Source organism: Convolutriloba macropyga, chromosome 15 (assembly GCF_964194025.1).
Source record: "Convolutriloba macropyga chromosome 15, txConMacr16.3, whole genome shotgun sequence".
Taxonomy (NCBI): Eukaryota; Metazoa; Xenacoelomorpha; order Acoela; family Convolutidae; genus Convolutriloba; species Convolutriloba macropyga.
Genome location: NC_134482.1, coordinates 23,622,295 through 23,846,263, shown reverse-complemented (window position 1 = coordinate 23,846,263; position 223,969 = coordinate 23,622,295). Strand labels below are relative to the sequence as shown.

General features: G+C 35.6%; 4 protein-coding genes across 9 annotated transcripts; 1 reads left to right on the top strand and 3 right to left on the bottom strand.

The window, feature by feature from the left end:
- The first annotated feature begins 11,791 nt into the window (after positions 1-11,791).
- On the top strand, positions 11,792-25,723 carry LOC142354522 (neurocalcin homolog). The gene is made up of 3 exons (XM_075406845.1): positions 11,792-12,086; positions 23,028-23,248; positions 23,599-25,723. Exons 1-3 carry the CDS (start codon positions 11,930-11,932, stop codon positions 23,794-23,796), a joined length of 576 nt encoding a protein of 191 aa, XP_075262960.1. The 5' UTR covers positions 11,792-11,929; the 3' UTR covers positions 23,797-25,723.
- A 4,456-nt stretch (positions 25,724-30,179) lies between these two features.
- Positions 30,180-50,976, bottom strand: LOC142354755 (uncharacterized). Its single transcript, XM_075407139.1, has 8 exons — positions 50,579-50,976; positions 44,687-44,759; positions 44,536-44,621; positions 44,399-44,456; positions 40,928-41,041; positions 40,023-40,124; positions 38,535-38,826; positions 30,180-31,081 (listed from the first exon to the last, which is right to left on the bottom strand). The coding sequence occupies exons 1-8, from the start codon at positions 50,680-50,682 to the stop codon at positions 30,462-30,464; spliced, it is 1,449 nt and encodes a 482-aa protein (XP_075263254.1). The 5' UTR covers positions 50,683-50,976; the 3' UTR covers positions 30,180-30,461.
- Positions 50,977-51,932: 956 nt separating this feature from the next.
- On the bottom strand, positions 51,933-66,560 carry LOC142354600 (uncharacterized). Of its 2 annotated transcripts, XM_075406927.1 has the most exons (5): positions 65,836-66,386; positions 59,447-59,737; positions 58,322-58,538; positions 55,649-55,834; positions 51,938-52,502 (listed from the first exon to the last, which is right to left on the bottom strand). In XM_075406927.1, exons 1-5 carry the CDS (start codon positions 66,356-66,358, stop codon positions 52,115-52,117), a joined length of 1,605 nt encoding a protein of 534 aa, XP_075263042.1. In that variant the 5' UTR covers positions 66,359-66,386; the 3' UTR covers positions 51,938-52,114. The 2 variants fall into 2 exon arrangements, with proteins under 2 accessions (XP_075263043.1, XP_075263042.1); XM_075406928.1 differs by lacking the exon at positions 59,447-59,737 and having other exon boundaries at positions 51,933-52,502; positions 65,836-66,560.
- A 16,396-nt stretch (positions 66,561-82,956) lies between these two features.
- Positions 82,957-195,684, bottom strand: LOC142354248 (putative phospholipid-transporting ATPase IA). Of its 5 annotated transcripts, XM_075406504.1 has the most exons (22): positions 195,141-195,684; positions 190,249-190,265; positions 189,444-189,701; positions 183,510-183,684; positions 179,664-179,807; positions 179,152-179,330; positions 175,087-175,412; positions 174,489-174,545; positions 171,582-171,839; positions 169,646-169,817; positions 169,507-169,524; positions 166,618-167,180; positions 163,338-163,497; positions 162,628-162,840; positions 158,624-158,832; positions 158,108-158,296; positions 157,488-157,685; positions 114,746-114,950; positions 110,485-110,665; positions 109,964-110,140; positions 84,977-85,240; positions 83,777-83,914 (listed from the first exon to the last, which is right to left on the bottom strand). In XM_075406504.1, exons 3-21 carry the CDS (start codon positions 189,667-189,669, stop codon positions 85,084-85,086), a joined length of 3,807 nt encoding a protein of 1,268 aa, XP_075262619.1. In that variant the 5' UTR covers positions 189,670-189,701; positions 190,249-190,265; positions 195,141-195,684; the 3' UTR covers positions 83,777-83,914; positions 84,977-85,083. The 5 variants fall into 5 exon arrangements, with proteins under 5 accessions (XP_075262617.1, XP_075262619.1, XP_075262616.1 ...); XM_075406501.1 differs by lacking the exon at positions 190,249-190,265; XM_075406505.1 differs by lacking the exons at positions 84,977-85,240; positions 190,249-190,265 and adding an exon at positions 91,705-91,729 and having other exon boundaries at positions 83,789-83,914; positions 195,141-195,683.
- Between the last annotated feature and the right edge of the window lie 28,285 nt (positions 195,685-223,969).

The following is a 223,969-nucleotide window of genomic DNA, read 5'->3' as shown; positions in this document are numbered from 1 at the left end:
CCTCAAACGGGACAGACAGGTGAAGTCAGGAGGGCTTTTAAATGGCTGGGAGCCTTACTAGTCTCACTAAGCATCTGCGATTCACCGAAACTGTTTTGTAGACATAAATTCATCGTGTAAAGGAAAGTTCTTACGAGACTGAACCCCCATCCACTTCACCCCCTCCGCACATTAGCCGTCACCCTTGCTCATAGTTCCATTCATAACCAAGGGCTATTGACCCCCTCTCCGCCGCACGCGTCTTCAACTAAGCTAAAGCTAGCCGCACTAAACCCTAACTAGCTATTGACGAAACCAACCGCTCGCCAGTCGATTTAGGGCAATCGGCAGACGTTAGTCGGTTATGTTTTGTTTATGGTCAATTTGGCTAATTTTTTGTTGGGTTGTTCTAGCAAAAATGTAACCCAAAGGAGTTGATGTTGAGGCATTTTTTGCTCTCGAACGAAGTTTCAAGCAATTATTAATAGCCGCCCTCATCTTCTCAGCCGGCTATTATAGCGCTCCTAATTTTTTTTACTTCGTCGAACTTACGCTTTACCATTTTGCCGCTTTTTCGAAATTTTGCGTGAATTTGAACATCAGTTGCTCAGCAAAGCAATTCAAAATGAACACAGTCAGTATAAAAAATTGAAGTCAGAAATAGAAACAGGATAAACCATAAAGCCCAATTTTAGATGCCCGCTATTTGAATGTCGTCCCTATAAGTCTTAGTTACCATCTCTTATGCTTATTGGTATTGATAGTAGCCCCTGTAGCCTCTCTCTAAGTAACAGAAGTATGTTCAACTACGAAACGCCATCAAAATAAATCGGACTAAAAAAATGTTTTTGTACAAAAATCTGTTTTAATATCTTCTATTCTTTCAATCCCAATCATGCTTATCGGAATCAACGACGGCTATTTTCCGGCAATCTGCCGGGTATGTTTGTAAACGTGTCTATTTTTTTATGCAAAAAATTTTGCTTGACCTTGGAACATTTGTTCGATTTCACTTCTCGATTGACTTTTTCTGATCCAGCTCTGATTTACTTTTTTGAGATCCAGTTCTGATTTTTGCGTGATCTAAATTGCTTTTCAGAAATCAAGTTGGTTGCTAAAACAAAAGAGATTGTGAACTATGATATCAAAATTGCATGATAGCTGAGTGATCACTCCTATGTTTTTAATTGCTCTCAAACGAAGTTTGTAGAAATTATATTAGTCCTGTCGGTCTTTTTTTAATGCGATTTTTCGCTTGACCGATTTTTCGTCTGACGCTTTTTTGAATTTTTGTCCTTAAAAGCGGGATAAACAGGTAGCGCCGAGCGGGCATTAAGTGCTCTTAGAGCCTTTCAGCTCTGTTTCAGCTCAAACTGTTTTGGAGACTTGTACTTAAGGTGTGAAGGTTCGTTCTTAGAGGTTGAACCCCCACTATTGCCCCCCACCGCGCTGTTGCCCCCACCGCACTGTTGCCCGCATCCCTCCGCGTCAACCTCCCCCCCCCCCGCCCGCTGGTCAGTAGCCCGCATCAGCCACCCCCCCGCACCACTGGTGCAAATCCCCCCAGTGGCTACAGACGAGCAACCGATCGCAAAAAATCCGCAATTTTACGAATCTTTATTTTTCAAGCTTTTTGAAATTTTTGAGTTCATTCAGCCCTAGGTGTCCAGAAACCTCCTCTAGGGATTTACTATAGATTACTGCATAGTTTCTATGGTAATGGAAAGGTACATTTTAACATCACGAATTTTAGCTTTTTTTACAAAACGCAAAATTTGTTCTGTTTTTGTTATTTAGTTTTCATTAATCTTTTTGACTTCTCCAGGCTAGTTTCTCTCTTCTCTCATTCTCCTTAAAGTGAATTTGAACATCAGTTGCTCAGCAAAGCAATTCAAAATGAACAGAGTCAGTAAAAACATTGAAGTCAGAAATAGAAACAGGATAAACCCATAAAGCCCAATTTTATATGCCCGCTATTTGAACGTCGTCCCTATAAGTCTTAGTTACCATCTCTTATGCTTATTGGTATTGATAGTAGCCCCTGTAGCCTCTCTCTAGGAAACAGAAGTTTGTTCAACTACGAAACGCTATCAAAATAAATCGGACTTAAAAAATGTTTTCGTACAAAAATCTTTTTTAATATATTCTATTCTTTCAATCCCAATCATGCTTATCGGAATCAACGGCGGCTGTTTTCCGGTAATCTGCCGGGTATGTTTGTAAACGTGTCTATCTTTTTTATGCAAAAAATTTTGCTTGACTTTGGAACATTTGTTCGATTTCACTTCTCGATTGACTTTTTCTGATCCAGCTCTGATTTACTTTTTTGAGATCCAGTTCTGATTTTTGCGTGATCTAAATTGCTTTTCAGAAATCAAGTTGGTTGCTAAAACAAAAGAGATTGTGAACTATGATATCAAAATTGCATGATAGCTGAGTGATCACTCCTATGTTTTTAATTGCTCTCAAACGAAGTTTGCAGAAATTATATTAGTCCTGTCGGTCTTTTTTTAATGCGATTTTTCGTTTGACCGATTTTTCGTCTGACGCTTTTGAATTTTTGTCCTTAAAAGCGGGATAAACAGGTAGCGCCGAGCGGGCATTAAGTGCTTTTAGAGCCTTTCAGCTCTGTTTCAGCTCGAACTGTTTTGGAGACTTATACTTATGGTGTGAAGGTTGGTTCTTAGAGGTTGAACCCCCCACTGTTGACCCCTCCCCCCCCCCTCTACTATTGCCCCCCCCACCGCGCTGTTGCCCCCCCCCCTGTTGCCCGCATCCCTCCGCGTCAACCTCCCCCCCAGCCCGCTGGTCAGTAGCCCGCATCCCTCCGCATCAACCCCCCCCCCCCCGCCGCACCACTGGTGCAAATCCCCCCAGTGGCTACTGACGAACAACCGATCGGGAAAAATCAGCAATTTTACGAATTTTTATTTTTCAAGCTTTTTGAAATTTTTGAGTCCATTCAGCCCTAGGTGTCAAAAAACCTCCTCTAGGGATTTATTATAGATTACTGCATAGTTTCTATGGTAGTGGAAAGGTACATTTTAACATCACGAATTTTAGCTTTTTTACAAAACGCAAATTTTTTCAGTATTTTTGTTATTTATTCTTCATTAATCTTTTTGACTTCTCCAGGCTAGTTTCTTCTCTCATTCTCCTTAAAGTGAATTTGAACATCAGTTGCTCAGCAAAGCAATTCAAAATGATCAGAGTCAGTAAAAACATTGAAGTCAGAAATAGAAACAGGATAAACCCATAAAGCCCAATTTTATACGCCCGCTATTTGAACGTCGTCCCTATAAGTCTTAGTTACCATCTCTTATGCTTATTGGTATTGATAGTAGCCCCTGTAGCCTCTCTCTAAGAAACAGAAGTTTGTTCAACTACGAAACGCTATCAAAATAAATCGGACTTAAAAAATGTTTTCGTACAAAAATCTTTTTTAATATATTCTATTTTTGCAATCCCAATCATGCTTATCGGAATCAACGGCGGCTATTTTCCGGTAATCTGCCGGGTATGTTTGTAAACGTGTCTATTTTTTTATGCAAAAAATTTTGCTTGACCTTGGAACATTTGTTCGATTTCACTTCTCGATTGACTTTTTCTGATCCAGCTCTGATTTACTTTTTTGAGATCCAGTTCTGATTTTTGCGTGATCTAAATTGCTTTTCAGAAATCAAGTTGGTTGCTAAAACAAAAGAGATTGTGACTATGATATCAAAATTGCATGATAGCTGAGTGATCACTCCTATGTTTTTAATTGCTCTCAAACGAAGTTTGTAGCAATTATATTAGTCCTGTCGGTCTTTTATTTTAATGCGATTTTTCGCTTGACAGATTTTTCGTCTGACGCTTTTGAATTTTTGTCCTTAAAAGCGGGATAAACAGGTAGCGCCGAGCGGGCATTAAGTGCTTTTAGAGCCTTTCAGCTCTGTTTCAGCTCGAACTGTTTTGGAGACTTATACTTATGGTGTGAAGGTTGGTTCTTAGAGGTTGAACCCCCACTGTTGACCCCCCCTAATATTGCCCCCCCCCACCGCGCTGTTGCCCCCACCCCTGTTGCCCGCATCCCTCCGCGTCAACCTCCCCCCCCCCCCCAGCCCGCTGGTCAGTAGCCGGCATCAACCCCCCCCCCCGCACCACTGGTGCAAATCCCCCCAGTGGCTACTGACGAACAACCGATCGGGAAAAATCCGCAATTTTACGAATTTTTATTTTTCAAGCTTTTTGAAATTTTTGAGTCCATTCAGCCCTAGGTGTCAAAAAACCTCCTCTAGGGATTTATTATAGATTACTGCATAGTTTCTATGGTAGTGGAAAGGTACATTTTAACATCACGAATTTTAGCTTTTTTACAAAACGCAAATTTTTTCAGTATTTTTGTTATTTATTCTTCATTAATCTTTTTGACTTCTCCAGGCTAGTTTCTTCTCTCATTCTCCTTAAAGTGAATTTGAACATCAGTTGCTCAGCAAAGCAATTCAAAATGATCAGAGTCAGTAAAAACATTGAAGTCAGAAATAGAAACAGGATAAACCCATAAAGCCCAATTTTATACGCCCGCTATTTGAACGTCGTCCCTATAAGTCTTAGTTACCATCTCTTATGCTTATTGGTATTGATAGTAGCCCCTGTAGCCTCTCTCTAAGAAACAGAAGTTTGTTCAACTACGAAACGCTATCAAAATAAATCGGACATAAAAAATGTTTTCGTACAAAAATCTTTTTTAATATATTCTATTTTTGCAATCCCAATCATGCTTATCGGAATCAACGGCGGCTATTTTCCGGTAATCTGCCGGGTATGTTTGTAAACGTGTCTATTTTTTTATGCAAAAAATTTTGCTTGACCTTGGAACATTTGTTCGATTTCACTTCTCGATTGACTTTTTCTGATCCAGCTCTGATTTACTTTTTTGAGATCCAGTTCTGATTTTTGCGTGATCTAAATTGCTTTTCAGAAATCAAGTTGGTTGCTAAAACAAAAGAGATTGTGAACTATGATATCAAAATTGCATGATAGCTGAGTGATCACTCCTATGTTTTTAATTGCTCTCAAACGAAGTTTGCAGAAATTATATTAGTCCTGTCGGTCTTTTTTAATGCGATTTTTCGTTTGACCGATTTTTCGTCTGACGCTTTTGAATTTTTGTCCTTAAAAGCGGGATAAACAGGTAGCGCCGAGCGGGCATTAAGTGCTTTTAGAGCCTTTCAGCTCTGTTTCAGCTCGAACTGTTTTGGAGACTTATACTTATGGTGTGAAGGTTGGTTCTTAGAGGTTGAACCCCCCACTGTTGACCCCTCCCCCTCTACTATTGCCCCCCCCACCGCGCTGTTGCCCCCCCCTGTTGCCCGCATCCCTCCGCGTCAACCTCCCCCCCAGCCCGCTGGTCAGTAGCCCGCATCCCTCCGCATCAACCCCCCCCCCCCCCCGCCGCACCACTGGTGCAAATCCCCCCAGTGGCTACTGACGAACAACCGATCGGGAAAAATCCGCAATTTTACGAATTTTTATTTTTCAAGCTTTTTGAAATTTTTGAGTCCATTCAGCCCTAGGTGTCAAAAAACCTCCTCTAGGGATTTATTATAGATTACTGCATAGTTTCTATGGTAGTGGAAAGGTACATTTTAACATCACGAATTTTAGCTTTTTTACAAAACGCAAATTTTTTCAGTATTTTTGTTATTTATTCTTCATTAATCTTTTTGACTTCTCCAGGCTAGTTTCTTCTCTCATTCTCCTTAAAGTGAATTTGAACATCAGTTGCTCAGCAAAGCAATTCAAAATGATCAGAGTCAGTAAAAACATTGAAGTCAGAAATAGAAACAGGATAAACCCATAAAGCCCAATTTTATACGCCCGCTATTTGAACGTCGTCCCTATAAGTCTTAGTTACCATCTCTTATGCTTATTGGTATTGATAGTAGCCCCTGTAGCCTCTCTCTAAGAAACAGAAGTTTGTTCAACTACGAAACGCTATCAAAATAAATCGGACTTAAAAAATGTTTTCGTACAAAAATCTTTTTTAATATATTCTATTTTTGCAATCCCAATCATGCTTATCGGAATCAACGGCGGCTATTTTCCGGTAATCTGCCGGGTATGTTTGTAAACGTGTCTATTTTTTTATGCAAAAAATTTTGCTTGACCTTGGAACATTTGTTCGATTTCACTTCTCGATTGACTTTTTCTGATCCAGCTCTGATTTACTTTTTTGAGATCCAGTTCTGATTTTTGCGTGATCTAAATTGCTTTTCAGAAATCAAGTTGGTTGCTAAAACAAAAGAGATTGTGACTATGATATCAAAATTGCATGATAGCTGAGTGATCACTCCTATGTTTTTAATTGCTCTCAAACGAAGTTTGTAGCAATTATATTAGTCCTGTCGGTCTTTTATTTTAATGCGATTTTTCGCTTGACAGATTTTTCGTCTGACGCTTTTGAATTTTTGTCCTTAAAAGCGGGATAAACAGGTAGCGCCGAGCGGGCATTAAGTGCTTTTAGAGCCTTTCAGCTCTGTTTCAGCTCGAACTGTTTTGGAGACTTATACTTATGGTGTGAAGGTTGGTTCTTAGAGGTTGAACCCCCCACTGTTGACCCCTCCCCCCCCCCTCTACTATTGCCCCCCCCACCGCGCTGTTGCCCCCCCCCCTGTTGCCCGCATCCCTCCGCGTCAACCTCCCCCCCAGCCCGCTGGTCAGTAGCCCGCATCCCTCCGCATCAACCCCCCCCCCCCGCCGCACCACTGGTGCAAATCCCCCCAGTGGCTACTGACGAACAACCGATCGGGAAAAATCAGCAATTTTACGAATTTTTATTTTTCAAGCTTTTTGAAATTTTTGAGTCCATTCAGCCCTAGGTGTCCAGAAACCTCCTCTAGGGATTTATTATAGATTACTGCATAGTTTCTATGGTAGTGGAAAGGTACATTTTAACATCACGAATTTTAGCTTTTTTACAAAACGCAAATTTTTTCAGTATTTTTGTTATTTATTCTTCATTAATCTTTTTGACTTCTCCAGGCTAGTTTCTTCTCTCATTCTCCTTAAAGTGAATTTGAACATCAGTTGCTCAGCAAAGCAATTCAAAATGATCAGAGTCAGTAAAAACATTGAAGTCAGAAATAGAAACAGGATAAACCCATAAAGCCCAATTTTATACGCCCGCTATTTGAACGTCGTCCCTATAAGTCTTAGTTACCATCTCTTATGCTTATTGGTATTGATAGTAGCCCCTGTAGCCTCTCTCTAAGAAACAGAAGTTTGTTCAACTACGAAACGCTATCAAAATAAATCGGACATAAAAAATGTTTTCGTACAAAAATCTTTTTTAATATATTCTATTTTTGCAATCCCAATCATGCTTATCGGAATCAACGGCGGCTATTTTCCGGTAATCTGCCGGGTATGTTTGTAAACGTGTCTATTTTTTTATGCAAAAAATTTTGCTTGACCTTGGAACATTTGTTCGATTTCACTTCTCGATTGACTTTTTCTGATCCAGCTCTGATTTACTTTTTTGAGATCCAGTTCTGATTTTTGCGTGATCTAAATTGCTTTTCAGAAATCAAGTTGGTTGCTAAAACAAAAGAGATTGTGAACTATGATATCAAAATTGCATGATAGCTGAGTGATCGCTCTTATGTTTTTAATTGCTCTCAAACGAAGTTTGTCGCAATTATATTAGTCCTATCGGTCTTTTATTTTAATGCGATTTTTCGCTTGACAGATTTTTCATCTGACGCTTTTGACTTTTTGTCCTCAAAAGCGGGATAAACAGGTAGCACCGAGCGGGAATTAAGTGCTCTTAGAGCCTTTCAGCTCTGTTTCAGCTCAAACTGTTTTGGAGACATACTTATGGTGTGAAGGGCGGTTCTTAGAGGTTGAACCCCCACTGTTGACCCCCCCACTATTGCCCCCCACCGCGCTGTTGCCCCCACCCCACTGTTGCCCGCATCCCTCCGCATCAGCCTCCCCCCACCCCGGTTGCTATATGTAATGGAATGTTTTTCTTGATTTCAACACCACGAACTTTAGCATTTTTTTTTTACAAAAACTTGCAATTTTTTTTTCCAATTTTTTGACATTTTTTGTCATTATTCAGGTTTTTCAGCCGAACAGAAAATCTCCGTTAGGGTTGGACAATAAGATTTTGGAATTTTTTTTGGCCATGGATTAGTTTTAAACCTTGATTATAACAAATTTTATCAGTTTTTTATGCAACCTGCATTTTCAGGTTTTTCTATTTTTTTGTCAGTTTTTAGGTTTCTCTAGCCTCAAGAGCCACATAATCTCCTCTAACTTTGGAGTATAGGTTACTGCATAGCTTCTAGATTTAATGGAATGTGTTTCAATATTTTAATATCAGCAATTTTAAAAATGTTTGCAATTTTTTTAAGTTTTTTTGAGTCTTTTGATTTTTTTCTGGCACCAGGGTCCTAGGGACCTCCTCCAAGATTTAATGATAAGCCGTCGCATAGTTTTTAGAGTTAAGGGAATGGTTATTAATATTTTAATGACTCCAGCTTTGGCAATTTTTTGATGAAATTTAATTTAATTCTTAAGATATTAATATCTTGAATTTTAGCAAGTTTTTGTTACAATTTGCGATTGTTTCCAAAATTTCTGAATTTTTTTGTCCTTTTCTGAGTTTAACGATCATTACTGGCCAGTGAAACTTTTTCCAGATTGGTTACTTGACATAACCCCAGAGACAAAAAATAGCTTAAAACATTTTTTTCACTGCGAAATCTGGAATTTTTCCCTTCAAACTTTGCAATGTTTTGCAAATTTTTAATGTATCAGCTTTTTTGATTTATTTACTAACAAGGCTAGAAAACTCAAAATTGCAGAGTCTAGTCAAGCTAAGGCTAGCCTCACCAAACCGTGGTTAGCTACTGGCGAAGTCAACCGCTCGCCGATTGAGAGCAATTCGCCCGACGTTAGGTGGTTGTGTTTTAACGACCAAACCATTCTTAGATTGTTTTAACCGATGTGAGATCTTAGATTCTGTGAGTCCTTCTTCATCTCCTTGGCAATTTGCCTGTGATTTTTTACGCATTGAATTTCTCTTTGTAAAATGAGGTTTTTTGTTTTATAGAATTGTACACATGCTTGCTCGCTTTTAGCAGTTTTTTGTCTGATTTTTCTGTTTCTTGAATTTTGGATTTATTTACTGTAAAAAGGTTTTTCGTGCACGGACAAGGAGTTTAATTTTCTGCTACTAATAATTGAATGATAGGGAACTAGTCTTCTCCAGGTTTTTCTTTGTTCTCCGCAATCTAGCATGTATCAGTCTCTCATTTTCCTGAGACCTTTAGTTCTAATTAGCTCTGCTTTTATCTGTTGTTAAATGATTTCAACCTTTTCCATGGATTTTTATTTTGTCTGCAATTGATTTCAGTTGACATAGTGCGGCAGTGAGAATTTGCTTGAAATGCCGTTTTAACATTTTGACTGATAATTACTTTCTATGAATAGTATTGGGGTCGTAATTGTGGTTTTAAACAATTTTTGCTTTTGAAGTATATTTTGTTTCTTTTGCCTTTTGGTGAAAACTTTGAAGAGTTTGGTGATTAATTTGAAGTTGCCTTTTGATGCAGTTTTCACAAAAAAATGAGAAATTGTACAATTTTTTCTCATTTTCTTCATAAAAAAGATCATTATGATCTCATTAAGAGTTCGTTGAGAATCTTTGGTCAGGTAACTTGTTTTCATTACATGAAACAACGGTTTTTGTTCGTATTTGTAGTTGTCCTAATTGGAAAATAAATTGAATTTTTCTAAGATTTCATGTCAATTTTTTCTGCAAATTTTGTTCTTCGACATAAGACTGTTGTTTTCTCCTCATTGCTGAGTTCTGCAAGGATATTTTAGCGATTTGAAAAGCCAGTTCTTTTGGAGGATATGATTTCGAGTCGTTTCCGGAATTCTTCCATATGAGGTCACAACCACTTCAAATCTACTTTTTTTTAAATCGTTCATGCAATTTCAACTGATTTTCGTGTGTGACGTCATTTCTCACTCTTAGTGGAGCGATTTTTTTGTTCATTTGCGTGATTTTCTTACCTCGCTCGCAAAAATTTGACTGAAATTGACTTTTCTTTACTTGATTCAAAGAGATAAGGTAAAGTTAATGTGTGTCACCTTAAATGAAGGTGATCTGAGGACAGCTGATAGAGGCAGCAATAACTTAAACAGATTCTTAATCAAAATATAGCATCTCATCCTTTAATGAAAAGAGTAATTTTTTTGGCCTGTCTTTTTCTTACTAGTTTTTGAAATGCAGATCTACGAAGCTTTTACGGCTATTTTCTGGCAATCTGCCAGCTATGTTTTTTATTAGTAGTTTGAGGCTAACAAATCTATCGCCTCTATTCCTTGGCAATCTGGCAGCTGTTTTTTCATCATAGTAAAGGATAGCGGTGCCGCTGAGCTCAGTTATGAAAAGATTTTTTTTTTGAGAAAATTAAGCTTAAGCGAGAAAAGTGCAATAAAGTTAAGAATCTGTACTCTTTTTTTAACTGTCATTTGACAGACGTTATTAACGACGTGCCGCAATTTGGTAACAGAAGATTTCGTTTCAAAATAGGTGTCAGAATAGGCATCGTTAGATAGTCGACTTCTATTTAATTCGGATCAATTAAAGGATATCCTGACTCCAATGATGGTTTTGGTCTTCGTGGCCTGTGGGTTTTGTCTGAGCATAAATTGAAGATCTGTGAAGTTCATATAGTTGATGCCTTGATATTGAGTTGGGATCAATGATAGGAGAATGCTAAGATCTTGGTCCAAATAAAAAGTTTGTCTTGGTTAGTTTTATAATTTAGTAATGTTCGGTCGCTCTTGAAAGTTTGCTACGCAGAGAAGGGAGGCTTTGTGAAATTTCCCCTTTACATTAATTGTCCGAAAATACAAATGTTGTCAAGTAAATACTCGGTATGTGATCTTCGATTTGAAAAAGACCTCATTAAGCAAATTCAAAAGATTTTTTCGTCGTGTATAAAAAGGGACACGTAAAAAATTGAATTCTCTGCATGCAACAAACGCTTGTGTGGACTGCTCTTAAAACCGGGATCTTTATGCTCAAGTCGCTCTGTTTTCTCGTGCCAGATTCAAGATAAACTAATTGGCGGAAGTTGGAAGAGGTGAGTGGAATTGATCTAATGATTAATTGCTCTCAAACGAAGTTCGTAGCAATTATATTAGTTCTATGGTCTTTTTTAATGCGATTTTTCGTCAACCCATTTCACTTTCGGTCCCCAAAAACGGGATAAACAGGTCGCGCTACAAGTGGCCAAGCCACGGGATAAACAGGTAGCGCCCGGGATAAACAGGTAACAGGAGGTAGATTTGGACCCCCCTCTCATCCAGCTCTCCCACAATCCTACCCCCATCTCTTGACTCCGCTCACATCCATCTGATGCATCCCTAAATTCTAAATTAATATAACGCAAGTTATTGGATTTAACTCTACTGAATTCGGGGCTTAGGTAATATTAGGTACTCAAATTAGTTTTACGAACACTGGGCTTCATTGTGAAACTACTTTTTGGATTATTCATTTCATCTTCGAAGATTTTCGACTGGTCCTTTTGATTGTGTCGAATAAGGAACTGGAGCAAAGAAGCTCCAAATTATTGTTGAAGTGGTGTGAGGAAATGGCATTTGAACAAAATTTTAGCAGCATTCGAGAGCGAGTTCTTACTTGTGAAAATTTGATTTCTATTCTCAAATTTTTCACGTTTTAGAAACTTGTCGGGATTTCTGGCACAAGGTGTAATTAAGTGGCAGTATTGTTAATAATACTTCATTGCTATTGCATCTTTTTCAGATCAGTTTGTGTTGAGTGATTGAAGTAAGAGCAAAGAGAACATTCGAGAAGATACTGAAATTTCTATTGAGATATTTGAGGAGTGGAGAAAGAAGGGGCAGCGAGAGAAGAGAGATGGGTAAGCAGAATAGTAAACTGAAACCAGAGGAGCTGGCATCCTTCCGGGCACAGACGGAGTTCACAGATGAGGAGATAGTGGAGTGGTACAGGGGATTCCTCAAGGACTGTCCCAGTGGTCAGCTCAGTGTGACTGAGTTCAAAAAGATATACGGTAACGCATTTATGAAACTCATCGCTCTTCAAAGAGATTTTTTTTTATCAGAGAGGAACATATCTAGTGTGTAACAATTCTGAACTGCTGTTAATGCTAATAAAGTTGCCTAGCTATTTGCATGGCCGTGGTGCCTGTAATTAAAAACAGGGACCGTATGTATCAAGCGGCTGACAGAAAGGCTTGATCTCTAGCATCCGTCTCTGTTGGGTTCTGGCCTATAAAGCTACCTGTTTTAAAGTCTTTTTATAAGACTTCAAAACGGGTAGCTTTATACGAAGTCCTAAAATGTGGAAGCAATTTATTCCTTTACTTGTGTAATGTCAAGAGCGCTGGTCGCTTTGTCCTCTGCAAGCGCCAAAGAATCACATTTGGGCTGACTATGTTGGGGGCTGTCACGCCCCTATTTCGTCCCTCATAGTTACGTGATTATTTTCCTTTAAATATCCATAAATAAGTGCTTTAATCTAGTTCATATTCAGATAGATCTCAAGGCCATATATAGCTAGTATTTCCATCTAGGCCTGTAACCCACAATTTGTTTATGTTTATGAAAAACAACCGCAGATTGACAGTTTACTGATAAACATATCAAGTGCCTAAAAGCCTCAATATTTACTTTTTTGAGTTTCCTGAAGATAAATTCGCATAATTAGTAAATAACTTCATGAGAGATTATGTACTTGGTGAAGTAATTATTCTGATAAAGTAGGTGCTAATACGGAACCTGTATATGTACTTAACAAACATCAAGAGACGTACAAAAGCCGGAAATCGCCCAACTTGTAGATCAGTAAATATTTGCGAAGGACCAATACAACTCAAGGTACAGCCCTGCGGTACCTACGATCACCAGAACACCGGAGAACCAGCCTGACAATCAGTTGATTTACAACTTTAAAAACTTGATATAACATGAGAACTTCTTGCTAATAATTATTGATTAATTCGAGTTGAAATAATTAAAGATTGAACTGGAAAATCTTTATAAATTACTAAGTCAAATCAGGCTTCCTAAGAGCACAGTTTTAAACAAACAAAACTTCGAAATACAAGGCAAACTAGTGGATATATCGCACATCCGAACCGCTCAATAAAAGGCTGTCACTAGCTAACTTTATTCAAAATATATCCGCTAAAAAGCGCACTGTGAAACATCAAAATAAGTCCTTGTAAAATGACAATTATTCACATTATTTACTGCTGATATTAACCTCTGAAAACATCATGAGGAAAACTCTTAAAATCAGTGCGTAACATGGTGACAGGAGTTACTAACTGTTTCCGAGTTTAACAGACCGAAATTCCGAATAATTCTTTGATTAATTTGACATTTTCTTCTTTCTTTTGACAAATTCGTTATCTTCTTCCACTTCATTACCTTAAGAACCTTCAATCAGCTTCCGAGACTTCCTTTCCGAGCAATGCGATAATACAGAACGCAGTAACAAAGGAAAAAATGGGTGGAAACTGTGTTTGTGTCTTTGTGGACTAAATGCAACAATAATTCAAAAGTGCTTGAGTGAATAACTGGAACAAACTAAACCACAGCCGCCACAAGGGACAAAAACAACACAGGGTATTTGCAAACGAGGATATTGTGAGTAAATGTATTTGTAAAATTAATTTTGGTGCTTTATTTATGTCAATCTATAAAGAACAAATTCTCCCCGCTATTAATAATTGTCGCGATTCCCCCAATTTTGTTGAACATATTGAAGGAAATAACATTAATTACACTCAAAACAGCAATAAAACACCAGCTCAGATAGTAACCGCTTTCTCTTCTTCACTTTATAAATCCATCGTTATTTATGTGCTAGATAAACATGACAAACGTGTTGCAATTTATTGGACAGCAAAAAGTTTAAATCAAAAAGTTCGCAAATTTGGCCTTATTCGTAACAAACTTCAATCAGATAGAGATATTAACCTTGATAATATCATTACTGATTATCAGATAACATCTGAATAAGCTAAATTACTGAAACCATCACTTATTAACTAAAAGAGGGCAATACCTAAATTTGAACAGAATAATAAAACAATTATATTTAATTTCCCCACCCAGCTCCGGAGGTTAATGAATCGAACAGTGACTTCGGTCATTATGCTGTTGCCTATCTGAGTGCAGCTTCCACAAGGCCTGTGCGATCGTGGTCCCCACGAATTTTCCTAGACTGAGGGGCACTCTTTAATGGTGAGACTTCGGCGGCCGATACGGCTTCAACGATATGTCTGACGATTCGACTGGAGCTTTAGGTATAGGTTCAGGCAGCCTATCTTTATTATTTTCTGACCGAATGGTTTCAGTAGTTTCTTTTTCCGATCTCTTGTGCTGATCATTTAACTTCTTTATCTCTATTAACCAATTAATCTCTCCCATTAAGTTAAGTGTGCTATTTAATACTTTAGAACGAAAATAAGACTGATTGAACGATAAGTATATAATCTAAACGGGTAAAAAGCAAAATGGTACACGCGCAGATCAACATCACACTCTTCTCTGGATCAGAAACGGACAATTTCAACGAATTTGAACAGTTAATAACAGGTGCAATCGGAGTTGCAGCAATCGCAGCCGCGCAACAAGCGAATTTTCTGCAATTACATTTAAAAGGAGATGCTTTAAGATACTTCTTTACCCTACCAGAGGCTACCAAACTAGTTTTTGCGGATAGTATAACAGCTCTAAGAAACAGATTCACGCAAGACGACTTGAGAGAGATCAGAATAATAAAGTTGGAGAACCAAAAGTTTAATCCAAAAACAGACACAGTGAAAAGTTAAGAACTGAAGCAAATAAAGCATATCCAACACCCGAAATAGTAGTAGCGGAAGCAGGAGGAGGTGATGCTGAGGCTCGTAGATTTGAAAGAGAGACAGCAGCAAGGGAATCTGCCCTTGAAATGTCAGAAAACAGGAAAAATGAACAGATAAAGCGCTTCTTCATTAAGTCTATGCCAAATTGGCTTAAGCCTAAGCTGTTGGCCAGATACTGATACAATCGATCAATTATGCACCTTAGCTAGCCAGCAAATTGCAATTAGGGAGATGTGTAAAAGAGAAGAGTACTTTGACGACGGATTTAACGAAATAACTGAATCAAATACTGATAAAATGTTGAAAGCAATAACTGTTTTCTCTAATAATCAGAAAGAACTTGAGCAGAAACTTGAACAGAAAGTAACACCTAAAAATGAGCCATCAGAACAAGGCCCAGTAAACGTTTTCACACCACATTACCCACAAAAAGTCTACCAACAAAGTTATAGGCAAAATTTCCGCCCCCAATTTCAAAATTATCGACCAAATTATCGTCAATATCAGCCCAATTATCGTCAATTTTAGCAAAACTATCGGCCCCAGCAACAGTATGCTCCCCGTGCTAATAATTGCCGAGAGTTTAGACCACAATTTAATGCCCCTAGACCATTTATCATAATGAACAGCCACAAACTCGGAATTATTGGACTGAACCTTCAGATAGCCCCCCATTTGTTCACCCAGCTTATGTAAATAGACCAGTTTATCGGTTCCCAACAAAAAATACCCCTGCAAACCTTCTTCGACAGGGAATTGTTTATGATAGTCAAACAGCAGCACAAGAACGATATGGTATGCAAAAAGCAAAAAGAATTTAGTCGTGCAGGTGCACTTCAAAATAGAACTATGAGAGGTATGAATTACCCATTTACCAGCAAAAAAACTAATAGAGCCACCCAACTTAAAAAACCAAAATAAAAATTATAAAAACTCAGTTAATTATTTTAACGAAAGCACTTCCAGTCCTAGTTTAGATAAAGTAATAGAACCTGTTCATAATATAATGAAAGTAACAAAAAGCGTAGAAAACGCAAAAGAAATAGTAATAAAAACAAAGTGAATAAATCTGTGCAACTCCCAACACAAGTACCTCAGCCCGTACCAAAGCCAGTAGCACATGTTCAGCAATTATTCAGCATTGTCCCACTTTTAGGCAGAACATTATCCTATGTTAAAGTTAAATTTAGTGGAGAATTAGAAAGACGCGCACTAATTGATACAGGAGCATTGCAAACGTGATAAACCGCGAGTTTTACAAGGAACTTATTAACACAAATATCAATTCAATAACAAAGTAGAAAAGCCTGATCTAGATAAAGTTAAAATGGCAAACGGAAATATAGTTAAAATTGACAAAGCAATGAAAGTTACATTTAAATTGGGCACACAAACTTTCTTTGAAGACTTCCTTGTTTTAATTGTCACAACTCTTGTAATATTAGGCAACCTATTCTTTGTTAAACATAAAGTTAGCATCTGCCCAGGACAAAGCTACATTAAATTCCCTGATCAAACTCTGCAAATAAATGAATTAAAGCCAGAAAAGCAACCCAGAAGAGTAGTAAAGCGTAAAAAATTTGGAGTTTATACACAGAAAATGCAAATATTACAACCAAATCAACAAGCAGTACTAGAATGCAAGCTTCAGGACAAACTAGAATCATTCACTGATCTTTGTGGTGTAAAAATTCCAAATGAAATCTTCGAAAAAGATAGCGAAATAATATTAACGTCCTCTTTAAGTAAAGTTGCTGAAAATAATATTCTTTACATCTACGTCCTGAACATTACTGAGCACCCAGTGATTATTAATAAATGTGAGGAAATAGCCAAATTCTCGTTCTTAACGTCTGATCAAGCTGAAAAATTGTTAGAAGTAGATCCTCAGTTAATAAATGTCGCAAAAATGAGTGAAAATTACTTAACAGAAATAAGTCAACTAATTCAAGTCACAGATATCCCAAAAAGAAAAGCCCAACCGGCAAAGCCAGCTCCAGAATATGAAAAATTGTGGTTCCCAACGCCTGAAACGTGCCCTGATCCGACAAATTTGTCGCTCTTGCAGAGAGAAATCTTTGAGCAATTGCTGAAACTGCAAGAAATGGAAAAACTAGACCCAAAGGGTAATCATCAGGACAAAATCACTTTCTTGAGCAAATTCCCGTGCGAAAAATCGGCCCTTAATGATGAGCAAAAAGCTGTAGTAGGTGAATTATTAGTTGAATTCAGTGATATCTTTGCGAAACACAGATTTGACGTTGGATATAATACAGATTTAAAAATAAAGTTAACTCCAGAAAGAAGTATACCAATTTATGAGCAAGGCCCTCCAACGCCTGTCCATCTGAGAAATGAGTTGCAAGTATAACTAGCATTAATGCATTACTACGGCCTAATAACAACTTTGTCTCAATCAAGATATAGTAGTCCCCTTTTTGCACAGCGAAAGAACTCAGGAAGACTTAGACTGTTAATTGACTTGAGAAAAGTAAACCATTTGCTGAAAAATGATTCTGTGAATACGAATTTCCCAATCTCGAATATGAGCGACGCAATAAATTATTTCGCAGGGAAAAAATTGTTTACAAAACTTGATTGTTCTCAAGCATACCACTGTGTGCAAATGGCAGACGATGTATCAGTGCAACTGATAGCATTTAACACTTCATTAGTTTCATCAAAAATTGCCTCACTTGTCTCCAATTAAACAGAGTTCCAAAAAGCCACATCATACCAAAGTTGCAACCAGTCAGTTCATTACAATCATATCCAGGAGATATGCTCCAAATCGATTTAGTAGGCCCCCTAAAGTCCTCGCAATTTAAGTATTTTTTGAGTGGAATAGAAGTTTTTACAAAATACAGACAACAGGAGCCAATTCCTGAGCAACCATCTGCTGAGTTGGAATTTCCTTCTCCTGAACCTCCATCACGCCGTCCACCTTCATTTCCACCCTATACATTAACACCTCTCGATTCACGGTCAATTCTGACGTCCCCACATTCTTTGTTCTCGGTCTCAAGTGTTCTGCCCTTGCTCGATAAGCTTTTCGATCCTCAAATGTCTTCACAAACGCTGGATACGCCCATTCAGCCTGAGGAAACGACGTACTTCGCAAGAAAGACAGAAAATCTTCATACTGAGCAACATCTATGACTAACAATACGTATCTGAAAGTTCAAAAATTGAGTCAAACTAGTTATTAAGCAAGCTAAAAGTTAAAGTGACACGTGAAAAATGAACCACAGGAATGAAAACACACAAATAGAACAAATTATGCAATAAATGCCAAGGACGTCTAAATACCATGCTATAACGACCGCTAATTGTTAACAGCACATTCCGTAAAACACACAACGCCACTCTGAACACAATTACACCCATTACTGACATTTACTTATTCTCAAAGTCTCACAAATTGTCCTTTATCCCCTACTTACGTCCTTATTCTCTCTCACAAAACAAGTTTGATATATACTAATTACTATAATATTAGTAGCACCTTATTAAATATTAATAGCACCAAGTATATTAGTCGGTATATTACAACAAACTACTCTAAACTATAACTAAGTATATACAACTAAAAGTCAGTCAATAAGTTATATAAATAATTATAAATAACTAGTTATACTGTCGTCTTCATCTCAACTCCTCCCTCACCCTCCTCTTCTTCAATCTCCACCCTGTCCTCCCTTCTTCCCACACAGCTTCTCCTCCTTCTTCTTCTCCACATCCCGATAATCCCGAATAACATGAATAATAATATGAATACTAATAATAATACTGCGTCCCAGTCCCAACCATCTCCTCCATCTTCTATACTATTAACTATTACTGTACTATTAGTAATATTACACTCTGGATGAATGAGACGAGACCAGTGAACCCAGTTCCTTGACACATACTTGGTGCCGTTGCTGCAGCATCCCAGAGTGATATTATTCGGGCCAACAGTAATACTAAAACACATATTGATATCAGAATAATCTGAAAAACTCAAAAAAATATGTAAATACTGCACAATTCGACCCCCCCAAACACTATCCCCATCATCACACATCCAACATTCAAACAAATAACTACACTTCAACATGTTTAAACACCATATTTAGTAGTAATATCAATAAACACACACATCAACACACATGATATAAAAGCAGAGTACACCTGAAACAAATAAATACCACATAAATAAGTGCCATATTGAGAAAATCAGAACTAGAAGCCTGAGTACATTAAACAAATGAGCGAATAAACACCGAAAAGCTAAATAGACACCAGTTGAACACCCAGAAGAGCCACATCAGCAGAAGATTGTCCTGAAACAGTTATTATTATTATTGAAACACGAAAATGTTACTTACAATTGTAATAAATCTCGTACTTTTCGGCCCCACTTTTGAGACTCCAATCAACACAGAAGAAGCGCTGACCCAAGGAATAATCTTTCACAAGGAGGGAAAGATCCTCATCACCGAGAAGTTCATAAATGCGGAGTTTTTAGTCCCGTTTCCCCGCCACAATTTTACAGTAAGACACCAAGTAGAGACCCTACTTCACGAATTCTCCATGAAATGGACTACACAGTCGGAGTTTTGCAATACAACGTACAGTACTACATACAAAAATCAGACAGATGTTTTCAATGTTGATTGGCTTGAGACGAAGATCTTCAACGAAACAATCGAAGCAGAAATTGAAGTCTTTAAACTAAGGAATGAGACCGAAAAACTCCTCACCAGAGTCGAAGAGGACCCTCTAACTCGACAGAAGAGAGCTGCCCCGCTTGCTATAGCAGCCGCAGTTGCTGGAATAGGACTCTTCGGTCCAGGAATAGCAATGAGCAGCGGAGGATGCGGTGGAATCACAGGAATTTTCGGCTCTTACCAACGAACGTCTCAAAATGCTGAAAACATCGACAGACTAGCTAACAGTTTTAATAGCCTTAACGACTATGTCATGGAAATCGGCGCACAAACAGATGAGAAAATCTTTCTAGTTGCTGACGAACTTGCAAAGGTTTATAAAGTTCAAAACGAAATGCAAGAAAACCAGAACAGAAAATGGAAACTAGTCGAGGAACAATTCGCAATTGTAGATCACAATCTAAATGCAATAGCAACCTGTATGGAAATTCAAGCAACGCAACAACAACTTAACTTCAACTTTGACACAGGAGCATCATTACTTCTTACACTTTATGCAGACATAAAAAGTTATCGAGCAGCCTTATATTCTTTTCGAATTACTGTTATAAATGCTATTCCTACTTTGCTTGATAAAAGCCTTCCAATCTCTTTAGTACCTCGTAAATCTTTGATAAAGATCCTTGATGCAGTCCTTGATAGCCAAAAGAACGCCCACCAGATCGTCTAACTTTGGCAATACACCAGACTGACATACTTTCGTATTACGACGCGAAACTTGTACAAGAGATTTCAACAGTAGAAGACGGACTTTTACTGACACTAGCCATTCCCCTAGCCTCTAGCCAGACAGTGTTTGAAGTTTAGCGTGCAAACGTAATCCCTATGCCCCAGAAGGACTCAGTCGATGCCTTACAATGGGTGATTGAGGGAGAATACTTAGCAATCTCAGAAGGTCAGATGGAAACAACAGTACTGACGAGATCCCAGTACAACTGCCTTGGATCGCTACGCTACCGAATCTGTCACGAGACAATGGAAACCCACCTTGGATTCTCCTCGTGCCTAGCAACCCTAAAATTTCATCATGCCCTTACAGCATTAAAAGTATGTGACACAGAAGGTTGTGTTACCCAACCCGGAACGAGCACAGAACCTTGGATACGGAATTTGGCTACTCACATCAGCTTCAAGTGGTTTTACCCTTAGTAAGATTGTACGGACGAGAATGGCCGACAGACCAACATTCCTCATAAAGGTTGTAACATCTGTTTAATCACATTAAAATGTTGACACACAATGTTCAGTGATCACATTAAAATCAGAGCTGATTTGCAAAGTTGTCAGTACCTTCCAGCAAAGAGAATTAACGTAAAATTGCCTGATCCACTAGCACATTTAATTGACTCAGTACCCAACATCAATGAGCTACCGAAATACGAATCAAGTACTGAAGCAAATCTCGATTTACTGAAGAAAGTTAAAACAGAAATTATTTATTCAAATAGAAAGTTATCCACCGAATCATTAGACGACATAGCAAAGCCCATTACCACTGAAATGAAATCATTCAAGCCAGCACTAAATGACAAACTCGAATCCTATGTCCCAATCAAGCTTTCTCTGTCTTTGACAATCATTGTCTTTATTGGAAACTTAGCCTTACATATCCTCTTCATGTATTTATATCATAAAGTAGCCTTTGTACGACGAATGGTGCCAAACTTCATGAAGCTTAATGGAACAAATGTACCGCTTAATCCAGTAGTTTCCGTACCGAAACATCTGAAAGCAGATGTAGTCTCAAACCTCGCGAAACAACTCAAGACACCACCAACAGTTATATCGCCAGAAGAAATGGGAACCCTCAAACGACAACATCGTCGAAACTCAATGCCTGCAACTTCAACAATGTCACTAAATACACTCGACCGATTGAACACAGATGACGAACTGGACAACAAAGCTTAACCCCGAGAGGAAAGTATACTTTGAGCTCTTGAAAGTCTTAAATAGTTCAACAAGTATTAAACCTTTAACTGATTAAGTATCCCTTCATCCAATAAGTTTTCCTTCTAAGTGATTTAAATAATCAAAACCAGTGCTTCAATCCCAGAAATTAACCAGTGCTTTAGCCCATTCATTCAACTAGTACATATGTGATACCTTATTCAACATTTGGAATCTTCATTCAGCAAAATAACTACGATTAATTTCAGTGCTAATCTTGATGCGTTCTCTTGGCCCTAACTCTATCTTACGTTCTCACTCTTTATTCAGCATTAGCGCATTCTCAACTCTCAAATGTTCCTTCAAATCCTTCAATCTTGTCTTAACCCTCTTTATTTTAATCTTTATCTCAATTTGTCTTAACTTAAACTTTATTTCTGTTACATTCTTTAAATATCTTTAACTTTAATGCTTTCGTTCAAAACACTTTTCTAAGAAAACATAAATTGGGTGGCTCCAACAAAAATATATGTGTATCCTCATATTCGTGCAGATTGTATGTTTTATAGAAAAATTGTAAAACCCAGTTCCTTCTCAAAATTTTCATGGAAAATTTTCATAAAGTCCGGTAGTGTCACGCCCCTATGTCGTGCCTCATAGTTATGTGATTATTTTCCTTTAAATATCCATAAATAAGTGCTTTAATCTAGTTCATATTCAGATAGATCTCAAGGCCATATATAGCTAGTATTTCCATCTAGGCCTGTAACCCCTAATTTGTTTATGTTTATGAAAAACAACCGCAGATTGACAGTTTACTGATAAACATATCAAGTGCCTAAAAGCCTCAATATTTACTTTTTTGAGTTTCCTGAAGATAAATTCGCATAATTAGTAAATAACTTCATGAGCGATTATGTACTTGGTGAAGTAATTATTCTGATAAAGTAGGTGCTAATACGGAACTTGTATATGTACTTAACAAACATCAAGAGACGTACAAAAGCCGGAAATCGCCCAACTTGTAGATCAGTAAATATTTGCGAAGGACCAATACAACTCAAGGTACAGCCCTGCGGTACCTACGATCACCAGAACACCGGAGAACCAGCCTGACAATCAGTTGATTTACAACTTTAAAAACTTGATATAACATGAGAACTTCTTGCTAATAATTATTGATTAATTCGAGTTGAAATAATTAAAGATTGAACTGGAAAATCTTTATAAATTACTAAGTCAAATCAGGCTTCCTAAGAGCACAGTTTTAAACAAACAAAACTTCGAAATACAAGGCAAACTAGTGGATATATCGCACATCCGAACCGCTCAATAAAAGGCTGTCACTAGCTAACTTTATTCAAAATATATCCGCTAAAAAGCGCACTGTGAAACATCAAAATAAGTCCTTGTAAAATGACAATTATTCACATTATTTACTGCTGATATTAACCTCTGAAAACACCATGAGGAAAACTCTTAAAATCAGTGCGTAACAGGGGATCATTGTTTTTAGGCAATTTCTTTCCCTGTGGAGATGCGAGTAAGTTCGCAGAGCATGTATTCCGCACATTCGATGTAAATGGAGATGGCAAGATTGATTTCCGTGAGTTCATCTGTGCTCTGAGTGTGACGTCACGGGGTCACCTAGATCAGAAGTTGCGATGGGCATTCAGCATGTACGATCTAGATGGCAACGGTTACATTTCACACGATGAGATGCTCGAAATTGTATCGGTAAGGTGACCATTTTACTAGTAACGAATTTAAATAGAACCGAGGACGTATCGCGATCTAGACTTCACATGATATGATCGCGTAATTCGTGAGCAGTCTTATGGGAAAGCTAAACGAGCAATTCTTGTTGGATCAGCTGAGAGCCTGTTCTCCATTCCCTTAAACTGGTCTTGGTATGTGGGGTTTATAAATCGCACGCTATACGTAGTTTACATCGAGAAAAGCATCATATAGAGTGCATTGTTGATCGTAGTTTCTAGAATTTTTGTTTCATTTTGCGTCGAGGCTCTTTCGAATTCTTGTCTATTTTCAGTAATTATGACCTTAACACCTGCTATTTGTGTTTTCAGGCAATTTACAAGATGGTGGGATCTGTGATTAAGATGCCAGAAGACGAACAGACACCCATGCAGAGGACCAACAAAATATTTAAACAGATGGACAAAAACCTAGATGGCAAATTGTCTCTGGACGAGTTTATCCAGGGCGCCAGAAGTGATCCCTCCATCGTGAGGCTACTCCAGTGCGATCCCAGTGGCATGGCATGATCAACAGATTCCAGTCGACAGAGTCCAGATGCTTATGCACAATATCAAGTGTGTTCATCGCTTACACCACCGCAATTTCCACTTTCTCATTTGATGTCAGATGGACTGCATCAAATACTCATCCAAGCAGAACAAACAGAGCGTAGTAGTCATTCACGAAGACTACAGCTGCTTGCAACAACTTTTATAATATTCAAGTATTCAAGTGCAATATGACTGACTCTGTCTAACAATCACCCCCGATCACAAATGTTTTGAACACTTTATTTACTATGAATTGCTCTAAAACGAATGCACTGTTTCCATACCTTCTTTAGGTCGTATATTCGCGTATATTAAAAGGACGAAGACCTTATGGAGTATCGGTTACTGTTATCAAGGTTTGAGTTAAAATAATTCAACATGTTACGAGAGTATCACGACCCAAGGAAAATGAGATCAAACGTAAACATGGAAAGGAATCAGGCTTTTTATGGGTTATTGGAGCAATGGGAATTTCGTCAGTGGGTATATTGGCATTTGGTAAAATGTCGCATAACTAAGTTAAATGTCTCATGACGGTATGTATCAGATGAGAGGGATCATTCAATTTAGAGCAAGTGCACCGATGTGAAACTGTTAGTTTGACAATTTAGAGCAAGTGCACCGATGTGAAACTGTTAGTTTGACTTTGTCACCTTCATCTGACCACGAAATAGCACGGGCGTTCCTTCTCAGCATTGTTTAATTAACATTATAAAAGCAGTAGTCGTGATGTTTGCTTGTTGTACGCCTGCTTGTAATTATTTCTGTGCTGATTGAAAAAAATCGTGGTCCGATGTTTTATTCTAATTTCGGACAAGCTTACTCTTACCTCAGTTACATTTGATTAAATTGGTTATGTCAATATGTGTAAATAGAGTCGTCCACAGCGACCTAATATCAATTCATTGACACTTTTTCAATCATCATCTGTTTGCATAGAAACAACGAATCAGTAAAATTGAGACAATTTCTAGTTACGATTTGAATAGATATCGGTTTACGTTCCTGTGTTTTGATGTAGACTATTTCGACTGTTTCCTTTTCCTCTTGTTTTTTGGCAAGCCTGCATGAACTGTGGAATGTACGATTCATGGATTGCACAACCACGTAAAGGTTAGAACCATCCATAAGAATTATATAGCGTTGTAAGGATGTAAAGTATCAATAATAAATGATGCTATGCTATATCAGTTCGCACAGCCCGGACCGAATGCTAAAAGTATCAATATAGACGTTGCAGACTCGTCTGACATTTAACACTTCAAATTTTGTATTTGAAAGAACAAGTATATGCGCTAACTGATAGGGTCTCAGCTTGAATTAAGAAAAACGGATTACACTTACGCGACCGGCAGAGCAGATTTGCCCTGCGTCATTCGGTAGTGGCTCTAGATAAATATTTTCTTGGGGAAGGGAACAGTTGCAATATTTCCAATGAAATAGAATGTAAAGGCGCATTAGAAAAGCTGCCAGTGTTAATTACTACTTATCTATCTGTTTCCAATTCTCAATGAGCTATGATTGATCATCTATTCATTAGCAAATACCAATTAGCTGCTACCCATTTAGTATTAATTAGTTATGTCATTGGAGCAGTGCATGGTTGTCTCAAATTTCGCAATCATCTCGCTCTTTATCTCTCCAATGCTCTTCATCACTCATCTCTGCTAGCTTCCTTATCCCCCCACCCCTGTTCCTGACGCTCGTTCCTGTTGTTATTCACATCACACTGTTGTGTCAAAGAAGTTCCGTTCTCGTTGTTCTCTGATGAATACAGTGCCTTTTGTACCTCGCTCTTCGAATTGAAACAAAGAGATTTATTTTAATTTTGTTTGATAATTTACTATTAATAACAATTGCTTCGAGTTTGTCGCTCTGTCTAAAATTCAATTATTTCCTTTAATTGCTTTTCCAACGAAGAGCGAATTTTAACGATACATCTGTGATTCATGCCGGGTCTCCAAGTGTTCTATTAGGCTTAAATTTGTGAAAATTTTACTTGGTATTCGGAAAACGTGGAAAACGTCATTTTACGCAATTTGTTTTGCGATTGTTTCTTTACCGTCGTTGAGGATTACGCAATTGCTTACGCAGTTGTTTCTCTGTTTTGCTGAAAAATATGTTGAAATTGTTGATGATAATGTTGTTGGTTTAAGAAGAGTGCAGAAGACTTCGATCCAATTTTTTGGCTAGTTTTTGCTAATGGCACGAAATAAGCTTCTTTAGTCCACTTTGTTTGTTTGAATTTGCCGGATTGATACACCTAAAAACTGCTGGCACAATCTTCGTTAACTCCGAAAAGGGCTAAATTTTGTCGTTTTTTTTGCTAATTTAATTCGGTAATTATCTAAAATCAATCATTTATTATTGATATGCTGACTTTTTTTGTCAAATTATCCATAATATTCGGAACCATCTCGTGTTACTAGTAGAGAAACAGCAATAGCAGTCCAATTTTGGTCTAATCGTTGTTTTTTTACAGTCCAAGTATTCGGATTTCAATGAGTCTGTCTTCTAAAAATTCTAAAGATATTTTCGCATTGGATCTATTCTGTTTTTTCGCCCCCCCCCCGTGTTTTTTATTACCCCCAGTTACAAATTCTATGTTGTTATACAGCACGTTACTATGTAAGAAAATAGCGCGTGCGTCTGGGGGTCATAAAAAATTTATGCTCACTAAGCTGGGGGGGGGGGGGCGAAACAGAATAGATCCTTCGCATTTTTAATTGAAGAAATGTAGAAAAATGCAAAATAAAAAGTACTTATATTTAAAAACGTGCAAATTCAAATAATTTGCTATCAATAGAAGGCATTAAATGGGTTTAATAATACTCATTTGAACATCAATGGGACCTGTTACAGAACCGCTAGAGAATATCAATAGAAGGCACTAAATGGGTTTAATTATACTCATTTGAACATCAATGGGACCTGTTACAGAACCGCTAGAGAATATCAAAAGAAGGCATTAAATGAGTGTAATTATACTCATTTGAACATCAATGGGACCTGTTACAGAACCGCTTGAGAATAGATGCGACTAGGCTACAGGTTGAAGAAATGTAGAAAAATGCAAAATAAAAAGTACTTATATGTAAAAACGTGCAAATTCAAATAATTTGCTATCAATAGAAGGCATTAAATGGGTTTAATAATACTCATTTGAACATCAATGGGACCTGTTACAGAACCGCTAGAGAATATCAATAGAAGGCATTAAATGGGTTTAATTATACTCATTTGAACATCAATGGGACCTGTTACAGAACCGCTAGAGAATAGATGCGACTAGGCTACAGGTTGAAGAAATGTAGAACAAAAATGCAAAATAAAAAGCGGTTCTGTAACAGGTCCCATTGATGTTCAAATGAGTATAATTAAACCCATTTAATGCCTTCTATTGATAGCAAATTATTTGAATTTGCACGTTTTTAAATATAAGTACTTTTTATTTTGCATTTTTGTTCTACATTTCTTCAACTTGTAGCCTAGTCGCATCTATTCTCTAGCGGTTCTGTAACAGGTCCCATTGATGTTTAAATGAGGCTCAAGTGAACGTATATGATTTCAATATTTTTTTTGTTCAACTAGAATCTCAAATGGCTTCAACACTTCTTGTAAATTGTATGATGGCGCTTCAACTAGCGTCATTAGCTATATACCACTATCCTTCTTTTTGTGTGACCCTTTTCCACTTTAAATCTGGATAGTGGTATATAGTTACCTCTGAAGTGGAAAAGGATCACGCAAAAAGTTGTTGTTGGCTTTTAGTTATCATAGGTATGATAGGGAGGATAGATTCAGAAGATAGGTGTGATAGATTCAGAAGATTTTCACTTTCACGTATTCACATTACGAACTAAGCTACTGTTCAAAAAAAAAGCAGTAAACGTCCAAAAGAAAGTCTTGCTTCAGCATAAAAATATTACAGGTCAAGTCCTGAGAGCACCAACCAAACAGACTAACATATATTTACACAAATTTGGAGATAAATAATAGCAGCATAGTTTTAGTTTCAGGATCATAATAGTCTTAGGGCAATAAGTTCAAGGACAGAGACAGTTTAGGAAATCAAAGACAGTCGTCAGAGACTACGAAACTAAACAAATAGAAAATCAGGTATCAACAGGGTTTCTTGGCGTATGTGTCTTAAAACCAAAACTAATGCACAGAAACGCAGCCCCGAGCTCAACTTAAAGTGTTATTGACGATTTGAGCACAAAACATTCCGAAAGCTTTAAAAAACGCATTTCGAAATTGTCTTCAAACGTATGTCTTTAAAGTAAATTTTTGTTGCTAATATCTAATATCTAATTTTTGGCTAGCAGAAATCAGTTGACAAATCGGAACATGAATTAGAGAAAAGTTTAAATTTGGCAGAACAAAATTTATGCCAAGTTTGGAAAAGGCTTCGCTAAAGATCTTGATATTATCCCAAAAACCATTTCGTTCCATTATAAAGTTACCATCGTCAAGCCTTCAAAAGTTTGAGTTAAAGCACTCACAAAATGATCTTAAATTTCAAAAAACGCTGCAAAAAAGAAACAATGTAAATTGTTGTTAATAACACGAATGTTCTGAACTTTTCCATAAAATTTGCATTTCGTATTTGCAAATTTTTTGAAACACGCATAAGGATACTGTGTTTGCATTTTTTGAGGGGCAGATATTGGTTTTGGTTTTCAAGATATTAATATCACGAATGTCAGCAACTTTTCAATATCTTGAAAACCATTCCCTTTTATCAAACGCTATTAGAGTTTCATGGGCCCTTGAAAATAAAAAATATGGGAAATGACAAAAGTTGTGAGACAAGAAATTGTTAATTGTAATTAAAAGTCGCTACAAATCGTGATGTTAATTAATATCTTAAAACCAATTATGCGGTGCGTAACCCATCGTCATGCTGAAAAAAATTGCCCCTAAAGGTAAAAAACAGTAGCCTTTTGAGTGTTTAAGTTTGCATTACCGAAACATAGCTCATAAAATGGACATTATCAAAACAAGAAAAATTCACTGTGAGCAACCCGTTTATCCCGTTTTGAAAGATCAGTCGTGGATTAATATGTGAAAACATCTTACAAAAAAAGGCCGGAAGACTCCGGAATCGACTCGACGTGAAACTTTACACTAACAAAGCCAATTATACCATTCAATTCGAAAAATAAAAGAAACAGGAAACAAATAAGCAGGAAAAGCAAAAGTTGACACTTTAAGGGTAAAATTTTCTTCGTGGAAAGTCGTGTTTCGACAATTGAACAAATCTCACGCGCACTTTAGAAACAGTTGTTTGTTCATTGAACACCACAAGACATCTTGAAATTTTTTCACTTTGTAACAATTCACCGGAGACAGCTCTAACCAAACGATTGAGCATCAAAAACTATACTGAAAGGCAGAAAAGCAGGAAAAATAGGCAAAAAGCTTCAAAAAGAATAAGCAAAAAATTAACTGAATTTTTAACTGCTAAGACTAAACCAACTTCAAAGTAACATCAATTAAATCAAACGGTCACCGAAAGCAAAATAAAGACTAATTTATACCAAAAATACATCCCAAAAATTAATTAAAAAAAACAGTAGAAAAAGAATACAAAAACGGCTAAGAAAGCTTCAAGATCACAAAAATAGCGCAATTTTGCTTCTAAAATATGACGGAGACTTTTTGGTTGTCCTGATTTTAGTGGAATGCCGCACTTTAAAAATGGAAACATTGCTGTATTTTGCTTCTAAAATATGACAGACTTTTTCTCACCTACTTCTAGCTCACTCTGAAAATTGCGATATGGTAAAAAACAGCTCTTTTCTCTGCTCTTCAATTCGTTCAGACGTCTAACCTAAACACTTAGTTTTCACGTGCGGCATTGACTTTTCAATTCTGCTTTGATAATCTTCTTAAGTGTATTTAAAGCAGAATTGAAAAGTCAATGCCGCACGTGAAAATTAAGTGTTTAGGTAAGAAGTCTGAACGAATTGAAGAGCAGAGAAAAGAGCTGTTTTTATCATATCGAATTTTTCAGAGTGAGCTAGAAGTAGGTGAGAAAAAGTCATTTATTAGAAGCAAAATACAGCAATGTTTCCATTTTTAAAGTGCGGCATTCCACTAAAATCAGGACAACCAAAAGGCTGACTGCTCTCTTTGGATACGTGGGGGGCATCTTTTGACTGAGCTCGATCATTGATTTCTTGCCAGCCCGATCATTGATTTGCTTTTGGCACCAAAAAGGTAACAACATCATCGTGCCCTTCGCTTTTCTGAACTTTTAAAATCAGATCAAACGTGCCATTCAAATTAATTAGTACAGATTAAGTAATTTTGAACTAAATACTGGGTTGGTCAGATTTCGAATGCAAAAACGATTATAATCAAAATTTTATTTTGATATTTGAAATAATTGTACATTTGATAGGGAATTAAATATACCTATGATCCAGGATATTTGACAATTTTACAATGAGGTACATATTTTGTACAGTAAATTAATACATAGAACATTTCAAAATTCATAATTTCAATTCTTTGTTTAGCACCACTTAATTTGGTCAAGAAAAATCTGCAGCAGCTTGTCAGCCCTGTTTAAAAAGTTTCTATCGAGGTAAGCTAGAACGGTTCTCAAAACGAAGCATGCTCGAACTGTGCAGTTACCAGAGTCTAGTTCGGAATGCAGTTCTAGTGTTAGATTGGAATGAGGAGTTGCTGGGTATTCCAGTACCTGGATACGCATTGGCTGGCTGGTGGTAACTATTGTTGCTCAGAGGCATTGTTCCAAAAATGTTGAAAGAACTTGGCGCCGTATTTCTAGAATGAGCGGGGAAATGTTTCTTACCACGAGATGCGTCGCTGCCTGATCTCTTGTATTCGTAGTGGGCAAGCGAAACTGTGGGTGTATTTGAGTCTAATGACTGGGGTGCTAATTGACTGGAGAAGGGAACATTGGTAGTGTTTGTATAATTGGCGGTCATGGATGATATGTTTCGGTACTCTTTAGGAGCCATCAAGACATGGCTTTGCTGCTGCTGTTGTTCAATTGAATTGTAGTACCCACTGAATTTATTAGTAACGAAGTCGTTTTGTGGAGAAGTTGAATTGATTTGAGTGTTGAGGCTGTTTGCTATTATGGCTTCAGATGGTGCAGCGTGATTGTAGCTGCTGTTCATATTGTCAACAGTGACACCAGAGTAGGTAACTGGTGCACCAAGCTGCATTTGCGATTGTGAAACCGTTGGCAGTTTAGTTGTAGGTCCACGTGAGGTAGTTCTATCTGAAACAGTTCAATGACATCCTAATATGTTACACGCTCTGAGTGAAATTGATTGCATTTACCGCATCTATACTTTAATGATATTTGTTCTCTTCATATACATAAATCTTACAAAAATTACAATTCTTTGACACAATGATGAACGGGATAGTTCAGCGACTTTTCATGAATTAAATATGCGTAATAAGTCGACCAGACTCCAAATTGGAGAGTGATGTTTCTATTTAAAAAAGGTTCAAATAGACTACAGTCATATGAGCTACAGAATTTCGACGATACGAAGAAATCAACAAAGGACAAGCTAAACAATAATTTGATCGGAAAACAATGCAATCTCATCAAGCGAACATCAATAGCTTAAATTTGAATTATAAGGGTTGATTTGTCAATTTCTCGCGTAAATAAGCTGCTAGAAACTAACTCTTTCACCGACTTGGTCAGAAGCAAGAGTGTCCAGATGTTTGAGATGCTTCAGTAAGTTTCGTGTAGTTGAATTATATAAAAACAGTTGAAGGCAAAGTAAAAGAAAAATGATGCTCAAGCGAAATTCAGTAGTAATTGTTCTGAAATGGCAAGCTGCTGGGTTATATTAAAAAAAGAGTGGGGTGGGTTCAATGTTGACGGTGAGAGTGGTACTTATTGCGATTAGTATGGCTCTAAGAGAGCTCCTCAGCCATTTAATGCCTTCCTGACTCAACCTGTTTATCCTGTTTTTGAGGACAATCGGAAGGAAGCAAAAGCGTCGGACAAAAAATTGGTCAATCGAAAAATAGCTTGAAAAAGAACGCAGGACTAATATTATTACAAAATTCATCCGAGAGGAATTAAAAACCAGATTTCAAAAAACAGCTTGAAATTTCTAATGCATTGAATACAAGAAATTAGTAAAGGAACCATCGAATCGATTTTTTGAAATTGCTGTTCCCCTGGTTTTTGAACATAGCCGACGAAATAGCCGCGCTAGACCTCCTTCACCTCCATTAGAATTCCAACAGGAAAAGAAGTAAATAAAGATAAATTGACAGTACCTTTTTTTCGAAATCTAAGGTACGCTATTGACCTTAATTTAGTATGAGTTACATTTCAACTCCAAGTAAAACCAGAAGTCATTTTTGATGAGGTAAGTCGGAAACTTATAATATAATTGACCTAATAAAAGCTGACGCAAACGAGAAAACAAAGTGAGACACGCAAATTGAACTGCATAGTCATTGAGATGAAAAGCCAAATAATAGTCACAAGAAAAATGTTGTCCTTGTAGCTGTCGCAAAGAGCTGCGATTCGCAGGTAATTTTGGCTGGATACCGGAGCTTATTGCCGTTTTAACTGGTACCCTAATGCATTATAGTAGTAGTGTGATATATTAGTAGTAGTGTGACTGCCTATCCACAATTTGCTTGTGGTGCGGTGACTTTTCTGCATCCGCCATGGTGAAAAACATGCGGTCCGCGGGTTAGGTGGGCCCTGACGGGCATTATCAACATCGGGAAAAAAAGGGCAAAGAAGTCGGGTTATTCTGTGCAGTGTGGTCGTGTTGGACTGATGGTATAAGTCCAGCCAGTTGGCTACCTCTACTGGTCTTTGCAAAATGTCAATTACTTTCAGGTCCGTGGTGTTCTTACTGCAGTTGAAAATGTGGTCTACGTCATGTGCTGCTATTTCAAATTTGGGACAGCGGTTATCAACATTGTTACAGATCCTACTCAAGTAAGAGTTTAGCAGGGGCAGCATCCAGTTCAGTTGTGCTAATCGGATACGTCCAATTCGTGGCAGCGTTTGTTCTGCTATTTTGGTGGAAGTTTGCTTAGTTGCTCGCTGTCTTCGTTCAACTGAGTAGGGACCGTGTGTCGGTGGATACTTTTGGGGGCATTTTTGAACTCTTTGGGATTTAACTGTTCTTTATAGTTTGTGTGTTGTTTAACGCTGTCCCTATAAGTATCATTTAGTGTCGGTGTCAAGGGACAAAAACTGGTTCCAGAGGTTGTTTTAGGATCAGCACAGTGGCTTTGATAACTGCCGGCTAGAAATTGCTCTGCTAACATTTCTGTGTGAGCTTTAACTCCATCCTGGCGAGTTTTGCAAGAAACCTCGATGGGAGACGCTGAATTAAAAAAAACTACGATGAGATCAATAATAGCCTCATATCGCTTCGCGGCTATTAATAAAAAAATAATTAACATAACCGACTAACGTCGGGCGAATTGCTCTCAAGCGAGCCGTTGGCTTCGTCAGTAGCTAGCCACGGGGGGGGGGGGGGGTGGGTGTACCGGGGCTGATGGGGGCAACACTGGGTTGGGGGGCAACAGCGCGGTGGGGGTTGGAGGCAATAGTGGGGGTGGGGGTCAACAGGGGGTGGGGTGTCTCAACCTCTAAGAACCGCCCTTCAACCCATAAGTATAAGTCTCCAAAACAGTTTAAGTTGTAAGGCTCTAAGAGCACTTAATGCCCGCTGGGCGCTACCTGTTTATCCCGTTTTTGAGGACGAAAAGTCAAAAGCATCAGACGAAAAATTGGTCAAGCGAAAAATCGCTTAAAAAAAGACCGACAGGACTAATATAATTGCTACAAACTTCGTTTGGGAGCAATTAAAAACATAGCTGGCACATTGCCACAAAATAGCCGCACAAGCTTAGTAAATCTGCAGTCTCAAAAAGATAATAAAGAGAAACAGACCAAAAAAATTCCTTTTATTATATGACGAAATGTTATATTTTTTAATTAAGTTTACTGCTCTCAAATAACCTTCAATTAGAGTGCTACACACACCTGACCTTATCTCTGAATTAAAAAAGAAGAAAAGTCATTTTTGAGAGTGAGGTAAGTCACGTGTGACAAAAAACTTTTTCACGCGAATGAAAAAAAACTCGATCCAATAAGAGTGAAAAATGACATCTCGCACTCACTGCAGTTCACGTTGCATGAACGAATGAACAACAAGCAGATTTGAAGTGACTGTAAGGTCATATGGTCGCAACAAAAATCTTGACGACGAAATAAAAAAAATCAAGAGAAGGCGAATAATAGCCTCAGCTATCGCTTCGCGGCTATCAATAACAATTTAAAATCAGATTATTTGACTTTCTATATTAGTACATTCTTTTATCGGACCACCTTTAATAAATGATTCATGGGTTTCTCCCGTTTTTAATTTTTTTAATATTAAGTATGATCATTTTACATTTGCTTTGAGCAATTGTCGTTAAAAGCACTTTGAGCAGAATGAGCGAAGACTGTAGTCAGCAAAGAAAAATTTCAGCAAATTTCGATAAGAGGCAACATTGGATAACCGTTAACGATATTTTGTATAACGAAATGAAAAACGTAGGACAAGCGCTAAACTTACAGTTCAAAAAATTTGAGAAAACTAGCTTTTGATATACATTAATGAAAATAGAACTATAAAGATAACCACCTTCGTCGAATTTTGTTCAGAAAAAATTACCGTCAAAGTTATAACGTCCAAAAACGTAAAAAAAAGCTTTCACGCTATGCGACTTTAGGTATCTAAAAACTTTGGTTAAATCCAACGAAGCAAAGCAAGGGAAGCAAGACAACGGATTGAAAATAAGTATAATCAAAGCCATTGAGATTAGCAACTGGAATTTGAAATCATTGACACTTTATATATTTTATTAGAATGCATATTTCCGCTTTTATAATAGCATCCACATAACATAAGTAAAACCGATGCGGGCAGCTATCAAAAAACAGAAAAAAATTTACACCAAATGTGACCGAGGCAATGAATCACTTAGATATGAACAAATCTATTGAACAGAACCACAGACATTAAGTGAAGCAAAATAAACATGAAACACTAGCAAACAAGCAAAATACACTAAGTGAAACATTAGAGAAATAGAGATGGATATGAATCAAAGCAGTCAACTAAAATACGACTTTTATCAGAGGAGGCAATGAGAACTCTTATAAGCGAGAATAGTGAAAAGATGTACAAAACTACAATGATGGAAAAAAAATCATCCGAGAAAGGAAAATTTTGTTCCAGCACCATTTTTTCTCTACAGAATATGAGTGGAAAAATTCCTCGCCACAAAACTCGTTTTTTCGCTCAACATCCTTTTTGACTACTCCAATTTGACTCCAATTTGATTACTACAATCATAAAAATGTGTAAAAGAACAGAAATGCGCTCAGAACACCAAATGAACAAGAAATAGAAATACATACTTCTGTTAATCACATACTTGAAGACTAGTGGGCTGAACGGCTTTATGCAAACTGGGCGCTACCTCTTTCTCCCGTTTCTGAAGACGAACGTCAAATGGGTCAGACAAAAAATCAGTCACGCGAAAAATTGCATAAAAGACAAACAGGATTATATTTGCTACAAAGTGCTTTTGAGAGTAGTTAACAATGATTTCCTAAACAGTGCCTATTAGATAATTTATGAATAAAAAAACAATTCTACTATAACTCATTTGATAAAAATAGTTCGAAACCCTTTTTTGCCTCGAAAGTTCTGTGCCTGTGAGGTCATTAAAGATGAAAACATCTTTACTATGACTCATTGTTAATGAGGATCAGAGATGATGACATAAAGTCCTATATCAGCAGCTGAAGTACGGCATCAAGAGAGAGAGAGAGAGAGAGAGAGAGAGAGAGAGAGAGAGAGAGAGAGAGAGAGAGAGAGACAGAGAGAGAGAGAGAGAGAGATAGCGTGAGAGAGAGATAAAACGTGAAAGACGAAGAGAAGTAAGGAAACCCTAACCGACAGCAAGAGAAGTATGAATATTTTTCATGATGGCATTCGACTCTGCAACTTGTTTTCTAGCCTTGTTAGTGATTGAATCACATAGAAAAAAGACAGAAGGCAAAGTTAAAAACAAATGTTTTAAGCTTCGCATTAAAAAAATGAAAACCATTTTTTGTCTCCAAAGTTCTGTCGAGTAACCCATCTCCAAAACTTAAAAAGTTTCGTTGGCCAGTATGGTCGTTTAAACTCAAAAAAGAACAAAATTCTGCTAAAATTCAAGATATTAATATCTTAAGAACCATTTTCTCTCAGGAGACTAACCAGTATCCCTGTTTGAAGCGGGAAATAGTTCAACTGGCTCATAAAGATCCATACACTTCGAAAATAAAAATTTTCCAAAAATTTGAAAAAGATTTCAAATTTTATACAAAAATTACTAAAACTGGAGCCATAAAAAATATTGATCACCAATCATTAACTCTTAAAAATTCCAAGTTGTGTCGAAAAGATGCTAAAAATCGAAATGTTCAAATCCTGAAGAACATTCCATTACATCTATAAATTATGCAGGAACATATTATCAAAACCTAGAGGAAGTTCCTCGGCTTTTCAGACTAGAGAAACCTAAAAATGACAAAAAAATTTAAAATGCGAGTTTTATATTTAAAAAAAATTGCTAAAACTTGTGATAATAAGTTGAAAATTAATCCATGACCAACAAAAATTTTTCAATAACTTATTATCAAACCCTAACCGAGGTTTTCTGACACTTGAGGCTCAAAAAAGCCTAAATAATGACATAAATGTCAAAAAATTGAAAATGGCAAAAATTGTCAAAAAATGCAAAAATTCCTGATGTTAAAATCTTGCAAGATATTCCATTACATCTAGAAATTATACATTAACCTATTTTCAAACACTAGAGAGAAATTTCCTCGGCTCTTGAGGCTGAAAAAAACCTGAAGGAGAAAAAGAACTTGAAAAATTTATCAAAAATTGGTAAAATTCGTGACATTAAAAAATGAAAAACTATTCCAGGGCCAATAAAAATTCTAAAAATAAAAGAATAAATCAGTAACTTATTATCAAACCCCATAGGAGGTTTTCTTATCCCTGGGTCCGGAAAGACCGAATAAGGAAAGTTATATGTCAAAATTTGAAAAAAATGCACGTTTCGTCAAAAAAAATCTTGAATTCGTGATGGTAAAATGTTGAAACCATGGGTCTTCACATCATTGTGGATGGGTCTTCACACCATTGTTGACCCGTCAACAGTGGATGGGTCTTCAACCTCTAAGAACCGCCCTTCACACTATAAGTATAAGTCTCCAAAACAGTTTGAGCTGAAACAGCTGAAAGGCTCTAAAAGAACACTTAATGGCCGCTGGGCGCTACCTGTTTATCTTGTTTTTGAGGACGAGAAGTCAAAAGCGTCGGACGGAAAATCGGTCGAGTGAAAAATCGCATAAAAAAAGACTGACGAGTAATATAATTGCTACAAAATTTGTTACAAAATTAGAACAATATCTGAACATAAAAAAATTATAATATTCGAGTATTCAAAGCCGCTAAGTCGATAATAAACATTTTAATCGAAGACCGCGCATGAAAAAATTTTGCGAGCTTACAGAAAAAGCTTCTCTCGCTCTCGTTCTCTCAACAACAGGGGTATGAACAGAAAACGACTCTTTTCTCTCTACTCTCTAAATTTGTTGAACACCTACAACACTTTATACACCACCCAATAAAATTCAAATTCTGAAAATTGTAAATCATAGCCGGCAGATTGCCGGAATAGCTGCGAAAGAATAGACCTGCGTGCCATATAATAGAGATAGAAACAGATACAGATCTAAATTGAAAAAAAAATCGAAGCCGCTCAAAAAAACTAGGTAAAAAACATTTAGCGATAAATTAATAAAACTTGTTAAAATTCATTCCACAGAAGCCTCTTATTAGGGACCTTTACTGCACAAAAGAATTCATTTGACCTTAAAGTGCAAAAGTCATCTTATTGAGTGAGGTAAGTCACGTATGATCAAAATCTAATCACGCATATAACCTAAACTTTTGCTAAAGCGCGTGAGAAATGACGTCACGCGCGCAAATTCCGTTAGTGAGTGGAAGAAGTCATTCAGAAAATTTGACTTTTTCAGCTTTGTTGTGTGAACAAATGTAAAACAAAAGAGCGTCAGACGTCGAAACAATAAACATAGCAGGACAAGTCCTGCCGTACAATTCAAAGAATTTTCATTGACTAAACAGAAAACTAGACCTAGAACGGATTATGAATGGATTGGGAAAACCATTTAGAAAAAAATCCGATCCAAAAAATCGAAAAACAGCAAAAATCAAAGTGAAATTGCTGCATGTGAACAAAAAATCACTAGCGAGAAAGCGAATATTTGTTCAAACACCATTTTCTTGCTCTACTTTAAATTTAGAGCGAAAGAACTTCACGCCGCAAAACCACTCGCATTTTCACTCCACTTCCTGTTTCGGCGTGACCAAAATCACTACTCCAAATTGACTTCAAAAATCATGAAAATGTGTGAACAGCACCCCAATACAATTCAAATTCTTTGAATTGTAAAAAACCAAGAGCACCGCAATATAGCTTCGCTCAGCTTACAGCTTTGCAGCTATAAAAAGAGACAAGAAAAACCCGAGGGAAGGATAATAATAGCTCCAGCTATCCTTTGCGGCTATTAATCATAATATTATTGAATTAATGACCTGCACTGGAAGGTTTCCAAGTGAACTGTTGTCTGTGTTTTGATTGGCTCAACTCCTCTGAATGATTCCCAACTCTTGAGTAATTGCCACTACCTTGTCTCCCATGTCCACTTGCACTGCTTTGTGGGAGAGACGGTGGTCCACCAGCTGATGAGGATGGAATAGAAGAACATGCTTTATAATCTGTTCTCATGTTATGTGGCTGTGTAGTTCTACGTCTGTTCAACCCACTGCCACCTCCAGAATGAGGTCTCGAATTGAAGAAGCCGTGGAACACTGCGAAGTTGTTCGCCTGCACGCAATAATCAACTTGAAGCGAAGCCGAGTGCGATAAAAGTCGTGTGATAATGTGATACAATATTACATTTGCATAACTTGCACTGTTAGACTACTTTTGTTTACCGCAACTTTTCAATCAGCAACAGTGGCAGAAAAGTAGCCGAATCCCGAAGAACAGTTTTTTCACTTCCAAATTTTCACTTACAATACATAACACAGTATATTTTCAGTAGAATTTCAATATAAAAAAGGAACACTGTATTTCTCCTAATATCTTTAAATGTTTCAGTCATAGTAAAATTTACAGAGATAGGCAGTGTAGAAACTTGATAATTATAAACAGAGAAAACTAATGATTTATAATAACTAAAATATCGACCGAATAGAGAACTCACTTGTATTGGCGGTGAGGGACAACAGTAACATAAATTCAATACAAAACAGAAAGAAATTTAATTGAACTAAAATGTGTCCACGTAATTGAACCATGTTGGGTTTTCTTCGGGTCATTCTTGTATTCATCAAGAAAAAACTGCTTATATTTCTTCTTTGCAAGACTGTATGACATTGTCAAATAATTTCTTGGAAAATAATTGTGCTGCAGAATACTTTTTTACTCTCTTAATAATACTTTTTTTCATGCAAATGTCATTTTGAAATCTTCTGGGTAAAAATTTTTTTGAGTTCGCTCGTGTATATAAAAACTTGGTAATTTCAAAGCTGAGCTTGAGAAGGCAGGTTTCTTTTATTCATGATGCTATGACAGTAAGTGGCAGCCCTGCAATCAAAAAGCAGCGAAATAGGTAGTATACCAATATTCATTTTAAGATCTGAGGATGAGTCAAACTTTTGTCTGTATAAACAAGCTTTGATGGCCCAATTCAACTGCTTTTCTAGTGTTGTTTTGATTGATAGTTGCAAGTAATACAGAAGAATATTGAACATGACTGAGAACAAAAGAGTTCAAAATAATTTTTTTGTATACAGTGGGAATTATGTTCCTGAGTGCATATATGCATTTAATGCCCTGGGCAATTTTTGACAAAATAATTTTTACTTGTTTTTGATATTTGAGGTCTTTGTCAATATAAGCAAAAAGTCTTTTCGTTACATTCAAAATATAACGAAAAGACGGGATAAATTATGGGGGACATTTGAATTTCGATAAATAATAATGATGAATAAATGGCAATGGAGAAAAACTGAGACCTGTGGAATGAGTGCGCGCATGTTGTAATACTTTGCGAGGAAGTTGAGGAACTTCTCGGATGGTCTGTCAATAGCCAGCTTCACTGGAGACACATTCAGATCCTAAACACAATTATCACACTTCCCGTCAACAACACCAGTCAACAACAAGTCGAATTTGAATGTTGACTACTCGTTACTACTTTTTCATATTTATTAAAACCTATAATGATAACATCTTTATCAATGGCTAAACAAATAAATTCATTGAGTCGGCCAACAGTGCTCCATCTCCCGGAATATCAACTGAACAGTGTCTTCAATTTGTGCTCATAAATCACCACTTTTGCAGGTGATCGGCCATTTTCAAATTGGGAAGATACCCATTTTCCTCTGTTACAAAGGTTTGATGCTCACAACATTTTGGCATAAAGTTGGCCCATTTCGATAACAATCTGTCAGCTAGTCTTTTCAGGAAAATTATGCTTTCTCGGGCCATCATCCAATCAACACTAAAGATAAGAGTAGTAAACGAGATATGCTTCTTTTGACATGCTTCGAAGTACTTTTCTCGATTTTCTTCAACGCATCTCTCTATCTCCAAATGTCTGTTGGAATTCTGTTGCAGTGAGATTTTTTTTACTTCGTATTATCGACTCGGAAATCAAACTAGCCAGCTTTTTGGCGCTCCATACTCCCCTGACTCCCCCTCTTTTCCTTTACGAGTTTACCTCTTTACAATGGGATCTATTAATTGCAATGGCTAGTCCCAACTCTGATAAGGCTATGCAAACCATTATTAGCGCAAAAGAGCATTCTTTTGTTCACACAAGCCAATCAGAACGCAATTCTTGTTCGTGAAGAAAAAGAAAACAATATCCTTTTTTTTCTCTGCTTTAAAAATTTGCCAAGGGGAGCGGACTTACTTTAAGAACATAGTCAAACAGCTCTCTTCCGAATCCCCTCCTCTGCATAGACTCATGTACGTAGAAATCTAACACACAGAGACACTTGGCCTCGTGCTGCCTTCCCTCCATATCCTATAAAAAATAAATGCCAGTTTTTGAACAAAATAATGAATCTTAAATTAAGAAACGCCCTTCACCATGAAATTATGTCTCAAAACGGTGAATCACACGTTGATACTAGTCAGGCGTACGGTTCTAAGAGAGCTACTCGTCCAGCGCTACCTGCTTATCCCCTTTTTGATGACGGCAAGAGAAAAGCGTCAGACGAAAAATCGGTCAAGTGAAAAATCGAATAAAAATACCGCAGAACTAATATAGTTACTACAAACTTTGTTTGAGAGCAATTAATCAGGTTCTAATGTAAAACATACCCGGCAGATTGCCGGAAAATAGCCGCCGTTGATTCCCATAACTCTACTGGGATTGAAAGAAAAGAAAAAATCGACAAAAATTAATTTTTGTATAAAAACAATTTTAAGTGCGATTTATTCTGATGTCATTTCGTAATTGAACATACTCTTGTCTCTCAGAGAGAGGCTACAGGGTCTAGTATCAATACCAATAAGCATTATAGATAGTAACTAAAACTTATGAGAACAACGTTCAAGTACCGGGCATCTAAAAATGGGCTTTATGGGTTTATCCCGTTTCTATTTCTGACTTTGATTTTTTATACTGAATGTCTTCATATTGAACTGCTTTGCTGAGCAGCTGCTGTTTAAAAGGACTTTGAGCAGAATGACAGAAGAGTGGTCTCGAGCACGAGTAACAAGAATTTTATTATTTTAACAATTGAGTTCAAAATGGCCTAAATGTACAAAATTTCACAAGTATTTATAGTCCGTATCAGTGAAAATTTACAGATCCGTCTAGATATAGATAAATTGATATGGGTTAATTTACACCTTAGTTGTGAACAAGTTTTCCTCTTGCCGTATATGGCAAGTACTAGTGCGATTTTTTAACATGTCATTTCTATCTACTGGGAGGGTCGGAGAGTTGGTTTCGGATCATATCTGGTGGTGGGAAGGTCGAATCTATTACAAACTTATGGTTTATGCACACTGAAAAACTTGTGGTATGAACAAATTTGAATTGATGATTCGGTTCAAATTAGAAGCCATTATTCAATTTCACTTCACCAAACATCAGGTAAGAAAGTTTTCTTTATATATCGAAGTTTTAACTTAAGTTGCTAAGTTAACCACTTCTCCATACATCACATCCTCCCTTCTTTTTTAAGCAAGTTTGTAGGAATAGCTTCTCCAAATCTTTCTGGTTGTTTTTTATTTCTGCTTGACGTTATCGTGGACGACATTGGTGTCCAGACCACCAAACGACCCGACCGACAAACCTTGGATCTGCCGAATGCTGAATCATGTACTGCGTGGATCATGTCTTTTGTGGCCAAATGTCGCGCAGAGAAGAAAGAAGATAAAGTCAACACCGACGGTACGATCGTGGACCTACAGGTAACAAATCTCTTAGTATATGCGGCCAGGACGCACTTCTTAAACTTAGGAGCCTTATGAGCCCTAAAAAATTGTTAGACACTCCTTTTAAAGAGATCAGACAAGCTATTCAAAACTATATTTCCCCTAAAGAGAGAGTAGAAACGGCAGAAAGGGCTAAATTTCTGTCCGTTGTCCAAGGCGTTGGAGAATCTGACAACGATTTTCTAGCGCGCCTCAGAGAAGAAGCACGTTATTGTGACTTCGAAAAACTTAAAACAGTAACCAACCCTGAGGAAGAGTCGGTATAAATTAAATTTATCTCAGGTTTGAGAAACTATTAGACGGCATAAAAACTAAGCCAACGGTATCTCTGTCTGAAAGGACAGAAAGCTTACAGTTCCGAAGTCAAGCAATGGCTTTTGCGAGTTCCTCGACAGGTAATAGACCATTTGTAATAAAAAAGAAGTGGGATAACTTCAAAAAGACCTTCAGAAAACCTAGTGGAAAGTTCACTGGTAATAAAGGCAATGGTAACTTGTGTAATAGATGTGGAGGCATAGATGTGCCGTATATGGCAATTACTAGTGCAGTTTTTTGCACTTAACACATTGTTCTACCTACCTGAGAGCATGTCATTTCTATCTACTGGGAGGGTCGGAGAGTTGGTTTCGGAACATATCTGGTGGTGGGAAGGTCGAATCTATTACAAATTTATGGTTTATGTACACTGAAAAACTTGTGGTATGAACAAATTTGAATTGACGATTCGGTTCAAATTAGAAGCCATTATTCAATTTCACTTCACCAAACATCAGGTAAGAAAGTTTTCTTTATATATCGAAGTTTTAACTTAAATTGCTAAGTTCTCGATATATCACAAAGATTTCACACAAAATGTCGAAAATGCGGCAAAATGGGAAAAGCGAAAAAAAGTTTGACGAAGTAAAAAAAATAGCTGGCAGATTGCCAGAAAATAGCCGCAATAGCTTCGTAGATCTGCAGTCTCAAAAAAACAGTAAAAAGACAGACCATAAAAATTCGTCTTTTCCTTGAAGGCTGATATGTTATTTATATTTTGATTAAAAATCCGTATAAGTTTTTGCTGCCTCTATTAGCTGCTCTCAAATAACCTTCATTTAGAGTGACACACACACACACACCCATTTGACCTTATCTCTTTGAATTAAAGTAAATAAAAGTCAATTTGAAAGTGAGGAAGTCATTTTTGAGAGTGAGGTAAGTCAAGTGTGACCAAAAATTTAATCACGCGAATGAACGAAAAAACTCGCTCCACTAAGAGCGAAAAATGGCGGCACACATGCACTTCAGTTGAAAGTGCATGAACAAAAAGCAGATTTTAAGTGGTTGTGACGTCATATGGTCGTAAAAAAAATCGCGACGACCAAGAGAAGGCCAATAATAGCCCCAGCTATCGCTGTGCGGCTATTAAAAATTAAAAAAGTTAATTGCAATCCCCATGCATATTTCAACCTTTGAGCAAGTTCTCGATATATCACAAAGATTTCACACAAAATGTCGAAAATGCGGCAAAATGGGAAAAGCGAAAAAAAGTTTGACGAAGTAAAAAAAATAGCTGGCAGATTGCCAGAAAATAGCCGCAATAGCTTCGTAGATCTGCAGTCTCAAAAAAACAGTAAAAAGACAGACCATAAAAATTCGTCTTTTCCTTGAAGGCTGATATGTTATTTATATTTTGATTAAAAATCCGTATAAGTTTTTGCTGCCTCTATTAGCTGCTCTCAAATAAAAGTCAATAAAAGTCAATTTGAAAGTGAGGAAGTCATTTTTGAGAGTGAGGTAAGTCAAGTGTGACCAAAAATTTAATCACGCGAATCACGCGATAAAGGCGATAATTGGTATGAGGAAATAAGAGTTTTGAACATAATATTAAGCACTGAAAATCATTCAAGTCTTAGCGAACGAATATTGATACCATTCCAATCCACAAACTTACCATAACAAAAAGATTTTTTGGCCCAACTTTCATTATTCCGACAACTGCACTAGCAGACCTGAAAAAAAAAGAATTTGGAAAACTATTAACTATTAAATCAGTTAATTCAGGTGTTGGTACTTGAAGGTAATACTAACTCTTGTGATCGCATAATGTAAAGTGACTGCTCCGGACATGCCTGCAACTTGCCGAATGTGGTGATCACGTGACCCAGTCCCTGTGCCTGTAATCAAAGATTCAACTCTCAAATCGTTATGCTGATTTGTTAAATAAAGATCGAAAAGTTACCTTTGAGGAAGCCTGTCCCATTCTGTCAATGATAGACGATAGAGAAGGATAGTCAGTGCCAGAACCATAATTCCTGTAACACAACTTCGTTAATGAATGTTTAAAACATAACTGGGAGATTGAAAGAAAATAGCCGCAATAGGTTCGTATATCTGCAGTCTAAAAAAACAGTAAAAAAGACAGACCGAAAAAATACACTTTTCATGAAAGGATGAAATTAGCTGCTCTCAAATAACCTTCATTTAGAGTGACAAAATCACTTTACCTTATCTCTTTGAATTAACGTAAAGAAAAGTCCATTAAAAAAAGTCATCTTGAGATTTAATCTGATTTAGAGGTTTCATTGTGTTGAACCTTCTAAGCCACAGGAAACCCTCCTGCCAACTTTTTTTTCCAAATAATCAGCCCCCAGTTCCTCGCCAGTTAAATCAGCAACAGCGTTGGCCTAATAGTGGGATTAGAATTTATCCTCTCCCCAATAAGTCTAGGCCTAAAATTGAGATTTCCCGTTTTCAAAACAGAACATCTAAGAGTAGCATCTAAGATATTTTCCATCTTATTTACATATCCCGGAGATCAGTAACATTGAAGGTATCTTGATACAGAGGTTTTGGATGTTTCTCTTGCAAAATTTGGGCGACTGTTATTCCGTCTACTGTCTCATGTAAGAGAACTTTGACAGAACATTTATCTGAGAAATCGAGATACATTTTTCATATTCCCTCGTACTATTTTTAAATTTGTCTTCCATCGACTCTTCTCAATAATTATTCAATAATATTTCTCAACTTAAATGCTAACAGCTTGTACAATCTTGATGGTTGGATGCAATCAAGCTCAAATAATCGAGCGGCTTTGCTTTGTTAAACCAGACGACAAGTTAACTCACTTCAATTCACCTGGCTTCTTAAAAGCCTCATCAACAAGGTTGCTAGCTCCAATGTCATTACAGAGTAGTTTTTCAACTGTGGAGCTTGAGGCGTGGGGTTGAAATCAGGAACAACCTCACCGGATTTCAATGTAACTCATCATAATGCAGTTGAAATGTGATAATATTTTCAAGTTGGTATAACATAACTGCGCACGTGCATAAACTATCCCTCTATCGAAACTATCGTTTTCTTTATATTCGTGTCTCTAATCTTTTGTACTTTAGAGGAGCTTGTTTGTAGAAACCAGGCTCTTGTTTGTTGAAACAAGACTCGTGTTTTATTTCTAGAATTCGGATATGGAAACCCCCAAAATTACCCGGAAAAGTACAATTTGAAGCAATCACATATCTTGCAAATTGATTTCACGGGTCCCTGCCTCATCTGATTTTTAAATCTTTGAATCAATCCCTTCATAATTATCAAAAAGTTTCCGTTCGGCAGGACTCAATAGCCATTGAAATGAAACCAAGAGCCGAAGAGTAAAAATTGACGAAACAATCACTGGGGGTATTGAAACGAGGAACAATATCTGCGTAAGGGAGTCAGTCGACAGTTGATAAGTTTGTCTAATATAACAACTCCGCACGAGCATAAATTATCCCACTATCACGACGATCCTTTTCTTTTCGTATCTATAACCTATTGTTGTTTTGCTGAGTTTATGTTTATTGGAATTAGGCTCCAGCGCAGTGATTTTTATGTATTCGCATATGAACTTCCTGGAAAATTTTTTTAAAAAGGAAACAAAAATTCAAGCAATAAATTCTCTTGTACATTGTTTTCACGGGTGACTGACAAATCTGGTTTTTAAAAATTACTCCATAATAGAAGATGATGACAAGATAACGCGTGAAAAATAAACAATTATTGAAACTGTATTAATGAAGAATTATTGAAGAATTTGTATGGTAAGAACTGGCATTAATAGCATCTGAGGCTCCATGCGGGGATTGTTTTCAAGTTTCTTTCAAGTTTGAAGCAGGTTCTTAGTAAGGCTGATCGCAAAGTGGAGGAGTAACTGGATCTGCATGGTATGACTTTGTCCAAGATATGATCCGGTTCCAGAGCATCCAACAATAGTTTGTTGTCTGTTTGATTGCGCATCTGGAGGATGAAGGTTCGTTTGTGTAAGATGTTCAATAATTTTTTTCTGCTCTGTGCTGCAGTCGACCTATAAGTTCTAAATCTGCTTTGCATGCTGAACCCCATACTGGTAATGCATAACGGGCTGCGCTCAATACAACTGGCGAGTACAAGGAGTTGATTAAATGCGTGTCGAAACTCGTGTGTTTGAGTGTAATGATGAGATAAATATTCTGAGACATTTTTCGGCATAACAATTGTATGTGTTTTGTAAGCTCAATTTACTGTCAACAGTGGCACCTGGGAGTTTTTAACTCTTTAAGGTGGTTTATGTTGGCTTTAGGAACTTGAGAAGTCGGCTGATTTCTCTGATTCAATGTCAAAACTTTTGTTTTCGATTCATATATTGAGAAACCATTCCATGACAACCAAGTTTGTAGGCTCTCAATCATCTGGCAGGTTGGTTCATTATTTGTAGAACAAGCATAAACACAGGTGCTATCATGAGCGTATTTGATTATTTCACAGCCTTCTACCGGAGGTTCCATGTTCTAGGTTTCTGTATTGAAGAGCACAGGACCCTGCACGGTAACCTGGGGTACTCCCTGATTAACTGTTCTAATTGCCGATTGCATATCAGAGCATGCTATACACATTGAGCCATTTCTCAGGAAGTCATCTAAAGAACCTATAATATTTGGGTTGCGTCAGGGATCAATTCGATGAAGCTTGGAAATTATTATTGAGTGTGGAGCCTTATCGAAAGCTGTACTAAAATCAACAGATAAAACTCAAGCATTTGCCGGTAGTCTGTTCATCTAGAAGTGAAATTTCAGTAATCAATGCCAGTGCAGTCGTAGTTGAAAAGTTGCGACGAAAGCTATGTTGATTTGAAGGAAGCTAGGAAGCACTTTAGGATTAGACGTTCCGTAATGCGAGCGGGAATTGGGGCTATGGAGATTGGTCTGAAGTCTGCAGATGATGATGGTTGGGATACTTTTGGAATGGGTACAACTTTATCTAACTTGAAACCTTCCGGAACACAGGAGAGCTTTAATGAAGTATTAATCAGGTCCATTACTGTCTTACACATTAAGGGTACTCCTTTCCAATGAAGTGAACAAATCGCTAAATTAACCCAAATTGAAATAAAATTAGGGCTGTACGAAAAAAATTATGATCATTTTGATCATTAAGGGTTAGTAAAAAAGAGTACAAGCAAAAGAAGAATCAAAAGGGAAGCAACGTTACTTTTTAGCATACGGATGTTGTTGAAGAGATAGACATATTTTATCCGGCATATAAAGTTTTTTTACAATAGCAATTTTCTAATATAAACATAGCTGGCAGATTGCCAGAAAATAGCCGCAATAGCTTCGTAGATTTGCAGTCTCAAAAAAGTTTTTGCCGCCTCTATTAGCTGCTCTCAAATAACCTTCATTTAGAGTGACACACACCCATTTGACCTTATCTCTTTGAATTAAAGTAAATAAAAGTCAGTTTCAAAGTGAGGAAGTCATTTTTGATACTGAGGTAAGTCAAGTGGCCGACAAATTATTTGAGAAAATGAACAAAAAAAATCTCGCTGCACTAAGAGCGAAAAATGACGTCACGCACGCACTTCGGTTGAAATTGCATGAACGAATGAACAAAAAGCAGATTTCAAGTGGTTGTGACGTTATACGATCGTAGCAAAAATCGCGACAACGAAATAAAAAACAATCCAGGCAGATTGCCGGAAAATAGCTGCCGTTGATTCCCATAACTCTATTGGGATTGAAAGACGAAAATATCAACAAAAATTGATTTTTGTATAAAAACATTTTTAAGTGCGATTTATTTTTATGTCATTTCGTAATTGAACCTACTCCTGTCTCTCAGTGAGAGGCTACAGGGTAAAGTATCAATACCAATAAGCATTAAAAATAGTAACTATAACTTATGAGAACAAAGTTCAAGTACTGGGCGTCTAAAAATGGGCTTTATGGGTTTATCCCTTTTCTATTTCTGACATGGATTTTTTTTACACTGACTCTCTTCATTTTGAATTGCTTTGCTGAGCAGCTGCTATTTAAAAGGACTTTGAGCAGAATGACAGAAAAATGAAAGTACCCTAGAGAAGTCGAAAAGATTTTACGCAAAATGTCGAAAAAGCGGCAAAATGGTAAAGCGAAAAAAAAGTTCGACGAAGTAAAAAAATCATAGCAGGACACGTCTTGAAATACAATTCAAAGAATAGAATGAAAAATTTAGAATTACCCTACCTGGCCAGCAGACCAATTCAACGATGCCAGCCAAAACACAAACAAAATCATCTCAAAAAATTGTGAAACAAACAATCAAACAAACTAAACAATATAATTATTGATAAAACTTTGAAGCTTTTACCCCTAAGGCAAAATTTGATCCCTTTAAATATACCTATTTCAACAATATGTTCAAAACCAAATTTTGTTTCTGAAATTGGTGCAGTATTATATCAGCAAGGCCTGAAAAAATTCATCGGCCCTTGAAGATCGATTAACTCGAAAATTTTCAGAAATTGAAAAAAATGATATCAATTGAAATTTTAATGAAATGTTGCTGAAAATCGTGATATTAATATCTAAAGAATCATTTCTTAAGAAATGATTCTAGTGTCTCTAGAGGCTATCCAGTAAACCAATTCCAAGCCTTAAAAAATTAATTGATTCAAAGATCGATAGGCACTAATTTTTATTAAAATTCAAATATCAAAAAACAGAAATTCGTTCTATTAAAATGTAGAAAACCATCCAATTAACCCCTAGCAATTGTTTATCAACATACTATAAAACCCTGTATGAAGTTATTTGGCTACTCTGGCAAGAAAAACTGAATAAAAGACAAATGTTTTGAAAAAACATAAAACTTGCAAGTTTTATCAGAAAATTTTCCAAATTCGAAAGGTTAAATTGTCGAAAACAAATCCATTGAAACTAACAACTATTCAAGAACTTTTTTCAGACCGTGGAATAGGGTTCCTGGAACTTGAGAATGGACAAATATCAAAAAATGACAAAAACTTTAGGAAACCTCAAAAAAATTGCAGATTTTATTTTAAAAAATGCTAAAATTCGAGACATTAAAATGTTGAAAACCACTCCATTATTACCAGAAATTATACAGTGCCCTATTATCAAACCTTAAAGGAGATTCCCTGGCCCCTGAAGCTGGGAAAACGCAAAAAATGACAAAAATATTCAAAAAACTTTAAAGAAAATTGCAAAAACTAGTATCATTTTCTGTTTGTGTTTGTGGTACCAAAACATATCGCTCAAAAAATGTTCATAACAAGTACTTTTGTCTCGCAGAAGGCCTTCATCAACTTTTAAAAACTTCAACCTAAGGCTAATCAAGCAAAAAACTTTAAAAAAATCACAAAAAACATAAAAAATTGCACCATTTTGAGCCCAAAAACGCCTAAAAATGACCTTTTAACCTTGAATTGAGGCCATCCCAGCAGCTGCAACACTCTAAGCACTTTAAGGACTACTAACGTCCACTTTCTGCCTCTAATGCAACTTAATGCCCGCTAGGCTTTACCTGTTTATCCCGTTTTGAAAGATGAGTCATTGAAAAATGTGTGAACACATCTTAAAAAAAAACAGCGCCCCATTACAATTCAAATTCTTTGAATTGTAAAAAATAGGAGCGCTATAACAGCCGGCTGAGAAGATGAGGGCGGCTATTAAAAACCAAGAGAAGGCCAATAATAGCCCCAGCTGTCGCTGCGCGGCTATTAACAATGAAATAACGCTTACAAAAACCGGGAAAAACTACGACTTGACTTTTGCCATTCAGCAGAAAATTTGACAGAAGGAATTCAGATTGATGACGAATTGGATTCTGTACAAACCTGTTGTAGGAGGCAGCTGTATTGTTGAAGTGGAATTTGCAGTTGAATTTAACCTTGGTTATCCTCTCTGACAGAAACTGACCGACGTCAAAGTTGAACTCCATTCATCAGTTTATCGATTTAAGCTTATTAACATCAGTTTAATATAACAAAATTTCGGACACAGGCAACTCAATGAATAAATGCATTTTATCTATTTTCTTACAAGCCATTTTCTCTTATCTATGGCTTGCTACTTTTGTACATATATACATTTACAATGTCTTTTTTGAACAAACCGCGCTAAAGAGTGCAATTCGAATCTGAAACAGAACCGCAAGGAACTTGGAAGAAATTCAGAAGCGATAAATCGATGGTTGCTTTCGAATTTCGAAGAATCTGAAACTTATCAGCTCTAGCGATCAAGGCTGCTAGTGAAGTTATCTTACCAGTCAGGGTCAATTTAAAATAAACTCAGGGCGAGTGTTCAACTAGTGAAAAAAAATGACAAAGTCAAAAATCAATTCAAAACAGATTACGCTCAGAACTAATCATACGCAATAAATAATGGCTTAAAAGCACAGTCAAATCTTTATTTTCAAACGCCATTTCGATGCAAATTAGCCATGTTTGTCTGGCCCCATGTATTATGATCACCCCATATAATAGTGCCATACCTGATACATACTAATTACGGGTTCAGAAACTGTAGAGTGCCAGGAAATTGTTCCCAAACTTTTCGAAAACAATTTATTGAAACCTTCAAACAACAAAATCTTGAAGAATTAACTCAAATGAAATACAGAAATTTAATTTAAAACCAGTAAAGAATTTTTGTACCAATTAAGGAAAACAGAACAGATAGCACCCGATTAACGATCATAGATAACTACGGTACAGAATCAAAACATAAAATTCTCGAGGCGTGTAATATGGTATACTGTGCTCTCAGAAAAATAAACATACCCGGCAGATTGCCGGAAAATAGCCGCCGTTGATTCCAATAAGCATGATTCGGATTGACAGAATAGAAGATATTGAAAAAAAAAGAGTTTTGTACAAAAACATTTTTTAAGTCCGATTTATTTTGATGGCATTTCGTAGTTGAACATAACGTACTTCTGTTTCTTAGAGAGAGGCTACAGGGGCTACTATCAATACCAATAAGCATTAGAGATGGTAACTAAGACTTACAGGAACGACGTTCAAAAAGCGGGCATCTAAAATTGGGCTTTGTGGGTTTATCCCGTTTCTACTTCTGACTTCAATTTTTTATACTGACTCTGTTCATTTTGAATTGCTTTGCTGAGCAACTGATGCTCAAAATCACTTTTAGCAGAATGAGAGAAGAGAGAAACTAGCCTAGAGAAGTCAAAAAGATTTCACGCAAAATGTTGAAAAAGCGGCAAAATGAGGTAAAGCGAAACATTTTTTTTATTCGACGAAGTAAAAAAAAAAAAAAGGAGCGCTATAATAGCCGGCTGAGAAGATGAGGCGGCTATTAACCAGTAACATTTCAACTAAATAAAGCGAGAGCGAAAGAGGTGGTTCCAATTTTCAGCCGGGCAGTATTGATAGGTCTTCTGATAAGAGAGGTGCTTCGTATTCATCAGCCAATCCCGCATCAATCAACAAATCTGCCAGATCGGAAGAGGGCTCAAGTGTATTCAATGACACGATATGCAAACCATCGAGTAGCACCAACTGCAGAGAACACACTAATCGAGAGCAGTTTTTAATCGAACATCTCATCAACTCTATCGCTCTCTCTGACCATTCGCTAGCTTCCATCGGACGCACTTCTAGCCTGGCCCGGAACACACAGGGTTTGAATCGGCATTTCTGAGGCAACCGTCGCATGTACTCCACCTTGCAGAGCCCTTCTTGGCCCGAGTCAATGTCAAACAACTTGCCTTGATCTTCATCAATGTCATATTCGAGGACCCTGAAAAACCAGAGCAACAATTATTACAAGTACACTTTCGTAGTATCAATTACCCTTTTGCATGGAAGGGGATTATTGGACGTTTATGTTTAATTTTAGGCTCAGATTTGAGTTGCAATTACTAAATCATTGCACCAACTAGAAATAAATAGCAGTTTCATTACCTCCGAATAAAAAAATTGGTACTTAATCGGTGTCAATTATCATGACTTAAAAGCAATTTATTCTTGTTGGATTCATTGACTATTATTGAAAACAAGGCGGCTCGGTAATGTGCGATGGCACATAAGGTTCCGACCCCGCCCATCCACAATTTTGGCATAATTGTCTACCAAATGAGGAACAGATAGAAGAACCCAAAAATTATTTTTTGCGATTACCAAAAAAGCCCAAGTCTTTTTCAAAAAATTCTGTATGAACGATAAGATAGCCTCCAAAGCAAATAACTCAGTGGAGTAAAAATTGATGCATTAGATTGCTGTAATATGTCAATATTAAGAAAGCGAGTCAAGACGAACAGCAAAATCAAACAACAACAACAAACATTAATTACATCAAAAAATTTATGTCCCTCTTAAAAACTAAATTTAATAACAAAGTCAACATACCGTCAGATAAATCCAAAACTAAACAAAAATAACTTATAAATCACCAGAAAACCTGTGCGACCAGTCCATAAAAAGGTTTGGTAACAATTATACAAAAAAGAACAAAAACAGTAAAGTAAAAAAAATTAACTTATTTTTTTGAAACAGTTAACTTCAAAGTAAAAAATACCATTAGGAATCCATTAATATTACCACAAATTTACGATTACCACTGCTTCTATAGAAGGGCATTAGGACCTGTCCTTATTCATTTTTTAAAGCGGCTAAAAAGAACACCAAAGAACAAACAAAATTTCGAAACAAAATTACATTTAATGTCATGAAAGGCATTAATTACAAAAAGAGCTATTTAAATAGGGTCGTTTATTCATAAAAAGGAAGCCCTCAAGACCTGTAATTATCCAGAATATTTCTTGCATCTACAAAAAGAACGTCAAAAATGACAAAAATCACATTAATTTACTTTTGTTTTGTGAAAAACCGGTGTCGAAGCCAGTAAGGTCATAACAAATTCTTTTAAAAGATTTTGGGACACCAATCCCTCTTATTCTCTTGACACACATAATGTCATATTTGACCTGTAATTTACTAACGAGATTAGGTAACAAAAAGAAACAAAAAAAGAACAAAATTGCGAAGTTAAAAAGTTTTTTTTTTAAATTTTGGAAAACGATTGTTTTCAAAGTCATGAAAGCCATCAGCTATCTACTAATATCAGAATATCGGTTCTTCTATTCTTCCATGAAAAATCAATGAAAGCTATCACTATACAGGAAATTTCATACGACCGAAACGACCAAGTATAAATGACAGTTAGACAAAATTAAAAAATTCAATTGATTTCTTCAAGAAAGAGGCGTCGAGGCCGTTAAAACGATGATGTATATGTTTCAGGATTTTAATATGTTCAATTGTGCCTTATTCTGAATGCTAATAAGGTGACATGAGAACCGTCAATAATGTGATAATGTGACAAAATTAGAAAACGTGAAAAACTGGCAAATATCAAAACAAACAAAAATCTGAAATCTTGTGGTATCAAAGCCAGAAAACAATAACTTCAGGCTTAAAACTGCAACCGAGAATAAATGGTAAATCATTAGAAAGAAGAAGCAGTCTTTCTTTGCTGACATTAAGCTGGAAGTTGAACAAATTAAGAAAAAAGTAGAGGAAAAGTTAATTAAGCCATTATTTATTGAAAAGTCAATTATTTTTAAAAAAAGAAACGACCATAAACTTTCAATTAAAAAACTAAATGCATTAGCTTGGAGCTGCTTAACAAGCGAATTGGTTGGACCTATCACTCCTGAGCTTTGATTTGATATGTTCTGTTCTTTATTATTAAAAAAAAGAAAAGACCGGCTGATTACAACCCGATTTTTTTTGGATTGTAACAGTCCAAGAATGGCCCAAAACTAGCCCTGATAATACTTAATTTTTTTTAAAAAGAAAAGACCGGCTGATTACAACCCGATTTTTTTTGGATTGTAACAGTCCAAGAATGGCCCAAAACTAGCCCTGATAATACTTATTGTCCATTAAGTACAATTGATTTTTCGAATGTTGTAGATATAGATAATTTGTTAGTTGAAAACTCAAAATATATTAAATAAATTCTGCATTTTTGATAATCAACGAGTAAAGTTAGCAAAAAACCGCAAGGTTTTAACTACAGTGCACTCTCAGCGGACTCTGAAGTAGAAATAGCCCCCCTCTGAGTCTACAAAGATTGTATGAGTGTTGTTTGGGGGTGTCCTATCGGCAAATTTAATCAAAGTGGACTAAATTAGCTTATTTCGTGCTGTTTTTGATGAAAAAGGCTAAATTTTGAAATGTTTATCCAGATTTTTTGACCAAACAAATTAAATCAAAACAATCAACAATGCTTGTTCGTCTTCAAAAATAAAATCAACGACACTATTCTTTATAACAAATTTTAGCAAAATTGACGAAAATTTAGGCAAAAATTCCGGAAAATGTGAATAAAAACAACGTGAATTCACTCTTCTTTTCTCAGAAGTTTAAACCTCGATAACTCCCTGTAGAAAACGAAAATTAAAAAAATCTTTTTAATTCCATATTCTACGCTGGACGAGCTTTCTAATGATACCAGTCTCAACTCTCTAGGATGAATATATCGAGCGGCGAAAATTCACGGAACAAAAAAAAACCCAGTTGAGTATATAGTTCCTCCCCCCTCAAGAGGGTCGGAACAATAATTATTACTCTCGTACAAGAAAGATTTTTCTTCACTTTCACGATTCTCTCGATAGGCGGCTTTCAATTATGTCACAAAACACTACGAGGAAACCAATATTAAAGCAAGTTCCCTAAACTGCGATTCAGTTGACACCAATCTACTTATATCAGATTGGAATGCAATAACTCCAAGAAATATAACTTGGTTTTAAGAACAAACGCGGTGACAAAGTGTTGGAGAACCTTTTCATTTGAAGGGAAACTCAAGTTGTACCGAAAAACGAGATGCTTCTCCCACAAACGAAAAACAGTTTTTGATTCTATTGCACTCGTACTTACTTCCCTCTAATCCATGTGCCAGTTCGGGTGATGAAGGCAGCAACAATTTCTCCATTGGCAGGATAGCACACTTCTCCACTCTCTGTAAGAAATAACATCTCTCTGCTGTTGTACTTTTTCTTACACACAGACTGAAATTGGTCCAAATATTGCTTGACTTCATCACGTACCGTGCCCTCCTTCTGCCTGAAGCAAAGTTGTTTATCAAATTGGTACAGGCAAATTTCTAGGACATCTTGAAGAGGACAGCAAAACAAGAGGTCACAAAATCGGGCTACAAATTTTAGCAAGATTTTTCCAGGAGATGGAGACATTACGCTACCATTCTAGAACTGCCTTTAATTTGCGATACTTCTATTTTCTTGAAAATGAGTAGCTCTAGCACGATAAAAGAGTACCTAAACCTATGTTCAAACCTTCTACTGAAAGTTCAAACATTCTACTTGGAGTACAGAGAAGCCATCAGTTTCTTATTCCAGTATCAAAACACGAGACTAAATACTTATGATTTGAGCGCTACAACTTATGATAGCAATTCTTTGAAGCATATAGTTGGTAAGGTCAAAGCCCTTCCAACAGGAAAATTTTGCGAACAAAACTTAGGTCAGTCTTTGCATTGAGGCCGGAGCTGAGACATCTTTGGAGCTTTTGAAATATATCTTATGACCAATGAGTCTAAGTAGAATGAATTGTCATACCTGCCAAACCCTAAATGACTTTCTGAGAATAGTATATCATGCCTCAATTTAAAACCGCAAAAATTTAAACTGAAAACCGTCAAAAATCAAAAAAGATGCATTTAAATAGTGGGTTCATTTTTCGGACAAGGAACAACTAAAGCAAAAACAATTACCGAAACAACAGTACTCGACAAAATCTACCAAAAAATAAACCAATCGACCTCCGAAAAACCTTTCCTCGAGCGACAGGCGGAGCAATTTAATTCAAAGGGGATGTAGCATAGCTAAATTCTACAAGTGTAAAAATTCCGTCCAGGGAATGGTTCGAACAACATATCTCCGGCGTAAAACACTTATCATATTAGCCACTCGGCTATCAGGCTCTTACGATAGCTTATCTTACAATCACGATTGTTTTAGCAACAAACAGAATTTTTGAATACGAGCAATTAAATCAGATCACGCAATTGAGGAGTCAAGAGTGAAAAAGTCAATTGAGCAGAGAAATCGAAAGAATGTTCTTGCAAAAAACGGTCAAGCTAAAATTTTGCATTAAAGACATACCTAAAGACAATGTACCTAATCTTTGTTTTCGACTGCCTGAAGTTTCTTGATCATACATAAAATTAACAGCCTCTAAAACTAGCTGAAGTCCAAAGTAAATAATGAAAACGAATACAAAAAATGCACCAATTTTGCACGCATTAAAAAATTTCAATTATTTTATAATATCCATTGAACTGTTCGAGTTTTTTGTGTCCAAGATTTTTCTGACTGTTATAAAATACATTAAAAAACGTATATGAGTGCTGAAATTGCTATAGTAGCACAAGCTTCAAACAGTAAGATCCAATCTTGAAACAACTGACTGTGCATTTGAAATTCAACAACTTTTGTCATTTATATTTTATTTACTCTAAAAATGTGTGAATAGATAGCAACAGTCGAAACGTAATATGAAGGCTACAATGCTGGATTAAAAGAAAACTAAATGAAACATTACACTAATCATGCGTTTCAGCCTATAATATTTTCTGCGCCTCGATCGCTAAATGCTCTGAATGCTACATACAATTTAAAGAAGCTACTATATAGCATCGGCCGGTCAGTAGTGGATAACATTATATAAGATTGGCTATTTTCGTCATTACAATTTATGGTACTGGTTTTTCCCATGTTAGTGATTGATCTTGCTTTCATTGAGTCCCTTCCTGGCACATTCATTTGTTTTAAAAATTAGTTAACAATTTCTCAAAATTAGGCAAGGTTATTGGAAAATCTAGTCCATTAACCCTATGCGGGTGGTTGAACAAAATGTGCAATTTCAAGGTTATTTAGCTAATATTAGTTCAGGCTCAACGAAATAATGCAGCCGAAAGGTAGTGTAAAACAGCGTCTGACTAACGACTCTCTAATTGACTGACGAGGGAGTTGGCTTTAATGGTAGCTTGAGCTTAGAAACGCCAGCCTGGTTAACAAGGTCAGTAGATCAAAAGAGTGGGAGTTTAAACAATTTGAGTGCGATTGGGGGATCGAGGTGGTCTAAACCTTCAAAACCACCATTTATAAATTATACTCAGTGAAACGTTCACTGCGAGACCAGCAAAGCCCTGGGAGCACTTAACACTAACTTGCTTTGGTTTAAAGTTATGACAGATACTTTACGAAAAAAAAATCATCTCCGAATAAGTTCTCGTGAGTAAGAAAAATTGCTTGCCGAAATCAGCTTGACACGAGTTCTAATATGGTACATCTTTTATTACTCTAGGATTCCTAAATAACTTGCCATTAGGTGTGGAAAAAAGCAGACCTTGCGTACATACTCCATAATTGCTAAAGAAATGCTGCAACAAAAAACCACTTGTCATTCAATATTTACAGCAATAACTTTCGCTGTAGCCCAATGCCCTCTAATGCTCTTGCAGACCATATTCAAATAGCGAAATATAGCATTTTGATTGAATGTTAAAAACTGTCAAAATAGAGAAAGTACCTCAAATAGAACAAAGACGGCGATTCGAAGTGTGTAACTTCAACGTCAAACACGTGATCAGGCAACTCTATCTTTTCCTCGTTCTCTGTTCCACTCATCAGGTCAACATCTGCAACTAACTGGGAGGCCTTTTGTACATCATGTACGTCTTTGCATTTTGCTCCAAACTTGCAGCTTCCATTCTTTTGGAAAAACGTACACAAACTGCCTTTAATACCTGTAATTTGAACATAATTATGCAAATGATTCAAACTGAAAGTACAAATTGAAGAGCTTATATCAATTTTAAAAAATGAATCCAATTGCATACTAACTTGTTGATAAGGTTTTGAAAAATCCCCTTTGCCCAACAGAGTAGAGTAAAAACTAAAAAGAAACTGCTTCAAAAAAGCCGCACATGACCAAAAAACTTTGATCGATTATCAAAATTTTTTAACACTCACTTTTCTCGCGCTATCTCAAAAACGCAGTACGAATGAGAATCACTCTCTCTTCTCTTCAATTAGTGGAGTCATTTGACCTAAACACGAGTTCATGTGCGGCATTGACTTTTACATCCTGTTTTAAATAAATCATGTTTTAAATTAGCGCCCAAAAAAGACGCTTCACATCCATAAAGAAGACGCTCTTCGAGTCATAAGGAATAAAGAGCGCAATAATAGCGTGCTGAGAAAATGAGGGAGGCTATTAAAAATAAACCGACTAACTTTGGATAAATTGCTCGCGAATGACAGACACGGTAATTTAATTCAGGGGCTTTACCAAAAAAAAACAATCCTACTAGGGAGGGATGTGCACTCCGACCTCCAGAGTTCACGACAGAACCACTTGCCTATCACTATTTTGTGAGCTCCAAACTTCTAATCTATTTTATTTTAGCAAAAAATTTTATTTCGGAACGCGAAAATGAACTCAAGAGTGAAAAAGTCACTTGAGGAGTCAAAGAATGTTCTTGAACAAAAGCACAAAAACGGTCAGGCAAAAATTTTGCTTAAAAAAAATTGACACGTTTACAATGATTGCCCAAACTTCGTTTGAGAGGAATTAACAACATTTAGAAATCTAAGGTAAATTAATAGGTCAATAAAAAATGAGGTAACGTCAGTAAAGTTGTATTATTTATACCTGTGAGCGCTTCCTCAGCGCTACGGTTTGTAGTAGCGTTCCGTCCGAACCCAAAATCGTAGCTATTCGAGGGCAAATCTACTTGAGAAATAATAGAATTTTCGCTCGTTAGAGCTATTGGATGCGGTTTGTTCGAATTGACACCGTTTGTAGGGAATGTTCGAATTGGTAGACAAAGATTTGAGCTCAACAGGAGCGAATTTAAGGTTTCATTCGAAGAGCTATTTCCGTCATCCAGCAAAAGATCCAACGACACGGTCATAATTGAAGCGTGTAGTTCTCTAACTCGACCTATAATAAGCAAAAAATAAAATACCCAAAACTTCATCCGCTTCTGTCTGAACTCAGGTAGAATAAGAAAAACATCGAATGATTCAATTAGTCAACAATCAGTATCATTTTTGAGTATTGTTAGATAGCCGTGAAAGTTCTACTAGTGAGGTAATAACATGATTGAATTATCACATGTCTCGCCGGTAGAGCAATTTAACAGGAACTAAGCAAGCAAAAATTAAAAACATAGCTGGCAGATTGCCAGAAAATAGCCGCAATAGCTTTGTAGATCTGCGGTCTGAAAAAACAGTAAAACAGACTGACCAAAAAATTCGTCTTTTCATTGAAGGCTGATATGTTATTAGCTGCTCTCAAACGACCGTCATTTAGAGTAACACAGCCATTTGACCTTATCATTTTGAATTAAAGAAAATAAGAGTTAATTTCAAAGTCAAGAAGTTTCTGATTTCAAAGTGAAGATTTCAAAGTGATTTCTGAGAGTGAGGTAAGTCAAGTTTGACCAAAAACTGAATCACGCGAATGAGCAAAACTCGCTCCACTAAGAGCCAAAAATGACGTCACGCACGCGCTTCAGTTGAAATTGCATGAACGAATGAACAAAAATCAGATTTGAAAAGGTTGTGACGTCATATGGTCGTAACAAAAATCTTGACGACAAAAAATAAAAACATAACAGGAAAAGTCCTGACGTACAATTTAAAGAATTTTCATTGACTACACAAAAAACTAGACCTAGAACGGACCATAAGTGAATTGGGAAAACCATTTCTTAAAACAGATCAAAATTTAAAAAAAGAACAGAAAATCAAGGTTAAAATGCCACATGTGAACAAAAAAACCACTAGCGAGAAATAGAAATTTGGTTCAAACAAAAAACTAGGCCTAGCATGATCTATGAATGGATTGGGAAAACTATTTTGAAAAAAACCGATCCACAAATCGAAAAAACAGTAAAAATTAAAGTGAAATTGCCACATGTGAACAAAAAGACACTAGCAAGAAGGCGAAATTTTGTTCAAACACCGTTTTCTCACGCTAATTGAAATTAGAGCGACAAAATTTTACGCAGCAAAACTACTCGGTTTTTCGCTCCACTTCCTGTTAAGGCGTGACCAAAATTCGATATGTCCAATTTTCATTAACAAAACAAACTACACAAACATGCAACAAGGGAGGGATTCGAACCCACCTCATGCGTCCTAGACTGCGGCAATTACACTAAGTATCACCTTGCTCACAATCGCTTTTGTTTTTGCAACGCAAAATTAATTTCTCAATAAGAGCAATTCAGGTCAAGTAAAAAATCAAGTCAAGCGTTAAAAATTCACTGCAGTATTGAAATCGAAAGCATAGCCGGCAAATTGTCGAAAAAGCCACCGTTAACCCACTTGACGCACATTGGGATTAAAAAAGAAAAAAAAATAAGAGATAGAAATTGACACAATTTTTCTAATTGACACAATTTTTCTTTCTTCATATTCGGTTAGATTCTAAAGTTACAATTAATTCAGCTTCTAAACTGAAGGCTCTTGAGCATAATACTAATGCTAGCTAGCAATCGCTTTAAAGAACTTTGATAACCTAATGCACTAAGACTTCATGGCCGGGCTTTACATGTTTATAAGGCTTCACTTGATATTACTCTTTAGATCATAACCGTATAAGCGTGAAAAATGTGACTTATGTAAAACGAAAAACGTGATCAAAAGGCAAAGCGAAATTAAAAGCATAGCAGGACAAGTCCTGAAACACAATTCAAAGAATTTTGATTGACTAAGCTAGACCTAGAACGGAATGAGTGAATTGGAAAAACCATTTCTAAAAAAATCAGAAAAAAAAACAGAAAACCCATATCAAAACGCCGCATGAGAACAAAAAACCAATAACGAGAAATAGATATTTGCTTCAAACAAAAATTTTTGCCGAGAATGAACTATGAACGGATTGGGAAAGCATTTAGAAAAAAATCCGATCGAAAAAATCGAAAACAGTAAAAATCAAAGTGAAATTGCCGCACGTGAACAAGAAACCACTAGCGAGAAAGCAAATTTTTATTCAAACACCGTTTCCACACTCTGGAAACTCCGCAAAACCACTCATTTTTTTGTTCCACTTCCTGCTTCGGCGTGACGAAAATCACTACTTCAATTTGACTTCAAAAATCATGAAAATGTGTAAACAGATCTTAAAAAACATAGCCGGAAGAATTCAGGAAGCGACTCGAAGCTTCAACTTTACAAAAAAACCGTAATTGCAGCTGAAGCCATTACATTTTGAATTATACCATTAACTTATTAGCTCCCAAGGTTTGATCTGAAAATTAAACCAATGTCACCAAGAGAAACAAAATGCAGCAAAATATTATATTATTGAAAACGTTCCGTAACATTAAAAAAGTCCAAAAAATGGATACTGATCGAAAATATTGAGAGGCTGAAACAAATGACAGGGCTATCAATTGCCCTTAAAAATTCATGATTCTAATCTCAAAAACATCGCCAAAGCAAAAGGCAGATAATAATCTTAGAAACTAAGTTGTATTTTTCAAAAAAGGAATGCTCAAATTTAAGAATCAGAATACCACTAAAATTAGATTTTTAATCACTGCAATTAAGACAGAAAAACAAGACATACTTCTTCCATGTTGTATATATGTTAGGCAACATGATTTAATACTAATTCAAAAATTAAATTAATCAGAAAAGACATAAGCATCAGAATAATATGCAAAAGGCAAAAAATCGTTTCAAAACAATACCGAGGCCGGAAAAAATGGCGAAAAAGAGTAATAAGTGGAATTTTTGGAAAAGGCTTTCTAGCAAACTCTCAGTACTGCCTTATTTTGAATGAACTCAATAACAAACCAAAGAATCAAAAAATCAATATAACGAATATAAATGTAGGTGACGGGAAAAAACTAGAACAAAATAATAGAAACTAGAATGTGAAGCATATGGACACAATGTAAGGAACGCTGTAATAAAAAGACATTCTTGATTTTTGAAAGTTACAAAATCAAATTAAAAGAATCAAGAATAACGAATACATTTCATTGTTCAGCATTCGAGACATAGAAAACACAACAGTCATCCGAGACAAAGATTGTTATTTCTGAACAGGAAAAAAAAGAAAAAGCAGAATTCAAACATACAAAACATTGAAACATTTTACAAAATAATGGACGAAAAAATTTTAAGACTGCATTTATGAAAAGTTTAACTGTTTTCAAAACTTGAAGCGAAAAACAAATTCAATTTTGATTGAAACAAAATTAACGTCCCTTATGTTGCACAAAAGACTTTCCATTAATTAAATCAAACAAAAACTGACAAAAATTGGAAAAAACTACTACCAAAAATGGATGAGCATATGTACAACTTTCTAGAACAAAATTTCATCCAAAGCGAATTTCCATATTAAATGATTTTTGACAAAAAGACAGCTGAAAGATCAAAAATAAAGAAATTATTAGAAAAAAGCCAAAAATTAACTAAAAAATCAAGAACTGTGTGCCAATTTTGAACTTGAAACGCATTTTTCGGCTCTCAAAAACAATGCGGTTATTGTTCCAACAAAATCTTGAGCTAAATTTTTTCTAGACGAGTTTACACCAGAGATTTCAGGCGCATATTTAACAACAGATACTAATATTATCCGTAGACTAAAAAAAATTATTTCAATCAAAGAGAAACAGTGTTATTGACAGAACTTGCTTCCAACAATGAGCTTGAACTAGTTAAAAAAATACTCCAACCTGGACAAATGGAAATCAGGAAACACTGATTGATCACTGTTTAACCACAAGACACCAAATTTTTGATACAACCGTTATCGAGCAGTTGTTTGGAAGTAATCATTGTACACAAGTTTTCCTTTCGTCACTGAACATTGCTTATGAAAACAAAACGCAGCTTTTTATAGGGATACTAGATAAGTTACTAGACCTAATCTCAACAAAAAAGTGCATAAGCGGATTGGAGTCCCATGTATCAACAAAACAATGCAAACTCAAGTTTGAAAATATTCTGCATAATATAGCTCCCATTAAAATGGACATAACCATCGTCGAAATCAACAAAAAAGAAATGGTTATCCAGAGAAATATTGAATCTTATTAACGGAAAGCACAGGCTTTTCAATATTTGGAAGGAAAAAGCACACATTGACACACATAACTCATACAAAAGAGCCATATACCATACAACAGACTACTTAGAAGAGCGAGTAACAATTATTCACAGAAATTGTTCGAAAGTCTTCCCGATTCAAAGCAGCAGTGGAAACTCATTAAAAAACAAAACACGAGGATAAAAATAGCAAAATTTCCAGAATTCGGCTCAACCAAGATATTTTAAAAGATGAAAAAGAAATCGCTAACACAATTAACATTCATTTTTCTAAATTAGGTTTATACGAAGGCGAGACAGAAAATGTTGAGCTACCGGACTATGCTTTTAACAAAACAGTGTTTTCCTCCAGACATAAAACAAGAAAAAAACTGTTTACTGTAATTGATCAATTACAAAACAAAGCACCGGGTCCTGGATTACTTACTACATGGTCCTTCAAGTGTAGCAAAATGTCTATTGGAACACATCTACAGTTTGCAATAAACGAATGCATATGAAAAAACATTTTTCCCGACGTACTTGAAAAAGCATATGTAACTCCAATTTACAAAAAATGTGATGCACTGGAAGCAGAAAATTACAGACCAATTTCAGTTACACCGACTCTTGCAATAATTTTTGAAAGACTTTTGCTCCAACAAATGCTAGAACAAGTCAAAAAGTATGAAATAATCAACAAAAATCAATTTGGTTTTCTGAAAAGAAAATCTTCGAATGACACAGTTATATCGTTGGCGGAAGTGAACAGTTTGTTAGAAGAAAATGAAACTTGTTAGTATACTCTTGGATTTAGCCAAAGCTTTTCACCTAATATCTCACAAAATTTTTCTCGAAAAAATTACAAGATATGGATTTAATACGGAATCAATTCCAATGCTACAATCGTTTTTGTCTAACAGAAAACAATGCGTAAAGGAAGACATTGAATATTCGAACTGATGGACAATCAACCACGGAGTATCTCAAAGAACAGTTCTCGGACCTTTATTTTTTATAATGTATATCAACGATTTCCGAGAAAAAAGGAGGACGTTTTACAGTTTTGCAGATGACACATGCATTAATTGTCGTTCCAAATCCGATGAAAAACTCTTATGCGAAATTGACAGTACATTTGAACATACGGACAGTTATATGAGGCAAAAATGGTTTATCAAAAATTGAACAATTGCATTACAATGGAATTTTCATAAAGCCAAAAACAAGTTGTCGTTACTTAGGTATAATGATTGATAACAATCTAAATTTTTGACATACAGCTAAACAAAACGTTAGCAAAAATAGCAAATGCCATTAGGTCAAATTACTTAGTAAGACATATTCTACCATTAAAAGCAAGAATCGATCTTCTTAAATCACTTGTTTTGTCCCATCTCAATATCAGTGCAATTTTTTTTCCAACCGTTGTCGGTTATGTCACTTCAGAGAGTTAATAGACAAATAAAAATTTTATTGAAAGACAAAATTTTACCAGCAGAGCTTTTCATTAAAAAATGTTTGTCTTCTTAAATTTTTTGATCTCCTCTCATAATATAAAGAGAGCAGTCGAGAAACCAAAAATTCCTCATTCAGGCTTTTTGAAAAGTACGAATTGACCGAAAACTCCAGAACAGTCCAGTTTCTTCCAAAGAATAAGTGCAAATCCAAATGGAGTGACAGTTCACTGATCAGAAAATTTTCTGGGAAGTGGAATAATTTACCAATTGAAATCCGAAAAGAAAAAGTAGAAATAAATTTAAGGAGAAACTAAGCAGCGAAATGGTCAAACTGCATGAACGTGTTCCAATAGATAGACAAGTAAGAGGCTTTAGGAATTTTTTCTACTGCAGTATTAAGACCAAACTATTCATATATTTACGAGGCGATTTTGAAAATGTAAATATTTAACCAAACGTTTTTGTTGTGGTTATAACCTTAAATTTACATTTTTGAAGATTAAAAAAAATTAAAAAGAAGTCCACGAACCTTTCAAGGCTGCATAATCAGCAACATATTCTGAAAATATAGAATTCAGTTCTTCCTCATCGTTGGGCGAAGGAACAATTCCATATAAGGACGCTCTATGTGCTAGAGGCGCAAAGGTTAGGCGTGAACAAAACGGGATCAACGACGATGTTGGAACATTTTCAACCACGCTCATATCGTCAATTAACTGCACAGAAACTAACTCCAAACTTTGATGGTTATTTGGTACCACTTTTGCTCTGCAATAATCTCCAGAAGTTCGTTCACGATAAATGACCAACTCGCCCACAGAAGCAGTCGTGACGTCAACACCTCCAAGTTCCCCCGCTATCGAGTTGACCTGTTCTAGTCTTCTAATTGTTTCCTCATTCAACAGCTGTATATAGAAATGGTTCACTGATTTGATAGCGGTTATTACACAATCAAGGATATCTCCCAATTTGGGCGCTTCAGGATAGTCCAAATCCTGGATAACAAAATGAGACATCAACAAAATCTGAAAGAAAAGATTGCAGCTGGTCATTTAGTTACCCTTCCTATTTAATATAATGGCTAATGACTTCAGCGTCGTTAGCAGCCCCCGTTAGGCTTGATGAGTTGATGAGTAGCTCAGAAGAATTATCGAAAATACTCTTCAAAAAATTTGCCCAGTAAAACCAGCCTTCATTGTGTGTCCTTCATACCTGGAATTTTTAAAGAATTTTATGTACATTCGTTAAAAAAGTAAACGTTCAAACCGCAAAACTATATTATAAACTGCCTCTTTTTGAAGAACGTTTTCAGTACCATTTTCTCTTAAAATTAACTGAAAATCGATAATTTTGGAACAATGTCAAGAGTGAGTACAGAGATAATCAAGGTTTTATGTAAAAAGAGTAAGTTGCACCCTACATAAATTCTGTTCAACATGATCATAAAGCTCTTGAAATCGCAATGCAACCTTCTGACAAAATGATGCAGGATTAAGTTCCAATGATATCACATGCCATTGCATCTGTTAACGGAAATCCTAGATTTTCTAACTGGAGTTTCTACGTATGTCATTTTTCTAAAACCAGGTTTAACTGATATTCTATCGATTTCTACCGCAAAAAATGAATTAAGCTCAACAAATTGACATTAGGAGTACGGATAAGACAGCGTTGCGTTTTTCTCAATATCACTCTTTAGCTTTTGATTGCTTGATATAAAAATAGAAAATGGAAAAATATTACACGCAGTAAACGTGTATAATTTCAGTACTTACCACTACCACACCTCCGTTCAGTTGCTTGTATTAAGCATCCCTATTAACTTAGAAATAAACTTAACAGAAACCAGAACGCTTTTACCTCGTACCCCGCACTTGCAAAAACTTAGCAAAAACATTGAATAAAAACGTACTAGAAGGATAATAACTCTATAGCGAAATCTCCCTTGAATAGGTAATGCCGCATGGCGACAGAGATTCGGAACGTTTTTATGCATGGATACTCTCAAACTACTTCTACACAACAAAGACCCTCCCTTTGATCGAATTAAAATTCTGACACCCATATTAAAATGCTACTAATTATGAACAGCCGAGTTGAAACTATATGCCCATCACCCGCCGGCATTGAAGTTAACGTCACATTCGACGACAACTCAGAAAAAGTTCAATTCAATTACTCCGGAATACAACCACTGCACAACTTAGCAGTCTTTACATGGAATTAAACTGGATTCTACAACACCAACACAATTTATTTGATAATCTAACAATTCAAATTAACTACCCAGACAAAAAATGGAACTTTGCATAACTCTTGCGATTTTCCTGAGTAACCACAAAGCCACTCCAAATCAACCCACAGTGGCTACAAAAGGTGGAGTACTCTTCAACCTTCATCAAAAAAATTCTCCGAACGGAAAAGTTTGTCAAAACGGAAATTCTCGTCCCTTACCCCAAATACAACAAAACAGTTGAAGAAAAACTTGTAAACCTGACCAGGAAAGTTGAAAAAATGTGGGCTTCCAAAAATTATGGATGCCAATTGAACTTTACCAACATGACTGGTTTAACAGCAGGACTGTACTGGATAGTCTAGCAGACAACGATGGAAAACAAACGAGCTCAAGAAGACATTGAAAACCTCCGTCTAGAAATGAACACCTTACTACGGGCAAACAGTCAAACGAGTTCAGCCTCATCTGCAGAGAGCCGCAGTTCCAGGAATTGGAATTGGCCCTGGTGATAAACTGCTTTGCTTCATAAAATCTGTCTTGGCGGAGGTGATAAGAGAGTTGCACGTAATCAAGAGAATATAAAACGAGCAATGAACTACATTCAGTACTTGACCGATCACGTGGAGATCACTCTACAACACAATGAGAAAATTTATGTCGTGTCCGGTGAACTGAAAGCGATTAAGGAAGCGCAATACGAAACAATAGAAACAAAATGGTAATTGGGAACTTGCAGAGAGCCAATTTAAGGCTCTGCGATAGAATGTACATCACATGCGCAACTGCGTACAATATTTGCATGTTCGAGAGCAAATCAACCAACATAGCTCAGTCCTCAGTAATATTTTTCAAACAATTTTGGCAAAGAAAAAAAACATACCGTGCAGCCTTACACACGTTTTGGATTATTATCCTCAATGCTTTGACTCCTCTTATGAACCAACTACTACCAGTGTCACTAGTGCCACGCGCTCAACTCAACGAAAATCTGACTATTATTCATCTGCAGCAAAATGGACTAGAGGACCGGATACCTCCTGCCGTGCCGATTCAGGAGATGCTCTCATACTATGAAACCAAGTTAGTAACTCAAGTTGAGGCTCGAGGCTTATTCTAACACTGGCCTTCCCCTTGGCCTCAAAAAGCACAGTGATGAACGTCCTACATGCAATTCCCATCCCAATGCTTGATGGAGACACAGGAAAAGCACTAGTTTGGCGTCTGGAAGCCAAGTATATGGCCGTCTGTGATGACGGAGAGGAACTAGCGTTCATCGACGAAGACGAGATCGCAAATAGTATTGATTCCCAAAAGTATGCAATATGCACAAAAGCCATACCAACTGAGCAGAATTGCAAGTCACACATGGCTACATTACTTTACCACGACGACGAGCTACATGCATTGCAACGCTGTCAATTGGATGTAAAAGAGTTGCCACTGACCGAAAAAGCGCGCAATCTCAGCTTTGGTCGTTGGTTAATCACATCGTCGCACGACGACTACGCGTTCTTCGAAAGCACTGAGAACGGCAGCAATCCGCAGGCCAGAATTGAGCACACTGGATGCCGGGTTTGCATCATCACTTTAGAATGCGCAAAACAGCTACGAGGACCAAATATTCGTTTACGCTGACCTAACAGTCTGCGAAAGTACCGGCACTACGGCTCGATTTTCAAATAACGTACCCCGTTAGTACCATATTTAAGCTGCTTGCTTCTTTGGATGAACTGCTAAACTTTTCGTCAGGATCATAAGCCCAAATCCAAATTATACAACAAATTCAACCAGAATTCAAATTAATTGAAAAAACCGAAGAACGAACAAACAATCTGTCGAAGACATTGCGAAACCAATGCTAGAGCGAATACAAGCAATCAAACCCCACTTGGGGAACAGATTCAATTAGTACATTCCCTGGCGGTTATCGATTCTTTTTGCATTTCAGTCATTCATAATAAGCGTCCTTCTCCACCTAACATACTCTCACTTACTTCCAAATGGTCAACGCTACATCGGAGATTGCCATTCAGGATAACACAAGAGGAACGTAAGATCAAGACAAAACAGGTTCAGGCAGTCGCAATCAACGATTAGGAATACTTGCAAGAACATCCGCTAAATAAATTCTCATTAGTGTTTCCTCTTGAGATAAAAAATGAAATTGAAAACCAAACAGAACGAGACTCAAACAAAGAACAGCGGACACCGTACACATTCGTCCGTAACTACATTCGACGATTGCGACAAAACGAAGAAAAGAAGTATCATTAGAACTACATTCGACGATTGCGACAAAACGAAGAAAAGAAGTATCATTAGCACCCCCCGCTGCTCCATCACAACTCCTCTACACTCACATTCCAGAACAACCAGCTATATCACATTATGGAGCATACCCTCTACGAACAATAAAATTCTGCAGTGCTTGATCAGCAACATAAACAAAAAACAAAAAAAAACAATAAAAAGAATATAAAAAAAGAAAAATTGTCAGGAAAAGAAAAAACTAAAAAAAAAACGAAAAAAGTCCACAGATGAATTTCGTGAGGGAAAATTTTCAAAAAAAATGTTTGAAAATGGTCAACTTTAAACCTCGATTTCTCGAAAACTAGAAAAGATACGGCGTTCTTATTTAAGCCCCAAAATACGGCTTTGAAAAAATAAGAATAAAGCCAAGGTTAGCCCGGGCCTTTTCAAAAAAAAGTAATTCCAAGTACATACACACTCAGCAAACACTACCAGAAAAAACCCCAAAAGAGAAGATCAGACAATTATCCAAAAAGAAAAACAAAACACAAAAGAGCATTTCAATCAGCACAACACATCCAGGAAAACAGAGAGAGATGAGGACTGGACGACTGTGTGGAGCGTCCCTACAACACACAGAACAAACAAAAAAAAACAAAAAAAAACATACAGCCATCAGAACAAAAAGCAAAAAGCTACGTAGCTGAGAAATGATTTTGCGAGAAAATCTTACTGCCACCTGTAATCAAGCAATCGAAAACGTATGAGCAACCCCCTCTGAATCTCAAGCTGAGGCAGGGTCTTGCTCCCTATCTGCTTTTCTCGGAATCATAAACTTTAATTGCTGAATAATGAACAACGCTGATGTAATAATTGATAAAAGCCAGCTCAAAAACTAACAATCGAAAAAACCAACAAACAATACGCGGCAGTAAGATCACGTTACTTGCACTTTCACGAACGCCTTTTGACGTCAGCACAGGAACAAAACAAAACCTAACCAATTGAAACTGCCGAGGACTTGTACAACCACGTGATTACAATACCACCAACAAGCTCTTAATTTGTTCCCAAACCCAAAACACAATCTCCTCCTCATTTGCTATAACTACTTACGAATCCCATTTTGATTACAATTGATTTACCATTCTTCATTATTACAACCATATATACCAGCTGATTACATTCTCCGTCATCCCTTTAGGTCAAAACGACAGCATAAACAGTTCTAATATTGTGCTGTAGCAAATACATTTATCCCGTGACCATTTTTGTACGCTTTGCCCGACTTTCATCACGTGACACCTGAGCCAATAAAAACGGTTTGTCCCAAAAGCAATCAATTGTAATAAAAGCAAATAATTACTATTGCAGACGAATTATACAACTCCTTTCTAAGTTTCAACTATGCAATTATGAGAAATTATGAACCCCATCAGTTCTCATTTCGTTAACTTAGAGCCAAAGATACATGAAACTTTTGATAACATACCTGTTTATATCAACAGCTACCAAGTAACTTTCCATGTTGAACAAGAAGCTTTTACACAACCACAATTACTTCAACCTACATTACAAAATAATGTTTCATCGACCACAATAATCCCAATCGCTTTGGCTGAATCCTCACCAGCATGGATGAGTTTGAAGCAAACTATTATCGCTAAGGATTACTTTACACCTGCAAAGTTATCTCAACAAAACATTGAAAACCTCTCACCCTCTTCGCCAGAGAACAATCCCGCTGGTGGCGAACTTACGCAAAACGAAATTGATATCGAAGTTTTTTCTCCCGTACCCCTGTTTATGAAACTGATATCCAAAGCATTTCTGACAACAGTTTTCACCCTTCGTGCCCAGACGACAACAGCTAATCTCCGCTGATTCAAACTCCCAATTTTAAAACAAAAAAAAACAATCCAATCATATTTTCCGATCTGAAAAAAAACGCAACACTGACCGATGAAACTGACATTTAGACAAAGGTGCGCAATTACATTGATCCTGTCGATCAAATTGCACCATCAATTACGCAATTTGCAAACATCGCAGTTTGCCTAAAACTAGGAAAGACAGAAATTATTTTTTAACAAGATTTGTTACCCTAACTGATGGCACAATTGTTATCTGGGCTACCCCCCACCCGGTTTGCTAACACATAAAAGCCACTTTAAGCCTACATGGGAGTACTACAATTACATCAGACACTTCATAACAACCTCGGCAGGCCCGTTATTAACTCATGATCATTGGGATTATATCAACTTAATCAACGACGACCCACTTGATCCCGAATACCTAGCAGCAGTTCGAGGTGCATAAGATGGACACCTCATCCGAAGGTATCCCCTTTTTCATGTATTTCAATATGACCCCCTTTTGACAAGATATCCCCTTTTCATGTATTTCAATGTGGACTTCGACGTGAAACTCGGAGTTTTCCAAGAATACCATATATAATCCTGCAACACCATTACATTCTGGTTAACCTTTTTTGATGGTTCTACTCCATAAATGGCCTATTTTAAACCAGGTCATCCCGAAAATACCCGAGTACGAGGATTTATCAAAAACGGGAAAACCGAGTTTATTGATGGTGAATTGAATTAGAAAACAACCCGGATGAGGAATATTAACAGTGCATCTACACCAAACTATTGTCAGCACACACATTCTTAAGTTGTTGACACATGTTACACCACAAATAAACAATTTTCCAACAAGGGGCATTACTTACAACAAATGCATCTTGATTTCTGTAAACAAGAACAAAAAATTTTTTCGTCAATAATCCATTCTAAAATTTAACCACTTGCAAGTACACCAGCAACACGAAAAAGGCGAACTATTGTAGCCAATCCAGTTCCCTATCAGCTACAACCAGCAAAATCACCAAAAACCCAAAACTCTTCAAGGGGCATTACTTCAAGGGGCGGGGAAAGCGCGAATATTGAAGAAAGCGAGGAAAATTTGAAACTGCATTTCCATTTATACCCAACTTATCCTTAAATTAGCCACTTGTAGTTGCAGCACTGATACTAAAAGTCCAAACTATTGCAGCTTCTAGATTTACCTATTGATTAGTACCCCACACTTAAAAATTTTGAAAATCTACAGGGGGCATTACTTAAAAATAAATTTGAACTTTTGCATATAGTTGTTATTCCACGGAATTAATTACATTTTCCTGCAGCCTCAACCTAATTTCATTCCTTCTATTTGAAAAGAAGAGCCTGGCGTTGATTGGCTGAAAAAATATTTACCATCGAAATCATTTGATTACCTACGCCACAGCGAAAAAATTAAAAATGAATTAAGCCTAATTTTTACAATCACGCTCCTGCGCGACCATAAAAAAGCCAGGAAGAAGAACGAAATAGTATTACAACTTTATCTTTATCTTTTACCTCCAAAAGTCACCTATAAAAATTATGAGTCATTGCTGGAGATTGCCGAACGCAGATAATGGCTACATGCCAACAATTTTGGAAAAACCGAAGTACTTATAAGTATACCATAGAACGATGTTGTAACGATGTCAAATTGGCCGTCTTCGACAACTTTATAGTCAGAGAAGACGGCACAATATCAATATTCGTTGGATACGTGGAAGAAGGCAGTCTCCCTCCAAAAACAATGATTGCGAATTCATCAACTATATCTACATGTTGGCGTTCGTGATGAACCCACTACAAGATACCTTGGAGGGAACCTACAAATTAATCATTTCATGAGCCAACACGTAGGAAGTTTATATGCCAAAATCGTAACTGTATTTATTGTCAGTAATTTGTATGAAAAACTTACTGTTTCTACATTTGCTCGCGTTAAGTTTGTGTCGCTTGCATTCCACTTCAATAAAATATTTCTTAATAGATGCTTGTATCAAAATTAAAAAACAAATGTTGTAAACTTTGTAAAAGTAGAGCAGTTCCTAAACACCGCTCGAAAGCATTTTTGTATTCATTTTTTCATTGCATATGACGCATCCTAAGGAAAAGCTGTTTCGCGGCGCCAATTAATAATGAATGATCGTAAGTCTTTTCGCACAATAATCAATTTTCCCTAGAAGAAACTATATATTCACTTTGTTTCCAAAACCTCCAATTTGCTGTTAATACCAATTACCGTGTTCCACTAATCCTCCTCCCGTCGTGTTGCTTAAAATTTTAATTTAATTGTTCCAATGAAGTAATCTTTAAATTTAATTATTCCCTTTTATAAATAAAACCTTTTCAAACCTCCATCAAAGCTCGTTTATGATGCAGTACAGCAATCATTTTCAATAAGAAATAGAATGGCACGGCGCCAATACCACAACACTATTTTCCCACAATCCCTCCCTCGGTTTATTTTACCAATCCACCAAATATGATAATTCAACTAAGTCACTTTTTTCCATTCAAGCCAAACAAAATGATTTCCAAAAGCCCTCCGAAGATGACATGAAAGGCACCAACTAGACGCATAGTACAAACCAAAGAACCCCCACTGGAGTCAATGAGACAAAAAAGAGAAATTGGGGATCCCAAAATGAACTCCAAGAAAATTTGTATGATGATCTGCTTCCAGCATGTCCTTAACCAAAAACTTAACCTATAGAGCACCCGTAGCGCAGTACACTATACCTTTTTGTTTTCTATCAGGAGGTCCTGGGTTCGCACCCCCGTTTCCGCCTTTTTTTAGAGAGCCGTAGTATCACGCTTCAGCTTTTGATCGGTTGATAAACAAAAAAAATGGAAAAATATTACACGCAGTAAATTTTATCATTTGAGTACTTACCACTACCACACCTCCGTTCAGTCGCTTGTATTTAGCACCCCTATTAACTTGGAAATTAACTGAGCAGAAATCAGAACGTTTTTACCACGCACCCCGCACTTGCAAAAACATTGAATAAAAACCGTATTAGAAGGATAACAACTCTATAGCGAAAACTCCCTTGAAGAAGGAATGCCACACTCAATTTTTGGTGTTGCTTAGGATACCAGCGCACGTCAACAGTGGTATGTTGTGCGGTTACTGTGCAATATCAGACACTTCAGAAGTATTTTGCTGATGATTCGATATGATTGCCAATCGATGTAAATTTGAGGCATACTGTCCTATGAAAAAATTGTTAATATTTAGACAACTGTGAGTTAACTTTTGAATTTAAAAGACCTCTGAGATATCTATTTATTTAAAAAACACATTGAATTCTCATTAAGTTATTAACAGAAACAATTTTAATTGGCAGTGTAGATCAAAGCAGGGAAGAAATAAATCAAATATGACAGAGTGGTACTATGAAAACTAAAAACAATCCCCATGATGCTAAAAAAAATCCCCGTACGACGCATTATTCGAGTTTTTTTTTCAATCAAATAAAGAAAAACATTTGAAGATGCATCTTTAGAACTAATGATCTTGAATCAATTTCAATTATGTTTTTCAAAAAAAGCATATATTAAGAAATTTATTATGAAGGATTGAGCCGATATTCAGGATAGAGATTTCTAGTGCAGATGAGTTTATTTTGACGATAAAACCATATTGGACTTGTAACTAATGAGAGTAGGTTGCAATTGGACTAAGAAAGACAGATAGGTGTTGAACTAAAACTTTTGTTAGTTTTTGAAAACAAATAAAAAATAATCATAAAAACCATTTAGTTATGTAACTGAAGCAAAGAGCATACAATACCAAAGCCATCCGAAAATGGGTGTTTTTTGAGGAAAACACAGTACTCTGTTTGATTATTGCAGTAAACTAAAAACGGGAAATCTATAAGCCTATCAATAAAAAAGACATTCAGTGTCCGCCGACAAAAAAGGTTTTCACCTCCAAAAGCCAGCAAACTTTTTTTTTAATCTTCAAAAATGTAAATTTAAAGTTATAACCACAACAAGAACGTTTGGTTAAATATTTACATTTTCAAAATCGCCTCGTAAATATATGAATAGTTTGGTCTTTATACTTCAGTAGAAAAATTTCCTAGAGCCTCTTACTTGTCTATCTATTGGAACACGTTCATGCAGTTCGACCATTTCGCTGCTTAGTTTTTCCTTAAATTTGTTTTTAGTTTTCTCTTTTCGGATTTCAATTGGCAAATTATTCCATTTCATAGAAAGATTTCTGATCAGTGACCTGTCACTCCATTTGGATTGGCACTTATTCTTTGGAAAAAACTGGACAGTTCTGCAGTTTTTGGTCAATTCGTACTTTTCAAGAATCCTGAAAGAGGAGTTTTTGGTTTCTCGACTACTCTGTTTATATTGTGAGAGGAGGTCAAAAAATTTAAGAAGACAAACTTTTTTAATGAAAAGCTCTGCTGGTAAAATTTTGTCTTTCAGTAATAGATCTCTTGCACTGTCAAACTTTTTGCGCAGGTGGCAAACCTTTATTCCCCAATTTATTTGTTTATTAACTCTTTGAAGTGACATAACCGACAACGATTGAAAAAAAATTGCACTGAAATTGAGATGGGACAAAACAAGTGATTTAAAAAGAACGATTCTTGCTTTTAGTGGTAGAAAATGTCTTACTAAGTAAATTGACCTAATAGCATTTGCCATTTTTGTTAATGTTTTGTTCAGCTGAATGTCAAAATTTAGATTGTTATCAATCATTATACCTAGATAACGACAACTTGTTTTTGGCTCTATGAAAATTCCATTATAATGAAATTGTTCAATTTTTTGATTCACCATTTTTTGAAAAAACCACAATTTCTGTTTTATCTCTGTTTAAAGTTAGCATATTTTGCCTCATATAACTGTCAGTACTTTCAAATACACTGTTAATTTCGCATAAGAGATTTTCATCGGATTTGGAATGACAAATAATGCATGTGTCATCTGCAAACTGTAAAACGTCCTCTCTTTTTTTCATTTTTTCTGGGAAGTCGTTGATATATATTAAAAAAATCAAAGGTCCGAGAACTGTTCCTTGAGGTACTCCGTGATTTATTGTCACCCAGTTCGAATATTCTATGCCGTTCTTTACGCATTGTTTTCTGTTTAAAAGGTACGTGCACAATAATGATAGTTTAAAGAGAAGACGCTTGGTACTCCTGCATTGTTCGAACTCACAAATAATTGAGGTAGACAAAACAGTCAAAATAAAAGCAAAGGAAAACATTAGAACAGATTTACTTCACGATGGATGACCAACTATTGGAAAAATCTATTAATGACAATGGAACTGTTTTGTCTGTTGAACTTTTGGCAAATCTTTGGAAGTGACAAAGATTGAAACTATAAACGAAAACCAATACAGAGAATAAATGACCAAAGACCAATGGCGACAAGGCTGAAAGCAATATAGAACAGCTCAAAACCTGCCAAAATGGAACTGCGAAATTTAAAGGAAATAACGAAAGCTACAAAAAGAACAACAAGTCAATTCCATACCTAGCTGGCAGATAACCAGAAAATAGCCGCACTACCTTTGCAGATATGCAGTCTAAAAAACAGTGAAAAAAGACAGACCAAAAAATTGTTCTTCTCATTAAATGATGAGAAGTTATATTTTGAATAGGAATCTGTATAAGTTATTGCTGCCTCTATTAGCTGCTCTCAAATAAACTTCATTTAGAGTGACACGCATTCACCAGACCTTTTCTCTTTGAATTAAAAAAAAAAGGTCAAATTCAAAGTGAGGAAGTCATTTTGGAGAGTGAGGTAAGTCATGTGTGACCAAAAACTTAATCACGCGAATAACTCGTTCCAAAAAGAGTGAGAAATGACGTCACGCATTCACATCAGTTAAAATTGCATGAATGAATGAACAAAAAGCAGATTTGAAGTGGTTGTGACGTCAAATGGTCGTAACAAAAATCTTGATGACGCTGTGCGGCTATTAATTTCTAAAGGTTTTTTTTCTCAGAGTAAATCAGAGTGGTGTTAATGAATTCGACACTGTTGTCATAAAATGTTTGCACTTTGACCGTGATTTTGCCTTCTGTTGTCTTATCATATAGTCTTATAATTTGCAGGTCCCCATGAGGTTTTAAGGACGATATCTTTGCCTAAGCGCACCAATTAAATATTCTAAGTCAATGACTCAGCTTTTTTGGCTTTGACACCGTTGATTCGAAAGTTTTTTTGAGTTTGGCTGCACATGTTCTTCATGTAAATTACTCCTTGAGTTTCATTGATGACAAGTTTCATTGGTTTTCTGAAGAGGCATAAGATAACATATACAATGATTTCAGCCGACAGTTAAAGGTTTAAATGCCGATTTTTAATTTTTCAAAAACTAAATGTTTCAGTTTAACACATATTTGTCTGTTTAGTCGACTTGCATTACTCTCATTAATTAGGAGTTCAATCTAATTTTCTCGTGAAGGACAAGTTAATTTGGTCAGTTTGTTCTCTGTTTTATCTAATGGTAAGTTGTTTATTATTTTTGTCAGAAAAAAAAACAAAATACTATTTAAAAAAGTTTAACCATCAGATAAAAATCAAGATAATTTTTTGTCGTTTTCTTTGGTTTGGATCTCAAAGAACAAAGCTGGTACGTGCATTTCTTCTCAGCCGGTCTTGTGAGCCAAACAATTTCTCAAAAATTTTTTTTTTCTACCTTTTGTTTTTCGCGTATGTAACGTCATATATGTTTTGTTGACATTCAAAAGGTGTGGTTTCCGTAACAGGAAATAGGTAGTCAAGTCATTGGTTTTCCAGATCTTAGGTTTGAATTCAGGACCTGTCAAGCTATTTTTATCAACACGTCTTACACTATTTATGTTACGAATTTCGGATGATGCAGAAATCAGAAATCAAGGACACTTTTTTCGGTGAGTTCTAGGTTTCAGCAGCCGATTTTGTTTATAAGGCCAAATTGCCGAGTACATAAGGCCAAATTTAGGTAAATTGTTTTTAAAGGTTTTCGAGAATGAATTACCTTAGAAAAATACTTCTGCGACCACTTTCTAAATCTAAATTGAGAACAAGGCGGCTCGTTAATGTGCGTTAACTTATCTACATTTTTGACATAATTGTCATCCAAATCAAGAAATAACAAAAATAACATAGTAACAACGTCAAAATGCAGTCAGATAAAACCTTAACTACTCAAATTTAATTTCTCCTAACTATACAGCGGACGGAAAGTTTTCTTAATGAGACTATGTTACAAGCCAACAAAGAGAACGATCAATGAGGCGAAATTCAAAAATTAATCATTAATTTTTAAACCAATAAATTTCAAAAGTCTTAAAACTCATTAGCTTTTAACCAAATAATCCTTGATAAATTAATAAAATGTTACTACAAAACCAAAAAGCCTGGTCTTTGGTAAGTTTGAGCCTTAGAAACGAAAAAAGGAAAACCTAAAAAATTAGAAACGATTTGCGAACACACAAACTGTTGCTACCATTAAAATCATTAGCTATTGTCTGGATATTAATTTTTAATTCACTTCCCATTTCTACTGATTCAGCTGCAGGAACTATACTGAGAGATTATAAGTTCATTTTGGCCACATTTGTAAACCATTGGGATCTGTTACTACGCGATTGCTCTGAAAGAAGAGAAGCGCAAAAAATGGCCACTCAAAAAAAACTTATAAAAACACATAGTTTCGAACAAACAAAGCATCGGTGACATATAATATCAGTAGGTATGTTAATTTTTGGAATACAGGAAATTGGATGTGAACTCTCATTGATGAAAATAAGTTGCAATCTGACGAAAAGAACAAAAAACTGAAAAGCTGAAAATGTTTGAAAATATATATCAAAACCTTTAGGACTAAAGGCTATAAACTGACTAACTGATTCGGGCAACATCCTTAATTCAATCCTCAATTACAAGCCTAAGAAACTTGTCAGCAATTTACGGCTACCTAAAGAACGAAAACAGGCAAAAACAGCAATTTCAAGAAAAAAATTGAGCGGAGAAGTGTCAAACGCATTAAAAAATGAATTTTTCACTAAAAAACTTCTCTATGTTCAGTTAATTTTTTAACAGCAATGGTATTCCTTTTTTATCAATATAGTTTTAAAAAATCAAATATGAAATACATTAGAACCACGAAATTTTTTGAGAAAACTCGTAGTATCAACGCCATTAATTTCATTAGCTTTCAACGGAATCCGCTAAATACGCTAAATTATGCCTCCATGGGACAACAAGTTTGTTGGCCATTCATATTTGGTCAGTACGACCTGACAACAAGTTATTGAAGATGAAAACAACAGACAGGCAACAAACAAAAATTCAGTAGACAAGTGGCAGAAGAAAGTGTCGAAGCAATTTGAATCATGTTTTTCTCTGAAAACTTTATATATGATTCGTTGAACGTCTTCCCTAAACCAATGGGAACAATCAGTATTAGGATAATTGGATAAGATTTCAAAAGGATCCAAAAATAAGAAAAAGTACCCGAAAACTTAAAAAAGTATGAAAGCTAGTGGCATTGAAGTTTCAAAACTAATATGTAGAAGAAAAACTGCTAACCAGATTATTTTTGGCTGCATAAGAAAAAAAGAATCCCAAAAGTACTCAGACTGACTGGCAGTTCATGAAAAAAAGTTTAGGATTGCTTAATAATCTAAAAAACATTTCGAAGAACTATTTTTAAAGTATTAACAGCCATTAACCAAAAGCTTATAACGGAGGTCAATAACTACGCTGAAAAAACACGATGGCAGGAAAAAAATGTTCCTCATGCATAGATAATCGATAAGAGATTGCAATAAGTCTAAGACTGAAAACAACAACAAAAACAGGCAAAAACTAAAAATTCAGTAAAAGAGTGCAAGAGGATAGTGTCGAAGCCACTTAAAACATAAGCTTTTCTCTGAAAACTTTATCTATGATTGTATGATCCGTTGAACGTCTTCCCTTAACCAATAAGAACTATCAGTAACAGGATAATGTGATAAGATTTCAAAAGGATCCAAAAAAAAATTACCCGAAAATTAAAGAAAAATATGAAAACTCATGGCTTTGAAGTTCCAAAAAAATTAGGTAGAAGATGAAAACGCTAACCCGATTGAATTTTGCTAAACTAGAAGTAAAAGGGATCCTGTAAGTACTAAGACTCATTAACAGTGCATGAAAAGAAGTTTAGGATCGGTTAATAATAAAAAATTTCGAAAAACTTTAAAGTCTTAATAGCCATTAAACTCAAAAGCTTTTAACGGAGGTCATTAACTAGATCAAATTTGGTTACAGTATGACGGAAGAGGGTGCTGTCATCACAGAGACTGACTTACAGTTCACGATAATAAGTTTATGATTGGTTAATGTTAGAAAAAATTTTCCAAAAATTATATATAAAGTCTTAACAGCCATTAGCTGTCCAATCAAAGCACTAGATATGCTCACTCAAATCTCATTACAGAACATATTGCACTGTTAGTCAATGAGTCCATGCAATAAGACTCCAATTAGTAAAACCTCAATGAAATTCAAAATTTCCTTTAAAATTACGAAAACTCAACGAGTCGAATTTAAAAAAACATGAGCAATTCCTTGTAAACGATTTTTTGTGTTCATTGGGCTTCAATTAACTGTAAAGGGCGGTTTGTCATTAACAGAACCTCGATATGAAAAGTGACTTGTCTCTAGGTGACTTAAAAAAGCAAAAAAAAGTTTTATAAAAAGAGCTCTCAAATAGGTTTCGATTTTTTTTTGATATTGAAGCTCCCTCTGAGACCAGAAGTAGTCTTTTTTATCGCCTTTAGTCTATTAGGAACACGAAATTGGTTCATTTTTGGCAAGAAAATTAAGTTTGAAATGACTTTTTTTATAGAAAATATCTTAATTTGAAGAAAAATCAGACTAAAAGTGAACAAATATCCCGTGTTCACACAAAACTTCAATCCTCGATAACTCCTCGTAATAAACGGAAATCAAAAAAATCTTTTTAATGTTGAATTCTACGCTGGACCAGTTTTTTAATGATATCAATCACATTTCTCTGCGATGAATATATCGATCGGCCAAAATTGACTGAACATAGCTGGCAAATTGCCGGAAAATAGCCGCAATAGCTTCATAGATCTGTAGTCTCAAAAAGAACAGAATTATTGAAAGCAATAATTTGATACAAAAGAAAACTTTCATGTCAATGCACAATTTCAGAAGCCACTCAATGTAAAACATACCCGGCAGATTGCCGGAAAATAGCCGCCGTTGATTCCAATAAGCACGATTGGGATTGAACGAATAGAATATATTGAAAAAAAGATTTTTGTACAAAAATATTTTTTAAGTCCGATTTATTTTGATGGCATTTCGTAGTTGAACGTACTTCTGTTTCTTAGAGACAGACTACAGGGGCTACTATCAACACCAGTAAGCATTAGAGGTGGTAACTAAGACTAATAGGAACGACGTTCAAATAGCGGGCATCTAAAATTGGGCTTTATGGGTTTATCCCGTTTCTATTTCTGACTTCAATTTTTTATACCGACTCTGTTCATTTTGAATTGCTTTGCTTAGCAACTGATGTTCAAATTCACTTTTAGCAGAATGAGAGAAGAGAGAAACTAGCCTAGAGAAGTCAAAAAGATTTCACGCAAAATGTCGAAAAAGCGGCAAAATGGTAAAGCGAAAAAAAGTTTGACGAAGTAAAAAAACATAGCAGGACAAGTCCTGATGTACAATTCAAAGAATTTTCATTGACTAAACAAAAGACTAGACCTAGAACGGACTACGAGTGAATTGGAAAAACCATTTCTAAAAAAATTTAAAAAAAGGTCAAAATGCCGCATGCGAACAAAAAAACCACTAGCGAGAAACGGAAATTTGGTTCAAACAAAAAACTAGGCCGAGATTGAACTATCAACGGATAGGGAAAACGCTTTAGAAAAAAAATCCGATCTAAAAAATCGAAAAAACAGTAAAAATCAAAGTGAAATTGCCGCATGTGAACAAAAAACCAATAGCGAGAAAGCGAATTTTTGTTCAAACACCGTTTTCTCACTCTACTTCAAAATTAGAGAGAAAAAAATTCACGCCGCAAAACCACTAGCTTTTTCGCTCAGCTTCCTGTTTCGGCGTGACCAAAATCACTACTCCAATTTGACTTCAAAAATCATGAAAATGTGTGAACAGATCTTAAAAAAAAAGACAGCGCCCCAATACAATTCAAATTCTTTGAATTGTAAAAAAAAAATACGAGCGCAATAATAGCCGGCTGAGAAGATGAGGGCGGCTATTAATAAAACGATTTTTATTTGAACCTGAATTGCGAAAATTAAAGCTAACAAAACTAATTTTGGAACAATTAAATAGAGATTTAAACAACACACCAGTTATGATGATTTTAAAACTATACAGCTCGCTTCAATCATAAATCACACTAAATAATTTATCACTGATTAAAAGATGATTGAAAAATAGACCAATGGAGCAAAATTGCGGTTCTAAATTAGATGTTTAACACGTTCAAAATTCTTGGCTACAATCTGCGAATAAGTGCTATTTTCAGAGTAATTTGAAAAAGTACTGCACAGTGCTAGAGCGTAAGCTGCTTTCAATTACAGTTTTAATGAATCACAGTTATGACGGAAGTCTGTACATGGATATGTGGAAAGTTGGTTAAGTTTAAGAATTATTAAGATGAAGTTTAGCCGATGATCCAGAAAATGTCGAAACTAGTCAGAGCTGAATCCGAGCAAGCAATTGTCACGAAGCAGAGGTGTTTATGGCTTCAGAAAATAGAGATCAGATATATTTGAGTTGCAGATTTACTAATGGTTTTATTCTTAACGTAATTCAAATTAAAGGATTTGAAACACTGATAATTAGCATTTGAAGCAGAAGGATTTCAATACTTTAGCAGGCTTTAATCTATTGCAACTTCGTACAGTTATATTCTGTAAACAAGAGGCAAAACAATTAAAGCTGTGAAAAATCTGAAGGCCACAGCAGAATAGAAGTCACGTCTAATTGATGATTGTTATTGACGAAAACAGAGGTTTCTGATTGTCCAGCCTTGAATTGTACCAGGCTAGAATCAATGTTAAGACCTGATTGTTCACAACTTAGGTTGTTGTTGTTGTGGGGGAAGGGGACGTCTGGCCATCGGGGGTAGTTGTCGATTGTTTTGATGTTGGTTGCTATGGTGACTACTGGGCGAATTAAACCTCTTTGTAAAGGCCATCTCTTCTTCATCTGAGCCCAGACTGAAAAATAGAAATAAATCAGTTCAAACGCTTCGGAATTCAATTCAACCTAATTAATCAGTTATATAGAGAGCAGCTTATCAAATTAGACTAAGAAAAACTACTACTGCATAGTTACTAACCGCTGCTTGAATCAAACCAGAGCAAACGTTAAAATGGGCCCAAGACACTTGCCATTATATTAAAGCATCGGTGCTTTTATTAAAGTTATTTCCTATAATCGTTGAGAAAAAATGAGGGTTTAAAGGCTTCCAATAGTTTTTCTATTCTTTCAATCCTTATAAATCCACACTGCCATTTGAGGGTAAAACCAGTAGAATTTTAACGTCACCTTTAGCATCCCAAAATTATTCATCCAATCATGGGAGGAATGAAAAGGTGCATAGTCATCAGCAAACTGGGCCGTTTCAAGAGGTGCCCATTTTCATATTTTAGGGTTTTAAAGCCTGGCGCTTTGCGAGTGAGCGAAACACTACATACAGATTGCAAAGAAGAAAGGAGCAGACAGATAGAGAAGCAGAGACAATAGACGGCTATGTGAAACAGTTATGGTTATATGCAAAGACAGGCATTCACAACCAAGAGTTCTGCTATGTAAAACGACACATTTCCATTTTACACCTTTAATTTGTTCATGAACCTTTCGAAATCTTTCATTGAGTCCGATGATGATGGAGTAGGTGGACTTTCAGACAATGAGGCGAAAAGCTCCCCAAATTCAAAATTGTTGATGGAGGCGAAGGGAGTTCGAACCTCGGATGTTTCCTTTTGTGATTTTGTACAAGTATTCGTTAAGTTTAATAAGAGGTGTGATTACCCAGTTCGGACACATTAATTGATATAACTTAGCAATGAGAAGGAAGTAAACAGTCAATGTTAGGTTATGTGACTTAACAAGAAAGTTTTCAATAATAAAGGTTATAATGACCGCGAAAATTGAAGCAAACTTGAGTCAGCTACAGGGAAAAGAATGATGTAGAATCCAATAAAATAGAGCAGAAGAGAAAGCCAATATAGACAGACTAAAGACACACCTATACATTATATACATACAACATATACCTAAAGGTTAGGATTGCAATACAAGCAACTCAAATTGATCGATTGATATCTTCTTCTGTTTGCTGGTAGAGAAACGAAAGAGAAAGATACTCGTTACACCACCATCATTACACATCAAGTACGTTTAATAATGAAGCCGTGGAGCTAGAACAGCTGCCCTCTTTACGGCCGAAGGGCATTGGACAGGCACCATTTGTAATCGAATCGTCATGATTCGGTTTATCGCCAGCAGTGTTGCCATTAGCACCACTACGGCGTCTGCACCTTAAAATTCAAACAAGCAATTGCATGCATTGAAGCAAAACAGAGCAATACACCACATTTATTTCCGTTACATTGAGCACAAAACTTTATAAATCAGGAATGGTAGTCTTCAACTATCGTTTTGAAAAGCGCATTTAAAAAATTTATTTTACTCTACCAGGCTTCGTTTGAGAGAACCTGCATTAGATGTTAGACCTCGCATGTATTCATAATCTCTTCTTTAACAAAACATAAACCGACTAACGTCGGAAAAATTGCTCTAGAATGACAGGCGTTGTAGCCTAGATAAATTTTTCTTTATGGGTGCAAGAAACAACACACGAAAGTCGGGTTCAAACCCCGACCTCCTGAGTCCGATTCCGTAACCTCGACAGATTGAGTTATTAACCAATTGGCTATCAGGGCCTTATCATCGTCTCTCTACCAATCAGTTTTCTTTAAACAACAAACTTTATTTCGGAATAAGAGCAAATGAAATCACTCAAAAACAAAAACTGCGTGAAAAAGTCACTTGACTAGTCAAAAATTATTCTAAAAGAAGCGCAAAGACGGTCAAATAAAAATTTGCATAAAAAGACGCACAAGTTTACAATAATTGCTTCTCATTCGAGAGCAATTAAACACACGGCTCGCGCGACAGTGTGCTTAGCATAAAATGTTCCAATATACGTACACGTGTCGTTTCTATGAAATTTTCTTTGTTCTGAGAGAAAAACACTTATGACCATCCGTTTTGCGAAACTCAAATTGAAGCATTTTTCGGAGCAACATTGATTACTACTTTCTCTAGTAGGAGAACTGAAAAAAAAATCACAACCCTCATTTGGATATAATTTTTACAGATATATCACATGCCCAGTCATTTTTTCCAACAAAGAATATCATCAGAACATTGACCTTCATTAAGAGCAATCAGTGGCAAAAAACACTTAAACTAACACAGACAGTAACTTTCAAAATAAAAGTGAAGAGTTCATTCTACACGCTAGAAGTAGCAAACAAAAAAATGACAGTTCTTTCTCATCTAAATTATATCTCATTAAATAAAACATCTACCCAATCGTAAGACTCAATAGCCAGTCTTAAATTTTTCCCATAAAAACTAACCGAATATCAAGCATTCGTATAACAATAGAGTTTATAATGAAGTCGTTTTGTCTCCTTGGTAGAAACTCAATTTCAAGTTGTTTTCAATCCTTATGTCCTGTATTTGCACAATTTCTAAGTTAAACCAAACAAAATAAACGTAGCTGTCAGATTGTCAGAGAATAGCCGCAATAGCTTTGCATACCTGCAATCTCAAAAAGATAGAAAAAGATAAAACAAAATTTATTAAAGATGTTATAATTTAATTACGAATCTGTATAACTTATTGCTGCTTCTATTAGCAGCTCTTAAATAACCTTCAATTAGTGACACACATTTACTTGACCTTATCTCGTTGAATTAAAGTAACAAAAAGTCAAATTAAAAGCGAGAAATTCATTTTTTGAGAGTGAGGTAAGTCACATGTGACCAAAAACTTAATCACGCGATTGAACGGAAAAGCTCACTCCACTAACAGCGAGAAATAACGTCACGCACGCACTTCAGTTGAAATTGCATGAACGAATGAAAAAGCAGATTCGAAGTGGTTGTGACGTTATATCGCTGTAACAAAGATCTTGACGACAAAATAAAAAACCGAGAGACGGCCAATAGTAGCCCCAGCCATCGCTGTGCGGCTATTAAAGAAACTATTCAGTATTCAAGTGACAAATCGAAGAACATAAATGAAAATAAAGTTACTTACATTTTCGAATTGAGATATTAAAATTTTGTTGACCTTACGCAAGTGAATGCTGCATGGAATCATATAACATCAGAGTTTATGACTAGGTCAAGTTTTGTCTCTTTGGTAAAAATTAGTTAAATCAAACAAAACAAAAATTCTATTCAGCGTTTGTTTTGAAAAATTTAAGAACATTGTTGAACCAATATACTAAAAATTTTCGTATTTTGTTTATCTTACGCAGATGAATGCTGCATTTTGAAGATTCAATCAAATTTGAGTCCTGAAGACAGTACGTTTTAACAACATCAAAGCGTAAATTGACAGGACCGTTGCAAAAATGGCACAGATAGTTGTAAATGATTTTCTTTCTCGAAAGACCACCTCTTTTCTGATCTACTTGTTACGAAATCACCATATGGGCGATTAAGCGATTCATAATTGTATAAAACATTTAATTAATTGATGGACTTGATTTTGACTAGTATGTAAAAGTTAAAATGCACAATTTTAGCCTCAATAAAAATTTTGTCATTTTTTTGTTCGAATTAAAATATAAAAAGGCCTCTTCTAAAAACACATGAACTGGAACCAATAAAACAGCGCAAACATCAACGTCAATTCAAGTCAGACGTAAAGAGATGGAAACAAGAAATCTTTTTGCTCCTTCCACAAGTGGTAGCCTATTGTGTTATGTTTTTAAGGGCCATCGAAGAACCTTTTAAGGAACTTTACATAAGGTATTCTGTTATTTTATGTCATATCAACACAAACACCAAATTGATGAGGATTACAATGCAGACCGTTTAAACTGCCAATAAAAAAAATTGAGCTAAACTAAAAGAAAAAAATTACTTTCAGAAAAATTTTCCCTAATTTATTTGAAACAAAAATGCAGTAGTGATCTCCTCCCCTTTTTTGACATGTTCGGTTTACTGAACCGGGTAAACAGCGGGAGGCCAAAGGAGAGAAAAAATTTCAAAGTGACCTGAATAGGGATTATCCAAAAAAATTTTCATCTTTCTCATTGCATTGATTTCTGTTATTCTGGTCTCAAAACTCCCAAATTTGGTTATTTATGTTGCAGAAATTAAAGAACAAAAATTCTGCTTCAATAAAAAACTTGACCTTCTTTTTGTTCGAAGTAAAATATTAAAAAAACCTCTAGCAATATCACGAACTGAAGCCAATAGAACCGCACAAACATCAAAGTCAATTTATGTCTGACGAAATGAAAATGAAACAAGAACTTTTTTCTCTCCTTCCACGAGTGGTAGGCTTTTGTGTTATGTTTTTAAGGACCTTCGAAGAACCTTTAAGGAGCTTGACGTAAGGTATTCTGTAATTTTACGTCATAGTAACACAAAAATTGACGGATGATTACAATGCAGAAAGTTTAAAATGCAAAACAATAATTTTCGCTAAATTAAAAAAAAATATTTTTTACTTTCAGAAAAATTTTCCACTTTTTAAAAACAAAAATGCAGTAGTGATCACCTCCCCTTTTGTGACATTTTCCGTTTACTGAAATGGGTGGTCAGCTGGAAGCCAATGGAGAGCAAAAATTTCAAAGTGACCTGAATAGGGATTATCCAACAGAAAAAAAATGAAAAAAAGCTCCATCTTTCTCATTACATTGTTTTCTGTTGTTCTGTTCTCAAAACGCCCAAATTTGGTTATTTATGCTGCAGAAATTAAACAACACGATTTCTGCCTCAATAAAAAACTTGATCTTCTTTTGGTTCGAAGTGATAAAAAAGCCTCTTTCAAAATCAAAAGAACTGAAACCAATTGAACAACTCAAACATCAAAGTCAATTTAAGTCTGACGCAAAGAAGTTGAAACAAGCACTTTACTTCGCTTCTTCCACGAGTGGTAGGCTTTTGTGTTATGTTTCTAAGGAACTTCGAAGAACCTTTAAAGGAACTTGACGTAAGGTATTCTGTAATTTTATGTCATACTAACACAAAAATTGACGGAGGATTACAATGCAGAATGTTTAAAATGCCAAACATAGCTGGCAGATTGCCAGAAAATAGCCGCAATAGTTTCGTAGATCTGCAGTCTAAAAAACAGTAAAAAAGGCAGACCAAAAAAACCCCGTCTTTTCATTGAAGGCTGATATGTTATATTTTAAAAATCTTTATGTTTTTGCTACCTCTATTAGCTGCTGCTCTCAAATAACCTTCATTTCGAGTAACAAACACCCATTTGACCTTCTCTTTGAATTAAAGTAAATAAAAGTCAATTTCAAAGTGAGGAAGTCATTTTTGAGAGTGAGGTAAGTCAAGTGTGACCAAAAATTTAATCACGCAAATGAACAAAAAAAAACTCGCTCAAATGAGAGCGATAAATGACGTCACGCACGCACTTGAGTTGAAACTGCATGAATGAAAGAACAAAAAAGCAGATTTGAAGTGGTTGTGACGTCATATGGTCGCGACGACGAAATAAAAAAAACAAGCGAAGGCCAATAATAGCCCCAGCTTTCGCTGTGCGGCTATTAATCAATAATTTTCGCTAAATTAAAAGCAGAAATATTTTTTACTTCCCCCAAAATTTTCCACAATTTTTTTCAATACACAAATGCAGTAGTGATCTCCTCCCCTTTTGTGACATTTTCGGTTTACTGAAATGGGTGGTCAGCTGGAAGCCAATCGAGAGCAAACATTTCAAAGTGACCTGAATAGGGATTATTCAACAGAAAAAAAAAATTGAAAAAAAATTATCCTTCTTTCTCATCACATTGTTTCTGTTGTTCTGGTCTCAAAACGCCCAAGTTTGGTCATTCCTGTGACATTTGAATAAAAACAGTTTTCAAAACAAACATGGGAGGTGTGATTGAGCGTAAAAATTTAAAAAATATGTTAACTTAAAAAAAAGTCTCTGAGATAGAGGTCACCCCAAGTTTCATGCAAAATGTTCTGTTCGAAAGGCTAGAAAAACCGGTAAACGTTTTATTCTTTTTCTCGCGAAAAATTGTTTTCTGTAGTTTACTAGCAGATAAGGAGTATCACAGTTGTTCATTAGGGTTTAACTTCTGGCAAAAGAAATTATACAAACCAAAAATGAGGCAAAAATTAGCTTTGAAAATTCACTTATGATTTCAAAGAAAAACATACCCGGCAGATTGCCGGAAAATAGCCGCCGTTGATTCCAATAAGCATGATTGGGATTGAAATAACAGAAGATATTGAAAAAAAAAGATTTTTGTGCAAAAACATTTTTTTAAGTCCGATTTATTTTGATGGCATTTCGTGGTTGAACATACTTCTGTTTTAGAGAGAGGCTACAGGGGCTACTATCAAAACCAAAAAGCATTAGAGATGGTAACTAAGACTCATAGGAACGACGTTCAATTAGCGGGCATCTAAAATTGGGCTTTATGGGTTTATCCCGTTTCTACTTCAATTTTTTATACTGACTCTGTTCATTTTGAATTGCTTTGCTGAGCAACTGATGTTCAAAATCACTTTTAGCAGAATGAGAGAAGAGAGAAACTAGCCTAGAGAAGTCAAAAAGATTTCACGCAAAATGTTGAAAAGGCGGCAAAATGAGGTAAAGCGAAACATTTTTTTATTCGACGAAGTAAAAAAAAAAAAAATAGGAGCGCTATAATAGCCGGCTGAGAAGATGAGGGCGGCTATTAAAAAGAAATTGAATGTTTTTTTAATAAAATTTATCGTCTGCTTAACTTTTCCATTCACATGACCAAATTTATCTGTTTTGATTAAATCAGAAAATGTTTACAATATTAAAACGTAAATGCCTAAACTGAGTACTGAGACGAACAGAAAGAGCGCGCGAAAATTGTAAAAAAGTTTTTTTTTAGTTTATTGTCTTTTGAATACTTAATTTTTAGGGAAATCTTCTCATTGTTTTGTTTTCAAAGAAAAATTACATATCATTATATAGTTTCATTGCAGTTTTCTAAGCAATTATAAAAATTTAATTTCCTCTCCAACACCTAATTTTCCCAAAACTTTTCCTTCTCCTGATTTCCTTTCAATTTTTTCAACAGCTACCCGTTTCCAAACTGCAGTAAAATTAAAACTTGCCTTTAAGGACTACGAAATAGTGTTCCTCTTTTTCTCTACAATGCGTGAACAAAAAAAGAAATTTTGACTGAAGAAAAAAAGCCGGCCTCGCATATTTATATATTTATATTTATATATATATATATATATATATATATATATATATATTCTGCCATTTTGAAAAAATGCTGCAACGATTACAATCAAAAGCTCATCAGATAAAAAATACTATATAAATAGTAAGTTAACCGTGTCAAAGCTGCATGAAAAATTCATGGAACTACCAGAAGTTATTTTTTGCTCAGACAACAAACAAAAGTTGTTCATACCTACAGGCTAAGGCAAGCAGGTGCAGAATGAACGCCGAATACATCACTAAGAACCTACATGTTAAACATCAATAAATTTATTTGCGAAAGGTAAGGAGGAAAAGGCGGAGTAAATTCTTATACGGAAACATTCTGCATATGTAAACAGGCGACAATCAAGAAATTGAATAGTTCTGCTTGCGGGTACTACAATTAACATATAATATCACTCCTTCAAGCACTAGCTTTTACCCAGTTACCTTTGAATACATTTTTGGTAAATCAGTAACAGCTTGGCCATTATTTTCTTCATAATGGTTGCATAATTCGATAGGACAAAACAGTTACCTGAACAGTTGGAGATCAATCCCACCTGGTAGGCAAAATAGGGAAAAACTCAATTTTGAGGCACCATCAGATATGTCATTAAGTTACGACAAACAGTAGACTTCCCGATTCAATCCTAAATCATGAACAAATCACTTAAGTAAAAGCGTTCGAACTTATGCAGACGTTAATAAATTTAAAGACAGAGAGAAAGAGTTATCTCTAATATCAAGTTAGCAGTTTAAGATTGTCATCCGCCCAATTTGCCTCCTCATTGACGCGATATATCCTTAAAATTTCTTTAGATACTTGATATTATTTAGTTCATAATTAACAAGTTTCGAGATGATATTTGGTTCTTACTTCCATCTAGGATTGCAGCCTTTAAATTAATGTATGCGTAGTGCATAGGTAAATGCAACCATCTTCAATTTCAATTTTCAGATCTTTAACTCAAAACCTAGCCTGCAGATTGCCGAAATAGCTGCAAAACAGATTTACGTGACGTAGAATACATATATATAGTAACAGATACAGAATTGGTTGGTTCAGTTGCCATTTTTGAAGACAAACATTTTCAACAAATTTCAAATTAGTTATTTTAATCCGGTCTTCATGATTTACTACCAAAATTTATCATTACATAGGTTCCTATATTGACCTTTAGAGGGATTAGTGTGATCAAATTATCTTAATAAAATTAGAAGTCATTTAGTCAAAAAATTCATCACGCAGCTCAGCTTGACACTCACTGCCAATTAGTTTCAGAAAGGACTTCACACTTATAAAGGTAGCAAATGAGTAGTGAACTAGCGCATGAAAAGATCAGCAAAATTGCTCCCTTGAAGTTTGCGGTGTGATTAAATGTAAAAAAAAAGAGCGTCAGACAACAAAAAAAATCCACAAGCAAAGACCTTCGAAGCTATAAACATACCCGGCAGATTGGCGGAAAAAAGCCGCCGTTGATTCTCATAACCAAGATTGGGATTGAAAGAAGAGGAAAAATAATTACTTTTGCACACAAACAACTTTAAAGTGCGAACTATTTTGATGTCAATTTGGGCTGAACATGCTCTTGTGTCGCAGTGAGACCACACAGGGGCTAGTATCAATACCAATAAGCATTACAGATGGTAACTAAGAACAAAGTTCGAGCAACGGGCATCTAAAATCGGGCTTTATGGGTTTATTCGGTTTCTATTTATAATTTCGTTATATAAGAGTGACTCTGTTCATTTTGAATTGCTTAGCAGAATGAGAGAAGAGTGAAACTAGCCTAGGGAAGTCAGAAATATTTCACGCAAAATATTGAACAAGCAGTGAACTAAGGTAAAGCAAAAAATTTTTATTCGAGGAAGTAAAAGAATATAGCAGGACAAGTCCCTACGTACAATTCAATGAATTTTCATTGACTGAACAAAAAACATGACCTAGAACGGACTATGAGTGAATTGGGAAAACCATTTCTAAAAAAATCAGATCAAAAAACCAAAAAAACCAGAAAATCAATGTCAAAATGCCCCCAGAGTGGGATTGAAAGAACAGAAAAAATTATGAAAAAATTGATTTTGTACACAAACAATTTTAAAGTGCAAACTAAAATTAATACACATAAAACTAAAAAATTAAAATTTAAAAGCACGAAATTAAACCACTGGCTGAGCACATAAAGAATATTTCTACGAATCAAAACCAAAAACAAACAAAGAAAATTGGACAAAAATTGCAATGAACGGATTAGTATGTGTAAAATTTTTTAAAAAATAGACTTCACGTTCAAAAGATTTGTTCAATGAACCAATTGCCAAACCAACGTTGCCATATACACTGATTTTGTAAGAAAAATGTCCTCTAACAGATTAAAAAATTTCGATATTAAGGGAAAAAATTCAATAAAAAAAATAACTTAACAAAACAGTTGAAAAATGTGCCCATTTTACGCCTGAACAGAATCATTAGGCTCTGCTAAACTTCGTGGTATCAATCTAAAAAAAAAGAAAATACCGCATGTCAGCAAACTACTAGCGAGAAATGGAAATTTGGTTCAAATAAAAAACTAGGTTTAGAATTTACAAACATAGCTGGATGATTGCCAGAAAATAGCCGCAATAGATCTCCAGTCTCAAAAAAAACAGTAAGACAGACCAAAAAAATTCGTCTTTTCATTGAAGGCTGATATGTTATATTTAGGATTAAAAATCTGTATAAGTTTTTTCTGCTTCTATTAGCTGCTCTCAAATAACCTTCATTTAGAGTGACACACACCCATTTGACCTTATCTCTTTGAATTAAAGTAAGTAAAGTCAATTTCGAGGAAGTCATTTTTGAGAGTGAGGTAAGTCAAGTGTGACCAAAAATTTAATCACGCAAATGAACAAAAAACTCGCTCTAATGAGAGCAAAAAATGACGTCACGCAGGCACTTCAGTTGAAACTGCATGAACGAATGAACCAAAAAAAAGCAGATTTGAAGTGGTTGTGACGTAGACCTAGAACGGACTAGCACTGAACTGGGAAAACCAATTTTAAAAAAATCAGATAAAAAATTATAAAAAAACAGAAAATTAATGTGAAAATTCCGCATGTGAACAAAAAAGCCACTAGCGAGAAAAAGAAATTTGGCTCAAACAAAGAACTAGGCCTAGAATAAAATATGAATGGATTGGAAACATTACGAAAAAAATCCGATCCAAAAAATCGAGAAAACAGTAAAAATTAAAATTAAATTGCCGCATGTGAATAAAAAAACCACTAGCGAGACACCCAATTTTTGTTCAAACACCGTTTTCTCACTCTAAGCTGTCCACTCAAAGCACTGGATAGGTTTAGTTGCTGTTTATAAGGGACCCTAATTCAATTTTAGTCAACGAGACTGGCACAGGACTACAAAAAATTTTTGAAATATAGAAAAGAAAATCAACATATTATTAAAAATTACAAACACTCAGAGTTGAAGCCATAAAAAACTTAAGCGATTCCTTCAAAAACGAATTAGATGTTCATTAGGAATCATTTGACTGTAAATGACGTTTTCCTCGCTGAACCTTAGCGGATATGAAAAGTTGCTAGTCTCAAAGTAACTTGAAATAAACATAGCTGGTAAATTGCCAGAAAATAGCCGCAATAGCTTCAAAGATCTGTAGTCTCAAGAAACAGTAAAAAAGACAGACCAAAGAAGAAACTAATTCTTTTCATATAGGGCTGAGATGTTAATTTTGATTAAGAATCTGTACAACTTATTGCTGTTTCTATTAGCTGCTGCTAAATAAGCTTCAACTAGAGTGACAAGCACTCATTTGACCTAATCTCTTAAAGCAAAGAAATCTCAATTTCAGAATGAGGAAGACATTTTTAAGAGTGAGGTAAGCCAAGTGCAACCAAAAATATAATCACGTGAATGAACATAAAAACTAGCACCACTAAGAGTTAAAACTGACGTCACGCACGCAATTCAATTGAAATTACACGAACGAATGAACAAAAAGCAGATATGAAGTGGTTGTGACGTCGTATGGTCGTAACAAAAATCGCGACGACGAAATAAAACCAAGAGAAGGCCAATAATAGCCCAGCTATCACTGTGCAACTATTAATGAATGGATTGGGAAAACAATTCAGAAAAAAACGATACAAAAAATAGAAAAAACAGTTGAAATCAAGGGAAATTGCCGCATGTGGACAAAGAACTAGCAACAAAGCGATTTTTTCGTCACTATTTCTCACCCTACTTTAATATTAGAAAAAAATTACACGACGCATAACCACTCGTTTTTTGCTTCATTTTCTGTTTCGGCGTGACCGAAATCACTACTCCAATTTGACTTGAAAAATCAAGAAATTGTCTCAACAGATCTTTTAAAAAAACCTAGCCGAAAGAATTCCGGAGAAGACTCGAAGTAGAAAAATCACCATTCTCACTGTACAAATGCACATTCTACATAAATTCTAACAAAAACAGGAAAATATCATGTGAAAACTAACTGACAGAAACTGATTCACCATCTGATAAAATTGGATTTTAGTTGAGACTCCAAAACCTATTGGTGAAAGGCCCTGTAAAACAGGTAGTTTGCGAAAAAAATTAACAGCTGGCAGACAACTTTTTAAATGCGTTGGTAAAGAGAAAGCAGATAACGGACAAAACCCAATAGAAAATCTCTTGCAAAAAATGTCTCTTAATAATAAATGCACTTTCCGAACCATTAATTTGAGAAAAAATCATTAACATTCTATCATACATCCCAATAATTGACACAGAAAACCTAACCACATTTAAATAAAAAAGACAAACACCTGAAACAATGAAAATTGGGATCTTTTCCGTTTGTAACACCCCGTACGTCATGCGCCACCCAGTTACAGAGCAAGTGTCATTGCTTAATAAATCATTGTGTAAAAACATGGCTTGTGTGTCCGGGGATTGCAAATAAAATGCACCCACTAAGCTGGGGGAAGAAACCGAAGAGATCCGAAAACTGCTTGATTTATTTAGGTGAAAAGTGCTCGGCTTACAGTCCAAGCCTTTTCCCAAAAACTTTTCATAGCTTCTGCTAAATCGGACACAAATCCACAAGGCAGGAGAGAAGTATCAAACGACTACCGGAAACTGCCAAGATCAAAAAATTGAAATTAAACTTGAGTAATTGATTTTTGTTAAAAAGGCCATGTCTAGACTTGAGTGTCAGCTCATATTAGCAATAATTAAAGAATAACTCTTAATTAAGAATTAACCGAGAAAAACTGCAGCGAAAATCTTAAGATCAGATGCAATAGGCAAAAACCATGAAATACACCCAAAACTCGACAAAAAACAATTTGTTAGTTCGGATCTTAGATCATTAATGTACGAGTTTTGAAAGCCAATGGCACTCATCTTGTCACTTTGTGCTATATTCGAGAAGTGAAAGCAATCATTTCCTAATCTAATAATTTCCTGCAGCCTGTTTGAGAGACAGCCATTAAGCACAGCTGATCGCTCCACGTTGACACAGAGTAATCAAAGCTATTAAAATCTTTTATCATTTTAAGTTAGCATAGGATATTTAAAACTCTAAAGTTAAAGAGGCTAGCATAGGCTATTTAAAACTCTAACTCAAGCTGGGGGGGGGGAACAAACGGAAGAAACTTTTCCAGAAACTATTCCGCAAAAACTTTGCCTTGCTTCTGCTAAATCGGACACCAATGCAAAACGCATGAGAGAAGATCAAACGGCTACCGGAAACTGCCAAGATGAAAAAAAATGAAATGAAATTTGAGTAATTAATTTTTGTTCAAGAAGGGCATGTCTAGACTTGACGTGTCAATTCATAGTAGCGACACTTATAGAATAACTCTTAATTAGGAATTAACCGAGAAAAACTGCAGCGAAAATCTTAAGATCAGATGCAATAGGCAAAAACCATGAAATACACCCAAAACTCGGCAAAAAACTGCTCGAATTTAGCAAATTTTCCTGGAAAAAAACATTTGAAATTAATAATCAGTAAAAACAAAGGACCACTAAAATTGCTACAACAGCTGATTTCAACCAAACAACTCCGCAACTGCTATCAGAAATAGAAGCAGAACACAAAATGCTAGAAAAACTTGAAAATGATAAAGCAAAATTGCAAAAACTGAAACGAGAACCTTCCAGCGTAATATTTGGTTCAGAAGGAGACACTGCTTTTAAAAAAACAATAACTAATTTAGCAAATTGTGAGAAACACTTTTGAAACAAAAAAATGGAGTTAAAACTAAAGTGCTCTGAAAAATCAGCACATGGTAAAAAACTTCAATCGCTTAGCGATAATTTTTCTCTTGCTTTTCTCGTTCTCTAAAAATATGAACAGAAAAATCAATCTCTCTTGCTGCTCTTCGATTGGTTCAGCGGTTTGACCTAATTACTTAGTTTTTCACATTAAGCATTGACTTTCATCCTGTTTAAAATACCCCACATTGATTAAATGATAAGTACATATATATTTAGCGATCATGACTGAAAACATCATACAGTCATCGCTCTGTCTAAACAAAAAAAAATGAAAAAAAATAAAGATTTGAGAAACTAAATTATGCAAAATATGGTCAGAATATTAAAATTTGAAAAATGTAGAAGACTGTAATCAAAAAAATTTTTATTTAATTTCAAATGTTAAACGTCAGAAAATGAAAGAACTTCTAATAACACGAAATTAAACAACTGGCTGAGCACAGAAAGAACATCTCTACGAATTAAAACCAGAAAAAAACAAAGAAAAATTGGACAAAAAATGCAAAAAACGGATTAGTATGTGTAAAACTTTAAAAAACAAAATAGACTTCACGTTCAAAAGAGTTGTTCAATGCACGAATTGCCAAACCAACGTCGCCATATACACTGATTTTTTAAGAAAAATTTCCTCTCACAGATAAAAAAAAGGAAAAGAAGGGAAAATATTCCAAACTTTAAAATTGAAATGTGCCCATTTTACGCTTGAAAGGAATTATTACGCTCTGTAAAACTTTGTGGTATCAATTTCAGAAAGGTGCGCATCAATCAAAAGCAAAAAAAAAACAAACTACAAGTAAAAAAAATCAGGCAAATGGACGAAAAACGGCTAAATATGGTAATCTAAATGCGCCGGTCTCTCAAAAAGATTTTTGAAAGTCAATAAATCATTCACAAATCGAAGCGCAGGATCAAAAAACTTCTCTCGCTCAGAAAATATTGGTTCACTCAACAATTTTACTATCTCGCTTTAAGGCCAAAACAGTGTCTGAACGAATGAACTTCCGGTAAAAAAAACCTTAAGAAAACCAGTACACGTCTTCGAGCCGTAAAAAAGATAGCTGCCCAATACAATTCAAATTCTTTGTAATCAAATTCTTTTCAACTCAAATTCTTTGCAAAAAGGAGCTCTAAAATAGCCTGCTGAGAAGCTGAGCCAGCTATTAATTACAAACTAACGAAAAAAAGTATTTGGGGATGTAATTATACTGCTAAAGTAGGTGTCAAATTTCGTTTGTATATGTACCCAAACAATATCAAGAGACGTCGAAACCAAACAATTAGAGAGATAATCAAATAATTAAGTATCATTACTGTCCAAGGCACTGATCTCAGGAATATAGCTCACCGGAAAAACCAACGAGGATACAGTTCATACTCCTTTCGTTATTGAACTCACTAATTCAAAATTTACTTGATTCCCTGCTGAAATATCTTTGCTAAAAAATCCAGTCAAAACTCTCATAAAACATCAGATTTCCTTAGTTTACTAGAACGAATTTATCAAGCGCACAAATCATCAAGTTGCGCTAATAATTAAGTAGCTAAAACGAAAAACGTGTTCAAAACAGGCAATAAAATTTCCTGACCACTTAAATCTAACTGTTAAATAACTAAATAGCTACAAATTAATTACCTCAAAAAAGGCTCCATAACACGCCAAAGTACTAAGAAAATTCCATGTATATTCAGTGCTTTACAGACTATGGACACATTTAAGAGAGGATGATAAATTCAGTTTTGCCAGCATAGAATGTTAGTTAGTTACCAAATGGCGAACAAGAATCGGGACTTCAATTTTTTCTAATTCAATATCTCCCTTTATCAAAGCAGTGTTATCCGCACAGTACCACGAGACAACAATTTGTTAGTTCGAATCTCAGATCATTAATGTACGAGTTTTGAAAGCCAATGACACTCATCTTGTCACTTTGTGCTATATTCGAGAAGTGAAAGCAATCATTTCCTAATCTAATAATTTCCTGCAGCCTGTTTGAGAGACAGCCATTAAGCACAGCTGATCGCTCCACGTTGACACAGAGTAATCAAAGCTTTTAAAATCTTTTAGCATTTTAAGTTAGCATAGGATATTTAAAACAGGCTAGCTAAAGTTAAAGAGGCTAGCTAATAGTTAAAGAGGCTAGCATACGCTATTTAAAACTCTAACTCAAGCTGGGGGGGGGGGGGGGGACAAACGGAAGAAACTTTTCCAGAAACTATTCCGCAAAAACTTAGAGAAGTATCAAACGGCTACCGGAAACTGCCAAGATAAAAAAATTGAAATGAAATTTGAGTAATTAATTTTTGTTCAAGAAGGCCATGTCTAGACTTGACGTGTCAATTCATAGTAGCGACACTTATAGAATAACTCTTAATTAGGAATTAACCGAGAAAAATTGCAGCGAAAATCTTAAGATCAGAAGAAATAGGCAAAAACCATGAAATACATACAAAACTCGACAAAACCTGCTCGAATTTAGCAAATTTTCTTGACAAAAACATTTGATAATAATGAGTAAAAACAAAGGACCACTAAAATTGCTACAACAGCTGATTCCAACCACACAACTCTGCAACTGCTTTCAGAAAAAAAGCAGAATACACAAAATGCTAGAAAAAAAAACCAGGCAAAATTGCAATAAAACTGAAAAGAGTATTATTTGCTTCAGAAGTCAAAACTGTTTTTAAACAAACAATAACTAATTTAGAAAATTGTGAGAAACACTTTTGAAACAAAGAAAACTGGAGTTAAAGCTAAAGTGCTGTTAAAAATCCGCACATGGTCAAAAATTTCACTCGTTTAGCAATAATTTTTTCACGCTTACTTTTCTCGTTCTATAAAAAGAACATGAACAGAAAAATTGATCTCTCTTCTTGCTGCTCTTCGACCTAATTACTTAGTTTTTCACATTAAGCATTGACTTTTTCATCCTGTTTAAAATACTCCACATCGATTAAAAAATAGGTACACATATTTAGCGATCATGACCTAAAAACATCATACAGTCATCGCTCTGTCTAAACAACTAAACAAAAAAATGGAAAAAATTAAAGATTAGAGAAATTAAATTATGTGGTCAGAATATTAAAATTTAAAAAATGGATGAAGATTGTAATTGAAAAAATTTTATTGAATTTCAAATGTTGAACGTCAAAAAATGAAAGAGTTTCTAATAACACAAAATTAAACCACTGGCTGAGCACAGAAAGAATATCTCTACGAATTTAAACCAAAAAAAACAAAGAAATATTGGACAAAAATTGCAAAAAAACGGATTGGTATGTGTAAAAGTTTATAAAACAAAAGAGACTTCACGTTCAAAAGAGTTGTTCAATGCACGAACTGCCAAACCAACGTTGCCATATACAACGATTTTTTAAGAAAAATTCCCTCACAGATAAAAAAAGGAAATGAAGGGAAAATATTCAAAACTTTAAAGTTGAAATAGGTGCCCATTTGACGCTTGAAAAGAATTATGCTCTGCAAAACTTTGTGTTATCAATTTCAGAAAGTTTCGCATCAATCAGAAAAGCAAAAAACCAAGCTAAAAGTAATAAAAATCGGGCAAATGCACAAAAAACGGCTAAACATGGTCATCTATATGCGTCGGTCTCTCAAAAACATTTTTCAAAGTCAATAAGTCATTTACAAAACGAAGCGTAGGTTCAAAAAACTTCTCTCGCTCAGAAAAAAATGGTTCACACAGCAATTTTACTCTTTCGCTTTAAGGTCAAAACACCGTCTGAACGAATAGTACTTCCGGTAAAAAAAACCTTAAGAAAACCAATACACGTCTTCGAGCCGTAAAAAAGATAGCTGCCCAATACAATTCAAATTCTTTGTAATCAAATTCTTTTCAATTCAAATTCTTTGCAAAGGAGCGCTAAAATAGCCTGCTGAGAAGCTGAGCCAGCTATTAATTACTAACTAACAAAAAAGTATTTGGTATTTAATTATACTGCTAGAATAGGTGTCAAATTACGCTTGTAATTGTACTCAAACAACAGCACGAGAAGATATGCTCACCGGAAAAACCAATGAAGATGCATTTCATACTTCTTTCGTTATTGAACTCGTTAACTCAAATTTTACTTGATTATCTGCTGAAACAACATCTTTGCCAAAAAAAATCCGCTCAAAACTTTCATAAAATTTCAAAACTCCTTAGGTTACTAGAATCAGTTCATCAAGCGCTCAAATCATTAAATTGGACTAATAAATAAGTAGCTAAAAAGAAAAACGTGCGCGAAACAGGCAAAAAAATTTCAAGTTCCTGACCACTTAAATCTAACCGTTAAAAAATTAAATAGCTACAAATTATTTGATTCAAAATATGTCTTCATAACAAGCCAAAGTACTAACATGTAAATTCAGTGCTTTACAGACTATGGACACATTTAAAAGATGATAAATTCAATTTTGGAAGCAGAATGTTAGTTAGTTACCAAATGGCGAACAAGAATCAAGATTTCATAAAATTTCAAACTTCCATAGGTTAAAAGAAAAAATTCATCAAGCGCTCAAGCCATAAGGTTGGACTAATAAATAAGTAGCTAAAAAGAAAAAAGTGCTCAAAACAGGCAATAAAATTTTACTAAAAATTAATTGACTCAAAATATGGCTTCATAACACGCCAAGTACTAAGATAATTCCATGTAAATTCAGTGCTTTACAGACTATGGACACATTTAAAAGAGGATAAAAAATTCAGTTATGGAAGCAGAATGTCAGTTATTTACCAAATGGCGAACAAGAATCAGGAATTCAAGTTTTCCTCTAATTCAATATCTCCATTTATCAAAGCAGTGTTATCTGCACAGTACCACAAGATAACAATTTGATAGTTTGGATCTTAAATCATTAATGTAGGAGTTTTAAAAGCAATGGCACTCATCTTGTCACTTTGTGCTATAATTGAGGAGTGAATGCAATCATTTTCTAAGCCAATCGATTTCCTGCGGCCTGTTTGAGAGACAGCCAACAAGCACAGCTGATCGCTCCACGTTGACACAGAGTAATCAAAGCTTTTAAAATCTTTTAGCACTTTAAGTTAGCATAGGCTATTTAAAACTCTAGTATTTTTTAAAGTCTAGCTAGACCCTAGACGGGATTGTTATTTTTCCTCCGTTAAGAACCTTGGATTGAAAACTCAAAAATGATTTTGATCAAAAACAATTCGAGACAGGTCGATTTAGTCAGCACTTACTGTGAGTTGTTTGTTGAGACGGTGTTGGGAGTGGCATCAAAGCCATTTTGTTGCTGGATTGCAGTAAAATTCAAAAGAAATTCAGAAAGAATATCTCTACGAATTTAAACCAAAAAAAAACAAAGAAATATTGGACAAAAATTGCAAAAAACGGATTGGTATGTGTAAAAGTTTATAAAACAAAAGAGACTTCACGTTCAAAAGAGTTGTTCAATGCACGAATTGCCAAACCAACGTTGCCATATACACTGATTTTAAGAAAAAATTCCTCACAGACAAAAAAAGGAAATGAAGGGAAAATATTCAAAACTTTAAAGTTGAAATAGGTGCCCATTTGACACTTGAAAAGAATTATTATGCTCTGCAAAATTTTGTGGTATCAATTTCAGAAAGTTGCGCATCAATCAGAAAAGCAAAAAACCAAGCTAAATGTAATAAAAATCGGGCAAATGCACAAAAAACGGCTAAACATGGTCATCTATATTCGTCGGTCTCTCATACATTTTTCAAAGTCAATAAGTCATTTACAAAACGAAGCGTAGGTTCAAAAAATTCTCTCGCTCAGAAAAAAATGGTTCACACAGCAATTTTACTCTTTCGCTTTAAGGTCAAAACACCGTCTGAACGAATAGTACTTCCGGTAACAAAAACCTTCAGAAAACCAATACACGTCTTCGAGCCGTAAAAAAGATAGCTGCCCAATACAATTCAAATTCTTTGTAATCAAATTCTTTTCAATTCAAATTCTTTGCAGAAAGGAGCGCCAAAATAGCCTGCTGAGAAGCTGAGCCAGCTATTAATTACTAACTAACAAAAAAGTATTTGGTATTTAATTATACTGCTAGAATAGGTGTCAAATTACGATTGTAAATGTACTCAAACAACAACAAGAGAAGATATGCTCACCGGAAAAACCAATGAAGATGCAGTTCATACTTCTTTCGTTATTGAACTCGCTAACTCAAATTTTACTTGATTATCTGCTGAAACAACATCTTTGCCAAAAAAAATCCGCTCAACACTTTCATAAAATTTCAAAACTCCTTAGGTTACTAGAATAAGTTCATCAAGCGCTCAAATCATTAAATTGGACTAATCAATAAGTAGCTAAAAAGAAAAACGTGCTCGAAACAGGCAAAAAAATTCAAGTTCCTGACCACTAAAATCTAACCGTTAAACAATTAAATAGCTACAAATTATTTGATTCCAATATGTCTTCATAACAAGCCAAAGTACTAACATGTAAATTCAGTAATTTACAGACTATGGACACATTTAAAAGATGATAAATTCAGTTTTGGAAGCAGAATGTTAGTTAGTTACCAAATGGCGAACAAGAATCAGGATTTCAAGTTTTTCTCTAATGCAATATCTCCCTATCTCAAAGCAGTGTTATCCGCACAGTACCACAAGATAACACTTAGTGTAAGAGTTTTGAAAAGCAACGGCACTCATCTTGTCACTTTAAGCTATATTTGAGGAGTGAATGCAATCATTTCATAAGCTAATAGATTTCCTGCGGCCTGTTTGAGAGACAGCCAATAAGCAAAGCTGATCGCTCCACGTTGACACAGAGTAATCGAAGCTTTCAAAATCTTTTAGCATTTTAAGTTAGCATAGGCTATTTAAGACTCTAGTATTTTACTTTTATAAAATTTCGAACTTCCATAGGTTAATAGAAAAAATTCATCAAGCGCTCAAACCATTAAGTTGGACTAATAAATAAGTAGCTAAAAAGAAAAACGTGCTCGAAACAGGCAAAAAAATTTCAAGTTCCTGACCACTTAAATCTAACCGTTAAACAATTAAATAGCTACAAATTATTTGATTCAAAATATGTCTTCATAACAAGCCAAAGTACTAACATTTAAATTCAGTGCTTTACAGACTATGGACACATTTAAAAGATGATAAATTCAGTTTTGGAAGCAGAATGTTAGTTAGATACCAAATGGCGAACAAGAATCAGGATTTCAAGTTTTTCTCTAATGCAATATCTCCCTATCTCAAAGCAGTGTTATCTGCACAGTACCACAAGATAACAATTAGTGTAGGAGTTTTGAAAAGCAACGGCACTCATCTTGTCACTTTGTGCTATATTTGAGGAGTGAATGCAATCTTTTCCTAAGCTAATCGATTTCCTGCGGCCTGTTTGAGAGAGACCAATAAGCACAGCTGAACGCTCCACGTTGACAAAGAGTAATCAAAGCTTTCAAAATCTTTTAGCATTTTAAGTTAGCATAGGCTAATTAAGACTCTAGTATTTTACTTTCATAAAATTTCAAACTTCCATAGGTTAACAGAAAAAATTCATCAAGCGCTCAAACCATCAAGTTGGACTAATAAATAAGTAGCTAAAAAGAAAAAAGTGCTCAAAACAGGCAATAAAATTTTACTGAAAATTAATTGACTCAAAATATGGCTTCACAACACAACAAGTACTAAAATAATTCCATGTAAATTCAGTGCTTGAAAGGCTATGGACACATTTAAAAGAGGATAATAAATTCAGTTTTGGAAGCAGAATGTTAGTTATTTACCAAATGGCGAACAAAAATCAGGAATTCAAGTTTTCCTCTAACTCAATATCTCCCTTTATCAAAGCAGTGTTATCTGCACAGTACCACAAGATAACAATTTGATAGTTTGGATCTTAGATCAATAATGTAGGAGTTTTGAAAAGCAATGGCACTCATCTTGTCACTTTGTGCTATATCTGAGGAGTGAATGCAATCATTTCCTAAGCTAATAGATTTTCTGCGGCCTGTTTGGGAGAGACCAATAAGCACAGCTGATCGCTCCGCGTCGACACAGAGTTATCAAAGCTTTTAAAATCTTTTAGCATTTTAAGTTAGCATAGGCTATGTAAAACTCTAGTATTCTACTTTCAAAAAAATTCAAACTTCCGTAGGTTACTAGAATAAGTTCATCAAGCGCTCAAATCATTAAATTGGACTAAAAAATAAGTAGCTAAAAAGAAAAACGTGCTCAAAACAGGCAACAAAATTTTAGGTTCCTGACCACTTACATCTAACTGTCAAACAATTAAATAGCTACAAATTAATTGCCTCAAAATATGGCTTCATAACACGCCAAACTACTAAGATAATTGCATGTAAATTCAGTGCTTTACAGACTATGGACACATTTAAAAGAGGATAAAATCAGTTTTGGACGCATAGAATGTTAGTTATTTACCAAATGGCGAACAAGAATCAGGAATCCAAGTTTTTCTCTAATTCAATATCTTCTTTATCAAATCAGTGTTATCCGCACAGTACCACAAGATAACAATTTGACAGTTTGGATCTTAAACCATTAATGTAGGAGTTTTGAAAAGCAATGGCACTCATCTTGTCACTTTGAGCTATATCTGAGGAGTGAATGCAATCATTTCCTAAGCTAATAGATTTTCTGCGGCCTGTTTGAGAGAGACCAATAAGCACAGCTGAACGCTCCACGTTGACACAGAGTTATCAAAGCTTTTAAAATCTTTTAGCATTTTAAGTTAGCATAGGCTATTTAAAACTCTAGTATTTTTTAAAGTCTAGCTAGACCCTAGACGGGATTGTTATTTTTCCTCCGTTAAGGACCTTGGATTGAAAACTCAAAAATGATTTTGATCAAAAACAATTCGAGACAGGTCGATTTAGTCAGCACTTACTGTGAGTTGTTTGTTGAGACGGTGTTGGGAGTGGCATCAAAGCCATTTTGTTGCTGGATTGCAGTAAAATTCAAAAGAAATTCAGAAAGAATATCTCTACGAATTTAAACCAAAAAAAAAACAAAGATATATTGGACAAAAATTGCAAAAAACGGATTGGTATGTGTAAAAGTTTATAAAACAAAAGAGATTTCACGTTCAAAAGAGTTGTTCAATGCACGAATTGCCAAACCAACGTTGCCATATACACTGATTTTTTAAGAAAAATTTCCTCACAGATAAAAAAAGGAAATGAAGGGAAAATATTCAAAACTTTAAAGTTGAAATAGGTGCCCATTTGACGCTTGAAAAGAATTATTATGCTCTGCAAAACTTTGTGGTATCAATTTCAGAAAGTTGCGCATCAATCAGAAGAGGAAAAACCAAGCTAAGAGTAATAAAAATCAGGCAAATGCACAAAAAACGGCTAAACATGTTCATCTATATGCCTCGGTCTCTCAAAAACATTTTTCAAAGTCAATAAGTCATTTACAAAACGAAGCGTAGGTTCAAGAAATTCTCTCGCTCAGAAAAAAATGGTTCACACAGCAATTTTACTCTTTCGCTTTAAGGTCAAAACACCGTCTGAATGAATAGTACTTCCGGTAAAAAAAACCTTAAGAAAACCAATACACGTCTTCCGGCGTAAAAAAGATAGCTGCCCAATACAATTCAAATTCTTTGTAACCAAATTCTTTTCAATTCAAATTCTTTGCAAAAAGGAGCGCTAAAATAGCCTGCTGAGAAGCTGAGCCAGCTATTAATTACTAACTAACAAAAAAGTATTTGGTTTTTAATTATACTGCTAGAATAGGTGTCAAATTACGCTTGAAAATGTACTCAAACAACAACAAGAGAAGATATGCTCACCGGAAAAACCAATGAAGATGCATTTCATACTTCTTTCGTTATTGAACTCGTTAACTCAAATTTTACTTGATTATCTGCTGAAACAACATCTTTGCCAAAAAAAACCGGTCAAAACTTTCATAAAATTTCAAAACTCCTTAGGTTACTAGAAAAAGTTCATCAAGCACTCAAATCATTAAATTGGACTAATCAATAAGTAGCTAAAAAGAAAAACGTGCTCGAAACAGGCAAAAAAATTTCAAGTTCCTGACCACTTATATCTAACCGTTAAACAATTAAATAGCTACAAATTATTTGATTCACAATATGTCTTCATAACAAGCCAAAGTACTAACATGTAAATTCAGTGCTTTACAGACTATGGACACATTTAAAAGATGATAAATTCAGTTTTGGAAGCAGAATGTTAGTTAGTTACCAAATGGCGAACAAGAATCAGGATTTCAAGTTTTTCTCTAATGCAATATATCCCTGTCTCAAAGCAGTGTTATCCGCACAGTACCACAAGATAACAATTAGTGTAGGAGTTTTGAAAAGCAACGGCACTCATCTTGTCACTTTAAGCTATATTTGAGGAGTGAATGCAATCATTTCATAAGCTAATAGATTTCCTGCGGCCTGTTTGAGAGACAGCCAATAAGCAAAGCTGATCGCTCCACGTTGACACAGAGTAATCAAAGCTTTCAAAATCTTTTAGCATTTTAAGTTAGCATAGGCTATTTAAGACTCTAGTATTTTACTTTCATAAAATTTCGAACTTCCATAGGTTAATAGAAAAAATTCATCAAGCGCTCAAACCATTAACTTGGACTAATAAATAAGTAGCTGAAAAGAAAAACGTGCTCGAAACGGGCAAAATTTCAAGTTCCTGACGACTTAAATCTAACCGTCAAACAATTAAATAGCTACAAATTATTTGATTCAAAATGTCTTCATAAAAAGCCAAAGTACTAACATGTAAATTCAGTGCTTTACAGACTATGGACACATTTAAAAGATGATAAATTCAGTTTTGGAAGCAGAATGTTAGTTAGTTACCAAATGGCGAAGAAGAATCAGAATTTCGTTTTTCTCTAATGCAATATCTCCCTATCTCAAAGCAGTGTTATCCGCACAGCACCACAAGATAACAATTAGTGTAGGAGTTTTGAAAAACAACGGCACTCTTCTTGTCACTTTGTGCTATATCTGAGGAGTGAATGCAATCATTTCCTAAGCTAATAGATTTTCTGCGGCCTGTTTGAGAGAGACCAATAAGCACAGCTGAACGCTCCACGTTGACAAAGAGTAATCAAAGCTTTCAAAATCTTTTAGCATTTTAAGTTAGCATAGGCTAATTAAGACTCTAGTATTTTACTTTCATAAAATTTCAAACTTCCATAGGTTAACAGAAAAAATTCATCAAGCGCTCAAACCATCAAGTTGGACTAATAAATAAGTAGCTAAAAAGAAAAAAGTGCTCAAAACAGGCAATAAAATTTTACTGAAAATTAATTGACTCAAAATATGGCTTCACAACACAACAAGTACTAAAATAATTCCATGTAAATTCAGTGCTTGAAAGGCTATGGACACATTTAAAAGAGGATAATAAATTCAGTTTTGGAAGCAGAATGTTAGTTATTTACCAAATGGCGAACAAAAATCAGGAATTCAAGTTTTCCTCTAACTCAATATCTCCCTTTATCAAAGCAGTGTTATCTGCACAGTACCACAAGATAACAATTTGATAGTTTGGATCTTAGATCAATAATGTAGGAGTTTTGAAAAGCAATGGCACTCATCTTGTCACTTTGTGCTATATCTGAGGAGTGAATGCAATCATTTCCTAAGCTAATAGATTTTCTGCGGCCTGTTTGGGAGAGACCAATAAGCACAGCTGATCGCTCCGCGTCGACACAGAGTTATCAAAGCTTTTAAAATCTTTTAGCATTTTAAGTTAGCATAGGCTATGTAAAACTCTAGTATTCTACTTTCAAAAAAATTCAAACTTCCGTAGGTTACTAGAATAAGTTCATCAAGCGCTCAAATCATTAAATTGGACTAAAAAATAAGTAGCTAAAAAGAAAAACGTGCTCAAAACAGGCAACAAAATTTTAGGTTCCTGACCACTTACATCTAACTGTCAAACAATTAAATAGCTACAAATTAATTGCCTCAAAATATGGCTTCATAACACGCCAAACTACTAAGATAATTGCATGTAAATTCAGTGCTTTACAGACTATGGACACATTTAAAAGAGGATAAAATCAGTTTTGGACGCATAGAATGTTAGTTATTTACCAAATGGCGAACAAGAATCAGGAATCCAAGTTTTTCTCTAATTCAATATCTTCTTTATCAAATCAGTGTTATCCGCACAGTACCACAAGATAACAATTTGACAGTTTGGATCTTAAACCATTAATGTAGGAGTTTTGAAAAGCAATGGCACTCATCTTGTCACTTTGAGCTATATCTGAGGAGTGAATGCAATCATTTCCTAAGCTAATAGATTTTCTGCGGCCTGTTTGAGAGAGACCAATAAGCACAGCTGAACGCTCCACGTTGACACAGAGTTATCAAAGCTTTTAAAATCTTTTAGCATTTTAAGTTAGCATAGGCTATTTAAAACTCTAGTATTTTTTAAAGTCTAGCTAGACCCTAGACGGGATTGTTATTTTTCCTCCGTTAAGGACCTTGGATTGAAAACTCAAAAATGATTTTGATCAAAAACAATTCGAGACAGGTCGATTTAGTCAGCACTTACTGTGAGTTGTTTGTTGAGACGGTGTTGGGAGTGGCATCAAAGCCATTTTGTTGCTCGATTGCAGTAAAATTCAAGGGAGGATCATGTTTACTGCCTCCCAGAAATCGTCTGCAGTGTCTGGGAGAGATTCCTCTTCTCACGCAGTCCTCCAGTGAAGGGTAGAAGTGGATTTTAAGGCTAAAATAAAAAATCACCAATAGTCAACCTTCAATATCACCTAACATCGCGTTTCATCGGACAAAAGGCTCGTAAAAAACGATAGATACAAAAAATTTTCCCACGGCTCCCATTTGCACTAAATATAACTTTAGGATATACAGTCAATTGTGCAACGATCATTGCAAGCTTTAGAGACAATCGAGCTCTTCATAAATGGAAGCCTCCAAACTATTTCGAACATAATGTGGTTGTCATAGGACCCGTTTTCAATCAATAGGCGGGTTCTATTTTTGCTAATAGAAGTTACCATTCACAAGAGTTGGCAAGCCAATAGTCAACATGCTAGAAGTACATATAGTAACCATTTGTAGGCAATATCCCTGTAGAGAGCAACAATTGTAGCCAGTATGACTGTGAGCCAGAAGTAGGGGGAGGGAGTGAGGTTCTGGAAGAAGCCATAAGTCTCGTCAAGGGTCACTATGTAGGAGGAGGTGAGGAACCAGACAGTCCAAGACAGAAAGCCAAACACAACTGCGAGGCCAACTGGAAATACAGAGAGAATAAGCAACCAATCAACCAAGAAATGGAATGTCGCGGAAAATTGTAGATTACATTACAAGGACCAAATAAAACATGCCTATGTGCTACATTTCCTTTTATTGTGAAAAATTGATCTGAAGTTAAAGTTTATTACGAACGTTATATTCCACTAATTTGATCCTCATTAAACAAAACTGCTACTCAGCCCTATTAAAAGTCTAAATTGAAAAACATAACCGACTAACGTCGGGCGAATTGCTCTCAAACGACCGGCGAGCGGTTAGCTTCGTCAGTAGCTAGCCACGGGGGGGGCAACACTGGGTTGGGGTTCAACAGCGCGGTGGGGGGTGGAGGTAATAGTGGGGGTGGGGTTCAACAGGGGGAGGGGGGTCTCAACCTCTACGAACCACCCTTCACACCATAAGTATAAGTATAAGTCTCCAAAACAGTTTGAGCTGAAACAGAGCTGAAAGGCTCTAAGAGAACTTAATGCCCGCTGGGCGCTACCTGTTTATCCCGTTTTTGAGAACGAAAAGTCAAAAGCGTCAGACGAAAAATCGGTCAAGCGAAAAATCGCATTAAAAAAGACCGACAGGACTAATATAATTGCTACAAACTTCGTTTGAGAGCAATTAATAAAGTCCTTTTATTTATGCAAGAGTGAAAGTAATTTCTATTTTACACTGGGCAAGTTGTAATAGAAGACCTACATGATCGCCTTGAGTCAACGTTTCTAGTAAATCTTTAAAAACCATAAAATTAATTCTTTAAAATTTCTACATTAAAGCTATGCATTTTGACGAACAGAACAGTGCATGCAACCCTTGCAAAATTGAGGCTTAACAAGACGGCTCGTTGATGTGCGCTCGCACATGATGTTCCGACCCGAGCATCTACATTTTTGACTTGATTGTCAACCAAATTAAGAGATAGAAGTTTGAGTGTAAAGAAATCGTTACACCCAAAATAACTAATTGAATTGCATATCATTTCTCATTAGAACGCTCACGAGATCTACCATTAATAAAACTACGAGAAGAAAAACAAACAAAGCAAGCAAAAATACAAAACAATTTTTACGGCAAAAACCCAACATCTAAATTTAAAAGCACCTAGTAACAACGTCAAATAACAATGACACAAAACCCTAACAACGCAAATTTAGTTTCTCTTATCTACAAAGCAGATAGAACTTTTCTTTAATGAGACTAGGTAACAAGACGACGAAAAAGAAGAAATAATGAGGCGAAACTCTAAAAATAAATCAACATTTTATATAAGACTTCAAACGTCTTAAATAAAAACCAGTAGCTTTTAACATAAAATCTAGATAAATTTCCTAAAACGTCATTAGGAAACCAATATCACCTGTCTTTGGTTAGACTAAGCCATAGAAAAGGACTAAATGTGCAGAATAACTAAAAAAATATATACAAACAATTTGCGATAACACAAATTATTTAGATAATTAACTCATTAGCTGCTCTTTGAACATTATCTGAATATTAAGTTTTTTATTTCAACTCTTAATTATGCTAACTCAGTAAAATTTATACTGCAAGGTTAAATATGTTCACCTGAGCCTCATTTGAAAATCATTGGGATATGTTATTACGCGAACTTGCTAAAAGAAAACAAAAAGAAACTCAAATATTGACCACTCACAAAATATTTATGAAAACGCATATTGTCCAACAAACAAAACAACAGTTACGACACAAGATAAATAATCACGTAAACATTTTGAATTACAAGAAAGCAGATGAGACCTCTCGATGATGAGAATAAGTTACAAGTCGACAAAAAGAACAAAAACGAAGTTTTTAAAAAAAATGAAAAAACCATCAGAGACTTTCAGCTATATATTGACTGACTGCATTGAATAAGTTAACTGAATCATCAAAAAGCAGCTTATGAGAACTCTCAGCACTTTATTCACGACAAAATTTACGACTACAAAAAAAAAACCAGGCAAAAACTGCAAAATATCAAAAAATGAGAGAAAACAGTCAAAGTCATTAAAAATGAACTGTTCAGTAACAAAATTTTGTAATTTCATTTAATTTTTTTAACAGCAATGCGATTGTTTTTGGTAACAAAATGACTGGAAAGAACAACTAAACAAATATATTAAAACAACAAAAATTTTTGAGAAAACCAGTATTTTCAAAGCCATGAAATTCAATAGCCATGAAATTCAACGCTGTAAATATGCGTTTTTCCGCGATGGGACGGCAAGGATATCTGTCATTCCTAGGTCAGCATCAAGTCATCATAATAAGTCTTATGACTATGAAAACGACAACAAATACAGGCAAAAATAAAACATACATTAGAAAAATGCGACTAAAATTTTATGTAGGGTCAATCGAACTCCTTCTAGCCAATGAGAACTGTCAATAGAAGGATAATATGATAAGATTTCAAAAGGAACCAAAAACATAAATAATTATCCAAAACAATTTAAAATATGAGAACTCGTGGCATCGAAGTCATAAAATCAATAGTTTGAAGATAAAACCGATAACCAACTTAATTTTGATTGCAGTAGAAAAGAAAGTGCTCCTGTCATTATTGAGACTAGGTTAAAGTTAGACAAATATAAGTTTCAGATCGGTTAATAATTAAAATTGAAAAATTGATTTTGAAGTTTTAACAGCCATTAGCTGTCCACTCAAAGCACTGGATAGGTTTAGTTGCTGTTTATAAGGGACCCTAATTCAATTTTAGTCAACGAGACTGGCATAGGAGTACAAAAAAATTTTTGAAATATAGAAAAGAAAATCAACATTTTATTAAAAATTACAAAAACAGAGTCGAAGCCATAAAAAACTTAAGCGATTCCTTCAAAACGAATTAGACGTTCAATAGGAATCATTTGACTGTAAATGTGGTTTGTTCCTCGCTGAACCTTAGCGGATATGAAAAGTTGCTAGTCTCAAAGTGACTTGAAATATACATAGCTGGTAAATTGCCAGAAAATAGCCGAAATAGCTTCAAAGATCTGTAGTCTCAAAAAAGTGTAAAAAAGGCAGACCAAAAAAGAAACTAATTCTTTTCATTTAGGGCTGAGATGTTAATTTTGATTAGGAATCTGTACAACTTATTGCTGTTTCCATTAGCTGCTCCTAAACAAGCTTCAATTAGAGTGACAAGCACTCATTTGACCCTATCTCTTAAAGCAAAGAAATCTCAATTTCAGAGTGAGGAAGTCATTTTTAAGAGAGAGGTAAGCCAAGTGCAACCAAAAATTTAATCACGTGAATGAACAAAAAAACTAGCACCTCTAAGAGTCAAAAATGACGTCACGCACGCACTTCAAATGAAATTGCACGAGCGAATGAACAAAAAACAGATTTGAAGTGGTTGTGACGTCATATGGTTGCAACAAAAATCTTGATGACGAAATAAATAAAAAAAAAACAGAGAAGGCCAAAAATAATAGCATCAGCTATCACATCGCGGCTATTAAACAAAATATGAAAGTTTTTTTTAAAAAACATCTCTCAATGAGAATTCAATTTTTTAATAGCAAGATACTCTATGAGACCATAACTAGCCTTCTTGTTGCTTTCCGTCTATTAGGAACACAAAATTGCTCGATTTTGAAGCAGAAAATTTAATTTTGAATTAATGTTCTAAAAATAACATTAATTTCAACGAAAATTCCCCTAACAAAATTATGTCAAGTAACACGTGCTCACACAAAACTTTAAACCTCGATAACTCCTGGAAAAAAATTTTAAAAAAATCTTTCGAATTCTACGCTGGACGAGCTTTTTAATGATACCACTCACAATTCTCTGCGATGAATATACCGATCGGCCAAAATTGACAGAGCAAAAAAAACACATTTGAGTATATAGTTCCTTTCCCCTTACAAGTGGGGTCGGAACAAACACCAATCGGTGCGGGTCATATATCAATCACAATTTGAAAATCCAAATTATGGGCAACTAGCGAAAACCTGGGAAAATAATTTAAAAAATGATCCACAACAAATCTACAAATACATTAAGAATTTGGACTAATAAATTACGAAGCAAAAAAATAAGCACAAATTTGTGATAAATTTAAGCTCACCTGTAGCGTGGAAGAAGGTATTGGTGACGAGTATGAGTTTGAGGGTGACAACTATAATGACAGCAGTGTAGATGACCTCCCCGAATGACAAGATGCCAGTTGCTTTTGCATCCTGCAGTACAGTGTCACCACCAGTTGCTGCTAGACAAACGAGGAACACACAGAGAGAGTGGGCCAGGGCATTAACACACCACATCCAGAACACCTACGACAACCAGATACACTAACACTTATAAAAAAGTCAAACAACTGAACCAATATCGCCGTACACTTACAGGTCAGAAACGCTATTAAAGCTAAGAGAGCTACTGGGACACTCAATGCCCTTGGACTTCGCCAGTTCATCAATTTTTGAAGACGGAAAGTCGAGTTAAATCGCTCAAGCTAACAAAAGAATGTTCTAGACGAAAAATTAAAATTGTGCATAACATAAAGACACAATTGTCACAATAGTTGCTTCAAACTTGGAGAGCAATTAAACATTACTGTAACGTGCACCTTCTACAAGTAACCATTTGCTAACAACAACCAGAAAAATCCTTCCAATTAATAATTTTTACAGACGATCCTTTAAGCTAACAGACGATGAGAATCAGGAAACTTAACACTAAAAATTCTCAAACTCCAAAAATCAGTTTCTACGCTAATTATTTAAAGACAAAAGATCACAAATAATTTAAGCGATTGAAGCTGTCAACGAATCATTTATATTCAGCAGAGACAAGGGAAAAACTATTGCAAAAATAGTTCAATTACTGTTGAAAAACAGGATGTCCAACCAAACGATTCAGCAAATCAATAAAGCTTTATCACTGTTTTGCCTATGTCCCCAAACAAGATAAAACACTCTGCAGTTAATAGCGCCGATAACCTAATTATCGCTTTTTATCGCACATTTTTACGCATTGAATTTTTGAAAAAATTGTGTGATCCTTGTATGACTACTCAGCAGTCCAGTAAATCACAATGCCCTAGCATGTTAACTAAAAAATTTGAACCCTGAACAACCCGCGTTACAGCCCACGTCGATAGCCCACATTCACATCAGATAATAATACAGTCCTTATATTTTCTCTTTTACCAATTACAAGTCCATCAAAAATTAAAGCACTTTTTTTATTCTTTTAAATCTACCTACATTGGTAGCTTAAAACTGCTTAATGAAAAACAAAAATTTGAATTCAAACAAAAAACAAGGAGGCTCGGTAATGTGCGATCGCACATAAAGTTCCGACCCCGCTCATCCACAATTTTGACATAATTCTCCAATAAATGAAGAACAGGTAGAAAAACCCAAAAATTCAAGTATTTTAAAAAAATTGTTGTATAAACGAAAAGAAAGCCTCCAAAGCAAACAACTCAGTGGAGTAAAAAATGATGCATTAAATTATTGAGATATGCCAATATTAATAAAGCGAGTCAAGACGAACAGCAAATTCTAACAACAACAACAACAACAACAACAACAACAAACATTAACTACATCAAAAACTTTATGTCCGTTTTAAAAAACAAAACTTAATAACAAGGTCAAATAGTCAGATATAACTAAAACTAAACAAAATAACTTGCAGTTTGCCAGAAAAGACATGGGACCAGTCCATAATAAGGCTTGGTAACAGTTAGACAATAAAGAACAAAAACAGTAAAGTTGAAAAATTCGCTCATAATTATTAAAAACAATTAAATTCATAGTAATGAAAACCATTAGAAATCAACTAAAATAACCCACAGGTTTACAATTACAAATGCTTCAAAGGGGATTAACAACTGTCGGTATTACATTGTTTATGCTGTTACAAAAAGTACAACAAATAGACAACAAACAAAAAATCAATTAAAACTTGCCAGAAAACGCTTTTGAAGCCGTAAAGCCATAATTTGGCCCCCAAACTATGTTCAATTGCACCTTCGTCGAACACTGATAATGTATTATGTGACCTCTCATTATTGAAACTAGTTAACAAGTAGACAAAAAGGGAAAAAAGGCAAAATTAAGTAACACTTGTTTTTCTTTCGAAAAAAAAATATGTCCAAAGACATGAAGGCCAATAAATACAAAATGAAATATTTATATAGGTTCGTTTAGTCTTCCAAAGAAAGCCCCTGTGACTTGCAAATACCCAGAATATGTCTTACATCTATAAAAAGAACATCAAATATGACAAAAATCAAATATTAAATTATTTTTTTTGTGTGAAAAACCTGTGTCGAAGCCAGTAAACAAATTCTTTTAAAACATTAGATTTTGTAACACCAATCGTTTTTGACACCTTCCTTTGACAACGATTATGTCATATTTGGCCTGTAATTTACAAGACTAGGTAACAATAAAAGACAATAAAAGCAACCAAGACAATAAAAGCAACCAAATTGCGAAATTAATGTGTTTTTTAAACTTTGGGAAACAATTGTTTTCAAAGTCATGAAAGCCATCAGCTATCTACTAATATCAGAAAATCGGCTCATCTATTCTTCCATGAAAACCAAGGAGACGTGGTCCTTGTACAGGATATTTCACACAACTGAAAAGATGAAGTAAAAACGACAGTTAAAAAGAAACTTAAAAAGTTCAATTAAATTCTTCGAGAAAGTAGTGTCGAAGCCGTTAAATCCGTAATCTAAATCTTTAAGGGTTTTAATATTATCAATTGTGCCTATTTTTAACGCCAATAATGTGATATTTGAACTGTCAATCACGTGATAATGCGACAAAACTAGAAGACATGAAAAATGGGCAAAAAAATGTAAAATCTAGTAGTATCAAAGCCAGAAAACCATAACTTAAGGCGCAAAACCTAAAAAAAGATTGAATTTGAATTGAGCAGAAAGATGAACCATTCTTTCATTACTGACACTAAGCTACAAGTTGACAAAATAAAAAAAAGAGGCAAAGTTCAATAAGCCATTTTTTATTTAAAAACCAAATATTTTTAAAAGTCAAAACGACCATAAATTTTCAAGTAACAAATTAGATACATTAATTTGGAGCTAATTAGGAAGCCAATTTGACCTATCACTAGTAAGCTTTGATTTGAAATGCTCTGTTATTTATTTAACATAAAAAAAGAGCAAATTTTTTTATGAAAAAGACCGACTGATTACAATCCAAATTATTTTTGGATTATAACAGTCCAAGATTGATCACCAACTAGCCCTGCTAATGCTGTTTGTCCATTCAGAACACCTAACTTTTCAAATGTCATAGAAATATAAGTTTTGTTAGTTAAAAAATCAAAAATAAAGGCTGCGTTTTTGATAAACAAGGAGTAAAGTTAGCAAAAAATGGCAAAGTTTTAAATACAGAGCAACCTCAACGGAAGGTGAAGTAGAAATTGCCCCCTTTGGAATCTAAAAAGATTGTGTTAGTGGTGTTTGGGTGTGCACTTCCTGCAAACTTAATCAAAGTGGACTGAAGAAACTTATTTCGTGCTGTTTTTGATGAAGAAGTCTGGATTTTGAAATATTTAGCCAGATTTTTCGACAAAGAAATTAAATAGAAATAGCCGACAATATTTTCTGTCCTTAAAATTAAAATCAACAAGACTTTCATTAAAAATTCTAACAAACTTCAGCAAAATTGGCGAAATTTTTTTGGTCAAAATTCCGGAAAATGTGAATAAAATCAACGGAATTCTCCCTATTTTCTCAGAATTTTAAACCTCGATAACTCCCTGTAAAAAAAATCTTTTTAATTCCAATTTCTACGCTGGACAAGCTTTCTAAGGATACCAGTCTCAAATCTCTACGATGAATATATCGATCGGCCAAAATTGACTGAACAAAAAAACCCATTTGAGTATATAGTTCCTCCCCCCCCCCCTCAAGAGGGGTCGGAACAATAAGGTCTCCGGCATCCTATTTACAATTTGAATCGCTTTGTACATTTTCTGAATTTCTCATTATGTGATTTTGTACATTTCTGCAGAGGATATATATGCGCTGTTTGTCATGATACATGATAACCACGCGTCAATTAAAAGAAAGAAAACTTAAATGCAAAATAATTACACAAAAACCAGCAAACGAAGAACAGATACAAAAACCCAAAAATTCAAGTATTTTTCAAAAAAATTGTTGTATAAACAAAAAGATAGCCTCCAAAGCAAATAACTAAGTGGAGTAAAAAAAATGATTCATTAAATTATTGAGATATGCCAATATTGAGAAAGCGAGTCAAGACGAACAGCAAAATCTAACAACAACAAACATTAACTACATCCGTTACAAAACTTTATGTCCGTTTTAAAAAACAGAACTAAATAACAAAGTCATATAGTCAGATAAAACTAGAACTAAACAAAAGAACTTGTGTTCGCCAGAAAAGATATTGGATCAGTCCATAATAAGGCTTGGTAACAGTTAGACAATAAAGAACAAAAACAGTAAAGTTGAAAAATTCGCTCATAATTATTAAAAACAATTAAATTCATAGCAATGAAAACAATTAGAAATCAACTAAAATAACCCACAGGTTTACAATTACAAATGCTTCAAAGGGGATTAACAACTGTCGGTATAAGCCATTTTTTATTTAAAAACCAAATATTTTTAAAAGTCAAAACGACCATAAATTTTCAAGTAACAAATTAGATACATTAATTTCGAGCCAACTAGGAAGCCAATTTGACCTATCACTAGTAAGCTTTGATTTGAAATGTTCTGTTATTTAATTAACATAAAAAAGAGCAAATTTTTTTATGAAAAAGACCGACTGATTACAATCCAAATTATTTTTGGATTATAACAGTCCAAGATTGATCAAAAACTAGCCCTGCTAATGCTGTTTGTCCATTCAGAACACCTATTTTTTCGAGTGTCATAGAAATATATCTTTTGTTAGTTAAAAATCAAAAATAAAGGCTGCGTTTTTGATAAACAAGGAGTAAAGTTAGCAAAAATGGCAAAGTTTTAAATACAGAGCAACCTCAACGGAAGGTGAAGTAGAAATTGCCCCCTTTGGAATCTAAAAAGATTGTGTTAGTGGTGTTTGGGTGTGCAGTTACTGCAAATTTAATCGAAGTGGACTGAAGAAACTTATTTCGTGCTGTTTTTGATGATGAAGTCTGGATTTAGCCAGATTTTTTGACAAAGAAATTAAATAGAAATAGCCGACAATATTTTCTGTCCTTAAAATTAAAATCAACACGACTTTCATAAAAAAATTCTAACAAACTTTAGCAAAATTGGCGAAATTTTTCTGTCAAACTTCCGAAAAATGTGAATAAAATCAACGGAATTCACTCTATTTTCTCAGAAGTTTAAACCTCGATAACTCCCTGAAAACGAAATCGAAAAAATCTTTTAAATTTCAATTTCTACGCTGGACAAGCTTTCTAATGATACCAGTCTCAACTCTCTACGATGAAAATATCAATCGGCCAAAATTGACACAACAAAAAAACCATTTGAGTATATAGTTCCTCCCCCCTCAAGAGGGGTCGGAACAATAAGGTCTCCGGCATCCTATTTACAATTTGAATCGCTTTGTACATTTTCTGAATTTCTCGTTGTGTGATTTTGTACATTTCTGCAGAGGATATATATGCGCTGTTTGTCATGATACATGATAACCACGTGTCAATTAAAAGAAAGAAAACTTAAATGCAAAATAATTACACAAAGTCCAGCAAATGAAGAACAGATAGAAAAACCAAAAAACCCAAGTATTTTTCTAAAAAAGTTGTCATATAAACAAAAAGACAGCCTCAAAGCAAATAACTCAGTGGAGTAAAAAATGATGCATTAAATTATTGAGATATGCCAATATTAGGAAAGCGAGTCAAGACGAACAGCAAAATCTAACAACAACAACAAACATTAACTACATCAAAAACTTTATATCCGTTTTAAAAAACAAAACTTTATAACAAGGTCATATAGTCAGATACAACTAAAAACTAAACAAAAGAACTTGTAGTTCGCCAGAAAAGATATGGGACCAGTCCATAATAAGGCTTGGTAACAGTTAGACAATAAAGAACAAAAACAGAAAAGTTAAAAAATTCGCTCACAATTATTAAAAACAATGAAATTCAAAATAATGAAAACCATTAGAAATCAACTAAAATATCCCACAGGTTGACAATTACCAATGCTTCTAAGGGGATTAACAACTGTCGGTGTTACATTGTTTATGCTGTTACAAAAAGTACAACAAATAGACAACAAACAAAAAATCAAATAAAACTTGCCAGAAAACGCTTTCGAAGCCGTAAAGCCATAATTTGGCGCCCAAACTATGTTCATTTGCACCTTCTTCGAACACTGATAATGTATTATGTGACCTCTCATTAATGAAACTAGTTAACAAGTAGACAAAAAAGGGAAAAAAGGCAAAACTAAGTAACACTTGTTTTTCTTTCGAAAAAAAATATGTCCAAAGACATGAAAGCCAATAAATACAAAATGAAATATTAAAATAGGTTCGTCTATTCTTCCAAAGAAAGCCCCTGAGACTTGCAAATATCCAGAATGTCTTACGTCTATAAAAAGAACGTCAAATGACAAATCAAAGACTAAATTATTTTTTTTTTGTAAAAAACCTGTGTCGAAGCCAGTAAAGGCATAATGAATTCTTTAAAAACATCAGATTTTGTGACACCAATCGTTTTTGACACCTTCTTTTGACAACAATTATGTCATCTCTGGCCTTTAATTAACAAGACTAGGTAAAAACAGACAACAAAAGGAACCAAATTGCGAAATTAATGTGTTTTTTTTAAACTTTGGAAATCAATTGTTTTCAAAGTCATGAAAGCCATCAGCTATCTACTAAATATCAGACAAATAAATATATCCAATTTTCCTAACATATGCATTATTTCTCACGTATCGTTGCCTACACAAATCAGTTACTTCCAATTTTTCAAATTTCATCAAAATGAACAAGTTAAGTGCATATTTCATTGCAAACGTGCAAAACAACTGAATAAAACCTCTGATTAGCCATTAGGCGTAATTTATATATTTGTTCCGACCCACTTTAGTGGGGAGGTACTATAAGCTAAACTGGGTTTTTTGTTCAGGCAATTTTCGCCGATAGATATATTCAACGTACAGAGTTGCGAGTGGTATCATTAGAAAGCCTGCCAAGCATACACTTTCCAATAGACTTGCTTCTTTGGCCCATTTTGTCAAGTTTGACCGGTAGTGACGGCATAAAAGCTGCTGAGAGAATCTTCATTACTCAGAAGAGGGCTATAATACTTCGGGTTCCCCAGAAAGCGCTTTGCAAACAATATTTTTGTGGTCTTTTGCTAATTTAAATCAACTTTAAAAAAACCCGTCATTTATTTTCAAGACCTTTGTTAGCAAAAAAACAACGAAAAATTATGCAAACAAAAGAACTTTTAACAGTCGCGCAAGAAAATCGAGTCCAGATTTCGTCTCAGCGTCAATTTTCCAAATGAAAAATGGGCTCGGATTGTATTTTGGGTCTGTCAGTTTCTTTAAACTACTTTTTCCATTTTTCATCCCATTTGCAGAAAAGTCTATTTTCATTTCAAGTTTTACTTAGTTAAGAGGTTTAATTTTTGTTCAATAGATGTGCAAAAAACATTGTCTTTCCTGATCAACAAAGTTGATAGCTAGGAGTTTTCATTACTTTGAAGTTTAAGGTTTCCAAAAATTAACATAGCCGGCAGATTGCCGGAAAATAGCCGCCGTTTACGCGCTTGATGCACATTATGAATGAAACAGAAAAGGAAAAAAGAAGAAACAAACTCAACAAATTTTTTGTTTTTTAGTGTCAAAAAATGCCCTAATTTGGCGTGCAGTTTCAGTTAGATTCTAAACGTAAACTTTATTAAGCTTCTAAAATGAGATCTAATTAGTTTAATACCAATGTCAGCTAGCAAACAGTCTAATGAACTTTGATAACCTAATGCACTATGAGCTAATGACCGGGCTTTATCGCTTTGTCCCTCCTCTTTTGATTTTGCTCTTTTGACATTGACCGTTTTCACCACATTGTGTAATTCAATGCGTGAAAGAATTTAAAACCCATTAAGTTGAAATTGTGAGTGAAGTAAGACAGATGTCAAACATGCAAATTGACTTATGTAAAACAAAAACGTGATCAAAAGCTAGAGCCAATGAAAAACGGAGAGCGCCATGTATAAGCCATTTAGAGGCTGAGGCGGCTATTATTAAACGTATTTATTGACTTTGTTCTTTTTGTTTTAGGCCTGCTGGCTCTTTATTCTCCATAGAGACGGGTCTCATATCTTGTCTGGTGGAAGTCAAGTCTTGGGTTTAGTTTAGGTTTCATCTGATGCTAGTTTACCCTTTTCATTAAGTTGTTTTAAAAACAGATAGACATTGAGTTTTCGCCTTAAGTAACGCTTGTTTTTTTTCCGTTTAATTTTATTGTTTGTCCTGCCTCTTACTCTCGTAAATGGCAGGTATCATCGGGCCTCTAATGAGTTATTATATAAATTGCATAGTGGTTTGAGCTTAAAAGGTTTCTTTCTAAATGGATACACAAATTATTTTCAAACACTAAGAAATCTTCTCTTCATTTAGTTGACAATTAAGTCATCAGTAAGTTGACAACGAGGTCAAGATGAAAACTCAGTCACCATTTAGTTGACAATAAGTCATCAGAAGAAAACTAAACTAATTTGACAATTAGTTTAGTTTTCATCTGATGCTAGTTTAAACTTTTCATTAAGTTGTTTTAAAAACAGATAGACATTGAGTTTTCGCCTTAAGTAACGCTTGTTGTTTTCCGTTTAATTTTATTGTTTGTCCTGTCTGCTACTCTCGTAAATGGCAGGTATCATCGGACCTCTAACGAGTTATTATATAATTTGCATAGTGGTTTGAGCTTAAAGGATTTCTTTCTAAATGGATACACAAATTAATTTCAAACACTAAAAAATCTCCTCTTCATTTAGTTGACAATTAAGTCCAAAACGTGGATGAGCGGGTTCAAAACATTATGTGCAACCGCATATTACCGCGCCTCCATGTTTATGGTGATGAATCAACTGCATTTTGAGAAAATATATGTTAAATGTCAGTTCCTAAGTTCCAAATGATTATTCAACATTTCCTGAAAAATAGCTCAAAATTTTCTCCTTTTGACCTTTAAATATTTGAAATTTTGCTTCCCTAAGAAGATACCTGCAACTCCTACAAAACAGTTAGTGGTGGTGTGACTTGCCGACTGAGAACAAGTTAAGTGCAAACTCGATTGCAAACTTGTGCATAAAAAAACTGAATAAAACCTCTGATTAGCCATTAGGCGTAATTTAGATATGTGTTTCGACTCACTTTAGTGGGGAGGTACTGCTAAACTGGGTTTTTTGTTCAGTCGATTTTCGCCGATTGATATATTCAACGTACAGAGTTGCTAGTGGTATCATTAGAAAGCCTACCAAGCATACACGTTCCAATAGACTTGCTTCTTTGGCCCATTTTGTCAAGTTTGACCGGTAGTGACGGCATAAAAGCTACTGACAGAATCTTCATTACTCAGAAGAGGGCTATAATACCTCGGGTTCCCCAGAAAGCGCTCTGCAACCAATATTTGGTGTTTTTTGCTAATTCAAATCAACTTTAAAAAAACGCGTCATTTATTTTTCAAGATCTTTGTTAGCAAAAAAACTTTGAAAATTTATGCAAACAATAGAGCTTTTAACAGTCGCGCAAGAAAATCGAGTCCAGATTTGGTCTCAGTGTCGATTTTCCAAATGAAAAATGGGCCCGGATTGTATTTTGGGTCCGTCAGTTTCTATAAACCATTTTTTCATCCCATTTGCAAAAAACTCTGTTTTCATTTCCAGTTTTAATTAGTTAAGAGGTTTCATTTTTGTTCAATAGAGGTGCAATAAAAACTTTGTCTTTTCTGATCAACAAAGTTGATAGCTATGAGTTTTCGTCACTTGGATGTTTGATGTTTCCAAAAATTAACATAGCCGGCAGATTGCCGGAAAATAGCCGCCGTGTACGCGCTTGATGCACATTGTGAATGAAACAGAAAAGGAACAAAGAAGAAACAAACTCTTCAATTTTTTTGTTTTTTAGTGTCAAAAAATGCTCTAATTTGGCGTGCAGTTTCAGTTAGATTCTTAAAGTATACTTTACTCAGCTTCTAAAATGAGACCTAATTAGTTTAATACCAATGTCAGCTAGCAATCAGCTAGTTCATCAAACAATCTAATGAACTTTGATAACCTAATGCACTATGACTTAATGACCGGGCTTTATCCCTTTATCCCTCCTCTTTTGATTTTGCTCTTTTGACATTGACCGTTTTCACCACATTGTGTAATTCAATGCATGAAAGAATTTAAAACCCATTAAGTTGAAATGGTGAGTGAAGTAAGACAGATGTCATTTCTAAAATTGAAAATCGGCTATTAATAAACGTATTTATTGACTTTGCTCTTTTTGTTTCAGGCCTGCTGGCTCTTTGTTCTCCATAGATACGGGTCTCATATCTTGTCTGGTGAAAGGCAAGTCTTGGGTTTAGTTTAGTTTTCATCTGCTGCTAGTTTAACCTTTTCATTAAGTTGTTTTAAAAACAGATAGACATTGAGTATTCGCCTTAAGTAACGCTTGTTGTTTTCCGTTTAATTTTATTGTTTGTCCTGTCTCTTACTCTCGTAAATGGCAGGTATCATCGGGCCTCCTAAGAGTTATAATATAATTTGCGTAGTGGTTTGAGCTTGAAGGGTTTCTTTCTAAATGGATACACAAATTATTTTCAAACACTAAGAAATCTCCTCTTCATTTAGTTGACAATTAAGTCCAAAACGTGGTTGAGCGGGTTCAGAACATTATGTGCAACCGCATATTACCGCGCCTCCATGTTTATGGTGATGAATCAACTGCATTTTGAGAAAATATATGTTAAATGTCAGTTCCTAAGTTGCAAATAATTATTCAACATTTCCTGAAAAATAGGACAATTGATACATTTTTTCTAAATTTTCTCCTGTTGACCTTTAAATATTTGGAATTTTGCTTCCCTAAGAAGATACCTGCAACTCCTACAAAACAGTTAGTGGTGGTGTGACTTGCCGACTGAGAACAAGTTAAGTGCAAACTCGATTGCAAACTTGTGCATAAAAAAACTGAATAAAACCTCTGATTAGCCATTAGGCGTAATTTAGATATGTGTTTCGACTCACTTTAGTGGGGAGGTACTGCTAAACTGGGTTTTTTGTTCAGTCGATTTTCGCCGATTGATATATTCAACGTACAGAGTTGCTAGTGGTATCATTAGAAAGCCTACCAAGCATACACGTTCCAATAGACTTGCTTCTTTGGCCCATTTTGTCAAGTTTGACCGGTAGTGACGGCATAAAAGCTACTGACAGAATCTTCATTACTCAGAAGAGGGCTATAATACCTCGGGTTCCCCAGAAAGCGCTCTGCAACCAATATTTGGTGTTTTTTGCTAATTCAAATCAACTTTAAAAAAACGCGTCATTTATTTTTCAAGATCTTTGTTAGCAAAAAAACTTTGAAAATTTATGCAAACAATAGAGCTTTTAACAGTCGCGCAAGAAAATCGAGTCCAGATTTGGTCTCAGTGTCGATTTTCCAAATGAAAAATGGGCCCGGATTGTATTTTGGGTCCGTCAGTTTCTATAAACCATTTTTTCATCCCATTTGCAAAAAACTCTGTTTTCATTTCCAGTTTTAATTAGTTAAGAGGTTTCATTTTTGTTCAATAGAGGTGCAATAAAAACTTTGTCTTTTCTGATCAACAAAGTTGATAGCTATGAGTTTTCGTCACTTGGATGTTTGATGTTTCCAAAAATTAACATAGCCGGCAGATTGCCGGAAAATAGCCGCCGTGTACGCGCTTGATGCACATTGTGAATGAAACAGAAAAGGAACAAAGAAGAAACAAACTCTTCAATTTTTTTGTTTTTTAGTGTCAAAAAATGCTCTAATTTGGCGTGCAGTTTCAGTTAGATTCTTAAAGTATACTTTACTCAGCTTCTAAAATGAGACCTAATTAGTTTAATACCAATGTCAGCTAGCAATCAGCTAGTTCATCAAACAATCTAATGAACTTTGATAACCTAATGCACTATGACTTAATGACCGGGCTTTATCCCTTTATCCCTCCTCTTTTGATTTTGCTCTTTTGACATTGACCGTTTTCACCACATTGTGTAATTCAATGCATGAAAGAATTTAAAACCCATTAAGTTGAAATGGTGAGTGAAGTAAGACAGATGTCATTTCTAAAATTGAAAATCGGCTATTAATAAACGTATTTATTGACTTTGCTCTTTTTGTTTCAGGCCTGCTGGCTCTTTGTTCTCCATAGATACGGGTCTCATATCTTGTCTGGTGAAAGGCAAGTCTTGGGTTTAGTTTAGTTTTCATCTGCTGCTAGTTTAACCTTTTCATTAAGTTGTTTTAAAAACAGATAGACATTGAGTATTCGCCTTAAGTAACGCTTGTTGTTTTCCGTTTAATTTTATTGTTTGTCCTGTCTCTTACTCTCGTAAATGGCAGGTATCATCGGGCCTCCTAAGAGTTATAATATAATTTGCGTAGTGGTTTGAGCTTGAAGGGTTTCTTTCTAAATGGATACACAAATTATTTTCAAACACTAAGAAATCTCCTCTTCATTTAGTTGACAATTAAGTCCAAAACGTGGTTGAGCGGGTTCAGAACATTATGTGCAACCGCATATTACCGCGCCTCCATGTTTATGGTGATGAATCAACTGCATTTTGAGAAAATATATGTTAAATGTCAGTTCCTAAGTTGCAAATAATTATTCAACATTTCCTGAAAAATAGGACAATTGATACATTTTTTCTAAATTTTCTCCTGTTGACCTTTAAATATTTGGAATTTTGCTTCCCTAAGAAGATACCTGCAACTCCTACAAAACAGTTAGTGGTGGTGTGACTTGCCGACTGAGAACAAGTTAAGTGCAAACTCGATTGCAAACTTGTGCATAAAAAAACTGAATAAAACCTCTGATTAGCCATTAGGCGTAATTTAGATATGTGTTTCGACTCACTTTAGTGGGGAGGTACTGCTAAACTGGGTTTTTTGTTCAGTCGATTTTCGCCGATTGATATATTCAACGTACAGAGTTGCTAGTGGTATCATTAGAAAGCCTACCAAGCATACACGTTCCAATAGACTTGCTTCTTTGGCCCATTTTGTCAAGTTTGACCGGTAGTGACGGCATAAAAGCTACTGACAGAATCTTCATTACTCAGAAGAGGGCTATAATACCTCGGGTTCCCCAGAAAGCGCTCTGCAACCAATATTTGGTGTTTTTTGCTAATTCAAATCAACTTTAAAAAAACGCGTCATTTATTTTTCAAGATCTTTGTTAGCAAAAAAACTTTGAAAATTTATGCAAACAATAGAGCTTTTAACAGTCGCGCAAGAAAATCGAGTCCAGATTTGGTCTCAGTGTCGATTTTCCAAATGAAAAATGGGCCCGGATTGTATTTTGGGTCCGTCAGTTTCTATAAACCATTTTTTCATCCCATTTGCAAAAAACTCTGTTTTCATTTCCAGTTTTAATTAGTTAAGAGGTTTCATTTTTGTTCAATAGAGGTGCAATAAAAACTTTGTCTTTTCTGATCAACAAAGTTGATAGCTATGAGTTTTCGTCACTTGGATGTTTGATGTTTCCAAAAATTAACATAGCCGGCAGATTGCCGGAAAATAGCCGCCGTGTACGCGCTTGATGCACATTGTGAATGAAACAGAAAAGGAACAAAGAAGAAACAAACTCTTCAATTTTTTTGTTTTTTAGTGTCAAAAAATGCTCTAATTTGGCGTGCAGTTTCAGTTAGATTCTTAAAGTATACTTTACTCAGCTTCTAAAATGAGACCTAATTAGTTTAATACCAATGTCAGCTAGCAATCAGCTAGTTCATCAAACAATCTAATGAACTTTGATAACCTAATGCACTATGACTTAATGACCGGGCTTTATCCCTTTATCCCTCCTCTTTTGATTTTGCTCTTTTGACATTGACCGTTTTCACCACATTGTGTAATTCAATGCATGAAAGAATTTAAAACCCATTAAGTTGAAATGGTGAGTGAAGTAAGACAGATGTCATTTCTAAAATTGAAAATCGGCTATTAATAAACGTATTTATTGACTTTGCTCTTTTTGTTTCAGGCCTGCTGGCTCTTTGTTCTCCATAGATACGGGTCTCATATCTTGTCTGGTGAAAGGCAAGTCTTGGGTTTAGTTTAGTTTTCATCTGCTGCTAGTTTAACCTTTTCATTAAGTTGTTTTAAAAACAGATAGACATTGAGTATTCGCCTTAAGTAACGCTTGTTGTTTTCCGTTTAATTTTATTGTTTGTCCTGTCTCTTACTCTCGTAAATGGCAGGTATCATCGGGCCTCCTAAGAGTTATAATATAATTTGCGTAGTGGTTTGAGCTTGAAGGGTTTCTTTCTAAATGGATACACAAATTATTTTCAAACACTAAGAAATCTCCTCTTCATTTAGTTGACAATTAAGTCCAAAACGTGGTTGAGCGGGTTCAGAACATTATGTGCAACCGCATATTACCGCGCCTCCATGTTTATGGTGATGAATCAACTGCATTTTGAGAAAATATATGTTAAATGTCAGTTCCTAAGTTGCAAATAATTATTCAACATTTCCTGAAAAATAGGACAATTGATACATTTTTTCTAAATTTTCTCCTGTTGACCTTTAAATATTTGGAATTTTGCTTCCCTAAGAAGATACCTGCAACTCCTACAAAACAGTTAGTGGTGGTGTGACTTGCCGACTGAGAACAAGTTAAGTGCAAACTCGATTGCAAACTTGTGCATAAAAAAACTGAATAAAACCTCTGATTAGCCATTAGGCGTAATTTAGATATGTGTTTCGACTCACTTTAGTGGGGAGGTACTGCTAAACTGGGTTTTTTGTTCAGTCGATTTTCGCCGATTGATATATTCAACGTACAGAGTTGCTAGTGGTATCATTAGAAAGCCTACCAAGCATACACGTTCCAATAGACTTGCTTCTTTGGCCCATTTTGTCAAGTTTGACCGGTAGTGACGGCATAAAAGCTACTGACAGAATCTTCATTACTCAGAAGAGGGCTATAATACCTCGGGTTCCCCAGAAAGCGCTCTGCAACCAATATTTGGTGTTTTTTGCTAATTCAAATCAACTTTAAAAAAACGCGTCATTTATTTTTCAAGATCTTTGTTAGCAAAAAAACTTTGAAAATTTATGCAAACAATAGAGCTTTTAACAGTCGCGCAAGAAAATCGAGTCCAGATTTGGTCTCAGTGTCGATTTTCCAAATGAAAAATGGGCCCGGATTGTATTTTGGGTCCGTCAGTTTCTATAAACCATTTTTTCATCCCATTTGCAAAAAACTCTGTTTTCATTTCCAGTTTTAATTAGTTAAGAGGTTTCATTTTTGTTCAATAGAGGTGCAATAAAAACTTTGTCTTTTCTGATCAACAAAGTTGATAGCTATGAGTTTTCGTCACTTGGATGTTTGATGTTTCCAAAAATTAACATAGCCGGCAGATTGCCGGAAAATAGCCGCCGTGTACGCGCTTGATGCACATTGTGAATGAAACAGAAAAGGAACAAAGAAGAAACAAACTCTTCAATTTTTTTGTTTTTTAGTGTCAAAAAATGCTCTAATTTGGCGTGCAGTTTCAGTTAGATTCTTAAAGTATACTTTACTCAGCTTCTAAAATGAGACCTAATTAGTTTAATACCAATGTCAGCTAGCAATCAGCTAGTTCATCAAACAATCTAATGAACTTTGATAACCTAATGCACTATGACTTAATGACCGGGCTTTATCCCTTTATCCCTCCTCTTTTGATTTTGCTCTTTTGACATTGACCGTTTTCACCACATTGTGTAATTCAATGCATGAAAGAATTTAAAACCCATTAAGTTGAAATGGTGAGTGAAGTAAGACAGATGTCATTTCTAAAATTGAAAATCGGCTATTAATAAACGTATTTATTGACTTTGCTCTTTTTGTTTCAGGCCTGCTGGCTCTTTGTTCTCCATAGATACGGGTCTCATATCTTGTCTGGTGAAAGGCAAGTCTTGGGTTTAGTTTAGTTTTCATCTGCTGCTAGTTTAACCTTTTCATTAAGTTGTTTTAAAAACAGATAGACATTGAGTATTCGCCTTAAGTAACGCTTGTTGTTTTCCGTTTAATTTTATTGTTTGTCCTGTCTCTTACTCTCGTAAATGGCAGGTATCATCGGGCCTCCTAAGAGTTATAATATAATTTGCGTAGTGGTTTGAGCTTGAAGGGTTTCTTTCTAAATGGATACACAAATTATTTTCAAACACTAAGAAATCTCCTCTTCATTTAGTTGACAATTAAGTCCAAAACGTGGTTGAGCGGGTTCAGAACATTATGTGCAACCGCATATTACCGCGCCTCCATGTTTATGGTGATGAATCAACTGCATTTTGAGAAAATATATGTTAAATGTCAGTTCCTAAGTTGCAAATAATTATTCAACATTTCCTGAAAAATAGGACAATTGATACATTTTTTTCCAAATTTTCTCCTGTTAACCTTTAAATATTTGGAATTTTGCTTCCCTAAGAAGTTACCTGCAACCCCTACAAAACATTAAGTGGTGGTGTGACTTGCCGACTGAGAACACAGGAAACGTCAATTCTCCAGGGCTCAAAAAGCGTCACTCAATTTAAACAACACTCACAGAAATTGACCTGCGGAGAAAATTTGTTACGTCTGCCACCATTGGTCAACTTCTCAACTTAGCTAACAATAATTTAACAATCAAATCAAAAACTGTCACTCGCTTTTTTCGTCAGTGAAAAATTAGAGGAACAAACGAGTCGTGCAATTCAATATCAAAACCAATCTGCTGCAGACAAAACTCTCCAAGCTGGATAAATATCATAGCATTTCATTTTGGTACAGCGCAATATTTGTTCAATGGTGACGTATTAAAGTGAAGACTGTCTTTCATCCTATTTTTAACCAGTTTTGTAGCAGTATTACAAACTTTTTGTGCTACAAGGGAGGTCTCAATAGCGCTTTAGCAAGCAAATAGACTTAAAGCAACGAGAACAAGGATACAAATGAAAAAAGGCGCATCATTTTCTAAATAGTTTCAGTTGTTAATAAGTCATAATCAACCGTACAGAAATAATTACAATTTAGTTAGGTATAAGGAATTCAGGTAGCGATAGCATTTAAACAATTAAAAGGACTTTGAGTGACGTTGCACAATGACGTGCCACATCATTTAAGACGTAAAACCGACTGTCAACACATTCAGTGACGAAATAATCATGGAGGCTTTATTATGCCAAATGCCGACCTTCCCGTGCCTCAAAAAGAATAAGCAGATTCGACAACTTGAATTCTGAAAATTAGAATCTCCCAAAATTATTTCATCGACTTCTTCGCAGATTTCTGTGCTACGTACATACTACAATGGACAACTTTTCATTCTCAAATAATAAGTTGAAGCTATTTTAGCTCCAAGATTTAACGCATGTACTACTGCGCTGACGAACAACAGGGTATATTCCGCTGAGAATATCTGCCGAAATTCGATTCAATTTTTTCAACTTTCTTTTTTCTAGAACCCACTGCTAGGCTTAAGTTGAGATCAGTTGAGCAAACCGGACGCACACAAAATAGCACTTCCTGTCTTAACAGAATTACACGCACGCGTATTAACGCATTATTGAATAAGAAACAATTATATTGAACTCTGAAATGGCCTTCCAACCTAAATATCGGGGAATAATTAATCTATATCCTTCCAGAATAGGAGGGAAAGGGATTGAAGCCATTTTTTTTTATTCCCCTGGCCATTTTATCGCCCATCCGAGTCAATCATCTGTCTACTCCTAGACCAGCCGTCATATTTGCATACCCTAATGCTATTATCGACGTCCCAGCATTGCCATTGCAAAAATACCAAAGGAAGGTAAAGCTACCTCCCATATACATGCAATGAAGTGCGTCATAAATATATCGCTATAGCATTTAGGTGCTGAAAAAGAGATCTGGCAATATTATTCATAAAAAATTTTTGCTCAGCAATATGACCATGAAAAACAATTAGACTTTTTAAAATGCCCAACTTTTTAAATGAGTAACTGAACAACACAAATATTTTTTACAGAAGAATCTTATCTATACCCTATTATGCAATTGAATTAATCGGAAAGCAACATGCCTGGAAGCAAGACTTGAGAAATAGTTTACCCCAGTTAGTCGAACTGCTACTGGCGAGAATTTTGTTACAGTTACTGGGTGGGGTGCAAAAAGTGGAGGGTCGAAAGGGCGTTCCAATCACACTTTTAACTAAGAAACATAAACCGACTAACGTCGGAAAATTGCTCTCGAATGACAGGCGGCGCAATTTAATTCAGGGCTCTAGCCTAGATAAAGATTTCTTTATGGGTGCAAAAACATCAGCCGAGGTTACGATTCGAACCTCGGCCTCATGAGTCCAATACCGTCACCACTCGGCTAACAGGGCCTTGTCATTGAATCTCTAACAAACTGTTTTGTTTGGACAACAAACGTTATTTAGGCGTGGCAGCAATTGAAATCACTCAAAAATCAAGAAGAAGTGTGTGAAAATCTTACTTGAGAAGTCAAAGAATATTTACGAAAACCGCAAAACGGTCTGGCAAAAATTTGCATAAAAAAGACCCACACGTCTATAATAATTGCTTCTCATTCAAGAGCAATTAATAACTGCCCCCTCGAGCATTCCTTAGCACTTTCGTTTACGGCACACTTGGAGCCCACTAAAGCGATAAGAGCTGTATCGTCTCTCATTTCTCTCGGACTGTACATCCCTGCACAGTTTATCCAGTTTTCTACGACGTGAAGCATATCAAATTGCTCAAGCGTGCAAACAAATTTCAGAACATTATAGCTAGTAAAAAACGAGTCAAGCAAAAATTTTGCATAGAGACACAAATATTTACATTAACTGCTTCAAAATTTGGATAATTTCCGTTTCTGCCTCAGCTTAGTGGGAGCATGTTACTTGTCATATTTTTACAATTACCGCACGTGTTACATTTCTACAATTATCTATGTAATAGTATGTGCTCTGTATCTGGATGTGCATAATAAACTGGGGGATTAGACGTAAGTCTTGTCTTTAGAAGTTGCCCTAAAAAACCCTCAATTGGAAAATACGAATTGAATTGAATTTCATTTACCAGCTACGAAACATTAATTAAACAAAACAAAATTTAATTAAAAGAGGTTACGCCTGGACGGACCCTTCAAGAGACTACAGCCTCATCTAGCAAGAACCCGGTATAATATTTACGAAAACTAATTGAAATTGAAAAAAAAAACGAGAGAAAAAAACAAGCTAACAAGCGGGTGGATTGGCTGATGGGACGGCTGATGAAAAATTACTTTAGTACACATAGGAGGGCAGGAAACTAACCAGAGAGCATCACTCATCAAGAAACTTCTCACGAAATTATCCAATAATTTATCCAAATTATCCAAATTATTAGGAGGGCAAGAAACTAACCAGAGAGCATCACTCATCAAGAAACTTCTTACGAAATAATCCAATAATTTATCCAAATTATCCACTTCTCACGAAATGAAAAAAATAAATCTTATTAAAAAGTCTTAAAAATGGTGAAAACATTATTTTCAAGTAAATATGTAGGATCTAGATGAAAAATTCTTTTAGTACACATGGGAGGGCAGGAAACTAACCAGAGAGCATCACTCATCAAGAAACTTCTCACGAAATTATCCAATAATTTACTTTGAGCGGACAGATTCCAGAATTAAAACCAGAATGAAAAGATTGAAAGAAATCTAGATGGAAAACGACTTTAGTAAACAAAATTTCAAAAGTAAAGAGTGCTTTAATTTCAATTTGTAGTTAGGAAAACTCATGTTTCTTAACGAGAGGATGAAGGAGATACTATTAATACCAATTAGCATAAAAGATGGAAACAAAGACTTAGAAGAACAAGGTTCAAGTATCGGGCATCGAAAAGTGGGCTTTAAGGGTTTGTCCAATTTCTATTTTGCTTTCATATTTTCGATACTCACTCATTTTGAAAAGTAATTGCTGTTGAAAAGCACTTTGAGCAGAATGAGAGAGCAAAACTAGCCCAGAGAAGACAACGATTTCACGCAAAATGTTGAACAAGCTGTGAGACTCTTCTTGGAAGAGGTAAAGCATAGCTGGAAGACTCTGAATCGACTCTAACTATACTAATTATACATTTAAACATAGCTGGCTATATCTGCGCTAGAGACAGCTGTAAGCAGGCCAGAAGTTTAACAGACAACTGCAGCTGAAAAAACATGCATTATTAATTTCTGCAAAAGTCTGCGAAACAACCAACATCGGAACGCTCAGAAACCTGGAAAGAGAAACAGCCGCAAACAAACAAAATTGCAAAGAAAGTTGTAGGGCAAAGATATTTAGGCCTCCAATCACTTTGGCAAATTTAGCACTTAGACAACTAATTCCTGCTAAGGGACTCTTATGAAGGTTAATTAAAGCCCCAGGGCTTTACCTGTTGATTTCACTAACACATCCAAGACATAAACGTGTGAACACATGCTAATAAAAAGCCCGAGCACCAATACAATTGAAAAGCTTTGAATTTTAAAAATCAAGCCGATGCCAATTATAGCTCGAGTGAGCTATCGCAGCAACTAATAATCAAAACATAGCCGGCAGATTGTCGGAAAATAGCCACCGTTGACGCGCTGGATGCACATCGGGGTTGAAACAAAAAGAAAAAAAAGAAGAGATAACATGACTGAAATTGTTTCTATTTTTTTTCAGTGTCAAAAAGTGTTCTAATTCGGCGCGCAGTTTCAATCGGATTCTAAAAGTATACTTAATTCAGCTTCTAAACCTGAAGCTAATAAGCTTAAAGCCAATGTCAGCTAGCAAAAACTCTAATCAACTTTGATAACCAAATTCCTAATGACTTAATGACCCATCTCTATTCATGTTACTCTTGTGACCTTGACTGTACTCACTATCTTGCGTAATTAATTGAGTTAATGGCTTCTAAAACCATTTAGTTGAAACAGTGAGTGAGTGGTGTCAGAAGTCAAACGTGAAATTTGTGACTTATGTAAAACGAAATACTTGATCAAAAGGTAAAGTAAATTTTAAAAAAGGAGAGCGCCTAAATAATAGCCACTGAGAGGAAGACGGCGGCTATTAATTATACCATTCAAATTGAAACAGCAAACGACGTGAACAAATTAGAATTTGAAGGGGAAGGAATGTAAGATATTATGTTCCTGAAAATTTTTCACAAGCTGCCACTCCAAAAACAAACCGACCAATGTAAGAAGGATTGCTCTCGGACGCCAGGCGGGTGGAAAAACAATTGACCCTGCCGGGCTAAGAACAAATGCTGCACTGCCCACTCGGTTATCAGACCCAACTTTGTTACGCACTGATTTTGAGAGTGTTCCTCATGGTGTTCTCGGAGGTTAATATTAGCAGTAAATAATGTGAATAATTGTCATTTTGCAAGGACTTATTTTGATGTTTCACAGTGCGGTTTTTAGCGGATATATTTTGAATGAACTTAGCTAGTAATAGCCTTTTATTGAGCGGTTCGGATGCGCGATATATCCACTAGTTGCCTTGGGTTTTAGAGCTTTAGTTAGCCACAATATAACGCTGAAGAAGCCTGTTCTAACTTAGTTATTTTGTGAAGAATTTCCAGTTCAATCTTTATTATTTTAACATAAATTATAAAGTTTTCAGAGATAGAGTAAGAAGTTTCGAGATTATTGTTGAGTTCGAATAGCAACTGATAGTCAGGCTGTTTCTCCGGTGGTCTGGTGATCGTCGTTCCGCAGGGCTATACCTTGAGTTGTATTGGTCCTTCGTGAATATTTACTGATCTACAATGTGGGCAATTTCCGGCTTTTGTACGTCTCTTGATGTTTGTTAAGTACATATACAATTTCCGTATTAGCACCTACTTTATCAGAATAATTACTTCACCAAGTACATAATCTTCTCATGAAGTTATTTACTAATTATGCGAATTTATCGTCAGGGAACTCAAAAAGGTAAATATTGAGGCTTTCAGGCACTTGATATGTTTATCAGTAAACTGTCAATCTGCGGTTGTTTTTAATAAAGCATAAACAAATTAGGGGTTACAGGCCTAGATGGAAATACTAGCTATATATGGCCTTGCGATTTATCTGAATATGAACTAGATTAAAGCACTTATTTATGGATATTTAAAGGAAAATCATCACGTAACTATGAGGAACGAAATATGGGCGTGACACTACCGGACTTTATGAAAATTTTCCATGAAAATTTTAAGAAGCAACTGAGTTTTACAATTTTTCTATAAAACATATATAATCTGCACGAATATAAGAGTATACACAAGTTTTTGTTGGAGCCACCCAATTTATGTTTTCTTAGACAAGAGTTTTGCACGAAATCATTAAAGTTAAATACAATTAAAGAATTTAAAAGAGATAAAGTTCAAGTTAAGACAAATTGAGATAAAGATTAAAATGAACAAAGTTAAGACAAGAATTAAGGTTGTTAAGGAGCATTTGAGAGGTTAAGATGCGCTAATGCTGAATAAAGAGTGAGAACATAAGGTAGAGTTAAGATTGAGAGAAGGTATTGGGATTAGCACTGAGAACAATCATGTTTATTTCACGGAAGATAAGCACTAAACTTTGAACAAAGGAACACATATGAACTGGGTGAATGAATGGTTGAAAGCACTGGTTAATTTCTGGGATTGAAGCACTAATTTGGTTATTTAAAGCACTGATGGTTAGAACTTAATGAGTGAAGGGACACAATCGGTCAAAAGATTAATACTTATTTCCTTAGTTGGACAGTCAAAGAGTTGAAGGAAAACTTGAAGATTGCTCTCCCTATGAAAAAAACTTATGTCTCTTGCGGAGAAGTCTGAAGTTTTTCTCTTCTGGTCGTCAATTGCTTTGTCCAAGTGGTTGTCTTTCGTAATGCTGTCGTTGGGAGTAGGAACTACAGTGATGCATGTTACTTGCGCAATACTTTTCCGTCTTTTGGCTTTCCTTGAAGCCTTTATGGATTAGTGCATTGTATCGATGCATGGTAGTTACTTCACTCTTTGCTGGATGATATGTTTTAGGTCAGGCTGCTCACTCTGAGAAAGACCAGGAGCTTCTTTCCTTTATTGTCCTGCATTTGGACGCTTGAGCTCCTGGGGAGAAAGGAAAAATGTCTAAGAAAAACAATTTTCATCACTTTTTGCACGAGCTCTTCAGTTTCCCTTTTCATTGTCTTTCACTAGCTTTGGCAATTTGTCTGCCTCTCGAGTATAAAATGAACGGAAACCTGTGGTGCTGTATGTGCAGTTCATGGACAGCAATATGTTTTGTTCTCTGAAAGTTTGATTCTGAAAGTTTCCCTCAGTGGTCAGATATTCAAATGCAACTCCATATTGTGAAACTTTTGCAATATTTTTGGTTTTGTGACCAACTATTGCTGTTATGACATGTTATGTTGGTTCCCTTTGTTCGCTTGTTTGCTAGATCCAGGCTTCTAGGTCTAGTTTTCTCAATTTGGCACTTCTTTACGTGATATTTACTTGTTTCAGCTGTTCTCTACTTTTAGGTCGTGTGGTGATGTGTGTTTATTGATATTACTACTAAATATGGTGATTTATGGTGTGCAAGTGTAGTTGTTTGGTAGAATGGTGGGCGTGTGATTATGGGGATAGTGGTTGGAGGGGTCAAATTTTGCACTGTTTACATGTTTTTCAGAGTTTTTCAGGGAGTAAATAGGGGAAAATGGGACAGTTGGTGAGTGTTTAACTAATAAGTAGATGTCAATGATAGTAGTGACCAGTTGTCTCTGGCTTTTCTGCGTTGTCTGGCGCGTGTGTTAACAGTTAGTGCTTGAATTTGCTGAGTGAGAAGGGTGCGCCGATGGAAATGAACTAGCTTCAGTGCAATTGTTTTGATTATCATGGAATGTACTTTCAGTTATGTGCAAGTTTTTCAGAGATATCTTTGGATTGCAACAATTATGCTTGGTTTTTACTGGTGAAACTAGTAACGGTGGTGCATGTGAGCATGTGGTAATGTTTTTGTGGCAGTGTGTAGCAATATAATGACATATTTGTGAGAGTGCAAGAATGGTGATATAATGACTTTTTTTTAATTTTTGAGCATTAACTTTTTTTTACTTGTGAAATACTGGTTATAGACTGATTCTAAGGGTTCTAGACACTTGCACTGGTTGTTAGCAAAAGTTGTGTGGAATATAAACAAGTTTGGAGGAGTATTTGGTACTAATTTTTACATGTAATTTTTTCGAAATGTAGGTAATTTTTCCGCATCAAGACTGATGGCACATATATGTGAATTTTTCAATTTTTATTGAACTTTGAAATTTTTTGGCTTGGCCCACTCGGTAGATATCGGTGGGTAAGAACTGTGCTATAAAATCAGGTTTTGGAACACTTTTTGATCAACTTTTTATTCATGTAAATCTAAAAATGCGAAATTTCAGGTAGCCCGCCGTCACGCGATTTTTAAATTGCTCCAATCGAGCTCAAAATTGGCAGATCGCTTCAGCTACTTAAAAAACCCTGCAGCGCAAAAATTTAGCGTAATTTGAGCAATTTTCGCAAAGTTCAGACTATTTTCGTGAACTGAACCTGGCTATTTTTGAGTCGTCAAATTTTGAGTTGAATATGTCATCACTGTTCATACATTATCGTCAGTGGATTTAAAATGGTACTTTCTGTGCCTGGTACTAATGTATATTACTGAATTATAGGGTTTGGAACAATTTTTCGGGTCAGAACCTTGATTTTTGAGTCCAAAATGCTAATTTACAGGCATCAATTTTCCACTAATCGGGCTTTTTCAAGACATGTGTCGGTCTGGTAATGCTCTAGTGGCCTAAGTCAGGTGCTAACTGTTAGTACTGATATCTGTGGCTATCAGGGGTACCATTTTTGTAGCTTTGGGAATGATTAATATGTGTTTTGTTCCAACTTCGTGAAATTTGCTAGATTTTTACTTGTGGTGCGTCATGTTTGGTGTATAAGTTGGCATAGGTTGGAGATGATTGATTTTTGACGGTAACAGAGGGTAATACTAGTGATTACTATGTTGGTGGCAGCTATTGGTGCAGTTTGGTGCATGATTTGACGTCATTATGTTGAGTTTTTCACATTAGAATTTTGGGCTAAATTTGGTCAAATATGTGCAGATTTCGATTTTTCACTTTTTCAACATTTATGCATTTCTGTGCGATTGTATGTGTCTATTAGGCTTGGACAACTACTAGAAAGACTGAATATTGGACATGGGCTCATAAATCGGCTATTTGATACTATTTCTCTGGTCTAAATCTGGCTCTATTTTGACTAAATTGGGAAGAGTTTGGTAGGCTTCAGTTTTTTGCTATTATTTCAACATTTTAACAATTTTTAATATTTTTGGTATGAGCGTGTAGAGCTTGAGCATGCGGATGTTCTAAGCGAATATTATCACATATTCGGTTACTAAGATACATTTTTGATCACTTTTTTCGAGAATTGCTTTCAATTTTTTGTGATGTTCAGTACTTTGGCAGTCTTTTCTCAGCTTGTATTGGCACTAGGAAGCTGGGAGTGCATATTCTGAGAAATATAGATGTGTGAATGATAATGGTATGGTTAAATTTTGTCAGAAGTCAATATTTTTGACTCTATTGGGAAATAAAGGAACTTTTTCTGACAAAATTATGACAATTTCAGAGCTTATTTGGGTTTAAGTCTTCATGGTTGGTACTGGGGTAAGCTGGGACTGGTTTTTATGGTACTACTAGACTAGTGGGGGGTAACACTAGGTTTGTAGGGGGTATAGGTGACATTAATCGGGTCAAGTGTGGAATAAAATGACAAAATTTTTGAAGCGGTGAATTCAAGCAGAAGCGCAATTTTCGTTTTTTCGTCATTTTTCAACATATACCTGAAAATATTGGGTTTTTATAGTTTTTGAGATTTTACCACGGAGGGGTGGCAGCTGGGAATAGCTACTGGAGGTACAATTTTGGGACATATTTGGGGTATAATATAATTTGGGACATATTTGGGACAATTTTGGCACATATTTGGGGTATAATTTACACTACACTTTAATCAATTTTCGTGAACTGAACCTGGCTATTTTTGAGTCGTCAAATTTTGAGTTGAATATGTCATCACTGTTCATACATTATCGTCAGTGGATGGTTAAAATGGTACTTTCTGTGCCTGGTACTAATGTATATTATTGAATTATAGGGTTTGGAACAATTTTTCGGGTCAGAACCCTGATTTTTGAGTCCAAAATGCTAATTTACAGGCATCAATTTTCCACTAACCGAGCTTCTTCAAGACATGTGTCGGTCTGGTAATGCTCTAGTGGCCTAAGTCAGATGCTAACTATTAGTACTGATATTTGTGGCTATCAGGGGTAGCATTTTGGTAGCTTTGGGAATGATTAATATGTGTTTTAATCCAATTTCGTGAAATTTGCTAGATTTTTACTTGTGTTGCGTCATGTTTGGTGTATAAGTTGACATAGGTTGGAGATGATTAATTTTTGACGGTAACTGAGGGTCATACTAGTGATTACTATGTTGGTGGCAGCTATTGGTGCAGTTTGGTGCATGATTTGACGTCATTATGTTGAGTTTTTCACATTAGAATTTTGGGCTAAATTTGGTCAAATATGTGCGGAGTTCGATTTTTTTTCACTTTTTAAACATTTATGCATTTCTGTGCGATTGTATGTGTTTATTAGGCTTGGACAACTACTAGAGAGACAGAATATTGGACATGGGCTCATAAATCGGCTATTTGATACTATTTCTCTGGTCTAAATCTGGCTCTAATTTGACTAAATTGGGAAGAGTTTGGTAGGCTTCAGTTTTTTGCTATTATTTCAACATTTTACATTACAATTTTCAAAATTTTTGGTATGAGCGTGTAGAGCTTGAGCATGCGGATGTTTTAAGCTAATAATATCAGATTTTCGCTCAATATTTCTGATTTTATGAACATGTTCATGAAATTTTGTAAAGTCTTCAAAAACAGACAGCCCACCGTCAGGCGATTTTTAAAGTGTTTGGAGCGGGCTCAAAACTTGTGAATCGCTTTCTCCGCTCAAAAAACCCTGCAGAAAACTTGGGCGGTTTCAACAATTTTTTCACGAGTTACAACGATTTTGCTGCAGTGAACCTGGGTTTTTTGAATAGGCTCAAGTAGGGGATAGGTTGTTGGTTATAAGGCTATGTAAAACTTGTTGAAATTGGTTCATATGGCTATGGTTGGACTGCTCATGAGTAGGACTAACTGAATTAACAATAATATCAGGCATATTCGGTTACTAAGATACATTTTTGATCACTTTTTTCGAAAATTGCTTTCAATTTTTTGTGATGTTCAGTACTTTGGCAGTCTTTTCTCAGCTTGTATTGGCACTAGAAGGCTGGGAGGGCATATTCTGAGAAATATAGATGTAGGAATGATAATGGTATGGTTAATTTTTGTCAGAAGTCAATATTTTTGACTCTATTGGGAAATAAAGGAACTTTTTCTGACAAAATTATGACAATTTCAGAGCTTATTTGGGTTTAAGTCTTCATGGTTGGTACTGGGGCAAGCTGGGACTGGTTTTTATGGTACTACTAGACTATTGGGGGGTAACACTAGGTTTGTAGGGGTCATAGGTGACATTAATCGCGTCAAGTGGGGAATAAAATGACAAAATTTCTGAAGCGCTGAATTGAAGCATAAGCGCAATTTTCGTTTTTTCGTCATTTTTCAACATATACTTGGAAATATTGGGTTTTAATGGTTGTTTCAGGTTGTACAACGTAGGTGACAGCTGGGAGTAGCTGCTGGGGGCATTTGGGACAGTTTTTGGCATATTTTTGGGGTATAAATTACACTACATTTTAATCAATTTTAACGCACTTTGGTAGGGTTCAGTATTTTTGTCATAACTCAATTTTCATTGATTTTTGACGGGATTTTTGGGTACTGGGATGTCAAGCGTAAGCAGTAGAGTGCTCTAGGGCTATAAATGGGTCAATTGGGGGTTTGTGAAGGAGTTATTGAATTCGAGCGGATTCGAAAAATATTAAATTTCAGGCAGCCCAGCGTCACGCGATTTTTAAAGTTCTCCAAATTGCTTCAAAATTTGCCTGTCTGTTTCGCTGCTTGACAAACGCTGCAGCGCAAAATTTGAAGTGATCGGGGCATTTTTGACAATTTTATGATTGCTTTTCTGAAGTGAACCTAGGATTTTTGGAAGGGTCAAGTTTGGGCTAAGTTTTGGGTACTTAGAACGGGTCGGAATTATAGCTGTAATCGCTTTTACTGGATAAGGGCTTTTCAGAACAATAGTTTAATCCAGGTTCGGACAAGTTATTTTCGAGATATATCAAAATAACTAGGTTTTGAGGTCAAAATTTTTTGAATTTTGGTCGATATTTGGACTTTAGGACCAAGTTGCTCAAGCTTGTTGGGCTTTTGGGGCGGATATAAGAAATTGATAGATTGTACTGGGTCTGTAAATGCTAATTGATATAGATGGTTATGGGTAGAGGGTCGAAAACTTGACATATAAGCTCAAAAATGTTAAAATCTAATTTATCATAGCCACTGGCGAGTTTTGGAAGACTTAAGTATTGGATTCCTGCTTCTATTACTATTGCTCTCAGTTCATAAAGGCTTGCTAATACTGATTCGAATGTGGGCTTGTGGTAGTATCGATTTTTGGTAACTAGACTGAATACATAACGCTCAAATTGTGGGTCAAAGTATATTAAAACTGCGCCGATGTTTGGTGGATATCTAAGTTTGGTTGCACTTGGGCTGCTGGGTACCAGCTTTTGACTTGTCGGTCTAATCCCTTTGCCTTTGCAAGGTCTGTTGATATACAGTGTGCAAAAGAGTGCGGAGAGTATAAGATATCTGTCGGTGAACTTAGGTATGTTGCATTTATTTCTGGACTAAAATGATATAAATTTTGATTTGATGAGCCTGGTGAGAAGTTTCTTGTTTGAGATCTAGTTAATGGTCTGTTTGCTGAACTATTAGGTTTTTTCTCTGAATATTTTGCTATACTTGCTCTAACTTGGTCTAATTTTGTCTCTCTACTTGGTGTATTTGATTGTTTTGATGCTTGTGCTGATGCTTTTATTGCTTCACATTTTTCTTTTTGTTCCAGTCTAAGACGTGCATTTTTCGGTTTAGGACTGCCTGATCGTCTGTCTAACTGAGTTAGTTAGGTAACGGTTTGTTCTATCTTCTTCATGCAACATTATTTATCTATCTAATTTAAAGCCACGTACATTTTTCCTACGTTGGTAACTTTCTGGTGATTTGAATGCACTTTTTTCTGGTTTTCGTTTAGGGTTATAAGGTCGGGCTCTTAATTTTCTCTCAGTTAATGCAAATTGTTCTTCATGTGTTTCGGGAGGCGATTCAACATTTAATGTTACTATTGATGGTTGGGACTGTTGGGCAGGTAAAAACATTTCGTCATCTGATGAAGATGATACCAGAAGAACACGAATTTCTGGTTCTTGCTGTCTGATTTCATCCGCAATTAACGGATCAACCGGTATTCTAGCTATTTGTTCAGCGTCTAGGTTCAGGTCAGCTAGATTTTTATCTGAACTGATTTTTTCTTCAAATAAGTTTGGAACTGCTTCATCTGAACTTGAAGAATCAAACACCGGAAGATGTACTGGGGCTATTCGTGGTTTAACTGCTGGTGCTACTACCCTTGGTGGGGCCAGTGGTACTGCTGGAGGTGCTGCTGCTGGTCCTGCTAATGGTCCACCTAGGGGAACATTAATGGTCACTCTGACTGGGTCTTGTTTCACTGTTTTTGATTGCTTTATCTCCTTTTCTTGTTCGATAAATTCCGGAATGTGTTTATCAAATAGATCTGGTTCCATGTGTTGTCTACTCGATGGATCAGGTTGAAAATTTGCAGGATTGATGACTTCAAGGTCCTCAGAAGTTTCACTTGGTTTGATTGGTTTCAGTCAGATGCGATGAACACATTGTGTGTAGTTCGTGTCTACTTTTCGAATGATATAATTAGAATCAGTAAGGACTTTTTCTACTTTAAACAGTGGTAGCCATTTCTGAACTTGAGAAGCAATTACTGTTGATTGTTCTAGTAGCTTAGGATTTAAAAGTAGAAAAAGTAGCTTTTTGATCATAACTCTTTTTAAACTTCAAATATGCGGTTGTCAGCTTTTCTTTGTTTTCACCGAACTTTTTGCATCATGGCATCTTGCAGTTCATTTACAAAATCCGAGTTTACTGCTACTGCATCCATTACGTTTCTGGAGAATCTAATATCAAGGGGTTTTATTGGTTCTCTGCCACGGAATAAAGTTGAAGGACAACAAATTGTTGCCGAATGATATGAAGTATTATGAATGAACGTTGCTAGAGGAACATATTTATGCCAGTCTTTCCATTGTTCCTCGGTATTGAGCTTCAAAATTCGTTTTAGTGGTCCGTGAGATCGCTCTACTGCTCCAATGGTCCGAGGGTGTTTTAGTGAGGCGTGCTTCAACTTGGCTTCTAATAAACTTGCTAATTCTGACATTAATTCTGAAGTAAAGTTTTTAGCTGTGTTGGAAGAACACCTTTACTGGTTCTCGAGCTACTGTATCAGCATATCCATTGGTTAACGGAACTGCGAAAAGGTACTTTGTAAAAACATCTATTCCACTCAAAACATACTTAAATTGCGGGGACTTTAGGGGGCGTACTAAGTCGATTTGGAGCATATCGCCTGGATATGATTGTAATGAACTAACTGGTTGCAACTTTGGTGTGATGTGGCTTTTTGGAATTCTGTTTAATTGGAGGCCAGTCAGGCAGTTTTTAATGAAACTAATGAAATGTTCAGTAAAGCCTCGGTAATAAAATCGTTTTCTGAATTCTTGAATTGTTGCTTTGATGCCTAAATGACCTGCTGTTTGTGAATTATGGAGCCTATATATAGTCTCTTTCCACAAATGCTTAGGTACACAGAATTGTTTACGAAGTACTTTTCCTGTATCACCATAAAAACTCCGGTATAAGACATTCCCTTCGAGAATTAATCTATTTAAGTGTTTCTGATACTTTTTTAAGTTTGTTGAAGCGTACTTTAAGTCTGGTTGTTGATTGTTTTGTTGAATCCAGCTTATTAATGTTCTAATATCTGCATCTTTTTGTTGCTCTTCTGCTAAATTGAGGCTAATTATTTTGATGAGCCTGGTGAGGAGTTTCTTGTTTGAGATCTAGTTAATGGTCTGTTTGCTGAACTACTAGGTTTTTTCTCTGAATATTTTGCTATACTTGCTCTAACTTGGTCTAATTTTGTCTCTCTACTTGGTGTATTTGATTGTTTTGATGCTTGTGCTGATGCTTTTATTGCTTCACGTTTTTCTTTTGGTTCCAGTCTATTTTTCGGTTTAGGACTGCCTGATCGTCTGTCTAACTGAGTTAGTTAGGTAACGGTTTGTTCTATCTTCTTCATGAAACATTATTTATCTATCTAATTTAAAGCCACGTACATTTTCCTACGTTGGTAACTTTCTGGTGATTTGAATGCACTTTTTTCTGGTTTTCGTTTAGGGTTATAAGGTCGGGCTCTTAATTTTCTCTCGGTTAAGGCAAATTGTTCTTCATGTGTTTCTGGAGGCGATTCAACATCTAATGTTACTATTGATGGTTGGGACTGTTGGGCAGGTAAAAACAATTCGTCATCTGATGAAGAGGATACCAGAAGAACACGAATTTCTGGTTCTTGCTGTCTGATCTCATCCGCAATTAACGGATCAACCGGTATTCTAGCTATTTGTTCAGCGTCTAGGTTCAGGTCAGCTAGATTTTTATCTGAACTGATTTTTTCTTCAAATAAGTTTGGAATTGCTTCATCTGAACTTGAAGAATCAAACACCGGAAGATGTACTGGGGCTAATCGTGGTTTAACTGGTGGTGCTACTACCCTTGGGGGGGCAGTGGTACTGCTGGAGGTGCTGCTGCTGCTGCTGGTCCTGCTAATGGTCCACCTAGGGGAACATTTATGGTCACTCTGACTGGGTCTTGTTTCACTGTTTTTGATTGCTTTATCTCCTTTTCTTGTTCGATAATAAATTCCGGAATGTGTTTATCAAATAGATCTGGTTCCATGTGTTGTCTTCTCGATGGATCAGGTTGAAAATTTGCAGGATTGATGACTTCAAGGTCCTCAGAAGTTTCACTTGGTTTGATTGGTTTCAGTCTGATGCGATGAACACATTGTGTGTAGTTCGTGTCTACTTTTCGAATGATATAATTAGAATCAGTAAGGACTTTTTCTACCTTAAACAGTGGTAGCCATTTCTGAACTTGAGAAGCAATTACTGTTGATTGTTCTAGTAGCTTAGGATTTAAAAGTAGACAAAACGATTTCTCCGGAATAGGTTTTGCTGAAGCTTTTTGATCATAATTCTTTTTATACTTCAAATATGCGGTTGTCAGCTTTTCTTTGTTTTCACCGAACTTTTGCATCATGGCATCCTGCAGTTCATTTACAAAATCCGAGTTTACTGCTACTGCATATTTATTGGTTCTCTGCCACGGAATAAAGTTGAAGGACGACAAATTGTTGCCGAATGATATGAAGTATTATGAATGAACGTTGCTAGAGGAACATATTTATGCCAGTCTTTCCATTGTTCCTCGGTATTGAGCTTCAAAATTCGTTTTAGTGGTCCGTTAGATCGCTCTACTGCTCCAATGGTCTGAGGGTGTTTTAGTGAGGCGTGCTTCAACTTGGCTTCTAATAAACTTGCTAATTCTGACATTAATTCTGAAGTAAAGTTTTTAGCTGTGTTGGAAGAACACCTTTACTGGTTCTCGAGCTACTGTATCAGCATATCCATTGGTTAACGGAACTGCGAATAGGTACTTTGTAAAAACATCTATTCCACTCAAAACATACTTAAATTGCGAGGACTTTAGGGGGCGTACTAAGTCGATTTGGAGCATATCGCCTGGATATGATTGTAATGAACTAACTGGTTGCAACTTTGGTGTGATGTGGCTTTTTGGAACTCTGTTTAATTGTAGGCAAGTCAGGCAGTTTTTAATGAAACTAATGAAATGTTCAGTGAAGCCTCGGTAATAAAATCGTTTTCTGAATTCTTGAACTGTTGCTTTGATGCCTAAATGACCCGCTGTTTGTGAATTATGGAGCCTATATAGTCTCTTTCCACAAATGCTTAGGTACACAGAATTGTTTACGAAGTACTTTTCCTGTATCACCATAAAAACTCCGGTATAAGACATTCCCTTCGAGAATTAATCTATTTAAGTGTTTCTGATACTTTTTAAGTTTGTTGAAGCGTACTTTAAGTCGATTGTTTGGTTGTTGATTGTTTTGTTGAATCCAGCTTATTAATGTTCTAATATCTGCATCTTTTTGTTGCTCTTCTGCTAAATTGAGGCTAATTAAGTTTGTAAGATCTGGAAACTCATCTAATGGATTTGGATACTGAATTGAATTTATTTCTTGTTTTCGTTTAATTTTAAATAGTCCTTGAATTTCTGTAATTGGGAAATTAGTTTGTTGTTTTTTGTATTCATCGTAGAGTCCATGCTTTTTGAGGAAGTTTACTTCATCAATATTTATTTCTTCAGATAGATTTTCAGTATTAAATAACACGTTCAGTTCAACATCAGGGTTTTGTGCTTCTGTATCAATTTCTATTTCTTTAATTGGAATTCTATCTGTTGATTTCAAAGACATTGTTGCTGTTTTATCATTCTCCATTCGAGAGAGGAAATCTGCTGCGTAATTAGCACGTCCAAGAATGTGAGCAATTACTATGTTAAAGGCAAGTATTCGGTCTAAACAATCCCAAAGAGATGGTGGTATTAGTTTTGATTGAAAGAATTGTGTGAGGCTTTTGTTGTCATTGAGTATAATTACTTCATTGCTTGATCCCCAAATGTAGTGCGAAAAATAGTCCAGCGCGTAGTACAAAGCTAGGAACTCTTTGTAATATATAGAGAACTTTAATTGTGTTGCATTAAACAAATGCGATCCAAACAATGCAGAAGCGTATGTTTTCTTTTCTTTCTTTCCTGATTCATTTACGTAGTCTTCCACCATTAGAACAAAACCTGCACCGTGGTAACTAGCGTCACAAAGAATTACATACTGCAAGCCTGGTTTTGGCAATCGCAATGTTACATTTGTTGCTTCCATTAGATCTTTCTTTATTACTTCTAATGCTTTTACGTGTTCTTCTGTGGTTTTTATAACTGCATCCTTTTTCAAGAGCTTGTAAAATGACATTAGTTTCTCACCTAAATTAGGGATGTAATTTCGGAAGAATTGTGTGAAGCCGATTAATCGCTTTACTTGCTTTGTTGTTTTCGGCATTTTAAATTTATCAAGGAACTTAGCTATTTTCGACTTTTCTGGTAATATTCCTTCTGCACTGATGTTATTTCCCAGAAATTTAATTGTATCAGTTGCTATTTCACACTTTTCAGGTGACAGTTTTAGTCCTGATTGACGTATACATACAAAAATTTCTCGTAAAGAGGGTACCAATTGTTCAAAATTTTTTACTGCATTTCCAATATCATCCATAAACTGGGTACAATTTCCTGAAGCTAAGCATGGGTCCAAGTAATGTCTAATAAAAGAGCTAAATCCGGTTACTGACTTATTTAGTCCTTGGGCAAGACATTTATAAGCATAAGTTCTCGAAGCAAAGTTAAATGCTAGCAGTTGCACAGATACATCGTCTGCCATTTGCACACAGTGGTATGCTTGAAAACAATCAAGTTTCGTAAACAACTTTTTCCCGGCGAAACAATTTATTGCGTTATTCATGTTCGAGATCGGGAAATTTATTTGTATTCACATAATCGTTTTTCAACAGATGGTTTACTTTTCTCAAGTAATATAACAGTCTAAGTCTTCCTGAGTTCTTTCGTTGTGCAAAAAGGGGACTACTATATCTTGATTGAGACAAAATTGTTATCAGTCCGTAGTAATGCACTAATGCCAGTTCTACTTAAAGCTCATTTCTCAAATGGATGGGCGTTGGTGGGCCTTGTTCATAAATTGGTATGCTTCTTTCTGGAGTTAATTTTATTTTTAAATCTATTATATCCGACGTCAAATCTGTGTTTTGCAAAGATATCACTGAATTCAACTAGTAGTCCTCCTACTACAGCTTTTTGCTAATTGTTGAGGGCTGATTTCTCCCACGGAAATTTGCTCAAAAAAGTTATTTTGTCCTGATGATTACCCTTTGGGTCTAGTTTTTCAATTTATTGCAGTTTTAACAGTTGTTCAAATATTTCTCTCTGCAAGGGCGACAAGTTTGTCGGATCAGGGCACGTTTCAGGCGTTGGGAACCACAATTTTTCATATTCTGGAGCTGGTTTTGCTGGTTGAGCTTTTCTTTTCGGGGTATCTGCGACTTGAATAAGCTGATTTATTCCTGTTAAATAATTTTCGCTCATTTTTGCAACATTTATTAACTTTGGATCTACTTCTAACAGCTGTTCAGCTTGATCTGATGTCAAGAACGAGAATTTGGCTATTTCTTCGCCTTTATTTATAGTGACTGGGTGTTCAGTAATGTTCAGGACATAGATATAAAGAATGTTATTTTCAGCAACTTTACTTAAAGAAGACGTTAGTATTACTTCGCTATCGCTATCTTTTTCAAAGATTTCATTCGGAATTATTAACCCGCAAAGATCAGTAAAAGATTATAATTTGTCCTGAAGCTTGCATTCTAGTACTGCTTGTTGATTTGCTGGTAATACTTGTTTTTTCTGGCTTGTGTGCCCAATATAAATGTAACTATATTTCCGTTTGCCATTTTAACTTCATCTAGATCAGGCTTTTCTATTTCTGTTATTGAATTGATATTTGTGTTAATAAGTTCCTTGTAAAACTCGCGGCTTATCACGTTTGCAAATTCTCTGTATCAATTAGTGCGCGTCTATCTAATACTTCATTAAATTTAACTTTAACGTAGGATAATGTTCTGCCTAAAGTGGGACAATGCTGAAAAATTGTTGAACATGTGCTACTGGTTTTGGTGAGGGTTGAGGTACTTGTGTTGGGAATTGCACAGATTTGTTCACTTTACTTTTGTTAGTATTTCTGCGTTTTCTACGCTTTTTACTATTTTCGTTATAAAATGGTTCTATTACTTTATTTAAACTAGGACTCGACGTGATTTCTTTATAATAATTAACTGAGTTTTATAATTTTTATTTTGGTTTTTAAAGTTGGGTGGCTTTATTAGTTTTTTTGTTGATTAAATGGATAGTTTATACCTCTCATATTTCTGTTTTGAGGTACACTTGCACTATTAAACTGGTTTGCTTGTTGACTACCGTATCGGTTTTGTACTGGAGCTGGGCTATCATAAACTATTCCCTGTCAAAGGATGTTTGCAGGGGCATTTTTGGTTGGGAACCAAAAAACTGCTCTATTAACAAGCTGGGTGAACAAATGGGGGGCTATCTGAAGGTTCAGTCCAATAATTCCGAGTTTGTGGCTGTTCGTTGTAATAAAAAGGTCTAGGGATATTAAATTGTGGTCTAAACTCTCGGCAATTACTAGCACGGGGGCATACTGTTGCTGGGGCCGTTAGTTTGGTTGATATTGAGGAGAATTGAGTTGATATTGGCGGTAATTTGGTCGATAATTTTAATATTGCGGGCGAAAATTTTGTCTATAACTTTGGCTGTAGACTTGTGGGTAATGTGGTGTGAAAATGTTTACTGTGCCTTGTTCTGATGGCTCATTTTTAGGTGTTACTCTCTGTTCAAGTTTCTGTTCAAGTTCTTTCTGATTATTAGAGATAACAGTTCTTGCCTTCAACATTTTATCAGTATTTGATTAAGTTATTTCGTTAAATCCATCATCAAAGTACTCTTCTCTATTACACATCTCCCTTATTGCAATCTGTTGGCTAGCTAAAGTGCATAATTGATCAATTGTATGTGTCTGGCCTTTCTAACAGCTTAGGCTTAAGCCAGTTTGGCATAGACTTAATGAAGAAGCGCTTTATTTGTTCGTTTTATCGATTTTCTGATGTTTCAAGGGCAGCATCTCTTGCTGCTGTCTCTTTCAAATCTACGGGCTTCAGCATCACCTCTTCCTGCTTCCGCTACTACTATTTCAGGTGCTGGATATGCTTATTTGCTGCAGTTCTTAACTTAAGAAATTTTCTTAAGAAATTTTTCACTGTATCAGTTTTTGGATTAAACTTTTGGTTCTATAACTTTATTATTCTGATTTCTCTCAAGTAGTCTTGCGTGAATCTATTTCTTAGAGCCGTTATAATATCTGCAAAAACTAGTCTGGTAGCCGTTGGTAGGGTTAAGAAGTATCGTAAAGCATCTCCTTTTAAGTGTAATTGCAAAAATTTACTTGTTGCGCCCTGCGATTGCTGCGACTCCGATTGCTCCTGTTATTAACTGTTCAAACACGTTAAAATTATCCGTTCCTGCTCGAGAGAAGGCTGTGATATTGATTTTGGCGTGTGCCATTTTGCTTTTTACCGGTTTAGAATATATACATATCGTTCAATCAGTCTTAGTTTCGTTCTAAAGTATTAAATATCACACTTAACTTAATGGGGAGATTAATTGGTGAAAAGAGATGAAAGAAGTTGAATGAGTAGCACAAGAAATCAGAAAAAGAAACTACTGAAACCATTCAGTCAGAAAAAAAATAAAGATGGGCTGCTTATGAACCTATGCCTAAAGCTCCGGTCGAATCGTCAGATTTATATCGTTGAAGCCGTATGGGCCGCCGAAGTCTCACCATTAAAGAGTGCCCCTTAGTATAGAAAAATTCGTGGGGACCACAACCGCACAGACCTTGTGGAAGCTGCACTCAGATAGGCAACAGCATAATGACCGAAGTCACTGTTTGATTCATTAACCTCCGGGGCTGGGTGGGGAAACTAAATATAATTGTTTTATTTTTCTGTTTAAATTTCAGTTTTGCCCTCTTTTAGTTAATATTTAGGTTATGGTTTCAGTAATTTAGCTTATTCTGAGGTTATTTGGCAGTCAGTGATGATGTTATCAAGGTTAATTTCACTATCTAATTGAGGTTTGTTACGGATGTTAATAGCGAGGAGGATGTGTTCTTTATAAATTGACAAAAATAAAGCACCAGAAAGTAATTTTACAAATCCATTTACTCAAAATATCCTCGTTTGCAAATACCCTGTGTTGTTTTTGTCCGTAGTGGCGGATGTGGTTGAGTTTGTTCCAGTTGTTGTTCACTCAAGCACTTTTGAATTATTGTTGCATTTAGTCCACAGAGACACAAACACAGTTTCCATCCTTTCTTTCCTTTGTTACTGGTTTCTGCATTATCGTCTTGCTCGGAGAGGGAGTGCTGGATACTAATTGAAGGTTCTTAAGGTAATGAAGTGGAAGAAGATAACGAATTTGTCAAAAGAAAGAAGAAAATGTCAAATTAATCAGAGAATTATTCGGAATTTCGGTCCGTTAAACTGGGAAACAGTTAGTAACTCCTGTCACCATGTTACGCACTGATTTTGAGAGTGCTCCTCATGGTGTTCTCGGAGGTTAATTTTAGCATTAAATAGTGTGAATAATTGTCATTTTACAAGGACTTATTTTGATGTTTCACAGTGCGCTTTTTAGCGGATATATTTTGAATAAACTTAGCTAGTAATAGCCTTTTACTGAGCGGTTCGGATGCGCTATATATCCACTAGTTGCCTTGGGTTTTAGAGCCTTATTTAGCCACAATATAACACTGAAGAAGCCTGTTCTAACTTAGTTATTTTGTGAAGAATTTCCAGTTCAATCTTTAATTATTTTAACATAAATTATAACAAAGTTTTCAGAGATAGAATAAGAAGTTTCGAGATTATTGTTGAGTTCGAATAGCAACTGATAGTCAGGCTGTTTCTCCGGTGGTCTGGTGATCGTCGTTCCGCAGGGCTGTACCTTGAGTTATATTGGTCCTTCGTAAATATTTACTGATCTACAAGTTGGGCAATTTCCGGCTTTTGTACGTCTCTTGATGTTTGTTAAGTACATATACAATTTCCGTATTAGCACCTACTTTATCAGAATAATTACTTCACCAAGAACATAATCTTCTCATGAAGTTAATTACCAATTATGCGAATTTATCGTCAGGGAACTCAAAAAGGTAAATATTGAGGCTTTTAGGCACTTGATATGTTTATCAGTACTGTCAATCTGCGGTTGTTTTTAATAAACATAAACAAATTAGGGGTTACAGGCCTAGATGGAATTACTAGCTATATATGGCCTTGAGATTTATCTGAATATGAACTAGATCAAAGCACTTATTTATGGATATTTAAAGGAAAATCATCACGTAACTATGAGGAACGAAATAGGGGCGTGACAATCATGTTACTTAGAAGCAACCGATGTTACATCAAGCTTTATTAGCGGTGAGAGTAATAGAGAACATAACCGACTACCGTCGGGCGAATTGCTCTCACACAACCGGCGAGCGGATGGCTTCGTTGTTAGCAAGCCACAGTTTAGTGAGGCTAGTTTTAGATAAATTGAAGGAGCGTGAGTTGAGGGTAATAGATGATGACATCACGCAACATAACAGCAGCTGAAGTGCGGCATCAACAAAAGAGTTAAGGAGTGTGTGTGTGTGAGAGAGAGAGAGAAATAGTGAGAGAGATACAAAGTGAACAAGAATGAGAAGCAAAAAAACCCAAACGACAGAGAGAGAGAGAAAGCTAGGAATATTTTCCATAATGAGATTCGACTCTGCAACTTCTAGTTTTCCGGCCTTGTTAGTAATTAAATCATATAAAGATGAAAAGTGCAAAATTTTTAAAAAGTCAAAGATTTCAATGTGAAAAAAATTTTTCGTCTCGGGAGTTCTCCCATGCAACCCATCTGCAAGACTTGAAAAGTTTCGTTGGCCAAAAATGATTGTTGAACTCAGAAAAGGACACAATTCTAAAATTTTTTAAATTAATGCAAACTTTAAAAAATCTTGCTAAAATTCGTAATATTAATATCTTCAGACTCATTTGATTGCCTCAAAAGACTATTCAGTCTCCCTATTTCAAGCCTTAAATAGTTTCACTGGCTCAAAATGATCCATAAACTTGATACAATAAATTTCCAAAAATTTGAAAAAAAAAATTAATTTTATCAAAAAATTTCTGAAACTCGAGTATTTAAAACTTTGCTAACCATTCCATTAACTCAAAAAAACACGCAAAAGCTTATTATCAAACCTTGGAGGAGCTCCCTTAGCCCCTAGTGACGGAAAAATGAAAAAAAAATCGAGAATATTAAAAAACTGCTTAAATTCGAGATACTAAAATCTGGAAAAACATTAAGTTTAAAAAAAATGCGAAGTGATATTAAAAAGTAGAAAACGAATGCATGGCAAATAAATTTTCCAGAAACTTATTATCAAACCCTAACTGAGCTTTTCTGACCCATGAGGCTGAAAAAACCTAAATAATAACAATAAATTCCAAAAAATTGCAAGTTCAGTAGAAAAAATGCAAAAATTCGTAATGTTAAAATCCAGCAAAACGTTCCATTACATCTACAAACTATAGAGTAACCTATTACTAAACCCAAGAGGAGGTTCCTTGGCTCTTGAGGCTGGAAAAACCTAAAAAATTACAAAAATTTTCAAAAATTTGAAAATTAAGTTTTAAAATTGCTTAAAAAATTTGTAATATTAAAAGTTGAAAACCGTTCCATTACCACTAGAAACTATGCAGTAATAAATTATCAAACCCTAAAGGAGGTCTTCTGGCCCCTGGGTCTACAAAACTTCCAAAATGACAATAAAGGTAAAAATTGATAAAAATTGGTAAAAATTTTTGATAAAAAAATGCTAAAATTCTTGATGTTAAAAAGTTGAAGAACAATGCATTATCCCTAGAAACTATGCAGTAACATATTATCAAACTCTATAGGAGACTCCTTGACATCTAGGGCCCAAAAATTTACCAGCCTTAATTTGAGAATGGTCGAACAAAAAATGAAAAACAAAAGCGTCAAAGAACGAAAAAGAAGTTGAGAAGTGAAAGAACGTTCTAGAAGAAAAGCGCAAAAACCGTCAAGTGAAAAATTTGCTTAAAAAAAGACCATCACGTTTACAATAACTGCCATGAACTTCTTCGTTCAAGAGCAATTAAACAAATGTTCATATCAGATTATCTGATATAATTAATTAGTACCTGGCATCTAAAATTGGGATTTAATCGTTTCTTTTTTTGATTTCATTTTAATGACTCCGTTCAATTTAGATTGCTTTGCTGAGCAACTGGTGTTTAAAAGCGCTTTGAGCAGAAAGAGTGAAAAGTGAAACTAGCCAAGAGAAGTCAAAAAGCTTTCCACAAAATGTTGAATAACCTGTGACTTAAGGCAAAGCAGAACAAACTCTTATTCGACAAAGAAAAAAAAATCGGGCCGCTATAATAACCGGATGAGATGAGTGAGGGCGGCTATTAAACGAACATAACCTACTAGCGTTGGGCGAATATTTCTTTCGAACAATTGACGAGCTGCTGTCTTCTATAGCAGCTAGCTTGGAATTAGGGATAGCTTAAACTTGAGTGCCGAGGAAAGTACGGGCGTAAAAGGGGCGCATTAGAGTGTTCGGGATGGTGGATTGCGTTCTGAGGTGTAGAAGTAGCGTGATCCAAAAGGCCAAAATTGGCCTTCAAATTAATAATGTTTTTCTGTAACTTCCGTGATTGTCAGACTAGTTAAACACTTAGAAAGCTGCTCGGCGACTCAATTCCGGGCTTAAATTGATTATCCCGTTTTTGAGAGCAAAAGTCAAATGCTTAGCAGAAATCGATCAAAAAAAATGCTTAAAAAGACCAACATGATCCAAACAGTTGGGACAAAAATCGTTTGAGAGCAATTTACCTCTACATAGGTACGCTCAGCTAATGCTGCGCAGCTACAAATACCGATGAGAACCAATACTGAGCGAGTCGTAAAAAACTAAAAGAAGGTCAACAATAGCCTCAGATTTTGCTTTTAAATCTAATTGATTCCAAACTAATTATCATGGCGTTGGCATTGGTGTCAACTAGCTTATGCCTAGGAAGCTTATCTTCACTGGTGAGTATAATCGGTAGGGGCTAAAAAGGGTGAAAGAGGTGCGAAACCATCTAAAAATTCATTTCCAGCGTGATTTCATGCATACACAGTTAAGTGAGTGGGGCGTAGGGGGGGGGGGGGGGGGTGCTGGTAAGAGGCGTTAAACTTAAACCACCCTTGAAATCAAGTCTCGTACACGGTTTCAGTGATTTCTAAAATAACCACTGCGTGACTTAATTCCCCTGAGGATTTACCAGTTTATCCCGTTTGTTTTGACGAAAAGTCAAAAATGAGGCGGACAGACGAAAACCTATCAGACAGAAAATCCGCTGTACGAAAACTTGCATTAAAAAGGCCAATAGGGCTAAAAGAACAGGGCTGCAGCGAGCCTTGCTTGTGAGCAATTAACAAGATACAAAATCCATAAGAAGACTTGGAGTTATTTTACAAGATGGGGAATACACAAGAAGCGCTCTTGGAAGATTGTAATTTTTTGAGATAACTGACAGGAGCATAAAAAGGAGGAGGGAATAATTCAACACCGACAATGTTAGGGGTCAATGATATGGAGCAAGCTTTGACTGACCTTTGCGTTGAATTTAAGGGAGTATTGTGAAGTCCTGTACAGGAATACGTTCTTGAGCATCTTCTCTTCCGACACTGGTCTATCCAGCAGACCCAGACTCAACAAGGGCAGGGATGTGAACATTATGTTGTACATGCTCAGGGTAAACTTGTCGAACACGGACTGGCCAGAAAAACCACACGCAAACTGATACCAGAACTGAAAGACATATTTACACATTTCTGATGAAAACTTAGCTAAAATTTGCGCACAGTTAAATCTGTCGATGATTATTCAATTTTGAGGTTTGTTTGGAAGATGACAGGTCAGAAAACAGAAGCGGTCAGAACAATTGAGTATTTCAGTCCTCTGCTTGGCCCAAAAAATACCGCACTAGAAATCACCTCTTGTTAAATTAGGATCTGGAACGATTTCGCGCCGACTCTTTCATAAGACTGTGTGATGAAACTGGATACAATGGTTCACGTAACCTATTAATTGGAAGGATTAACTATTATAAATGACACATAGAACTGGAGGGGTTTGGAATGCCATTTTGATTCTATGGAGGATACAAAACTACCCTCTTGTTTGGATGTTGTGGTTTATGATTGAGTTTTGTATGGAGAAACTTATCTTACATTGATGAAGTAAAGGGTGATGTTTTTGTAGAAGGAGTAGAGGATAGTCTTGGACACCCTCTGGTAGCTGAATGCCCCGTGAATGAAGAGAAGACGCTTCAAGAACCGGAACTGGCCAATAGAGTAATCACTAGCCAGCACTGCTTGCAAACCCTCTTCACCCTGAATTCCTATGCCAACGTGAGCAGCCTGCAAATATAACACCCTCATTTGACAGGCAGCACGGTTTAATAATACCTTCAAGGCCATATAAGGAAGTAGAATCCGTATATGTAACAAACAATACCGTAATTTTTTCAATTCAAATTTCTCGAGATAAATGTGGTATTAACTTAATGCTAATAGCCTTACAGAACACGTCCTTTTCTCATATTATTCGGTATTTAATTCACACCAAATGCCAAACAAACATATTGAACTTAAAACGGTCATAAACTATAAGTTTCCGATTACAGCCACAGCGATGCTCTTATAACCTCCGAAAAAAATCCTCCGAATAGAGTACAACTTTCTAACTTGAATCATAGGCACATCATTGGCTCCGTCGCCAATAGCTAGTGTAATCTCTCCCTTCGCTAGTGTCTGTGTCATCTCAACCAGTTCTGCCTTCTGCAGTGGCTCCAATCGACATGCTGCTACTGACTTGAAATTGCGAGTGAAGTAATACAATCGTTTCATCATGTCTTCGTTCTTCGGAGAAAACTCGAGAGTCTTCAAAATGGAACCTGAAATGGAGTCAAATAATTATTCGCATCAATATGTCACTTTTACAGGAACCATCAAAACAGTTCAAATATGTCTTTACTCAGGAGTTTACGGTTATTCAGTTATTGAATCTTGAGTAATCACTTATCTCATCAGAGGATCAGAAGCGTGGCAGGGTCATCGATATAGACAGGCATACAACCCAAAAAGTAGTCCTGCGCAGCACCACGCGGTAATGTTATCTACTTCAGTTAAAACAGTTGTTAACAAAACCACGGACACCACACATAATTTACTGATAATAACTTCGTAGCCAAGTGAAGTCTTCATTAGATCTAAGAAAAATTTTGCACCTTCGCCCATATTTTGTGCCTCGCCTGAACTTTACTAAAACATCCACATTTTTATGCTTATTGCTATACCGTATAGCCTACACATGGATACTCAGTAATCAAAACTCCGCAAAATTTCACCTCAGGTAGAGAAAGCCAAACTTGTATTCTATTATAACTTTGTATTCGTACTAGACAATAGACTACAAACCACAACAAATGTGTGCCAAAAAGTTAAATTGACCCTGAGAATTTTCATTCATCAACACCCCGGTACATAATTACACAAACAAACTAACATTTTTAGAAATAACTATCAATTTTTTCAAGGCCAGCAATTTTTTTCAAGGCAGAGTTCAACGTCATTTTTGCCATTCAACTGGTACAAAATGAATATTCATTAACACCAAAATTGCCCGGAGGACAACGTAGTACAAAAAAATGACCATTACTGATCAAAAAAATGCAAGGCTAAGTCAGTCTGAACCTTTGGATTCAAATTTTTTGAAAAAGCAAAACAATTTGAGACGAACGAAAAATGGACATGAGCCAAACCGAAAAAACTCCCACAAGGTAATTGATAAAAATATGTCCGACACATTTAGCCTGTAATTATTAGTAATCTCGACAATTGGTTTCAATAAAGATTGACGATTGTTTTTAACTGTTTCTTTTTGTTATAGATCAGCAGCTTTGAAAAAAAAGCAGAACTTAAGATGAATGGAATATGCAAGCCTGTCACGCTACATAAAATATTTTGTAATTAACCGTAATGTCTAAAAAATACGATCATTGGTTTTAACTTTGATCAAGTGATTAGACATTTAATGGGTCTATTGCTGGAAAACATCCACCATTGATTCCCATGAACCAGACTGGGATTGAAACGAAAAGCTTGCGGAAAAATGTTCTCTCAATTTTGTTTGGTTAGCGTAACTAGGCACACTTCTGTTTCTTAATGAGAGAATACAGTGATAAAAATCAATACCAATAAGGACCACACCTGGTAACTAGGACTAAGATTCTAAAACTATACTTAGTTCAGCTTCGAAACGGAAAGCTATTAAGTTTAATACTAATATCAACTAGCAATCGCTCTAATGAACTTTGATAACCTAATACACTCTGAGTTAATGACCGTGCTATATCGGTTTAACCCGTTTCTTTTGATTTTGCTCTTTTGACATAGACCTTCAAATCATGAACTTAAATCTCCAATACAATTGAGCAAATAAATGCTTAGAATTTAGTACGAAGAGAGGCTCCAAGAGCCCGTAATGCCCTCCAGACGCTACCTGTTTATCCCGTTTTTGAGGACTAAAAGTCAAATTTGCCAGGAGAAAAAAAGTCCAGTAAAAATCACCGGACTAACAAATGATACAAACTTCATTTGAGAGCAATTAACGAATACAAGCCAAACTCGAAAGTTCGCAAATTTTTCAAAGCAATTAGTTTCAAAATTCCAAGTGCCACTCGCTCAAACCTAATTCGTGAATTAGGTTGATTTATGTCTCCTTAGCAAAGGGTGAGAACTGCCCTTAATGAGATTAGTTGACAAGACAATAAAACTGTCATACGGCAGTTTACCCCTACTGGCAATTTTAATTCGGACATCAGCTTTCAATAATAGTTCTTTCGCTAAAATTGACAAAATAAGCCGAGATGTTAAATAATTCTATTTTTTTTTCAATTTACAGAATTTTTTGAAGTGATTGCAAGAAACTCACCTTGAACATCAAACAACCTTGATAACTATTGAAAAAAACTGTCAGTGAAATTTTGCGCCGTAAATTTGGCGTCAAATTAGGCAACATTTGGCGAAGTTGAAAAAATCAGCTTAATCACTTCGAATTAAAAATGCTACTTAAAGCCCTCAACTGTACATGTTAAAATAGTCAAAAAAGAATTAGAAAAATTCGGAAAGCATAAACTGTTTTGAAAACCGCTCTATCATGATATCTTAGCTCAACAACAACTATAAATAAATCTATATTTATACTGCAAATTGACCCATTGTCAGTAGTCTTCGCTCTATATGCTTTCTGAATCATTTTAGTAAGCTTCAATTTAACCGAAATATTGCTGTATTTTAGCGTCGAAATGTCTTTTGTAGACAAAATATAATAACCGACATCTCAAAAACTTTAAACCTCAATAACTCATCAAAAAAGTCCAAAATCAAAAATTTCTATGCTCAAATTTACAACTCATAACTTTCTACGTTAATTATATCGGTCGGGCAAAATCCACTGAATGAAGTCAACAAGTTGAGCATATAGTTCCTCCCCCTCAATTGGGGTTGGAACAGAGATATTAGCAAAAACTTGTATTCGAAAACGTGTTTTTAGTTCACGTGTTTCAATAGCTCCAGACTCTTCGACTTTCGCTCCTCCTAATAAATAGGCACTAATTTTGTCATCTTCAATTGACATTGCAAAAGGCTCTAAGCTTTTTCTATTATTATCGTTTGGTAGTGTTAAGTAAAAAAAACTACTCAGCTCCCACTCGACTCTTTTAGAAATGTCTGCTGACAATGAAAACATACCCGGCAGATTGCCGAAAAATAGCCGCCGTTGATTCCAATAAGCATGATTGAGATTGAAAGAATAGAAGATATTGAAAAAAGATTTTTGTACAAAAACATTTTTTAAGTCCGATTTATTTTGATGGCATTTTGTAGTTGAACATACTTCTGTTTCTTAGAGAGGCTACAGTGGCTACTATCAATACCAATAAGCATTAGAGATGGTAACTAAGACTTATAGGAACGACGTTCAAATAGCGGGCATCTAAAATTGGGCTTTATGGGTTTATCCCGTTTCTATTTCTGACTTCAATTTTTTTATACTGACTCTGTTCACTTTGAATTGCTTTGCTGAGCAACTGATGTTGGAAATCACTTTTAGCAGAATGAGAGAAACTAGCCCAGAGAAGTCAAAGATTTCACGCAAAATGTTGAAAAAGCGGCAAAATGAGGTAAAGCAAAACATTTTTTTGTTCGACGAAGTAAAAAAAAAACAGCAGGGCAAGTCCTGACGTGCAATTCAAAGAATTTTCTTCGACTAAATAGAAAACTAGACCTAGAACGGACTATTAATGGATTGGGAAAACCATTTAGAAAAAAATCCAATCCAAAAAATCGAAAAAACAGTAAATCAAAGAGAAATTGCCGCATGTGAACAAAAAACCACTAGCGAGATAGCGAATTTTTGTTCAAACACCGTTTTCTCACTCTACTTTAAAATTAGAGCGAAAAAAATTCACGCCGCAAAACTCTCTTTTTCTCTTCATTTCCTGTTTCGGCGTGACCAAAATCACTTTTCCAATTTGACTTCAAAAATCATGAAAATGTGTGAACAGATCTTAAAAAAAGACAGCGCCCCAATATAATTCAAATTCTTTGAATTGTAAAAAAAATTAGGAGCGCTATAATTGCCGGCTGAGAAGATGAGGGCGGCTAATAAAACGAATATTGTGTATTACCTTCAAATATAAGTCCATGTTCCGGTGGACCATCAGATCCAGGAGTGGGTTTGTGAGAGTGAACATCACTGGATATTCTGGCCATCTCCTGGAGAATGTCCTCTTTTGTGTCACCATCTCTGGCCTCCAACTTATGCACTGTGAATCTGGAGGAGTCACTGGAGAATAACTGGCAAGAGTGCGCTATTTCGTACGCAGTCTCCAGTTTGTCACCTAAGCACAAAATCATCATTTAACACGATAAAAAATTGAACGAAATATGACCGAATTCCGCATCCAAGAGTTAATCTTTTGACATTAAATCCATGACCTTCTGAACAATGATATTTTTTTTCAAAAATCACACTTTCTTGAGTATTTCTGGGGAGTCAAACTTTTATCACTAAATCGCCCTTAAACCGCCACCTTGAAATTGTCTTCTCAAAACAGTTTCGTTGAATCGCATTTTTTGAGAATAGCAAGGCGTAAGGCTCTAATAGAGCTGCTCGGCCACTTAATACCCTCCGAGTACTACCCGTTTCTGCCGTTTTTGAGGACGAAAAATTGAATGGGTCAGACGAAAAATCGGTCAAGCGAAAAATTGCACAAAAAAGACCACAGGACAAATATAATTTCTACAAACTTCAGTTGAGAACAATTAAAAATTTACTCGAAAACGAAAGTGCGATTACATTTAAAACGCTGTAATTATGAAATGTTCAGATTAGCACCTGTTAGCATCCATACAACAATGTCAGCTGCTCTAAGTGATGCAATACACTCTGGCACTCCGTCTTGCAATTTGTCCTCCACAGCTGACACACCCACCAAATCCAGATCCGACTCCAGTTGCTTCACTGCGTCCTCGTAGTCACGTTCCAACACAAACATCTATAATGAACCAAATATAGAAAATAACGCCAACTCAAAGACGCTAATATCTAAGAAGCAGTCGGAAGATTACGTTAAAATGGCGGTAGTGGACTCCTTCGCTCAGAATAAGGATGGAAACAAGGATAGAATCAATTTCAAAAGATGTGGGTTGAGGCCCGTTAAGTGCGCTTAAACTTGGGACATCAAATGATATTTCGACTTCATTCTAGACCATATAATTAAGAGCGAACTAAGAGCGAAAAATGACGTCACGCACGCAATTCAGTTGAAATTGTGAACAAATGAACAAAAAGCAGATTTGAAGTGGTTGTGACGTCATATGGTCGTAACAAAAATTTTGACGACGAAATAAAAAAAACCAAGAGAAGGCCAATAATAGCCTCAGCTATCGCTTCGCGGCTATTAAAAAGAAAGTGAGAAAAGAAAGTGAAAAAGAACGTGAGGAAAGAAAGCGAAAAAAGAAAAAGAGAAAAGAAAGTGAGAAAAGAGAGTGAGAAAAGAAAGTGAGAAAAGAAAGTGAGAAAAGAAAGTGAGAAAAAAGTGAGAGAAGAAAGTGAGAAAAGAAAACATAGCCGGCAGATTGCCGGAAAATAGCCGCGATAACACCTAAAGAAATAAGATAGACAGATCGACCACCAGTCCTTCAATAGACCACTAGACTTTTCGGGTTAGCTTCGGACTGTCAATTTTTGACATATACGTTCTATAAGGAAAACGCCCTTAAAGAGCTATTTCAAAATTGATATTCAAAATCAAAAACTCAAGTCTAATAATCACAAATTAGGGCATATAAGATTGGCACTACTTAGATGCACACTATTAACTAGTAAATCTTCATAAAAAATTAAAGTTCCATAAGTGAGTTCAGAAGTCAATTTTTTGAGTGAGGTAAGTCATGCAATTGACCTAAAAGCAGAAACAACTTCAAGTACACAAATTTTAACTGCAAAGCAATAGAAGTCACTGAAGTCAATTCCAAGAAGTCAGGTCGTAAGAATCATCGATGGAGACGACGAATTAAAAAAAAAACACGATGTCCCCAATAATAGCCGCTATCGCTTCGCGGCTATTAATAAAGAAAAGAAAGTGAGAAAAAAAGTGAGAAAAGAAAGTAAGAAAAGAAAGCGAGCAAAGAAAGTGATAAAAGAAGGGAAAAAGAGAAAAGAAAGTGAGAAAAGAAAGTGAGAAAAGAAAGTGAGTCTACAAAAGTCTACAAAATTGAGGGTACCCGACGCGGACTCGAACCCACGCCCCTCAGAATAGCAGTCCTCCATCTTACCAACTGCACTATAACGACTACAAACCCCCGTTTCTCACAATCGCTTTTATCGTATCAATAAACACATTTAAGATTGAGAGCATTTGAGATCACACAAAAATCAAAAAAAGTAAAGCGTGAAAAACTTAGTTGAAATCTAAGAGTGTTCTAGAATAGCGCAGAATCTGTAAAACTTTGCAGAAAAACACACGTTTACAATAAGAACTTCAAACTTAGTTCGGGAGCCTTCAAAAAACACGTAGTACCCAGAACAGTAAATCCTCTCTCTGGGCGAGCATACTTTCAAGCCCACTTAGCCTCGTGGTTACTGCACCTGACTAACAGTCTTTTGTCCTAGGTTCGATTCTCACCCATCTACTTTGAGCCTTTTAGGTCATTGACCTCTCTCGATATGTTCGCATAAACATGCTGCTCAATGCGGCTCTTAAACATGAGCTTCGAGAGGCCCCTTAAACCTGCAAAAATTTTGTCCCACTTTACAGCTCACGCGTTTAATATATAGGATAACCGACTGATATCAGGTTAATTCCACGCAATCGACAGGCATGGGCGTACTGATAGAATATATCTTCAGCTCATAAAGGACAGCCTCATTGGTGAGCAAATAGAAAAATTAAAACAAAGCCGGCAAGTTGACCCCAACGCCTCACATTGGGATTGAAAAAATTAGAAAAACGAAAAAAAATTTACAACAGCCTAATTTTTTCAAGTGTCAAAAACTTTATCATTAGATTCGATATGGTAAAATCAGCTTCTAAATTGGAGAACTATAACCGTAACACTAGAACCACTTAGCAACATACACGAAGGAACTTTGATAAGTCAATGAATTGTTTTCAAAAATTAGGTCTAAGTGCCGACTTTATTGCAGGAATTCTAAATTCAACTCAGTTGAAACACAGAATGAGGTAAGTCAGCAATCAAACGTGAAAGTGGTGACTTATGTAAAAAGAATTAAAAAATGACAGCGCCTAAATAATAGCCGTTGAGAGGAGTTGCGGCTCTGAAACGGAACTCTGTATGTTTAAAGCTATTGCTTGAAATGTTCACACCGTTTCTTTTGGCGAAATTTAAATCGATCACACTAATAAAAAGATCACGGAAAAAATTCTCACTTTCTGTTCTTACTTTGTTTTCTCTTTTTCTCACTTTCTTGCTTTATTTTCTCACTTTCTTCTCCCATTTTCTTTCATCACATTATTTTCTCACTTCCTTTTCTCAGTTAATTTTCTCGCTTTTTCCCCACTTTCTAATTTTATTTTCTTTTCTCTTTTTCTCACTTTCTTGCTTTATTTTCTCACAATCTTCTCTCACTTACTTTTCTCATTTTCTTTTCACTTTCTTTTCTCACTTTCTTGCTTTATTTTCTCACAATCTTCTCTCACTTTCTTTTCTCACTTACTTTTCTTTTTCTTTCCCCCTTTCCTTTCTCACTTTCTTTTCGTACAAGGGGTTTATAGCTAGATACTTTGGCTTAAACAAGTGTGCAGGTGCGTGTTTGTTGATGGATGGGAGTAAATAGGGATATGGGGTGGTGACATGCGACAAACATTTTTTCTTTCTTTCAATCTGTGCCATCGTAGCAATCTTGCTCTTGCTGCAACTTCCAAGGACCAATAAAGATCTAATAGTAATACACTGAGACTCCATGCTATCGGTCGTAACCAGTTTATCCCGTTTATTTCGATGAAAAGACAATAGTTGAATCGGTCGTACGAAAAATCGCATAAAAATGACCAATAGGACTAATATAATTGCTGCAAATGCCGTCTTGAGAGCGCGCAATTAAAAAGCAAATGACTACATTGCATATCAATGCAAAATTTTCAGTCAGCTACCTCTTCGGCTTTAGTTGTCGGATCTGACAATTTTCCTTTTATTGTATCCAGATTTGTAACTTCATCCGGCGTTAGCTTTCGGCTTGCGAAGACTAGAACTCGCAATCCTTCTTTTGAGTACTCATTGACTTCAGGCAGGGCACGCTTATTATAAATTGCCAGTGATTGCGGGTTCAATTTATCCAGCATTGTCATATCAGCTCCCTTTGTGAATATTTTGTAATCACCACCGTCTGGACCATTCGAAACATCTTTAAAAATGAGCGACATGCGTTTTCGGTTACTGTCGAAGGGAACCACTTCAATTTCCTTTAACTTGGCAACGTTTCCGTCCGGCAGTTCCACTAATGAACCGTTAGTGCCCCTAGATTTCAACGTGTATCCCAGGGATTTCGCACCCAAAACCAGAGCATGTTCGTCTGGTGAACTGGATATGAATCCGGCGTTTGCTTTTTCGTTGGGTGTGACACTGTTACAGCTGGCCATCATAAGTATGAATTCGTGCAGCCCTCCCATGTTGTTGTCATCCATATAATTTTTCTTAACTGACGTCTTGTTCAGGTCTGAAATGGAAATGTGCTAATATTTATATTCAGAGATCGGAATTTTGAGCAAGACGATACAATGATGGATAGCATATTTACAGGTGTTTCTGAGGCTCGTCTAGAAAACTTTTTGAGGCAAGTCCAATTGTTTGTGAATAAAATCTGTCTTTCAGTGTAAATTCATTTTAAAATTTGACAAGCTTGAGCTAACTAAAGATAAGTACTCATCGCAAACATAGCTGGCAGATTGCCAGAAAATAGCCGCAATAGATTCGTAGATCGGCAGTCTAAAAAAACAGTAAAAAAGACAGACCAAAAAAATTCGTCTTTTCATTGAATGCTGATCTGTTATTTTGATTAAAAATCTGTATAAGTTATTGCTGCCTCTATTAGCTGATCTCAAATAACCTTCATTTAGAGTGACACACACCCATTTGACCTTATCTCTTTGAAGTAAAGTAAATAAAAGTCAATTTCAAATTGAGGAAGTCATTTTTGAGAGTGAGGTAAGTCAAGTGTGACCAAAAATTTAATCACGCGCATGAACAGAAAAACTCGCTCCACTTAGAGCGAAAAATGACGTCACACATGCAATTCAGTTGAAATTGCATGAACAAATGAACAAAAAGTGGCTGTGACGTCATATGGTCGTAACAAAAATCATGACGACGAAATAAAAAAAACATAGCCGGAAGAATTCCGGAAGCGACTCGAAGCGTGAAAACTTCATTAACAAAACCGTAATTGCAGCAGAAGCCACTACCTTTTGTATTAAACCATTAGCTCACTGCCTCTCAAGGTCTGTTCTAAAAATTGGTTAAACTTGTCTAAAAACTGTCACCAAGAGAAACAAAATGCAGCAAAATTTCATATTAATGAAAACGTTTGGTAACGTTAAAAAACCTGAAATCATTAAAATGCAACTGTCAGTACTGCCTTATGTTGAATGAAATCGATTGCAAACCAAACAAATGACGAAAATCTAAGAAAACGCGGAAATCATTCATTTTTAACAACTGAGAAAATCAATATAGCAGAAATAAATGTAGGTACCAGAACAAAGCTAGAATGATACTAACTATAATGTGAAGAATATGTGCGCAATGTAAGGAACACCGCAAGAAAAAAACATTCATGATTTTTGAAAGTTAAAAATCAATTTCAAAAATTCAAGAAAAACGAATACATTTCATTGTTCAGCATTCAAGAAATAGAAAAGATAACTGGTCATCCGATACAAAGATCTATCTTCCTGAAGAGAGCAAAAAAAGGGAAAAGCAGAATTCACAAATACGAAACATAGAAACATTTTGCAAAAAAAAATGGTCAAAAAATTTAAAAATTTTTAAGACTGCATTTATGATAAATTTGTAACCATTTTTCAAAAACTTAACACCAAAAAATGATTGAATTTTTATTGAAACGAAATTGAAGTCCCTCACGTTGCACAAAAAGACTATTTCTAGCAGTTACAACCAAAATACAGACAAAAAACTGACGAAAATCGGAAAAAAACTACCAAAATCGGATTAGCATATGTACAATTTTATTAAACAAAATTACATCGAGGTAGAAAGAGGCGTTGAGTATATGAAATATCAAAGAGAAGCTGCCATATTAACTGATTTTTGACAAAAAGACGGTTAAAAGATCCAAAAATGAAGAAATTAATAAAAAAAACCCAAATATTAACTAAAAAATCAAGAAATATATGCCAATTTTCAACTTTAAACGCATTTTCAGGCTCTGCAAAACACTGTCATCAATTTCCCAGGTTGACATTTCCAAATAGTATCAAAACCAATTTATTTCTACACGAAACCAAATTAAAAGCAAAAAATTGGGCCACTTAGACGAAAAAACGGCTAAAAACGGTTATCTATATGTGCCATTCAGTCAAAAACTACTTTTCAAAGTCAAAAAGTCATTCAGTAAACGCAGCGCATGATCAAAAAACTTCTCTCGCTTAGCAAAAATCTGTTCACCAAGACAGCTTTTCTCAGTTTCGCTTTTAGGTCAAAATGCCGCGTGAACAAATCTACTTCCTGTAAAAAAAAAAAGACCGAGAGAAAACCAATACTCCTCTTCGAGTCGTAAAAAACCAAGAGAAGGCCAATAATAGCCCCAGCTATCGCTGTGCGGCTATTAATAAACCACAAATTGACAGATCGTCTCGTTCTTTAATTACAACAGTCATCTTTTGGTTTCAGCACAAATGAAAGTCCGAGTCGAGAATTGAACATCTTGTTCAATTTCACCCCTCACAAAAATGATAAACTCTCAGAAAATGACGAAGATCAGAAAATTATTTGATTCCAATTGGCCATGAATTTATATTTCTCACCGCAACTAGCTTTGTCACCTGGAAATTGAAACGTTTAAACCATTTCTATTGGAAACTGTTATTGAACTGGCTCTGATTGTGGACAAACATGATGGACGAACTAGATATTAAGAATACAAGTGAAGAAATTCCACCTCACCATCATCAGTGTCAAAAGCAGTCTCGTTGACGAAACACTTTTTGAACTCCATCTTGTTCTGAGTTAGAGTTCCTGTCTTGTCAGAGAACACATGTTTAATTCGACCCAACTCATCATTCAGATTGGACGTTCTCGCTCTTGCCTTGATCAGATTGAACACCATCTGCGGATCCTGCATTTACAAAAATGATCACAATAAACTAGAAAAAGCTGAAAACGATGAAAAATATGGGAACAAAGACTGCACGTAAGTTAACAAAATTTGAACTCAACTTTCAAGCTATCCCACATAATATCAAAGAGCCATGGTATAATACAGCGCTTTATGTCACCAAATTTCAAGAACCCTCTATTTCGAAATCACTAACACAATAACCACAGAAACTACTTAAAAACACCAGCAAACAATTTACACAAATGTCATTTCACTACGTACGTTCACTCATAAGTTCAGTTAATGGGCAGTAGAAGCAGCAACAAGCTTTACATCGGAGTGAGAGCAATCAAGATCCCTCAAAAATGAAAAACGAAAGCATGAAAAGTCACTTGAGAAGTCACAGAATGTTCTAGAAGAAAAGTGCAAAATGCCAAGCGAATAATTTGCATAAAAAAGACGAACACGTTTACGATAATTGCTATGAATTTCGTTCAAGAGCAATTAATCACTCCAGTTTTTTAAAAAATCCATCGGCCTTTTCAAAACACGAAAAATGACGAACTTGAACCATTCATGAATTTCCTTTTAAATATCGTGACATTCTTTTCTGTTTAAGTTGGCATTTCCAATACATAAACAGCCGCTATCTGCAAGACCTATATGAACGCTTACCGATGTAACCTTAAGACCGTCTGACAAAAAAATTACAATGCTAACAAACACCATACCGCTTTAATCACCTCAACTTCAAAAACTGACCTTTCCACATTTAATTTACTTTCAGTTTAATCCCTTTCCAAAGTGACCTCAAAATATCACACAATTTATTGAGATTGTGAAGAGAAGCGCAAAAATAGACGGCTGAGTAGAAGGGGCTATTAACAGACAATGAAGAATGCCATGCCAGAACAGAGCCAAGATTGATCACTTTAACCTCATTTGGATTGAAAAACATCAATTTTTGGTAGTTTTCGGGAAATAATCGAAAGCGACAGATTAAGATTCATAGCTAACCTACGCAATCAATTCTCAGCTATAAAAAAGTCCAAAAAGATGAAACCTTAAGTTTTGAACATCAAGTTCAGTGGAGCGGTTTTGGAAAATCATGAAACTAACATACGCAGTAAATTGTCAGAGAAGCTTCAAAATTTATCTCACAAAAGCACATTGGTGGATTCCTTAAAATACTATGGGACACGATTGGATTTTTTTTTAAAAAAAACTATTTCGCAGGAACCACCCAAAAACTAAAATGCCACTTAACTTTTTTCGGAATGCTCTCAACGCTTTTTCTCACTATGCTTTAAAACTTCAGCCAAAATTAAACCAACTAAAGTCGGATGAATGACTTTTGAACGACAGGTAAGGGCTCAGTTTATGTTTAGCCTCCTTCAGAAGGCGTGACGTAATAGCATGGCAAAATGGCATCACTTACTAAGATTAAGAGTAAAAAATGTACCCAAATTTATGCACTTTTGATTATACGTTGAGGTAAACTGTCACGTATTACGATAGCAGTTTAAATTTTTTAATGTGAGCAACATTGGTCACAAAAAAAATAGGAATTCAAGCGTGAAAAGTCCCTCAAAAGAGCCTTTGCGAGAGAAGAATATTCTTGACCAAGAAATGGTCATGCACAAAAATGGCACGTTTTACCACTTTTGCGGCTAAGAGATTCAGACTGGTTATCTTCAAGCTCACTTAATCATACCACTTAACCAGAGTTTAAACTTAGCAGCAATAACCAACATTTTATTTGAGAATTACTGCTTCACTTACGGAGTTAATGAAGTATGCTTGTACTATCTTGACCATTTCGACAGTGAACATGAGAGAAATGGGGACCAGGTTATTGAAGAGGATAAAGAAAGTGGCATAGACCAGAGCAACTGTGGCCACCTCACTTTCAACTACCGCTGTGTATTCTTTATCCGGTACATATCCGGCTATGTCATCTGCTTTCAAGTGTTCGTAGATCAGATACCCAGCGAAACACACCATGGCTATTGTGAGCATTATGGCAAAGATAAAGTAGATCTGAAAAAAGAAGAGCATATTTGTAGTCACGAAGAATAAAATTGGTATATTTAGATGTAGAACAAGGAATTGGCTTTTTTTCTCATAAAGAAAACATAGCCGGCAGATTGCCGGAAAATAGCCGCGATAGACGCTCGTGGCCTTCCATGAATTGAAACACCTAAAGAAATAAGATAGACAGATCAACCACCAGTCCTTCAATAGACCACTAGACTTTTCGGGTTAGCTTCGGACTGTCAATTTTTTGACACATACGTTCTATAAGGAAAAAGCCCTTAAAGAGCTATTTCAAAATTGATATTCGAAATAAAAAACTCAAGACTAATAATCACAAATTAGGGCATATAAGATTGGCACTACTTAGATGCACACTATTAACTAGTAAATCGTCATAAAAAATTTAAGTTCCATAAGTGAGTTCAGAAGTCATTTTTTGAGTGAGGTAAGTCACGCAATTGACCTAAAAGCAGAAACGACGTCACGTACACAAATTTTAAACGCAAAGCAATAGAAGTCACTGAAGTCAATTCCAAGAAGTCAATTCCAAGAAGTCAGGTCGTAAGAATCATCGATGGAAACGACGAATTAAAAAAACATAGCAGGACAAGTCCTGAAATACAATTCAAAGAATTGAATGAAAAACTAAGACGTACTCTACCCGGACAGCAGATCAATTGAAAAATTCCAGCCAGAACACAAACAAAATCATCAAAAAATTGAAAAATTAAAAGAATCAAAACAAACAAAATATAGTCATTGCTAAAACTCGAAGCTTTCAAACCTAAGGCAAGATTTTTTCCCTTTAAAAATACCTATTTCAAAAACATGTTCAAAATCAATTTTGGTTTTTGAAATCGGTCCAGTATTATATCTGCAAGACCTGAAAAATATTCATTGGCCCTTGAAGATCGATGATTAACTAGAAAATGACCAAAAATATAAAAAAAAGGAAATCAAATGCAAATAATCAGAAAATGTTGCTGAAAATTGTGATATAAATACCTTCAGAATCATTTCTATGTCTCTAGAGGCTATCCAGTAACCCAATTCCAAGCTTTAAAAAACTCATTGGCTCATAGATCGAAAGGCAATAATTTTTAGAAAAAATTTCAAACATCAAAAAATAGAAATTCGTTCTATTAAAATGTTGAAAGCCATTCAATTGCCCCTAGCATTTAATAATTATTTAACAACATACTATCAAACTGTGAATGAGGTTACCTGTCTACTGAGACAAGAAAAAATAAGTAAAATACAAATGTTCCGAAAAAAACTTGAAAAAAATTGCAAATTTTATCAAAAAACTTCCAGTCGAAAGGTTAAATTGTTGAAAACAAATCCATTGAAACTAAAAACCATGCAGTAGTTCTTATCAGAACGTGGAATAGGTTTTCTCGTACTTGAGAATGGACGAATATCAAAAACTAACAAAAACTTTAGGAAACCTTAAAAAATTGCAGATTTTATCAAAAAATGCCAAAATTCGAGACACTAAAATGTTAAAAACCATTCTATTGTTACTAGAAACTATGAAGTGACCTATTAACAAACCTCAAAGGAGATTGCCTGGTCCTTGACGCTGGAAAAACTGAAAAAATGACGGAAAATTTTAAAAAACCTGAAAAAAATGCGAATTTTGTCAAAAAAATTGCTAAAATTTGTGATATTCAACAGTTGAAACCTATTCCATGGCAACTAAAAAATTTTCAGTAACTCATCATCCAACTGCTAATGAGGTTTTCTGGCCCCAGGGACTCAAACAACTTCAGTAATGACAATAAATGTCAAAAAAATATGAAAAAATTGCAAGCTTTGTCAAAAAATGCTAAAATTCATGATGGCAAAAAGTTGAAAACTATTCCATTACCACTAGAAACTATGCAGTAATCTATCATCCAACCCTTTATCAAACTCTGAGGAGGTTTCTTGGCACCTAGGGAAAAAAATTCAAAAAATGACAAACATTTTCAAAAAACCTGAAAAAAATTGCAAAAATTAGTATGCTTTCGCGAGTTTGTGTTTGTAGTACCAAAACTTATAGCTCATTAAATGGTCATAACAAGCAATTTTGTGTCGCAAAAAACCTTAATCAACTTTTAAAAACTTCGACCTAAGACTAATCAAACAAAGAAACTCAAAAAATTACAAAAACATGAAAAATTGCACCAATTTGAGCCTAAAAACTCCTAAAAATGACCTTTTAACCTTAAATTAAGGCCATCCCAGCAGCTGCACCACTATTAGCATATGAAGAACAACTAAAGCCCATTTTGGGCCTCTAATGAACCTTAATTCCCGCTGGGCTTTACCTGTTTATCCCGTTTTGAACGATCAAAGTCATTGAAAAATGTGTGAACGCATCTTAAAAAAAAACACAGCGCACCAATACAATTCAAATTCTTTGAATTGTAAAAAAACCACGATGTCCCCAATAATAGCCGCTATCGCTTCGCGGCTATTAACAAAAGACTCAATATCAATGACTATGGAATGCATCTAGGCAACGGCTGTGATCTCGGAGCAGTATTGGAGGTTTCAAGAATAATGGATACCGCTGCCAATAGTTACTGAATAACAAATTTTAATCTTTCGATTGTCTGAATATAATAGCATGAAACTTCTGCACCGGAAAAGTGAAACCGAACTTACCTGCACATTAGTTATTTTCTCCAGGGATGATTGTTTCAAGGGAGGCGGCTTGTTGTTCTGAAATTACACAATTTTAAAGTCAGCATTACGTATTTTAGGACAATGTTTTGTTTATTTTATTCTAATAAATGTTTTCAAAATGTCCTGGTATTGCCAATGCATCTGTCAAGGCATCACGATACTGGCAGTATGTTAGATTAGATAAACATTGCACTTGAAGAGACATTCAATAGTTTTATTGTTCATAGAGCCCAGGACAAATCCCGCCCGACCAACTTAATTCAGGTCTTCTGTTTCGCTCACCAGGGTGCTTTAAACATATCATTGCCCCATTGATGTTGATGTTCATTTATTTCGCAATGATTATAAGGATGAAAATCGGAACTGAAAAAGCTCAAAGAATTTTTGGTTTTCCAGAAATTATCCTCATCGTGGTGGATTTATTTTCTATGTGAACACTCAGTCTGACGTGTTATATCACAATACTAAACATTTGTAAATGGCTTTAAAAAAAGTAATGAGATAATTGACGCAAACGATCTCATTCACGAAGAAGTACGACAACTTAAATCAAACAGCTCAAACTTAGATGACTTACCAGTGATATTTTAGCTTCTGGTCCCGTGTACACCACACACCCCACCACCCACTCAGTATTCTCCAATCTACACTCTCGCAACAGGAGGTTCTCAATTGACAGGGTCACAGTCTCGCCCCCTGCCAAGGGTACCATCCCCACATCATTTTGGGGAGCATTCCCATTGCCTATTAGGGAAGAGGTTGCGAGTGCTGAGTCTCCAGAATGGATCGAGGCTGTGGCTAAATCCTGCATCTGTCCTTTGAACACCTCCATGTTTTTATTGGGACACTCGCAGTTGATGAGGAATCGGCCATTGGACAGACCATCTAACTTACGAGCTACCTCTGAAAAATTTTGAAATTAATTAACGACGGTGAATAGAATAGCGAATCCCCTTGTAATGGTAAGCTGAACACATGGGCTACAAAAGCGGAAAAATGGCAAACATACCCGAAAAATTTCTGAAAACTATCCGCCATTGATTCCCATAACCAAGATTGGGAGTCAAAGAACAAAACTTAAAAAACAACCGACTAACGTCGGGCGAATTACTCTCAAACGACCGGTTGGCTTCGTCAGTAAGTAGCCGCGGTTCAGTGAGGCTAGCTTTAGCCTAAGTGAAGGTGCGTGAGGTGATGTCGATAGATGATGAAATCACGCCACATAACAGCAGCTGAAAAGCGGCATCAACAAAGAGTTAAGGAAAGAGAGCGAGAGAGAGAGAGAGAGAGAGAGAGAGAGAGAGAGAGAGAGAGTGCGAGCTAAAACGTGAACGAGAAAGAGAAGGAAAGAAACCCCAACCAACAGAGAGAGAGAGAGAGAGAGAGAGAATTAGGAATATTTTCCATAATGAGATTCGGCTCTGCAACTTCTAGTTTTCTAGCCTTGTTAGTAATTTAAATCATATAGATCAAAACTGAAAATGCAAAATTCAAAAGAAAAGTTTCCACATTTGTTCTGTCATGTAACCCATCATTTGGCAGTGAAAAAATGTTCAAAACAATTTTTTGTCTCAGCAGTTTTGTCAAGTAACCCATCTGCAAGACATAAAAACTTTCGTTGGCCAGTAATGATCGAAAACAATCGCAAAATTTAACAAAATCTTGCTAAAATTAAAGATATAAATATGTTCAAATTCATTTTGTTGTCCCAAGAGGTAATCCAAAATCCCTATTTCAGGCTTTAAATAGTTTCACTTGATCAAAGATGCATAAACTTGGAACATGAACAATTTTTCGAACATTTAAAATTTAAATTTTATCAAAAAATTGCTAAAACTCGAGTCATTAAAATACAGATAACAATTCGATTAACTCTAGAAATAATGCAGCAGCTTATTTATAAACCCCGGAGAAGGTCCTTAGGCCCCTGGTTCCAAAAAATCGAAAAATTGAAAATATTGAAAATTTGAATTGCAAAAATTTTAAAAAATTGCTATAATTCTAGACAGTAAAAACTTGAAAAATTTTCCAATACATCTAGAAATTATGAAGTATTTATTCAACAAACCTTTCATCAAACCACAGAGGAGTTTCCTTGGCTCTTGAGGCCGGAGAAACGTAAAAAAATGACAAACAAGTTCAAAAGAAACTTGAAAAAAATTGCAAGATTTATTTTTAAAAAATTGAAAGTTATCAAAAAATAGCAAAAATATTTAAAATTTCAAAGTTGCAAACTATTCCATGGCCAATAGAAATCTTTCATCAACTTATTATCAAACCTTTAAGGAGATTTTCTGAACCCTGAGGCTGAAAAAACCTGAATAAGGGCAAAAAAAATTGTCCAAAAATTCCAAGTTTTGTCCAAAAAATGCTAAATTCGAGATGTTAAAATCTTGAAAAACATTCCATTACATCTAGAAGCTATGCAGTAACCTATTACAAAACCCTAGAGCAGGTTCCTTGGCTCTTGAGGCTAGAGAAACCTAAAAAATGACAAAATTTCAAAAAACTTGAAAAAAGTTTCTTTTTTATCAAAAAATAGCCAAAACTTGTGATATTAAAAAGTTGAAAATTGTTCCATGGCCAATAAACATTAGCCACTAACTTATTATTAAAACCTCAAGGAGGTTTTTTGACCCCTGAGGCTATAAAAACTAAACGGCAAATACAAAATTGCAAAATTTGTCAAAAAAATGCTTAAATTCGTGATTTTGAAAACTTGGAAAACATTCCAATACATCTGCAAACTATACAGTAGCCTGTAATCAAAACGTAGAGGAAGTTCCTTGGCTCTTGATGCTAGAGAAACCTAAAAAAGACACATTATAAAAATTTAAAACTGCAAGATTTAAAGAAAAATTGCTAAAATTTGTGATAACTATTCCATTGCAAACAAAAATTTTTCAGTGACTTTTTAAAAAACCCTTACGAAAGGTTTCTGACCCCTGGGACTGGAAAAACTTGATTTGGACAAAAATGACATTCAATTTTTTAAATAATAGAAAAAGTAATGACTAAATTTCAAAAAAATAGAAAATTGCAAGTTTTGTCAAAGATACTGTGTAGTAATCCATTATCCTAGGAACCTAGGAGGTTCACACCTTGAGCTGGAAAAAAATGACAGCATTATCGAAAAACTTGAACAAAATGGTCGAAATAAGTATAAATTTGAGTGTTTTTGCTTGGATTACCAGAACATATAGCTTTTAAATTGGTCATAAAAAGTACTTGTCTCGCAAAAGACCTTTCTCAACTTTGACCAGCCTCAATTTTAGACTGGTCCAACAAAAAATGAGAACAAAAACAACAAAAAAATTGCAACATTTTGTGAACAAAAACTCCTAAAACTGACCATTTAACCTTAAACTACTGCATTTCCGGTAGCTTCATCGCACTAAGCACTTGAAGGACTACTGAACGCGGCTAAGGGCCTCTAATGAATTTTAATGCCCACTGGGCGCTACCTGTTTATACCGTTTTTAAGGACGAAAAGTCAAATGGGTCAGGCAAAAAATCGGTCAAGCGTAAAATCGCATAACGAAAGGCCAACAGGATATAATTGCTTGTTTGAGCAATTAAAAATAATTTTTAACGAAATTTTAAAATACAAAACATTTTGATGCCAATCCGTAGTTGGACATACTCCTATTTCTCACCGAGAAGATACTGGGGCCAGCATCGATACGAATCAACAGTAGAGATTGTAAGTAACACTAAGAACTAAGTTCAACTGTTCAACTGGCGGAACATATTGGGTTTTCTGCGTTTATCCCGTTTTTATTTTTGTTCTTGTAGAATCTTCATTAACTAAACAAAAAACTAGACCAAGAATGGACTATGAATGGATTGGGAAAACCCTATTATAACAAAGTCCCATCATAAAAATCGGAAAAAAACAGTAATCATCGAAGTAAAATTGCCGCATGTGAACCACAAGCAAGAAAGAGTGCACTTTTGTTCGAACACCGCTTTCTCAGGCTGCTTTAAAAGTAGAGTGAAAAACCACTCGCTTTTTCGCTGCACTTCCTGTTCAGGCACGACCAAAATCATCACGTCAAGAAGTGAACAGATTTTCAAAAAAAATATAGGCAAAAGCAATTGAAGCCTCCAAAACCAACGGAACCTCAAAAAAGTCATTTGTTTCCTCATAATAATTCACATAAAAACGAAAAACTTTCATAAATCAAGTGCAGTTCCAAAAAACGCAAAATTAACAATAGAAAAGCCACAATAGGCTCAGAAACTCATCTTATTTTTTATCAAGCGTTTCAATTCCTGCTTCAAAATTCATTCTAATACAACTGATTAAAAAAGACACTTCTCCAATACTCCTCTTCGAGTCGTAATAAAAAGACAGCGCCCCAATATTTAAAGGGGCAATATGAACCTGCAATATTTAAAGGCATGGCATCAAAATCATGCGGATGTAGTCACGAATCCCTTAAAACATGGGATTGAAACCAGAGTGAGGCTCATGAGACATAATTGGGCGGATAAAATATCTTTGATGACCTGATTGTTTGGGTAACTCATGTCATTTTGCTAATGCCGGATTAATTCTCGAGCTGATAGACTTTGAAAACTACCATAACTCAAATATTTAAGTCTGAGAATAAAACGATATGTAAACTATCAAATTCACCCGATGCTTCAATGTCGATAGAGGATGTTTGCCCAGTCTCCTCGTCACTCACTCGGCTGTCAGTGGGCAACTGTTCAATTAGCAGACGGTGCGAGTAGCCAACAGCACTCTTACTTTTCAGATTAGTCTCTCCATCTAAGTTCTTTGTTGTGATAGTACAGGTACCAGTGTCTACTTCACTACAACATCCCAAAGCAATCATATTGGAGAGGAAAAATCACGTACAAACAACCCAAATAATTTTATCAAACTTTATTGAGGACATTTGATGTCATATATGATCAATGGATATACACTATGCTGCTACAAACTTCGAGACCAAAAAAGTATTTTAAAATTGGTTCTATTCTCTTTTGAACCCCGCGTCGCACGTAACTATGTCTAAATTATATACGTCCCTATCACTTTCTTAAGGGTCGCATTTAAAACGAGCACTGAGTTGGAAGCAGAAGATATATCTAAATAGTGTTGTGTTTTGTGTCATTTGACCAATGAATGAATTAATTTGTTACCTGGTGGCTAAGATGAGTAAATCAGCGGGAATGTCTGGAGTGAGAGAAGAGCCTCGTAACTCCGCAGATGCCTCATTCTCTGTCCTGATCTGAATTATGTCTCCCACTTTCAAACAGTCCCAATGCGTCACTTTCCACGCCAGTCTGAAGCAACAATTCAATGTTTTTCAATTAAAATTCAAAGCGACTTTTTGCTTTTAAGTTCTATTCCAAGCTCTCTGAAGGCTGGCCGTCATGTTCTGTTGTTTCCAAAATTAATCAAGCTGACCAAAAAGCTGGCTTCACAAATAGCAACCAATGACGAAGATGAAACAATAGGCAAAATGCAATAGACAATGCACTAGCGTCGGTAGAATCACTCTCAGATGAGGTGGAGTTGGGGTGTGAGAGCTTCTCAATGAAAAATGCCGTCTGGGCTTCAGCTTGACCTGTTTATCCTATTTTTGGCGACAAAAACTGAAAAGCATCGCACGAAAAATCGATCAACCGCAAATCACATAGGAGAACGCAGGACAAATATAAATGCGGCAAACGTAATTAAGAACAATTCACCACTGCCAATTTGTTCTAAAACGCCTGCGGATTGAGAACGCTGATTAATCTTCTTTCTGATTTAAATGATCTGTCATTTCATTTCTTCATTTCTTCATTAAATGAACTGTCTAATTCTCCATGTGCTTCAAATTTTTTGCAACAAGTAAATTTAAATTATAACCAAACGGTTAAACATACTTGAATCAAACAATACTGCAAATCATTCAAGCACAAAGTCAAAAACATCAATCACTTTTCTTAAAGAATCAAGTTATATAATTTTCTTCTGATTGTTTTCTTCCTAAAAATATAAAATAACTTTTAAAAGCTCTTACATTACTATTCAAAGGAATATTTCATGCTGTGAGAGCAAATCATTCAAAGTTTCATTTTTTTGCCAACCGAAGCCAACTGATGAAGTAATCAACAGCACTTGAATTCAGCTGCTCAACACTATAGATAAGAGCAATTGAGGTCAAGCAAAAATCATTATAGAGCATCGAAAATTAAAAAAATCAGTCATAAAAAACACTACATAGAAAAAACCGAAAGGATTGAAATTACAGCCACAAGCTTTGTTTGTGTAACCAACTGTTTCCTTTCTTTTTGGTAGAACATGACCATCTATAAATAATTCGTAATATATTTTTTCAAGCGCGGAAATTTGAAATAAAAACAGCAGATTGCGAGAAACTAGCCACGATAGACCTCAATTGGGATTTAAGCTCCTTGGGTACGGATCCAATCGTCCATTTAAGCGAAACAAAAAAATGCAGGTTATGTCCTGAAATACCATGCAAAAAATTCACTGACCAAACCAAAAACAAGACCAAGCAACACCACGATTTGCTTCCTGCTTTGGCGTGTTAAAAATCACTCCAAATATAAAATGTATGACCAATTCCTAACAAAGACAAAGCTCCAATACAATTCACAGTCTCGATTTGACATCAAGACTCAATGTCCACAACTCATCTCAGCTCTAATTACAATTATCTTGACAAAAGGTAAAAGGCTCAGACGAAAAATTGGTCACGCAAAAAATCATAATATAATATAATATAATATTTTATAAAACAATATATCATATATATATATATATATATATATATATATATATTATTATTATTATTATTAAATATTAAAATGTGTGTTAATATTAAAATATTATTATTATTATAAATTATAAATTATGACACATAAATTATAAAATTATAAAAAATTAAAATATTATTATTATTATTAAATATTAAAATGTGTGTAAATATTAAAATATTATTAAATATTAAAATGTATATTAAATACACAAAAAGTTTAGACAGACTTGGTCAATTTGCACTCACCTCTCCCCAGAATGCCTATGCATGTTTGACGAAGGGGGTTCAACAGAAGTTGAGCTTCCTTTCGCGTACTACACCTTCCATGGAGGGGGTTCTGGGCAAGGTGGAGGAGCGGCTTGGCCGAGTCATACCGAACATCGTCGGCAAAGAAGTAATCCAAGAGGAAAGAACTTTTTTCTCTCCCTCTCAGAATGGGTGGGCTTAACATCGCCCTCCTACAAGATCTTCACAAAAATCTTGAGCAATCAGTTGAACTCTCAAGACCATTGGCGTCATTCAATATTCAACAATGTGAAGTAGAACAAACCAAGATCAGTCTCAGACAGAAAGCAGACAATCAACGTGAACTCATCTCGAAAAAATCCAGAATCGAAAACAATCTACCAGAAATGAAGTATACCATCCAGCTGGCCTCGGAGAAAGGAGCATCAAGCTGGCTTAACGCGCTTCCGTTGTCAAAACATGGTTTTGACCTCACGAAGACAGAGTTCCGTGATGGAATAGCACTTCGCTACACCTGGGAAGCGAAGAACACGCCAGCCATATGCCCATGCGGGAAAGAATTCAGCCTCACCCATGCCCTCCATTGCGCCAAAGGCGGTTATACGCACCTACGACACAACGAAATTAGAGATGTGTTTGCAAACCTGATGGATGACGTTTGCCACGATGTACAGATAGAGCCAAAACTTCAGTCGCTCGATGGAGAAATTTTCTCGAGTAATTCCACCACCACTGATGATGACGCTCGACTGGACATCAAGGCAAACGGTCTGTGGGGCTCCCGCTTTAATCGCACTTTCTTCGATGTGAAGATTTTCAACCCTCATGCGAAGAGCTGCCCTAAGACCATAAAAGATGCATACAAATATCACGAGAGCATCAAGCGAAATAAGTACGAAGAGCGAATCCGCGAAACCGAACACAGCAGCTTCAATGCACTGGTTTTTGCTTGTTCGGGTGGTCCAGGTCCATCAGCATCGCGCGTTATGAAACAACTCGCAACCAAGATCAGCGAAAAACGCGGAGAGCCGTACGCCGACACTATAAGCTACATCCGAACGAAAATCAGCTTCGCACTTCTGAGGAGCTGTGTTCTCTGCTTGAGGGGATGTCGTGCCCTCAAGCCTCGTGTTCTCAGTGAGACTTCGATTAGCGCCGTCGTGGAGGAGGGAAGGCTGCACTGAGTGTTTGGCTGCTTATCTTTATTCATTTGCTTATTCCTTGATGATCCATTTTTATTTTAATCCTTCCATTCTAGTTCCCTATGTGTGCTATATATATATATATAGGTGCTTTCCTCTCCACTTGTTATTTATCTTTGTGACTGGGCCGTCTTTACACTGTCTGGAGGGGAACAGCTTGGAGTGCAGCATCCGGCTACTAAGTGCTACTCATCATACCCTATTTTTCGACCTACATCCATCGATGCCGGATGGTGTACACGGCCCTTTTTTTATTTTTTTTAAAAAAAATAGAAGAGAGAAGAATAGTGAGAGAAATAAAAAAAAATAAAGAAAAAATTATTATTATTATTATATAATATAATTGGACTAATATAATTACTACAAACTTCGTTTGAGAGCAATTAAAAAGGAGTAATTTAAGAGTCCTGGTCAAGGTGTCACCGATTTTCAGGGCTAGGAAAGTAAGCAATGCCTTCATATTATTAAAATTTGCAAGCTGTGCGTTTGATGCATTGCGAATAATAGTTCACTGCAAATATTTGCATAGTAAATATACACTTCAGTTCTTTCACCACATAATAGCGTGAATCTCGTCTCTGTAAAAAACAAAGTCAATGAAACTGTATGACTAGTTGTTGATCAATGGAAGATTAGGATACGGGCGAAGGAATCATTTGGCAAAATTTATAGACAAATAAAATGTCACAGCTAAATTCACCGCAACTCTTCTCAACCCCCGTTAAGTGTGCTAAATACAAATATAGCCTTTTTTCAGGGTAACTAACTTATAATCGTCGATACTGTCACTCCTCTCTTTGGTGAGTACCTGCACCTTCCTCTGATTGACATCTCTATCTTGGACCAGTCTCATGATGTCCTCGTAGATCTCCTTCAATGCAGTCAGAAACAGAATGATCGACAGAGGAATCAGAGTCGTGAATCGGCCAGTTGGAGAAACACCTAAACAAAATTTCATTCAACAAAGGTAAACTTAGATTATTCTTTTTAAGTGATAAAATTTCTAATTCAGTCTCATTTGAATATATGAGACTCATGGTTCACTTAAAATAGAACAGTTTTTATTTCAATTACGACAACTATCATCAATTTGTTCTCGTGTCAATTGGCAGATGTGCTACTTTCATGGTCGAAACAACTTTAGCAGAACGGCTGCTGTTCTCCCCGCTTAAATATATGTCAATCTACGTGCAGTTACCGATCAATAGTCAGAAATTAGTTAGAAAGTGGAACAACTTTCCCATAGAAATCCTGAAAGAAAAAACAAAAAAAAGTTTAAGGAGAAAATAACTAGAGAAATGATCAAATTACATGAACGTGTTCCAATGGATAGACAAGCACAAGGTTTTAGAAATTACTCTTAGTAGTATTTTAGGGACCAAACTTTTCTTGATTTTAAAGTGATTGTTAAATGTAAATGTTTAACCAAACTTTTGTTATGGTTTATAAAATTTTGAATTACATTTTACAGATTTAAAAAAATCAGTTGAAAACAAAAATAAATAATTTGTGGTTGACTTTTTGATCTACTTTTCAGAAGTTTTGAGCAATCGGATCGTGCTATCCTCACAGGTGAGAACGTAACGTGACAACAAATCATGCACGTCTTGAAACTAATCCAATATTGTTCTGCGAAAGTTTAAAGTTGGTTCAACCATTTCATTATAATTAAATCTGGATAAGTACTATTCGCCAAAAAACCATTCAAATAATCCAACCTTTTTCCCGAAAATCAGTATCTTGGTGCAAAAATGCAATATTGGCATTTGGAATGTGGTCAAAATAGACGCAACAAAACAAGAAGGGCTAATGAAACATCTGGAGAATAGGACGACGGTATATGCACGCATGATAATAATGATTTCGAATCAATTTTTGGCATATTCCAAGTTCTCAATAAAAAAATTTCAGCCAAAAACGACGAGCTCTATTTACTTCATAACAAAATCAATGCTCTGAGCCAGGTTTGGACAGCGCGTTACATCAATTGGGAATGAATGTTTTGCCTAATCTACTGACAAAATTTGCCAATGTTTTGCCAATTTGTCTCTGTAGAATTCCAATATGATATTCATCATCGACTCAAATAGAAACGTACAGAACGGAGATGTTCATTTGAGTCGGCAAAGTCTGTTTTTGGTTTCGCAATGCAATTAATAATAGACCAATTGTGGAGGCAAACAGTATAAACGGAAACTAAATCAGAAACTGCAGAAATGCTGAGCAGCGCAGGATGGACATTTTAGCGTCGGATGGACTGACGCGTGAAAACAAAGCACCAATTAACGCAGAAAAGTTCACAACCAAAGGTAACCGTGCTATACCACGGGTTTTTCCATATATTCCAGCCTCAAGAGATGCGGGAACCAGCACAGTGTATATATCCAAATCAGTGCACTCAACACCCCCGGATCAACTGGGAGTTCGCACTAAATTGAAGGAGTGTGTAAATGCAGTTTGTAAGGAAAATTTTCTTTTGCCCAGGAGGCACTTTGTAGTGTTTAACTTAATACATCGAAAAAAAAAGAACAGAGCACAACCCATTGCAGTTCCCGACGCACAAAGGCAACTGAGATCTTATTGAAAGAAGCCAGATTAGAGGTCACTTCACTGTTTGGAACGTTCAAATTAGAAGTAGTTGGGACAAGTGAAAAAGAGGCTCACATCTTTTGACAGCTACCCAAGTGATTATTGCGCGCTTCTTGTTGCTGCCAGCTCATATGCCTACTCTGAAACCAATTGTTCAACAAGGCGGTCTATTGGGTCTTTTGCTGATGTTTCTGATTTAAGGGCCATAATTTTAATTATGGAAATGAAAATATTAATGAACTGATTTCCGACTTCACACAATACACTAGGTATTTAGATGACGGTTTTTGATACGGATCACACGAACAACTTAACCAATACTTACAGATTCTCTTCAACTAAGGACCAGAACGAGGTTTTTTAAGAGCAATCAGATGTGAAGTTTGGTTTAGTACAAAACGCCATCAGTTGATAGAGAAATGAGACACAATTTGTTTGCTGCTTTTAGGTGTTGTAAAATTAATTGATTAAAATCGTGATAGTCATGATAATAGAAAAAAAAATGAATAGAATCAAAACTAGTTAAAACTTGAGCTACCCTCATACTCTAAATATACCCGGAGTATTATTCAACATTGTTTGAGCGGCAACGCAAGTCTAATCTCTGCAAATACAACCATATTGCTGAAACTTTTTGACGATTGCCATGGAGAGACCTTGATCAAAGTATTTGAACAGTTATTCCCCACGATTCTTGGCAGACGGCACGTCTCCTAATTCATCGAGTTGATGTCTGGCAGTCAGCCTATCCCAAGATCTCAAGAGGACGTGCGTGGCTTCTTCAAGCGTGAAATGATCCGGTAAAAAACATTATTCAGTTTCCCACAGCAGAACCAGTAATTGAAGATCTCATGCGAGCAACATTCTTAGTTTGTTATTATTCACAAAGAAGAAAATCCAAGGCCTTAGATAGCAGAAAAATTTTCAAAGAAGATAAGAACTCCACTAGAGAAATACTAGACTTGCGTCCCTGACTCTTCCACAATGAGGCGCATTGTTAGACATCGAGACCCGCTTTTATTCCGCCGTTATCCCCCAAAAATTTCGGATAGAGTAAAGCACAAACTTGGAGTCAAAATTTACGACCAAGAGAGAAAGTGTTCTCATGGTACTTTCTGTACTTTTGCATCATTTGGTTACCATGCTGTCAAATTCCACGGATACTGATATGACAGTGCAAGATAATACAGAACACGCAATTCGATATACCAACAGCCACCTTATCTCCAGTAGTGAAAAAATAAAATCTTATCGCCGATTGAAATTCGCAACCTGGTGTTCCTTCGCAATCTTTCCTGAAATTCGCAATCTTTCCTGCCATCATGGACGACACGCCGTTCTGCTATTTGATGATAGTGACTTCTTCGTTACAGTCATCAATTTTCCATAAAGCCGCTGACAACTCAGGATATGACATTGAAGCAGAAGAGCAGCATAGCTTGCACAGGAAAGCATAGCATGCACAAGCCAACTTGCTTAGCAAGGAATAACGTTCGGTTATTGCCAGTAAAATTGTGCGTGGTTTGTCATCACTTTTCAAAATCACTAAAACGAATAGCCACATAGACAGCAGTGGCATAGACTCGGAGGTATTTTTCATTGCTTCATGCTGACGCCGTCACTCTCAATTCATGGATTTGCCAGGACGCTTCTAGACCACGTGCCCTAAATGTCTCTGCTGAACTTCAGAGACATTCCAATCTCTCCCAAATAGTCTTTAATTAAGACTCGTCAAAGAGGCAAGGTAAGCATTGATATATAACTTTCCAGTTGGATTGCAATCAAACAAAAAAGCGGAATTAAAATTGGTTGTCCAATCAATGAACTGAACTATCAATTTAGAACATCATTATTAAAAAGAGTTCGATTGAATTAAGAAACATAAGCATGACTGGCTAACGATAAATTAATTATAGTACCTCAACAATCAAATTCTGAATGAAATAATCGATCGCGTTTTCTCCTCACTTTCATCGGGCAAAAACAATAGTATCTCTTAAACACAATCAAGTTTGATTACAGTTTATTTTTAATTAAAAAAAGTGTTCTATCAGCAGCTCGTTTCGTTTACAAGAAACAAAAATTCATAATCTTTCCTGAATTTTATGATCTTTTCTTCTTAAAGTCGATGTCATTTACCTCCAAATTCAGCTCTCCTCCTATTGGGTGATTCAATTGGATTTCAGTTTGATGCCCCCACTCATCGGGTGATAAAGCATCAGCACTGTAATTACGGGCGAGAAATATTGTCTTCATCAATCAGGTTACAGACAAAAACATTTTCGAATCCATGCCAGTATTCATTTGGCCTACAAGCAAGCTACCCACTCAATTTCGGTGACAAAGAGCTGACAACTTGTAATCAATTACTACTAGAACGTCTAAAGTTTTCGTGCTCAGGGTACGAAAAAACCAGCTCCACTTAGATCTGGTTCTTCTTATGCACAAATTTGACGATCATATGATTGCGAAATTCAATCTCAGTTGACCCAGTTAAAGATAATGCCCAATGGTTTGTCCCATTTATCAGCGAGCCAGTCCACCATTCTTCAGAGAAAAAATTTCTGTCAATCCTACCGTCAACACTGAAAATTAACTTAGTAAAAGCGATATGCTTCTCCTGGCAAGTTTGAGAGTACTTTATCCTTTCCTTCGTCAGCACAGCATTCCAACACATACTCTGGTTTTCTCAGGCTGTAATACTTTGATTCATTGTCTGTTACACGAATATCAAACAAGGCAGTTTCTTGCGGGCTCAGCCACGTCTTAAATCGGCTTAGCGCTGTCTGATTCTCTGAATGCTCATAGATCACTGGCTCTTTTAGATGAATCCCCAAAAAATCAGTAATTTCATTATGCATTGAGTAATGAGGCCTCTTTTTTGCGGATCAGGGCATGCTGAACATGGAATTCATCCCAACTATCACAACTTACAGGGAGATTTGTTAAAGGTAAATTGTATCTTTGCGCTATGGAATCCTGGAATTGGTTCTTCGACAAAACAGAACTCTCTCTCCGACCAACAAGAGTTTCCTGTTCGGAAATTCCGCTCCATAATTTTTATTGTCTAAAGTGTCGGCTTCCTCCAAGAAAAGATAGAATTATTGCTGCTGTGACTCAATTTCAAGCTGAAAGTTATGTTTGCTGCCGCGAATGTGAACTTTGTGTGCTCCGACGTTCAATGTCGTTCCACTCAAAATAGAATCCGAAACCAAGACGGATGTTTTCTGGGATATTTCTTGATATAATTATTGGACAACTTTAAGTTAATCAATACAAGATTAATTCACATAAGATGTCAAAAAGGAACCTTACCGTGTCATTCCTGTAGTGATTTTGCATCTCCACTTCTTTTCTTTTTTGCTACGATAAAAGAACCGTTTGGATCCCCCAACCTATCGGATCGAAAAAATAGCGTCGTATTCCAGCACATTGTCGCGTCAATATAAAGTGCTTTTTCGGCTTCAACAAACAGATTACCCGTGGGTAGAAATCTGTCCCATCAAACATGCCAGGGGTTTTCATAAACTGATCCAATTAGATAAGAAAATGTCATTTATTTTTTATTAAATCACCTGAACAATTTCCTCGTTCCACGGTACACAAAGTATTTCTTAATATACAAAAAGTTTATCTAGGAAAAGCAGGATCTTCAGATTTTCTAATCATAGACTGGGAATGCCTCAATTTGAAAAGTTGATACTTTCTTCCATTGCGTCAATCTGTAGGCAAAAAACCTCAACTCATCGACACATTTTGGCTATATTAAATACGGCACCCAAAGTTGAGGAATCATGCGTCGATGCAGTTTATGAACAAAGCTCTCTTTTTGCTAGGGGCAAAATATGACTGACCATCTATAGCGGACATTCTCGCATCTTTAAAGCACGGTGTTAATGGTTAAGGGCTATTACCTTCTATTAATATGACGCACAAGCCATGCTTCGAGCACAAAATTGTGCCGTTATTTTTCGACGAATGACCCAAATATTTTCGTCAGAGGGTAATAAGAGAAAAGGACCCCAGGAACCAATACTAGTTTTTGAAAACCCGACTCGAAAGGACACTGATATTGAGAATCAATCGGGACAAAATATTGAGAAAAACAATACCTGGTATGATTTGAAGTATTGAGACTAGAAGGAAGAAACAATTTGCCGCCTTTCTGAACTGTTCCAGGAAGAATTTAGGAATGAAAGAGTAGAAACTGTATTTGGTCGTTCGGATTCGATTCGAGCAGAAGTTCATGGACTGATCAACCACTTTTGGACTATTTTCCTCTCCAACGTAGAAATCTCGACTGGTTCGAACTGTCTCTTTAGTGCACACACTACCCATTTCTTCGCCTTGAGAATTTTTCTTTTTACGCACTGAAACAGTTAAGCAGTGTCTGTTGCTTCTGCTTTGGCCCATCGTATAAACAGATCAATTATTTGCAAGCACGTCAAATAAGCCAGTTTTCAAATTCTTAAAGCAACATAGTTTTTGCTACCGCCGCCGCTGTTGTATATATCAACAGTTATATAATTTAAAGCAAAATATAAACGCATTAAATTGCTTGGAAACATTTAATATTATTTGGAGGAAGTTTTTTTTAAGTTAATCAGAACATCTTGAACTTTGCTCCCGGAGTCAAATTTTCTAGAATGTTTGATATTTTTCTCTCCAATTTGACGACCACTATATCAGAATTTTGCTCTTTCAACTAAATCCTATAAAATGCTAAAATGTCAAATTAAAAAGTCTTTCGAATATTGCTCAATTACTGAACAACTAATTAACTAACAAAACAATCGGGTTAAAAATCAAAATTTTCAAAAGTAACAAAATTAAAACTTTGCATCCTGGTAAGCGCGCAACAAACGAACAGAAAGAACAAAGTTATAACCAACTGAACCAGATTATAAATATATTTACAGTGTTCAACTAGTAATCTGAAACACAAATCAATTCCATTACTCTTTTATGTTCCCACAACAATCAATACCACATACGTGGGTTGCCCTTTTCAAGCTTCCCAGGAGACCTAAAAACTCTGACTTCATCCACAGTCCATGAAATTATACCAGTTGCCTTTACCTTTAAACATCAAAACTGGGTTACCATTAAATACGCGCATGGAAAGTCGGGCAAATACACGTTGTAAAAAGCTTAAATGTCTTCATAAAAACTTCACAATAATGTTAACGGACTCTAATGCCTTCCCTTTATTGTAAAGCATGCAGGTTAGAAAATAACCAACAGTGACAGAATGTTGGGAGAAAGGTGACATCAAAACACAATATACATTCATCAAGTAGGCATTTAATGGTATCCCTGTTTGAATGCAGCAAACCAACTATTTTAGTTTTTCGCTCCCCACAGAACAGCGACAGCTCTTCACAGCATAATTACAAAGTCTACAACAGCTAAACCAACATCTGCGACTCGGTAGTCTTATCAGAATTTAAAACTGCGCCTTTTGAGAAAATGAAGCATTGGTTTCTCACGTTTTGTAGAAAAATTTTCAAACATAGCTGGCAGATGGCCAGAAAATAGCAGCAATAGCTTCGTAGATCTGCAGTCTCGAATAAAAAACAGTAAAAAAGACAAAGCAAAAAAATTCGTCTCTTCATTGAAGGCTGATATGTTATATTTTGATTAAAAATCTGTATAAGTTTTTGCTGCCTCTATTAGCTGCTCTCAAATAACCTTCATTTAGAGTGACACACGCCCATTTGACCTTATCTCTTTGAATTAAAGTAAATAAAAGTCAATTTCAAATTGAGGAAGTCATTTTTGCGAGTGAGGTAAGTCAAGTGTGACCAAAAATTTAATCACGCGAATGAACAAAAAAACTCGCTCCACTAAGAGCGAAAAATGACGTCACGCACGCACTTCAGTTGCAATTGCATGAATGAATGAACAAAAAGCAGATTTGAAGTAGTTGTGACGTCATATGGTCATAACAGAAATCGCGACGACGAAATAAAAAAAACATAGCAGGACAAGTCCTGACGTACAATTCAAAGAATTTTCATTGACTAAATAATAAACGACTTATAACGGACTATGAGTGAATTGGGAAAACAATTTCTAAAAAATTCAGATAAAAAAATTTAAAAAAAAATCGGTGTCAAAATGCCGCATGTGAACAAAACACCACTAGCGTGAAATGAAAATTTGGTTCACACAAAAAACTAGGCCTAAAATGAGCTATTAGTGGATTGGGAAAACCATTTAGAAAAAAACCCGAGCCAAAAAAAATCGAAAAAACAGTAAAAATCAAAGTGAAATTGCCGCATGTGAACAAAAAACCACTACCGAGAAACCGAATTTTTGTTCAAACACTATTTTCTCACTCTACTTTAAAATTAGAGCGAAAAAATTTCACGCCGCAAAACCACTCGCTTTTTCGCTCCATTTCCTGTTTCGGGGTGACCAAAATCACTACTCCAATTTGACTTCAAAAATCATGAAAATGTGTGAACAGATCTTAAAAAAAAAGACCGCCCCAATACAATTCAAATTCTTTGAATTGTAAAAAACACAGCAGGACAAGTCCTGACGTACAATTCAAAGAATTTTCATTGACTTAACAAACAACTAGACCTAAAACGGACAATGAGTGAATTGGGAAAACCATTTCTAAAAAATCAGATGAAAACAAAAACAAAAAAAAACAGAAAATCAATGTCAAAATGCTGCTAGGGAGAAAAAACCACTAGTGAGATATGTAATTTTGATTTTATTAAAAAAACTAGGTCCAGAATGAGCTGTGAATGGATTGGGAAAACTATTTAGAAAAAAATCCGATCAAAAAAAACAGTAAAAATCAGAGTGAAATTGCCGCATGTGAACAAAAAAACTACCGAGAAACCGAATTTTTGTTCAAACACCGTTTTCTCACTCTACTTTAAAATTAGAGCAAAAAAAAATCACGCCGCAAAACCACTCGCTTTTTCGCTCCATTTCCTGTTTCGGCTTGACCAAAATCACCACTCCAATTTGACTTCAAAAATCATGAAAATGTGTGAACAGATCTTAGAAGACAGCGCCCCAATACAATTCAAATTCTTTGAATTGTAACAAGAGAAGGCCAATAGTAGCCCCAGCTACCGCTGTGCGGCTACTAATCACAAGTGATTCAAAATTTATTGAGAATGTTCCTAGAGCATTTCGTAAGCCCTTTGTGCCTCTGTGAAGCTTTGACATTGCATAAGTTTAAAAAGTCGTAGATGTTTTAAGAGCTAAATTTTCACAAAGATTCACTGAGGCACAAGGGACAAATATTGTATAGGAACATCCTCACTAAACTTCTGAGATTGCATCAACTGAGAAGGAACATTTTTATTCAAAACCTTTTGTGCAAGAATGATGTTTAGTTCTGGGATATATATATATATATATATATATATATATATATATATAAATATTTCCCAGAGCTAAAAATCATTCTTGTACAAAAGGTTTTGAATAAAAATGTTCCTTCTCAGTTGATGCAATCTCAGAAGTTTAGTGAGGATGTTCCTATACAATATTTGTCCCTTGTGCCTCATATATATGTCTCAATATCCACAAAGGTGCAGTTTCTGCAAGCAACACCTGCAAAGACGAACTTAAAAGTTCTCATATTTTAACACCTTCAAAAATGGGGAACATAAGTGCGAGGCAGAAAAAGTGCTTGTTGTTCGTGCATTGCAGAAAAAAAAAAGAGAAATGTCCTAAAACCTTTTTTTCAATGGGGTAAATCTGAATCCCCAAACAAAGCTTCAAAATTTTTAGAATTTAAATAAAACGGAATTTCATTCCACCTTACAAATCGTAAAATCAAAATCGCCAAAATCTATTACAATTTGCCTGCTAATTTAATTCAAGTCAAAAAGTCGAAAAATAAGTGAACAACTGTTGAAAACAATCACAGCAGCAATACAATCCAAATCTTTTGGTTTGCATTAGCAGGGTAAGTCCTGAACTACAATTCAAAGAATTTCTATTAACTGATTAAAAATTAGGCCTAGAAATGACCACCATTGGAATAAGAAAAAACAAATCAAACAATAAACCGGAAAAACAGAAGTCAAACCGGAAAAAAAGAAGCCGCATATGATTAAAAAAAACACAATTAAGAGAGAAAATTTTATTTCATGTACCGTTTTCTCGCATTGGGTAACATTTGGAGTAAAAAATTCGGGCCGCAAAGCAACTCACTTTATTGCTCTTCTTATTCAAAATTATTACTAAAACCGCCATTTAAATTTTGCATCAAAATGTGCGAACATATCTTAAAATATAGCCAGAAGAGTTCCGTAAAGAAATCGAAATATGAAACTTGTCACATTTATTGACAATATTCACTTCAAAATAACTCAAAGAATGTGATAATCGAAAAAAACTTTACCGCAAGCGTTTTGTTGACAGATAGAAACCACAGCGGAAGCTCTTAACATGAATTTGATGAAATAATCTTCAGTACTCATTCTGAATTTTATTAGGAATTCTGTTATATCCACAAAATTTCAACAGAAATCACAGCAACAAAATTCATTCGTCCATTGAACAATTGTTTTTGAACAAACATTTCCCAGCAAATTCCATCTGAGGTTTCTTGTGATCATTTTCAAAGTATTTAACGCTACGCTATAGGTATGCCATAAATCTCACAAACGAACAAAAAAGTGAGCTTAAACAGATTTTTCAGACAACAGTTTCGGTTCCATGGACTGCCCAAAATTTTACAATCCAGTGCCAGAAGATACAAACATGATTGGTTAAAAAAACACTATCAAAAAAACTCTTTGAGAAAACTCATGCCATAAATGGATTAATTCTAATCGTGAATATAACATTTCTGTGAAATCTAAAAACTTGTCAGAAACAGATGCGAATAAAAAAGACCGAAGAGCCTTAAAAAGAATCAAATCGTTTCAAAATTCGTATACATTACGAATGCCCCAACCAACAACACAATTTAAAACCTGTCTCACCAACACTAAGGTGTCTAATGTTGACAACAATTCTCAAAGAAGACATACTGATCAGACAAAAACCAATGAAAATTAATAGGATTGCGTTTTTTGAAATGTATATAAAAAATTTTCACAACCATATACCAACAGTCTATCTCATATTTACCAATGAAAGCAGTCTTCAGATAGTGAAAAAGTCAGCCGAGAAATGAAATCGAAAAATGTTCTAGAACAGAACGGTAAAGCAAAAATTTTGCATAAAACAGACATACGCTTACAATAATTGCTTCAAACATCGTTCGAGAGCAACTAAAGGTTCCATGATACTAATCAAATCAAAAAAAATTGTTGGCAACTTAGAGATACTTGGAAAGAAAAAACTAGAAAATCTAAAGAAGCGTCAAACTCAACATAACTGCTCAAGAAGTTTAACTTTGATAGAATAAGCTCACCAACCAGTTAAAAAAACAACAGCACAAACAGCTAGAAAACTTTTGTTTCGCAGGCGAACAAAAATTTTTTGTTTCAACACTCCAACAAAATTCTTGATAAAAACACGCTCCTCCAATACTCCGCTTCCAGTCGTAAAAAACAACATCTCGATACCATTCAACTCTTTAAGTTGTAAAAAGAACAAACTAGATGAGACCAAAAACAGCTTCGCTATCGCTCGCAGACATTCAAAATGTCTACAAAAAACTGGCAAACTTCTCGACCTAAATTAGAGGAGCATGCCTATGATACACAGTGAGCTATTTTTTCTGACCTATTATTGCTGAAAAACGGTTCAATTGTGCAGAAATTTTGAAAGCTCATGGACCCAAGCATTTTTCCAGTAAAATACATGAGTAAAAATATTACCTGGGCCAAGCTCAATATCATAAGATGCATCCAGTAAATTGTGCTCGCGCTGGAAATTGCGATACTTCCTGGCTACACTGTAACACCACTCCGTCAATTTGTCCATCGTTACTTCGTAAAAATTCAGTTGTTCAACTCGCTCACGTCCTGCTAACAATGGTGTTGTATCGTCACTTTCATATTCTTTTTCGAAGCGAACCTCAAATTCTTCATTTCTTGAACCATTGGAGCAGTCTGCATTGGGATTAAATAAATTAGTATGTAAATTCCCACGGGAATTCGAAGCCACTGTTCCTGAGAACCTTTTGAAAACTAAATTTCAGCTCTGAAATAAAATACAAAATTGTCATTTTTTTTTACCTTGAAATCACTCAAAAAATGACATCTTTTAGGTCTAAGTCACAACGATAAATCGCAATATTTGATAGTGGTGGAAAAGAAAATGACGTGTAAGTGTGCATTATATCTTAAATGTACGACCGCAACAATATTTTAAAGGCAATAAGTGAAGCGTAGCTGGATTTTATTGATTACATCAAAACCAAAACAAACATCCTATCAACGGAGGAATTGGATGAGAAAGCAAGATCATTCAAACGAAAAGCCACTATACACAGATTTGTAATAGCAATTGAGAAACCATCTCATTCAAATTTCATTTATCACTTCAAACAGCCGAAAAAGATGAAGCATGGCACTAATGATAATTCGGGTTCTTCCCCCTATAGCCCCATGATTATGGTATATTTATGGTAATAATAGCAAGAAATATTCAGAAAAACCACTTTTATTTGGAATACAAACATGCTAGTTCAAGAAATTTAACCAAGTGGTTATAAATTGAAATGTTCTCCAAAAAAACTAATGGTATTGAAATCAAATTAATCTGTAAATATAATAGCGTATTTAATGAAAACTTCGTCGATTACTTCGGTTGTCCACATTAAAGGTAAAACAAGGAGAGTCGGTAATATTCGTTTGCGCATAATGTTTCGACCCCGCTCAACCAAGTTTTTTGAATTAATTGTCTAGCAAATGAAGAAGAGAAAATTTTCAAAAATTCGTACATTGTTCAAAAATAACTCGTGTATCCAATTAAAAACCACGTTAAAATCAAACAACTATACAAATTAAAAAGTAACTCATTAGACGGCCAATGGTACTTTTCATTAAGGAGAGTAACAGACAAGACAAACAAAATCAAAAACAATCATTACTTACACCGAAAACTCAATATCTTAAAATACACTTAATAGAAAAGTCAAAATAGCACCATATAAAAACTAATCAAAACAATTGACTTGCATTTACCAAGAAAAGATATGGGACCTGTATTTATTGGGAAAAAATAACAAGCAGACAAAAAACAAGGGCAAAAAAAAATGTTTACTTTCTGAAAAAAGTCATGAAAAACCAATAGCTATCAAACGGCTTCATTAAACTTTTTGAAATAGCTACCAAACGGCTGAAATCATTAAATGGCTTCTTTTATCCTGTCATACGAAGCCATTGAGACCTGTAATTATCCATAGTGTCATACGATTATAAAAAGAACAAGTACAGGCAAAAACTCGATTCAATTCTGCGAGGAAAAGGTGTCGAAGCCTATAAAATCATAATTTATGCAATGAAAATAGCCCATATAATCAATTTCGCCTTCTCTCAATGCCAATAATCCAATTTGTGACTTGTCATTGATGTGATAATCGCACAAGACAGCAAAATAGAACCTCAAAAATTTGAAAGGTCCTAAAAATGAAAACTTATAAAAACTCGTAAAATAAACGTCAAAAAACGATTATTTAATTTATGAAAAAGCAATGAAGAATACATTTGAATCACTTGAAAGAGGCTGCCACCTCTCCCTTTGCTGAGATGATAAAAAAAGATAGCAAAATAAGGTTGAAAGAGGCAAATCTCAGAAAAAAACTATTTTTTGAAAACAGTTTTTTAAACCATCAGTCATAACAATCATAAGCTTTCCACTAAGAAATAGTAAATCAATTACTTTGTTACTGCTTAGGAAGCCAATCGGACATCTAATTAGGTAGACAAAGTAAAAAAATAATTCAAAAAACGCAGGTTTTCGCAAACTGCGGTGAAGCCAAAAAAGCATATGCCCTTGGCGGAAACTATCTGTAAGATCATTGGCCTTAATTTGGCCTCAATTTCACCTTAATTTGAACTTAAAAAACAGTTTGGATTTGAAATTCGGGTCTGTAAATACGAAAGAACAAAAAAGGCCAAATTTTTTTCATATGTACAGCGTTCAATTACAGTACGAATAATTGTTGAATCCTAAAAATCCAGAACTAGACCAAGATCGCTCCTATTTCAGAGATGTGTCCAGCAAAAAAATAAATGAACTTTGGATACTTATCGAATTATAAGCGAAAAACCACTACGTACCAAATGAAAGCATTAAATAATTTCTTTACTAACACCTTGGGTACCCAATTAGACAATTGATTAAAAAATTGTCCGAGCCATAAAAACCAGAAAACACAAAATGCATTCATTGTACCTTATTTGAGCATAAAAGGGACATTTTGTAATTTCACTTTTCAATTAAGACGAACTTGCCTGTGATTTGAATGAAAAAAGCAAAATATTTTCGAAGAACGACAGACCCAAAAGTCAACAGGAATCTTTCATCGCAAAAATTATTGATGAGACCAAAACTGGCCTCAACTACAGATCTGTTAAAAACGTAACCGACTAACGTCAGGCAATTTGCTTTCAAACGACCGGCCAGCGGTTGGCTTTGTCAGTAGCTAGTCACATTTTAGTGAGGCTAGCATTAGCTGAATTGAAGGGGCGTGAGGTGAGGGTAGTAGATGACGTCACGCAACATAAAAGCAGCTCAAGTACCGCATCAACAAAAAAGTGCAGGAAAATGAGAAGGATACTGTGCGTGAGATAAAACGTGAACAAGAGAGAGAGAGAGAGAGAGATAGAGAGAGAGAGAGAGAGAGAGAGAGAGAGAGAGAGAGAGAGAGAGAGAGAGAGAGAGAGAAGGAAATATACCCCAACCAACAGAGATAAAGGAATATTTTACATGCGATTCGACTCTGCAACTTCTAGTTATCTAGCCTTATGTAATTAAATAAAATAGAAAACTGAAAGTGCAAAACTCAAAAAAAAAGATTTCACAATTCGCACTGGAGAAAGATCTCAAAAACATGTCTTTGTCTCTGGAGTTCTGTCATGTAAAACCATCTCCAAGACTGAAAAAAGTTTCGTTGGCCACTAATGATCATTAAATTCTCGATATTAATAGATAGTAATTCTAGAAATATTTCACTGTCTCGCGAGACTATCCAGTATTAATATTTCAAGCCTTAAAAAGTTTCGCTGGCTCAAAGAGATCTGTAAACTTGGAACATGCTAATATATTGAAAAAAAATTGGAAAAAATTAAATTTTATCAAAAAATTGATGAAGTCAAGTCTATAAAAATATTGATAACCATTTCATTAGCTCTAGAAAATACGCAGCAGCTTATTATCAAACCTCGGAGGAGGTCCATGGGCCCCTGGTTTCGGAAAAACCAAAAACATTCAAAAACTTGAAAAAAGTGTAGGTATTTTTTTTTAAAATTGCTTAAATTCGTGGTAAAAAAATCTTGAAAAACCTTCCAAAACATATAGAAACTATGCAATAGCCTATTATCAAACCCTAGAGGAGGTTCCTTGGCTTTTGAAGCTAGACAAACCTAAAAAATGAAGAAAATTCCAAAGTTCAAAAAAATGCTAAAATTTGTGATATTAAAAAGTTGAAAAGTATTCCATTGCAAAAATAAATTGAAAAACTTAATTGATGATAATAAATGTTAAAGAAAGTTGAAAATGCAATTTTTATTTTTAGAAAGGTTAACTTCGGTATGTTAAAATGTTGAAATTATTTCACTGCCACTAGAATCTATCCGGTAACCTATTATCAAACCCTAGAGCAAGTTCCTTGACACCAAGAGCTGGTAAAATTTTGAAAATTAGTATAAATTTGCGTGTTTTTGAATGAATTACCAAAACATATAGCGCTTAAATGGCCATGAAAAGTCTTCCTAATGAACTTATCAATTTTAACCAACCTCAAATTTAGACTGGTCCAACAAAAAATTCGAAAAATAACGAAAACACACAAAAAATTGCAACATCTTGAGCCCAAAAACTCCTAAAAATGACCTTTTAACCCTAAACAACGGCCTTCACATCAAATATTTACGTTGGGGAAGTCAAGGTGTTTCAGTTGTGAGTCACCAATAATTATTGTATCACTATCTGATGTTTTCGTTAAGTGGTATCTCATTTCATATAAAAACACCTGTCTCTAAAACCCTTCTACGTTTAGAAGGTCTTCCACACAGGGTATGTCAAGCAACCAGGCACTGAAACAGAATAGGCCGGGGGGCAGTCTCCGGCATGTGATTAATTGTTTGTTCCTCTTTGCGCTGAATCTGAAAACATTTTGTTGGTTAAATTATGGCATGTGATGTTTTCAAAAGCGTCATATCTGTATTGAGATTCATTAAAATTTTTGAAGCAAGCAGTCTAGCCCGAAGTATTTTAGAGCGGATGAGATCTGGAGTCATTGAACTTTTGCCGCATTTAGCAGACTTTCACAACCCAGTTGACCTGGACATCTTTATGCAGTAAACTTTTCGCAGACAGCTTTTGAGAGAACTCCTTGGAGATGCGATAGTACTATTAATTTCAGAGTTTATGGATGACCGATAGGAGACCCTAAGAGATCAACAAAAAAATGGTTCAAAAATGCGCTAATGACGTTTTTACAAATTGACAAAACTTGATCTCATTCAGCTGTTTGGTTGTTGTGTTTTTCTAGCTATTGCTTCACGGCGTTGATTTTCAGATAACAATCTAGAGAATAATCTTGTTTCTGCAGTTGAAAAAGCGAGCAGCAGCAGTTTGATTAGTTGAATTTGGTGTTTACAAAATTCTAGAAAAATGTTCCTTTCGATTAAAAACATAAAGTAAAGGAAACCAATTTCTCAAATTAAAATTACTTCCAATATTTAAAACAAACGTTTTCGAACTTTACGTTCATCGTCAGATTAAAACTGTGTTACAAATTGTTAAAAGATAAAATGAATATGTATTTACATTTGTCTGAGACGACAATTAAAACAATTCTAGGAACTATTCTAAAAAATCAATCGAAAATGTTTCCCTATATGCAATATTTAGCCTATTTACAACTCATATTTACATCTGTAATCAATTTATTTAAACATAACCGACGAACGTCGGGCGAATTGCTCTCAAACGACCGGCGAGCGGTTGGCTTGGTCAGTAGCTAGCCACGGGGGGGGGGGGGGTGCACCGGGGGCAGCACTGGGTGGGGGGGGGGGGGGCAAAAGCGCGGTGGGAGGGGGTGGAGCCAATAGTGGGGGTGGGGGGTCAACAAAGGGGGGGGGGGGGTGTCAACCTCTAAGAACCGCCCCTCACACCATAAGTATAAGTATAAGTCTCCAAGACAGTTTGAGCTGAAACAGACATGAAAGGCTCTAAGAGCACAATGCCCTCTGGGCGCTACCTGTTTATCCCGTTTTTGAGGACGAAAAGTCAAAAGCGTCAGACAAAAAATTGGTCAAGCGAAAAATCGCATAAAAAAAAGACCGACAGGACTAATATAATTGCTACAAACTTCGTTTGAGAGCAATTAAAAACATTCCTATTCCGGATTTTTCGATTTTGGCCATGTTCTTATATTTTTAGGATTATTCCAAATTTGCCCTAACCATAAGTATCCCTCTTGTGGAGGTTTTGCAAATTTCGTTTTGTCATGCACAAAATGTCTTTTGCCCTATGTATTCTCCTCTAGTCAAAATTATGATTTGAACTAATATTTTAGCGTGAGTTCCCTCCCCCTATATTCATCGCGTGTGTTTAGTGCCGGCTTCAGCGTGCTGATATATATAGCTTCGATAATCATTAGTTTTTCTACTATCCGACAGGCGTCCAGAATTTTCCATTCAAATTCAATGTCATTCGTGGCGCCACGACATTTGTTGACCCAACTGTGAACCCTTCTTTTGATGTTCTGTTATCCTTGTGGTAAGATGCCGGCTTGTTTGCCCAACATAGATGGATCCGCATCCATTATATTTAATCTCATATACCACGTGGGATTTCAGGTCTCTATCGAAAGATGATTTCAGGGTGGGGAGGCACGATCTTAATTTCCGCGTTGTAAAAACTTCTTGCAATTCGCATAGTTTCCTCAGTTTGCTTGCAAAGTTTTGAGTAAGGTTGCCTCTGTATTGTAGAAAAATAGTTGGCTTATCAATAGATTTAGTCTTGCTTTTTTGATGCTCTTTTGGTGTTGTTCTTAATTGGTCTTTCCCACCACTTATTATCTTTTCTAGAGTCTGATTCACTATTTTTGAAGACCATTCCTCTGGATATTGATTTTTGGTCCAGCAAATTTTGTTCTTTTCAAGAGCCTGATCGAAGGCCAACCAATTATAGGTTGCATTAAAAACCCTGTGAACCGCCCCTTGAATCACATTTTTCTTATGCTGAAGCGGTGCACAGGTGCGAAAATTTAGTATTATTCCAGTGTCAGTTGATTTTTGATACCAATGACAGGTGATATTATTTTTGCTGCTAACCTTTACGTTATTGTCAAGAAAAGCCAAATCCCCATCCATGTTCACTTTTTCTAAGGTAAATTGCAGGTTGTTGTGTAATGAGTTTGCAAATTTTAAATACTCATCCGGGTCACCACGAACCGTGCAGATAATATCATCAACATACCTTTTAAACAATTTCATCTCCTTATCATGCCCCACTGTCTGTCGATTGCTGCAATAAGTACAAATACAAACAACATCCTGCATGTTGGCGTATTCCTCATTCGATATTTTTTCGCATCTTGCATGAAACTATTTTTTGCATGACTCACATTCTACTCCTTTTCCTCGGTAAGTCACTCTCCGGTTACAGTCTTTGCACTTCCAGTTTTGGTCGGATCTGGAGAAGTTTTCACTGAGCTCCGGTTTTTGCAGTGATGCCTCAAACGATTTCATCCACACGTTTGCTAGTATTACAGCCAGTGATGCACCCATAGCCAGACCATCTGATTGCACATACCAGATCCCATTACAGTTGAAATGAACATTCGTCATCGCAAGCTTTAGCAAACTTTTCATGGAGCTAGGTTGCTTGAATAGAGTTCTCTTAGAGCTATTTCTATAGCCTCTCCAACTGGAACGTTGGTGTACAAACTTTTTACGTCAAGAGATACTATCTGCTCGTCATCTTCAAGAGTGAGAGACTCTAAGGCTTTTCTAGCATCTTGCGTGTTGGTTTCAATGTTTGCGCCCGGTAGTTTCTGGAAAAATGGTGTCAGAAATCTTTTTAAGTTTTCGTAGTTGCTACCAGTTATTGAAAGAACAGGTCGGAGAGGTGTATCTTTTTTCTGTACCTTTGCCAGGCCATAAAGTCTCGCTGGTTGCAAACCTGTTGACGTGAGTCTTTGATAAATTTTGTCACTAATTTTCCCTTGCTTCATTAATTGTTGCAGGCTGTTACTGATCTGTTTTTCATTTTTGATTACAAGTTCATCTTTTGCTCCATCTATTTTTTGAAACTGATCTGAGTTCAGCACCTCATCAGGTTTTTCCCTGTACGTTGAATTCTTCATCACACAGAAACCACAGCCTTTGTCAAATGGTATTGACAGCAAATCATTGGCTTTTAGGTAATCATGCACTTTTTTGACCCCTCTATCCAATGGGTTTTCGCGTACATTTTTTGCATAACATTTTGCGGACGCTTCAATTTCACAAAGTTTCTCAACCTCAGTGTTATTCTCGCGTAACTCACGTACAAGTTTGTCTACGTCTGCGAGGAAGTGCACCTCATTAAACTTGTCTCTCACAGGGTGTTTAGGTCCCAACGATAGGATATCGAGTACAAAATTTTGAAGTTCACGGCCATCCATTATCACAACATTACTATGGGAGCCATTCTGCTGTGGTCTATCTTGTCTCTCTGACAGTTTTTCAAGTTTTCCATTAGGTCTGTTCTGAACCATTGTGGAGTGATTCCTCATTTCACGCTTAATGCAGCTAACAACGGATGGCATCAGTTCTGGTTTCACATTCTCCCTAAAATTACTCCTATCTGTCTCAAGCTTTTCCTTGAACACTTTACGGCCTTTCTCCGCACGGTTTATTTATTCTTTCAGGAGCTTTAATTGAAAACTGTGCACCGCTTGCTCAGAAAAAATTTCATTTTTAGGAGCGCGAAACCTCAAAAAATCCGGAATTATATCATTGTTAAGGCATTGTTTTAGAAATTCGATTCGGTAATTGCAGCTAGTGACCTTATTTAAAGTTTTCAAGTAATCAAGATAAAGTTTGAAACAGTTTTTTTCAAAATATACCTGAGCCACGTCTTTGGTAGCAGCAACCACAAACCTCAAAGAAGCTCAAGGACAGGGGGCATTGAAGCCCGATTGTTCAGGAGCTCCTCCTCAGTCTGTGTCTGTTGCACTTTCCTTGCCTTGGCTCTCACCTTCCTCTGCCTTTTGCCCAAGTTCTTGCCTTTTCCTTTCTTGAGCAGCCCTCTTAAATTGTATTGATGGCGTAATGCTGTCTCCAGGGTCTTAATCTCCAGCCCAGCTTCTTGATGCAGCTGGGAATACTTTTCTGGCTGCGTCTTCCTTTTTCTCTTCGAAATCAGGTGCTTGGTTACGCTTAGCACCAGTACCTCAGACTTCCGCAGCTCCTGAAAATTATTCTTTGTGCCTATACGTCGACAGTACACAATAGCACTGAAGCGGTCTTTGTTCGTTCTGAATAACGATGTCAACTAATGATTATCGTTCTGAGAAACGATCGTTCTGAGAAACGATCGTTCTGAGAAACGATGTCAAATAAAGAAAAAACAACGATTATTGAAGCTATATATATCAGCAAGCTGAAGCCGGCACTAAACACACGCAAATAATATAGGGGGAGGGAACTCACGCTTAAATATTAGTTCAAATCATAATTTGACTAGATGAGAATACATAGGGCAAAAAACATTTTGTGCATGACAAAACGAAATTTGCAAAACCTCCACAAGAGGGATACTTATGGTTAGGGCAAATTTGGAATAACCCTAAAAATATAAGAACATGGCCAAAATCGAAAAATCCGGAATAGGAATGTTTTCAAATAAATTGATTACAGATGTAAATATGAATTGTAAATAGGCTAAATATTGTGTATAGGGAAAAATTTTCGATTGATTTCTTAGAATAGTTCCTAGAATTGTTTTAATTGTCGTCTAAGACAAATGTAAATACATATTCATTTTATCTTTTAACAATTTGTAAAACAGTTTTAATCTGACGATGAACGTAAAGTTCGAAAACGTTTGTTTTAAATATTGGAAGTAATTTTAATTTGACAAATTGGTTCTCTTTACATTATCTACTTTGTCAAATATTTTAAAGACATAAACATAACCGACTAACGTCGGGAGAATTCCTCTCAAACGACCAGCGAGCGGTTGGCTTCGTCAGCAGTTAACCACGGTTTAGTGATCTCTGAGCGCTACCTCTTTATCCAGTTTCTGAAGACAAAGTCAATGGGTCAGACGAAAAATCGGTGAAGCAATAAATTGCAAAAAAGAGACAAACAGCTTTAATATATTTGCTAGAAACTGCTTTTGAGAGCAACTAACAATTATTTCCTAAAAAGTGCCTGTTAAATCATTTATTATTTAAAAAATTGGTCTACTGTAATTCATTGTTTATGAAGATCAGAGATGATGACATTACGCCACATAACAGCAGCTGAAGTGCTGCATCAAAAAAGAGAGAGATAGAGTGAGAGATATAAAAAGTGAACAAGAAAGAAAAGGAACCCAAACCGACAGGAATATTTTGCATGATTGGATTCTACTCTGCAACTTCCAGTTTTCTAGCCTCGTTAAAACAGTCATAAAGAAATGAACTGAAAAAGGCAAAATCAAAAAATATTTTTTTACTTCGCAGTCAAAAAAGTTCAAAATCATTTTTTTATCCCGGAAGTTCTGTCAAATAACCCATCTCCGAGACTTGAAAAGTTTTGTTGGCCAGTAATGGTCGTCGAAAAGGGCAAAAATATTGATAATTTTTGGAAAATTGCAAATTTTAACAAAACCTTGCTAAAATTCAAGATATAAATATCTTAAGAACCAATTCCTTGTCTCAAGAGACTATCCAGTATACCTGTTTTAAGTCTGAAATAGTGAAATAGTTTTACAGGCTCATAGAGATCCAAACACTTGGAAAAAAATTCCAAAAAATAAAAAAGCTTAAATTTTATCCAAAAATTACTAAAAACTGGAGTAATGAAAAAATTGATCACTATCCAAACTCTGGAACTCTGGAAACCATGCAACAGCTTATTATCAGACATTGGAGGAGGTCAAAGGGCCGCTGCCGGAAATTCAAAACAGTAAAGAATTGCAAATATTCTATAAAATTGCTTAAATTCATGATATTAAAACATTGAAGAACATTCCATTAAATTCCATGTAAACTGTGTAGTAACATACTATTAAACACTAGAGGAAGTTCCGTGACTCTTACGGCTAAAAAACCTAAAAAATGACAAAAAAATTCAAAAAAACTAAAATTGCAACTTCTAAAAAAAATTGCTAAAACTTGTGTTATTAAAAAGTTTTAAAAAGATAAAAATTAATCCATGGCCAACAAAAATTTCTCAATAACTTATTATGAAACCGGAGGTTCAAAACCCCGAATAATGACTAAAAATGTAAAAAAATTGAAAAAATGGCAAAAATTGTAAAAAAAAAATCTGCTAAAATTCGTCATCTTAAAACCTTGCAAGAAATTCCTTTTAATATAGAAATTATACAGTCACCTATTTTTATATCATAGAGTAGTTTCTTGGCTCTTGATGCTGAAGAAACTTAAGAAACCACAAAAATTTTTAAAAAACTTGAAAAAGCAAGTCTTATAAAAAAAATTGCTATAACTTGTGTTATTAAATTTTTAAAAAGTTAAAAATTAATCCATGGCCATCAAAAATTTTCCAGTAACTTATTATGAAACCCTAACGGAGGTTTTCTGATACCTGAGGTTCAAAAGCCCGAATAATGACTATAAATGTCAAAAAATTGAAAAAATGGCTAAAATTGTAAACAAAAATATGCTAAATTTTGTAATCTTAAAAATATTGCAAAAAATTCCATTTAACTTAAAAATAATACATTCACCTACTTGCAAATCCTAGAGGGGTTTCCTGGCTCTTGGGGCTAAAACTTGTGTTATTAAAAAGTTTTAAAAAATTAAAAATTAATCCATGGCAAACAAAAATTTTCCAATAACTTATTATGAAACCGGAGGTTCAAAACCCCGAAAAATGACTAAAAATGTCAAAAAATTGAAAAAATGGCAAAAATTGTAAAAAAAAATATCCTAAAATTCGTAATCTTAAAATCTTGCAAGAAATTTTTTTCAATCTAGAAATTATACTGTCACCTATTTTTAAATCATAGAATAGTTTCTTGGCTCTTGATGCTGAAGAAACTTAAGAAACTACAAAAATTTTTAAAAAACTTTAAAAAGCAAGTCGTATAAAAAAATTGCTAAAACTTGGGTTATTAAAAAGTTTTAAAAAATTAAAAATTAATCCATGGCCATCAAAAATTTTCCAGTAACTTATTATGAATCCCTAACGGAGGTTTTCTGATCCCTGAGGTTCAAAAGCACGAATAATGACTATAAATGTCAGAAAATTGAAAAAATGGCTAAAATTGTAAAAAAAATATGCTAAAATTCGTAAGCTAAAAAATCTTACAAGAAAATCTATTTGACTTAAAAATAATACAGACACCTATTGCAAATCTTAGAGGGGTTTCCTGGCTCTTGGGGCTGCAAAAACCTAAGAAAGGACAAAAATTTTCAAAAAACCTTTCTAAAAAGTTTTAAAAAAAAATTGCTAAAATTTTGACATTAAAAAGATGAAAAACTATAAAACTATTCCATGGCCAATAAAAAAATTTGTCAATAACTTATTTTCAAATGCTTGGGATGTTTTCCGGTCCCTGGGTCTGGAAAGACCTAATGAAGAAAAAGACTGTCAAAACTTGAAAAAAAATGCACATTTTGTCAAAAATTGCTTAAATTTGTGACGTTAAAATGATGAAACCATTCCACTACCACTAGAAGCTACGCAGTAACCTATTATTGAAACATAGAGGGAATTACTTGGCACCTTGGGCTAATAAAAATCAAAAAATGTCAAAAAGTTTCAAAGAGCATGAAAAAAATTGCAAAATAGTATAAATTTGCGTTTTGAGCGGCTGTTCGTCAGTAGCTAGCTACGGGGGGGGGGGGGACACCGGGGCTGATGGGGAGAGAGGGGGGAACACTGGCGTGGAGAGCAATAGCTTGTTGGGGGTTGCAAAATTGGGGGGCTCAACAGTGGGTGTGTCTTCAACCTCTAAGAACCGCCCTTTACACCAGTATAAGTATGTCTCCACAAAAAGTATAAGTATGTCTCAAAAAAATTTTTGAGCCAAAACGGAGCAGAAATGCTCTAAGAGCACTTAATGCCCACTTGGCGCTACCCGTTTATCCTGTTTTTGGGGATGAAAAATCAAAAGCGTCAGACGAAAAGTTGGTCAAGCGAAAAATCGCATTAAAAAAAGACCGACAGGACTAATATAATTGCTACAAATTTCGTTTGAGAGCAACTAATTAAAGGGAGAAAGCAACTTTCTGCCAACTTGTTTTTGCTTGCATAAGCTGAGTTGGTGGTCAGCTTTAATAGTACCGAAACAACAATCTTCGAAGTTGTCCGCTAAAAAGATAGAAAGCTATGTTGACATTTTGACCTCCATAAAAACAGAAGTCAGCATCGCACTTCTAGTGAGTTTCACCATTTTCATTTGAGGCTCTAGAACGCTAAAAAGGGGCTGTATTACTGATTCCTCGAAGGGGCAATTGCCAAAGAAGGAAGGCTTTTAGCTCAGTAAATCTTTTGCCTCCAAAATTTGCTCTTCTTAATTTGTTTCACGTTCACCTTATTGATTAATTTGTAGATAAATCAATGCTAAAAGACCTGAATTATAAATGTCGTTATAGCTAACAAATTTCAAAATAACATGAAAGAAACAGAATGGACAAACTGAATGGAAGTTAATGCGAGACGACTGAGGCGAAGATCGAATGCAAATGAACAGGCTTTTAATGTGCGAGCAGCAGCACCAGCCATGAAAAAAAATTAGTTATCTAAGATATGGTTTTGGAACATGCAGCTTGCCTTCAGTCCTTGGAGGTCAACGTGCGGTCATTTAGAGGAAATTTTGGCATTGAATGCGAAGACTGTGTGTCTTTAGAGGTCACATGGTGGCAAATTAAATATTTGAGAAAATTAGGATCTGACTTCTACGTTGAAAGTTTCTATGCTGATGTCATTTGGTGGTTTGGACTTTTGACCTCTACATCCACGAATGCATAAAAATTGCTCTTTAAAAGACTAAAGTTGAAACGGGTACGGATAAAATTAATGATTTCTGAGTATCGTTTATTTGAGTTTTGGGCTATGAGTGAAGCAATGCGTCTGATGAGTTTTTGTGCGATGGGACAGGCTCCACCTCTGGTGGTAAAATTCAACGGTGGGGGATCCATGTTCAATGTCCACAATTCTGTCTTGATATTTAAGGCGTTTTAAAATTTCATGTAGTAAATATGAATCTTTGGTGTCTTTAATTCTGTTTGTGGGAGCATAGGGGTTTAAGATCTTTACATCATGAAAGGAGCGGTTAAAACGACTGTCCCAGATTCCTTTGGCGGAGATGTCGTGTCATGTTTCATCTTCGGTGCAAGTAAAGTCTGTAAAAGTCTCGTTGTTGACAGGCTGCAAATGTGATTCGATTTCGACGCGTCGTGGCCAAATTTCTTCATCAAATTAGCGGAGAGATCACGTATTTCAATGTGCCTGATAAACAGGTATTCTCATTTGGGGCAGTGCAGGGCGTGGGACAATACAATAGATGATCCACAGGCACATGTTGATGGAACATTTTTGAAATCCCATCCGTAGCGGATACGGAGGGCATCGCGGAAGCCAGAGTCCGTGCTTTTCGATTGGCAAGGCGTTTAGCCAGGAGGCACCAGGAGGAGGATCTTTTTCTTCATTCGGTCTTGTTCCAGAATCATGAGGTCGGACGCTGCGTCGTCAAGTGGTTCTGAAAAATTCTGGGAGTCTGAATGGTTTCTGCTGTAATCACCTGGTTGGTTGATTGCCAGTCCGCCATTTCTGACGGGGACGGAGAGTACCCGTCTCGTTATCTCGTCTGGGCGATCTTTGTTCGTCAAGGCTTGGATGAGATTGTTGCTGATGGTTTCATCATCCTGGTGAAGAAAATCTGTTTTTTTAGGAGTGGCGCTGGACAGCAACGTCTTTTTATGCTGAATTTCTTTGACGTAGTAGTGGTAGGCTGCGTGGGGTGATGACTTACCAAAGTTTGAGGGTTTTTGAAGTAATTTCGTGTAGTCGTTGGTTTTGTTTTTCAGAAACTCATGCATATCCTCGTCACTACCAATAACTGATCCGAGAACTTTTGCACCATTGAGAATTTGGACATTGGAGATTGCCAAAAGATTTTCGGCCTTTCGTTTTGTCGATGGTTTGACAATTAGCTGGCATTTTGGCGCATTTACGTGACAGCCGAAGCTAGGCCCCTGATTGGAGAGATTCTCGAAGAGTTCGTGCGGTTGCTGGATTGACCCGGCTGCGTTGCCGTTGTCTGCGTAACACTTTTGTACAATTTTGGCGTTTGCAGTTTCACGATTAGAGGCTTTAATGCAATCTCGTACATTTTATCAAACACAAACACTTTTGTTGTCCGAGAGATTGAGAACAGTTATAAAGGTTTTGGCTGTTGGTAGCAAAGCTATTGAAACTGTAGAAGCATAATTTTCCAACCACGTTTCTACTCATGCTCTTCCACGCACTTGTTATAGGTCATTTAAGATACTTCACTTTCTAACTGTTTAAGGTCGGTTTAACTTTGTTGCTTCTTTTAAGGAAACAAATGAATAGGACTTTCCAATTGTGTTTTTTTTGTATCAGGTCGTCAGATAAATTACGAAAACAGAAAAACTTCAAATTGGCATAAAACGGCTGATCGATATGAAAACCATAAGGTACCTCTTCCAATATATTAAAAAAAGGAAAATGTTTTTTTGACAACAAGATTATTTTACATGCTTTTACATGCTACCTGTTATAGCATTAAAAATCGTACTAAAAGAAAATATCCTTGTAGTAAATATTGCATCCGTTTCATCGTCTTCTCTATCATTCAGTAATTATGCATCGTTGAAGTGGAACTCACGGCCATTACACCTGTGAGATACAATTGTGTGTTTTACAGGTATTTGAGGGTCGACTGAATTTATTTCCGATAGCCGAGTTAAAAGCAGTATCTATTCAGCAAGCTAGCACTTGTCGTGATTTCCGATTCTGCAAAAATTCTTTGAGCAGTTAAACGAAGATAAAATCTATTTATTTGTCTTCATGAAAATTAAGGACTAATGGATTTATGGGATCAGCTACCCTATGAAATAATATAATCTCACTTCTATCTAATCTTTGTAATCGTAGATTTCATATGTGTAGATTTTTTCAATGCTGTCTGTCTTGTGAATTAGATTTTTACATTTTTTTCTGCTAAGTTTTGTGTATTATATTTTTATGTTATTAATATTTTTGAGTAATACCAAACTATTTAAGAAGACGTAGAGCTGGGAGGGCCTCAAACTAGCCACTGTTCAAAGATCTCATCATATACCGTTGGTTAAATTGGCTGTTGGTTGAACAAGTCCAATTTTACATACGCATGCATGTAAGACAATTAAATCTCATATTGGTTACCCTTTGACTGCAAACAATTTTGAGAAAAAAGAATTAAAAAGAACATTTTGTTTTGACCGCCCATTCGAAACCGACTTCGTTGGTTTTGTTCTGTTTACGGTTGTAAAAAAATCAAAAACAAAAAAGCAGCATGATAAAAAGATTCAATAGGAAAAAGTTGGATGAGTTCTTGTTTTGCGAATCACAGTAAGACTTGGCAGAATTCAAAGTATAGGATTTTCAAATGCCAATGATATGCTTAATGTGTTTGTTTGTTATCTTCTTTCGAGTGCAGTGGAAAAGCTCTTCGTTTCAGGTAGATATTTATAAAAAACTCCCAAACTCTTAAACTCGGTTTGAAGAGGAAATCAAAAATTTAATGCTGTTAAAGTCAAACAGAGTATGAGAGTTATTGTTCAATTTCATTGCCAGAAAACTATTTTGTATACATTTGCCTTCCAAACAAACTGTCTCATGTTTTGAAACAAAAACAAGAGAATTTTTCCTGGAAGTGTTTTTGGTCACTTATAACTGCTAAAGATCGTTGGAGTAACAACAATATTGTTAACTGAATAAATAAGTAAGTTTTAGGTATTGCCGCAATGAAATTTTCCTTAGTTTATTTAATCCTTGACGAAAATCAAAACGCAGGACAGTTTAATTTTGCGTTCTCAAACCTAGATAACTAATTTTGTAAGAAAAATGAAGAAAAACCATGTCTTGCTGTCGGCAATTCATCATTTAATTTTTGGTCAATATAAAAAATCAACACAGAGCTACTTTGCAACAAGCCCACTGTAATTTGTCAACCTATCTTGATAATTATTTCTTCTTCTAAAATCATTGAGCAAAGCTTGCAAAAAACAATTCACAAGTTATATTGAGTGTAGAAAATTACTGTCACTGCTCCAATATGGATTTCAACGTATGTTATCAGCACAGGAAGCTATTTTATTTTTCATTGACTGAGTCCTGCATGAAACTGATAATGGAAATATTGTTCATGCTGTGTATCTCACTTTTTCTAAAGTTTTTGACTCCCTGTCGTCTGTTTCAGATCAGTTCATCTTTGGGGTTTTCTTAAAGAAAAAGATGAATTGGACTTTGAAGTGTGTATCTTGTTGTTGCATTATTAAAACATCAAATCAATTAAGCAATTGGCATAAAAAGACTGATCTATTTGAAAAAATCAGCGTACCGCTTACAATACACAAGAAACATGAAATGAGTTTTTCAACAACAGCATTATATTTCATGCTGACACTAAAAGGATTAAAAATCGTTCTGACCGAATTGTAATTGCGGGGAACGGTCCATCTGTTTTATCGTCTTCTAAGGCAATTCCTAGTCCCTATTCATGCATCGTTAAAAGAGAACTCACCGCCATTATACCTGTGAGATTCAAGTATAAATATACAGGTATTTAAAGGTTGATTAAGAATATTTCTAAAAGCGAGTCAACAACATTTTCTATTTAACAAGCTAGCACCTTTCATGATTTCAGCTTCCGATCACTTGTTACCAGTTAAACTTAAATGAACACAATATATTTGTCTGCAGTAGAAATTCACCATTTTTGGATATATACCGTCAGCTATACCATACAATAATATAGTCTTCTATCTCATTATCATAATCGTAGATATCATTGTTAAAATTTTTTACGTGCTTTTTGTCTTTTGTTTTACAATAACTTTGCGCTGATGTTTGTGTAAAATATTTTCGTTTTATTGAGAGATTTGAACAACACAATAAATATAAAGAAGACGCAGTGATGAAAAGGCCCTGGAACTGCCAATATTCACCAGTGTTGACGAAGGGCAATCAAAAATTGTTTGTTCTGTTTCCAAAAAAATTATCGATTTGAAGATCAGAAAAACGCAATAGAACGACGGTAATTCATCGTTTTTCTATTAAATCGCTTTCTTAAGGAAAAAGGACTGTTTCTAATAAAGAATTTTTTACGGGCCTCTCCTACGGAATGGTTCTCATTTGCTTAGACGATACTGTTTTTGGAGGAATTTTTGAAAAACATCAAGACCGGTTAGAATTAGCCGACTAGCGAAAAATGCACAAAACATCGAAAGGCGCACAGACAATATTTTCCGGGGGATGAGTTTCTTGGGACACATTATATTTGGTGAGGAAAGTTAACTGCATTAACGCCAAGCAGCATATTAGAGTTATTGTTCAAATTCCGCTTCAATAAATTGGTCTGTATACCGTAAGTTTCGGTACAAAGTGTCCTATATTTGCAAAGAAAAACAGGAAAACTTTTCCGCGGACTGTTTTCACCCAGTTCTGCTGAAGATTGCTGGCGCTTTAACAAAAATGTTAGCTGAACAAACAAGCAAGCTGTTGTTTTGGCGCATGTAAAAATTGCTTTGTTTACTTAATCGTTGACGACTATAAATCTGCAGGACAGTTTAATTTTTTGTTCTCAAATCTAGGGCAATCTTTTTGTGAGAAAAATGAACAAGACAAAATGCTTTAAGAAGATGCAGTTCTGGGAGAGCCTCGAACCGGCCAATATTTAGGTAAAGTTGGAAGCAGCATTTCTCAATTTCGGTTCTGTTTCCAAAAAAAAAATCATAGATATCAGGATGAGAAAAATAAAGTAGGACGACAGAAACTCGTCTTGTTTCTCGTCGTTGTCCTGAGCCATTTGGACTGTTCCATATAAAACATTAAAGGGTCCACATGCAACTTTTTCAGTGCGCATAAACTGCTTGAGTCACATTATTTTGGAGAGCAAAGAGGAGTTTGACACAGAAAAAGTAAGTAAAAAATCATCCTCTCAGAAGGACGTCAGGGCCCTCCTAGACTTCGTTGGCTATTATTGAAAATTTGCTGGCTATCGGGAAAATTTGCTGCCCTATTTGCTATCGGGAAAACCGCAGAGCTTCTCTGCAGTTTAATTGACAAATCGAATGAAATCGATTAGGGCAAAGAGTGCGGAAGATTTTCAGAATACCCAAATCATAAGTATCCGTATACAATAACAACACATTCTTCGTAGAATGGGGGCAAATTTTGCACAAAAACGAGGGAAAAAAATGAGGTTATTGCTATTATTAGCTAAAATTTTAGTGAGAGTTGACCCAATTATTAAGCTACGAAGCCCGATTTATTTACAATTGTTCGTTTTACGCGACAAATGAAAATTTATTCATCTCTCCCTTTTGTGACCCTGGTTTGTGGGCGCATATAAGTTGCAACCGCCCCCCCCCCCGAACAAAAGTGCCGTACTTTTGCTTAAAGATCTATCTGATGGCACCTGTAATGTAGCAAAATTTTTTTTTACTCTGTCATTACTTTCTAATCACAACAGACCACAGATCTATAGTATGGAACCAGACCAATTTTACACAGGCCAAATTTTGCACAGGCCAAATACCACAGGCCAATTCTCTGCCGCGCAAAAACAATGAAGATCACGAAAAAACAGTTAAATGTTACTCAATCACATAGAGAAGAACAATACCGGATTTGTGAGTGATGGCTGGCTATTGTAAAAACTATAAAACGTAGTGAAGCTGCAAGATTTGAAGCAACGAGACAAGATACTCATGCTTCGTATATAAAATAAACATGACCCAAGAAGAACAAAAAATGGAGCTTATAAAGAGATTTGGATACCCTTGAGTCAGTTTACAAAATCTTTGCCTGATAGAAGAAATTTTTTATCAAAGAAACAAAATAAAATCTGGCTTGAAACTCTATGCCAAAAATTAGTACCGTGTGAGAGAGTGTCAAATACTACTTGATTGAAAAAATAATTCTCCCAGTGCAGTTCATTTTCAAACAGGTGACACATGTTAACTACCTTCTGACATTTTTTTATCGAAAATGCTTGAGATCGGACGTAAAAAATTTGATGGAAAACAATGAAGTGTGTCTGAAAAGAAAAAATTCAAATTTGGCAAATATCTCTTAACATCATGGGTCCACTTCCGGAGTCACGGGCGAAAAGTACATATTGCTTTTAACAGAACAATTCAAAAAGTTATATGAAGACATTTCTTTACCCAAAAATAGTGACAAGGGGAATAATGAACATTGAAAAGTGAGATGCCGCTGGCCACACAAGCTACACCATGACCAAGGTTCAGTTTTCATGTCAGTTTTAATTTATTAAGTAATCTTTTAAGAAAAATAAGGAAACATAGAACAAACGCATCATTGTACCACCCACTATGAATTGCTATGACAGAAAGACCGAATCGATCAATAGAAGAATGTCTCGCGAATTAATTAATTCGCCAGCAAAACCATTGGAGACGTTTTCTTTTTTCAACCATGATCGCCTACCAATCATCAATTCTTAGTAACCAAATACATTTCATCGTATGTGGCTCTGGGACTTCCGTTGTCAATATTAATAGACTGCATATTTAGTACAACCTGTCCCACAGTATATGCAACACAAAATAACTAATTTTTCACAATGAAACAAAAAATTTCACAATAAAACGAACTCATGAATATTGATCAAGATAGTCGACAGACAAATCATGATAAAAAATGCCCAAATTAAATTCACGGAAAAAACTAAAAAACTCAAGTGCGGTCTAAGGAATCTTTTTCGTAGCCTAATGAAAAAATTGACAAGGGAGCAGCAGAATTACATAACAGCAAGTATGAAAGCAAAATATTTCCAAAAAAATTTTAAAAGTGATCCAAAATCAAAAGTGAATGAAAGTAAAAGCGGCCGAAAAAAGATCAGTACCCCAGAAATTGAAAAACTAATTTGACCAAATAATATGATCAAAACTTTAGTTTTCTTTTTCCTGCAGTTTTCTTTTTCCTGGAGAAATTAGAGAGAAATAATGGACTTTTTTCTTTTTTTCTTTTTCTTTTTTCTTGGAGAAATTAGAGGGAAATAATGGATGTTTTCTTTTTCCTGGAGAAATTAGAGTTTTCTTTTTCCTGGAGAAATTAGAGAGAAATAATGGACTCTAAAAAATTCAATTCTGTACGGAGCATCATTTGTTGAAGTATCACTATTTCTGTTTCCCATGAAAATAGAAACTTTTAGATCACCTTTTTCGCATATTATCATTTTACAATAATGTTTCAAAAAAAGTGATAGCGAAATTCGCGTATCAGAAACAAAAAAAGGTGGTAGTTTTAATCTTGCTGAGGTTCAACCAGAGATCAAGCTAAAAATTACATATATGAAAAGGAATATGCAGTTTACGCTCTCAAAAAGAGCAATCTATCGTCCTCGTAACAAAAAAATTTAGACTCTTTAAATCGATTTACCCTTCGCACAAGAGATCTTGCAAAAACATTTAGCAAAAAAAAAACGTTGCCCTACCAAAATTTTGAGATACAGACTTTCAAATAAACGTGTCAATTACGGGATGAATTATTTAGAGTACCATAGCCAGTGTTTCGTTTAAAATGAACAGCAAATGCACGCGAGTCTGTAGAGCGGCTTCACTTATAGTGGGAAAAATTATTGAAAGAGTTGTCATCAATGCAAAAGTGTCCATCGGAACCATTTGGGGCAAATGTTACAGTGAGGCATTTTAACCGTTAAGGATCCCTTTATCAGATCCAAATATTTTGGCCTGAACGATCCCCTGATCAGATCCCAAAGATTTCGAACACAAATTAATAGGTTTTATTTGGAAAATCAAGGCAGGAAAATATTTCAAACCAGTGAACAATTTACTGTAGATGGCTTTGCAAATTTGTAACAAAAAGACAAGTTTTATAAGCGGCAACAGGTTGCACCAAAACAATTACGAAAGCTTTGCTTTCAAGCGAATAACGAAATGTGGTGACCAAAAATTACATCGTAGATTTTTCGCTTCATCAAAGGAAAAACAGTCAAATTCCTCGGAAAAGTTATGAAAATTCTATTCGTTGGAACATTGGGCAATGAGTTTCAGCAAAAATTTTTCTTGCAATAGAAATGATAGTTTTTTTGTAATTTGAAAACAAAAAGTTTAATTATCAAGTTAGGATGCAAGAAAATAGCTGCGTTAGTCGTAACAGTTTAGCTCATTATTAATTTTTTGGAAAAGTTTTTTAAGCAGCTCTTTTTTTTGTGATTAATTATTAATAGAGCTTCTCGACCCCATATTTGGAACTTCTGCGTTCATGAAATTAGACAGAGAACACCGATATCAAAAGTAACATTCCTTTGGACTTTGTACACAGTTTCATTTTTTGGAGTTTTGTTCCTATGAAGGAAAAAAACATCAAATCTAATTCGTTTCTGAACAGGTTAAATTAAAGGTAAGTTTTAAAATCACAATTACAGTTTGAAGACAAAAAACAATACGATATGTATTCTAGCGGTCAAGAATTGTGCTTCCAGGCGCATTGTTTCTCAGTTTATAATTAACAAAGAAGAAAATTTCGTCTTCTGTGGAGAGTTTTCAAGCTTTCGATATTTTTCTTATGATGCACGTGATTAAAATTTCAAAAAAGTGTCTTTCAATGAATGTAGATAAAGGTCTCGGCAAAATATGAACTCATTTCTATAGCGTCACTGTCCCAGTGAAAATTTTATCTAACAGAAAAGTTAACAGCCATACAAATTTTTTGTCGATTTTTCTATACCAACAACAAAGATCATCGTCTGATGTAATACCGATATCAATATTTCTGCATACGTGCACACTTTAAAACTGAAAATGTCCAGCAGCAGCATACTTGAAACTCATCGAAAATGATTCCTACAAAAACTTAGCTGGAGATAGTCCTGTACCTATTTTTCTGCAGCCTAAATCTAAACAATTTTAACTTTTTTGTAAGGCCGTATAATGTTTTTGACAGTTTGCATCTCTTTTATGGTAAATTTAAAAGTCAGGGACAAAAATTTGCTTTCGTACTTAGATCATAGTGAATCCGGTATATCAGATTTTGATTGACTGGATATGATTAGGATTTCAATTCTAACACTAAATCGTGTTCATCCTCTCTTAAAAACCTCGATATCTTTATCTTAATCACTGTCTTTTGTGTTCTCAGTTATCTGAATCAGGGGTGAGATTAAGGTCTTGGATGAAATCTTGGAGCTTCTTGTTCCCTCTCCCTGTAAGGAATATAACAGTCAGGCTGCCATTGTAGATTATGGTGTTTGAGTGAGGGGTCAGTTTGTCCCGAGGAATCACTGTTCAAGAAAACAATGTTCATAATGATTAACTGTCAAGTCGTGCTCTAGGGCTCAATTGCCGACAGAATGTGTGGCTTCAGAAGCAAAAATTATCGGATGTGCCTAAAAACAACTAAAGCGTGCGGCTCTGAGGAGTGTAACCTTGTTTATTAACTATGAAAAGGTTGGAAGAATTTATGTGAACTTTTTCATGGTTTTACGATAATTGGTTGCCAGAACCTTTTCTATTAGCGCCCACAACTTTTTTGTAGAATTTGGGAAAATTTAGTTTTACCACAAAGTGTCGCCATTGCAAAAGATGAAAAATAGGTTTTGAAAATCGGTGACCAACAAACTGATAGTCAGACTGATTGATTGCAATTCAACGTCATTTGAGGAATCGGATATATATGGCACAAACAAGAAGTAAACTAGAAGTTGAGTTGAAGCAACATTAAATTACTGGGGAATAAACTGTCTATTCATTTGTGATTATCCATTAATGAAGGTTCTCGACCCCGTAAACAGAACCTGTGTATTCATGAAATTGTTTAGAGAACACGGATATCAAAAGCATCATTCCTTCGGACTCTGTACATAATTTCATTTTTCTTTGGAATTTTATTCATATGAAGGAAAAAATAGAACATCAAATCTAATTCTCTTTCTAACAGGTCAAAGTAAAGGTAAGCTTTAAAATCACCATTATAATTTGCAAAAAAGACTCTGTAATGTATAATCTAGCTGTCAAAAATTGTGCTCCAATGCGCGCTGTTTGTCAGTTTATAATAAACAATTAAGAAATTTTTGTCTTTTGAGTTGTCAGTCATTCAAGATTCTTTTAAAATTGTTATCATGTACGTGATTAATATATCATATTAGTATTATCGAACGAATGTGGATAAAATTTCGACAGTGAACTCTTTTCCATAGTGTCACCGTCCCAGTGCAAATTTTATCTAATAGAAAAGTCAATCATCACACAATATTTTTGTCGACTTTTCTATTCCAACAACAAAGATCATCGTCTGATTTAATGCTGATTTCAATATTTCTGCATACGTGCACACTTTTCAACTGAAAATGTCCAGCAGCATACATGAAACTCATCGAAAAAGATTCTTACAAAAACTCAGCTGGGGATAATCCAGTACCAATTTTTCTGCAGGCTAAATCTAAGCAGTTTCAACATTTTTGTAAAGCCGTATGAGATTTTTGACACTTTGGGTCTCTTTTATGGTAACTTTTATTGTCAGGGACTAAAAATTGTGTTTGTACCTACATCACCGTGAAGCCAAAACGCGAAAACAAAATGGATGCCTTGTGAATATAAGTTGCAACCAGAGTGGCTAAGTGTCTTGTGATGGGAACGCTTTCCAATGCGTTTTTTTACAGGGGGTTGAATGCGTCGCTTTTCCACGTACAATTTTCAATAGATACTTTGTTGATATTCAAGGTTTTCATTTCTTGCTTTTGACTTAATTTTCTCCCTTTTAAGTACATTAAAAAGATCTCAGTTAATTGTCTGGTCTTCATTCATAAAGAAAATGAAATCTACAGTGTTAACAAATAATCATTATTGATAGAAATCAACAAATATTAGTATTTCATTTTCTTTGCAATATGCGTAAAAATTTGCAGGAGATGTCAAGATCATGAATGTCTTATGCAGGTATATCAAATTTTGATTCACTGGGTATGAACAACATTTCAATTCTAATAACAATTTCACTATTTCTGTTTCCCATGAAAATAGAAACTTTTAGATCACCTTTTTCGCATATTATCATTTTACAATAATGTTTCAAAAAAAGTGATAGCGAAATTCGCGTATCAGAAACAAAAAAAGGTGGTAGTTTTAATCTTGCTGAGGTTCCAGCAGAGATCAAGCTAAAAAATACATATATGAAAAGGAATATGCAGTTTACGCTCTCAAAAAGAGCAATCTATCGTCCTCGTAACAAAAAAATTTAGACTCTTTAAATCGATTTACCCTTCGCACAAGAGATCTTGCAAAAACATTTAGCAGAAAAAAAACGTTGCCCTACCAAAATTTTGAGATACAAACTTTCAAATAAACGTGTCAATTACGGGATGAATTATTTAGCGTACCATAGCCAGTGTTTCGTTTAAAATGAACAACAAATTCACGCGAGTCTGTAGAGCGGCTTCACTTATAGTTTTACCACAAAGTGTCGCCATTGCAAATGATGAAAAATAGGTTTTGAAAATCGGTGACCAACAAACTGATAATCAGACTGATTGATTGCAATTCGACGTCATTTGAAGAATCGGATATATATGGCACAAACAAGAAGTAAACTAGAAGTTGAGTTGAAGCAACATTAAATTACTGGGGAATAAACTGTCTATTCATTTGTGATTATCCATTAATGAAGGTTCTCGACCCCGTAAACAGAACCTGTGTATTCATGAAATTGTTTAGAGAACACGGATATCAAAAGCATCATTCCTTCGGACTCTGTACATAGTTTCATTTTTCTTTGGAATTTTATTCATATGAAGGAAAAAATAGAACATCAAATCTAATTCTCTTTCTAACAGGTCAAAGTAAAGGTAAGCTTTAAAATCACCATTATAATTTGCAAAAAAAGACTCTGTAATGTATAATCTAGCTGTCCAAAATTGTGCTCCAATGCGCGCTGTTTGTCAGTTTATAATGAACAATTAAGAAATTTTTGTCTTTTGAGTTGTCAGTCATTCAAGATTCTTTTAAAATTGTTATCATGTACGTGATTAATATATCATATTAGTATTATCGAATGAATGTGGATAAAATTTCGACAGTGAACTCTTTTCCATAGTGTCACCGTCCCAGTGCAAATTTTATCTAATAGAAAAGTTAACCACCACACAAATCAGACGATGACAAAGATCATCGTCTGATTTAATGCTGATTTCATTATTTCTGCAAACGTGCACACTTTTCAACTGAAAATGTCCAGCAGCAGCATACTTGAAACTCATTGAAAAAGATTCTTACAAAAACTCAGCTGGATATAATCCCGTACCGATTTTTGTGCAAGCTAAATCTAAGCAGTTTCAACATTTTTGTAAAGCCGTATAAAATTTTTGACACTTTGGGTCTCTTTTATGGTAACTTTAATTGTCAGAGACTAAAAATTTTGTTTGTACCTACATCACAGTGAAACAAAATGGATGCCTTGTGAATATAGGTTGCAACCAGAGTGGCTATGTGTCTGGTGATGGGAACGCTTTCCAATGCGTAATTTTACAGGGGGTTGAATGCGTCGCTTTTCCACGTACGATTTTCAATAGATACTTTGTTGATATTCAAGGTTTTCATTTCTTGCTGTTGATCTCATTTTCTCCCTTTTAAGTACATTAAGTAAATCTCAGTTAATTGTCTGGTCTTCATTCATAAAAATGAAATCTACAGTGTTAACAAATAATCATTATTGATAGAAATCAACAAATATTAGTATTTCATTTTCTTTGCAAGATGTTTCAAATTTTGCAGGAGATGTCAAGATCATGAATGCCTTATGCAGGTATATCAAGTTTTGATTCACTGGGTATGAACAGCATTTCAATTCTAATACCAAATCGTGTTCATCCTCTCTTAAGAACCTTTTTCTCAGTTATCTGAATCTTGGGTGAGAACAAAGTCTTGGAAGGAATCTTGGAGTTGCGTGTCCCCTCTTCTTGTGTTACAAGAATTAAATTTTGCTTGCATTGGGAGCGTAAGAGGCTGTAAGTGATGCACCAGTGGGGCTGCCATTGGTGGTTTAATGGTGTATGAGTGCGGGGTAAGTTTGTCCTGAAGAATCACCATGTTTGACACATATGTTGGAAGCGTTTATGTGAACCATTACATGGTTTTACGCTAGTTGATTGCCAGGATCTCTTCTGCTAGCATCCCCAGCCCTGTTGCAGAATTAGGGAAATCTTTATCACAAAGTGTCTTCATTGAACATTTGAACTTTGAACATCAGTGACCATTAAAATGTTAGTAAGACTGGTGGCTTGCATTTCAACGTCATTTAACCAATCGAATATATATGGCGCAAACTAGAGTTCACTTAGAATTTGAGATGAAGCAACCTGATTAACCGAGGGACAAGGTTTAAAAAAATCATTCTCAGTTATTCACCTCAGCATGTTAAAAGTTGGTACGGAGTTACTAAATAACACGGCGCAAATTTCTTCGCTGTCACTGTTCTATAGTACAAAAAGGGGGACAGTAAACTTCCAAAAAATGGTAATTTTTTGACTTTAGAGGTTGACCGAATGATTAATTGGTAGCATCAGAACTCTGATATGGATTTTTAAAAGTTTGGATTGCTTCAATAGAAAATAGCGAGGAACAAAGAAGGCGTTCTGGTCTATTAATTGTCCATTGGAAGTTAAAACAAAATTTACTTAAGTAAAATTGAATTGAAATACTCAATCGATGCAACGTGGACAAATTCTTACAAAGGAGTGGAACCACAGCATTATCACGAAAATATCATAACAGAGCGTTAGCGTAGGAGTTGACATGTATTGCAATTATGAACACAAAAGCACTGTTGAGAGAGATGAACCGATTCAACAAAATCGGAAAATTGGAGAACGTCAATTAGATCAGGCAACTAAATTGAGATGTTTGGTAGAGCGTAAAGTAATAGAGAACAGAACGTCTATATTGTGTGCATTTGCTTACGAAAATAAAATTGTGAACCATCTTCAAGAGTAAAAACTCTTGTTCACTTCTGGATTCTTGCAGTAATCATTTAAGATTTCTGTTTACTCATTTGAAGTTATTTGATTACTCGAGTCAATTCATTATTTCAGGTTACAAAGGCAAGGAGAGCAATGTTGGGGCACCAGAGCCCTCCAATAGAAGTCTGAGAGTCATCAGAAAAAAATCTTTCATCTTATTAGAATTTTTGGCGCTACTCCGTCCCCAACTGGTCAACCTAAGCAAAGTACAAAATGTTACAGTGGCGCTCCAGGGTGGGCTTTTGAGAAACCTCCTAACAGTTTCGGTTGTTGGAAGGCTAAGAAGATTTTAATTGAATTAGGATTTTGCGGGAGAAGCGACGAAGAATACGTGTACGAAGAGGGGGATTAGACATGTACGTAAGCGAGTAAAAAAAAAGAAGCCTGAGGATGAAGTCCAGCGGGAGCGTTACCAAGAGAGATAGCGATAGAAAGAAAGAGAGAAGGAGATAAAAAGAGAGATAGATAGATAGATTGAGATAGAGAGAGAGAGAGAGAGAGAGAGAGAGAGAGAGAAAGATAGATAGATAGAACGGGAGCGTGAGCGATTGCATGCGAAGTAGTTTGCTAGTTGAGTTGAAGCTCGACGGGTTTATTGTTTTCGACTTTGTTTATCTTTAGTATAGAAGATAAACTGAGAAAAGACTTAGCCATGAGCAACAGTAACTTGAGACTGAGTTAGGATACAGAGTTGGAAAAAATCATAGTTTTATCGGACAGATAAATTTACAGGATTTTTGTCAAGGGCACGAGCTCTGGGGCAAGATAGGTTAATAGAGAGAGAGAGAGGGGGAGAAAATTAGAAAGAGAGAGAGAGAGAGAGAGCAGTGAGAAGTGAGAGTTAGAGATAGATAGAAAACAGGGAAAAGCTGAGTGAGAGCAAATTAGAAAACGTTTTTCACAGCTAGCAATTGGTTTTTTGAAGGAAGGCCACTTCAGAGTAATGAGTGCTTAGAACAAAAAATTTCTAAGCAGATATTGTGCAAGTAGCAATTTTTAGCGTACGAAATGTAAAGTAGGGTAGAGAGAATGAAGGAGAGATACGGATAGTAGTTTTCACCGATTTTGTTTTTCTTTCAAT

Excerpts from the sequence above, each read along its gene's own strand:
- LOC142354755 (XM_075407139.1), bottom strand. The coding sequence starts at position 50,682 with ATGGAGTTCAACTTTGACGTCGGTCAGTTTCTGTCAGAGAGGATAACC. Across the intron at positions 44,457-44,535 it reads TACATTATGCGATCACAAGA|GTCTGCTAGTGCAGTTGTCG; the intron begins GTTAGTATTACC and ends TTTTTTTTTCAG. Across the intron at positions 31,082-38,534 it reads TTGGAAACCTTCCAGTGCAG|ATAGAACTACCTCACGTGGA; the intron begins GTCATTAATTCA and ends GAACTGTTTCAG.
- LOC142354600 (XM_075406927.1), bottom strand. The coding sequence starts at position 66,358 with ATGACCAGCTGCAATCTTTTCTTTCAGATTTTGTTGATGTCTCATTTT. Across the intron at positions 58,539-59,446 it reads CGCTGAGGAAGCGCTCACAG|GTATTAAAGGCAGTTTGTGT; the intron begins GTATAAATAATA and ends TTCAAATTACAG. Across the intron at positions 55,835-58,321 it reads CCGTCTTTGTTCTATTTGAG|GCAGAAGGAGGGCACGGTAC; the intron begins GTACTTTCTCTA and ends ACTTTGCTTCAG.
- LOC142354248 (XM_075406501.1), bottom strand. The coding sequence starts at position 195,246 with ATGGACAAATTGACGGAGTGGTGTTACAGTGTAGCCAGGAAGTATCGC. Across the intron at positions 171,840-174,488 it reads AGAAAATAACTAATGTGCAG|ATCTACTTTATCTTTGCCAT; the intron begins GTAAGTTCGGTT and ends TTCTTTTTTCAG. Across the intron at positions 163,498-166,617 it reads CGACAACTAAAGCCGAAGAG|ATGTTTGTGTTGGAACGTGA; the intron begins GTAGCTGACTGA and ends GGTTCATTATAG.
- LOC142354522 (XM_075406845.1), top strand. The coding sequence starts at position 11,930 with ATGGGTAAGCAGAATAGTAAACTGAAACCAGAGGAGCTGGCATCCTTC. Across the intron at positions 12,087-23,027 it reads TGAGTTCAAAAAGATATACG|GCAATTTCTTTCCCTGTGGA; the intron begins GTAACGCATTTA and ends CATTGTTTTTAG. Across the intron at positions 23,249-23,598 it reads AGATGCTCGAAATTGTATCG|GCAATTTACAAGATGGTGGG; the intron begins GTAAGGTGACCA and ends TTGTGTTTTCAG.